Source organism: Microcebus murinus, chromosome 15, assembly GCF_040939455.1.
Source record: "Microcebus murinus isolate Inina chromosome 15, M.murinus_Inina_mat1.0, whole genome shotgun sequence".
NCBI lineage: Eukaryota > Metazoa > Chordata > Mammalia > Primates > Cheirogaleidae > Microcebus > Microcebus murinus.
In genome coordinates, this window is record NC_134118.1 from 719,827 (window position 1) to 1,008,184 (window position 288,358).

Genomic DNA, 288,358 nt, shown 5'->3' on the forward strand with positions numbered 1-288,358 from the left:
TACAAATTTCCCTTCTAAGCCCTTTGTAGCAGCATCCCTGAATTTTTGATATTTTTTATTTTACTTTTCATGTAGTTAAAATATTTTCTAATTTCTCTGGTGTTTTCCTTTTTGACTCATGAGTTACTCAGAAGTTACTACAAATATTTAGGAGTTTTCCAACTATTTTATTGTTATTGATTTCTAATTTAATTCCACTGTGGTCAGACAGCAAACTCTCTGTGATCTGAAAATTTTTTATTGTTTTTGAGATTTGTTTCAGGGCATAGCATGCTCTATCCTGGAGAATGCACCATGTAACTTAAAAGAAATGTGCATTCCTCAGTTGTTTAGTGTACTGTTTTATAAATATAAATCATTACTTGGATCTTCTATGTCTTTGCTGATTTTTTCATTTAGATGTTTTAACAATTGCTGAGAGAGGAGCTTAAAACTCTTCCAAATATGAGAATAATGGAACTATTTCCTCCTTTAATCCTGTCAATTTCTGCCTCATGTATTTTAATGTTTTGCATGCTCTGTTAGGCCAGAGACATGTATGTCTGTTATACTTTTCAGAGTGACTATTTTATAACTATGAAAAGTCCCTCTGTATCTGTTATAACATGTTTTTTCTTAAAATCTATTTTTTTCTCATGTTAAGACAGCCACACTCTAGGCTTCTTTATGCTTACTACTTGCATGGTGTACTTTTTCCTATCCAGTTACTTTCAGCCTATCAGTGCCTTAAATATAAATTTAATCTCTTGTATATAGCATATAGTTGGGTCACACTTTTTTATTTTGACAACTTCTGCCTTTTAATTGAAATGCTTGTTTTTTTTTCATTTTTTTAAATTTTAGCATATTATGGGGGTACAAGTGTTAAGGTTACATATATTGCCCTTGCCCCCCTCCCCCCTCAAGTAAGAGCTTTAAGCGTGACCATCCCCCAAACGTTGCACATCTTACTCGTTGTGGCTGTATATACCCATCCCCTCCTCCCCCCTCCCACCCGCCCGACACCCGATAAATGTTACTCCTATATGTCCACTTAGGTGTTGATCCGTTAATACCAATTGGCTGGTGAGTACATGTGGTGCTTGTTTTTCCATTCTTGAGATACTTTACTTAGTAGAATGGGTTCCACCTCTATCCAGGAATATACAAGAGGTGCTATATCACCATTGTTTCTTAAAGCTGAGTAGTACTCCATGGTACATATACCACATTTTATTAATTCACTCATGAACTGATGGGCACTTGGGTTGTTTCCACAGCTTTGCAATTGTGAATTGTGCTGCTATAAACACTCGAGTCTTTTTCATAAAGTCACTTTTGGTCTTTTGGGTAGATGCCCAGTAGTGGGATTGCTGGATCAAATGGTAGATCTACTTGTATCGCTTTTAGGTATCTCCATATTGCTTTCCACAGAGGTTGAACTAGTTTGCAGTCCCACCAGCAGTGTAGGAGTGTTCCTCTCTCTCTGCATCCACGCCAGCATTTGTTGTTTGGGGACTTTTTGATAAAGGCCAATCTCCCTGGAGTTAAGTGATATCTCATTGTGGTTTTCATTTGCATTTCCCTGATGATTAGAGATGCTGAACATTTTTTCATATGTTTGTTGGCCATTATTCTGTCTTCTTTTGAGAAGTTTCTGTTCATGTCCTTTGCCCATTTTTTGATAAGGTTGTTTGATTTTTGCTTGCTGATTTTCCTGAGTTCTAAATAGGTTCTAGTTATCAGCCCTTTATCAGATGTGTAGCTTGCAAAAATTTTCTCCCATTCTGTGGGTTGTCTGTTTGCTCTCTTGACAGTTTCTTTGGCTGTGCAGAAGCTTTTTAATTTGATCAGGTCCCATTTGTTTATATTTTATTTTATTTTATTTTTTTATTTTATTTTATTTTATTTTATTTTATTTTATTTTATATTTTATTTTATTTATTTTATTTTATTTTATTTTATTTTATTTTATTTTATTTTATTTTATTTTATTTTTATTTTTGAGACAGAGTCTCGCTTGTTGCCCAGGCTAGAGTGAGTGCCGTGGCGTCAGCCTAGCTCACAGCAACCTCAAACTCCTGGGCTCAAGCAATCCTTCTGCCTCAGCCTCCCGAGTAGCTGGGACTACAGGCACGCACCACCATGCCCGGCTAATATTTTATGTGTATATATATATATATATATATATATATATATATATATATTAGTTGGCCAATTAATTTCTTTCTATTTATAGTAGAGACGGGGTCTTGCTCTTGCTCAGGCTGGTTTCAAACTCCTGACCTCGAGCAATCCGCCCACCTCGGCCTCCCAGAGTGCTAGGATTACAGGCTTGAGCCACCGTGCCCGGCCCCATTTGTTTATTTTTGTTGCTGTTGTGATTGCCGTTGGGGTCTTCTTCATAAATTCTTTGCCTAGACCAATGTCTAGAAGAGTATTTACAACATTTTCCTCTAGTATTCTAATAGTTTCACTCCTAAGGTTCAAGTCTGTTACCCAGCGTCAGTTGATTTTTGTGAGAGGTGAAAGGTGTGGGTCTTGTTTCAGTCTTCTACATGTGGCTATCCAGTTTTCCCAGCACCATTTCCCCAGTGTATGTTTTTGTCTGCTTTGTCAAAGATTAGTTGGCTATATGAGGATGGTTTCATATCTGGGTTCTCTGTTCTGTTCCACTGGTCAATGTCCCTGTTCTTGTACCAGTCCCAAGCTGTTTTAATTAATATAGCCTTGTATTATAGTTTGAAGTCTGGTAAATTGATACCTCCTATTTTCTTTTTATTGCCTAAGATTGATTTTGCTATACAGGGTCTTCTCTGGTTCCATATGAAGTGTGAAATTATTTTTTCTATATCACTGAAAAATAATGATGGTATTTTGATAGGGATTGCGTTGACTATGTAGGTCACTTTGGGTAGTATAGACATTTTAACAATGTTGATTCTGGCAACCCATTGAGCATGGTATATTCTTCCATCTGTTTATGTCCTCTGCTATTTCCTTCTTCAGTGTTTCATAGTTCTCCCTGTAGAGGTCTTTTACCTCCTTAGTTAAATATATTCCAAGGTACTTTATTTTCTTTGTTGCTATTTTGAAGGGAATTGAGTCTTTAATTTGGTTCTCACTTTTACTGTTGTTGGGGTATATGAATGCCTCTGATTTCTGTGTATTGATTTTGTATCCTAAGACTTTACCAAATTCATTTATCAATTCAAGGAGTCTCTTGGTTGAATCAGGGGTTTTCTAGGTATAGTATCCTGTCATCAGCAAAGAGTGAGAGTTTGATCTCTTCTGCTCCCATTTGGACACCCTTAATTCTGCTCTCTTGTCTGATTGTTGTAGCAAGGACTTCCAGCACTATGTTGAACAGAAGTGGAGATAGTGGGCAACCTTGTCTCGTTCCAGTTCTAAGTGGGAATACTTTCAATTTTTCTCCACTCAGTACGATACTGGCTGTGGGTCTGCCATATATGGCTTGTATCATTGTTAGGTAAGCCCCGTCTATGCCTATTTTGTTGAGCGTTATCATAAAAGGGTGTTGAATTTTGTCAAATGCTTTTTCTGCGTCTATTGAGAGGATCATATGGTCTTTGTTTTTGCTTCTGTTTATATGGTGAATAACATTTATAGATTTGCATATGTTGAACCATCCCTGCATCCCTGGGATGAAGTCCACTTGGTTGTGATGAATTATTTTCTTGACAAGCACCTGGATTCGAATGGCTAGGATTTTGTTGAGAACTTTTGCATCTATATTCATAAGGTATATTGGTCTGTAGTTTTCTTTTTTTGTTGCATCCTTTCCTGGTTTTGGTATCAGGGTTATGTTCGCTTCATAAAATGTGTTCGGGAGCATTCCATTCTTCTCAATGTTGTGGAATAATTTCTGCAGGATAGGCTATTCATGTTTAATGAAACTATTGCTATGGTTGTGTTTAGGTATATCATTCGATATCATTTTCTATCTGTTCTTTTTGTTTCCTGTTCTTTTCATGCCTTTTAAGAATTATATAAATACTTTAAAAATTTAATTATAATTTTCCTATTGGCCTTTTAGCTACACTTCTCCACATTATTGTTTTAGTGATTGTTCTGGGGATTACAACACATATCCTTAACTTTTCACAGTGTATTAACACTTATATTACCACTTCATGTAAAATGTAGAAATCTTGTAACCATACAGGTCCATCTCTCCCTTCCTTCATGTTATATCCACATAGGCTATAAACCCACATGGCAATGCTATAATATTTACTCAGTCATATATATTACAAAAACTTTAAGAGAAAAAAGCAAAGGGAACAAATTCTGTATTTACCCAGCTATTTATAATCTCTGATGACCTTCACTGCTTTCTAAGGACCTGAGTTTCCATCAGGTATCATTTCCTTTCAATTTGAAGAACTTCCTTTAGCATTTCTCATAGTGCAGGTCTGCTGGAAACCAGTTCTCTTAAATTTTCTTTTATCTGAAAATGTCTTTATTTTGCTGGAAGAATATTTTCTCTTGATATAAAATTCTAGCTTGACAGGTTTTTTTTTTCTATCACTCTAAAGATATCTATTTTACTTTCTTTGGCTTCTCTAGTTTCTGATGTTAAGTCAGAAGTCAATTCAAATGGTGTTTCCCTGTATGTAATACGTTGTTTTTCTACCTCTGCCCACTAGATTTGTTTTTAGCTTTGAAAACTTTCAACAATGTGGCATTCTTTATACTTATCCTTTTTGCTGTTCATTAAGCATCTTGAATTTGTAGGTTTATGTCTGCCATTACATTTGGGAAACAGTCATTATTTCTTCAAATATTTTCTGCCTGATTCACTTGTTGCTCTTCTAAGACTCCAATTACACACATTAGACCATTTGATTATATCAAACAGGTCCCTATAAAAGTACAATGTTCACTTTTGCTCAAACATTTACCTGTCATTTCTCACATTGGATAATATCCACTGACTGTCTTCAAGTTCACTTACTCTTTCCTCAGTCTTATTTGTTTCTATGTCTCTACTGAGATTTCCTATTAATTTGTGGCTATTTACATTCTTTTAGATCATTGTGGATAGTTATAATAGGTGCATTCTTGTGTTCTAATTCCAACATTTGAATCATCTCAGGTTTGGTGTCAGTTGATTTTCTATTCTCTTGAAAATATGTTCCATTTTCTTTGTTCTTAATAGCCCAGGTAATTTTGGATTTTATCCTTGACATTATGAATGATGAATTATGGATAATATGGATACTATTTTCTTTTTTCTTTTGATTTAGCAGGTAATTATCTTGCTTGAACTTGAACAGCAAACTCAGTTTGTTGAGTATTTCTTGAATAGTAGCTTTCATCTCAGTTAAAAATCTTTGTCTTTAGCTGAACTATTCTAAGTCTGCTTCATGCAGATATTGTTCAGGGGTCAGCCAGTGATCTAAAGAGACCTAATTTGGAGATATCTTCTCTGGTTCTTTCTTTTCCAAAATTTTCCTATTTATCCAGTAGCTGAAATTTCTTGGATATAATTTTTGGTTCCTGAGAGCAGAGGGACAGAAGGGATTCAAAAAAATAATTCCCAGAATCTGGGAAAAAGAAAATTTCCCAGAATCTAAAGACATTTGACTCACCGCTAGGAATAAAAGAGCATCACAACCAGTACAATATTATGATCTTTCAGAGAACTAAGAGAAAGAGAAGATTCTATGGAAAGAGACGAAGGCAGGGAGACAAAGGCAGAGACAAGAGGGCAAAGTCTTCAGAATTCTGAGGAAAAATTATTTCCAACCCAGAATTCTATAGCCAACCAAGCTATCAATAAAGATTTTCTTCAGAAATTCAAAGTCTCAAGAGATTTACCTCCAATATACTCTTTTCTCGAGAAGTTACCAGAGGCTGAGTTTTACCATGTGAGAGAGTAAATCAAGAAAAAGGAAGACACAGAGTCCAGAACCGGCTGGTCTGACATAGAAGAGAGGCAAAGGGAAACTCGAGGCTGATGATCATGAAAGGAGATGCCAAGCGTGAGGCCAACCCAGCAAGTACCCCATCCAGACTGGGACGGGCTAGAAATCTGTGGGGAGGTTGTTCAAGAAGATAAATGTGATAAAATATCTATGTGTGTGAATATATTGCAAGGATATTTGCACAACTTGGATGGAAGGAGCTTTGGGATGAGTGAAAATGATACATGGATAATACAAAGAGTACAGAGGAAAAGCGCCACAGTCCACAACGAGCTTAGCACTGAATGGCACATCCGTGCCAAACGATGTGGGACTGAACAGCGCTCTAACCAAATGAACGCACTGGGAGGGGGGTTGAGCACACGGTAGAAGAGATGAAAGAGAAGAGCGATAAATCCTCACGTTCCATTGCAGGAAGACCAAAGAATCAAGTGACAACACATACCTGTTAGAGACTGCAAGGTAACTACTGTAAAAACCAGATCAGCTAGAAGATTTGAGAGTGGGTGGCTTTAAGGAGCAAGCAAAGGGGGACTTACAGAACAGGAAAAGATCATAAATCATAACTTATAGAGGGACTCTTCATTTCCACAACCAGCTCTATGGAACCATTTGACTATGTATTCAATTAAAAAAACATAAAAAGATAATCTGATACATTTGCTAACATAATTTCATCAATAGCACTCAACAGCTATTTTCTAAGGGTTATCCAGTACCCGGCACTGGCCTAGGGCCTGCGGTCCCCATGCCGATGCTGGCTGACGGCTCCCGCACAGTGTGCACAAAGGCTTGGGGGTCAGCTGAGAGCAGGGGTGGGAAACAAGCACAGCAGAAATCAACTCCAAGGCCATCTGACATCTGTACCTCCCCAGGTGAGGCTAGTCCCAGAGAAACTCAGTAAGCATTTCAAGAAAAGAAAGGGCTGGGTATAGATATTTGTAAGACGTTCCAATAAACAAAGAAGCAGGGGCAGCAGGAATTGATCACATGCCTAGGAAAGAGAATTTAAGAAGAGAAGGAAGCTCAGGAAAGATCTTTAAAGAATAATTTCACTTTTGTCTTTGAGGCCAGGATGCTCTGATCTTTAAGGAAGACATAGCTCTCTTGAGAGCCCAGGCTGTGAGTTAAAAGAACAAATCCGCAGTATGAAGTTTCTCTGGTTCCTTCCTTATTACTCTCTTCCTGCTCATTTATGATTTTCTAAATGCCAAGTTCAGCAACCATTTCTCAGTGCTCACCCTCTGACATCTGCGCCATTTGACTTTGCTGATAATCTCTTTGTTCTTATTGTAGTTCTTGCTCTTTCCTTGATTTCCATGACCCCATGACCCCACTCTTTCCTGGTTTTCCTCCTATCTCTAGGATGACTCTTTGGCAGTCAGAGTTCAGGCAGTGATCTTGCTTCTCAGGGATTTGTGCCTAGCTAGATGGTTGGCAGGCAGGTGGGACAGGAATACTAAAAGGAAAAAGTGAAGAGATAATAATGATAACAATCACGACAATTTCAACAATGACCACCACAACAAAACCAGTGGCATACCAGTCATGGTTAAAATGCTGATGGAGACACAAGATTAGCTCAGTGGTCACCTTAGAGTTTATTTGCCTAGACAGGAGGAAGACATTCTGACATTCTATTGGCTTTTATCAGCCAAACTACGAACAGGAACTGAAGACCCAGGTCCTGTTCATAGGATGTTTATTTTTACATATTTCTAAGCTGGCCAGGTTAGAAAAGGCTTTCCTGTGATACATATGATAAAACAATGGTGAACAGAAATGAGATGAGGTCAGCACAAAAAATGGGTGACAGCCCTGATACAGAACAACATACAACTGAAGTTAAACCAAGCTATTAGGTTATCAGGTATGAAACGTCTAATTTCCTTATGCACTAAGTTTGACAGTTGATATCTCTGACTCTTCTCGTTTTATTTTTATTGTGAAAGTACATCCTCATTCTTTCAAACTCATGGTTTGGCTTGTGATTATCTTTCAAAAATTTTTAGAGCAATTTTTGCGAAACCATGGATAAGTCAAAAACTCATCTTATTTTCATATGCGAGTTCCATCGTGGAACCCATGCAGCACAGACACCTTGAAATATCAACTTAGTGTTTGGGAAGGACGTGGCTAATGAACACAAAGTACATTGAAGGTTTGAAAAGTTCCCGTTCTGGTGATTTTAATCTTGACAATGAGCCATTTGGGTGACTTGAGACCCAGGTGGATGACGATGAGCTGAAAGCTATAGTGGAAGGGAATCCATCTCAACCTACACGCGAATCAGCAGCAAGGTTCGACGTTACTATTCCAACAATATTGGACCATTTGAAACAAACCAGCAAGGTAAAGAAGCTGGATAGATGAGTGCCACCTGAGTTATGCATCATAAGAGAAAACGTCTCAAAGCTTGCATTTGCTATCACGACATAAGGTGGACCTTTTCTGCACCGTATTTTTACATGTGATGAAAAATGGATTCTTTTTGATAATCACAAATGTTCAGCACAATGGTTGGATAAAGTGCTGAAACACAGTCCAAGGCCAATCCATTACAGTGGATGTCTACTGCAATCATTGGAAAAAATGATGCGGATGCTTGTGATGGAGCAGCTGAGATTCGTCAATAGAGACAGGCCAATCCTTTTGTAAGATAACTTTCAACCACATGTCGCACAAACAGTGTTGCTCACACCATAGAGCTGGACTTGGAAATTCTCTGTTATCCACTGTATTCCCCAGGCCTTGCACCAGCTGACCACCACTTCATGCAGGCTTTGGACACTTCTTGCAAGGAAAAGTACTCAATTCTCAACAAGCTGTGGAAAATGCCTTTTGTCGTTTCATCGCCACTTGCTTTCCGGGCTTCTTTGCTGCTGGCATAAACAAGCTACCATTAAGATGGCAAAACTGTGTCGAAAGTTCTGGTGCATACTTAATTGTACTGCTTCTTGTTTGAGATATAATAAACTAAATTTTTTGATTCAAATTTGAACATTTCATATTTAATGACCTAACAAAATCATTACAGCTGCTGTTCTAATTGAAGTATGTTATCAAATATTCGACGTATCTTCTAGAGTGTCAGAGCAGTTCATAGATCCACATAAAAATCTTTATAATAGTACGAGAGACAAAAGTATGCAAGTTTAGTCTATAGTTATGCATAATTATTTTGTGCATATTAAATAAAATATATTTGACTATTTTAGAAACCTAATCTTAATTTTAAAACTAGTTGAAATTTATAACTTTTCAGAAAATACATTGTAACACTCTTATGCAACTAATAGCAGAATATCCCATAGCATGTGATCAAAATAGAAACACACACTATACCACCTTGTATGAGAATAAAATCCAGAATAAAAATGTAATCTTTTCTATTTATTCCTTTTAGAAAAACCAGAAGGAAGGACGGCAAAGATAGGAGAATGAGTCAGTGAGCTGGGTCTACGGCAACGATGCTTGTTCTGCAATGCCCAAATCATTTCTAGAACATGCCACTTTCATAGTACACTGATAAAGAAAGTCTTAGTAAAACCAAATCATTTCTAATAGCTCCTTTGCATTTAAAGTGAGGCCAACTTAGCTAACTCATATGAAGCCATGCTGACCCACATAGACACGGGTGTGCTAAAACTGAAATGCTACCTGAGGGGGAAAGTGCCACAGGACCGCCTCGGTTCTATTCCTCAGCTCACTCTTTGTTAAACTTCCCCAAGTCACGCTCATCTCTCAGCTTTCTCCTCATGCATGTCATATTTATCCATCTCCTCTCAACCACTATGTCAAGCTTCTGTACCTCTAGCAGCTCTTGAAATCCCCCTTTCTTCCAAGAAGTCCTCTTGACTTGCTGGAAGAGTGAGTAGTCCTTGAGCTACCTCATTTGAGTTCGGGGTTCTATACCTCTGCCCTCCACTCTGAGCCCCAAAGTGCTTACTTGCTCCTATGGTGTTAAACTTCACTAGCCACTGGCACTGGTGAGCTTTCCTCACGCTGTGTTCCTCGCCAACGGGCGTCAGAACGCACGTCCATGGGCGGGAAGGACAGGGCAGGGTGCGGCCAAGGAGCTATGGAGCCAGAGTGTGAGCCGTGAGTGTGAGCACGGCTGCCGCTCACCAGCCTTGCAGCTTGCGGGAGTCCCCAGCTCTCTCTAAGCCCTAATTTCCTCACCTGCTAAGTCGACACAGATGTACAACCTGGCCCTCAGGTGTCATGGAAGGCACTTCAGTGCGATGCCTAGCACATGGCAAGCCCCCGACAAACTCAAGCAGAAGGATCTGATCAACAAATACAGAGTTAACCAGAATTTAAGTACTTATTTTGATTGTTAAAACTGGACATATGAAAAGTTAGTTATATAGCTAATGAAAATGTTGAAGTAAAAGCACTTAGGGAAAAAAATCTCCCCTAAATGATATGTCACATTGAGAACAGATTTCTTTATTGCTGATAGTGTTCTATTAGATATTTAAAATAATACAAACATTTGGGATTACAGTTTTATAATTTAGTTTATAGTCAAGTTAGTTACAATACTTAACACCCGTAGGAGAGACCAGATTCTGTGTATTTAATAGCTTTATCAAGCACATTTATAAAACTTTCACTTCCAGTTTCTATGATTTCTCCCTTATACACCAAATGAACAAACACAACAAAGTTTACTTATTTCAAATAGTGGATACTGTATATGGCCAATACTTTAGATATTACGCTCCAAAATTACTTGTATTAATAAGGACATTAACTTCAAAGGGATTCTATAATACCCATAGAAAAATTTCAAAACCCTGCCAAGCTGACTACCAGTAGAGAAGTGCTCAGTTTTCAGATGCAACTGGCACGGTGGAGCAAGGTAGGGAAGATGACTCTGAGAGAGGTCACCATGACCTGTCCCTACCCCGGCAAGCCAAGCCATCAGTGAGGTGGGGCAAATGGACACGGCTGATCTGCAGAGCCCACTGCCTGGTGACCAAAGGGTGTCTCAAATCTTCAGAAAACACAGACTGTGCCAGACTAGCATTCTTTCAGCCCCTGAGCAAGATAGTTCAAAGGGTAAGAAGCAGCAGAGAGAGCATCAGCGGCTGGGGGAAGGTGCAGACGGGCCGGGAGAGGCCCTCCGTTCCCGAGGGCCTGGCCTGCACGTCAGGGCCGCTGTGCTTGAGCGAGCGCAGTGCCCAGCACCCACCCAGCACGCACCCAGCACCCACGCGCCACAGCAGACACACAGGGCCTTGCGGCCACTGCACACTGCACACACATGAAGGGTGAAAACTGAGCAAGCTACACTGAGAAGGTGCTTAGTGTTTAGCACTGGGAAAAATAAAAATTAGAGAGCAAAGTGAAAAATTAATTCATGGACATCTGAACCACAAATAATCTATCCGAATTATAACATTTTAAAAAAATACAGACCACAAATTTTTCTAAAAACCTACTTGAATTAGGAGACTTAGGGCCATTTCTATGAAATGAAGTTTTTAAAGGCAGCTGTACAGTTTAGGGCAGTTAAAGCTCCAAAGATACCTAAACCTAACTTCCCAAATCTCTTCTTATCAATCTCTCCATGTGTCCTGAGAGCTTCCTACACTAACATCTAGTAGACGAGACACTGAGAAGTACTTCAGTGCACACCACACCATCTCAAAACATTCCCTGCAGAAGCAGCTCTTCCTGCAGCAGTCACCATGCAACACTTAGCTAAGATGAAAAATATTTTTTTACAAGGTATTTTAAACAGTCATACAGGATCTAATTTAATAAAAACTGTGAAACAAATATTGCTTGGGCATTTCAAATAAGGTCATTTTGGTTGAAATAAAATTTACACTAACATCTTTCTAAGCTACCAAATAAGGAAAAGGAAAAAAAGAAAAAGAAGAAGAAGAAGACACAGATACTGCAAACCCAAGGTTTTGTTAACCAATACTTTAGGACACTTAGAAAAGTGAATAGTTTATTACTTGTTATCTTTCAGGACTGCCCTTATTGGCAGGTATTTATGTTTTCATCATGGTTGAAGAAGCTGCTTGGAAGCAGGTGAGCTGCAAGTGCATGCTGCTTTTGAACTTGTTCAGAAGCTCTTCCAGTAACCTGCAGGGAGGAGACAGTATTTTACAGCCTGACAGATGGGTGGCCTGGTGGCCTAGCAACACAAGAAAACATACCCGGGAGTTAGGGGCCTGGCTCTGCCTGTGCTTGCTGTTTTTAAAAGGGAGCTGCAAAGTTTCTATCTATGGATTCTTAATAACAGAAATAAGTCAAAGAAGCTAATCAAAAGGGACATGTTGACACACATATTTATGTTTGTATATGAAAATCTCCTTCTTGTCCCCTCACCCAAATTAAATTACTACTCCCTAAACCAGACTGATATTTGAGCCTCTTCTTTTTTTAAAAAAATTCACTTTAAAAAATTTACAAACACTAAAATTCACTCTTTTTGTGATGCAGTTCTGTAAGTGCTGACGCACGCGTGAAGCAGCATGGCCATCCTGCAGTGAGGGCGCAGGGCAGCCCAGCGCCACAGACCCTCAGGCCGCCCCTCGGCAGCGCCCGCCCTCTGCCCCATCCCCCAGCAGCACTGCCGGCTTTCCGTTCCTCTAATTTCATATTTTGTCTTTAATAAATATTGGAGAGTGGTCAGTTAATCGCCGGGGCAAGCACGGTTTGTTCTAATTCTAATTCATTCTGGGCAAACCATTCTGCTGCTTGACATCTCCACTGACCACTGGTCTGATACATTCACATAGCTTTAAAGGAGGGTGGGATCTTAGCACTCGCTTGGTTCAGACAGAGCAGCAAGAATGGGCCACACAGGACTGGGGTCAGGAGACTATGCGTGGTCCAACAACGCTCATGTCAGAACACTGTCCCCTAGCAAATCTAAAACATAGTCCTGGTCCAAGACTATTTCAGGGTGTCTGTTGTTCTTGACTCCAAGAAACTTGTTCCACATATTAACAGTGGTTGTTTTAATCGTTTATCTTATTTATTTTAAAGAAATGAACAGAGTTTGGAATCAATTGAGATAGAGGGTGGAAGTCAGCGAGGGAAGAAAGCAGCAGGGAAGCGGAAGAGAGGCCTGTTCGTGTGGGCACTGTCTGTACGGCTGCCACATGCCCACGTGGGACACGCACAGGGCTGTGTGAGGACCACACCTGGGGAAGGGCTGGCCCGCTGCCCGTGCACACTGCTGCAACTGGCAGTGTCCTAGCACTGGCCAGCCCCAGTGCTCTCTGCTCTCGGGGTTTCCGAGGGGATCACCATCCCTGCCCGTCCCACAGCCCATGTGCCACGAGTGCTGGTCTGCAGCTCCACTGGCCTCATGCAGAGGGAAGTGGACTTCAGCTGGGGATGGTGGCAGAGCAGACCTCCACTGTTCCCGCCCTCACTGAGGGCAGGCTGGGCATGTATGAAATGACCTGGCCCAGATTCTCTCTCGGGTTAGTTCCCTGTCACACGGGCAGTGAAGCTTAAGCTCAGGTCGTGTGATGAAATGTATACAACTTTATTATGCTGTATGTAGAAATCTTCTCTTGCTTAATACTTTATATTTTATAAAGCACAAAATGTTCATCACTAAGCTACTCAAAGAAGAAAAAAATCCTGAGTCCTGCATTTTACTAGGCTGTCTTCTTTTTTACATGATCTTCTTAAATATATAAGCTAATATAGTTTACTGAATAAGTCTGGACCAGTCACTTAAAACAAGGAAAGAACTAATTTCTAAATTATCCTAAACCCAGAAGAAAAGTTTTACTTTATTTTATTCTATCATTTGGAAGATAAGCAAGGTACCAGAGACAGACACACCTATTTAGGGCCATTGAGTATGGCTCTTCCTTAAATCCAAATCAGTATTGTTGTTTTTAAAGGTACTTCAGGTAACAAAACCTGGTTCAGCACACCTGACTGTCTCCTGAGGGTGGCAAACGGAACTTACTTTTTATCTGCTCCACTTGAAAGCTGAGGCAGGGCTTCCAAAGCCTGTTTAAAACTAGACCTGGAACAAACAGCAGCACGTAAGCACAAACATTCATGGTTCTGAGGGGAATTACAAGGATCACTAAAATATTCTTAAGCATATCTTAACTACAAAGAAACCAATATAAGCCAGTGAAGCGAGTGGAAATACGAGAAAAAGTAAAAGTGAAAAGCAATAGAAAAAGTAAAAGTAAAAGTGAGGGCATGCTTACTGGTAGGCGGCTTTGTGGGAGTATGGCCAGAAAAACTCGACTAGGAAATGACATGCAATTGAAAAGCTAAAGGAGAAACTGACTTATCAACAACAAAAAAGGGTGCTACTCATGATAGATGAGAGCTTAAGATAGAAATATTTATTTTAAAAGTCTTCAAAACAAAACAGAACTGCAAATAAAGCAACTGGTAAGGAAGAAGAAACTGAGTGGAAACAGGGATGCCGTGTGAATGGCCACACGCACTGGGAGGCCACCGTGTCTGCACGGACAGGGCCTGGTTACAGCCACGTCTTATGATAGCTGGACAGTTTGTACAGGTTAGCTATTTAAAACCTATATGGAAATGAAGAAATGTATATATACTTTAAAAATTCAGCATTCGTTGTTTAAATGAAAAAGGTAAAAAGGAATGAATTTAAAACTTATTTGGGATGTTTAACTTTTAACAAGTAGAAAGTAACAGAATTACTAAACTAAACCAAAGGAATCACAGGGAGACTATTTGGTAACAACTTGTACTGTACCATCGCTAAGGAACAGTTACTACCTTTTGTCTCTTTCAGGAATGACTGACTAAGGTGAAGAAGTAAAGGTAACTATTCTTGACTTGAAGGCTGTCTTTCATTTTGTATTGTGAAAACATCCTCATCAATCTACCAGGAAATACATTTTTGAACACTGTTCCTCAAACTAGGGGCAGGCGTCACAACAACATGTAGAGAGACTGAGAAGTCCCAACAGTCATGGAATGGGCTTTGGGCATCTGCACTTGCTCCTGGGGGAAGAGTGGGGCCCTGGGGCAGGCTGCTCGCTGGCACACTTAGGGCCCCACACCCTGCGTGCTCTCCCTTCGCTGAGGTGGAGGGAAGCCGCCCCATCTGTTTGTTATGAGCCTCTTCCCCATAAGTGAAGGCAATGCGATGTTGCTGTCCTTTATCTTGACATCATGACAATAACGATGATAAAGATTTCACTACTTATTACTCGCAGGGCACAAACAGTTGAGAAGATGACTTGAACGTATTTTCTCACTTAATCCCCTCGAAACTTTGCCAAGAAGGTATTTTTATCTTCCTTTAATAAATGAAGAACTTAGGCTCAGAAAGTTTAAGTTATTGGGAAGAAACACACAGAAACACAAAGTGCACACACATCGGGTGTGGACTGGGTGCTTTCTGTCCTCTGCGCAGCACTTCGTGCAGGACAACGGTCGCTGGGAAAAGATGTGGTTATGCAGTGAGCACTGGAGCCACCCAGCAATGGCTCTGGCCATGATGAGCAGGACTGAGAAGCCAACTTCATTTGTTGAGAAAAAATTTAAAGTCTTTCCAGTTGCAATGAAGACAGTAAGAATGATGGTGTGAGCCATGCTATCAGATGCTGGAAATAAAACAATTAAGTATATTATACAGCATCTGTCCTTAAACATTTTATTTGCACACTTGGCTTCTCAGGCACATTAACAATATATAAACCAGTATTTCATAGGTAATATTGCCAATGCAATAAATAATTTTGCATAGGCAAATAGTAGTTCTGATTCACTTCACCTACTTTCAATGCTAGGAAATCCTGACTTTCATTCAAAACAACTAAAAATTATCATCAAATTTCCACTACAAAATTTTGCAGAGAAACCACAAGGCTTCCTCTTATACTGATATTTACAACACTGGAACTGTTCTTCAAAGTCTGCTATGAATAGATTAAGACTCAATTTTTACTCTCTCCTTTTTAAAAGAAGTATTTAATGCTTTGCTACATTATTTATAAGGCTAAGATTTATCATTAGTGAATGAAAACTAAAATATTAAACCCCTTTTCCTTTATATTGTGCTACAAAGAAGCATCCCTTGAAAGTTGCTGGTTTATTGTAGGTTTATGGTTCTTAGCTAAAATTTGAGCAAACATAAACTTTTTCCCATCACAAATTCATGAGCATTACTCTGATAAGTTATCTTTACAAAAGATATCATACACAAGTAAAACAACCTTTATTTTTAATAAAGCACTCAGAACTAAAGAACACTGTATCTTACTTGCTTTCAGGAGTCAGGTAAAGAGCCACAGTATCTCGCAAAGCACAGATTTCGAGTCTCGCCTGAAGATAAGGATAGAGTGACAACAGGAAATATATCAATTACCAAACATACACACGTACTGAGGAGAACGGTCTCCAGCCTGCTTATCACAGGACAGGGCTGGCATAATACCACCATGGTGACTATGAGTTGTAAATGGTCCAAAGAAATTGGCTATCACAAAATTTCCTTTTACTGAAAGTTGAATTGTAGGCAAGGATGACTGTGTGACTGCAGGGAGCTAGAGATCTCAACATGAAAAACGCAAACTGTGCAATGACTCTCCAGCAATCTGTGTTTATCATCTAACCAGTAGTTTTTCATTTAGTCTGGCTGTGAGAGGAATGAAACTCAGAAACACTGCCCCTGAAAGGTCCACTTCCCCAGAATTAAGGACTTGGTGTGGCTCGCTTCTTTATTCCTATGCCCTTCCAGGCACACTGCCTTAATCTCAAAAGCTAAACTACTCTCTACAAAGTCAACACAATCCCTATTAAAATCACAGCCACCTTTCCTTTAATGGAAGTTGACAAGTTGATAATTGACATATTTTCCATTCACATGGAAATGCAAGGGAAGCAGAATAGCCAAAGCAATCTTGAAAAAGAGTAACATATTCAAAGGACTCACACTTTCTGATTTTAAACTTACTATGACAAAGCTACAATAATCAAGACAGTGTGGTATTGTCATATGGACAGATATATACATTACTGGAACAGAATTGGGAGTCCAGAAATATACTCTTACATTTATAATCAACTGATTTTCAACAATGGTGCCAAGACAATTCAAATGAGGAAAGAACAGTCTCTTCAACAAATGGTGCTGGAACAACTGGATATCCACATGCAGAAGAAGGAAGTTGAATTCATTCCTTAACACAAAAATTAACTCAAAATGGATCACAGATCTAAATGTAACAGATAAAACTATATAGGATGGCTATAATCAATAAGACAGACAATAACAAGTATTGGTGAGGAGGTGGAGAAAATGGAACCCTCATAAACCGCTGGTGGGAATGTAAAATGAGGCAGTCACTTTGGAAAACAGCCTGGCAGTTCCTCAGAAGATTAAACACAGAGTAACCATATGACCTATCATTTCCACTCCTTGGTATATACCCAAGAGACATGAAAACATATGTCCACAGGAATGTTCACAAGTATTTGTATTAGCCAAAAAGTAGAAAAAACTGAAATTTCCATTAACTGATGAATGAATAAATTAAATGCGGTATTTTATACAATGGTATATTATTCATCCATAAAAAGGAATGATGTACTAGTACATGCTACAACATGGATGAATCCTGAAACATTATGCTCAGTGAAAGAAGCTGTCACAAAAGGCCATATTTGTATGATTCCATTTATATGAAATTTTCACAGTACATAATCACAGAGATAGAAAGCGGATTAGTGGCGGTCTTTAGCAGGGACAGCAGGCGTGGGGGTCAGAGAAAAATGGTCAGAGATCTCTTTTTGGGGTGGTGAAATGCTGATAACTGGATAGCTCTGTGAACATACTACAAATTGCTGAATTGTATACCATTTTTATATTATAGGCAAATTGTATGGTACATAAAATAAATCTGCATAAAATTTTTAAGAGAACAAAGCTAGCTTTCACTTTTATCAAGCTTGAAAAAGTGTGATCAGACCTACACAGCAGTGTCCCTGGAGCTCGAGCAGAGCCTTGGTGAGGATGCATCCACATACAGTGGATACTCTTTGAGGAGGTGCCCAGAGAGTGTCTAAAAGGAACTGCCCTATTCTCAAGGAGTGGACCGAATATAAAGCAATGACAAAGGACATAGCTGGTTGTTACTGCTCATTAGAAATTCTGTAAGCAATCTAGATAAAAGCTGATAAACATCAGATACAGTATAGATACTGACCATTTCTAGTTGGAAAGCAATTGTTTGGTTCCATTTTTTCACTGCTTTAAAAGGCTAAAGAATAGTTTGTAATAGAAAGTTACAAATGCTATAAAGTGTGACAATTTCTGTCCCTATTGTTTATATTCTAGGGTAGATACAAACAGACCAGCAAGGAAAACATCCGAGAGAGAAAAATAAGGCAGAACTTTTAGCTGAATATTTTAGGAGAAAAATTAGATCATTGTAAAACCAATCTTCAGGTAGAAATTTTCTTCAATCGAAGTTAGAGGGTATTTTAATTAACTTATGAATTATGCCAATTATAAAAGCTGTGGTTATTTATATAGTACACATAAAATTGTAATCCAGAAAACATCATGCTAAAAGACCAGCTAAAATCACCGAACTGTCACTCTCTTCCTCTGTAAATTGGCTCTCAGGAAGGTTCTGGGGGTTGGCATTTCACACTATTGAAGATTAACCTGCTATCCTTCTCGCTTACCTCTCTAAAGAAGGAGACTCTCACAGTCACTCTCAAATAGAGAGGGTGATGGGGGCTTAGACTCGGCTGAACTTTTGTGAAACAAATGCCTGCCTCGTCCCTTGGAGGTATCAGAATATTGGAGGTTGGGACAGTTATGAAGGCCAACAATCTCTTGGACATATGGATACTGAAAAAGCTCTCCAGCTGATTATGATATCTCTTTCCAGCCTTTCCCTGATAGCTTTGAGAGGAATTTTGCCATCAGATAAATGGGTTACAGAGGTAATTTTCAGAGAGGGCAGATTTTTGTTCTAATTCCAAGATTGCTGAGGCCCACTGTACTGTAACTTCCTTTAATTCATCTTCCATATTGCACAATTTCCACTACTGATCTCCTGTGATGGAATCATGATCTTTCAACTTAAACTATAATACCAAAGGTCCAATAAATCAAATTTTTAGAGAAAATTAGTAGCAAATGGAAATATAACAAGTTTTTGTAACAGGTTTTCCTCTAACCAAATTAACAAGTGCTCCTCCATTCCTTTTTCCCCTAATACGTATTTTATTATGAAAAATTTCAAATGTATAGAGACTTCAAAAGAATTTTACAGTGAACACCTATATACCCACCAACTCTGCCATTAACATTTATTTGCATTGCCACTTAATCCATCCATTGTATTGCTTTGATATATTTCAGCATGCATATTATTAGCTAGAGTGGACTATTTGTGTCAGTTCTTTTTTTCTTTGTCGTGAGTTAAAATTTACACACTGCCCAATGGACAAATTTCAAAGAGTACTGTCTGATGAGTTTGGCTGATGCATACACCTGAGTGATGAAGCCCTGATCGCGCTGCACCACTCTCCCTGTGAAGCTCTCTCTTGCCCTTCCTAGTTAATCCCACCCACCCAGAGGAAACCACTATTCTGAGTTTTCCTACTACTAGTAGTTTTATCTCTTCTAGAACTTACAGAAATGAATCCACATGGTCTATGTGTGTTCTGTGTAAGGCTCCTTCACTCTGGCATAATGCCCCTGAAGTTCACCGTGCTGATTCAGTACTTGGTTCTCTTTAATGCTGAAACAGTATGAATATATTATAGTTTGTTCATTCTACTGATGGACACCTGGGCTGTTTCCAGTTTTTGGCTATTATGAATAAAACCGCTATGAGCATTCTTACAAATTTTTTTTTTGTGTGTGTGAATATACATTTTCAGTTCTCTTGGTTAAATAACTAGGATTGGAACGGCTTGGTTATAGGGTATGTATGTATGTTTAGTTTTAAAAGAAACTGCAAAAGCTTTTCCCAAAGCAATTGTACTATTTTACATTCCCCAAAATGTGTGGGAGCTCCAGTTCCTCCAGCTTCTTGCCAACATTTGGTATCGTTAGTCTTTAATTTTCCTTATTCTGATAGACGTGTGCCCTACTGTAGCGTTAATTTTCATTTCACTGCTAACTAATTATGTTGACCATCCTTTCATGTGCTGACTGGCCATTCTTACCCTTTTGCAATCTAATTAACACGCATGCTAGACCTTCTGACATAGTCCCAGGAGACCTTGGAGCTCTGTTTATTTATTTTCACCAATTATTCTTCGTTCTGTTCTTCATGTTGGATAATTTCTATTGGTCTACAAGTTAACTGACTTTTCCTTTGTCTTCTCTATACTGCTATTGTTACCATTAAGTAGATTTTTAAAAATTCATATACTATATTTTCCATTCCAGAATTTCCATTTAGTTCCTTTTTCAGGGTTTCTACTAATATTCTGTGATGAGATTTTCTCCCTATCAATTCATTAGGAGCATAGTCTTTACATCATTGAACACATCTGTGTTAAAATCCTTGCCTGCTAATTCCAACAACTGCATCTTAAGGTTGGTCTCAGCTGACTGTCATTTCTATTAAGCGTGCATCACGTTTTCCTGTTTTGTTTGTGCATTTCAATTAAATTAAATTTGTAACTTGGACATTATGAATGTGATGTTGTGGAGAATCTGGACTTTGTGATATGCCTCTCAGGACTGTTGGTTTTTATTTTATTTGTCTTAGCAAGGAATGCACTTATTTCAACTCAAACTTAAAACTCCTGGCTCTTGGGCAGCAGTTCAATTCTTTCTTCAGTTCTCACAGCCATAGCTGGGCTGGCTGCAGTGCAGAGTGACCATGCATATGTTTCTAAGGAGCCAACCAGTGTACACACAGAATATGTGGCTCTTGCACTCTACTCTCTGGACGCCTCCCTCACTTTCCTGTAGTGACTGCCCCCAAACCTATTCTTCAAGCTGGCAAGAAAACAGGTTTTGTTATTAGGGTTTTTAGGGACCCCTGGGCCTACTGCAGGCTAAAACCCACAAACAGCAGGAGATTTACCCAAGTGCCATTTACTTCAGAATCTGCCCACTAATAGGTGGTGGTGTCTTCAGGGTTTTTAAAAATCAATTTAGAATATTTTATTTTTAGATATTATTCAAGTTTACAGTTATCTGTGGAAGGATAGACTTATAAGCACTTTCTCAGCCATCACTGGAAGCAGAACTGCCATGGTTTTTTAAAACACACTCACAATGCTCCCAGTGCATGGAGAGTTCACAGGTAGGAGGTCACTCTTCTACATGCCGCATGCCTTGGCACCTACCAGTTGGCTTACATGTGTGCCTATGACCAACAGGTTATAGGAGTCACACCTCTTGTAATTATGCAACTTAAACAAATGAGATAGCTATTTGTTGTTTCTATGCAAATGGCACTGAATGCTTTGGAAAGACTTACTAAAAGTAAGATGCTAAAAATTTCCTGTAGAATTGAATGTAGTGAAGATGACTGTACAATAAAAAGAAAAATCACAAAAGTTTTGAAGGAATCTGCATTCAGATAATTTCACAGGAATTTTTAAGGTCTTGCTCTACTTTAAAGAAACCAACTCTGGAACTTGTAGACAATGAGTCATGGGTATAGCTAATGCAAGAAAGAATATGTACATCTCTAATCAGTAGATCCATTTAAAAAAGACCTGTCTGTGTATCATAAGATTGATGACTAAAGTACACATATATGTTTTAAATAAAAATAAAAGTTCAACAAGAGATTGAATGATTTTGGTACCTGTAATGCTCCATTTCTGCTAAAGGTTGAAACACACTGCATCAATCGACTGAGCTCTTCAGAAACTGCTTCTACCACTTTGGATAGTACCCGAGGCACCAATTCTTTGGAAATAGTGAACACCTGATGGAAGGTTTAAAATAAGAAGAAATGGTTTAAAATAAAAAAAATGGTTTTTACTGACTTGAATTTGTGAAAAACAAAGTAACATTCAAAACAAAAAAATTCACAGGTTTTCTAAGTCATATTTTTAAAAAACAAAAGTTATGAGTGAAAGGAAAGAAGGAATTAAATACAATTTAATACAGACTTAAACTGTATTAACTATTAACAACAAAAAGTAATTCTCCTAAAAATTCAATATTGGCAAATACAATTTTGAAAGGCATTATTGATGTTAACAGAATAAAAACTTTTAAAGATTCTTCTTCTTCTTGCCCCTTTCACAAGAAAGAAATATGATTTCTAAAGAGGAATTTACAGAAATAAAAACATACTGGGTCATTATTTTACCATAACATGACAAACATTATTTCTTATGAAGTACACAATTCTGTATTGGATAACAAGCTCCCCAATTTCACTGTATGCTGTACTAGATATATATTGCATTTTTTTGACTAACAAAATTAATTTCAAACTGTAAAACCTGACACTTTCAAACTGAGATTATAGTTGGAGTTATAGTGAAACATTTTACTCTCTTGACTTATAAATTAAAGTCAATCATATTTTCTTTTTGAGCTTTGAGCTGCTAGTATTACACATATGGGTCGACACAAACATAATTGGAGTGTTTGAGAAAATTTCTGGCAATTTAACATCATGTAGCAAACTGTAAGTAGTAAACGTTATGAATGGAATTCTGCTTTCCAACATTGGGCTAAACTCACTTTTCATTTAGGGGGCTTGAAGAGCCTAATATTTACAAATAATCTCATGGTGATCGATAATGGACATTAATCAAAGCTGCCTCATTAGGAAGCAGCACCACCGTAACAATCCCACAGATCTCACGGTGCTCTGCCCACCTGCCACAGAAACGCTTCCATTGACTGAAGACTTCATTTAGGCTCTGTGTAGGGACCTAACAGAATAGCATTTTAATGTTTTTGATATAAATCACAGTTTAAAATCTTATTGATTATAAAAAGAGCTATGTGATGAACTCCTACCCAAGTTAAACCATATAAATATTTTTTTTAATACAGGAATGTATACACTTCCCTTTTATTAAGAACTGAAAACTGTAACATACTATATTTTTTTCTTTCTGCTCTAGGTGCTTCAAATTTAGAGTCAAATTCAGGAACCTGGTAGCATTATCTTTGTTTCTTTGGTCACTCTGTTGTTTTAGTCTTAATTATCCATGTTTTTTCAGTTTACCCTGATGGACCTCTGTTGGATGCACAATGCTTAAGAGGCACTCCGAGCAACAGTAGAAATTAACTAACGGTAATGCCTTGCTCTGCCCCATTTTATCTGGTCACCCATCAGTCTGTGGGCCACAGCTACTCTGAAAGCAGTGGCAAAGCAGTGAGTGATGGATTGTGAAATTACTGAATGAAAACAGGTAGTGGCCGTGGGGATTATAGTAGCAGCTCTGGACTCTTCTTCCAGTGTTCCTCAGAAGAGTCCTCTAACCAGAGTGTCAACTAATGATGTTAATATGAAGTTTAAGATGATAAACGCTTCAGGTGGGGGCAAGTTTTCACATGAACCAGAAGCAGCAACATCTGCATGAACCGAAGTAAGCCACTGACAGGAAACCCTGCATCTGCTTCCCAGCCACAGGCTGCCCTCGAGCCTCTCTTTCTAACCAGCCTGTACCTTTCTGGAATCCCAACCGCCGTGTGACACCACACTGCTACAAGAATGAGACACCAGTGCTTATGTGTACACTGGCTAAAAAGAGGTTAATGCCTTTTCCAAGGTAAGGGATTTAACACTCTTTAAAGGAAAAACATCCTTTCAATCTACTTTCTCTTTACGTCTCAAATATTAATGAATTTAGTTTTAATTATCAGAGAAACATGTACAATTTCAGAAAAAAGACTCACAGTTAAACACAAGAGAGAGGGAGGGAAAGAGAGAGAGCTAGCACGCATGTGCGTGAGAGCAAGCCAAGTTATGTTTTATTTATACCTAAGACATATTCAGAAGGGAAGAAAAGACCACCATAAAAACCATGAAATTTGTGTCTTTTTTTCCAGTTATCTATCTCAGGAACATCTAATGATAGCTTACCTCTGCATGCACGGCAATTATATTCACCAATGCTTCTTTTAAATAGTTTCTGACACCTGAAATCAAGATGGGGAAGGAAACAGGCATTTAGTGGAAACACAAGCTCCCGCCCCTGCTGGCAACGCTGTGCCGGGTGCACTGCCTGAGTTTTCTGAGGAGAAACAGAAAGTAACACCACCACTATCTACTTCCTTTTGAGAACCAAATGGTGAAAGGACTATTTCCATTCAGGTAAAAACAAATGTTGAATTAGTTATGAGTTTTCTTTCACTGCTTTTCATTTCTGTCACTGTTTATGCTGTCTATAACTGGTGGTCAGTTGGCCTCAAAATGAACATTTAAAAAATGCCTTTCAATTTCTTCATATATATACATATAAAATATACAATAATATATACCTGCTAGTTGTGACTTTTAGCAAGAAGACTGCATGCCTCCGTTTTCTCGCCTATCAATGGATACAATAACGGTACCCGTCTTGCAGGGAGAGTGAAGCTGAAAGGAGATGAAGCATGCGGTAGGCCCCGGTATTCACAAAGCTCATTAAGAGCTTTCATCATCATTATTTTGCAAGGAAAAAACCCATAAAATCAAAATGCTGCTTTATGGTAATTCCAAAGCAATTTACTTCCACTTGGAGCGGAATATTTCAGAATGCCTTCTAAAATTAACTGCACACACTTAGAATACCTTTTCTATAGAAGAGGGAAAATTCTGCATTGTAAAATCATGGATGTCAACAGTAATAATGTTAAGGATAACCGTCTCCCAGAATCGCATCTGATTATTTAGGAAAGTTAAGACAGAGACCAAGCACTATAATTAACTCTTTGAACTGGCATTTGCAGATTCTAAATATTTGACTAGTTTCTGATTCTATCACGCACTGTGGTGTATAAATAAGTATACTGTTTTTCTTTTGAGGAGCCCATTTCTTAAATACATTCATTTGGGATATGAAGGTTCAGGTGTTATTAATCCTATTTTGCTGCTGGAATAGCTGAGAAAGCTGAGTGAAGAGTAATTAAATACAATCCAGAAATGAACTGGTTCTTCCTGAGAAAGGATAACTGCAAGGTAAGAAGTCTTACATGGCAGGTAGGAGAGAAGAACAGAAGGAGCCTATTACAAGTGAAAGTGAAATGAACTAACTTGTGCTGGAGACCAGAGCAGCTCTCTTCCTGTAGGAGGAAAGCCGCACACAGAGATGCCCGACGTCTCCGCTGCAGCCAGGGCTCCTCTGCTGCGGCCCTCTGGGCTGTCCCCACAGCACACAGGCAGCAGGCGCCTGCCACCGCTGTGCTCAGGACAAGGGCCCTGGGACTGCAATCCCATGGAAGACCAGCCCATGTGGACAGACAGCTGACATAAGATATATGCTAAATACACTAAATACTAAAAACAAAAACACAATAGTAGGCCAATGATGGTCTAAGGATCTAAGAATAAAAAGATGCAGCAGCCTCTGCCTTCAGTGAGAACTGGGGTCCTGTCAATTTTACTGTGAGAACAAGTGTCAGGAGTTTGGGTTCTAACAGCGTTGTAACAGTGATGAATGGAAATGTGAGGGCAGCTTCTAACTTTTAGAATTCCTCAATGTAAAAGAGAAGAGGGAGACAAGTGCTGACTAAAAAGCAGAAAATTAAACTTAGAATGAAGCAGGGCAGTGTCACATGCTCAGTGACAGTGTGCTGCAAACTTGACTCCCACTCTGACCCTGGGAGGAAATCATTTCCTGGCAAGAGTCCCGCAGCCTAAGCATTACTAACAAAACACCTTGTAAAGGAGATTGATCTAAATCACTCAACGCGATTCTAAAGACTAAGCTGTGAGTAGTAAGAATAAAAGAACAGGCCACTTTCAACCAAAAGAACTATATTTTTGTTGATAGAAGATTTGAAAAAAGCAAGCTTCCTGTTTTAGGTGGACCACAGTTTTTGCATGGATAATATATTTTAAGGACCTAATGGGCTTAATTTTGGACAAGAAAGAAAATTTTGTATTTCTAGGAGATTTTATCTTTATGAATAGAAAAAAAGAGAAATAATTGCCTTCTTTTCCCATCAAAACAAAAAATAACTGCTTCATATCAAAAACTGTGCTAATGTTGGAAAAAGAGAAGGGAAAAAACTGTGGTGCTAGGGGTGGACAGAAATAGGGCTCTTGGTCAAACCACACATCAGGCCAGGAAGGTTCAAAGAGAGGGTCTGAAAAGGGCCTGCCAGCAGAGGTGGAGCTCCATGAAACACTATTCTAACCTCCAGAAGCAATGCACGTCCTGGAGTTATAACTTAAAAATAAAAACTTTAAAACATGAAAATAAATCATTGATTGCCTCTCCCCAAAAATCTACTCACTGAATTAAATACAGAAGCAAGGAAATGGATAAAAGTTCTCATTCATTCTTTAACGCAGGGTGTTGTGACCCTGCCACATGGCGGGCAGCAGCTAGCACGGTCAGAGGTGGTCGGTCGGGCACCAGGTCCTCCGATAACATGTGTGTACCCCGTATGGATAAGCCCCCAAAGTACTCAGTCATTAAAAGTTTGACCTGCAAATATGTGCAGGATGGCTATATAAAAGGATCACATGTTGTAAATGAAATCTTTGTACTTCAATTTAAGATAATTTGTGAAATGTTCAAGTTGCTATCTTTATTTTGTGAAATCCGTAAATGGCTGAAGAACAGCACTTGGGCAGGGCGGACAAAGTCAGGGCAAAGGGCCCACAGACTAGACGGGTGCACGCCTAAGAAACTGATGAAGTCTCTGTGGTCTTCCCAGCTCACAATTTCAATTCCTGTCTCCTCACTTGTCTGCAGGGCAGTGGAGCACACCCCCTCGCCTCCCTCCACGCGGAGACATGCCCTCAGAACACTGCACTCTGATGCACTTCTTGGTCTGAACTGCCTGCCGAGTCTTCTGTTTCAAAACGTTGCTCCAAGTCCCAAGTGTGGGAAGATGCCCGCTCTTTCAAACACCTGCTCCCAAAGCCCGCGACGGGCGGCACCGGGGACAGTCCCCAGCGAGCAGGCAGTGGCCACCACACACTGCAGCTGGCTGAGGCCGCCAGCGCTGGGAAACGCGAGTGGGTCTTGCCTGTGGCCTCACAGCCTCTTCCTTCAACAGGAGGGTTGGATGCAGAGGGCGAGACGGAGGGCGGAAGAAAGCTAGGGGAGACCAGCCGGAGGGGGAGCCTGGAGCTGTCTGGGAAGGGCGGTCTGTATGTGGGCTGCCAAGACAGCTGGGCTGCGCAGGGCAGAAAGGAAGCACAGGACGAGCTCAGCAGGACCTTGGCTGTGGCGCCTGCGGACAGGACCGGAATCCAGGTTTTTGGCTGCAGCACTATTTTCAAGTCCACGGCTGTGACAAAGGAATCACACTGCAGTCAATTTGGGTGGTATATGTTCCCTTCCCACCAAATTTTATTGTAATCTTACTATTACTAACATTGGCGGTTGATAATTCCTTTTAAGTCCATCAAGGTGGACGGTGAGGACACCTGAGATCCGAATCCTGGCTTCCCGCACACAGCCACGGTCACCTTTCAGATAACTGCCTCCTCTGCGAAATACAGAGATGACAGTATCTGTTTTGCTAACAAACTGTTATGAAAATGTCATCTGTATGCATTCCTTCATTCTCCCCACATGTGCTGTGTACCTATCATCTGCTAGGCACTGGTGGTATATGAAAGTGAGCAAAACAGATATGACCCCCATCCTGTGGAGCTCACAGTTTAGTGGGAAGGAGCACTTGATCAATTCTAAAGCAGTGCACATAATTGAGGTGTTACTTTCTTAAAGACATAATAGTTGACTAAAAGGCAAGCTAACTAGAAAAAACACATGGTACATAAGTTTGGACAATCAGTCCTGCCATGACTATCTTCTAGTTGCAGCAGGCCTTAAATGCAGGTTCAGTTTGAGTGGTACAAGGAATTGCTTAACAATTGAATTTGCATATAAGAACATGACAACAGCAAAAAACCCAGATACAACATCAAATGTGACTGCAATCCGCTATAATTGGAAAGGTTTGTCTTTGACAGCACTCCTATTTTGCTAGTTTCAAGCAAAGTTCTTGGAAGTTAGAATTCTTGTGGAACTTTTCTGTCATAACTTTGCATTGGTTTTAAAAAGAATGGCTGAATGTCACATGTCAGTGATGGTCGGGGAAGACCTTGCTCCTGTGGTGACATCTTAGCCATGTCCTGAATGGAGGACCAGGGGAGGACACAGGCAGAATTAGATGGTGACCTCAAAAACATTACTAACTAATCAGTCACCTTGGGGCAAGTTTCCAAACTGCTCTGATTGGTAGCCTTTTCCTTTATAAAACAGAGATAACATTTATTAAATGACTTATTCTTTTTAAGAGGCTAGGGATATATCTGCCAGACAGCAGGCAACCAACAAATGAGAAGTGTTAGGACTGATCCTGCCCCAGCCCCGTATTCCTAGGTGTGGCACGTGGATCACTTCTCAGATCCTTCTGGAGCGCTGTGTCCCCTGGAACAGTGCAGCAGCTTTACTATTATTTGTGTGACTACTCGATTAGCACCTGCCTCCCCTACTGGACTGTGCACTCCACCAGAGTAGGGATAAGCCGCCATTTTCTTTATCTTTGTATCCTCAGTGCCCATCACAGAGGCTTGCACATAGTTCAAAAAATATTCATGCTTAAAAATATTTATGTTCAAAATATTCAGGAATGCTCAAAAATATGTTCAGAAATATTAATGAAAAAATAAAAGGCAGCAAAGACTGTGTCTGTCTTGCTCACTACCATGTTCTTAGGACTTAACCCTCTAAATAAGTTGCTAAGTGAATGCATGCATGAATGCATAAGAGAAAAACTTAAATATATGTTGGATTCTGTAACATCTATAGTCAAAACATACTGGAGCTATTCACTACAAAGGTAAGTGCGTGCCTCAGTTTATGTGAGAAGGTATTCTGTGGTAGAGCATGCATTTCTCACTTCTCCTAGGATTTAGGAAAGCAAAGACAGTCCTTTTGAAATTAAGCATGAGGATCCATGTGAAAAATACAAGTTGAATAAAGTAAGTATAGTAGAATAGAATACTGCTTGAGACTAAATCTACTTGCTTTTCAAAAATGTTTTATTTTTGTGGTTATATACTTAAGCTAATAGCTTACTTTAAATAATAAATCATTAATTATTTGCTAAAGGCTCTATGTGCTGGATACTTAGGAATATATCCAGAGATATCAGCACATTGTGAATGCTTAATAAATGTGTTAGGAAACCTGAGTTTTAGTTTGCACTCCAACAGTAGTGAGCTATAGCATGTCAGATTTATGATATACACAATATTAGGGAAGGAAACATCAGTGTGGATGGTGTGCATAGGAAAAATAAGGCAGACTAACTTGCTTCTTGGAGCTACAGATAAATGCTACATTATTTTGATGTAGTAATAAGTATTGTTTTTAAAAAGGTTCCCCTAGATAAACCACCACAATTTTCCATGCTATTTAAGCAAGGGAATGAGAAACAGCTTCTAAGCATTTACAATATGTATCTTCTCTGCTCTCTGAATATGAAATTAGAATGTGTCATGATATTTGACAAAAAAAGTGTCCCCACCCACGCAGTATCAACCTAGACTATCACTTAGCAATTAATCTAGTAGCCCAGTGTGGAAATTCCCCATGGAGAAAACAAAGCTCATCTCTACTCTGAGCAAGGACTTGTAGGCAGCTTCTCGCATGGTGGGCTTCCTGTGAGTCAGCCGGTCAGTGGTCCAATTTCTCCAACAATGAGCATCTTGTTTCCATGCATCAAAATAGAAAAGAAGCCTTCTTTCTTGGTGTATTTGTCAGTTTCTTCTTTTAATCAAGTACAGAGGTCACCTGATTTTAAAATAGGCATACTATTAAAAATATGTGTTGAGTGCCTGTTATTATTACATGCCAGACACTATTCTACGTGCTGGGGATATATTAATATTAGTGACTAAACACACACATACAACACACACACACACATACGCAGAAAGCCCCTCCACTCAAGTGGCTTACATTCTAGTGGAGACACACCAAGATTCAATAAAAGAAATGACCATCTTGCACATGGGAAAGAGGAGACTTATATTATCTCTACACAGCATAAGAAAGCAATTGCATGAAATGAAATTGTTGAGGTAATCAATAAAACCCACATTGGCAAGGGGAAGGCTTATGTTTGATGAGAATCCTCTGCACCATTTGTGAAGAAATGGTCTCCTTCACATGTCAAAAGGATGGTAGTGCTCCTTTTGTGCTAATCACTAGGGAATAATACCTAGTAATAACCTGTAATAGACAGTGTACAGCTGAGTACTGGAACAACCTGGACTTGAATCTTAGCTAGAAAGTCACTTAATTCATTTGAGCTTCTGATTTTCTTTGGTGTATGGGAAAATGCTTTGTAACTTAAAAATGTTATATAGGCACATTTGATTATTATTAATAATTTGGACAAACTTCTATAGAGAACATGCATAGTAAAGAACAGAATACTGAACATTTTGGATTGATTAAGCCCCTTTTCTTAATTCTTTATTTAGAAAATTAAAAAATTAAATTCTCATTGAAAAGAAATAAAACAACACAGAAATAGAAATTTACATAATAATAACTAAAAGTCCTATAAACTCCTCTTTCATCCCTCTCCCTAGGAATAACTATTGATAGTCTGGTGTATATTCTTCCAGATCTTTTCCTATGAATATAAATTATTTTCCTAAAAAGAGATTACATTACACATTCTCTTCTTGAAGTTTATTTCATCCTAATGCAATCTTTTTTTTAAAACTACACTTTATTTTTTGGAGCAGTTTTAAGCTCACTATCGGTAGTGTACGTTTCTATGAATTTGGACAAATGTTTAATGACAGTTCTCCACCATTATAATATCATCATATACAGAGTATTTTCACTGTGCTAAGAATCCTCTGTGATACCTCCTTCCCCAATCCCTGACAACCACTGATGTTTTTACTGTCTCCATAGTTTTGCTTCTCCCATAATGTCATATAGTTGGAATCTTGGAATCATATACTATCTAGCCTTTTCAGATTAGCTTATTTCTCTTAATAATATGTACTTTAGATTCCTCCATGTCCTTTCATGGCTTGATAGGTCATTTCTTTTTAGGGCTCAGTAATATTCCATTTCTGGATGTGTCATAGTTTATTTATCCATTTACCTACTGAAGGACTATTTGGTTACTTTCATGTTTTCACAATTATGAATACAGCTGCTGTAAACATTATTGTGCAGGTTTTTGTGAGGACATAAGGTTTCAATTCCTTTTGGTAAATACCATGTACTGCCACTGCTAGATCATATGGTAAGAGTGTATTTAGTTTTGTAAGAGACTGCCAAACTGTCTTCCAAAGTGGCTGTACCATTTTGCATTTCTACCAACAATGAACAAGAGTTCCTATTGCCCCAAATCCTCATCAGCATTAGGTGTTTTCAGTAATCTGGATTTTAGTCATTTTAATAGGTGTGCAGTGGTATCTCACTGTTGTTCTAATTTGCAATTCCCTAATAACATAACAATGTTGAGCAGCTTTTCATGTGTTTATTTTCTACCTGCATATTTACTATGATGAGGTGGCTGTTAAGGTCTTTGGCCCATTTTTTAATTGGGTTTTGTATTCTTCCATGCATATATATCTACCTTACGACTTTCAGTGGCTGCCTAGTATTCTGCGGCATAGATGTACCATGATTTATTTACCCATTCTCCTACTGATGGATAGTTATGTTGCCTTTCAGTATTTGCTACTATAGATAATGCTGTGATGGACTTAGATTCTTGTTTTCTAATAGAATAATTTAAGTATGATATCTCTCCTAGAAGTAGAATTGCTCAGTCAAAAGGTTTTCTTTTAGTTTTCATGGATTCTGCTAAGCTGTCTCTCAAAAAAGGCCACACAAAATTGTACTCCTGTTTTTTCAGGCCTTTTTATCTTCTTAACTTGGATTCTCTCATTACTTTGACTAATAGTAGCCCTACTATATGCACCTACTCAACTATGAAAGTCCCTTTTAAAACATTCTTTAAATAGCTATTTGACAGAACTCTTCATTAAAACAATAAAGTAAATTTTAAGCCAAACACAAAGGTCAAAGGAAATTTACTAAAAATTACACAAGACTTAATCTGACTGTATAAAGAGTGTCTGAAAAAGAGAGAGGAAGAAAAGACTGTAATTACAGAAAACAACTGCTATACCATTTGAACCTATACCAAGAATGCAAACTTTTCCATGAAGCATTTCCTTTAAACACAGTCTGATTCAAGGTACTGAACCTAACGTTGTTTTGAAACATGGCACTCTTCAGACAATACTACAAGAAAGCAAACTCTGGAAACTCTGGAGATACTGCCTGCTGTACAAACCACATTTCCTGTTTTTAAGCCCTTTTGCCTTAAATCAGCTATCACTCCTAGTCTACTGATAAAAATAGCTTGAAAAATACTATAAATATCCCACAATGTACTTTTTTAAGTTGTCAAACTGAAACACTACATGAAAGAACTATGGAGTATTTTTTTCTCAAATAAATCATCCAATTATACTCTGAAGACACATTATCAAAATTACTGCCTAATTTAAAAAAAGGTAACCAGAAACTGTATCAATATTGACAAAACAGACAGAAAAGGCTAAATATTCTGCAACAAAATTAGCTTTTGTTGGGATTGAGAAAGGGTTTTATAAGTCCTAGATCTTAATATTTTAGTTGCAGTGGTCCCCAACCTTTTGGCACCAGGGACAGATTTCATGGAAGACAATTTTTCCACGAACAGGGGCAGGGTTAGATGGCAAGAGGCTGCAAATTCAGATGAAGCTTCACTCCCTGGCCTGCTGCTCACCTCCTGCTGTGTGGCCGGTTCCTAACAGGCCATGACCAGTACCAGCTGGGGTCAGGGACTGCAATTTACTGTACTCATTCCCAAATGGAAAAATGTCTTTTGCGGGAAGGATGTGCAGTGTCTGAATGAATAACTTCAGTCCCTACAGCTTTCTATCTTCCATCTCAGGATCTTTTTTTTTTTCTTTAATCAATATGATCTCCTATTGAGTAATATGATCAATCTGAATAGGAAAACTTTCCTTTTGAAAACAGAAAACATTGCCAGCAGTGAAAATAATAGTGAAATGATTTCATGGCTTTCTTTTTCCATCTGTAAGAAAGGATTTATATTCATAAGAATTTAGCATTCATAAACTTCACAAATAGCTTTAACAACAAAAATATAGGCAAGAGAAACACAATCCTCTCTCCCATTCCAAGTCAAAGTGGGCTGTGTAAAATTAATATAAAATTTTACAGAATACATGGTATGTTTGGCACAGAGTATCCGTTTCATATTGTTCATAAACTTGGTACATGGAATTTCAGAGTTAAGAGTAGAAAGTTAATTATTTGAACATAAACTGACAAATTAAACTTATTTGTTTCAAGTTAGTTTTTTGGCCAAAAAATTATTTTTTTCATTAGAAGGCAACTTCAATTAGCAAAGTGAAAGTGAGAAGAAAATAGGATCCATTTTACACATGTGTGTTATCTGTTTTATACTGTCAGGTATTACTCCTGGACATAACATTTCACAAACAGGGTTCGAGTATCTGTTCAATTTTCAAAATCCCAAAGAGTCTTTTTTTTTTTTTTTTTAAATCAGAATGATTTCAATGAAATAAAAACCAATTAATGCTTAGGAGAGAAGCAGGGTTGTGAAGTGGGTTGGGATCCTGGCTCTGCTATTTAGCTGTGTGGCCTCTGTGATTTAAATGAGTGAATGCTGGAAAATGCTTCTGCCATTGCCTGGCACTCTGCAGACGGTGCCAAAATGCCAGGTGGTGCTATTACTATTGCATCCCTGTGACTGGAATGATGACTGTGGAGCATAGGAAATAAGTAATAAGGTGTAGTCCCTATTCTCAAAATATGGTTCCATACACAATTCAAAGAATAAAATCCAATCATAAGTTTCTGCCATTAAACCTTTCAAAAAGGCATGACCTTGAAATTAAAAACAGTTTTGAGTCATAATAAAATTGAAGGCAGAGAAAAATATGAAAGCCTATTACTAATTGGGAGTTTAAAGTCTCATCTACATAGTAAGAAATGCAGGAAGGAATATGCAGCTTTTAGAAGCCTTGGGACTGATGGCACTGTCCGCCCGCCAGCCGCCTGCCTGCAGGAGTCTGCACTCTGCAGTGGCCAGGCCAGCTCTGGCCTGTGCTCCAAGACGGCCACCACCACCAGCACCGAGAGCAGGAGGAGGAGGCAGAAGCAACGCTGCTGCATTTCATCGACAGGGTTTTGTTTCTCTGACTTTTTATACAAAAATCTTAAAATATCTGAATCCCAACTTATTATATTTACTATTTCTCTTGAGAATTTTATTAGCCAGTACTCAACTGTTCTTCCATCTTTGGTATCAACATTGCTTTTAACACTCTATCAAATTTGTTGCTTAGGCCATGGTACACTTTTGTGCAGATTCTTTATCAAAATATAAATGCAACCCTTTATTCTTCCTGATGTCTTCATCGTTCATTTACAACTCTGCCACACTTGAAAGCTATCTGTCATAAGCCAGAGTCTGTCAGAAGAAAGGGCAAACTGGATATACACATGCTGTCTTTCTCCTTGGAGCTAAGCCACCACTCGTGTCAGCAGGAGCACACTGCTGCAAGACTGCGGTCCTTGAGCCCTGCTCAGGAGCACTCGATAATATCAAACAGAGTGTGTGTTGCCCAGCTGTTTGTGTTATTGCTAAGGCTTCCAGTCAACAGCAGGCTATGAGTAGTTAAGTTCTGGGAAAGTCAAAAGTTACATGGGGATTTTCAGTCGTGCATGGTGTCAGCATCCCTAACCTTAGTGCTGCTCAAGGGGCAGCTGTACTTACAAATCATTAGGGTATACAAAATTACACAATACTGTTATCCCTATGGTCTGATCCATTTTCTACACCCTATACATGTCAAATGGTAAGAATGATAAAGGTAGAATTTGGAGACAAAAGAATTGAGCCTCATTCTATTACCTCGTACAAGTCGCAGTCTATACTGATTCTTCAAATTGAAAAAATTGCCACATGGGGAAAACAGTATTTTACCCCACAGAGTTTGGTGAGGATAAAATGCAATAATGTATGTAAAAATAAGTTAAACTGTAAAATATTTTTATTTTAAAATGGACCAAATGAAATACCTTCATAAATCTATCAGGTTTTCAATATGAATCAAAGCAAAATGATGTTTGGTATTTTACTTTCAACACTACAAGCATAAAAACCACGAAAACAGGCCAACTCTACAACTCTGTTTCCAGTCAGTTATAACTTGCTTGGTCCTCTCTCACTCACAGTTCTAAAGCAGTGCACACGTGGACATTAACTAGGTCTCTACAGGCCAACTAATACCAAATGGCTTTTTTCAGGTTTACGTATCTTTAGTTACTTACCATTATGGATATATGATAGCTATACATATTTATGGGGTACATGTGATATTTTGATGTAGGCACAAACTATGTAATGATCAAATCTAGGTAACTGGAGTATCCATCACCTGAAGTATTTATCATGATACATTCCATTCCAATTCTACTCTTTTAGTTATTTTAAGGTGCACAATAATTAACTATAGTTGCTGTATTGTGCTACCAGCTACTATGTCTTATTCCTTCTATGTGACAGTACTTTTGCGCCCATTAACCATCCCTCTTACCCCTTCCTCCCCGCCACCCTTCCCAACCTCTCACCATTCCGCTGCCTATCTCCATGAGTTCTTTTTTTTTTTTTTTTTCAGCTCTCACATTGAGTGAGAATATGTGATATTTGCCTTCCTGTGCCTGGCTTATTTCACTCAACAGAATGTCCTCCAGGCTCATCCATGTTTCCACAAGTGACAGGATTTCATTCTTTTTTATCTTTCATTTTTTATCTTTTAAAATAATATTCCACAGTATAAATACACCACCTTTTCTTTATCCACTTATCCATTAGGCACTTAGGTTGAGTCTGTATCTCAGCTATCATGAATAACGCTGCAATGAACATGTGAGTGTAGATGTCTCTTTGATATACTGATTTCCTTTATGGATATATACCCAACAGTGAGACTGCTGGATCATATGTATTTCTATTTCTAAGTTTTTCATCAGGAGAAAATGTTTAGAGTGATTTTCAAACTGGGGAACTATTTACTCTTTCATTTACTTAAGCATTCCTTTGTTCAAACATATGCTGACAACCCATCATAGAAAGGGACCTCAAAGATAGTCATCACCCAGTTCCTGCCATCAAGGGGCACAGACTGGGAAAGGAGTCTTGAAACTTTTTTTTGATTGTGCAAATCATAGGTAAAAGAATTTGAGTCCTCTTGATACATGTATACTTACATATAAATATATAGAAGATAATATATGATAGAAATATATACCCTCTGATTTATAAATATATGCTTCCGCTTCCATGTACCACAATGTTAATACATTCTGTATATAATAAAAATATATATAATTTATGATATATTCATTTAAAACATCTTATAAATATAAACATATACATTATTTAGTATATATATTATAAATTAAGAAAAACAAATTAGAAAAGAGATAAAGACATAAAAATTATTTTATTAGTCCATATATAGTTTATGCTAAAGTTAAAAAAAAGCCCCAAAATATCAGCAGCTTAAAACAATAGCTGATGTGATGTCTGGTGTCGGTCATGGGGTTCTGATCACTGTGGTCACTCAGGGATCTAGGTTTACAGAGGTTTCACCTTAACATGTGCTTCTGCAATCACAGCAGAGGGAAAAGAGGAAAGGAACCAGGAGCGTGCTGGCACTCAGGCTCTGGCTGGAGGTTGTCCACGCTGCCTCCCCAGGGGCAGGTCTGACACCAGTGGGCAAGGCAGCAGAACTCTCACCCACAGAGAAAAAGAGACTTTGGCAAACATTAACACAGTCTACTACAAGTGTTTGTGGTAGAATTTTCATTTAACGGTATAAATGTGTTTTAGAATTGAAATTAACATGATCTGAAGGTCTAACTCTAAGTTCATTTTATGTTGATACTAGGCTTCAGTGGCTTTCATGACCGAGAAACTATTACATGAAGGTATGCAGATGTATTTGGAAAGGTATATAATGGGCTGTACTTACTAAATCATAATCACTCTGTTGTCAAGATTTTTAAGTTTGAAAAATCAGTTTTCCTCCCTCTTTTAAAGTTAGGCATAACTTACATATAGTGAAGTACATAAATATTCCATGTGTGTAAAAGTGCTGGATGGTTCCTTTATATTCGGATGCACACATAAGCACCACCCAGATCAGGATACAGAATGTCTATTTCTAGCACCCAGGCAGACTCTGCTGTACTTCTTCCCTATGCAAGATGCAGTCAGTACTTTTACTTTGCTTTCCTGCAAATAGAACAATGAGAGCGGAAGCAGACAGCATGCATTCTTTTGCACCTGCTTCTTCCCCTCAACACTATGTCAGTGAGAATTGTCAGGCTGTTGCACGTAGGAGAGTTTGGTCACACTCACTGCTGCACAGAATTTTGCAGTGTGATCATACCACAATTTATTCATCTGTTCTACTACAGACAGACATTTGCTTCCAATTTCTAGCTATTTCAAACAGTTGTTATGAATATAGTTGTTCATGTCTTTTGGTGAGCATAAACACTCGTTTCTCCTAGTTGATATACTGGAATGGAATCAGGTCATGAATATGCATATTTACCTTTAGTGTACACTGCCAGTGTCCCCTTGGGGGAGAAGAGTGTGACTGCACTGCCCACAGCAGCATGTCACTGTCACCGGCAGTTATGTGCAGTGCTGCAGCACATGGGCCCATAGGTCCATAAGCAGCACTAGCTCAGGCTTAAGAAAAAAGGATCTACCTGTTTCCTTAGCAGAATATAAAAAAGTAAGCCATAGCACAAACCAAAAAAGATGAAAAAAAGCACAAGAATATACACCAATTTTTCTTTTCATTAATACAATCCAACCGTGGAATACAAGAATATTAATTTCTTTCATACCCATCATATTTAAAGTCCATGGAGGTGGCTTTTGTGATTTCATAAAACCTCTTATTAACTTCCTTCAATACACAAACTTGCTAAAAGTTGTATGTGTTCTACATGTAATTCTGAAGGCCCTTGTTACTGTAATCACAGGCTGTCACACCATTTGCGACCAGAAATGACAGCACTTTCACAAAAGAAAAGTGGGGTTTCAAATATATCATATTTATGAATTTACTTTGGTTGTCACTCAAACATTATTACTATGAGATATTATCAGACAATTGAAGTAAACGGATACAAAAGAGAATCCATATCCCAAGTAAATATTCTGTATAATATATTTTATTGACATTGTCTTTAATTTACTCTGATAGACATAAACTGCTTTGTTGATGTCTCTTGCTTGAAACCCTTAAAACTCTAGCCACAAAATGAATTTTTTATTTCAACTGTACCATTTTTTGACTGTTTACACAATGTAGAGTTTAGGCACATTAATTAGCTTACTGATAAATGAAATAGTTTTGGAAAGTACTCAGGAGGCAGACAAACAAGTTCCAGTTTTGTCAATCAAACGTTCCTCTGTGGCCTTGGATAACATTGCACCTGGACCTAGTTTCCTCAGTGACAAAGGAAGGCCGTGTTAGGTCTCTCAGCTCCTTCCCAGCCTGTCAGTAACCCTTTGATTGTGGTCTCTTAGGAAATGTTCAAGATGTTGCTATTTTAAAAATACTCAAAAGTTTTCCACCTTGATGTTTAGAATAAAGAGTAATCAAAATGGCTAGCTATCAATCTGTTCTAGAAGTACTTTGGGGTTGGCATTTGCTGCGTATTAACAGAAGGCGGTTAAGAAAGTTGGACATGATTAACCCAATAAAAATTTACAAAGTGCCTTTAATCTCTGAGTTTCTATCCTGGTTTTGGGGGAGACACACAGATGGCATTTCTGATCTCAAAGTAGAAAAGATGAAACACCCAAAGAATTGCTCTGTGATTTAGCTTTCTCACCAAATCATATCAGGTGTTGACTTTCTACTAAAATAAGTGAGCACACTTGCCCTTCCCATTCCCTGCACACATGGTCCCGAGTACTTGGTATGCACCTGACCCTTCCTTGGGCGCTTCAGGAGGAGTGGCGACAAGTCCACAGCTGTTCAGCAGGCTCTAGGATGCCCAAGGGACAGAGAAGGCCGGGGAGGAGCATGCCCCTGAGAGAGAACCTCTGAGGGAGGAGCCCAAAGGACAGGGAGCCACGGAGGCACCCGGAATCAGGCCACCTGGGAGGAGGGCACTGGGAGGGGAAAGAGGAGTCCCTGAAGGGGTCTTGGATGAAGTTACAGGAGCATGACCAGATCTGTGCACACAGAAAGCTTAAAAGAGAATGATAAGCACTGATGGCTTGGCTCTAAACTTAACAGTTCTCAAAACTTTTCTCTTTGAGTTCTAGCCACAATAAAAACATTTCAATTATGTTGCTTTTGATGAAACCATAAAGGTGTTGGCTTTTATAGAATATCACGCCAGAGACAATTTATAACATTCTTATGATAGAAAGGAGAGAACACTTGAAATACACGTTTTTCAGCTCAGCTCTAAGAATCAGTTTTCCCTTGCTCGAAGTCAGCAACTAAGAACTATATAGCCTGCTTCTACCCTACCCCACCCCAGAAACACAAAGTAACTTAAAAACAAAGTCAGGGAGGCAGGTTAGGAAATGTGGGCATTGGAAGTGAAGAAAAAAATTCATTTCTTAGCATCTGTCTATCCTTTCCACACAGTCTTCTGTCCTCCCTCTCTCTCCCCGGCCTTCGTGTCATCGCTCTTACTCGCTTTGTGATCAGAGGAATGTTGCCAACTTTGGGCATATGGATTTGTATGGTATTCAAAGATAATGTTTTGTATTTCCATGATGTCTATAGTGGCCTCTCCTTTTTCATTTCTGATTGAGTTTATTAAAAGTCCTTTCCTTTCTAGTTCTTGTCAATCTAGCAAGAGGGCTGTCAATTTTGTTTATCTTTTCAAAAAACCAACTTTTGGTTTTACCGATCTTCTGTTTAGTTTTGTTCTCAGTTTCATTTAGTTCTGCTCTGATCTTAGTTTTTGTTTTCTTCTGCTAGGTTTAGAATTAATTTGCTCTTCCTTTTCTAGTTCCTTGAGATGGTTTATTAGTTTGTTGATTTGTGAGCTGTCTGTCTTTTGGATGTGAGCATTTAATGCTATCAGTTTTCCTCTCAGGAATGCTTTTGCTTTATCCCACAGATTTTGATAACTTGTGTCCCTGTTATCATTTAATTCAAAGAATATTTGATCTCCATCTGGATCTCCTCCTTGACCCAGTAGTCATTCAGCAATAGACTGTTTAATTTCCATGACTTTGTGAAGTGGTGAGTGTTTTTGTTGGAATTGATCTCTATTTTATACCACTGTGGTCTGAGAAGATACGGTACAGTTTCTATTTTTTTAAATTTGTTGAGGTCTGATTTGTGGCTTCGGATGTGATTGATTTTAGAGAAAGTTCCATGAGCCGATAAGAAGAATGTCTATTTGGCTTTTTTGGGGTAGAATGTTCTGTAGATGTCTGTTAGATCCATTTGTTCTAGAACTCTGTTTAAGTCCATTATTTATTTGCTTATTTTCTGTCTGGAGGATCTGTCCAGTTCACTTAGTGGGGTGTTGAAATCCCCAGCACTCAAATGTTTATGGCAGCACAATTCACGATTGCAAAGATCTGGAAACAACCTAAGTGCCCATCAATACATGAGTGGATTAATAAAATGTGGTATATGGATATCATGGAGTTCTACTCAGCCACAAAAAACAATGGTGATCTAGCACCTCTTGTATTATCCTGGATACAGGTTGAGCCCATCCTCCAAAGTGAGGTATCACAAGAATGGAAAACAAGCACCACACTTGCCATCGAATTGGTACTAACATAGCAACACTAAGGAGCTCACATGGAAGTAATATCCATCAGGTGTCGGTCAGGCGGGGAGGTGGTGGGGGTACACCCACAGATGACGGAAGCAGAGTGCACTGTATGAGGGAAGGACACGCTTGTTGCCCTGGCTTGGGTGAGGCAAACATATTACATGTAACCAAAATGTTACCCCATAATATCCTGAATTAAAAATAAAATAAGATACAATAAAATAAAATATTATCAACAAAACAACAACAAAAAGGAGAATGTCGCCAGCACAGCTAGAGGTAAGGTGACCTAGAGAGCTGTGCCCTGGTCCACCTCAGCATCAACAGGACTTTCAAGGCTCAAGTGCAGCTAGTGGGATGCCAGGTGTGCTGGGGGACAGGGCACAACCGCAGCCCTGGGGGAGAGGAACTACCAAGCATGACTGCAATTAAATAATGATTTCTAATAAACAAGGAGATGTGTACACACACACACACACACACACACACACACACACAGCCTTTAGCTATCTGCAGTGAGCACAAAGTGGATGTTCTGGGGTTTCTTTTGGAAAACTGGTCTATCTGTAGTTTCACCATTGTTACTTCAATCCTATAGGTTCTATTAACAAGTGACTAAACTATCAAAGCATACGGCGACTTGAAATTTGTTAGGAAATACAACAATAACATTTGGAAGTCATCTGAACCTCAGCTCTCTATTGTAATGCATGTTGTAAATAACTAGGAAAGCACAACATTTTTTTCACAGTTTTCCAGTTCAAGGTAATACTTTGGAACTGTCTATATCACTATACTAGTTCAATGTGCTCCATTCAACCAAATACTACAATAAGCCTTAAAGTGTTTCATTAGAGTGCAAAGATAGCAAAATTAATCAAACACTTCTGTTATAGCAGGCCATCTTCATTACTAATGCTAGGAGAATAAAAATTTCTAAATATAAGCCAAGGCTTTTATTTTGAGGAGGTATCTGGGTGGAGATAAGGTAACTGCTAGGCTAAACTTACATGAAAATGATGATCCAAATTTCAACATTTGCCACAGACTTTCAATGTCCCCAAACATAGAGCTCGTATAGTTCTAGCACCAGGCTCCCCCCAGCCAAACCGCACCGTGGGGCATGGCTGCCGAAGCCGAGCTCCCTCTGCTCAGCGCATGAGGGATGCCAGAGACGCCCCAGGCTTTTCAGGGCATGCCCTAAGCCAGAGGGTTCAAAACAAAGGCAGGCCCCCCCAGTGCCCTTCAAAAGTTTTCAGGCAGAGCTGTTTAAGACAAATACTTATTATATCCAGGGCTAACATTAATAATAAATGTAGTCAAAGCCATAAGGATATAATAAAATACCCAGGGTGGAGAAAAGAATGCCAAAACAGTAGAATATATACAAGTATCTATCATTTATTACCATGGTGCACACAGTTGTAAAATGTGTAAATTAGTTTTGGAAAGAGACTCTTGATCTATAATTAGACAAACAAAATCAGGTAAAATGAAGGGAAAAAAATCCCTAATGCTTTCCATAGCACTTTAGAAGCATTAAGTTCCACAGATTCAAAATACAGATATAAAATAACTGCAGAACGCACACGCACACTTTCTCCAGTGCCTTATGACTCGAAAAGAGGACTTTAGAGGGCAGGAATGTAGCCTTTCCTCACCTGTCTGGCAGGAATAGGGACACTCAGGAATAGGCTTAGCTGGTGTTCACTTCTGAACAAAAACGCCAGGTACTGTGCTAACATGGCTCATGCAACTATAGAACAGACTGCTGGGTGAGATTTAATGAGAGCGAAGGACAGACACACAGTGTGGAAAGAGTAAAAGAGAGTTAAGAGAGAAGAAGGTGCTTATATTTCATATTTTCTCATTCCCTTCCAACAGCTGCTGGGCATGGTAGCTCATGCCTGTACTCCCAGCTACTTGGGAGGCTGAGGCAAGAGGATCATTGAGCCCAGGAGCTTGAGGGTACAGTGAGCTATGGGGGCACCTGTGAACAGCCACTGCCCTCCAGCCTGGGCCACACAGTGATTCCACTGAAACAAGGAAGACATGATGACCGTGCAACACGGAGCTGTATAGGGAGGCGGCACCTTCAGGATCGGAGCCTACTTGAAGAAATTCTCCCAACTGAAGAGGGCACAATTTGATTATTAAAAAAAGAAAAACTATTATAATGAATTAAAACTCATCAAATATGTTCACGTATGACCTCATAAACACAATTAAAAAAATAAAATATATCTCACTGATTACCTTTGAAAAATGCTAAGAAAATAACTCATTCTGAAAACTGCTAAATAGTCAACTATTTTCCTGGCATTCCTGTATAAACTATACTACAGAGTAACCAAGTAGTTGATCAAAAAGCTTTAAAACTGTATTTAGTGTTCTAGCTAACAATCATTATTTTGCAATCTTTAATAAGAAATATTACTAGATCATGAAGACAATTACTAATGGTGCTAAACCAGTAGATGAAAAGTTTATGGTGAACTTGTAAAGGGTGAACCAACCTGACAACACTTGAATCCAATTTTCAATCTTAACATTATAAGAGAGACAACCAAACACATTATCTTCCTACTGGAAGGAAACAACATAAAAAAAAAAAAATCAAACCTAAAGTTGATAAAGCTTCTTTATTAATCACAAATTTATAGGAAACACCAGGGACAGAACATGTTAAATGTTAGACCCACAGGACAAAGAACCTGATTTATTCAACAAATAAACTGAACAGAGACTCTAGAGAGTCTTTTAAAAAAATTAAGAAACATATCAACCAAAAGCAACATGTAGACCCTGACTGAATCCTGATTTGAACAAACTACTCATCTGGAAAGCTTCTATGAGAATTTGAACATTGACTAGATATTTGATGAAATTAAGGAATTTATTGTTAATTTTTTCCAGATATGATATTGGTGGTATGGTTATGTTTCTTAAAAAAAAAAATCAGTCCTTATTTGTGTATGGACGAAATGATCTAATATCTGGGATTTACTTCAAAATAATAGGTCCCAGAGGTAGTGGGGAGTCCAGGGGTGCAGATCAAACATGACTGGCCATGAGCTTAGAGCTGCTGACACTGGCTGATAGGTCAATCAGGATCTGTCACGCTGTGCTATTTTGATATGTGTCTGGAAATTTCCATAACAAAAGTTTTAAAAATGACTTAGACTATTTACTTGCACAATTGCATGTTAGTTAACTCTGATGCCAAATAACATAGTTTATAGCTATCAATTTAATACATAAAATAAATATTCTAGCAGTTATAGCATGCAATGAAGAAAGTATGTAGGCCATAAGTCATCACAAGGTTAATAAATTTCACATTTGAGATGATTAGAGCCAAAATTTAGCTTTATTGAAAAGTGCTTGGCAGACAAAGAAATTATAACCAAATGTTCAAAGCATTGTACAAATTGTTTTACAGCACTGACTCTAAAATACCAAAATGCTTATAAAAAAGGAAAAAATGTCTGAAAAAATAGTGAGCTTAAGGAAACTGTGATTTAAAAAAGGTGACCAGCTAGAATTATCCTTTTTTAGAAAATGTAAAATTATGTTTTGCTTATAAAAGATCAAATATAAGACTATTAGCATCTACTTCACAAAAATTTTAAATGTAATTACGAATAGTCCCAGGAATTCATAAAGCTTTTTCTTCAGAGTTCAGCAAAGGAAAAACTTATTGACTTAGCCTTCTCTCTTTGAAGACGATGTGCACTCAGTTAGTGTCTGTTCACTCAAACAGAGCCATCAAGAGCCAAGCTGCTCCCAAGAACAAGGGACAGGAACCCTGTGAGGCTGGGTGGGGACAGGGAAACAGCAGCTTCGCTGGGCGCCGACGCACGGTCTGCACTCAGAGAGGAAAACAGACTTCGAAGACTGCCCCGGCAAACACCTCAGGAATGTGATGTTCATAATGGTGCCCTTAAAATTTCTGTAAGGCTCAGAGCCTTCACAACGACTGTGGGTAAGTAGAACTACATTTAGGAGACCTTTGGTGTTACAACTATTTTACAACATTCTAATTCTTTCTATATGGGTTGTCCATATGTTAATTTTGGTTACTGTTATCCTATGTAATCAAACAAAGTTCCCCTTTGGGACATTTATTGAATAAAAAGTAGTTTACTCATCTGACATTCTGTTGAAAGTATCTATTAATCTCAAAAACTAAATGGTAAATTGATATTTTAATTAATGTTTATTTTTCCCTATTATCTCTGGCTTGAGTAACCTTTACCAAGGTGTTTCTCATTAACTCATCAACTAATTATTGAATAACTCTGTTACCAAATACTCACTACGGGCCAGGCAGCAGGTAGTCATGGATACAGAGAGGAAAAACAGGCAGGAGAGGTCAGAACGGGGGCCAGTGAGTGGCATCGTGTAGGTGAGCACTGTGAAAAGACGCGGCCAGGCTCAGGACCCACAGGGCAGCAGTGTCTGGAGGCCTCAGCTGCACCCTCAAGGTGGCGGAGACGAAGAGAAGGGAGGAGTGTGGGTGAGGTGTCTGGGGAAGAAAAGGCCTTGAGGACCAGCTCTGGCCCAGTGTGGCCGAGTGCAGAGGGCCGGGGTCGGCGGGTGCACACTGGTGGGGTCGGAGAGCCAAGTGGGGCCCAAGGCTGACCAATACCGCAGCTATTTCCCTGAAGACTAGGGTGCACTGCAGGAGTGTGAGGACAGGAGAGAACCTGAACACAAACAAATCCTGCATTCTGTGCCAGCAGGTTCTGACGGGGGTGAGATAGGGAGGAAGAGATCAGATAGGGAAAAAAAATCTAACCTGATAGGTGATATCTGAAACTCAAAATCTGATAGGTAAGATAAAGGAATCTGAAGGGAAGGGACGACTGGAGTGGGACCACAGCTGTGGCGGTCAGGGGAAGAGCCCGCGGAGCGATGTCTGGCAAGGAACACAGCTCTCCAGACAGAAGGCGGCTGCGGGGGCCTCTGTGGGACGAGGATCCGCCATGCCGGTGAGGGCGCAGCAGGCAGCTGAGGGCCTGGAGTGAGCAAACACAAAGGGCTGTGGGTGGATGCAGGACATACTGGCACCAAGGGGGCCTGGGTAGCTTGCAGAGGGGACAGGAGAGGGGCAAGAGATGCAGAAGAACAGGTCAGCCCAGGGAGCCAGGGAGTGAGGCAGGAAGGGAGTGACCAGGGGTAGCTCTCTTAAGAAGCTTGGCTGAAGGTGAAGGGAAATCTAGACACCTAGCTGGAGGTGAGGAAGCAAGAGCTTCCCCCTACCCCAGAGACTTGAGTGATTTTCAATGCTGGTAAGAAAAAGGCTGTGAGATGTCAAAGGCTGGAGAAAGAGAAGCGGGGGTGGGGTGAGCCTCCATGGGAGCACAGAGTGGATCTGGAAGCAGGAGCAGCTTCGGGCACCTGCTCTGCCCCGACGGCAGGACAGACACACACTTTAAAGAGAGGGAGGTGGCACAGGAGGGTGTTGGCTGCTGGATTCCATCATCCAGAAGCCGGACGTGGACACAGAGAGAAAACACTGAGTCCACTTACAGTTTTACAGATCACCTTTATAGCTGATCCTTGAACTGCTGGCTGAGGTATTTGAAATAATTAATTCTAAAATAATTCTGCTTTCTGCATATAGTAATGGGACACCCATTTTTATTTGCTGAGATCAGCTCATATCTGTTGCCTATACATCTAGATCTATCTCTTGCTGCCATTAATTATATCTATATCATTAATTATAATTAATATAACACATTATACCATTAATTATAATTAATATAAACTCATAATAACATCATTTGGAAAGGAAAAGAGTAAGCAAGAAAAGTATCCTTCCACCCATCCTAGAAATGGTGTAATGATTTGAAATATGAAGGTTTTATTTACTGTTTGGTTCTTAAAGAGGGGAATGGTGTCTCCTACCCTGCCAGTTTCTGTGAGGCAGGATTTTCCCCTAACAGTCGTGGTTTCTCACCCGCTTCCCTGCTCCTCTCCCCCAGAGCAGAATTTCCCCACTGATGCACGACACCCTCAGTCCACTTTTTCACTGGGTTGAGCGAATCTAAATATTAAACTCTTGAACACAGAGGTTTGGGCTCGCCCTTCTTTCCTCTCCACCCTGGACCCACGTGAGGCAGAGACCTGGGTCAATGCTTTGCCCTGCAGCTTCAGCCTTTCTCTTTGGTGGTTTGTTCCAAGGTCTAGGCCAAAGGCTGGAGAGCCCATGTGGCTCTTGCAAACGATCTTCTCCAACACCAGCTTTATTACTGCTGGCTCTTTGGTCTTACTCTTCAGTTGGTTTGAAACTTGGGCTGAGAAGAGGGTTGTTATTCATTGGTTCCCCATCCCTAAAGATTACAACAGAGATTTTGGGTTTTTTTTTTTCCTTTTCCTTCCTTCTTTCCCTCCCCCCCCTCCTTTTTCCTCCTCTCTCTGTCTCCCTTCCTTTTTTTCTGTTTAGTATGAGATACTAATGGAGTAGTCCCTATCTTTTGGTCTTCTATAATACCAGACATCACTACTACAGTTAATCTACAAGGATGCTATGGTTTGAATGTGTCCCCTCCAAAATGTATATTGAAACTTAATCCCAATTGTGGTGGTATTAAGATGTAATTAGGCCATGAGGGCTCCACCCTCATGAATGGATTAGTGCCTTACAAAAGGCCTTGAAGTTCACCCCTTCCAGCTCTCCCAGCACGTGAGGATGTAGCACTCATCAGCTCCAGAAGACACAGCAACAGGTGCCAGCCTGCAAGCAGGGAGCAGCCCTTACCAGACACTGGCCCTGCTGGCACTTTGACCTTAGACTTCCCTGCCTCCAGACTGTGAGAAATAAATTTCTGTCCTTTATAAATTACCCGGTCTGTGGTATTGTTATAGCAGCACAAATGGACAGAGACAAAGGATAAGTCAGACAGCAACATTACTACAACCCCATGCAGCCCCTGTACGAGTCCTAAAACGCATTTTAATGAATTCCCCAAAAATTTCAGAGAAAGATTTTCCCTATGGATGGTTGAAGTTTAACAACTGATGAGATTAACGTTTAAAGGGAGGTGAAAATTTAATGACATAAATGGGCAAGTAGCCTAGCCACTACACCAAAAGTTCTGCATGCTAAGGTAAGTGTCATTAATTCATTGAAGTACAAAAATCTAGTTAAATTACAAGAGTATTAGGAGAAAAGTGTTGGAAAAACTATACCATAGCCAACCAAGATATTCTTCACATGGCAGTGGAAATATGTTTTTCTTAGATAACTGCAAAGAAATGATGAAAATTTAAAACAAAATAACAACAACCAGAAACAAAATAAACACACCAAGAATGTTGTGTTTCACATTTACTGCCCACAAAATTCACTGGATTTTAATTTGAAAGGGGCGAGGGAATACCTTAAGTACTCCAAGAAGATATGAATTAAAAAAAAAATGGATATAAAATCATTTAACTTTTTTTCCATTTAATATTTTTCACCAAAACACCTGTCTCCCATGTGCACATACACATACTTCACCAACAACCAATCAATAACAAATAAACCAACCAATAAAAAGAGAAGCACCCAGCTCAGATAAAGATACTAATAAGATGAAGAAACTTTCAGGAGCCTTCTCTACCAATGCTAGTTTTAAGGATATTCCAGAGTGTAGAGAACATTCAGGGATACAGTCTTGAGGTCACCACTTGGTTCCTACAGAGGCTGAAGGAGGATATAAATGCTTACTATTAATAACTTAAGTAAGAATCGCAATGCTTCTATTGGTGTACATACTATCAGCTTCCCTACTTACACTTTACACTTGGAAATCAGGAGCTGCTACCCTGAACAACTTGGAAAACCTATAGAGTACCTTGTATAGAATAGACGTGGTACTATTTGCTAAATTTGTGGATTAAAAGCAAATGTATTTTCTATCTGTACACGACGTGAATATTTTACAGACTTTGAGTATACAGACTAACAGACTATTTCACTTTATTCTAGCTTTGCTCTTCTAAAGATGCATATTTCCATATCTGTGAATTCAACTTAGGCTAAGTATAAACATAGTAATGAATGTACAGTTTTCTTTGGCCAGTGCGCAAAGTATAATTGGATCTTAAAAATCTTACTGGTGATATCGCTCACTTATCTGAATGAAAATGCAGCTTTCTAAATTCCTTTTAAAAATATACTATTTAGACTAGAAAACTATTTTTATTTTCCACTGAATTTATATCCTGAACAAAGTGTTATTATTTGAAGGTAATGTTTGGGGGTTGTTTGTATGTGGGGGTGCCAAACTGATCAGAACTAGGAAACTGCAGTGAAAGTTTATCCAAATGCTTTAACCAAAACTGAAAAGGAAGCTAAGGGAAGAGAACTTGAAGATTAATTAAGTTAAACAGAGAGGATAAATTTGCTCATAATTTTATTTTGTATTGACAGAAAAGCAAAAGCAATATATGCTCAGTGAAAAGAAAAATTTCTTAAAGTTCTTATTTGGTCACTCATCAGGACATTTAAGTATTGGGGAAAAACTATCAGACCCAACACTGACTGTGACTACGCAGGGCGTCACTTCACGGCCGCTGAAGCAGGCCCCGCCAGCCACTCGCAGAGCTGGGGGGGAGCACTCCACTCTACAGCGGGAGCCTGCTTCTCTGTTTCACAGCGGCAGCGTCTCTGATATACGTGACAGAGCAGTGATGCATGCTGAAAGAGTGAATTCAAAGAGTTGACGTTTTCCTTCTCATTTCTACACATATATAAGAGACTCCGTTCTTACCCTGAAAAGCAGTTTTACACGCCTAATTTTAAATTTAGCTATTTCTTCTATGTGAGAAGCAGTTAGATAGCAGTGCTGAGATGTAAGAATGCTTGGCAGTTTCTGCCGAGTAAACACATCTTGCTGTGTTTCATCACGCTAATCGTCACAAGTCCACAGTTCATCACATAGAAATCTCATGGGCTGTCTCCTCTGGCAATTGCCCACTCGCCTCACGCCGTGCCTTCCTGGATAGCCTCCTCCCTGGTCTCCCTGCTAGCAGAACGACAACCCCTCCCTCCTCCATCTCCTAAGCTACAACCAGGCCATCTTGCCATTACCACATTAATAATTTCCTTTCAAGCATCATGTCAATTATCTTATTTTTGAAACCGTCAGGAGCTTGGAATGCCCTGCCATTCTAATTTTTGGGAAGTTTCCCAAATCCTGTGTGTTCCTCAAGACATCTACCACATGATGCCAAGTTAGGTTATCCTAGAAGTGGCAGAATCTTGGGGTTTGTGAGTCTTTAGAGGCCATTCAGGTCAGGCAAGAGTCCCAACGAAAACACATCTGGCTGTAGGCTGGCCAGCCACAGAAAATATATTAACAGTTCTTATAAGGCTCACCTAGTATTGAAAATTCTAACTATGACTCCTATCGGTTTGATTGTAATTCTGCCATCTGTCACTATACAGAATGTATTATACACACATGCACATACACACACACAGATATTTAGAGATAACTATTAGATGTGTCATTAATCCTTTCTCCAGAATATAGTCTATTCTGACAACCATTTTCTCACATGGCCTGGTTTTAAGACCAGATATGATGACTCCAGAACACAGGAATTGGCACCTCCTACCTTTGGACACTGCATTTTTATAACTGCAGCTGTCATTTCACTGGCTACTTTGAAGCACCCAAGTCCCAGAGCGCTTAGGGCGGGCTTGCAAATTAGCCTAGGACCTTCAGAATTCACACATTAGCCCTTAAAGCTGTGCCGCCCTCCCACAGACAACCACCGCTGACGGCGATTGGTCAGCTTGTCCTTGAACTGCACTCAGATGGAACTCTAAGTATGTGCTCTTTTGTATTTGGCTTTTTGCACTTAAACATGATGTTTTTGAGATCCACCCACATTAGTAGGTATCAGTCACAACAACTCCACTATATGGATATTGTTCCACTGTATGAATTCCTACAATCTGATACATTCTCTTCTTGATGGACACTTAGGCTATTTCCAGTTTTTCACCATTATGGAAAAAAGGTGCCATGACCAAATTGTAAAAGTCTATTTGTGGATGTATTTTTCATTTCTCTTGGGAAAATACCTAGAAGAATTGGTGGGCCATGGGGTAGATTTATATTTAAATTTATTGGAAACTGTTTCTAAAGTGGGTGTGCCATTTTACACGTTCACCAGCAATTTATGAGTTCCAGTTACTCCACATCACTTGTCAACATGTGGTACTGCCAGCCTCTTTAATTTCAGCTCTAATAGTGGGTCTGAAGTAGTATCTTATTGTGGTTTTATCTGCATTTCCCTGATGATAGATGATACCTTTCATTTGTTGCTGTCCACTGAGTATCTTCCTTCTTTTGTGAGAATCTTGGTCATCTATCTATCTATCTGTTCCAATGCATCTGCTGAGAAGACTTTCTTTTGTCATGGACATGTCTTGGTGCCTTTGTCAAAAATTAACTGATTACATATGTGTGGATCTACTTTGTTCCATTGATCTATTTGTCTATCCTTATATTAATACACACCATATTACAATAGCTTTTAAAAGTCTTTAAATCAATTAGTATGAGTACCTCAACTTTCCTGCTCTTCTTCAAGATTGCTTGGATTATTCAAAGTCCTTCACTTTTCCAAAATGAGTTTTAGAAGCACCTTGTAATTTCTAAAAAAAAAAATCCTGTTGGGTTCTGATAGTGAATGCACTCAATCTATTAGGAGATTGATTTTTTAACAGTATTGAGAGGCACAATACAAAAAACATGGCCTATCTCCTAATTTATTTTGGATTTTCTTTAATTTCATTCAGCAGTGATTTCTAGTTTCCAGTGAAGAGGTCTTTTATTCAATTTATTCCTTATTGTTTATATGTTTTGATGCTATTGTAAATAGAATTTTTAAAGTTTATTTTCCATTTTTGGTATATATTATTGTATGTTAAATATAATTGATTTTTGTACATTGATTCTGCATCCTGAGATCTTAATAAATTAACTTATTAATTATAGCAATTTTTTATATTTCTTAGGACTTTCTATATACATCATGATATTGTCCACATGCTTATTTTTTGTGCCCCATCTTATTTCTTTTCCTTACATGATAAAAATAGTTAAAACCTCCAGTACAATATTGAAGGAGAGCAGACATGCTTGTCTACTTTGCAATCCTAGAAGCAAAGATTCTGTATTTTATCATCATATGATATTAGCATAGGATTTTAGTAGGTCCGTCCTTCTTATCCAGTTTAGAAGCTTCTATTTCTAGTTGGCTGAGAGTTGTTTTTCTTTTTTAAATCAGGAATGGATGTTGAATTTCATTAAGTGCTTTATTTGCATCTGCTGAGATGATTATGTGTTTTTCCCCCCTCAGAATACTGTCACAGTGATGAATTCTCAAATGTTGCACCTTGCATACCTGAAATAAGCCCTACTTGGTCATAATGTATTAGTACTCTATTGCATGAATAACATTGCTTTATTTGATTTGCTAAAAATAATTATTAAAATTTTTTGTTTCTATGTTCATGAGGGATGCTAGTCTGTAACTTTCTTTCCTTGTAATGCTCTTGTCAGATTTTTGGCTTAGGGTTATGCAAGTCTTCATAAAATGAGATCGATATATTTCCTCCTTTATTTTCTGATAGAGTTTGCATAAAATTGGTACTATTTCTTCCTTAAATATCTTATAGAATTTATCAGTAAAATCATTTGGACATGAAATTTTATACAAAGAAAGATTTTTGACTGTGAATTTAATTTAATAAATACAGGGATTTTTCTTATACTAATTGTCTTAAAAAATAAAAACCAAAAAAGAAAACCAGAGTTTCCTCTTTATATTTACCCAAAAACCTACCATTTCTAGTGCTTTTGATTCTTTCCTTTAGATTCAAGTTTTCCCCTAGTACTACTTTCTGTGGCTGCACTCCCAGACTGCAGTCCGTGGCTTTCTGCTGCAGTGCTGGCCACCTGGCCCAGGAGCCCTGGTGCAAGTTCCCTCCAGGCTCTGTCTGCTTGTGACGGCTCTGCAGTGCTTCTAGCCAGGCTTCCATGTTCTGTGCAGAGTTTGCACTTTTTAACTGTGGAAGAATTAATCTGGTAATAAGTTCTTCCACTATTACTGGAACAAAAATTCCAATGAAGCTTTTATTTTTGATTCTGTGGTAGTACTAATTAACTAATAAAGCATACTAAATTTTGTCATTAATTTTAAGATACTTCCATCACAGGCTTACATAAAAGCCCTGGAGAAACTTTGTGGGTATAATGTAAGCATAACATAGTGCTACATAAGCTAACTTTACTAATTTAGCTAAAGTAGTTTTTATTCACCCATTTTCAAATGTCTAATAAAATATTGAACATTGTTTAAAAAATCCTCTTGCAATGATTAGAGGCTTCCCTCTAAACCAAAACAAAGACACGCTGGCTGTAACCCAGCAACTCCAACTCCAAAAGGGTATCAGGAAAAATGTCAAACGACTTGCTGAAGCCCAGATTCACCATGTGTGTAATTCTCTATCAAGTTGTGTTTCTGTGAAGACAGCAAGTTAGTGTTACCTGTGCCTTTCTTCCTCAGTATGCAGTCTCCATGGATGACTGCACTTTTTAAATAGAGAATTTTTAAAAAATAAAAATGTATGTTCTTCCCAAATTGTTCAAAAATACAAGTTTAAAATAGAAAATTACAATTTTCTGTGATTTTACTTCCCATTCTCTTTGAAGATACATTTGTACTTAACAAACTGTACTTGTGAATTGATACATTGTCTTTTATAAGAAATATGAGAGAATAATTAATGCATGATTCTTTTTCATTGTCTTATTTATTTAATATTTTTATTTTTATTTTTTTTCATTTCGGCATATTATGGGGGTACAGATTTTAAGGTTTCAATAAATGCCCATTTCCCCCCTCCCCCCACAAGTCTGAGTCTCCAGAATGACCATCCCCCAGATGGTGCACATCTCACTCATTATGTATGTATATACCCGCCCCCCCCCACCTGCCCAATACCCCATTACTGTAGTACATATGTGACCACTTAGGTGCTTTTCAGTTAATACCAATTTGTTGGTGAGTATATGTGGTGCTTGTTTTTCCATTCTTGGGAAACTTCACTTAATAGTATGGGTTCCAGCTCTAACCAGGAAAATATAAGATGTGCTATATCACCATTGTTTCTTAGAGCTGAATAGTACTCCATGGTATACATATACCACATTTTATTAATCCATTCTTGGATTGATGGGCACTTGGGCTGTTTCCACAGCCTTGCAATTATGAATTGTGCTGCTATAAACATTCGAGTGCAGTTGTCTTTTTTGTAGAGTGTCATTGGATCATTTGGGTAGATGCCCAGCAATGGGATTGCTGGATCAAATGGTAGATTCACTTGTATCGCTTTAAGGTATCTCCATATTGCTTTCCACAGAGGTTGAACTAGTTTGCAGTCCCACCAGCAGTGTAGGAGTGTTCCTCTCTCTCCCCATCCACGCCAGCATTTATTGTTTGGAGACTTTTTGATAAAGGCCATTTTCACTGGAGTTAAGGGATATCTCATTGTGGTTTTGATTTGCATTTCCCTGATGATTAGAGATGTTGAGCATTTTTTCATATGTTTGTTGGCCATTCTTCTGTCTTTTTTAGAAAAGTTTCTGTTCAAGTCCTTTGCCCACTTTTTAATGGGGTTATTTGATTTTTTCTTCCCGATTTTTGTGAGTTCTAAGTATATTCTAGTTATCAGTCCCTTATCGGATGCATAGGATGCAAAAATGTTCTCCCATTCTGTAGGTTGTCTGTTTACTTTCATGACCCTTTCTTTGGCTGTGCAGAAGCTTTGTAGTTTGATCATGTCCCATTTATTTATTTTTGTTGCTACTGTGATTGCCTTTGGGGACTTCCTCATAAACTCTTTGCCTAGGCTGATGTCGAGGAGAGTGTTTCTAACTTTTTCCTCTAGAATTCTAATAGTTTCATACCTTAGGTTTAAGTCTGTTATCCAGCGTGAGTTGATTTTTGTGAGTGGTGAAAGGTGTGGGTCCTGCTTTAGCCTTCTACAGGTGGCTATCCAGTTTTCCCAGCAACATTTATTGAAAAGGGATTCTTTTCCCCAGCGTATGTTTTTGTCTGCTTTGTCAAAGATTAGATGGCTATATGAGGATGGTTTTATATCAGGATTCTCACATCTGTTCCACTGGTCAATATTCCTATTTTTGTGCCAATACCAGATTGATTTAATTACTACAGCTTTGAAGTATAGTTTGATATCTGGCATATTAATGCCTCCCATTTTGTTTTTGTTGCCTAGAATTGCTTTTGATATTCGGGGTCTTCTTTGGTTCCATACGAAGCGTAAAATTATTTTTTCTATATCTGTGAAGAATGCTGATGGGATTTTAATAGGTATTGCATTGAATCTGTAGATCAGTTTGGGTAGTATAGACATTTTGATGATGTTGAGTCTGCTGATCCACAAGCATGGTATGGATTTCCATCTGTTTACATCCTCTGCTATTTCCTTCCTCAGTGTTTCATAGTTCTCCTTGTAGAGGTCTTTTACCTTCTTGGTTAAGTACATTCCTAGGTATTTTAATTTCTTTGTTGCTATTGTGAAGGGAATTGAGCCTTTGATTTGGTTCTCAATTAGATTGTTCTTGTCGTATATGAATGCCTCTGATTTCTGTGTATTGATTTTGTATCCTGAGACTTTACTAAATTCATTGATCAGTTCCAAGAGTTTCTTGGATGAATCTTTGGAGTTTTCTAGATATAATATCATATCATCAGCAAACAGTGAAAGTTTGATCTCTTCTGCCCCTATTTGGATACCTTTAATTCCATTTTCCTGTCTGATTACTGTAGCCAAGACTTCCAGCACTATATTGAACAGAAGTGGAGATAGTGGGCAGCCTTGTCTGGTTCCAGTTCTAAGTGGGAATGCTTTCAATTTTTCCCCATTCAGTATGATGTTGGCTATGGGTCTGTCATATATGGCTTGTATCATTTTTAGGTATGTCTCTTCTATGCCTATTTTATTAAGTGTTCGCATCATGGAAAGGTGTTGAATTTTGTCAAAAGCTTTTTCTGCATCTATTGAAAGAATCATGTGGTCTTTGTTTTTGCTTTTGTTTATGTGGTGAATTGCATTTATAGATTTACATATGTTGAACCATCCCTGCATCCCTGGGATGAAGCCCACTTGGTCGTGATGGATTATTTTTTTGATAAGTGTCTGGATTCGGTTAGCTAAGATTTTGTTGAAAATTTTTGCATCTATATTCATTAGGGATATTGGTCTGTAATTTTCTTTTTTTGTTGCATCCTTTCCTGGTTTTGGTATCAGAGTAATATTCGCTTCATAAAAGGTGTCGGGGAGGTTTCCGTTCTTCTCGATGTTGTAGAATAGTTTCTGCAAGATAGATACTAGTTCTTCTTTGTAAGTGTGGTAAAATTCGGGTGTGAAACCATCTGGACCAGGATTTTTCTTTTTAGGGAGATTTTGAATTGCTGTTTCTATTTCAGCTCTTGAGATTGGTCTGTTCAGGAAATCTATTTCTTCCTGGTTGAGCCTAGGAAGGATGTGTGTTTCTAGAAATTTGTCCATTTCCTCCACATTTTCCAGTTTGTGTGCATAAAGATTTTTGTAGTATTCATAAGTTATATCTTTTATCTCTTTGGGATCAGTTGTGATATCTCGTTTTTTGTTCCTGATGGAGCTTATTAGAGATTTCTCTTTTCTGCTTTTCGTTAGCTTAGCCAGTGGTGTATCAATTTTGTTTTTTTCAGAGAACCAACTTTTTGTTTTATTAATCTCCTGAATAGCTTCCCTGTTTTCAATTTCCTTTAGTTCTGATTTGATCTTGTTGATTTCACTTCTTCCGCTGGGTTTGGGGCTGGTCTGTTCTTCTTTTTCCAGCTCTTTGAGTCGTTTCATTAGACTGTCTATTTATGATTTTTTGACTTTTGGTTATAGGCATTTATGGAGATAAACTTTCCTCTGAGAACTGCTTTAGCTGTGTACCAGAGGATTTGATAACTTGTCTCTCCATTGTCGTTTTCTTCATAGAATTTTTAAATTTCTATCTTGATTTTTTCATTTATGAAGTAATCATTTAGTAGGAGGTTGTTTAATTTCCACGTTTTTGTGTAGAAATGTGAGTTTCTGTTAGGGTTGATTTCTACTTTTATTCCACTGTGATCTGAGAAGGTACATGGTATGACTTCTATTTTTTTAAATGTCTTGAGATTTACTTTGTGTCCTAGGATATGGTCAATCTTAGAGAATGTCCCATGAGCTGATGAGAAGAACCTATATTCAGTGGATTTTGGGTAGAATGTCCTGTAAATGTCAGTCAGACCCAATTGTACCAGGGTTTTGTTTAAGTTCATTATTTCTTTATTAATTTTCTGTTTGGAGGATCTGTCTTTTGCCGTCAGTAGGGTGTTGAAATCTCTGGGGATTATGGAGTTGCTATTAATCCATTTGCTTAGATCCAGTAAGGTTTGCTTTATGAAACTGGGTGCACCTAAGTTGGGTGCATATATATTTAAAATTGTTACCTCTTCTTGTTGAACTGTGCCCTTCACCATTATATAATGACCCTCTTTGTCTTCACTACTTTTGTCGGTTTAAAAACTACATCGTCTGAAATTAGAACAGCCACTCCAACCTTCTTTTGGCTTCCACTTGCGTGGAATACTAATCTCCACCCTTTTACTTTTAGTCTATATGCATCCTTTCAGGTTAGATGTATTTCCTAAAGACAGCATATACTCGGCCTGTATTTTCTTATCCATTCAGCCAGCCTATGTCTCTTGAGTGGAGAGTTTAAGCCATTCACATTTATTGAGAGAACTGATAGGTAAGGTAGATTACTGTTCATTCTGTTGGGTTGGATGTTGTTGCTTTGATTTCTCTCTTGAGCCATTGTATTATCTGGCCTTTAATCTTTGGGTTTTGGTTGTTTTTATATTCGTGAGTTTTTATTATGGTGTTCCATGCATAACACTGTTTTGAGTACTTCTTGTAGGGCTGGTCTTGTCTTGGTGAATTCCCTGAGACTTTGCTCGTCTGAGAATGTCTTTATTTCTCCTTCATATATGAAGCTTAGTTTTGCAGGGGATAAGATTCTAGGCTGGGCATTGTTTTGTTTCAGAAGAGTGAGAATGGGGCCCCAGTCTCTCCTTGCTTGTAAAGTCTCAGTAGAGAAGTCTGGTGTTATTCGAATTGGCTTTCCCTTGTATGTCACTTGCTTCTTTCATCTTACAGCTCTTAGAAGGGCCTCTTTAGTTGATATTTTGGTCAGTCTGATGACTACATGTCGTGACGTCTTCCTGTTTCCATTGAATCTCCCAGGGGTCCGCTGAGCTTCTTGAACTTGTATATCGAGATTTTGAGCAAGGCCTGGGAAATTTCCCTCTATTATATCTTCAAATAGCTTGTCCAACCCTTGAGTGTTGTCTTCTTCCCTTTCTGGTAACCCTATGACCCTCACATTAGGTTTCTTCACATAATCCCACACTTCTTGTAGGCTTTGCTCTTTTCTCTTGTTTCTCTGCTCTATCTCTGTGACTGTTTTATTTAGTTCGAGGGTGTTATCTGCAATCTCTGAGATTCTTTCTTCTGTTTCATCCACCCTGTTCTTGAGACTTTCCACTGTATTTTGTAGTTCCCTGAATTGATTCTTCATTTCCAGGAGTTCGGTTAAACTTTTCTTCATTGTGTCTATTTCGTTAATGAACTTTTGTTCTAGGTCCTGGAGGCTTTTTGTGGTTTCTTTGTGTTGGTTATTGAGTTGTTGCAGGTCGGTGAGTGTTCTTATGATCCACATACGAACTTCTTCTTCTGTCATTTTGGTTACCTGATTTTGGTTGGTGTCCATTTCTAGGGGCTGGTGCTCCTCTTTGGGGGTGTGCTTTCCGTTTGGTTCTTCATATTTCCTGAGTTCGTTTGCTGATTTCTTCCCATGTCGATCAGTTGTTGTTTCTTTCCTTTAGGTTTTTGTTTGGGTATTCACACGCCTTCTTTAGTTTCTGAGCTGTTAGGTGGTGTCTGTGGGTGAGATTCAACCACTCCTTGTATAGTGAGTCAGTAGGTGCCATGAAAAGGCCGTGCAGGATGCCGTCCCTGTCAGTAGGTGGCGCTTGCTTGGAGGAACAGGCTATGCTATTGTTTTTGTGTCCTGTTATCAGCTCTTGTTCTGGGCGGAGCTGGGTTGGGTAAGCCTGCCCTCAGGCACCACCAATGCCATTAGCAGGGATCAAAGTTCTGTTCTCTGCTTCCAGGAATAGCTGTCAGGGTGGGGCTGGAATGGCCCCGCTCAGCCAGAAAGTCTGCTTGGGGGGGTGGGGCTGTCTGAGACCCACAGTCTGGAGCGGGCCTTGCTTCTTTCCACCTTTCCCAACTCCGTAGCTACTCCTGGGCCTCTGCCAGCAGGTCAGACCACACGCCACCAGGCCTCCCCGGATTGTGATGCCAGTGGGGAGGTTGCGTTCGCAGGAATGCCACCTGGGCTGGGCGTACGGCCTCCTCTTGGGAGGGTTGTCCTCTAGGACACTGATCTGCTCCTTAAGGCACACGCACCTCAGTAGGCTGTTCACATATATCCCTTCTGTGCTCCGGGCAATGCTAGACCTCGGTGCACGGGATTTGGTCTGCAGGTCCGACCTCTGGGTCTCAGAGTTCAAACTGTATCCCCACCAGGGAGAGGAGTTCTGGTCCCAATTCACCCACAGGGAGCCCAAGCTGGGTCTAGGTCTCTCAGCCTCTGAGTCTGCACCATTCTCCTGGGAACACCATGCCAGCAGCAACTGGGAGGGCTGGCGGGTAGGGAACTCACAGTCTGAGTTCCCCTTAGTCAGCTGTAGGGTCCCAAAAGGGAAGGTCCCGTTCCCTGGAGGTGCCTCCGGCTGGTGCCTGTATTGTCTCTCTGGGCAGCCGCGGGTAGGGCCGGCGTAGAGGAGAGTGAGGCAATATGGTGCCTGCCGCGTGGCTCGGGTCTGTGCACATGGAGGTGCCCGGAGGGAGTGGGGAGCCTGGTGCCGCATCCGCCACAGGCTCACTGCTAGCTGGCGGCGGCCGTCTGTGGGCTGATGTTCCCAGGTCTCTCCACCCGCTGGGGAGCCCACCAGCAGTCCCAAATGCAGGGGAGGGGAAACGGCATATTCACCTACCCTTCTCGGTGGTCTCCGGGCTGCTCTGGCGGTCTCAGCTTCCAGTTCTCCTCCGCAGCCTCCTCCCGTGGAGTCTCCCGGGGTCTCAGGTACCCCTCCTTCCGGCCCTCGTCCGCTGTATGCTCGTCTTCTTGCTGCTTTTTTCTAATTTCTGCTAGAATCTGTCTTTTCTGCAGAGACACTCTGTCTGGCGGTGTTTCTCGTCCGCCATCTTGATCCTCCCTCCAATGCATGATTTCTTAACCAACATTTTCTACCAATATATGGACATATGTCTTTCTCTGTGTATGTGTATATATATCTCCATCTCATCCATTATAAAGGATGCATAGATTTGTTTGAGTATACCATAATTTATTTCACCTATTTATTACTGATTGGCATTTAGGTTGTTTAGCATATTTTGCTTACATTAAAAAGAGTTTCAATAAATATCACTGTACATAGTTCCTTACTTGATATTTTCCTTATGAAGGATTCTTAGAATTTCTAAGATAATGAGGTATCTATACCCATCCACACATACATGTATGTGTGTGTGTGTAGCTGGACCAATTTACCCTCCTAGAAAGGTAGTAGGATTGTCTGTTTCTCTGTAGCTCTGCAAAAAACGTGTATTATCAAGGTTTTTAATATTTGCCATTCCAGAGGGTTTTTTAAAAATGATACTGCATTCTTTGAGAATTGGGGAGTTTTAGTATCTTTTCATGTTTATTGGGCATAATAGCTCTTTGTGAATTTCATAACGTGTGCCTATTCTTCTTCAGGGTATCTGTCTTTTTCTTCATAGATTTTTAATGGACACTATCAGCTCTTTCTCTGAACAGAGCATAGTGCTTGAAAGCAGGAGCTGCCAGGATTTGAACCCTGAACCCCAGTCCCACCACTTCATAGCTACATGACCTCACACAAATTGCTTACCCTCTTTGTGCTCAGTGGTTTGATTTATAAAACAAGGACAAAAATGTTGCTTACTTTTTGAGGCACTGCTTTGAAGATTAAATCAGATAGTCTATGTAAATCCCTCTGCCTAGCATGGGGTATATGTGCAATAAATGCTAACTATATTATTATGCATATATATATATGACGACATGTATGTGTACAAAGGTATATATATGTGCGTGTATAAATTCACATATATGCATAACAAAACACTTTTTATAAAAGTTTCCAAACATTTTAATAATCCATTTTCTCAGAGAGCAACATCAAGCTTAAAGGTCTGCAGTTTTCCATTTTTTTAAAACCAAATAAAAAATATAATTTTTCCTTATTTCCACTTTTCTACCATCTTTCTTATTTTCTAGGAATTCTAAATTGGTCCTGCGCTTTGAATTATTTAAGTTACAAGATGCAAGAGAAAACCTAATTGTGCAATGTCTCTTATCTGCAAGATTGATTCTAAAAGGTAGAGATCTTAAAATAAAATTGAAATTCTCTTGGGTAAAGTAAATACAGAGGTAAGAAGAGCTGCCCCTTTGCTTTTGCCTCCATAGTTAGATTTATACTTTCTCTCTTCCACTTGTTTAAATATGCTGCTTGGCATACTGCATGGACAACAGACATCTAGTGACTCTCGCTGACTGAAGGAACTGGGCACCACAGGGCCTGTGACCTGAAATGTCACCGATGTGTGGGAAACTATTCTGCTCTGAATTACATGCATCATACATATAAGCAATCAACTATGCTATTATTTTTTAGAATGGTACTAGACATATTCATGTCATGAATTATATAAGGTCTTCCCCCTACTCATTATAATTTCAATTATTACAATATATAAGCATTTGAATTAAAAATCAGTTCTGTACTTTGCCTATATGAAAATGGTTAAGTTTAAATTCACTTATTAAATGCCTTTAAAGAATGTGAATAAATTTAAATTTATATGTCTTTTGGATGGAAAAAAATAGTTAAAACCACCAATATTTAAGAGAAAATTTAAAGAAATATTTTGCCTTATTAGTATGTTTTAAAGATGTGAACTTCCATGTGTATTTGTAAATGGAGACCAAAAATATTCTTAATTTAGTTAAAATTTATAAAATTCAAGTACTCAGAACTCTTAATAATCATGGATAACCGAACAATTAAAATCTTAAGAACAGTTTTGTGACTCAGAACTAACCAGAATAATCTTTACTGACATATACATAAATAAAGAGGTAGCAATAATTTAAATATCCAACTGTCAGATTAAGAAAACATAGCTATGGCTTTAACAGATATCTTTTCTTGAATCATTAAATTAATCAACTGGATTTTTTAAATCACTATATATAAACTAAATTTATTGCTAACTACAGCAATAAGTAATCAGTCACCAATATGATTTGTAAAATTCAGTTTTTGGAGATGAAAGCTCTAAAGATAATAGTAAAGTTATTAACTGAAATTATTATATAAGATTAATAGTCAAACTACTTTGGCTGTTCACTTTCACAAGGTCTCAAGTTAAGTCAACTTTAAACAAACTAAAAATCACTGTATGACTATGAAGACTGAGGTTCAGCTAGTAATCATGAAGTCAAAACTACACAAAGAACAGAACTAAATACAGTTTATAAAAGTGAAACAAACACCAAATACTTTTAAGTGTTTTTGGAATCTGAGAAAGAGTAAATAAATTGCTGACATCATGGTGCCATGTCCCATTTATTTATGAAAGAAAGCTTATCTCAAGAAAAACTAAAAACAAAAAATTGAGTTATATAAAGGCCATATTACTTAAGGTCACATAGCCAGCAGAATCTTAATTTTGTATATAAAAATTATCCAAGGTTACAAACTATTATTAAGATCAAGCTCATGATTATTTTTAGACTCTAATCCTAATTCACTTCAGAGGCTTATGTTAGTTCAATGTCATGGCTGAAAAGGTATGAAGATAATAGAGAAAGCATCTAGGCACCTTAAATAAATATAGCTATGGAGAGTGTAGAAATTCTAAGTCATCATTCTCTAACTGGAAGCAGTGGAAACCTAAGATCCCCACTGGCCTAGCACATGGCACTGCCATTCACACAGACTTTGCCTCTTTGTTAATTCTCACTGAAGTGTTAAGAGGATCCACCATCATACAGTAACAGCCAGCAGTCACTGCATTTGAAGAACTGTGACCTACCAATGCCCTTAAGGGAGTGTAGGACTTCGGATGTCCCTTTTCCAAAGATATCCCTTAAAGAGCTAGATGGACGAGAAAGAAGCCTTGCCTTCCAACCGATGGGAATTCTTACTGCCGTTGCCAGCGTTCAGTACGCACTAGGACAGCCCTATTGCTTGCTGAGAGAAGCAGAGTCTGAGAGAAGGCTGGCAAACAAAAGAATGTCTTCCTCCACATAAGGGCCAACTAAATCTTGTTTCTCATAACACTTAGGGGTTTCAGTGAAGACGGATGTGAACTACTGTTGTGGAGACTGAAACTTGGTGCCCGATTCGAATATGTTGAAGTCATCATTAAAGTGTAGGAAACTTGCAGTGGCTGTGTCATGATTTTTCCTATTCTCACAAAAACATCATAGGCAATTTAATAACCTTGAATATATACCAAATAATGTCAGAATAATTTCAGGGCTAACAGTTAATGTACTTATATGCTAGTTGCTGAGGAAAATATAAATTTTAGCAAAATTAATTTAAATTATCCCTGAATATTAGTTTTTGCGTGGTGATGCCACATATAATTGCTGATGTGTTAGATACACTTGATAGTTGCACTTTAATTGAAATGCAATTGTTCAAATTTAGGGAGTGCACATAGCTACAATATGAGAATTCACAGAAGACAGAAAAATGAGTGCTAAAATGCTCATTTTAATTCAACTCAATTCAACCAATATTAAAAGGTGAATGAGAAGAATAATGGAAACTAGAACATTGTATGATATGCTTTCCTATCAAAAACAAATTTTGCGAAAAATCACTGCAAAACCATATAGCACGCACTTGGAAGAGAAAGAGTAATTGGGACATTTAGAAAGATGGTCTATTAATAAACTACCAATCTTCATTCACTCAGCAAATACACACAGCATCTGTGTCCCAGGACTATGCTAAAAACACCGTGAACGCAGACCATAATGACAGCCCCTGCACTGAGGCTGTCCAGCAAAAAAGCAGAAGATGACAAACGTCTCCTGAATGCAGAGTACAGCTGCAGAACAGAAAACTGCTCCAGGAGCACAATAGGTGGAGGTGTGCCCACCTGGCCTGGAGGCACACAAGAGGTGGTCAGGGAAAACTTCCAACGGTGCAGCGCCTGGGAGGGCAGTGAAGGGCAGAGAGCAGGTGGAGTCACAGGGGGTCAGTGCCCAGCCTGCCTGCTGCTGGACAAGGCAACGGGGCGAAAGAGGTACAAGCACAATGAGCGGTCGGCAACCCCCCCACCCGTGGATTCAATCAACCCAGGATGGGAAAGATTTGAGAAAAAAAATGGTTGCATCTATATTGAACATTTATTAATACAAGCTTTTTTTCCATGCTATCATCCCCTAAATGATACAGTATAACAACTATTTACATAGCATTTACATTAGGTATTATAAGTAATCTAGAGATGATTTAAAGTATACAGGAGGATGTACTTAGGGTTACATGCAAATACTACATCAGTTTATATGAAGAACTTGAGCATCAGTGGATTTTGGTGTCTGTGGGGGTGCTGGAACCAACCCACTGCCTGAGAAGTCTGGGGTTAGCCTGAGGGAGAATGAGTCACCCTGGAGAGTTTTAAGCAGGGGACTAACAGAATCCAATTTATATTTTAGAAGGATGAACTTTTCCAAAAGGCTGAGGCAGAGTTCAGCTGGAGAGAGGCTGCCAGGCAGGACGCCAGGGCAGAGGACTACACAGCACAGCTTTCCAGATTTTACTATGTGATGGGAGGACTGTGTAAGAAGATATGATAGGAACTGATTTAGACTTTAAAAAGATATACTTGGGGCATGAACTGTAATCCAGTTTGGACACAGTAAAGTATATATAGAGAAAAGTATATATATATATACATATATATATAGTATATATAGTATAAAAGTATATATATATAGAGTATACATAGTATAAAAGTATATATAGAGTATAGATATAAAAGTATATATAGAGTATATATATATGAAAGTATATATATATAAAAGTATATATAGAGATAAAAGTCTATATATATAAAGTATATATATATAAAAGTATATATAGAGAAAAGTCTAAGGGGAAAAAGATCAATTATGGCCAGCTGGAGGAATAAGAACTCACATGACTACAATGACTGTGATTTCAGAAAATTAAGTAACTGTGATTAATTTAATGATTCTGGTTTTTAGACTTTTTGCATCACTATATGTGATAACACTATACAATAAAAATCATAGATGTTTAAACAGTTAATTTTATCAACATCTAATAAAAGTACTATGTAATAAAAACAAATGGTGATTAAAGTGATTAGTTAAAAGAATGAAGATTAAGTTAAAAGATTGTTAATTTTTTAATAATAAAAGATTGTTAATCTTTTAATAATTCACTGGTATATATTGACATATATACATCCAAAAAGAATCTACGTCTAATATGAGCATGACCAGTTCTATATAATACCACTTCTATCTAAAAATGTTCACAGGTAGCTTGGTTTTATGTGTTCCACACTATTTCATACAAAGAAATAACTATTCGATCAATCAAAAATTTTATTCGATTCAGAAAGCAATAGTTACTTTAAAAATATGTATTACAAAGTGATTTAAGTAACTTTCATTTGATATCACAAAGAGAATACTAGAACTATGGCAGTCATCTTTCTATGGCTTAATTTTCTTTGCTAAATTACTATAATAATCTTACTCCTACACATTTTCCTTCTATCTTTCACCTTTTCAGCATCAATAATTAGGTCTTACATGGAAGTAACCAGATTTCTTAAATAACTTTTTTGATGATGGTCACAAGGTCATTGCATAAAACCGTCACTCAAAGTTACTCTATTACATCTATGCAAAAAAAGGATCATAGGAAGTATGCATTACTAAAATGATCAATTATTATAAGGTATAATTATTCTCTGGAATTTAAGAATAACTGTAAGCCACTGAGTATTAATAATAAAAAGTATACTAAATTCCAAACTAACCAAGAAATAGGTTTAAGCTAATCAAAAGTTAAAATCAAACTAATCTTCCACCCTCAATGGGTAAGAGAAAAATGTGAATAAAGAGAAAAGCATTTTAAGCATTTATTAATTGATAAAAACATATGCACATCTATCACTCAAGATGCATCAGATTACTTTTAGAAAAGTCCAGTAACTTTATTAACTTACCTGTTGGAGGCAGGCAGTCTTTCCAATCAAAATAGCCTGCATAAATTCCAGGTTCTAAGGAGCCAACAATGGGATCTGCTTTCAACTCAATGTAATTTTCAAAGAGCCTTTGGTCTAGTTCTTTCAATGACGCCATGCTAACCTATGAACACGTGATAAAGAGTATGAGTTGACTATTTGAGGGTGAAAAGTAAAATAATGTTAATAATGAGTACTTTAGTATATTTTAAAAGCACTTATCAATTTTCCCACAAAAGCCCCTGTTTTATCTATTTTGAGTAATAAAGACCATTCTTAGTATAGAGATTTTACAGCATAAGAAATAATCCCCATGTATGCACTAGACGTTATCTTTAAGAATACTGAATTTTCATTGCTACAAGCAGAGCAAAAGGCATTACAAATACTAAAGACAAGAGACATCCAAGAGGGAAATACTGTTATAGTAAGAATCTAGGATGACAATGAAGATATAGCATATCAAAATCTGTTGATGGAGACAAAGCAGTGGGTAGAAAGAAATTTATAGGCATAAATATTTTAAAAGAAAGGTTTGAAAGTAGAAAAGCTTAAAATTAATAATGCTCTAATGTTCTACCCCAAGTAGCTAGAAAAAAAGAAAATTAAATCCAAAGAGAATAGAAGATAAGAATAAGAACAAAAATCAATTAAATTTTTAAAAAGATGAACATTACAGAAAACCACCAATGCCAAAAGTAGGTTCTTGGAAAAGAATAATAAAAACAAGTTCCTAGGCAAGACTGATTAACAAATAAAGAGAAATAACATAAATGCCAATAACAGAAATAAAAAAGAAAACACTAAACATGTTAAAAGGATAGTAGAGGGTCATTACAGTTTTGTGCCAATAAGTTGGACAACAAAGAGGAAATTAATAATCTCCTGAAAAACACAACTTTCAAAAAATGGTACAAGTGGTCCTATATTTATTAGACTAATTGAATCCATTATTTTAAAGAGTTTACATAATGAAAACTTCAGGCCTAGATGATTTCACTGGTGAATTCTATGAAGCATTTAAGGAGAAAATTATATCACACACACTCTTTCATGGAATAGAGGCTAAGAGCATTTCCTATTTTGTTTAATGAGGCCAGTATAACCCTAATACCAAAAGCTGACAAAGATATTACAAGAAAAGAAAATTACACACAAATAAGCCTTATGAATAAAGTCATAAAAACCCTGACAAATTGGCAAATTGAACCCATAAATAAATAAAATTATGTCACACAGAAATGGCATTATTTTAATAGATGAAGAAAAAGCACCTGATAAAATTCAACATACTTTTTATGATAAAAATTCTCAGTAAACAAGGAATACAGAAACAAATCAATCTTATATAGCAGCGGTCCCCAACCTTCTTGGCTAGCACCAGGGACAAGTTTCATGGAAGACAATTTTTCTACAGAAGGTGGGGGTGGGGTGGTTTGGGGATGATTCAAGTTCATTACATTTATTGTGAACTTTATTTCTATTATTATTACATTGTAATATATAATGAAATAATCATACAACTCACCATAATGCAGAATCAGTGGGAGCCCTGAGCTTGTTTTTCTACAACTAGTCCCATCTGGGGGTGATGGGAGACACTGACTGATCCCACAAGAGGCAGAGCTTAGGGGGTGATGTGAGTGATGGGGAACAGCTGTGAATACAGACAAGCTTCCCCTGCTCACCCGCTGCTCACCTCCTGCTCTGCGGCCTGGTTCCTAACAGGCTATGGACTGGTGTCTGTGGCCCAGGGGCTGGGGACTCTAGTTATAAAGAGTATCAGTAGGGCCGGGCGCGGTGGCTCACGCCTGTAATCCTAGCTCTCTGGGAGGCTGAGGCAGGCCGGATTGCTCAAGGTCAGGAGTTCAAAACCAGCCTGAGCAAGAGCGAGACCCCGTCTCTACTATAAATAGAAAGAAATTAATTGGCCAACTGATATATATATATATATATAAAAAATTAGCCGGGCATGGTGGCGCATGCCTGTAGTCCCAGCTACTCGGGAGGCTGAGGCAGAAGGATCGCTCGAGCCCAGGAGTTTGAGGTTGCTGTAAGCTAGGCTGACGCCACGGCACTCACTCTAGCCTGGACAACAAAGCGAGACTCTGTCTCAAAAAAAAAAAAAAAAAAAAAAAGAGTATCAGTAAAAATGGTACAAATATAGAATACTATCTCCATAAGATCAAAAATAAGGCAAGGATGTCTCCTTTCACCACTTATTTTTAAGATTATATTACATGTCCTAGTCCATGGGATATGGCAAGAAAAAAATGCCAGAAAAGAAGAAGTAAAATTGTCTCTACTCACAGAAGACATGAGTATATATAGAAAATCCAAACAAGTTGAAAAGCAAATTAATGGAATGAATAAATTTATCGAGGCAGTATACAAAGTCAGTAACGAAAATCAATTGTATTTCTGTAATTTTGACATAGAAGAAATATAATAACATTCACATTAGCATAAAAATGCCTGAATGAATTTACCAAAAGATGTATAAAATCTCTACTGAAAACTAGAGAAAGAAAGATGACCTAAACAAATAAGCAGGAAGAATCAATATTGTTGATCTCCCCCAAATTAAATGGACTTCTAAAAGGCCTTTTTTGGTAAAATTTCACAGGTTAATTCTGCAATTTATATAGAAATCGAAAGGATCTAGAATACCCAAAATAATCTGAAAAGAAGAACAAAGTTGGAGGACTCACAATACATGACTTCAAGACTGACTATAAAGCTATAGTAAATAACACAATGTGATATTGGTGTAAGGATGGACAAATAAATCAATGGAAAAGAAAAAAGAGTCTGGAAACAAGCCACTTATAGATGATCTTTGATTTTTTGAAAAGGCACCAATGAAATTCGATGAAGAAAGAAAGACTTTTCAGGAAATTGTGCTGAAATGATTATTATATATGTATGGAAAAAATTTGAACACTTCACCCCTACCTCATTTAATACTGAGAAACTTAATAAAAAGTAGGTAATAGATCTAAACATAAAAGTTAATATTACAAAGCTTCTGGAAAAAATATTCAGGACATTGGAGCAGGTAAAGATTCTGAAAGGATATGAAAAGCATTAAATGTTTTCAAAAATTGTAAAATTGGATCTCATCCATGGATCTCATTAAAAATTTCCACTCAAAAAATATCATTGTAAGAACAAAACAGCAAGCCATAGACTGGGAGAAAAAAATATATATACACACAAATATGTGGCAGAGAATGTATATAAAGACTTCTAAAAATCATTAATAAAGAGATGACTGACCCAAATAAAAAAATGAGCCGAAGAGTTAAACAGGTACTTCAAAAAAGAAGCTTTCTGAAAGCAAACATCTTGAATGCATAAGAAAAGGTGCTTGATATCATTTATCAGGAAAAGCCAATTAAAGCAACAATGAGATTGGCTAAAGTGAAAAAGAATAATACTAAGTGTTGGCAAGGACATGGAGAAACTGGTATACTTACATGTTTACAAAGAACGTAAAATGAGATGCCCATTTTGGAAAACTGGTGCCATGACCAACAATTCCATTCAGCTGGTGCCATGACCAGCAATTCCATTTCAGGACATATATCCAAGGTAAGTGAGTACAAATGTCCACAAAAAGATTTTTACAAGAATGTTCACAGTAACTTTATTCATAAAAGCCTAAAACTGGATGCAATTTAGTGTCCATCACCATGAGAATGATAAAAAAAAAAAAAAAAAAAAACCTTGGTTATCCAAACTCAGCAACAAAAGAAACTGAATCACTGATAGACATATAATGTGACGAATCTTAAAAAATTGTTAAATTGGAGCAAAAGAAGCCAGATACAAAAGACTACAAACTGTATGGTTGCCTTTCACATAAAGTTCCAGAACAGGCAAAACTGCTCTCTTCTGACAGAAGTCAGAACAATGATGCAGGGGGAGCCTACTGACTGGAACAGGGAACAGGGAATGTTTTATATCTTCATCTGAGTGGTGGACGCTAGAATGTGTATATCTGTAAACAGCCACCAATCCATACACTTTAGATTTATGCATTTTACTGTATCTAAATTATATCTCATTTTTTTTAAAAGGAGAAAAAGAAGGGTTGAAAATAAACGGATGAACAAATAGATTTTAGGCAAATGCAACAAAAAGAGCATAGGGTGGCAGTACTAACGTGTGCCAAGGCAAGACTAACGTCAGAAGTACTCACCTCCTAAGTTTTGTTGTGAGAATTTAAACAGACAATTCACAAAACTTGTGTAGTATAATGAAAGTGCATTAATAAATGCTACCAGCTGTTACTATTATCCCAACTGCCCTATATCACTAATACCTTGTTCAGACTGGCTGCTGAACATACCAAATAATTCCAATCTTATACAAACTCTTTCAAGGAATAAGGGAGATACCTTTTTTTTAAATTTCAAAATATTAAGGGAGTACAAATGTTTTTGTTACAAGGATACATTGTATAATGCTGAAGTCAGGGCTTTCAGTGTTCCTGTCACCAGAATAGTTTATATTGTACCCAGTAGGTAAGTTTTTATCCCTCACCCTCCCCACTCTGGTTTCCAATGTCCTTTACATCTCTTTGTGCCCACATGTACCCATCTTTTAGCTCCCACTTATTAGTGAGAACATGTGGTGTTTGTTTTTCCATCCTGAGATACTTCACTTAAGGTAATGGTCTCCAGTTGCATCCAAGTTACTGCAAATCACATTACTTCATTCCTTTCTATGGCTGAATAGTACTCCAAGGTATATATACACACCACATTTTCTTTATTCATTCATGAATTGATGAGCACTTAGATTAATTCCATATCTTTGCAATTGTGAACTGTACTGTGATAAACATTCGAGTGCGGGTGTTTTTTTGATAAAATGATTTCTTTTCCTTTGGGTAGATACCCCGTGGTGGGATTGCTAGATTGAATGGTAGGTCTATTTTAATTTCTTCGAGGAATCTCCATACTGTTTTCCAGAAAGGTTGTACTAATTTGCAGTCCCACCAACAGTGCATAAGTGTTCTTTTTTCTCTGCATCCACACCAGCATCTATTGTTTTTTGACTTTTTAATAATGGCCATCCTGATTGGGGTAAGGTGGTATCTCATTGTGGTTTTAATTTGCATTTCCCTGATGATAGGTGATGTTGAACATTTTTTTCATAAGTTTCTTGGCCATCTGTCTATCTTCTTTTGAAAAAATTCTGTTCATGTCTCTTGCCTACTTTTTGGTTTTTTTTCTTGCTGATTTGAGTTCTTTGTGGATTCTGGATATTAGTCCTTTGTTGAATGTATAGTTTGCAAATACTTTTTCCCATTCTGTAGCTTATCTATTACTCTGTTGATTATTTCCTTTGCTGTGAAGAAGACTTTTTATATTTAGTTAAGTCCCATTTATTTATTTTTGTTGTTACTGTATTTGCCTTTGGGGTCTTAGACATAAAATCTTTGCCTAGGCCTATGTCTAGAAGAGTTTTCCTACAGTTTCTTCTACAATTTTTATGGTTTCACTCTTTAATTCATTTTACAAACTAGCATGACCTACATACAACCTCATGGGCAAATCTCAAAAATAATATGGAGTGGGAAAAGAAAACCACAGAAAAATACATACCATATAATCCTATTTACGCTCTGCAAAAGTCAAAAACAGGTAATTTTAAACAGTATATTGTTTAGAAACCACAAAATTCAGAAGTGATGCTCTACAGGGAAGAGGAGTGATGCAACCGTACAGAGGCACAAAATGGGGCATAAAGGGGGCCCGTAGATGGGCTATTTTTCAGCTTAGGGGGCATGTGTTCATTTCATTCCTCTTTTACATCTCACATTTTCATAATATCTATTCTTTATAGGCATAAAATATTTAACATAAAAATATTTGAGAAGAATTTACAATCTAGAAAAGAAGTACATCTATATTAAACAAATTCTATGCAATGTGTTAAATGCTATTCTAGTGGTATGAGAAAAACACCACAGGAAGAAGAAGGGGACATGACCCATCTTGCACTTTGGGAAAATGGATGAGGAGAGGCCATAAAAGGCTTCAAACAGGATGAGACATCTGCATCTGAAATGGACTTTGAAGGATGGTCAGATTTTGTCAAGTCAAGACTAAGAAAAAAGCATTCCAGACAGACAGTATGACATAAGATACAGGTAAATGCTCTTAAAATATAACATGATAAGCTGGTGTTAAATAAATGTTTGTTGAAATGACTGAATGGACAAATTATATGACATGTTCAAGGAATGATGAGTGGGTGCCCAGAGTAGATGATGACAGGGCTTGGGGGACAGAAGCCACGTGGAATGCTAAACAACCTTAAAAAAAGAAAGAAGGAAATTCTATCACTCTTAACAACATGGATGGACTTGGAAGACATGATGTTAAGTGAAAAAGGCCAAGCACAGAAAGACAAACACTGTATGATTTCAAGTATATGGGAATCTAAGAAAGTCCATCCCATAGAAACAGAGAGTAGAAGGGTGGTCACCAGAGAATATGGGGAAAGGGGAGATGTTGATCAAAGGGCACAAAGTCTCAGATTGGACAAATAAGTTTTAGTGATGAACTTTACAACATGATGACCACAATTAATAATAATGTATTTTCAAAATCGCTAAAAGAATAGATTTTTAACATTCTCACCACAAAAAAAATCTGTTAAGTTGGGGAGGTGATTTAGTTGGTTTATAAGAGAAGCTGGTTAGGAGGAAGGTGACTTTGGTTTGGGTGTGTTGATCTGAAATCCCAAAGAAAACTTCTAGTGAAGACATCTGGTAGGAAACATGTCTAAGGTCACAGAGTGATAAAGACATAAGATTTGGGAATGAGGGAATCGGTGAGGGGTTGTTGGGAAAATATGATTGAGGAATTAATGAGATGTGGCTCATAAGACTATTATTTTATTGTATAACCCAATATTACTATGTTAAAGACAGAAACAGGAGTTTGCAGGGTTTGCCCTGAAGGAATGCGTGGACTCAATGGTTCACTTATTAGAGGCTGCTATCATGGGAGAGCTCTCAAATCTCCAGTGGGGATGTTTTCCAGGAAGGCTTCCCCATATCTCAAAATCTGTGAGCTTCCATGTGTCTTGAAAGACAAGACAAGGCAAATATGGCCCACAGGATGGGAGCCAGAGACAATGAGTGCACTTTGCCCAGAGAAGCGCCCTGGTGGTTATAAACAACCTGTTTTATTAGAGATGGGCTTCCTGCTCTCTCCTGTCTGTCTACCTTTAAGTTCACCATAACTAATCAAAGGTATATTGAGTCACTATACCACTTTTGTTTTACCTTTGTTATTGACAACTACTTCTTAGAACTTAGAAACTAGTCCCTGAAAAACTTTGTACCTGTTTGTTCACCTAGATAGATTAGAAGCCCCTTGAGAGGACTTTTGACCCTAACCCACTACCTGTATCCCCTAGCAACTGTATTCCCTGACATGCAAATATGTTACCCTGATGACTGATAATCGATGTCTGTGATTATAAAAACCTGTACAAATCTAACCATTTGGCTGGTGGTTGTGGAGATCCGCCAGTCCCCTAGGTGCCCCCTGCTGTGTTTTATCTGATCTTTATATCTATATCTATATAACTATAAACTATACCTTAGTCTCTGTGTATTCTTTCATTTCTCTCTGTTGCCTATCAATTTCCTTATCCTCTGTGGCGACCCCTATCTTAGGTACCTGGCTCTGTGGGGAGAAGTAGCTGATCTCATGGGCCTGCCTCAACTACTCCTGCCCTGCAGTTTGGCGTAGTCAGCAGGATACCCACAAGGGTGAAACTGCAGGCAGATGGAATCACCTATAGACACCACACAAGTGGGAAGAGGAAACAAACAGACCGCATGCCAGAGAGTGGAAGTACGAAGAGGATGGTGAGAGACTATTTATGTGGAATCTTACCTGCTAAGGTTCAGGGTTTGTGATTTAAGAACGCCACACCCAACCCAATTGGAGAACGGGCTGTTTCACTCGTTTATTTCCTGCACCTCTTCAACCTTCCAAAGACAGGAACATGGAACCTTTCCTTCACGTCCCAAAGCAGCATCCAGTACCCTTTCTTACTTGCAAAGGCTTTCTGCATTACTTTCTGTACTGGGGAAGCCACGTGATACTTTATAAATTAAAAGGTCCTAGAATCCTTACTCCTGTATCTTTCTACATATGTTTCTTTTTACCTTCTGGTTTGCACAAGGAACTTGAGGCAGCTAAAAAAAAGTCCAAGGCTGGGCTGGGTGGCTCATGCCTGTAATCCTAGCACTCTGGGAGGCTGAGGTGGGAGGACTGCTTGAGATCAGGAGTTCGAGACCATTCTGAGCAAGAACGAGACCTCGTCTCTACCAAAAATAGAAAAAATTAGTCAGGCATGGTGGCGCACGCCTGTAGTCCCAGCTACTCGGGAGGCTGAGGTAGGAGGATTGCTTGAGCCCAGGAGTTTGAGGTTGCTGTGAGCTAGGCTGACACCACGGCACTCTGTAGCAGGGGCAACAGAGTGAGACTCTGTCTCAAAGAAAAAAAAAAAAAAAACAAAACAAAAAACCCAGGGTCTAAAATTAAGCTGTTTAGCAGGCAGGGACACATCTGATCAACTTATAATTTTGGTCTATTAGATCCTAAACTCCAAAATGGATTAACTTACAACTAATTTATTATTTTTTTGTCCCTGACTAATAACTAATTTATTACATAAAAATAGCTGCTAAACAAAAATTAGCTAATTTATTAACATATTTATGAAGAGATGGGAAAAATGAAACAAATATACATACAAATAATAAGGGTAAGGATACAAAGCTGTACTCACATCTATGAATTCATATGGTTTCAAACTTGAAATTTAAGAATTATATTCAATTAAATCAAAAATAAGAACTGTATTTAAGAACTGTATCCGATTAAACTAAAAATAAACAAATAGGCAAAATATGGTAGATATGGTTCAATCAACACAAAAATCTTGAAAATTGATTGTAAACTGTATGTAAGGATCACCCAAAGACATACAAGAAAAAGAAGCTGTCCTTTTCACACCCTTTATGTTGGAGTTTGTAAAGGAGAGTTCGAGGCTTAAAAGAAAACTTCTATCAAGAATTTAATGTCAAATGTGTTTAATGTCTACACTCCTAAGTCAGTTGAAAATTTGCAATTATGCAAACTCTAAATTAGATATCTGGTTTTTTTTTTTAAGACTAGGATAGGTTAAAAGAGAGCATTTTATACATATAAAAAAATTCCCTAGAATTATATCATTACAGCAGCCACAGTAAAGTTATATGTTAAGGCTTATTAACTATACAGTTCTGGTTTTCCCTTTTAAAGGGCCTCAAAAAATCTGACTGGTAGCAGATTTGGTTTGCACACCTAAATTGCAAAACTTTATTTCTTAACTAAGTGCCTTCAGAATTAGCTCTTCTAGAATATAAATAGTCAATAAACAGAAGAAAAAATGCTAACCTTCTAAATAGTGAAAGGCATGTAAATTAAAATACAATGAAAGAGTATTTTTACCTATCAAATTAGAAACTGTAAATAAAAATGAAGGCAGAAATATGATGATCTCAGCTTCCAAAAAACAATCTGGCAACATTTACCGAGAGTCTTTGGCGCTATGAGTATGCATCTAGGAGTCTATTGTGAGGAAGTAATTACACATATGATCAAATATTATTTTCATCTCTCAGTAACAAGAGCAACAAAAAATTGAAAATAACAAAGGTTCCAGGTAAGGGAGAGGTTTTAAAAAATGTTATATCCACGTTAACAAATATTATAAGGTCATTAAACTCATATTTTACAAAAAAAATTTAATAAAAATGGAAAAGTAATGAAATATTCAATAGAAAAATAATTCAATGTAAACTGAATTCAGAAAAATGTTTTGTACTTATATAACATATATTGGTATAGGCATATGGTATATTAAATATAGATTACTATAAATACAAAAATAGTGTTATCTTTGGCTGGTACATTATAGATGATTTTTATTTTTTATTAGGCTTCTCAGTATTTGTTTCTTTTTAAAAATAATGGTTGGGTCTTATTCTTATAAGAAGGAAAAATGTATCACTGGAAAAAATATTTCTAGGACTAATGTCATTGATCATTACATTTTGACTGATCATTAAATTATAATAAACTCCTTAAAAATGTAGTTATTTTGGTATATTCTTTCTATATTAAGATTAATGCAACTCTATTTTTGAAGGTGAGGAACAAGGTGAAGGGAATTAAAAACTAGTCATTTTTGCCCTTCTCCTACCAATGAAAAAGCAGGAGGAAACATACCTGGAAGAAACACTTGGCCAACCACTGCACCACACCAGGAGGAGGTCTAAGAGTGTCTGGTGTCCAGCAACACCACACAAGAAGGTCTATAACGGACCATCATCACCAAGAGCAGAAACACAGGAAGAATGGATAAGCCTTCCATTGTTACTGTGCCCTGCAATTTTTCTGGAATCTATGCCTCTAGAGTTATCTGTCATTTGAAAAGGAAACTATGAAAAATAACGGCAGTCAGTAGCCTTTTTTCTTTAATGCAAGACATATATTTTACTTGGTTGGCACCATGAAATTAATAGATTCACACAATAGATTCACAAATTAATACAATCAACACAAATGCTATAATCTAAATCTAGTTTACTGTCTATTCATTTTAAACACAACTGAATAATTTCAAAATATTCAAAAGTCAATTTTAAAAAATCCAAATTTTGAGTGAAAAAAGAGTCCATCACTTATTCTAAGTTGTAATCCCACATTCTTCATATTATCTTGGTATCAAAATAATCTAGACAAAGTCAAGGAAGAACATCAACAACCTTTTTTAATGTCAATTTGATTCTAATTCTTAATGATACAAGCTGAAGCAACAGACAGTTCCTACTTACTACTTCACAAAAACCTAGAGAAACCAAACTTATTGCTTCTCTTATATGCAATTCCTAATCATTTCACATGATAAATAAAATTTCTCCAATAAATATATTTGTGGTGCTGTATGAAAACAAAGTGCCTACTTTCTATAATACAAATAATAACTTTTTACTGCAAGATAGCATCTTGCAATTCTCAACACAAAAATTTCTGGAAATAGACTAGACATTTGCCACTAAAGCCTTAAGTCACAACATTTCTCATCAGGATGATTAATCTTTACGAAAAGGCAGGAAAACAAGACAGAGCCGCCCACTTTGACATTTTCATTCTTTGAAAAAAAAATCCCAATGTAGTTCATGAACTGGAACCACCACTGTAAAAAATATATAATCCATTAAGAGTACATGTTGATTGTAAGATTAACAAGATCATTATCTTTCTTATTCTCTGCAATGAGAAAACTGTAATGACATTAAAAAGTGGTTCTAGCATAGTTTTACTCAGAAATCTGATAAACCTTTGCCCAGGAACCAACCAACGTTTAATAACAAGGTTACTTCATTTTTCCCTTGTCTGCTTACTTGAAAAAAATATAAACAAGAAAGTATAACATTCAAAAACAACCACTCCATTAACTTCTACAGGACCCATTTCTGCCTAACTTTCTACGTGCAGTGATCGGAGAGTGGGGGAGTGTGCTCTTCCAGGTCATGTGTCAAACACCTACAGCTGTGTGGGCTGGGTGTGTGAGCGCATGCGGCACGCCCGCGGAGGTACAGCCAAGCACCTTGTGGTCACAGGGAAAGGAGGGGAGGAGGGGAGACGCGAACAAGCAGGAGGAGGTTTTTCTGCAGGCTCAGGGAGTTCCTGCTGGCTGTGTCTAAAGGCTTTAACCCAAAAGGAGTCTCATCTGAGATCATTCTTAAAGATTTGGGTTTGTTCCCTTTCTCTCATTATTTTCTTTCCTCACTTTGGAACACCCTAGGTGGGGAGTAAACCAGCTCTATCTTGAGAGAGCTTTGACCTAGAGAAAAGAAAAGAGTATGAAATGAAGGACTGAAGGTGAGTTGTGAGGAGGAGGGGAATCATTCACATGCAGTGGGCTGAGGCGGGAAGGAGCAGAGGTGGGAGGGCAAGTAAAGGAACAAGACAGGAAAGCAAAGGAAAATGGTGCTGAGAAAACAGTTTGGAAACTAAGCTGGCAAAACAACAGATTTGTCCATTTAACATTAACCTGTTTACCTGTGTTATTTTCTCTATTCCCTGGAAGTTGTGCTTCTCAAAATGTTCTGCTATGTTCAGGAAGGTGTGGCGTTCTAGATAGCAGCAGTTACTTAGGACTATCAAAATTCGCTGTTCCTAAAAAGCAAAACAAATTTTTAAAAAATTACATTTATAGTAACAAATTGAGAGTGTAACAGATAATACTGACCACTTCTTAAGTTTAATTATAATCTCTTATTCTTTAACATCAATATTCAATGCTTTGCTTCTCTTCGCTGCTTCTTTCCCAATATTATAATACGAAGAGAAACATAATACAATCCTGCAGTTCTACTATTTGCTCATTATTACATAATATACTCAAAGTCAAATAACATTTTCTCTGAAATTTAATGCCTTGTATGGGAAAATAAATTGATAAAATCCATTTAACCAGGATTGGCTGTTCTTGTGAAAGGGGTTCTACTTTATTGTTTATTCTACTAATACTCTGTGTACACCAAAGGCTACAGGAAGGGATATTTTAAATAATTATATTAAAAATGTAGAAACTATCAGAAAATAGTTTATAAATGTTTCATAACTTGGAAGAGAATTACACTACCCTACATTCTATATGATAAGCTCCTTCAAAACACTTAGGCTTTAAGAAATTTTTGTGCAGGTACGAACGAGAACACCAAGAATGGTCCCCCTCTAATGGGAGGGGTCACCAAGGCCAGGAGACTCCTCCCTAGGGGATGGTCAGTGTCAGTTAAGGAGAAGGGGGAGAACCCCACCTACTTCTGCATTCTCCAGGGCTCTGTCCACTTAAAGTAATTTCTTACAAAAATTACCAGACTCAAATGCTGATGAATACAATGTACTCTTACAGTTCAGAACTAGTTTTGTGAATAAAATTCCAGGAATGGCCCTTGCCACGGTGTTGTGGTTCACTGTGGCTCCCCGCCCTGTGCTCCCACAGGTGTGGGGCGTTGTCTCATTCTCTGGAGCAACTGTGGCTCCTCTAAGGCCCTTGACTAAAACTATGGCAAAACCACTCTCCAGGAAAGGTCCTCACCCAGACTTTGCTTACTCTTTGTGTACACAGTCAGAATAACTTAACAATAAAGGAATTTAATATAATAACTGTAGAGACAAACAGGTTCCTACTCTTTAACGTATGTGCACCAAAGATGAACAACTATAGTCTTAGAAATCAATTGCCAGTCATATATAATATCTCCCACTGATTTCACCTAGCTCAGTCAAATTTCTAAAAACTTTCTAGATTTTTTTATTTAAAATGTTCCTATCTTTATTTCTGGCAGAGCATAGCCTATTCACTGCCTTTTTTGGTTATCAACAAATGTAAGTAAAAGGCTGAGGAATTATTAAGGGACCTTCAAACAAATGAAAGGTTGTTAATAGCCCTGAATTAATTTATGGATGGGAAATGGAGAACAAAACAAGGTAAATAGGGCAGTATTATGTCTAATACTCATTTTTCACAATTTGTGAATAAAGATACTAGAAAGAAAGCAGTGAACAGCCCCGAATCTTGCATGGCAAGGCCATGTTTCAGTCCTGCCAAGTCTGGCTCCACCACTGTACACGCATTGTAAAGACATGGAATAAAGTAAACGTGACGCTACAGCTGCCACTCCAAACATGCTGCATTCCTCCAAAATATCAATTGGTTTCTCAGTTTCAGAATCAATCTTTAATTACTTTTTCCTACAAGAATCAAAACTCCAGCAGACCTAACCCTGGCACATTTTCTCTGCCTTGCGAATTAACTATCTTTGCTCAATTCTTTCCCATTGTGCTATACATGATTCTTCAAAAATAGAAAAACTATTTTAGTGGTGTAAAATCTTAGTAAGTGCATTTGCTTCTCACATCTAAATGATCAGATACAATAAGAGTGGGAAGAACAACTGAATAACACAAATTCTTAAACTTGAAGGACTAATCAAAAGCTTAATAACACCTTAGATGGTGATATATATTTGAAAATAACTACCTATCAAATGTCACACCTGTGGATGAAGGACTAAGTCTTAGATATCATTCCAGCCATTCCTGGGGCATCTGTGTGAGGCAGGCATTACCATCACAATTTATCTGGAAAACACGGCCTGGATGCCCTGAGCTTATGCAGTTAGTGAGGAGCACCCAGGAGGCCAGCCAGTGTTTTCTGTCTGGCCCCAAATCTAGATCTTTCTTTCCAAAACTGTCTCCCTTCTGGGTAATAGAAGAAGACCTAAGGAGAGCTCAGTAATCTGAGAGGAAGAGCCAAATCTATCCAAATACCTCCCAGTGGGGAAAAGCAGGAACTGAATTTGGTCACAAATGACACTGGGGCAGCCGACAGCGGTGCGACCTGAGTGTAGCAGCAGAGCCTGGCGCTGACTCCCGCGGCCGACAGAGGGCGGGGGCAGGCTGGAAGGACCACCACCACCAACAGGGCCATCGCCTCTGCCACTCAAGGGGGCACAGGTACCCTGCAGGGCAAGGCCTAAGGATTTAGGGTGTCTGCTAGGAGAGGGGAAGACTCAGTGCACACAGCCAAGGTTCCCAAACACCAGAAAGGTGTTCACATGGCAATCAGGCCCATTCTGAAAGACGGAGGAAAAAAGCGGGTTGGCCAGAGAGCTTGCCAGGCCTTTCTCCATTCTGGGGGCTCTCCTTGAGCCCTGGCACCCCCTGCCCCTTTCTCTCTCCTTTCCCAAGATGGCTGAGGCCTCGCTCCTGCTGCCAAGCCACGGGTCCTGCTGCTCACCCCCACCCAGTCTCCTCAGCCTCGCACTGCAAGCACCCCATCTGACTGCTCTTCCCATCCGTCCAGGTGCAACTCTGTCTGGGTTTCTTCCCATCACTCTGACGCGTCAAGGCTCTCTGCTTCTAGCTACCTCTTAAATACTGACACCCCAATGTTACTTGGGTATTATATATTTGGCCCTTCTCTCATCCAACCAGTACAGGGGCTCCCCGACCCCCACTTTCTTTCTATCTCCTAACTGAGCAGCATAGTGCTGTGAGCCCTCTGCTCTGGCACGCTGTTTTCCCTGGCAGGCTTGCACCCTGTCAGGGACCTTGAACAATTCCAGGCACTGGTAAAGCTCTTTGGGCTGTTGCCTGAGAACACGGAGAGAGCAACCATGCTAAACAGGTACCAACCAGCCCTGCCCTGAATTCCTTGAATCCTCATATAAACCCCATAACCTGATCCCCTTGTTGCTGACACTCCCAGGTAGAACATCTCTTCTTGCTGTCTCTTGAGAGGACGTACTGCGGCCTCTCCACATGTAAGTTCCCCTAACGCTGTGGCTGACCACCTGGCATTTAGCGGTTCTTTCTTTGGAATCCACCTGACCCATCTGTAGGGACAGCCTGGGGCAGTGCTCTACAGGATTGCCCTGCTGCTAGCTTTGGTACGACTCCAGCTGTAAGTCTGACTGGAAGAAACAACTAGTATTTTCCTTAGTATTTTCATCTACTCCCAGGCCTCATATTGTTCATGTACAGCTGATTCACAAATCTACACCTAGATTTCTCTCCTTGGATCCAGACAAGTATATCTAATCACCCATTAGCAATCTTTACCTGAATGTCATACATTCAACAAATCTGGTCCCAAACTGAATTTTTAATCTTTCTTCAGAATCTGTTTTCTTCCTGCATTCTTTGTCTCAGTAGATGCTATCACTCTCTACCTAGTCACCCAAGTAAGTAAACCTAGACTATTTTTTTAATTACTTTGAAACTATACTTTTCCTAATATACCAAACTCCTCATTTAGGAATTTGTGCTTAAAAATATAGTAACTATGGAAATTACACAGGGTAGAATTCAGGTCTTTTTGTTTCTTGAGATACCCTCGGCATGCGTTCGCACACATGCACACACAACACACACCCTTCAAGCTCATGACAAACCAGAGAGGGTTATTTTCTTTAAGACAGCTGGAGTTTGAATTTTGATAGCTGAATTTATACATGTGATAATTCATGTATGTGAATTCTCCCTAAATATGTGTATATGTTAAAAATAATATGTATAGGTATGTATATGTGTATTTACATATGCATATATGTTTCTGTATATATATATATATTTTTATTTGAAACAGTGTTCAAATAAAATGCTATTAGGGCACGTATGGAAATAAAACAGAGAAAAGCAGAACTTGTCTGGCTGAAGAGGCCAAAAGTGTGAAAGAAATGGGCACCCTTGTCCTCCTCAGCCAATTCTAACAACTCTCGTGCACCTGGGCACCACTGGGGTGCCCATTAACATTCAGGAACTGCACAGATGCAGTATATGGAACTATTTAAGTTACAATTCCAAGTAAAAAGTTTTAAGTGTGAAATTCATACATATTTATGTGAAATTCATTTATATTTAGTAAAATTATCACATACTAAGACATAGCTCCAAAGTATACAGCAATGTTCTATACCAGCGACTCCCAACCCTTTTGGCACCAGGGGCTGGTTTCATGGAAGATAATTTTTCCATGGCCTGAGGGGAGGGGCCTAGGAGCCATGGGGAGCAGCTGTAAATACAGATGAAGCTTCACTCACTTGCCCACCACTCACCTCCTGCTGTGCGGCCGGCTCCTAACAGACCTTGCATTGGTACCTCTGTGGCCTGGGGTATGGGGACGGCAGTTCTATACTATTAATACATTCCACAGCAGTGATGCAGTAACATTCAAAGCAATTTAGACTGATTATGAAATAGTTATTAAATAGTTTTAAAATGTTTTACTTTCTATTGATAATCTTACTCACAGAGGTCAAACTGAAGTCTTCATGGATACTTCCAAACAAATCAGGAGAAGACACGTCAATGGAAAGACTGAATACAGAAGTAAGTAAGCAAATAGTTACAATTAAAGCACTAAAATTTAAAAATGCAATGAACTATTCAATATATATCAATTTGAATTTTAAATGTCTTGGTTAAAAATCATATAACCTTCTACAAGTTTTTTTTATATTTAACAATTAACAGCTCAAAGAAGGCATGATGGGCTATATATTAACATGGGCCATATGATATTTGCTTTCAGGACTTCCCAAAGTCTTAAGGCTTTGATTTAATTAAACTTAAAAATAAATAACTAAGGGGAAAATGTCAAATTATTCTAATTATCCTAAGTATATACTTACATAATTAAAATGTTTCTGCCCATCAGAATATCTGGGGGGCTTTTTCAAGCTCATTTTGATAGTAAACCCCTTATAGGTGAGGTGAGGTAAGTTAGGAAATTAGTTGATAACTCACAAGTGATAAGAAATATGAAATGTGGGGGATCGTAACTCTACAGACTAATTTATAGATAGAATGGAAACATATTAAACACCTCTGCAGGACTTATGTTCTTTAAGCCTGACCACCTGATTTTAGAATTCATATGAAAGACTAAAATGATGAAAATATAAAATAATATTTCAAAATTGAGGTTAAAAAAAAATACCAAGCTGAAAAACAAAACATAAACTAGTGATAATTAAAACAGCACCAATTGATACAAAATGTGTTTGAACAAAAAGATAAAGTTTAGAAATACACTGCACTATTTATCAGAATTCAATGACAGAATGACAACAGAATTCAATGACAACAGAAATTTTAACAAAACAATAAGGAAAGACATTAATAATTAGTTATTAATTGATAATTAATAATATCAGGGATCTGAGAATACAAATTCCTGGTGAAATAGTGAGCTAAAAATATGAAATAAAAAAAATCTAGAAGAATTAAAAACTTAGTAGGTCTCTAGAGAGGTAATAGTTTCATATACTGAAAAGCAAAAACCAATACCAGTAAATAGACTAACAGGGAAAAATTCTCATATTGTGAATTAAAGATTTAAGAGGCATGTATTTCAGTATTACCTGTGTCAGCATAAATCATAGGCGCACAGATTACGAATGCCAAGTATGGTTCAGAAATACTAGATTTAAAAAAACACACACACAGCATTTTACAATGCTGTCCAATATAACATGGATGTCCACATGGATTTGTAAACATCAAGAGTTAAGATATGTCCTTGAGAACAGTGGTCCTCAACCTTTTTGGCACCAGAGACTGGTTCTATGGAAGACAATTTTCCACAGATGAGGGGCGGGGTGTGGCTTCAGGATGATTCAAGCACATCACATTTATCATGCAGTCACACCTCTCTGCTAGTAATAATCTGTATTTGCAGCCGCTCCCCAGCACTAGCATCACCACCTCAGCTCCACCTCGGATTGTCAGACATTAGATGCTCATCAGGAACACAACCTAGATCCCTCCAATGCACAGTTTATAGTAGGGTTCGAGCTCCTGTGAGAACCTAAGGCCGCTGATCTGACAGGAGGCGGAGCTCAGGCAGTGATGTAAGTGATGGGGAGCAGCTGTAAGCACAGAGGAAGTTCCCTTCGCCTTACCTCCTGCTGTGTGGCCTTCCTGGTTCCTAACAGGCCACTGATGGGTACTGGGCTATGGCCTGGGGCTTGGGGACCACAGATCTAAGAGCTCAAATAACTAAGCCTGACCCAGACTTGCTTCTACCAACATGCTTAGTCTCTAACAAGAGTACTAGTGTGCTACCCTAACGTCAGGATTGTAAACATAATCGATTAGGAGTTATATATTTAAATTTTCTACTTTATTAATTATAAAATCTGTTCTTTTCAACAATAAGCTAATCATGTGTTTAAGTTGCTTAATATGTCTTTAATAAGACTGTGTTCAGAAGATAAAGAAATTATGAAGAAATTATGGAAAGAATATAGATCAAATATATAAAACTGACTTTAATGTGAACAATCTATCTCTCTTACTGGAATTCTTGGGATATAAGACTAAATATAAAACTTGAGTCTATATTTTTAATTCTCCTAAATGTATTAATAAGATTAATTTCATTTTCACTTACTGTGCAGTATCTGTATCTGCATCAGGCTTGGTGCTCAATTGTTCCAGACAGTATATAAAAACCTAAGTAAAAAATAATAAGTTTCAGAACTCTCAGATGAATGAACTCTCAGATATTAATCTATCTGGACATAAGTTACAAAAGTAACTTTACATAAATTAAAGTAGAAGTATATATCCCACAAGTAGTGTGGTAGGGGGAGAGGTATGTATATAGAAATATATTTTATATATATCCTGTTAATGATAGAAGTATATATCCCATCAATACATATCATATAAATAATAGAAAATTAAAAGCACTGATGTTTTGATCAATTATTAAGTTCCTGAATATATTTTAGGAAAAAGACCTTTTCCCACTCACTCAAATGGCCAATTTTGTTTATGTGCTTACAGAGCACTGGTCCCACTCAAAAAACTTTACACTCTAGATATAATGTAAATGATTATCATTTAATTTACTCTGTGCTCTAATAGAAATAAAGTATAAAGAGAACACAAAAAAGGGCAGTGTAATATAAATGAAAATTTGGGTATTGCTAAAATAAGTTGGACTTAATCCTATATTAAACTTAATTTATGCCCTATTTACCCTAAACTACTATGTACACAGACAAGATGAAACCAGAATATGTATTTGATATATGTTATATACACATCATAAATAGGAAGGGGCTGGCTAGTATTACTTCTAGCTTTGGGCATCACTGCTTGCAATTATTACCTGCATAATATTGATGCTTAGTTGGCAAACCTCCTCCTGTGTTTTAGGTTGTTGAAAGACCTATGCAGAAGAATCTTCATTAAAAAGGTTGCACTTTGTTAATAAAAACAAAATTTTTTTATGAAGTTAGATATAAACAGTTAAAATATGGAAAACTGCTTTAGGTACGGGTCTCCCTACTCTGAAAGGGGTCATGAGTGAAGAGCTAGCTTAGAGGTGGTAACTGTGGTAACTCTGTTGGTAACTGTGGTGGCTCTGGCTTGAGAAGACAATGAAGTACTGGGCTGAGGGACAACAACCAGGGTCAACTGGTCATTCTGTTCACAAAGTGCTATCACTGTGATCACTCTACCACATTTTAACTTTCACTAGCTATATTGGCACAGGAATCAACATGCCTATGTAGTTAAACTAAATGAAACAAGCGAGCAATGAGGGAGAAAAGCTCTTGTGCTGCAAGGACTCAAAAACATACAGCTATTATTGCCAAGGGCTCCTTGGGAAGTTCTGAAGTAAACGTGGAACTGAGCGGAGAACTTACACTGGCCTCTCCAGGCTTGCACTCGAGAACACCCCTCAGGGACTGCAGGGAATGCACGATGCACTGTTCAAATTGACATGGCTGAAGGAAAAAAATGTGTATCTTAAAATTAAAAAACATGCACTGGTTATATTATTAAGATATATTTAACAGAAATGTATACAGCCAAAAGCTCTGAATTTTCCAGATTTGTGGAAAGGAACAGAGACATAAATATCTGAAAAGTAATCTCCCAGTCATTGAGTTTTCAGGTTTGGCATGTTTTGCACTTTAATATTTAAAAATGGGTAACTCTTGAGATTCTAAAGTACATCTAATGCAACCAGAACAGTCAGGTGTAACTAAAACTTTCTTCAAGACTCTATTCTTGTGAGAGGCAAATGACATAATAAGTAGCAGATATAATGAGTATATTTTTTAAATGCTATTTCCCAGGTATATTCAGGGATGAGCTCAAGTTCTTAGATCTTCCACATCTCTGGTACTGTTCAACAAAATTTAATGTTAATACTAACAATTGGAGGAGGTACAAGATCTTTAAATCAGATAAGTCATTACAGTCATTTCTATATACATTAAGTCAGAAAATGAAACTTGGAAATAAGTCCAACCAGTGGCATTTCAAGATAAGTGTGAATGGATCCGAACATCTTAGCTCCTAAGAGTGTTTAAGATTTTACTTTGTGCCGGGAACTACTGGGTGACAGAGACACAGGAGTGAGTAAGACAGAGTTCTCATTATAGTATATTCCAGCCAGGAGACACTACCGTTAAAGTCACTGTCAACAAAATGGTTAAAAAAAAGGTATAGAAATAAAATAACTGCATTCATAAGCTATATTAAGCACTATGAACAACACATGTAAAACTCAGAGAACAACTGTGATGGAGGAGGATCTTCTCTGAATAGGATGCTCAAAGAAGCCCCCACCCCTCCCCTGAGCCAGTGAGGACACTGAAGCTGAGGGCCAAAGCACCAGAGGGATGGGCCCCTGGAGAGGACAGTGGAGGAGAAGCAAGTCCTCATGGAAGGACAGCATACATGGCCCAGGGTGGGCAAGAAATGGCTGGGGTTGAGGGGCATGGGATGAGCAGCATGTGAAACCACTGAGCGTAAACACGGTCTCAAGAAATGGGACAAGGAGTTTGGATTTCATTCAACAGGCAGTGAGCTGTGGAAGGCTCACTGCTCAACCCACTAGATCTATGCAAAAATCTGGAGAACCTCTCCTTAATACACACATCAATTTTTAAGAGGTTTAGGAAAAACAGTGAACAGAAGAAAGAAAGGGACACTTACATAAATATTTTTAAAAAGATGGGTATTCTTTTACCTAAAGGAAGCCCGACTTAATGAAAGTTAAAATACAATTGATAAAGTGACAATAAAATTACTCAGCTTTAGTGTAATTTTATTACTGCACTTTGAAACCACCAGGGGGCACCACAAAGAATACTTAAAAGTGGAAGTACAGAAAAAATAATAAAAAGTAAGGAATGTAGGATGAAATACCAATGGCACAGAAAACATTTGTCAAAACATATGTTTGATGACCAACTTTATTCATCTGACTTATCTGCCTTGGAAAGAAAATTTAATATGTTAAATAATAATTATGATATTGAGAATTAAATGCAACATTCTTCTGTGAGCAGTTAAATATCAATGTTCATGTGTGGTTATTTATATTTCTTATATTAAAATATGAACTAGACTTTCTTATTAATTTTATTTTATATATATTAATATAAGTGGATAGAGACTACTAAAAGGCTCAATGTGTCTCAGTTATACTGGGAGTAAGTTATAGTCTAAACATTTTTAGAAAAAAGAAATAGTACTATCTCTGTGTATCATCAGTAAATCATCCAATTTAGCTAACTGTAAGAAGTAATCACACATCATTGCAATTCTTCTGAAAGAAGAAAATTCTCAGAATTATCCAAATTGAAAAAAGGCAGAAAGTATTTTCAACATGAGAAGAAAACAGGATGCTTTCAATGAGCTGTTTCAGGGCACTGAAGTGAAGTTCTAATTATAGATAATACTTCAGCTGAAGAAAACAGTCATAATGAGGCAAAGCTTACATTCATTTCTTTAATGTGATAAGTAACATTTTCCTCTCCCAGCTATAGGGAAAGAAAAAGTACTCTCATCTCAAACAAATGGGATTGGTACTGTGGAAACATCATGAAAATATAAATTAGAAATATGTGATAAGCTTTGATAAAACCTGTCATTCTTCAAAGTCTAAGAATTTTACACACATGTTAGATCAAAACACTAATATTCAAAGCTGGACTCTAGATTTGTGCTCTAAGTGTTGATTCACCTTTTCTCTTAAGAGAGATCCGCGCTGAATAACTAAAAACTTTACTCAGCGTTATCAAATCTATCATGTTAGCATATTTCTTCACTGATATTTGACTAGAAACCGTCTAGATGAGCTACTTCCTGCAGGTCATTCATTCACAAGGTGCACTGAGGGTTAGCGCTTTCATCTCTGTGCATAGTTATGTGGCTTGTCATGTGTGAGATCAAACATGAAATGAGTTAATTTTTGGTTACAATTGCACTAGTATAATTGAACTTTAAAAATAAACTACAAATAAGTTTCTAAAACCTTGTAGTTTCTAAAAATAAACTACAAACAAGTAGCCACTTCAGAGTATCTTCACAGGGGCTGATCTACAATGACCACACCACCAGCCCGAGGTAGGGCCACCCCATGGAGGCACACGTGGGCTGGCCACAAATGCAGAAGCACCAGCCTGGAGAAGGACCTACACCTATTTTATGACTCAGAGCTGAGTTACTAAACGTATGACAGTTTTGCAAAATGAAACATAGAACCTTAAAAATTATCTCAAATTGAGCATACAATGTTTTTTCCTTTGCACAAGACTAATCTGAGCAGGTGTCCTGAACCAGGCATCAAGGTGACTCAATGGTTAATCCACCTACACATATGTACCTGCGCAAGTTACTCAGCAGTCGATCATCCAATGGTCCCTTCTGGCCTGTCCTTGAGGCTTGCTGTAATGATCAGCACAGGGTTATATGACAGTGCTTTGAAAACAGTGAGGGGTAATATAAGCTTGTGGTATTATTATGATAGTGGTGCCAGTTCTATACATTATTAATCAAATAAAAATCCTTTTGTTGATTTAAAAACTAAGTTATCTGAAATCAAAACTGCCATGCCAGCCTTCTTTAGGCTTCCATTTGCTTGAAATATTGTTCTCCACCCCTTTACCTTTAGTCTAACTGCATCTTTGCAGGTTAGATGTGTTTCCTGAAGGCAGCAGATACTTGGCTTGTATTTTTTTTTATTCATTCGGCCAGCCTATGTCTCTTGAGTGAGGAGTTTAAGCCATTCACATTTATTGAGAGAAATGATAGGTGGGGCAGATTTCTGTTCATTCTGATGGGTTGACCTTCGTTGCTTTGTTTTCTCTCTAGAGCCATTGTGGTATCTGGCCTTTGATCTTAGCTTTTGAGTGGATTTACATTCGTGTTTATTATGCTGATCTGTGGGTAACACTGTTTTGAGTACTTACTGGAGGGTTGGTCTTGTCTTGGTGGTGAATTGCCTCAGTCTTTGCTTATCTGAGAACGTCATTATTTCTCCTTCCTATACAAAACTTAGTTTTGCAGGGTCCAAGATTCTAGGCTGGGCATTATTCTGTTTCAGAAGAATGAGAATAGTAACTCAGTCTCTTCTTGCTTGTAAGGCTTCAGTAGAGAAGTCTGGTGTTATTTGGATTGGCTTTTCTTTGTGTGTTACTTGCTTCTTTCCCCTTACGGCTCGTAAAAAAGCCTCTATAGTTAGGTGTGAAACTATTAGAATTCTGGAGGAAAATGTTGGAAATACTCTTCTAGACACTGGACTAGGCAAAGAATTTATGAAGAAGACCCCAAAGGCAATCACAGCAGCAACAAAAATAAATAAATGGGACCTGATCAAATTAAAAAGCTTCTGCATAGCCAAAGAAACTGTCAAGAGAGCAAACAGACAACCCACAGAATGGGAGAAAATGTCTGCAAGCTACACATCCAATAAAGGGCTGATAACTAGAATCTATTCAGAACTCAGGAAAATTAGCAAGGAAAAATCAAACAACCCTATCAAAAAATGGGCAAAGGATATGAACAGAAATTTTTCAAAAGAGAGAATAATGACCAACAAACATAAGAAAAAATGCTCAACATCTCTAATCATCAGGGAAATGCAAATCAAAACTGCAATGAGATATCATTTATCTCCAGTAAAAATGGCCTTTATCAAAAAGTCCCCAAACAATAAATGTTGGCGTGGATGCGGAGAGAGAGGAACACTCCTACACTGCTGGTGGGACTGCAAACTAGTTCAGCCTCTGTGGAAAGCAATATGGAGATACCTTAAAGAGATACAAGTAGATCTACCATTTGATCCAGCAATCCCACTATTGGGCATCTACCCAAAAGATCCAATGACACTCTACAAAAAAGACACCTGCACTCAAATGTTTATAGCAGCACAATTCACAATTGCAAAGTTGTGGAAACAACCCAAGTGCCCATGAATACATGAGTGGATTAATAAAATGTGGTATATGTATACCATGGAGTACTATTCAGCTTTAAGAAACAATGGTGATATAGCACCTTTTGTATTTTCATGAATAGAGCTAGAACCCATTCTACTAAGTCAAGTATCCCAAGAATGGAAAAACAAGCACCACATGTACTCACCAGCAAATTGGTATTAACGGATCAACACCTCAGTGGACATATAGGAATAACATCTATCGGGTGTTGGGCAGGTGGGAGGGGGGAGGAGGGGATGGGTATATACATACATAATGGGTGAGATGTGCACTGTCTGGGGGATGGACACGCTTGAAGCTCTGACTCGAGGGGGAAGTGGGGGCATGGGGAATATACTTAACATTTGTACCCCCATAATATACTCAAATAAAAAAATAAAATAAAGTATAAAAAAATCCTTTATGTTTGGCTAAAGCTTTGCGGTTTACAAAGTGCTCTAATCCACAGTATCTCATTTAATCCTAAATCACAACACTGTGAAGCATTCTCCTGCTCCTTCTATACAAATGAAGACACCAGGGTCACACAAGTTACGTGACTTCTTTAGGATTGCATGGAGGACTAAACTAGGTTTTGATTCTAAATTGAGTGCAATGCACTGTACCAGTGATATTCAACAGAAATATAATGTGAGCCACAAACACAAACCACATTTCAGATTTTCTAGTAATCACATTAAAAAAACTAAAAAGAAATAAAGCTAATTCTAATATTGTTTACTTAACGTAGCATATCCAAATATTATTATTTCAACATGTAAACAATATACAAAGTTGAGACATTGAGGTCTGTGAGTCTTGCGTGGCTTTGTGCTGGGTGGTGTAGGTCTGCCCACATCTTGCTCTAAAAACTGAGTGTGAGGGAGAGTTAGCTATAGACTAGTTTGTACTTACATATGGTGATTGTGACAGAACAAACTCAGTCAATTAAAATATTCTTACAAAAAACAAATCCTTTAAAATGGAATTATATTCACTTATTAAAATGATAAATGTCCCTAATTCATTTCAAGCATGATTTAACTTGAAAAACATTGTCAGTAAACATTGCTTTTCTAAACCACATTGCTACATAAAGTATGCTACAACTGTATATATTTATAATAACTTAAGATAGGATCTAGAAATTTGGAGGAATGAAAATGAGTCCATAAATTCCCCAACCCTCAAGGGAAGACCATTGATAAGAAGTACAGTCAGCCCTCCATACCCACAGGTCCCATGCCCATGGATTCAACCAGCTGTGGGACCAGCTGGATATGGAACCTGTAGATGCAGAGCGCCAACTTTAAGGGCCTTGAACATCTTCAGATTCTGGTACTGTGACGGGGTCCTGGAACCAACCCCCTCCTCCCCCACCATGGATACTGGGAGACAACTGCACAGAAATTCAACTCAGTATCACTGCTTCTCAACAGGCTGACTCATCACTGGTTTGTAAATTTGGGCAAGTCAAGACCATTTTATTCTACTTTCCTTATCTAAGGCAGAAACTGCTGGTTACCTCTCCAGGATTTATTTTCTCCTTATTTCTTACTAAAGACAGACAGAAATTGTTGGGAATAGCCAGGTACTCTGCTAAAAAACTCCATATTCCCGGCCTTCGTTGCTGACAGGGATGGGCATGTGAGTGAATTCTAGCCAAGCAGGTGTGAGACAGGTATTGGCTATGGCTCCTGGGGGAAGGCTGGGCTTTCTTCAGACAGCAGTGAGATCATGAGTGACCACAAGGTCCTCCCGAGTAGAAGCCACCGTGAAGGGTCACAGGGAAGGAGCCCTGGGCACTGACCACATGATTGAGCTGCCAGGTTAATATAGAAGAAACAGCAAGTCCCCGTCTTGTTTAAGCCACTGGGATGTTCCAGTAGCTTACTGGCAACACAGGATCCATGAGACAAGTGTAAAAACACGATAAATCAGGAAAACTATTTCCAACGGTATCTGAAACTAAAAGTCCCATCTGAAAAGATGATTATTCTAGAATGAACAGGTTATAGTTGCCTGCCCAACCTGTGAATGTATCTGGAGAGGTCTGTGGTTGTTGTTTTCATTTGTTTGGTTGGTTGGTTTTGGTTTAGGAGTCAGCAATAGCGTTTTTTCTGTCCTGCTTTTCCAAAAAATTCAAGTTGCTGAATAACTTGGAATTAAGCAAACTCTACTTTTTTTTAAAAAGTAACAGAAACAAAAGTAGTAAGTTATACAAGATGAAGAAAGGTCACTCCAAAAGCCCACTCTTTTCATTAATCTCTTAATATCTGTAGTTTAGTGTTAAGGAAAAATGACTCTGACAAGGAAAGTTTTAAGAAGCTTATTATTTCTATTTACAGAAACTATTCAGAGTGGCAATGTAAAGAGCTAATGCTCCTTATAAATATAATAAGCCATTTATTTTGAGTATACATTCATGACTAATAATTAAAAAGAATGTATACTCACCAGAGAAGTCAGTCCTTCATTATCAACAATCCAGTCTTCCTTTTCAGCTAATCTCTTTATCTCTATATGGAAAACAAGTACGCAAGTACTATTCATTATAATTATCTCACCAATCTTTAATAGCGATAAAAATCTACACGTTATGGTTTTTCATTGTTTTACATAGGCTTGAAAAAACTTGCTGAAAGCAGGGAAAAGAATATAATTATGATAGATTTTAAATTTGTATCGAGATTTTAAATATGTATCGTTCACTGGATTTTTCCAATAAAATATTAATGTAAATAAAATTTTCCACTGTGTAGCCTAATTTGGAGAATTCTAGGCAAGGTTTAAAGACGACTTGAGGCAATGATTTATTATATATTCAGTATTCTTGATAATACCAGACATGTACAAAATAAGCCATATACTATTTTTTTCCCTAAATTTCTGATGAATGAATTTGGATTCTTTCTGAATCCTATATATTCTTGACAATGGAGGTATGATTCTCACCTGTCTAAAGGAATGCCCCCTGCCCAAACTTTTAGCATTGGGGACTCAGGTTCCCAGAGTGAAGGAGGTGATGAATTAAGGGAGAAATGTTCAGTTTCTCACCTAGATTCTACTCCCTTTCCATTTACACAGTGTATTTGCCACCAATTCCGTAACCTTCCTACCTAAAAAGCCTGATGCAGATAGTAATGGCTTGCACCATTTATGACAATGTTTTTGGTTGTTTGGAAAATATTTAATACTCCTTCATTGCTTTTTATGATTTTATGTACAAATCCTGAAAAATTTTAAAAGTATAAGGAAAATAAGAATCACATGTCATTTTTAGAATTCAAAGGACCATTGCTAACAGTCTTTCTGCTGATAATACATTGATTTTTTTAAATTGAATCTTAAATATATACAAATATATATAAATCTTAAATATATATTTACAAATCTGGGATCTTACTTTATACAAGTTTTATATCCTATGTTTTCTAGTTAGCCATAAGTATGTTCTTATATCCTTAAACATTTTCAAGTATATCCATTCTAATTTCTGCAATGGTCTTGCTTCTCAATAAGACTGATTTGAAAAGACATCAAAAAAAGAAAAAAATTCTATTGAGCAGCTAGATATAAGATCAACTAATAATTAAAATTTCCATAAGACTAATTTTTTCCTATTTTCAAAGATTTGTAAGCTGAAAGGAGGTGGCATATTCAGATAACTGTTGTTCAGTAAATGTAATGAGCTTTTCTAAACACACCTTCTGCTGTGTGTTGCAATGTGACCATTACACAACGTACTCGAAGATCCAAAATGAGATCCTGGATCGTCTGTAACATGTCGTTGGGAATTTCAAGGGCAGTCAACGATTCATAAGTAAGCCTGCAAAACAAACACAACAGAAGTGAGCAAAGTGGGATCCCACAGCAATTTGTTCCATGGCTTTTGTAGTCCTACAATCATTCCTCATGCAGCTTATAAACTACAGCATTAGGTTGAAAACAGAGAAAGCAAGAACATGACAGGGATTGCACTGTGTCAGTAATACCAGGATAAGCAATCAAAAAGATGCACAAACGGTATGACACTCTTGTCCAACATACACTCCAGGAATATTTAAGGGCCTCCTTGTTAGACGATAAACGGAAAACCATGGAGGCAAAAAAACAGAGAGAAGGAACAGTAAAATTCCTTTTTTGTTAAATGTATCAAAAGTCATATCCCATACAAAGGATTTTTTTTCAAAAAGCAAGAAAAAAAAGTACTCCTTTTCATGAGAATGTGTCTATATTCACCTGATGGTCTGGATGGTGTGCGTGAACCACTGTCCAGAGAGCTCAGACTTCACCTCCCAGCCCCCGTACTGCAGCATCTCGCTGCTGTCCCAGATGCTGAGTGGGAGCAAGGCCCCGCGGATCAGCTTCACAAGTGAGTGCGTCACTTCCTGAATCATTTTCTAGAGAACAATGGACAAGCAAAACTGCATTGAAATGGCATTAATCTGATTAAATTAACTAAGCAATAATGAGTGTCTTGAACATAAAGTCTCCTAGTAACTTTGGATGAGAAAACCCTACCCTGTGAAAAAGTCTACATAACTTTTCCTTAACTTACCTTAAAATCATTTTGTCTTTGCCTTACGTTCTTTGATCTTTCAATCTGGCCTGACTTCTCAGCAGTCTTAAAAATTAAAAACCAAAATACAACATATTAGAAGTAATGTATAAAAATAAGTGCTTTAACATTTCTATATGAAGAGAACAAGAAATATGATTGTAACTTGATTAAAAGGAATGCTTAAGACATAATCCAAGTTTCTGATTAAAAGATGATTAACTATAAAACCTTTCTTATTCCAGTAAGAAGTTATTTATCTTTCTAAAACCTTTAGGTATAATTTCCATAAATAAACCTAAGAATTAAGTTGAAATGACTGATTTTATAGGTGAATTGCATCAACAATTTCATATGGTTAAACCATAAAGTATCATACCCATTATAACATTCTCAACATCATTTCTCATCCACTAGTACAGAAATAAAAAGAAAACTAATTTCTGAATTAATGTATAGTAATCACAGGGCTTCCATTCGCTTGGTCAATATGCATGAATTCAAGCACTATATCTATCATTTTATTTTTAAAGCATTAAAAATCATTACTCTTCCTTCAGGGATTTTATAGTATAATTTAGGAGAGAATACACTGTACCATTCTAGAATTAATTTTTTATCTATTTCCTGATATAACTCTTTTCCTATGATTATTTCTCTTTTTCCTTAAAGTAACATGTGGAAGACAACTTTATACTGATTAAAAGAGAAATCTGTTCAATTGGATTTCAGTTAACTTTTTATTAACAAATTTTCTAACAACCAAATATTATTATATACACTGTCCTAGAAGAGTAAGCTTAGGCAACTTTCCAAATAAAGATGCAATAGCAAAATTATACAATGTAAAAGAAAGGTCTGACACTTTCCTCACAGTACAAAATTTATCCTTTAAAGTTAAAACCCTCATCTCATGTATTATTGGTTAGGAACATGTCAAGAGACCGTTCAAGGTAAGAATAGTTGCATTATAAATGATTACGGTATTGACTTCAATTTTTAAATATAAGTAATGTGATATACCTGTGTGTGTGTGTGTATGTGTGTGTATATTTATATATAAGCTAGAGAAACTGCTTATAGAGTCGGTCTACATAATGAACACATTGGCATGGATAAGTAAAAGAAGATTAGGATTGTTGGGTTTTTTTCTTTTAAGACAAATGAGAAGGAATTGAAGTGTTTTAGGCAGGGGAGTGATGTGATTAGGTCTAGAGTGAGAAGAAAGGATGACAGGGTCCAGTGTAGGAGCCTGACCAGCCAGCAGGATGCTGCAGTTGTCCAGGTGAGCGTGGCCACAGCTCAGCAGCAGGTGGCAGGTGAGCCCGGGTGGTTGGCTTAGGCTGCGGAAGGCGAAGGCCCAGAGGACTCCCAGTCCCCTACAGTAACGTGTGAAAGATTATTCTACATCGATTAAAAGTCACGCCCACTCAAGCAAGTCCAGTGGCTGTGAATGTCTGCTCACCTGCTTTCTGTTTTTGTCCAGTGTGATGTTAGGAATCAAAAGAACACTGTTGGCGATACAGTGCCATGTACAGAAGAATGAATGCCCTGCTCAGAGGTGGTAAGTAGCTATTCTCTAAATGGTGTGGTCTGATAGGTCTTAGTCTTGGGCACCTTTTCCCCTTTTTTCTCTGTACTTCTCATTAATTGATTCCCACGACTTCAAATGTCATTTCTATCTAATGCCTTTCAAATGTGTATCTCCAGCCTAAATATTTCCTGAAACCCAGATTTGAATCTCAAATTGCCTGCTTGATGTCTCTTCTTGGAGAACTCAATTTAACATATTGGAATGAAGGTCTGACATGTTTCCTCCCAGAATGCTCCTCCTCAAGTGCTCCAAATTTGTGAATGGCATATCTACTCACTCAGCAGCCCATCTGGGAGCTTACCCCTGCCCTCCTTGTCCTTGTCTGATGCATCAGCATGACTGATCGACACGACCTCCAAAGTGCACATCAAGCCTAGCAATTTCTCTCCAACTCCACGGACAAAGTCTTCATCCAGAACACCAGCTTCCACTGCTTAGGAAGTCTGCACACACTGTGCCATTCTTCCCCTTCCTCAGGTACGCCAGGCTCCTATGACACACTGTGTGTGTCATTCTCACTGCCTGGAACCTGCTTCCCTGATCCTTTGCGTGGCTGTTTCCTTCCCATGTGCTGAGTGTCAGCTTAAATGTCTTCTCCACAGAGAGACGTTCCCGAACCTCCATCCAACTGACATTCTTTATCATAGGACCATATTTGTTTCTTTTATAGTTGTTACCAGAATTTAGGATATATTTTTTTTTTTTTTGAGACAGAGTCTCGCTTTGTTACCCAGGCTAGAGTGAGTGCCATGGCATCAGCCTAGCTCACAGCAACCTCAAACTCCTGGGCTCAAGCAATCCTCCTGCCTCAGCCTCCCGAGTAGCTGGGACTACAGGCATGCGCCACCATGCCCGGCTAATTTTTTCTATATATATTAGTTGGCCAATTAATTTGTTTCTATTTATAGTAGAGACGGGGTCTCACTCTTGCTGAGGGTGATTTCGAACTCCTGACCTTGAGCAATCCGCCCACCTCGGCCTCCCAGAGAGCTAGGATTACAGGCGTGAGCCACCGCGCCCGGCCTTAGGATATTTTTTAAAACAATATTTTGGTTCAGCTTTTCTAGGAAGGGAGAGGTCATGTTTATCCTGGTCACTATTTTATTTATATTGTACATATGTATTTTAAGATGTATGTGTGTATGTGTATATATTTTGAATGCACATATGTATATGCATGTGTGCACACGCTACAAGTTTACATATATAAGTTTACATGTGTACATGTACGTATGTACATCCATCTATGGTATGCACACAAACGTATGCATATGCACGAATGTATACATGCGTATTATGTGTATGCATGTGTGTATTTATGCTTATGTATATGTGTTTATCAGTATCTGGCACTTGGTAAATAAATGAGCACCTAAAGCTAATGCTCTTTAGAACCTCCTTGAATACATTTAAGAACGCATGACAGCCCTGAACACTACTGGGCTAATCTGAAGACCTTTTTTTAAAAGCCTCAAGTCCTGGGTCTCAATGTGACAGATTGACCCTTGGAGGTAGGTCTGCCAGGCATAACCCTATGATATGCTTCTGAAAAGCCCAAAAGACTCGGTTATCCTAGAGATTTAAGGTGTCAACAAAAGGATGAGCAGAGGTCTGAGAGTCCTGGGTGCAGGCTGGGGCCTGGGAGGAGACTGCAGGTGTCTCGCTCGGATGCTGCTGAGGAGACTGGCGCCTGCTAGAGCACCAGGAGGCACACACACCACTGGGTCCCACACTGCCAAATCTTTGTTAAGGGCTTTGTGATGGTTAATTTGTGCTCCAATCTGACTGGGCCACAGGATGCCCAGACATTTAGTCAAGTATTTAGTCACTACGTCTGTGAGGGTGTTTCTGGATGAGATTAACATCTAAATCAGTACCCGGAGTGAACCAGACAGCCCTCCCTGCTGTGGGTGGGCCTCACCCAATTAGTTGAGGGCCTGACTAGAACAAAAAGGCTGATCCTCCTATGAGTAAGAGGGAACTCCTCCTGTCTAATTGCCTCTAGGCTGGGATGTTGTGGAGTTTTCTTCTGCCTTCTTACTTGAACTCAAACATCTGCTCTCCTAAGGTCTCAATTTTGCTGGCATTTGAACTGGAACTGACACATTGACTATCCTGGTCTCCAGCTTGCCAAGTTACCCTACAGACTTTGGGACTTGTCAGTCCCCATCATGACATGAGCCAATTCCTTATAATAAATCTCTGTGTGTGTGTGTGTGTGTGTGTGTGGTGTCTGTTCACATATCCCACTGATTCTGTTTCTCTGGAGAACCCCAACTGATACAGACCTGGTCTAGTGCTGCAGAGGAAAGGACATGCCAGTATAAAATTGGTAAGTATGCTGATTGTCAGAGGGTGTCTTCTTTAATTGCTTTCTCCATAACACACTCAATACTGAACTTTGTACATATTGAGATTGTTCCATCATAAACTTACTTTTACTTTACTTTACTTTTACTCATTTGTTCTGTTAAATATTTTTAAATAAAAGAAAAGAGTGGAAATCTGTTGTTAAAAAGCAAGCATCAGGCCGGGCGCGGTGGCTCACGCCTGTAATCCTAGCTCTCTGGGAGGCCGAGGCGGGCGGATCCTTTGAGTTCAGGAGTTCGAAACCAACCTGAGCAAGAGTGAGACCCTGTCTCTACTATAAATAGAAAGAAATTAATTGGCCAACTAATATATATACAAAAAAATTAGCCGGGCAGGGTGGCGCATGCCTGTAGTCCCAGCTACTCGGGAGGCTGAGGCAGCAGGATCGCTTGAGCCCAGGAGTTTGAGGTTGCTGTGAGCTAGGCTGACGCCACGGCACTCACTCTAGCCTGGGCAACAAAGTGAGACTCTGTCTCAAAAAAAAAAAAGCAAGCATCATATCAGAATTAAGGCTAAATTTTGCCATAACAATTTTGCACAACAAGAAAGTGCTCATGATTACATGATGACATCTACTGGATAATTCTTTTGTAAAATTCAAGGACTTGTCTCCTAAATACTTGAGCAGTAAAGGGAAGAGGGGGATCAAGTATCAGGCAGGCCCCTTGTAATTGTTAATGAAACAACAGGTTTACTTATTGTTTTAATCTGATGAGGAGTTGAACATTTCCAACACAATGAATTATGTAAGGTTTGCCTTACTTTTAAAAGAAAATCTACTGCTGGAACACACAGCACATTTTAATTTACACACTATGAATTATGTGACTTTTAAAAATGCAGATTCCTAATATTTAACAATTCTTTGAATGCTTTAAAGATTTTCATTCACAAATACATTATACATAAAATATATCTAAAGGTGAGATCTTAACCTACTATTAATCATTTCGTTAACTAGAAACCTTAACTCTTTCCTGCATACACAGACCAAAACTACTTTGTGGTAAGCCCAACGGCTGGATTTCACTGTTTTGATTCACTTATGTTATTTCACGTTGGCCTCGCTGGCTTGAAGAAGTAACTATTTTTTAAACTGTTGGAAACTTCTTCTAAATCAGTAACAGATGAGCTCTTAATAAAATAATATAGTTCTATAACAAGAAAAATAAGAAATTTCAAGGAACTTGTGTTTAAATAGCATAAAGCTTTCTTGAATGAGACTAAAGGTGAACACACGGAGAGGGATTCCCAGCGCTGCCCGACAGCTCTGGTCTGGCTGCACGCCTGCACGCCCTTCCGCCTCCCTGCGTGTCTTTCTCACTTCTCAGCAAAGGGGAAATAGTTTAAAAACATGCCTAAATCCCCTGTACAGCAAATTATGTGTAATTAATAATTACTACTATAAGCTTTTAAGTTTATGAACATAAATAGGTAGAAAAAACCACAGGCATATCTAACTCAGTACAACTAATTAAAATCATTTGTTCATTTCCACACATTAATCTTGTTTATGAATTTATTTTTCATCTACAACCAAATATTTCATTTACATATTTACCATAACTAGGTATAACCTGTAAGAAAGTAAAATATATTCCCATTTCACTAAAATATCCCAGATCAAAACTCTTAGGAATTTTAGGACTCTAAAGCAAGGCAACTACTGTCCCCGTGTTGTGGGCCACCTGCAGGAACTAATGCAAAGGATGAGAAAGACATTTGGCTGCAAACACATAGTGTGGCTTAAAATCCATCCTGAGGCAGCAAACACATAGTGTGGCTTAAAATCCATCCTGAGGCAGCAGGATCGCTTGAGCCCAGGAGTTTGAGGTTGCTGTGAGCTAGGCTGACTAATTCTTTATATGATTTAATACATCTTGACATCTTTCAACTCTACTTTAGTAGTTCATCAGTCTAGTATTTTTAAATGTTACAAAGTTTTGTCCACTGAACACGTATTATGTGCCAGGCTAATACGATTTCAAATACTGGAATAAATTCATTCCAAATAATAAGAGCGAACTCTTATTCATCTGCCAGACACTGTTATAAGCACTTCACTTATGTTAACTCACGGAATTCTTTAACCAGCCCTGTGGAAGCAAAGAGGCACAGAGAAGAAGTACTCATCTTAGGTCACAGCTGGAAAGTGATGTACACTGGCTGTTTCCATTCTGATACTAGCGCTCTGTGAGAAAATCTATGAACACAGTCTGTCCAAAGGCACCATCAGGATCATCTAAATTTCCGTCCACGTGGTGACATGGTCCAGAGGCTGAGCAGACGTGGAGGGCGTGGCAGTGCCCAGGTGCCGCTGCCCTCCGCTGTGCAGAGGGCCAGGTGCCAAAACCAGTCCTCAGCACAACGAGCCACATGGCCCTCACCCAGTGGAGAGTCGCAGAGAAACAAACTAACGTGTGACAGCACACAAATAGGGCACTGGAAAAATTTTTTCAGGGCACCTACAAAACTGAAATTAAAGCATTCTTTTCCTGAGTCAGCAATAAGCAACTCTGCATTTGCAAAGACCAGCCAAACCGGACATCTGTTTTATGGAAGAAGGACTTCCTCTGTATAGTTAACTTTTATTGAACAGTTTTTGCACAACCAAGTGATACAAAAAGAAAATAAAATTATTTTTTGCTTTAATATTTGAATGTTTGCTTATAAAGTTCGATAATACATTGATGAAATTAAATGGAAAAAATGCACTGATAAGTCATGCTTACGAGACTGGTTTTCTGCCCTGAGGACTTTGTTTTCATGCAAAAAATAAATTTAATGAGTTAGATAACCAACCATTTACATAAACAAGGACCGAGGGATCTAGCAGGCTTAAAATAAAAGAGATAGTGGGCACACAGAATTTAAATATACACAGGGGGGAAAACCCTTCGAGAGTACGAGCCTATTTCTTTGATACAAGTGTGAATTTATGTCCATTGTCAAACCAAACTCAGTGGACCCCGGAGCACCCAGACACTAATCACTTTCCACTGAGGAGCAGAGGGCTGTCTTAAACCACAAAGGCTGTACCTCTTCGCCAAAAAACAAAAATGGTCTTAGCTTTTGTCTGTGTCTACTTTCTATATTGCCAAGTCCAAGACAAGCAGGAAATAGCTTTACCCTTAGGAAGATCTCTACCTGTCCCAGCTCCCAGGGCTGTACAGAGCTCTCCCACAGACACGGGAGACAGAGCTGTATAAGCCTTACAGGTAGAAACTCAGGGCAGAGGGCATTAGAATCCATATTCCAGGAACGGGAGGCTGTTATGGAGCACTTGAATAAAGATTATGCAGTGATGAGTCTGATATCCATGTGCTATACACAGAAGTCAGAGTTATACTTTCTATGTGACCAATTATATATTAACACATTAAATAAATGTGCAACTCATGAAAATGCAAAGGCTTATAAAAACTTCTGTAGGCTGATAATAACAGGGCTAGATTATATGATCTTTAAATTCTTCCCAACTAGGAAATTTCATAAGCATATGGATTATTTTGGACCTGTGTATAAGAGGCAAACATTTTATCCTTATTTTATCATTTGTTCATAGTCTAACTGAACATAATTTCATCCCTAATTTGGCCTGACTGCCATTATACTCAACTCTGAATTCTTGAATATATTTCAAGTTTTCTTTATTCTTTAATTGACTATCTCATTTAATCCTTACAACCACCTATTGAAATAGGTACCCTTACTATTTTCTTTCCACAGATGAGAAAACTGAGTCCCAGAACAATCAAGTAACTTATTCAAGGTCACATGGCTGCTAAGTATTAGGATTTTATAATGCTTGTAACTAATCTTAATATGTGACTATGGTTATAGAAGCTGGGCCTTTAGGGTTTGAAAATATCACTTCAAAATCTAACACTTTTAAGACTAGAAATTCACAAGGTCTTAGCTCCACCTATAGTCAAATTTGTATACATACCTCACTGAAAAGGCTTCCATTAACATATGAAATCCAGAGTTTCCAGAAGTTAGGCAGCTGACTTATGACAAGCTTGGTCAATTTTTCAACAAATGCCACCCTGTGGGGAGTTTTGTATCTCCATGCTGAGGAGGGAAAGAATAAAATACTAAGAATACACTTTTGAATCAAGAACAATCATCTATTTAAACATACTGCTGCACTGTCCACATAAAAACATACACTTACGCAGCCCACGCGTGTGTGGAGAGCCTGTGGGGCTCCCTGCCATGACAGCAGGTTCTCCCTCACGGAGCACCAGGAGGCACCTGCAGTGCAGCGGCCCCTGCTTTGCTCCGTCCTGTCTCAGAAGGGAGAGCTCCTTCTGCTTCAGAAAGGAGGATACTTTGGCTTTTCAACTTTGTCCTCAGAATTCCATGTCTCTTGAAAAAGTCATGCCTTCAAACAGCAAAGGAAGCCAAAGCCAGGCCTGCTCTGCAGCCAATAATGAAATCCAAGGCTAATACTAGTCTGCTAGAAATGCCACTGTGCACCCCAGGTGGTGGAAATTCAGTGGGCCGTCCAGAGGTCATAAAGGAATGTATTCCAATACAATCACATCATGAACAACTCCTTTTATAATACAGAAATGTAAGAAGAAATAGAAACATTGAAAGCTCTTCAGCTACTCATCATTTAAGGCAGCTATTGCAGTAACTGAGAAATAAGGACTTAGACTTCTTATGGGAAGAATAAGTTTGTGGGAATAAAAACAAATGTGGAAATTTGTGGCCCACTCGCCATTCCCAGGCTCTCCTCCCTCTTGCCTTACCTAGGGCCATGTCCCTGCCCCCGCCCCCAGGGGCGCGGCATATCACCACTGCTGTCCCCTGGCCGGGCAGGTGGGCACTGCTCTCCGCTGGCTCCAGCTCCCACCCAGCAACCCCGAAGACAGGTCGGCCTCCGACGAGGACTGTCAATAACTCCTGGCCAACTAGCTTCCTTTCAGAAGACCCCTGGGTGAGAGGTTTTGTTGTTACTGTAATTCCTGGGAGGATGGGGTAAATTTTATTTATTTGAAAATGTTTAATAATTTTCTGACGAGGTATTACATGGCTAGAAAACAGCACTTAAAAGGTACAGTGTGCAAAGTCCACCTCTAGCCCCATCTGTCTAGTCCCTAGCACAGCCACAGAACTCCTGTGAATAGCTTCTTGTGGATCTTCCTGAGATGTATTTTATGTGTGCAAGCAAATATAAATATGTATTCATTCTCCCTTCCCAAATGTTCTTTACATGTTTTTGTTTTTTACAAAAATGAACGTACACTAAACACAGTCTTTTCCATTTAGCAATGGATCCTGGAGTTCTCCCATATTCATTAAGACAGCACTTCCCCTTTTCTCCCATAGTTACACAGCAATTCGTATTTTGGATTTATCATAATTTAGTAAATTTCCTTGTAATGGACAAGACAGTTTCCAGTCTTTTGCAATTAAAATTAATGCTTCAACCAGTAACTGTATACCTGTATACAGTAAATTCCCAGAATGAGAACTGCTGGGTCAAAGAGTACATGTAGTTAATTTTGACAGATATTATTGAATTGCCCTCCAGAGGGGATATTTACGCTCCCATCAGCAACACATGAAAGTATCAGCTTCATTATAACCTCACCGATGAACAATCTAACACACAAAACCCAAAACAAAATAATAAACACTTGGAGTTTTTGGCAAAATGATTCCTCACTGAACTGTTACTTTGCCTTGTGTCATCATCACGGTGAGGGAGGCTGTGCACCTGCTCACATGCATGAGACCCACCAAGGCGTCCTCCTGTGGCCCACAGAGCCTCGTTACTTATTAGGCAGATTAGCCCTTTGTCTATGCTATGAGTCATGGGAAAATGTTTTAAATTCAGTTTTCACATATGTGAAAAGCACGGTTCTTTAAGGGCACATTGTAAATTTTATTTGTTCATTCAACTAATATTTAGTGAGTATCAACTGTGTGCTTATCATGTGGCTATACCCAAGATCTAAATGGTTTTACCACTAATGCTGAACAAGGTAGGTCTCCGCCTTCACAGAGTTTATTATCTAACAGAACAGCCAATTAAAACTTCATAATAGTAATATGAGACAAGTAGATTTCATCTGGAGACAAAGCTGGTATGGACTCTTTTTCCCAATAGTAGTTGCTAAAGACTGCTTTCTAAGAGGCAGGCAGCATGCAAGAGAGGATAGGCCATGACCAGGTGTATCCTGGGATCCAATGACAAAGTAAAAAAATAAGACAAGCAAATCTAAAAATGGAAGCATTAAAAGATCTGCCTTACATGGTAGCAAATAGACCCAAAATAATGTTTCAAAAGATCTCAGCTCCTCTGAGCAGCTATATTGAACACTATTTTGTATGCCCCAACTGTGAGAAGCTCATCTATACCCTTATCTCATAAATCATTTGCAAGGCTTGTCTGCTGGGAAATTAAAGTGAAAATAATCTAAGTGCAACTCAAGTCCCTGTTGGCATTGCACCTGGACCAGCTCTTTGCGTGATCTGGTCTGGCACACTATGTAGCCACGTACAGTCATGTATCGCTTATGGACAGGGATACATTCTGAGAAATGCCTTATTGGGCGATTTCGTTGTACGACGTCATGGAGTGTACTTAGACATACCTAGACAGTATAGCCTACTACACACCTAGGCTCTATGGTATAGCCCACTGCTCTTAGGCTACAAACCTGTGTAGCATGTTACTGTACTGAATATCACAGGCAACTTTAACACAACACTTCCATAGTGCGTTTATGTATCTAAACACAGAAGAAGTACAGCAAAAATATGGTATAAAAGATAAAAAATGAGACATCTTTATAGGGCACTTACCATGAATGGAGCTTGCAGGACTGGGAGTCACCTGGGTGAGTTGGTAAGTGAATGTGAGGGCCTAGGACATTACTGTACACTATTGAAGACTTCATATTATATGAACACCATATACTGAGGCTACATTAAATTTATAAAAAATAAAGTAAATGCACTAAGAGATTAGGACGGCCATGACATCACTGGGCATTAGGAATTTTTCAGCTCCATTATAATCTTATGGGACCACCACCACATATGCAGTCCACCATTGACGGAAATGTCATTATGCCACATACATTACTATATTTCACATGTACAAATGGTCCCCTGACTTATAATGGTTTGACTGATGATTCTGACTTCAAGATGATATGAAAGCAATATACATTCAGTAGAATATAAGCATTCTGTTTTCCACTTTCAGTACAGTATTCAATAAATATTCAACACTTTAATATAAAATAGACTTTGTGTTAGATGATTTTGCCCAAATATAGGCTCAAGTAAGTGCTTTGAGCACATTTAAGGGAGGCGATGGTGTTTGGGAGGTTAGGTGTATTACATGCAATTTCAAACTTATGATATTTTCAACTTAAGATGGATTTATTGGGACATAACCCCTTCATAAGTAGAAGACCATTATCTATCCACCCATATCTATATATGTTCTACATATGCACATCTCTTCTATAGATGGCACCACTGGGTGTCAAGGAGCACGTCATGGAGATTACTCCCCACTCCAAGAAAAAGAGACAAAACATTGCCTTTTCACTGTTTTAAAAGAAAAATTCCTTTTTAAAAGTCACAAAATAAACAGAAAATAAACTCAGTTTCTCTCTTGTTAAATGCATCAATTACTAAGTATTTTAATTGAAATGATTTTATGATAAGAAAAGTCTTTAGACAATTATAAATAAGAATATAGCAAACTAATTCCAAAAGGCTTCCAAGAAGATCCCTTTGCCTAAATCTTTTTATGGCAGATTAATCGGTAAAATTATTTCGTTTGAGTTCACCATAGTATGGTGTGTCAGGACAGCTACTATACAGTGTTGCCAGGTAACCCTACTGAGCTGGAGGTGCTGTAATTACCCCACATACTGGTGCTTAATTATCAAGGTTCTTAGAGACAGCTGGGCTCCTGTGATCTCCTGTCCAGTGACAGAGAACAATTCTTAGCATCTTAACATTCTTAGTGTTGTATTTATCTTTTTATTACTTGCAAATTTATTACTTGCAAATTTTATTACTTGCAAATTTTTCACATGTGTGTATGTATGCATATATCTATTGAGAGTTCTTTCCCCCCATTCCTTCTAAGTCTACTTTATCCAAATTTTGTTCATTATAATTAAAAAATGAGTTTTGTTTTTTCCTTACTGAATCCAACATGTCCTAAAGGCCTACATGACATATCACTGACAGAATAATCAAGAGCAATTTCCTAAGAATGATGAAAGGAACTAAAGGGATATGGAAGGAATGTCCAACTTTTTTCGACAGAAATCATAAACTATGTAGGCTCAGGAATTTTGCTTTGATCACAAAGTTGAGAATGAGCTTCCTCAACTCTATTCATACCTATGGTTTACTGTAGGCAATCCTTCATAATGTTCCAAACACAAGCCATAATTTGGGGAAAATTAAACTTGATTTATTTGACTTCCACTTCTGGCCATGCTGGAGTAACATGCCTTAGATTTAACCTCCAGCCACAAACAACTGGAAAACACTATGAAACAACTGTTTTCAGACACTGGACAGAAGGCAGCACAGGCCTGTGACCTGAGGGAGGGGACACATGTGGCAAGCTCCACAGCCACCTGGGCTTTCTGCCCTTTTCTGGACAACAGATGCAAAGTAGGACAAACCACAGCAAGGCTCGGTGGCCTTTCTGAGTTGGAAACAAGGGGACTGGAGTTCAAGGAGGCCGAAGTGATGGGAAACTGCAGGGAAGAGTTCAGGAAGGGAGGGAGCTATGTAGGAAAAAAGCTCCAGAAAGCTGCAGAGGGGTCTTCTTCAGTCTTTGCTGAAGGCTAGGCCATGTATATGTGGAGCACAACTTCACAACCCTAGACAAAGAATGGCCAAAGAACTTTAAGCTCAATAATTCCTAGAGATCATACAGGACAGTGAGGCTTTCTAGCTTCAAACAACCAGGGTAACTTGCTCTTAACAATTTCCTAGACGTAGTAGACACCCTACTAGAGACACAAAGGGTCATGCCTTGGTAGTCGGGCTGAAGTATCCCCAGAATTAAGGCTATGCTAGACCAGCTCTAGCAGAGATTAACAACAGGCCTTGAGGAGACAGGGCCTCAGTAATTCATGGAATAATCTACTGACAAAACACATGTAATCAGAGTCCTTAGGGAGGGAGCAGGCAGAAATACGCATGAGAAAATCATGGCTGAAAATTTTACAAACTCAACAAATATTTCCAAAGATTGATAATAAGATAGGTCCAAGTAGCTTGGTAAAACCCAGGCAGGATAAATTTGAATGGTTCAAGATGATGCGATTCATCGCAGTCAGCCTCAAATGTAGTTTCTAATGAATCCAAGCCTACTGCTATGAGAACTCAGGGTAGTAAATTCCGTGAGGATAGGGAAGGAGCTGGTGGAAAGTTTTTAAACCTGACATATTGCCCTACTATAATAACTAAGAGAAATCTGAAATGTTTTTAAAAACTGCAGTGGGCTGCACTCCAGAGTCAGAGACCGCATGAGCCCAGTGGGCTCCATGGTGACACTGCAGCACAGACTGTAGAAGGAAACAGTTCTGTTCTGTCACTGACTGTACTGGTGCTGGCGGGCTGGGCAGGGACAGGACAACAGGAAGGAGTACTGACAGTTACAGAAGCCCTTTATTTAGTACAAATGAATCATCTAATTTAAGGTATTATGATGGACATTCATATTTATTAATAAAACTCTAGAAAAATTCCTTACTCTAATACTTATAAGAAATATAAAGTACTTTAAAATAAACTTTAGAGATATTTGAATTTAATATAAGGTAAGGTATTTCTATTACTCTGTTTGAGTTTCTTATATTAAATATCTGTTATTGAGATTATAGTGACTCATTGCATCTAATTTGATATATGAATGCATTATAGCCAATACATTTTATGTCTCTTTATAGGTAAATATCTGCTTCAGAAAGTTAAGAAATGCAATATAGTTACAATTTTAGATGCTTTATCTTAGGAAAAACTGGTTAATGATTACTTTATGGTTAATTAACAACCAATCCTCCTTTCTAAACCACAGTTTAAATTTCCTTGAAAAAGTAATACTGACTATAGACATTACTTTGTTGCAAACTTCATCTTAAAGAAGTTCTCACAGACTTTTTTCTGTAGCATTTCTTTAAAAAAATTCAACCACAGAAAAAATAAAACTAGACTTTAACTAAATATGTTGAATAAACACTGAACATTTTGTAAAAAAATCAAATAGCATTTCTTTAAGGTAAAATGTACAATATATTTTAATTATTTAAGTTTAGTTACCAGGTAGGTACTTTAATAAGCACAAGAGATGATGGTTAGCAATATTTAGCACAAGGAACAACACATATTTGGAGATTTTCCAAGAGAAGAATGTTTGAAATTACACTAGTACAAATTTAAAACACCATGCAGAAGTGGGGGGAGATACTCACCGTCATCTCGGCCAGACTGAAAGCTGCTGCCCCTCTTCAGTGACGATGTCTGGCCAAGATGACCCAACACTGAGGGACGGACATCAGTGTCAGGATCCAGCATGGGGCTGTGCAGGCCTGGATTACCTGGAAGAGAAGAGGAGATACTTACACGTGCTCTAAGCATTCTTATCTAGTTGGTTTAACGGAAGGCTTCTCTGAGGCTTTACCTTGCTCAGTTGTTCCAATCTTAAATAAAACATTTACTAAGTAAAATAAAAAGTATTTTCTCTAAATGGATTTTAAATGTTACTCCCAGTTCAGCAAAACCTAGGGGGAGGAAAGGGTGGGTGATGCTGTGAACATAAAAATTAGGAGAAGTCACATTTGGTAAAACAACTTATTGGCACTTGGGAAAGGAAGTCATCAAGTTCAGACTCTTCTATTTCTTTTAATGGAGCTGATTTATAACAGATTTTTATAGCACAAATCTTCTCTGATGCCACACTTTACATGCACATCCCATCATTCCTTCCTTTGGAGGGTGGGATTTGAGTCCCTGTTTCTATTTCTGAGGTCAGTGACCTAGTTTGGATCCTTTTCACCTCCCACCACTAATATTCCAGAAGCCAAAACATTTTAGTATTGTCAAGAAATTATCTTTGTTGTCCTAGATTAATCGCACACTCAAATACTACTTTCTTGATGTTAGAAGTCCTCCAGAAAACCCTCAGGATAAAATCTACACCAATGTTTTCAATCCAAATTATGCTGAGAATTGGAAAACAATTTTTCTAAAATGGATCTCAAGAGCTGTTAGAAACGGAATTCTACGTTGCTAAAGGAGTAGTACCGTAAGGACATTGGCTTGAAGTGGTAACATCTGCCTTATCAGTCTATAAACATCACTCTCAGCTCTTTAGCTGAGCATCCAAAGATCTTTAAAATAAACTGAATTCCACTGAAAATTTACAGAGAATTTAAAGCACTGTGATAGGACACTTAAATATTCTCCACACAAAATTACACCTTGCATTCTCCTGCCTTATTTGCTATCCTCTCCACTGGAAAGGCCTCATTCATCTTTCCTCTTCATCCATTAAACCCTCATCCTTAAAGGTTCAACTTGAACTACAGCTACTGCACAAAGGCACCTGTCACCATTACCTATCTAAAGTGTGCTCTGTGGTTCTGCTTTCTGACAGCAGTTCGAATGTACATGGTTTAGTTAACTTCACGTTTTGTTTGACTTCTAGTGAAGTGCTATTTGTGAACAGGTACAAATTGCCTATCTCCATGACAGACTGCTACACTCTCCAGACTGAGAGCTAAATATTCTATCTCCATATTTACCACAGTCATTGAACCTTCCACAAATAACTCCCTCTATATAAATAGAAATGACTGATATTATTCACTAAGAATAATTCACTAAAAAATTATATTCCTTATTTTACAACTTAACAGAATATTAAAAGCTTACAGATTTTTTTTTTTTTTTTTTTTTGAGACAGAGTCTCGCTTTGTTGTCCAGGCTAGAGTGAGTGCCGTGGCGTCAGACTAGCTCACAGCAACCTCAAACTCCTGGGCTCGAGCGATCCTTCTGCCTCAGCCTCCCGAGTAGCTGGGACTACAGGCATGCGCCACTATGCCCGGCTAATTTTTATATATATATATATATATCAGTTGGCCAATTAATTTCTTTCTATTTATAGTAGAGACGGGGTCTCGCTCTTGCTCAGGCTGGTTTTGAACTCCTGACCTTGAGCAATCCGCCCGCCTCGGCCTCCCAAGAGCTAGGATTACAGGCGTGAGCCACCGCGCCCGGCCAAAAAAACCTTACAGATTTTTTAGGTGCTAAAAAACACATTAATATTAGGTTGATGAAAAAGTACAGTTTTAGCTTTGTTGACATTTGTCATTTGATACAGGAGTACATTCTTAAATAAATGTGGCTATGTTATACATCATTTTAATGTGCATTTCTTTATGATTTTTTGCTAATGAATTATTATTTGTTGTTTACTTTATATTTATTTGAGACTATGGAAATGATGTTAGACAAAATGCAAATTCGAGAGATTTTCTTATTCGAGTTCAAAACAGGCTGTAAAGCAGTGGAGACAACTCAGAACATTGACAACACATTTGGCCCAGGAACTGCTACATACAGTGCAGTGGTGGTTCAAGAAGTTTTGCAATGGAGATGAGAGCCTTAAAGATGAGGAGTACAGGGGCCGGCAATTGGAAGTTGACAACGACCAATAGAGAGCAGTCATTGAAGCTGATTTTACAACTACACGAGAAGGCTGCAGAACTCAATGTCAACCATTCTATGTCATTCGGTATTTGAAGCAAATTGGAAAGGTGAAAAAGCTCAGTGGGTGCCTCATGAGCTGACTGAAAATCCAAAAAAATCATCGTTTTGAAGTGTTGACTTCTCTTCTGGTATGCAACAACAATGAATCATTTCTCAATCGGATTGTGGTGTGCAACAAAAGGTGGATTTTATACAACAACCAGTGATGACCAGCTTAGTGGCTATACCGAGAAGAAGCTCCAAAGCACTTCCCAAAGCCAAACTTGCACCAAAAAAAAGGTCATGGTCACCGTTTGGTGGTCTGCAACCAGTTTGATTCACTACAGCTTTGTGAATCCCAGTGAAATCATCACATCTGAGAAGTATGCTGAGCAAATAGATGAGGTGCATGGAAAACTGCAATGCCTACAGCCAGCATTGGTCACCAGAAAGGCCCCAATTCTTCTCCACGACAACCAACACCTGACTGCACATCACACAACCAACACTTCTAAGGTTGAGCGAATTGGGCTGCGAAGTTTTGCCTCCTCTGCCACATTCACCTGACCTCTTGCCAACTGACTGCCACTTCTTCAAGCATCTCAACAATATTTTGCAGGGAAAACGCTTCCACAACCAACAGGATGTGGAAAATGCTTTCCAAGAGTTTGCTGAATCCCAAAGAATGGATTTTTATGCTACAGGAATAAACAAACTTATTTCTTATTGGCAAAAATGTGTTGACTGTAATGTTTCCTATTTTGACTAATAAAGATGTGTTTGAGCCTAGTTATAATGATTTAAAATTCACGGTATGAAACCACAATTACTTTTGCACTAACCTAATAAATTAAAGTAATAATTTTGTGTCACCGATAATGCTAGCTATTCAATAACAACTGACAAGTATTTAGTGGGCATCTCCTAAGTGGCAGGAACTATAGGCCCTGGGGAGAAGGTAGATGAGACACAGGTAAGGCCCTACTCCCAAAGTGTTGACATTCTGGTAGTTGAGGTAGAAAATAAACCAATAAATAAATAAACCATAACAATACAGTAAAAAGGGCTAAGCAGAGAATTTAAACAGTGAGTGTGTGACAAGAGAAGGTCTGGCTTCCTGGGCCCTCCCATCACGCGACACGATGTAGCACCAGCTATCTCCTCAGCTTCTCTCAAATTTTGCCTGGTAGGTTTTAAAGAAGTGGTAATCAAATCATTTGAACATATTTTTTTTGAAAGACTTATTATGTTTTGGCTACTGTGCTGAATAAATGCTGTGTATGCATTTCTACTTTGGAAAATATTATATCTAGCATAAGAAGATTTGTATAATACAATATGTTAAAAGAGAAAAAATGATATATTTGATACAGAGTAAAAAAATACAAATAGTCAAGAAACAATATTTTCTGTAATTGATTTTTTTCCTATGTTAAAGAGGAAGTTTGTGTGTCTTAATGATTTATGACATTTTTCTTTAAAGTTTACATAGTTGCCACTGCTATTAATTGTAGAATTCAGGAAGTTAATATCAAAATATGAATTTTTGACATACTTTAAAAGGAAACATAAAGAGGCCCAAACAGCATTGCATTAAAAAAATAAAAATTTATAATTTATATTAAAATGTTTATAAAAAGTACAAGAAGAGAATGCTTTCATTTAAAATGTTACATGTTACTCTTGAAGGTTTCAGGACTTAAATTTATGATTAAGGAGGAAAACACTATATACCATTTCTGCAAATGGCATATAGAATTGTCACTTAAACATATACCCAGAAAAAGTTTTCTCCCCATACGTGGTATTTTTGCAACTTTAAAAATGGTTCAATACTAATTCATTTGTATAGTTTTAGTAAATCTTGAATTTCAAAACAGATAAAAGGCTTATCTTTTCCTTTAATAACAAAAATTGTATTAAGCATATGCTTTTGTTCTATTAGAAACCACATCATCAATTTCTACGATACAAGGAAAAGAAAATTAAACATACACTAATTTATTAATTGGTAGTCTAGCATTGTCAGCAAGTATAACATAGCAGCAGGGAGGTAGAATAGCAGCCCTCAGGGCTGTTCAGCATCTGGAATACATTTGTAAGATGCATTTTGCTGAATGACCAGAAGGTGGCGCTTCACAGCTGCACACAAACGCAAAAGCCCTGCAAAAAGAGCGTGGGCACTGATCCAGAACTGTTTCTCTCCCTAACATTTTGCACCTTTTTTTCTACCAACAAAATGATCTTACAATAAATTATTTTACAGAGACTTAGAAAGAGTATGCTTTAAAGAGAAAATCATTGAAAACATTTTAAATATCAGTTGTCACAAATTATTTACTATCAAATGTAAAAAACCTTGAGGATTTTAAATTATATAACAGTATGTCTAACTCACAAAATTATTACAAATATAAAGTGGCTTTAACAGTAAGCATTACTATATAAAAGAACAAAAAAAATTCTATAAAATATAAAATCAGCAAAAGGCTTTAAATATTTCACAAGAAATCAACCTACTCCCACTTGCTTGTTTTACCTCATAATATGATAGCATTATCTTATGATGTGTCTAAGAGAAATATATACATTATATAAAGCATATGGTTATGAGAATATAGCAAAACTATTATGAAGTTTCATCATATCACTCTCTCATTGATGTGCAGATCATATGCAACTGCAAGATGTTACTTAGCATATATTCCCTGAAAACCTAAACTACTTGCCCCTTGAGATCCTGCTGGAGTCGGTGTTCAACTGTTTACACACAACTTCAGTTTTTCATTAGAATGCTAGCTTGCCAATGAACACTTTACAGGTGACAGAGAATCAAGTTTTTGTAAAATTGCACTGGACTCTGTCCTTTTCAGATGAATACTGCATTAATATGAGTTTTGAGAGGTCAACTGTTTTCTTAGCAATACATTTTCTTTAGAAATGAACTGTTTCTAGGATTTTTTCTGGATGGAAATTTTTAAAAAGCCTTTTGTCAAGTAGGAAGTTATTACTTTTAGCCTCAATAAAAAGGTTGTAATTATATGCCTTCATCTGGGCCAATACTAATGAACTGTTCCCTATATTTGCAATTGGAGTAGGGATTAATTCTATTGAAGATTCATTCTCGTGGCTATGCAACTGGTGTGGGGCTTTGCAGCTGCTCACGGAGTCATGGGCTTCTCTGTAAAACAGATCTGTAAAAAGGAGGGCTTCATAAACTATAAATGTATAACATCTTTTTTAGCTGTAAAATTCTGACTCTATGTTTCAGTTTAAATCTAAAACTTTAAATCGCCACTAAGAACAAAATAGAAAAGATTCTGCTCACTATTCCAATTTAGGACACTGATCAGTGGTGTTAATGTTTTAAATGTATAAAAAAGAGCATAGAACAAATGTGAAAATTATGCCTTAGAAAATAATATCATGAAAATACTAAAGGCAACAACAAAAAAAACTGGGAAAACTTTATCAGAACTTTATAACATTTGTTATGGACTTTACAGTTTGGCTATTTTAAAGACACTAAGCACAGTAACCAATAAATATTCTCAAAGGAGTAAGTACTTGTAATATCAAAATTATTTGGCTATAATCTGTCAAAGTTATCTGAAGAATAACTACAGGATGAAGATTACCCTGGAGTCAAATTGCAAATAGGCACACAGCCCTGCAGCACGAGATATATCACTATAGTATTTCTAGCTCTAAAATTATATGTGATACTTATAGGGAAAACACTACAACAGAATTCTATCAGTAAATATTCTTAGGGTCTAGCTATATCTTTTATCTTCTACACACTAGTGTTAGAGTTACAATTTTACCAATATATCAAAGAAAAGATATATACATTATCTACAAATGCTTGGAGGAAGCATCTTGGAAGGAAAAAATCCTTTAAACACATTAACATTAAAAAAAGAACACACAACTAAGTTTCTTAATTACTATAAGTCAAAAGTCACTATTTTGTTTTTCTAGTTAAATAAAGCTTTGTAACATATGTTAGCAACATTCTCAAAAGGAATTCTGAGTATGAAGATACATGTAACAAATTTTGAACAAACATAAAATTAGGAAAAATTACTTTTGGAAAACTACATAAACAAAGAACGGAAATTTTATTTTATTAAAACAGTTGGAAAATTTGTTTTCAGAAGTTCCAGAGTTATTTTCTTCAGAATACTAATGGAACAAACCTAGCAACTTCACTAAAAGAATAAAAACTGTAGCATAGAAATAATCAAAAGATTAAAATGTATAGCTTTTCTAAAACAAAATAAACAATGTTTCACAATTCGCTATGAACAAGTTAAAACATTTGCTATTTTTTTCCAACAACTGTGAAATTTCTACCAGATAAAGGGTTCAGCTTTACTCTAAATTATGGATCTGGAAAGATCTTTCACAAAGCTCAAATACTTAAATGTTTACATTAAAACTCTGAATCCCACAATGCTGCAAAAAACTGGTAAGGACTTTAAGACTTTATAGAAAATGCTTATTAAACCTAGAATTCTGTAAGACTTCCAGGAAACCTTATCATGTATCAGTCAAATCCTTTCAACTCAAGCTGTGCAAGTCTTTCCATTTTTAAATGCAAATAGCAGTCAATATTTTTCTAACAGACTCCATACACCATAAAGGGCAGAAGAGACCTTTCTTAAGGGAAGCCTGCAGATGTGGAGCCAGGTGAATACCTTAACTATATTTCTCATCCTTCCCGCCTCTTACCGCAAGTTTCTCACAGTCTACAATGGCATGGAGAATGCGGACCCACAGCCCCCGACTCAGAAGGGTGGCCGACTTCCTTGCCGCCTTAAACATCTTTGAACACATTTTCCTGCGCACAGCAGGCCCTTGTCCTGTGCTGTAGCCCGGCCACCCACTGTTGCTTGTTGACCTAACACGAAGGCCAGGAGCCTCCACAGACACAGGCAGGAGGCCTTTCAAGCACACCACACAGGATTCCAGTGCCAAAGCTGGAGTGGGGGTGGGTGGGCATGTCAAGGCAGAATTACAAACTCCTCACAAATTAGACCTGTGTCAACAGATAAAAATGCTCTTTCTGATCTTCTGATTTATATATATATATATATATATATATATGCATATGATATATATAACAAATATATACATATATAATATTTTTAAAGCTCTGACAGAGACATTACCTCAATTTAAAGGCTGTCATAATTAACAAACCTCTTTAACACTGCACTTAGATTGTTCTCAGCAGGTTCCAGGCAATATTTCTGATATGTATTTCAACAGCTTTCAAAACAAGAGTTAAAAGAAAAGGGAATATATATTAAAAGCAAAACTACAGGCGTGAACTTTGAAGAAGTATATATTAGCTAACATTGGCTAATTAAGCAAGAACCATATATTTGTAATAAGCAAGCAGGATAAGTGAATAACCAAAACAAAATTATTTATGTTTTTATTAAAGTCCTATACTTTTTGGCAGTTACATACAGATTTACATAGAGAAAACATGCTTTGAATATGTAAGTAAAAGAATTATTATGAAAATGACAGAATAAGGAATTAAAATACTTGTAGCAATCAATTTTTAAAGTACCAAGTAATGCTACCATCCAACATGTAGCTGACATTCATCATCAAAATTTTTTCTATTAAGGATAGGGGACAAGTCTAGACAAGAAATGGCTCCCAGCTGCCATAAGCCCTCTTCCAGATGCACAGTGAGCCAACGTGGGAGAAAAGAACCAGCTGCTACAATAATAAATTGAAAAGGTCCTTTGACGTAGCCTTTTTGGCCTGTCTGATCTAAAAAAGATAGATCACCTATTGTAAGGTGAATAGAATTATAAAATAGGAGAAACAAGAGACCTTAATCCAACTCTTTCCTATGATATTCAACAGCTGTTATTTTACTATACATGATCTTGTACAAATGAATGCTATGTTATTCCAAAAGTAAATCAACTTCTCAAGTCCTAGGTTACTGACTTTTTAAAAAACTGTTTAAATTACTAGTACTGATTATTAGTCTTAATTTTAATTTGGGAGGAAAAATTGTCTTTTCAAATCAGATTTGAAAACAAATCTATAATCATGATGTAAAAATCTGCTGACTGACATTCTGGTAATTAAAACTGTTTATTTAAACATATACTATGTACAAACAACAGTGACAATTTCTAATGGCATACAGCTCAAATCTAATTTGTGGTACATTAAATGTAACCTGGTTTGTCCTCCCTCCCTCCCTCTCTTTCTCTCTCAAAAATGGACAAAAAGGAAAGGAAAAGCAGACTTCTACTTTGATGGAGGAAAGATAATTATGACTGCAATCATAAAACTTTTCCTCTACTTTTTTCTGCTGAATCTACTTTCTCCTATATATCTAACATATATATGTGTGCTATATATTAATATATAACACACTATATATGTATGATACAGCTTCTAAATCTTAAAGCAGGTAAATAAAACCCCACTAAGCATTTCATCTTCTAAATACAATTTAAAAAGGCTTTGTTGTCACAACATGCACAAGAACAAGTAAACAGCCGAAGCCCCAGGGTCACCCCTGGCAGCTGCCCGTGGGTTCCACACCCAACACTGCAAGGAGAAGATGGAAATTAACATCTCATATCTGTGCTTGCTGCAGTTGTGCCTGTCCTTTTTCTCTTCTTAAACCAACCTCCATCATTCTGGGTTTTACTATTCATACATAAACATTCAGGAGAAAAAACGATTTTTTAAATCTCCAGAAAATAAACTCCCTAAAAGAAACTTCCTAAAGTACAACCTCATTATAATAACTTTAAAATAAAAATTATATATTAAAATTTAATATATGTATAACAACACAATTATACTGACTTTTAAACCATGGAAATATTTCATAGTTCCACAGAAAATTTAATGAGTCTGCTGAAAGTTTCCTAACGGAGTTTGCAATTTAATCTAGCATATAGGAAGTCTACCTAACCCTGCATTGTGGTAATACCAGAATTATATGTAGTGTTAACCCCATTAATTAACAACAAAAAAACCTATATAAAATATGTACATAAAGGTCATACCTGTATTTTTTAGGAAGAAAAAATGGTTTAGTTATACTGTATAAATTCACAAGATTGTGGATAAATTGTAATAACATAATTTATGAACATATTTTATAAGCTTGTGTTGAAAATATGACCTTTTTGTATTTTAAGGTTCTTGGAGTAACATAAACATTTTTATTTCTTTTAGCAAGTAATTAATAATCTACTGAATATTTGAAATGATTGAAGGGGTAGATATTCCCTATTCTTAACAGAATAGAGGCATATTCCCTATCCTTAACAGTTTTTCTTTCTATAATAGCTCCACCACTGTGATGATTCAAAATAAGCCATTCATGTATGACATATCCTCTCTAAGTTTTCAAAGGGAATCGGCACTATGTATAAATGTCTCTCCTGCTCTGTGACTATTCTTAAGGATTTATTGTTTACTTAAGCTATGGCTCCTGTTCTAACTATCCTCGATTGAGCCCTGAGTCCAGTATCTCCTTCTGAGAAGTTCTAATTAAGTATGTATCTGAAAGGGGATAATTACTCTATTAGCAGCCTGGTGCATTTTCCCTCAAGTTATCAGACACAGCCAGCATATATTTTAAGAGTTAAACTGAAACTCGCTTAAAGAACAAAGAAAAAAATATCTTTGGAGGCCACCTTTAAAAACTGTGTTTAAAACTATCAGTAGGGGGTTAACCAAAGGCAGGAAACCTGAAGACTTAGTCTAATTTTGGACCTATTTCACAGAAACTTTAAGAGACAAGTGACACTTCTTATAAGGCAGTAAAAGTTTAACATGTGCAACAATTTGGAACACAGGGCTGCTTTGAATACAGGGGAATAGAAGCAAAATGGTGAACCAGTTCAGACTGGAAAAACACAACAAACTCTTCCAACAGTATTTAAGCTTTCAAGAAGAGTTCTAAAAATGTTATCCTCAGTTTTATTCTTGTTTTTTTCCCATTTTTTTCTGCCCTTAGAAAAACCAAAAGACCACATTTGGGATAGAGCTAGGCCACAGAAGAGAGGTGCAGAATGTCTGGGGATGAATGGCCAGGTGTGTGTAAGGTGCAAGGTGATCTCCTGCTCTGTCTGCATGTCACACCCTGAAGGGCACCATCTGCTAGGGTTAGTGTATATTATTACTATGAAAACTGGAGTCCAGTGAAGGAGCTAATGCAGTGCTCACAAGAGTATCAGCCTTATGACCACCTCTGCTGCCAAATGCTTCCCCGACAAAAGAATCTTTCTTGGAAAAAGGCAGTTTTGTATGCAGGACCGCTGTCTCTGAACATCTATCACTATCTTTACTCATGAAATTTTCTCTGAAGACCACAGAACTAAATACAATTTACATTTTCCCCCCAAACCACTACACAAAGACTTAAAAAAAATTATATGTTAATTAGAGTCTTAGATTCACACATTAAAAACCAGATTTACTTAAAAAGATACCAAGAATTATTTCCCTGTTTGAAATATTTATAGTTTATCTATTTAAAATTGTACTTTATTTCACAAAACTGTCTCCGTTCTTATCCATTGTTCTGCCTGTGGGTTAACTTGAACAATTACAATCATTTCTCTTCTGCAGTGTTAATAGTCCAAGTACAGATATTATAGTAGAACTTCTTAAAACTCACTTTCTTCAGATTTGGAACACAACAAGCTTTCATTTTCAAAGTAGATTCCCAAGAATAACTGAATAAAAATAAAGTAGCTTTATAACAAAGTACCAGATGAAATGTAGGCAGTCTTTACAGGGCAAATCATTTCTAAGCAATTTTTTATGGTGAACAGTAATCGCCTTTTCAAATGTTGTAGCCTTTAGTGGACTGCTCCAAACAATTCATGGAAACCAGCAGGTGCCAAGCAAACAAGCAAGTACCCAGTCACTGAGCACAGACAGTCAGATAAAACACAGACATTCCCGAATCAAGACAAAAAGTGGCATCCGCAGAGCACTGCTGGCACTGCCTCTATTACCCTGGTACCAAAGTCCCGTCAGCTCTGGGAGACACCTGGCCTTCACAGGGACATGCTTCTGGAATCCCTTCTGTGGGCCTGGATGCCTTCTCATTCTCTCTATTTTCTTAACTTGTTCATTCTCAGAGCATTTATTTATACTGAATATATAATTTTAGAAGTTAGTAATTAGGTCTGCATAAAATTTCTTTAATAGAACTGACCTACTTACAGAAAAATAGCCACCAAGATCAGAAACAGTTTGTCTAGCTTGGCTAGTTTCAGGCCCAGCTCTACCTGAGTCCCCAGATGCCAGTGGGCCTTCCTTGGCCAGTGAAATGCTGGTCTGCTTTGACATCACATTCAGAAATCCTGTTTGATAAAATATTAGCTCCAACAATGTCACGTGGGGAGGTGCTACATACATGTTGCCTTAACGCACTGCTCTGGAGGCAGTGCAGTTTAGGGCACAGGGAGGAATCTGGACATGCACTCATTCTATCCTGCTCAGCATACAGAGGCCTTGGGTCCATCCCCTGGCTTCTCTGAGACACCCTACTCACGTGCAAAATAGAGCTAAAATCATCTACTGAACAAGACAAATTATCAGTTTTTTTCTGAATCTAAAATGCCACAATTATGAAGGAATGTCCAATGGAAATTCCAAATAATATTTAGTAGACCTTCCCCCATATTACCTTATACTTATGTTACACATAATTAGGACAATCATAAAATAACCATTGAGAGTCCATCATCGACCATTATAGGTTATGTAAAAGAAAAATTGTGGTTATTCCTAGCAAACTTAGACTTAAGGCAAATATTTTATATATATACACACATGTATACACTATATATATTAAAAATTACATTATCTGTAGATGTAAATGTAGATAAGTGTAAAGAGTTAACAGGTGTCCAATGACATATACATATCTGAATGATCACAAATGGAAAAATATCTAAGTGCAAGCTGGCCATGACAGCCCATATTTTACTAATGGCTAATTCTTCCAGTCTAGAAAACATATTCTGTCTGCATTTATGCCACATTTATCATTTATCATTATCATTATCAGTTAAAAAGAAATGGTATCAATGTACTTAGAAAGATATTAGAGATATTAAACTGCTTCTGAATTTGAAAATTAACAGAATATTTAATACTAAGAAACTACTAATATTTTGGGTAATGATAACGGTATTTTGGTTTCAGTTTTCAAAAACATCTTATCTCTAAAACTTACATACTGAGTTAATTATGGATGAAATGATGTGACATGCTTCAAAATAATCCAGGGTGAGGAAGGGGAAAGAAACAGAGGAGGGTCCTCAAACTGCGGCCCGCCAGGTGTTTTTGCTGCAGCTGTCTGTCTTGCTTAGCAGCCAACTCCTCCAGGGCCCACAGTGCGCGTGTGTGGACTGTGCGCCGCACTCTCCAACGGCCCTCCAACGGTCTGAGGGACAGTGAACTGGCCCCCTGTTTAAAAAGTTGGAGGACCCTTGTAGATGAAGTAAGAATGGGCATGAGGTGGTAACTGCTGAAGCTAGGTTGACTACATGTGATGCTGTTATGTTAGCCTTCCTGCCTTTAAATATGTGTGGGATTCTCCAAAATGAAATAAAAGCTGCTTTTGACCAAATCTCAAAAGACCACACCAATCTTCCAATGAAAAGGCTCCTATATGTTAGGATTACCTACATTTAGATAAGTAGTATTTACTAATAATGAAAAAGGAACCAGGTAGGTATATTCTGAATGACAAAGGAAACATTAAAAAATGACCCACAAATATTTGACTAATGAATTTAGGAAATTTATGTTGTATTGTCATAAAAATTATAAAGTTCAAAGAGTTGTACTATACTAAGAATTTTACTTTCTAATCAAAAGACCAATTTATGAAAGTAACTTCAGGTAAAGCTTATCACTAGTGAGTGAATGGATCCATTTCATGTACATTCTTTTAACTATTTCACAAATGATAAGAAAGTTTTGCAACAAGCTTGCTCAGAGTGAATAAATTACACATAAACTTTTTTTTCACCCAGAAATGATTTTAAAGCAGTTTTGGATGAATACATACAGCAATACAGAATATTAAGATGTTAGGGAAGGAAGAATAAGGTTATAATTCCCTTTATCTTCAAGAAAGCTTCAGACCCTTGGTGATGAAACACTGGTTATCAGATATTTCAGGTAAAGACATAACAGTAAGACATGAAATTTTCTGGAATTTTTCTGATTTCAAAAAGTCTTTATGTTATCTTCATAAATTACACACACATCCCAAAAATTCAAGTATTTTCATATCAAATTATGTATTAAAATTGTTTGTTATAAGCGCAAGAAGGAAAATCCTTTGTCAGACCATATATCTTGTTTGTGTCTGGTGAATATGGTTAGCATATTCATCATCACCTATGGTGAAGAGCAGTGACATTTACTGAGTACCTGCCAGGTGTCTAGAATCTTCTCCACACCCATCTAGAAAATGGAAAATCAACTGAATTGAATCAGGTTCAACTAAGATATCACTTCCTCTAGGGAACTTCCTTGGACTTTCCCCCAAGGTCGGGGGGACCCAGACTGGGTCCTCTTGTCATATGTTTTCATAAAATTTTATACTCCCCACTTCATGACACTTCTCACAATTATAATTCAACACATACCTGGGTGATGTGTAAACTAATACATTTCTCTCACTAGACCCACAAGCTCTAACAGGACTCCCGATACCATCGCACTTCCAGCTCCTGGCACAGCACCTAGCACGCTGATGACCAACCCTGGCCGCACCCAAATTACCTGGGAGCTTGAAAGATACTGACGCCCGGACCCCACCTCCAGAGATCCTAGCATAGCACAGAGAAGGTGGAGGCCAGGACTTCATAGTTGTTATTTAATAAATAGATCCAGCGGATTCTAATTAAGCAGTCAAGGTTGAGAGCCCTGTCAAACATAGGAGACTAAAAAATTCGTTGTTGAATCAACACAGAAATAAATATGTAAGGCACTCTAAATATTCCCAAAGACTACAAATTATGTATATCATTTGCTGTCATTTTCCCTTGCTAAAAACATAAAATAATTAATGATATTAATAGGAATTTTGACATGGCCTCAATAAAGAGATATTTGGGTTTTCTTAAATATCAAGCATAGAAAGGAACAGAATCAGAACTAGGAAGAACTCAAACCCAAGCCAATGAACTCATGACAAACTAAGCTATAAATAAATAATGGTGGCCTCTCTGTTGTTCTTCCTTCTGTGCCAGGACAGTTGTCATGTTACATCCCCTAACCCTCGTGGGGACCTGATAAGGACAACTTTTCCCTATTTATGCCATCCAGTTAGGGTTTCAAGCCACTGAAGACATTCCAGGATCGCGCCGATAGCCGTGGCGTGCACTGTGAAGGACATGTCTCTCCTATCTTCCGCTTCACTTTAGTGACCTCACTGACCACTCCCTTCTCTGGTTCGGTGATACTATGCTTCCTGTTTCCCTCCTGTCTCATGTCCACCCCTTCTTCATCTCCTCTGCAGGCTTCTCATCTTCTACCAGTCACTTAAACACTTAAACATTGCTCCTCAGGATTCTGTCCTAGGTATTCTTTGTTCACCTTCTTGGGTCAATACATGAACTCTTGGGGACTATCTGTCTATAGATGGTCTATAGACACCTAAATTTCTCACTCTTTAAATCCAGCTACCTACTGGATATCTCTACTCGCATGTTGGACAACTCCAAATCAACTTGTCCAAACAAAAGGGGGGAAGATTATTTTTCTCCCCAGTGTTCCCCAACTGGAGGACACAAACATCCTAACTAGCTGCCACAGTCAGATCTCTGGGAATCACCCTTCATCCCTTCCTCCTCCTCATTTTTCCATCACCTAGTCCCATTAGATCTTCTTTCTGAACAGCCCCAGGACCCAAGTACCTCTCTACAGCCCCACCACCTCCACACCAGGGCAGACACCTGCTCAACATGCCAGCCTCCAAGGCTCTACTGCTCCGGGCTTATTCCCTCTCGCCTATCAGCGACATGGAAGTCTTTTAGAAAAACAAGTTTACTCCGTCTTTCCCCAGCTTAGATCCTCCCATGGCTCCCCCACTGCCTTCTGGGTAAAGTCTGAACCTCTCAGAGCGGCCAACAAAGCCGGTCAGGCCCTGGTGCCTCCTAAGTCCAGCATCAACACTTACTGCTCTGGCCCCACTCCAGGTTCCAGCCACACAGGATCAGCGGCCTCCTCTTGCTGGAGATCCTGTGCACATTCTCCCTGCTCTTCCCAGAATGGTCTGTGAGCCTTTCTTCCTCTCTTTCAATCAGTCAATACCGATATCCTTCCAATCTCAAAACAGATGTCACTTCCTTCAGATCTCAGAATGTCACTTCCCTGACCTTAAAACCCTGGATCAGCTGTTGTTCCTAAGTGCCACCACAGCACTCAGAACCTCCCCCTTATCAGGAAATGGCACATTATATCCCACCAGTTACCTGTCTGCTCCACTGTTCTGTGAGCTTGTTGAGCCAGGCCCCAACTGTCTGGAGGGTAGCAGGCATTTCACACATTCAATATTCGTTTAATGATAGAATTACACAAATTAAAGTTAATAAACCTACATGCAAATACAGCTCTGACTTCTCACTTCCAGCTTACCTCAGGGCCTTTACACATGTGGTTCCGTTTCTCAGGCCAGAGTCTGCTTATCCTTCCAGTCCTTTGCTAACATGGAGCCTTCTCTGAGACACTTTTCCAACACTGCTGTATAAAGCATTCTCCTCAGTTATTTTCCTTCAGAACGCCCTGTTGTTTTTCTTTTCATCACTTGCCTCAACATTTAATTTGGTTAGTTGCATACTGATGCCTTTCCCTCCTTCTACCTCTGTGAGGCAGGAACTGCATCTGTTTCAGTCACCACCGTCCCTCTAGAACTTGGCACAGTACCTGGTACACAGCAGGGGCTCAACACACACTTGATGAAACAATGAGTGGACTGTTATTTATCAAGGACTGGTATCATTTCTACAACCTCATGCTGACTCCCATGGAATGTTAACTGCTCCCCCTCAAGCAAACCTTTGTCAACACTGCCAGCCAAGCATAAAAATAAGAGACAGTGAAAGAGTTTTCACCCATCCTTGTTCTGTTACTCACTCTTAGGTACAATGCTAGCCAGTGGCCAAAAACAGAAAACAAACAAAAAACAAGAACTGGGACTAAGAAAATTAGGTAATCATGCCCTTAATCATTAAGCATTCGCCAAGTGTATTAATGTCATCAAGGAATAGCATAATAAATGGGAAGAGAAGCCCTTGCCTTTCAGGTCTTTCACAAAGCCCTCCTTACAGGTGTGCATGAGCTGCAGGATCCATTCGTGCTGGGCTCCAATGCATTGCCAGGCAGGGTCACCCGGGGCGTGGAGGTCAGACAGATACCTGAAAAGCAAGTCCAAGGTTGATGAAGCAGGCTTCCTCTGTTACACATGAGGCCAAAGGAAAAGCTAGCACATTTTAAAATCATTACTCTTTTAAAAAAAATAAAAGCTAAAATTTTATCAATTAGTAAAACATTTTTCAATACTAGCCTTTAATATTTAGTTCTCAATGGAATATATATATATAATGATAGAACTTTTTAAAATTAGCTCTTTGGAAAAAGACAATTAAAAAGACCAAGACAACTTATAGTGATCCTATCTACCTGGAGAGCATTTTTCTTTATAATACTTAGATTTAGTTCACAGAATGTTTCTACTTATTTCAGAGTCACTGCATTAAACACAGGTGGGAGCCAGCAGCGGACAATGGGCGAGTATTAGGAAAATTTCAGCTGTTTTTTATTCCTTTCTGGTATGAAGCATGGCCAGGAGATGGCAGTGTGACACTGCTTTCTACAGTGAGCTAAGCAATGGCCACATGAACCTTCAGCTGCTTTCTCCACATGAAGTTTGGTGACGTATACACTCACCTGCAAGGTCTATACTCATTCATGACTGACTGACCCAGAAAATATTTCTCTAGAAAATGTAGTACAGATGGGTATTTTTCTTAGTTTTTAAATATTTCTTAAAATAGAGTCTTTTTTGTGCATAAAATACTCAAATCCATATACACAAGCTAAATATATATCAGTTGAAAAATCTCTATCAAATATTATTCAACATTTGGCCTTCAGTCCTCACAAAATATATAAATACAACAAGTCAAATACAATTAAATCAACTCCAAAAGCATGTCCAAATGAATTTATTGTCTTAAAATGATTCCTAAACCATAAGCTGTCCTTTGTCTTAAATTCAAAGATTTTTATTCAACAGTAAATTGTCATCAATACAAGTTGTGACCTGGAGCCAAATTTTTTTTTTTTTTTTTGAGACAGAGTCTCGCTTTGTTGCCCAGGCTAGAGTGAGTGCCATGGCATCAGCCTAGCTCATAGCAACCTCATACTCCTGGGCTCAAGCAATCCTGCCTGCCTCAGCCTCCCGAGTAGCTGGGACTACAGGCATGCGCCACCATGCCCAGATAATTTTTCTATATATATTACATGGCCAATTAATTTCTTTCTATTTATAGTAGAGACGGGGTGTCTTGCTCAGGCTGGTCTGGAGCCAAATCTTAATTACTCAGGGATATGCTTGACACTTCCCTCTCACATTTCCCTAGTAGTGCATATTTACTACTCAGACATCTAAATTAGCAGCTCATTGGAAGAGAAATAAATCCATATTGTACTAAGTTAGCAACAAATAAAATGCTGTGAAGAAATCCGACATCACACTCGGGAACTCTCTCGCTGCCCCTGGCCTTCGCCAGCCATCGGGCAGGGCTGGCTGCTGGGGGCAGGCCTTTGGCCCTCACACTGCACGGGCTGCAGGAGGTGCCCAAGAGCTACCAGCACCTCCTTGCCATGACTGTCTATTTACAGGCCGCAAATAGGCAGTGTCTCTGTGTCAAGAAAGTGACAAGTCGATTAAAACAAAGAACGTTACTTGTATTAGGGAGTCACCTAGGGCTCCTCCTCACATATGAGGAAAGTATCCTGAGAGGAAAACTACAATCGGACATTAAATTACATTGAGCTTGGCATAGGGAATTCATTTCAAAGCTTCCAAATCCAATCTATTTCTATTTCTTTTTCTCACACAAGGATTTCTCTTTTGTTATCTGAAATACAAATATAACAAATAGTACATTGTGCCTTTTCTTCCCTAAGAACATATGATTTTATTCCTCCTTGCTGGGGATGAGGTGTTTCAGCATCCTTCCCAGAGAGACTTGTTTTGCCTCCTAATACTCCACTCACTAACACTTACACTCACATAACCCTCAGGTATGGTGTCAGTGGTAAAATATAGGAATATTCTTTTAGTGAAGCTACTTCCTTTTAATTATTAAACTGCTGAATAGGAATGTAGATGATTCAGTACAGGGCTCTTTCTCCAGCAGTATAGCAAGAGAAATCAATAAGCTTGTTTGCTCAGTAGCTTTTTAAACCATCAGTCTCCGTACTGCATTCATCATGTCCTGGCAAAATGTAATAAGACCTTTTTCTACCATCTTGTTAATAGGTATTGAAATAAAAGAGTTTTTTAAAGAAAAATAAAGCTGTTCTCTTAGGAATTCTAGAGTGTTGCAGTTCAAAAGTACAACTTATGCTAGGCTCTTCCAAAAAGTTTCTTCCTTTTAGTATGCAGCTTAAAAATAAGTAGTTTTATTTCAAAGATTACTGTTTAGAATATGATACATGTTATCGCTATTTCTTTTAAATATTAAACTACTTCTAAAAAAGGATTTTAAGAGGAAAGACAAAGTAAAGAATGTTAATTATAAACATAGGCTCAATATTTTAAAATTCAAACTTTAAATTTGAATTTAAAATTCAAAATTTAAAGAAGTTTTTAGCCATATTCTGACACGATTTTTAACAATTACCAGGGACAGGCTCATGCTGACATGGAAAGGAGCATACAGAGCTTTGCTTCTTCTAAAGTTACTAATATGTTGCCTGCCAACATCAAGACAGAAAATAGCCAGGAAGAGTGAAAATAGCCAGGAAGTTTTTAATTAGAAAAAATAGTGAATAAAAGTAACATAATACAGGAATAATCTGATTGTCACTCCTATCACACATAACTCGGATTATGTAAGAAAACTAATACAGATATATTTTTGTTGATGATAAAACTCCCCACTTGGTGTTCACAGTACCTATCACCACAGATTTCAAAATCTAACAGATGTTTGACTGGTTCTGATCTTATTTTTCTATTTGCTATTGACTAAAAATTTAATTTAAAAAGGAATAGAACTGCTCAGTATCTTCTCAAAGCATCAGAAATAAAATAATCATTAAAAAACAAACTGTTGATATTCTTGCTCTTTTCCCTTTAAAAGGATGAGAAAAAAGGCAGTCAAATAGGCCCTTTAAAGCTCTTTTTTAACACTATCATCTTGTAAATGATATCTAGTAAGTTAACTAGCCATAAAAACTACACATCAGTTATCCACACAGATGGTAATTCACTACTTTAAAATTTAATATAGCAAATGTAAACAGGTAAGTTAACACATAAAGCACAAGCAGCGAAACAGCAGGGTGGAACAGAGAGAGCAAGAACCAGGACAACTGACACCAGCAGCTGCAGGTCCTAGACAAGAGGCTCGACCTCCCAGGAACTCTTTCTTTATATGCAGAAAATAAAGCATTTGGATTATTAATGTGTAGTTTAGTTTGAGCTTTAAATTTCTAGGACTCTACAAGCTAGGAAAGTCTCCCATATATATCCTTTCTTTATGCAGGCAGGTTAGACAGAAGCAAGGATAGGCTCTGGGACCAGAAAAACAGGTGTCTTCCTCCTTGCCGGTGTGCCGGGCAAGCTTTGCTGCCTTCCCTTGTAAAATGGGCACCATCCTGGTGTCCTTTCGTGCAGCTCTCAGGATTAGAGAAGACATATGTACACTGCACATGCACGACAGTAGCAGTAGGAGTTCAGCGCTCTACTCCACTGCCAGAGCCCCTGCTCAATTTCTCTTGGGCAACGCGAGTGTACTGCCAGTGACAAGGGCTCTGTTCCCACTGTGTGCCCAGTCACTAAAACACAGGTTAGGGAGTGGGCCCTCACCCCTGCCACAACTGCACACACAGCAGCTTTCAGGGCAGACCCTCCTTCCATCCTAGAGATTATTTTCAATAGTCACATGGTGACCACAGATGCATAAATATATGTATAGTCTATTATCATTTTATAACTACTCAATATTCAGTAAACTCCACTAATCAAAGAAGAGAAACCAGTAAATTTGGAAAATAACAGCTTATTCTGAGAACAAAGGCCACACTCAAAATATTCCAGCAGAAAATAAAGTTAATATTTTTTAACTGCAGATATAAAAAGCTTATAATTTATATGCTTTGTCCCAAATCCTGATATAAACTACACATATATAAAATTTGCTAACTATTCATTATGTGCCAGGTGCTGTTAATGTATTCCTCATTATCTTTGTAGCTACTTTGAGACACAGATCATGTCATCACATCCATTTCACAGATGAAGAAACTGAAAACCAGAACTCATATAAGCTGCCCAAAGTGAATAGCTAGTTCCACATGTGATAATACTGGCTCCTCCTCCTCTTCATATCCTGTGGTGTTCACCTCTTTTAATATTACTGCTATTTTTTTTAAGTATTCACACTCAGTAATATATTTCTCTTTCACTTATCACGAAAGGCTTGTAAATCAGCTAGTCAAGGCTAAAACCTTCCAGAACTTTCTCTACTGTTGAGCCATGGCACGTTCCTGTGGCAATGCAGGACTTCCCATCCGGTGCGGCATTCTGCTCTGAAGCAGGAGCCCCTACTTCATGGATGATGAGTACCACCAGGGTGCCGTGCCCACACCATCCCCTATGTTAGGTAGCCCACTGCTCAGGAGGAGGAGGGGGTGACTGAGCAATGAGGCTGCCTTTTCTTTCACCAAAACAGCAGGATTTTCTTGTCCTAAGAAAGTGAGTATTCTGTAACTACTCCCAAATTTATTTGTGTTCGAGAGAATCCTAGTGTTCTACACTAGACATCCCTAAATTTCTATTTGTCTTATCTTTTACCATTTCATCAATCTCCTAATTTCCCCAAAATTAGCTTTAAACGTTACGTGATATATCCAGTACCAAACAGATAAATATGACTCATCAAAATTCTTGCAGAATATTTACCTTATATAACGTTTTTGGTCATGCAAGGTCGAAGGTGTCTCAAGCAATTTATCCAGAAGTAATTCTCTTAAAGCTTCAATCCGTGTTTCTACTTCAGCATAATCTATTAAAAAAGAGAAGCATATACAAGGATTTGTAGAGAGGAAATTTAAAACCAATGTTCAGACAGCAGAACAGCAGTTGCTTTTGGTGGGGTGAGGGTTGACTGAGGAGGCACAAGGGACCTTTCTGGAGTGATCAAAACACTCTATCTTGGGTGTAGGTTACGTGGGTGTATGCATTTGTCAAAACTCACTGACCTGTAACATGTAAGGTCTGTGCATTTCATTGCATGTAAATTTTACCACAATAAAAAGTAAATTAAGTTTTCTGAGGCCTTATGGATTTCATTTTTGAATTTATTAAAGCCCTGTGATATTTCTCCTAGTTGATAAGGCTTTACCTATCACAGGGCATTTTAAGCTTTTCTTATTTTCTGTATCTCTGGTATTAGAAATAATTTCAAAAGCTGAGTTTGTTTTAAATGAGGTTAGTATGCTTAAATATGCTGGTCTTTCCGAAGAAGGAAGATTAAAACATAGGCTTCCATCTCTATAAATACTTGTCATTGATTCTGTCCAGTAAAAAAGATTTTTTATAGCCTTGTGGTTAACAAACGGCAAAGAATGTCCGAGACCAACCTATTACCATGCTTGCTCGTTTTCAATACATCTCAAATAAGAGAAGTCATAATGTTATTTTTGAAGTAATTGTTTTAAATTATAAAGACAGCACCTATAAACTAAAACTAAAACTCACTTAACATTCTTTGCAGAATACATTCCATAGTCTTCCTATAAAAGGAAAGTAGAAGATCTAAAATTAATAAACAAATCTTACATTTCTTGAAAACTTGCACCTCCGTTTTTCCAAAGAGTGACTTGGCCTTTTCATAATCATTAATAACCACATCATAATCACCCTTTAAAATAAAAAAATAACATTTTGGAGACACTTGGTGAATATAAAAAACATCTTAACAAATCTTTAAAATTTATGACATCTATAACCATATGTACATAAATAAACATATACTCTACCTTTTGAATATTCCTTTCAATATTTAGAGGAAGGTTGAAAAGAAACTTAAATCGCTGAAGCACATTGAGTGCATTTCTAGTGGAATCTGCCTTGTCCTTTCGACCTAATACTTCTTGAAATAACATGTCCGCAGTATTACTTGCTCCTATTTTAAAAGCAGAAAAGGAATCTTAGATGAAAGCTGATTTTAATCAGAAAATGTGGAACACGGCACTAGAAACAGAATGGTTGACCGCTATTGTAGCTTTATATTAAAACTCAATAGACTATGTTTTTAAAGTTAACTATACTGAAAATCTTTTACAGTTTGCTAAAATAAAATTTCCATTTTGCCTAAGTCTTTTCATATGTTAAGAATGCTATCCAATATAAAAACAACCGTACTTACCATACCCAAATAAATTCTCTAACATGAACCTACATTTATTTTAGTTACTCTTCTAAATTTTATAGCAATTATAGGCCCTTAGGTTATTTCATTACTTCAGACAATAGGGTAAACACATATACACATATGCATGCATGCATACATGTACATTAAATTCCATGGGTTCAATATCTACATATGGCATAATAAACAAAACAAAGAAAACTGTTTTTGGAAAAGTTGCTCAAAAGAAATATTTTAAAAGTAATTCTATTTCTTGGTGGAATTCTCTCTTTAGGTAGTAGACAGAAAATTACCCAAGCAATTTAAAATGACAAACTTGAACACAGCATCATTAATATTTCTTAAATCGCCAATTCTTATAAAATTATACATGAACTGGACAATTCATAAGGTATTTTTTTACCTAAAAGACCGCAAACTATATGAATTGGTATAATGAAAGAGATGCTTTATCTAATGCAAAATTTGCTGCGTACAAAAATAGTTTAAATTTTGTAACTTGTGAATTATTTTTAATTAGCCACAAGGAAAGGAGAGAAAAAGCATAAACTGTTTTCGGTTATCTGATCGCTACTTGTAAAAAGTCTCTACAGTATCTGGTCTAGTGACGATACTTTAAGCAAAGATGAAAAAATGACCTTGGTCTCCCTGGGTGGCTTGCATGCCACATTCTCTAGTCCACACTGTGGGTGGCCTGAGCATGTTAAAAGTCGTCTTTGTAACATGATTGTTTTGTCTAAATAATGTTTAAATTCTGTTCAAATTTTAAAGGCCTGATATAAAAACTTTTTGTCAAGATAGCTGTTTTCATTACATGTTATTTAATGTAGACTACTAAATTTCTACTATAAGATGAGAAAAAATATATTTCCTTCTTGCCACCAAACCACATAAGGGAAGCTAAATGAATATCTGAAATCTGACTAGGGTTAAAATTTTTTTTTCCTTAAAGAAAATTATTTTTAAGTATTTGCCATTTTAAAAATATAAATTTCATAAACTGAGGCTTCATAAATGAATAAATATGAACACAAATAAGGGGACTGAATCTTTCAAAAAATGGTAATCACTTAGGGTTTGCATGTTAAATCACCAGGCACTTTTCTTTTTTTGGTATAATAAAAGAATTTGGGGCAAAAAGTATAAGAGTTCAAAGTTAGATTTTTCTTATCATATTTTTAAAGTAGTAAAAAATTACCAACTAATTTTTAGCTCTTCTAAAAAATATGAAAACAAGTACAGGGAGAAAACCCACTTACAACCAAATAAAACATAAATATCTTACAGAGAAAAATTTATAGACAAATTATAAATTATAAAATTATAATTTTACTTATGGCAAAGTATATATATTTATATATGGAGAACTTTAATTTATATAAATACTGAGAAATAAATTACTAAATTATAATTTTAATATATAGACAACTTCTAACTATAAATTCTTCTTCTTCTATTAATTTACTGTATTCACAATAAAATTTCAGTTCATAACTCTGATAACTAGATGATATATCCAGTAATAAAACACAAGAGGGCTAGGAAACCAAGATTAATGCAGACAGATAAAAATCACCAGCAGCTCACAAATGCATTTCTTCTCTAGAGCTACTAATAAGAAAACAAAGCTATCACTCCACACTCGTCATGCCTGTGAAGCTGGTGCTGCAGATGAGGCCATCGGGGAGGCATCCACAAAGTCATCTGGGAGAAAATCCCCTACACGCACTAATCCACACACATTCGCTCCCCTTCTGCGCAAAAGGAACATCTGATGTGAGGTAGCTGGCAGGGATTTGGGCATCCAGTGTGCAACCATCAAACAAATCTACCTGGACTAGATGGCCATGGAAACCATGGCTTTGGCCCTACAGGCTGCAGAATAACCCTTAATCTACATTTACCAGCCCTGGGCAAGCCTAGACCTGAAACTTGGTCCCTTCTCATCTGAAGATGGTCTCAACATGTTAATTTGGACAGTGACTGTCACTGTATCAGTCACACATGAACCCCAAGAACTAACAGCAATGCTGTTATAACAAAGGGTGGCTGCCACCATTGTTAGGCCTGTGGAGCAATAAAATTTCCTGAAGTGCAAGATGGGAAGAAAAGTCACTATAGCATGGCACACTAACCAGTGGGACTCATACCTGCCCAGGGATCTTACATCCTTAGCAATAAAAAAACATGTTAAGTGTGCTAGGAACTCCTGTCAACTATAAAACCTAGTCCTGAAATTCTAATGGTGTCTTATAATTTCAAGCATGTTTATTTAAAGTAAACATTATGTTTTCTCTTATTTCAAAGTGACCTTATTGGTCCCTTCCTTGGTACCAACCCTTGAGACAATAGGTCACAGAAGTGATTTTTTAATCTGTGCCCTCTGCCTGATTGGAATTATGGGGGTCAGGGGTAGAATAGAGGAGCTCCCCACCTCCACCCACCACAACACAATTTATCCCAGGAATAGGCAAACTGAATGAGATTAGGAAATGAAACATTAGGGCATCTGGAAAATTAAGGTAACTAAAATGTATACTCAAATTTATAGCAAAACCAGGACCCCAAAGAGATCTAACAACCTGCTGTATGTGTCTCAGTTTTAATAGATTCTAGAAAATGGCTAGATAGGCTGCTATCTACACCACAATCATGTTACATGAATGGCATCATTAGCAAGATTTAACATTGTTTACAACACTGTGCCTGACACTGGAATCCTGCAGCTGTGCGTAAAGACAAAGAACCAGAATCTAGGGATGAGGAGGAAGCTGAAGGCGGCTCTCCCCACTCTCAGCAGCCAATTGCTGGCATCTCTCCTCAACTTGAAATGGACCACAGTGGGGATACTTGGATCCCGGAAATCGAGAAATACTAATATTAGAGTTTCTCTTTCTCTCTCTTCTTTCTCTATGTTTTGAATGCCAGTTGTTAAATATTTACTAGCCAACCACTGAGTAGAAGTCAGTTTCTTTTTCACATGCTTGACTCACACTAATATTCCTCAGTGTTCTAAAGCTGTGGCTTTCTTATTTCAATTTCACACACAGTACTTGACTGCATCATTCAATCCTGTTAATTCGACTACCATCTGTATGCTGGTGACTCCCAAATCTACATCACAAGATGTGTTTGTGAGCTTAAAACTAATCTTTAAAATATTTTCATTAAACATACAATAGTGACAGCTAATATATTGAGCACTTACTCTCTGCTAGGTGCTATTCTAAAAACTTTACATGTATTAGGGCATTGACACTTGCTGACAAGTGTCATTTTCCCTCCATTTGCAGAGGAGGCAACTGACATACATGGAGGCTCCTCCACGTGCCACTGTGCCAGCGAGGAAGCAGTGACAGCCAGGAAGGCGTCACTGGTTGTACCCTCAGCATCTCAAACTCAGCATCTTACAGACTAAGCTGAACGTCTTCTCTATTCTCCTCATGCCCCAAACATGCTACTTCTTCCTCATTTCAGGTCAGAAATCTGGAAGGCATCATCAATTATTCCTTTTTCTCACATCTCACATCAAACCAGTGACCAAATACTGCTGTCCTCATCTCCTTAACATTTCTCACCTGCCAGCTCTGCCTTCGCCAGCTGTTTTGGCTAAAGTCCTTACCATGTCACACTTACATTACCTCATTCCATTCCAACGGACACTGCTACTTAAACGACTTATGTTATTATTAGGCACTTCTGTCTCTCCTCTTGCCTCTTGTGTGCCTCCCTTCTCACCCACTCTCTATACAGATGGTAGTCTATTCTTCAAAAATCTCATAATACCAATCTCTTACACCACTTCAATGGTTCACCATCAGTTTTCACGCCACTCCTAGCAAGTCTGCCATACCTCACAGCCTCACCCTCACGTGTGCACATTAGGCCCACTGGATGCTGCTTGCAGGGCTGCAGCCATCTCTTCTCTGACGCTGTGCATCCCCCGCACGCTGCTGGCCCTGCCTGGACACACTGCATCCCTCCACAGCTGCCCACCACCAACCACTACTTCTCTGGCTACTTCTTGCTTCCCTCCTAAGGCTCCTGTGACCCTTCCTGATATCCTCTCCAATCCAGTGTTGGTTAGTTGCCCCTGTGCCGGCTCCAGACCCGTCCCAAGAACACCAGCAGCAGAGTGTGATCACACCACAATTCAATCACCTGCTTATGTGTCCCTATTTTCCATTAGGCTATAATTTCTTAGACGTTAAGTACAAGTTTTATCTTTATATCCCTAGGATAAAACAAATATGTACTCAAAAATGATCACAGAATAAGGACTGAAAATTGGTCTGTGAATCAATGACAATATTTATTCCACTCAGAGAGGTAGTACAGTGCAGTACAGCCAAGCCCAGCATGCATGACTGTGACAATGGCTGTATAAGCTGAGACCCAGAAAAGCCATCTCAATAATCAATGGGAAAATTACAGTCATTCTGTGACTTCTAAAAATTTTTGTTGAAATGTTAAAAACTCACTTACTGTTGGTTATATTAATAAATGAATAGGAACATTTAAAAATAGTAAAACTATTATATATTTAGTACACTATAATTTAAAACATTAGAAACATTAAAATTAGGGTGTTTTATTTCTTTGGAGAAAAACTTCTCTAGAGTATTTGCCTTCTTTTTTTTTTCATAAAATTTACAATATCTATCAAGCATCATTTCTATGCTTTGACAAATTATTGTACTCCTTTCTAAATGTGAATCCCCTTCTGATATTTTATCTTTGCACTTTCGATGTTGTAAAATATGTCTGAGGGTTCCTCTGAGCATCACTTCCTTGGGGACATCCCCATGTCGCTAAGTCCCCTTCACTGAGCTCCCAAGTCGTGAACAGCAGCAGGCTCTGCCTTCCCACCATCGGCTACTTTTTCTGTAATTCCATTTGTGCTGGATTTAAATTTCATGTACAGTGTTATCACTTTCTGGTTTTTGATGCACTTTAATCTTTATGGGCCAATCCTTTCTTTTGATTATCTATTTTTGTAAAACGTCACGTGGGTTCATCACTTGGCAATAAGGGCAGCACAGCTGCACGCTTTGCGGCCCGCATGAGAACTCGTAACAGACGCACAGTGACCAGTTCCTGGTCGACTCTGAAGGAAGGAGCGTGGCTATTCATCCTGCACGTGTGTTATTTCTGTAGTGATGTGCGGAATGAAGAGCTGGTGGGGAAGTTTGTACTTTATGCAGTTAGGCAAATAGACTGTGGTAACTAAAATCCCTGCCTATCCAAACCACACACAGCAAGGACTGCCTGTAGGTCGAAGCACAAGTTTGGAATAAAACTTCTGGACATAATGCCCAGCTCTGCCACTTACTACTTATATGACTTTATGTATGTAGCTCATTTAACCTTCTGGGTTTTATTTTTTTCATCAATAAAATGAAGAGAATAGCAAAGACCTCAAGAGGCTGTTGTGCGGACTAAATATACAGACTATGCAGAGCAACACCTGACCTTTAGGAGATACTGCACAAGTTTTAGCTATTACCGTGTTTCCCCAAAAATAAGACAGGGTCTTATATTGATTTTTCCTCAAGAAGACACCCAAGGGCTTATTTTCAGGGGATGAGTTATTTTTTTAAGTACGGTACAACAATCTACATTTATTCATATATATATATATTCAATATAGTTAAGTTGTCTTCTTCTGGAATATCATCATAACTCTCCAAACCCCAAATTCCATCCCAAATTTCTTACGACTCTATTTCCTTTAGAACCATTGGCCCCAGTCTCTCATGTTGAGCCATAGAGCTCTCATGGGGCAGATAAGAAGGGCTGCTCCTGTTCCTTACCACACCAGGACGAAATGCATGGGTTATGCAGATACGCTGTGTAGCCACGCCCATCACTAGGTCTTATTTTCAGGGTAGGGTTTACTTTGCACAAATGCTTAGAAATCCTGCTAGGGCTTATTTTATGGGTAGGTCTTATTTTCAGGGAAACTCGGTACTACCACAAATACGATGACAAATATTTACAAAGCATTGTCTATACCTGCGCTAATACAGTAGCTACTAGCCACAGAGGGCTGTTTCACTTCAAAGCTAAGTTAATTAAAATTAAATAAAAATTTAAAATTCAGTTCCTCAGCTGTACTAACCACATATGAAGTGCTCAAAAGCTACATTTTCATCACTGCAGAAGTTCTACTGGACAGCGGTGTTCTATACTCATGGAATATATGTGGAATTTGATATAAATAAACTAGTTTCTGGCTTAAAATCAAGAAAGAATCATTAAATTCAAAGGCAAACATGAGAAACGTATGTCAATGAAAATAAAACAATTTCAATAAAAGGTGTCAACATTGATAAACTCCAAATAAAAGGGGCTAATTTTCTTGCAGCCAATACCATCCTTTGGAAACTTAGCTTAAAGGAGAAAGACTGCCTACAATTTTTAAAAACTCTCATTTTAAAAACCTAAAGAAAAACCCATATGAATTAGTATACAATTATACCTACAATAAAAGTATTAGTAATAATTTAAGCAAACTAAACTACATTCATTTTCATTTATTCTTCCCTTCCTTTCCAAAAGAAAGAAACTAAATTTCCAATAGTACTGATTGAATTTTTCCTGATTTTAATTTTCTGTGTTTTTATACCAGTTCTACAGCACTGAAGTCCTGGGTAGCTGTGGAACCCTCATCTGGGCAGGAGGCACTCTTGCGGAACCAGGGCCACGTCTCTTCCAGCTCTGTATCCCAGGCTGGTTCAGCACAAGGTTTTGCACAACTAGTGACAAATGAATGTTTGTCAAGTTGACTTGAATTAGCAAGATCTTATTCTAAAATAGCAAACATCAACATCATGTGGATAAAGAACGTTTGGAAAAATGAGGGTTGTTATAAAGGAATATATTTAAGTGAAATTTTTACATCACAAAGTCCTGAAGGAAGATCTCATAAAGAACTGAACATTTATGTCAAGCCCAACTTTATCCAAAAAGAGCAAACTTAAAAAATAAGTTAGTATGGGCCAGGCGTGGTGGTTCACGCCTGTAATCCTAGCACTTTAGGAGGCCGAGGCGGGCGGATTGCTCAAGGTCAGCAGTTCGAAACCAGCCTGAGCGAGACCCTGTCTCTACCAAAAATAGAAATAAATTAATTGACCAACTAAAAATATATATACAAAAAATTAGCCGGGCATGGTGGCGCATGCCTGTAGTCCCAGCTATTCGGGAGGCTGAGGCAGTAGGATCGCTGAGCCCCGGAGATTGAGGTTGCTGTGAGCCAGGCTGACGCCACGGCACTCACTCTAGCCTGGGCAACAAAGTGAGACTGTGTCTCAAAAAAAAAATAAGTTAGTATGATACATTTCTGGAAAAACTTCATGGTTATAAAGGAATATTAAGTAAAATAATTTTTTTTACGATTTTTAATACCGTAAGTCCCAAGGGGGAGTTCCCAAACTACTCCTCAGAAGAAAAAAAAATTACATTACCATATTATACTAAGCCTAACACATGAAACAGACCTGAGTGTTTTCCAAACCTTAGCAAGTATCTCTTTTACTGGTACAATGATATATTACTATGTCCGCTGTTCGTACAAGTCACCTGTTTAAAGTTACTGAAGCAATCTTGTTTTTTTTGTATAGATATCTTGGTTTGATGACAACTTCTCTAGTGCAAATAACATCCCTGAGTAGAAAATACCATTCTAAGACATTTAAAATGTCTAATGATGCTAATATAGAAATAGCTTCAATAAATTTTAGTTGAACTCAAAATATATTCATTTTAACTATGCTTATATATCTTTAACTATGCTTATAATATCTACATTATATATGCTAATATAGAAATAGCTTCAATAAATTTTAGTTGAACTCAAAATATATTCATTTTAACAAAGTTGGTGACCTGGTTCTCAAAGATAAAAATAAGGCAAAATCTCTCTGCAGAGGACAGGTAAGGCTGAAAAAAAAGAAAAAATAATATTTTTTAAACAGCTAAATATTTTTTAAAAAATAAGGCAAAATCTCAAGGCAAGCAGTAATAACAGTAATGATAATAGAGGAAAATATTTTTAAATGCTGTTAAATTCAGAAATTTAGAATGAAATCCAAGTACTCAAATTCTTCTACCAAGGAAAGCCAACACCAAATTAAAGCTTCTTTCTAGAAAATACTTTCTTATTAAGGATTCTCCAGGTTTTTGAACAGACATTTACATAAAGACTCAAAAAGTTCTGCTCATGAAACTACATTAAGCTAGAAGTGCAAAAATAACTTCCTATCACAGTCCTGCATTCACAGAATCTTTAAAGATCTGATGTGAGTTTTCTTATTTTTTTCAGTTATTTTTAACTCTACTGCAGGATGAAATTATGTTATATTTAAAAACAAGGAGATTCCTATTGGTATTATTGCATCATATCAAACGTTAACTGTATATATGAAAGAGGATAACTTATTTTTAAGTCACTAATAGTATAATAACGATTAAGTCACCTGATGAGTTTCTTCTAAATCAGTAGGATAATTAAGCAGCTAGAATCTCAGATGTCAGAAAAAGGACATAAAGGTGGATGGATCCAAAACTTTCAATATATCAGTTTTTCCTGGGCCTATAATTTTCACAAAATTTCCCAGATTTAGACATACTCTTAAATATCCAGCTGCCTTAAATTCTTTTTGGAAAAAAGCAAGGTATAAACAAATAAATGACACCTAAGTACCTCTTATTCTAATAGCTGAGGTTATTTGCGTTAACACTGGTAGACACTTGACTATGGCTTTTCCAGGTTTTTGGTCAATGCCAATCCTGGCTACTGCCTCAGTGCTTTCCTATCTTTGATGATGCTTTTTATATACTGGTCTGTTTTATGGTAGCAAATTTTATTTCTTAAGAAGTATATTTTGTTTTCAAATTATGATTTCCAATAAATAAAATGCAAACAGAAACAGAATATACATTTCAGTGTTTCTATTCCCTTTAACATTTATTCAGCAGGGATTTAATAATCACTACTGTTTAGAAATAAATACTAAAATCCACTTACTGCTTTGTCCTGTAAAAGGAGGTCCAAGAACTATATTAAAGCTTGTTATAAAGTCCATAAATAGTTTGTGGTAGCAGGACAAAACTTACTGTTCAGAACATTCTCCAGTTTTTGTGTCATGGATCCTTCTACTTTTTCCGTTCCATCCGCTTCTAGTTTTTGATGGATGGCTAGAAAAAAATATCTGGTTAAAATGCAGGCCATTTTAATGGGTAGAGATATATTACATCAAAATGCATTTTTAAACAGCTTTAAAAAAATGGTCATATTATTTTCTCTGCTAGAAAGGAGCACAAATATGCCACACTCTGCAATGTATCCAGCAGACACTAGCCTAAGTTATTCATAGTTTAACACTATTAAAATAGTCCATAATACACATATTCTATCATCTGAACCTCAAGACTGATTGGTAAAGACAGTAGAATTAAAAAAGAAAAGCAATACTTAGGTCTTATTACTACAATACCTAGGTCTTATTACTACAGGTTGAGCATCCCCAAACCAAAAATCCAAAATATGAAATGCTCCAGGTCCCAAGCATTTCAGATAAGGGATACTAAACCTGTACTATCTTTGATATTTGGCCATAGGAAATTCACTCTTATTCTTCAGTTTCACCATTTGGAAAATAGGAATACTACTATTTGGAGTTTGCCAACCTCAAAACATTTCATTTCAGCCTTAAAATATAACACAGGAAAATATATATTATTAATGTTCTATTCATTCTATTAAAACAATATTTCTCTGGGGGTTCCCAAGAAACACCTAGCAACATCTACCAATACATTAATTGTGGATGTACAAACTGCATTGGAGTTTTTTGCTGTTACTGATTTATGTCTGTCTGATCTGATAAAGATTATGAGGAAATCATTTAGTAATTTATATCTAAAAACTGTTTTACCTACTGAAGAGAACAGAGTAAATCAGGGTTATTTAGGTGAAGAACTAAGAAAAGTTTTAAAACAAAATGATCAAATACAATTTCAAATTCAAAAGTGTAATATAAAAAATAAAAAAATAACAAGGTAAACATTAATTGAGCAATGAACACAAAAGCTAAGCTAAGTCTCTTATATAGGTATTTGTCATCTTTTAAAGAAGCCAGCGATGTAGCTAGCTTCCAACATTATTTCTAGTTTACAGATGGGAAAAACATGAAATTAAAACATGTTGTCCAAGGTCACAAAGCCAAACTCAAAATGTGCACTGGAACAGTCTGATCCCAGACCTCATCCCACACTCCCTATATAGTAAGGACAAGCAACTTCCACTGTCTAAGCTTCTGTTTTCACATCTATAAAATGAGAATAATACACTTATTATGTCAATTGGGAAATGCATTCAGTTGAAAATAAAAGGCTTCTCTTCCCCAAAATAAAAGCTGTGAAAACACCCACGATTTTTAATTTTTCATATAACTTGTTTTAGCGAAACCCAAATGCAGGATGTTTAACTCTATGGCCTTCACAACTAGTACACTGAAATGAATATCACCCTTATGTAATAGCTATTCTCTAACATTCAAATACTGAGTTAGAACAATTCCAAAAGGAACTATGAGTTCTGCTTAACCCACCAGTCACAGGTGGCAGATTTATGCCAAAACAAACAAACAAACAAAAAGACATGTATTTATTTTACTCAGAACTATGTATGTAGTTCAATGTATTTCCCTTGACTCATTGTCAGAAAACTCTGAGACAAATTCGCTGCTCAAATGTACTATGAAAACATTCTCATGCCCAATAACACCTATTTTTCTGCTCCTTTTAGTTTTTAATTCTGAGCTTGTTCTTTTTTATCCTTTATTTTGTAAAGCCACCTCAAATTTTGTTTGAAATTATAAAATAAACAGACTGCTCCTCTGTGAAGAAACACATTCATAGAAAGAAAAAGAAATATATTTGGAAAAAATCAGCCACTACATTTTTAATTGTCTTGGTTGATTCAGAGTGAAGAGAAAGTAATTTTTTTAATGTCTCAAATTTAGATTATGGGGTAACAATCACATAAAATGTCTCCACATATCAAAACTTAAACTTAAGTTCAACTTGTTAAAGTTAAATGGAAAAGAATTTCCTGCCCTCTCTTTTAAGGATAGGGGACAGACTATGCCTAAGTATTAAAAAGCTAAACTAGAAAGACTTGCCTGTTGTGTACAAGCAAATCTGCTCACAGTCTTTATTTAAATGCTGCTGTGACTTTGTGACAATCCTGGTTACAAAGGAGCACTTGGCACATGTTGCAGTTTTACTGTGAGGGCGCTATGAGTGGTTGTCCAGGCATTAGCCCCTGCAGTAGCCCTGCCTCAAATGTTACTTTCTAAGCCAAAGTCAGCGTTAAAGGAAGTCATGTAGCCATGTTTACTGATGCTGACAAAACCCATCACTGATCAGCAGGTCAAGATGAGGTGATCCTGGTCCCCGCACCCCCCCCCCCAGCTCAGTTTACAGTACTTTCTGCTGACAAGGCAACTCCTTCCCGCCCATCTCCACCACAGCAGAGCCACTGTCAAGCTGTCAGCCGAGCATGAGGACCCAGAGACACTGGGATCTGATAAAGGCAATACTATTTTCCAGGAAATTAAACCAAATAACTCAATGTCTGGTTCACTTGACCTTTTATTGTCTCTGAAAACATTTTTAAGTAGAATAACTCAATAAGCAAGTTGGTACATGATCACAGGTTTGTTATTGTTTCTAATCTATTAAAACTTAAATATGTGAAGCAGCTGAACAACATAAGTTTTTGTATGGGAAACAAAACAGTATGTATAAAAGTACTATTCAAAGAAAACTCAGAGTTATAGAAAGATTGCCTATAATTATGTGATTCTTTTATTTAACTCTCCAATAAAATGTGGAAGTCAAATTTGCAATTTCAATAAAAGAATCATAATACCTGCCCATACATTTATATAAATGCTATTATTAAGGCATTAAGAAATTATGTGTATGCACAGACAGGATCCAGGATCCACATACAAACTGATGTACATGCTCTAATGCGCTCTAATGTATGTTAATGTTGGCCTGCGTGAGATAGGAAGAATATTCAAGCCAGATCAGGGACTGGCAAACTATTTCTAGAAAGAGCCAGACAATAAATATTTCAGGTTTTGTAGCCACATACACCCTCTATCACATATTCTTCTTCTATCTTTTAAACAACCTTTGAAAAACAAACCCATGGCCTGTATAAAGATTAGCCTAATTTGGTTCCCATGCCAACTCTGAGGATTATGCTTACTAAAGTAGGAGATTAAGGCCGGGCATGGTGGCTCATGCCTGTAATCCTAGCACTCTGGGAAGCCAAAGCAGGTGGATCCCTCAAGGTCAGGAGTTTGAAACCAGCCTGAGCAAGTGCGAGACCCTGTCTCTACCAAAAAATAGAAAGAAATTAATTGGCCAACTAAAAAATATATAGAAAAAAAATTATCTGGGCATGGTGGCACATGCCTATAGTCCCAGCTACTCGGGAGGCTGAGGCAGAAGGATTGCTTGAGCTCAGGAGTTTGAGGTTGCTGTGAGCTAGGTTGACGCCACGGCACTCTAAGCCCAGGCAACAGAGTGAGACTCTGCCTCAAAAAAAAAAAAAAAAAAAAAAAAAAAAAAAACCAAGCAGGAGATTAAGAAGAGTATTATTAAGGGTAAGATGAATAAATAATTTAAATTTATAAAGAGGCTTTCAAACATTTAGTTTCTACTTATTCTATCAAACTTTTGTCAGAGTAGATAAATCACATATTTGAATTGGTTAAGTAATCTGTGATTCCTTTCTTTCTCTAGTTATAATAAAGAAAAGCAATAAATAATAAAACAATGGCAACTATTACACAGAAGACTAACAGGTAAAAACAATTCCCACTTAGATAATCATCCTAGGAAACACTATCTTCATACATCAACAGTCACTAAACCAAATGTGTCAAAACAATCAACCATGGCCCACGTGGTGCAGAATGGCAGCGATAAAAGGAATGCGGGAGGAAGCACCGACAGAGCAGTGAGCAACATGTGTGGCTTCCACTGCGGTGGCCTTTTCCTCCGGAGTGCCATAAAGAATGTGCATTTGCACAGTATGGGCCACAGCTGTTCTTGGAAGGAGCAAGTGATAATGTCCGACTTGCCACTAAAAGCAAGCGCCTATACAGGTTCCGAGCACACGAGCTCAGGGGCACTCCGGGGCTGGCGCAGGCCCGGTGGAGGGAGGGCTCAGAGGCGCCAAGGCCAGGGGAAGGCATGTCCCGCGGGAGGGACAGCGACCAGCAGGGCAGCGACCTGAGGACTCAGGCGCCCTGCCAACGAGGGGGCGGGATGACAGTGACCGCGGAGGGGCAGAGCGCGGGCTGGGGCGCTTCCACCGGTGCACCACCAGTAAGGGAAGCTGAGTCAGCACCCGGGGTGGCACCGGCCACGCCACCGCACACGCTTCTCGCTCAGTTCTGACTCAGACACTCGCGGGCGCGCACAGGCAAGGTCGAAACCGACAATGGCACCGCAACTTGAAGGAAAATAACGGCTACTCAGAGCGCACTGCCTGGATACACACTGCAAGAGAACACACACTGCGTGAGAACACACAGCAGCGCGGCCACGCCTCTGCCTCGCGCGGCCTCCCCTGCGCCGGGCGCCGCAACTCCCACGGCGCGGGCTGGACACGCCTCCGTCTCCGCGTGGCCGCTCCACCACTGCCCCTGTCCCTCACCTCCCAAGCTCCCTTCCTCGTACAGCCTCGTAGAGACCGCTCTCCCGCACCTCTCACTTCCCACAGCTGCGGGGAGACCGCTCTCCCACACCTCTCACCTCCGACAGCCGCGTGGAGACCGCTCTCCCACACCTCTCACCTCCCACAGCCGCGTGGAGACCGCTCTCCCACACCTCTCACCTCCGACAGCCGCGAGGAGACCGCTCTCCCACACCTCTCACCTCCCACAGCCGCGTGGAGACCGCTCTCCCACACCTCTCACCTCCGACAGCCGCGCGGAGACCGCTCTCCCACACCTCTCACCTCCCACAGCCGCGTGGAGACCGCTCTCCCACACCTCTCACCTCCCACAGCCGTGCGGAGACCGCTCTCCCACACCTCTCACCTCCGACAGCCGCGTGGAGACCACTCTCCCACACCTCTCACCTCCCACAGCTGCGTGGAGACCGCTCTCTCACACCTCTCACCTCCCACAGCCGCGTGGAGACCGCTCTCCCACACCTCTCACCTCCCACAGCTGCGTGGAGACCACTCTCTCACACGCAGCACGCATCGGACGGAAGGACCTGGTGGAGGGCTGGCCCCTGCTGGGTGCTGTGCAGCCTATGGAAAGCAGAAAGGGGGCCAGGACCCACAGGCTGCAGAGGGAAGGAGGGACATTTTTACACAAGACCATTCAGAGACAAGCTATAAATGACATCTGAAATAACAAGAGAGAAGTTTTAAGAACTGAAGATATAAGTCTATAGATTCCAAAGAATTCCAGTATATCCCACAAAGGTGTCTTTCCTTTTTTTTTTGTTTATTCAAGGCTAAACAAATATATCTTTTAAGCATTTGGCTACATAGAAAAACAAGTAATTTACCCACAACTAATAAAGAATTATATTGTTCAGGATTTTGTCTCTGCAACACTAAAAGTCATTGGATCAATGTCTTCATAAAATTATTCTCTTACAGCCAAGTGGCTGTTCATGTATGAAGGCAAGAGACATTTCTAGACACACAAAGGCTCAAAAGATATAGCACAAAAAATATACCAGCAAGGTTAAGAATAAAAAATTCAATGATAGGAAAAAGAAATATAAAAGGACTGGCAATAAACATTAATGCAAATTAAATGTTAAAGCAAATAATATACATATTTACCAGATAACTGTGGTAAATATTTTATAAAATTAAATGCAAAAGACAAAAATACACCTGAAAACAGAATAATGAAATGAAAAAGAGAAGGCAAAATAAACTGTGTCTATAATTTCAAATTAAATTAAGACTAAGAAAAGGGAAAAAGCATGGGAAATAAAGATGTGCTAAACTGTTATATAATATAAGTTAAAAGACAATATATAACAATTTTAAAACATTTCTCTCAAATCCGCAAACAATATGGCCTATGTAGCAAAGAGGGAAAAATGAAGAACAAAAAGTAAACAAGTGAGAAAGAAAATAGGGCAACAATTTCAATATGATAAATGTAAATAGCTTATATTCTTCTATTAAAGGGCAAAGGCATCAGAAAATAAAAATCCTGCCACACTGTGCTTATAAGGCACATGTCAAAAACAAAATTTTTAAATGTTCACAAAAATATTATGAAAAATATATTAAGCAAATGTGTGTAAAAATAAGGGTATAAAGTGTTACCATTATATTATTGTGCAATAAAGAATTTAATCTTACCCCCAAAAAGGTGTGGGCCTTTCCCCTCAGCTCCTGGGAGGTACTCTCTAAACTCTTGGAATGCTCTGCCTGATAAAAATGTTTTGTTTACCTGGGGCCTTAAGCCACACCAGACAGTCTAATAATGTCATTTGTGGTGAGGATTCTGGTTACTCACTGTCAGCCTGAACCTCAAGGGGCTGGAGTCTGCGATCAGACATGGGGCTGCTGAGCATCTCTAAGTGATAAAGCCCCAGTAACTCTGCATCTGGACACCTGGGCTTGGGTGGCTTCCTTGGATGGCAGTCTTCCATGTGTGTTGTCACAAATTGTGAACTGAAAGGTCAGTGCTATCCATAATTCCACTGAAGTGACAACAACTGGAAGTTCTATGCCTGGGATTTTCCTAGCCCCTGCTCCATGCCTCTCTTCCCCTAGCTGATTGTCATATGTGTATTCTTCCTGTAATAACCCATAACTGTGAGTACAACAGTGTTCACTGAGCTCTAGCAAATTACTAAACCTGAGGGTGATCTTGGGGACTGCCCATAACTTTATAGTTATATATTATTATATTATAATATTAACAGAATCCAAGTCATCAAAAGATACCAAGTAAACATGTTTTACATACAAAGAAAAACTAACAAAATCAAAATTAAAGACGGAATTTGTCTATAATGTTTATTATAAATAAGCTAGATTTAAATAATGTAATTAATCAGGTATTGCTAAAATATCAAACAGTGTACCCTGAAGATAATGTGCCAATCTCTTTTTTTTACATCTATAGCATATTTATAAAAAAAATTGATAAAATATTAAGAAACATATTTTCTGTTCACAATACTATAAGACTAGAGACTAATTTTAAAAACAAAAATTTACTAGAAACTACTAGGTCAAGGAGGAAAGTTAAAATTATAAATTTTAAAAACACAAAAAGAGCATCACTAAAGAATCAATGTTTTAAAAAAGGAAGTAGGGAGGGAATCAAGATGGCGGAAGAGAAACACCGCCAGACAAAGTGTCTCAGCAGAAAAGACAGATTCTAGCAGAAATTAGAAGAAAGAAGCAAGAAGACAAGCCTACATCAGATGAGGGTCGGAAGGAGAACTACCTGAGACCACAGGAGACTCCACAGGAGGAGGTCTCTCAGGAGAACTGGAAGCTGGGACTTCTGGAGCAGCACGGAGACCAGCAGGAAAGGTACATGGATAGGCCGTTTCCCCTCCCCTGCATCTGGGACTGCTGGTGGGCTCCCCAGTGGGTGGAGAGATCTGTGGACACCAGCCCAGAGATGGCCGCTGCCAGTGATCGGTAAGCCAGTAGCAGACGCGGCACCAGGCTCCCAACTCCCTCGGGGCACCTCCCTGTGCACAGCCCCAAGCCACGTGGCAGGTGCCATATTGCCTTCTTCTCCCCTCCCCCGACCCTACCCTCAGCTGCCCAGAGAGACAATACAGCCACCAGCCGGAGGCACCTACAGGGAACAGAACAGGACCTTCCCTTTAGGGGCCCTACAGCTGACTAAGGGGAACTCAGACTGTGAGCTCCCTACCCGCCAACACTCCCAGGTGCTGTTGGCACAGTGATCCCAGGAAATGGGGCAGACCCTGAGGCTGAGAGACATAGACCCAGCTTGGGCTCCCTGTGGGTGAATTAGGACCAGCACTCCTCTCCCTGGTGGGGATATACTTTGAACTCTGGGACCTAGAGGTCAGACCTGCAGACCAGATCCCGAGCACCGAGGTCTCTCATTGCCCGGGGCACAGAAGGGATATACTTGAAAAGCCTACAGAGGTGTGTGTGCCTTCAGGGGCAGATCAGCCTCCTAGAGGGCAACCCTCCTCCCAAAAGGAGGCTGTACGCCCAGCCCAGGTGGCATTCCTGCGCAGGGAACCTCCCTGCCAGCATCACAGGCAGGGGAGGCCTGGTGGTGTGTGGTCTGGCCTGCTGCCAGAGGCCTAGGAGTAGCAGCGGAGTTGGGGATGGTGAAAAGGAACGAGGCCCGCTCCAGACTGTGGGTCTCAGACAGCCCCACCCCCACAGGCAGAGTTCAACAAGAAGAGATAACAATTTTAAATATATATGCACTCAACTTAGGTGCACCCAGATTCATAATGCAAACCTTACTGGAGCTAAGCAAATGGATTAATAGCAACTCCATAATCACCAGAGATTTCAACACCCCACTGACGGCACAAGACAGATCCTCTAAACAGAAAATTAATAAAGAAATAATGGGCTTAAACAAAACTCTAGAACAATTGGGTCTAACTGACATTTACAGGACATTCTACCCCAAATCCACTGAATATACGTGCTTCTCATCAGCTCATGGGACATTCTCTAAGATTGACCATATCCTAGGACACAAAGTAAACCTCAAGAATTTTTAAAAAATAGAAATCATTCCATGTATCTTCTCAGATCACAGTGGAATAAAACTAGAAATCAACCCTAACATAAACTCACATTTCTACACAAAAATGTGGAAATTAAATAACCTCCTACTAAATGATTACTTCATAAATGAAGAAATCAAGAGGGAAATAAAAAAATTCTATGAACAAAATGACAGTGGAGAGACAAGTTATCAAATCCTCTGGGACACAGCTAAAGCAGTTCTGAGAGGAAAATTTATCTCCATAAATGCCTATAACCAAAAGTCAAAAAGATTACAAATAGACGATCTAATGAAACGACTCAAAGAGCTGGAAAAAGAACAGACCAACCCCAAACCCAGCAGAAGAAGTGAAATCAACAAGATCAAATCAGAACTAAACGAAATTGAAAACAGGGAAGCTATTCAGGAGATTAAGAAAACAAAAAGTTGGTTCTTTCAAAAAATAAACAAAATTGACACACCATTGGCTAAGCTAACGAAAAGCAGAAAAGAGAAATCTCTAATAAGCTCCATCAGGAACAAAAAATGAGATATCACAACTGATCCCAAAAAGATAAAAGATATAATATATGAATACTACAAAAATCTTTATGCACACAAACTGGAAAATGTGGAGGAAATGGACAAATTTCTAGAAACACACAGCCTCCCTAGGCTCAACAAGGAAGAAATAGATTTCCTGAACAGACCAATCTCAACAGCTGAAATAGAAACAGCAATTAAAAATCTCCCTAAAAAGAAAAGTCCTGGTCCAGATGGTTTCACACCTGAATTTTACCACACTTACAAAGAAGAACTAGTACCTATCTTGCAGAAAACTATTCCACAACATCGAGAAGAACGGAAACCTCCCTGACACCTTTTATGAAGCAAATATTACTCTGATACCAACACCAGGAAAGTATGCAACAAAAAAGAAAACTACAGACCAATATCCCTAATGAATATAGATGTAAAAATTTTCAACAAAATCTAGCTAACTGAATCTAGATGCTTATCAAAAAAATAATCCATCAAGACCAAGTGGGCTTCATCCCAGGGATGCAGGGATGGTTCAACATATGTAAATCTATACATGCAATTCACCACATAAACAGAAGCAAAAACAAAGACCACATGATTCTTTTAATAGATGCAGAAAAAGCTTCTGACAAAATTCAACACCCTTTCATGATACGAACACTTAATAAAATCGGCATAGAAGGAACATACCTAAAAATGATACAAGCCATATATTATAGACCCATAGCCAACATCATACTGAATGGGGAAGAATTGAAAGCATTCCCACTTAGAACTGGAACCAGACAAGGCTGCCCACTATCTCCACTTCTACTATTCAACATAGTGCTGGAAGTCCTGGCTACTGCAATCAGACAGGAAAGTGGAATTAAAGGTATCCAAATAGGGGCAGAAGAGATCAAACTTTCACTGTTTGCTGATGATATGATATTATATTTAGAAAACCCCAAAGATTCAACCAAGAAACTCCTGGAACTGATAAATGAATTTAGTAAAGTCTCAGGATACAAAATCAATACACAGAAATCAGAAGCATTCATATAAGCCAACAACAATCAAATTGAGAACCAAATCAAAGACTCAATTCCCTTCACAATAGCAACAAAGAAATTAAAGTACCTAGGAATATACTTAACTAAGGAGGTAAAAGACCTCTACAGGGAGAACTATGAAACACCGAGGAAGGAAATAGTAGAGGATGTAAACAGATGGAAAGCCATACCATGCTCGTGGATCAGCAGACTCAACATCATTAAAATGTCTATACTACCCAAACTGATCTACAGATTCAATGCAATACCTATTAATCCCATCAGCATTCTTCACAGATATAAAAAAAAATAATTTTACGCTTCATATGGAACCAAAGAAGACCCCGAATATCAAAAGCAATTCTAAGCAACAAAAACAAAATGGGAGGTGTTAATATGCCAGATATCAAAGTATACTACAAAGCTGTAGTAATTAAATGAATCTGGTATTGGCACAAAAATAGGAATATTGACCAGTGGAACAGATCTGAGAATCCTGATATAAAACCATCCTCATATAGCCATCTAATCTTTGACAAAGCAGACAAAAACATATGCTGGGGAAAAGAATCCCTTTTCAATAAATGGTTCTGGGAAAACTGGATAGCCACTCGTAGAAGGCTAAAGCAGGACCCACACATTTCACCTCTCACAAAAATGAACTCACGCTGGATAACAGACTTAAACCTAAGGTATGAAACTATTAGAATTCTAGAGGAAAATGTTGGAAATACTCTCCTAGACATCGGCCTAGGCAAAGAGTTTATGAAGAAGTCTCCAAAGGCAATCACATCAGCAACAAAAATAAATAAATGGGACATGATCAAACTAAAAAGCTTCTGCACAGCCAAAGAAACAGTCATGAAAGTAAACAGACAACCTACAGAATGGGAGAAAATTTTGCATCCTACGCATCCGATAAGGGGCTGATAACTAGAATATACTTAGAACTCACGAAAATCAGCAAGAAAAAAATCACATAATCCTATTAAAAAGACTTGAACAGAAACTTTTCTAAAGAAGACAGAAGAAAGGCCAACAAACATATGAAAAAATGCTCAACATCTCTAATCATCAGGGAAATGCAAATCAAAACCACAATGAGATATCACTTAACTCCAGTGAGAATCAAAAAGTCTCCAAACAATAAATGCTGGCGTGGTTGCGGAGAGAGAGGAACACTCCTACACTGCTGGTGGGACTGCAAACCAATTCAACCTCTGTGGAAAGCAATATGGAGATACCTTAAAGAGATACAAGTGAATCTACCATTTGATCCAGCAATCCCATTACTGGGCATCCCATTACTGTCAAGATCCAATGACACACTACAAAAAAGACACCTGCACTCGAATGTTTATAGCAGCACAATTCATAACTGCAAGGCTGTGGAAACAGCCCAAGTGCCCATCAATCCAAGAATGGATTAATAAAATGTGGTATATGTATACCATGGAGTACTATTTAGCTCTAAGAAACAATGGTGACATAGCACATCTTTATAATTTCCTGGTTAGAGCTGGAACCCATACTACTAAGTGAAGTTTCCCAAGAATGGAAAAATAAGCACCACATATACCCACCAGCAAACTGGTATTAACTGAGCAGCACCTAAGTGGACACATAGGTGCTACAGTAATAGGGTATTGGGCAGGGGGGAAGGGAGCGGGTATATACATACATACTGAGTGAGATGTGCACTATCTGAGAGATGGTCATGCTGGAAACTCAGACTTGTGGGGGGAGGAGGGGAAAGGGCATTTATTGAAACCTTAAAATCTGTACCCCCATAATATGCCGAAATAAAAAAAAAAGAATAAAAGAAAATAAAAAAAATTAAAAAGGAAGTAGAACACATAAATAAACAGATAATGAAAGGGCCATAACATTAATTTTAAATGATTTAAAAATTACAATGCAATGGCTAAAAAAATATGAAAATCTTGATGAAATAGAGAATTTCAAGGGAAAACTAAACCAAAATAAACAAAACACAAAAATAGAGGTGTTAAAAGTACACATACATATCAACTGCTGGTGCCCACCCCTTTAGCCACCTATACATTATGTTGTCTCTACAGGAGGGACAACCAGACACTAAATGACTCCCAGTGTGATAAAAGAGGAAGCAACACAGTTCTCCTTGTGGCCAAAAATGTTGAAACTGAATCTTATCTAAAGTGGTTTAGATGACCCCTAGCACATTGGAGAGAAAAATAAGTCAAATGACACCATGAGGAAGTAATCAGTCAAATCCAGAATGTGGGATACTTTATAGTACAAATAACCTTGTTTCTTCAACAAATCAATGGCATGAAAAAACAAAACTAGGTAGGAAAGGTGAGGGGATTTTTACAGTTTAAAAGAGGCTTAAGAGATTAAAAAATCAAATGAAATACCTGAATTTTATTTGGATCTTGATTTAGACAAATCAGCTATAAAAAAGAGAGTTTAGGGATAATTGGAGAAAACTGAATATAAACTAGGAATTAGATGATACTGAAGAATTATTGCTAATTTTGTTAGCTATGATAATGGTATTATGATTAGGTACATAAATATCTTTACTTGAGGGATTCATACTAAGGTATATAGGAGAGAAATGTCATGCTGCTTGAGATTTGCTTTAAAATATATCAGCAAAACACAAATAAATCAACTTCAAAAAATACTGATAAAACAAGTATGAAAAAATATAGTAAGTGTTAAACCTAGATGGCAGGTATATAGCAGTTGATTATATTAATACTATCATCTCTATTTTAGCATGTTTGAAAATATTCATAACCGAAAAGTAAAACAAATTAAATGAGCTATTTTATGTAACAGCTCTTTTAAAATTTAAACAGGTAATTTCTAATCTATATAGCCCATTGAGAGTACATACACAAACACATACAGATACATTCATATGATTCTGTATAACATTAACACTACAACCTGACCAGAAAAGCATTTTTAAAAACTATAGATTAATTTCATTTAAGACTATAGTTGCAAAAAGTTATAAAAACCTACCAACAAATCAAAACTAACATAATTACCCAGAACAGGTTTTCTCTAAAGAATAAAACAGGTTTCTAACATACACAACTATATACAGTATAACCTCAACTTAATAATATGTAATAATATGTACTCATAAAAGCTAAGAAAAAAATCAAAAGGAAGAAAAACATCAAAATGTCAATGTGATTATCTCTACAATGGAAGTAGTTCTTGCTAATTATTTATCGGTTTAATATTTTCTATAATATGCATTTCTTTTACATCAAAAAACAGAAAAACTAGATATATGTGCATGCGTCTAAATTTACTATCACAATCAGTTTCTATATGTCATACAGTCATTCACTTATTAGTAGTTGGTGAGCATTATCTTTGTTAAACTTTAATTTGCCAACACACCTTTAGAGCAAATGTCTAATAAATGAGACTACACAAATTTAATGTATCAAATAACATGCTTCTAGAGTGAATGTCTAATAAATAAGACTACATAAATTTAATGATTACCAAATAAAACTTCTTGAAATCTGCCAATAGTAAAGCCATTTATAGAAGCAAAAAGCATAAATACAAATATACATGCATATGTAAATGTGTTTTTTAAAAAGACTGGAGAGAAATCCATCTTTTTGCTAAGTGAAATCACTTTAATTATAAAAATTTATGAGAAGCATTTGTGTCACTATTAGGCATATGAATAAACACCTTTACTTGATTTATATACTAAACTCTGTTCACATATACTCATATTTCTCTTCCTAATATGGTTAACATTAACTATTGGTAACTTAGAACAGCAGTAAGCACAAAGAAAGAAAGGCCCACCATCAAGAACCGTTGGCACACAGCATTTACCAAAGGTGATGACCTAGTTTCTCTGTTCCCTCCTAGGCATTCACATTTTACCCCTTCAAAAACCTAACCTCTACCTGCAAGGAAAGAGCTGTATTTAAGGTGTCAGAAGTCAATTAAGCATATTTGGCACATGAGGACATGGATTTTAGAAACAATAAAAGGATTTCTGTACTTTAAGAATACAAATTAATTTTTTAAATTTGTCTTTCTGAATTGAAGAAGGTGCATCCTCTTAATATACAGACTTATAGATACCTAGCTATATAGGTACATAGTTATAATATCTTAGTTTAAAAAGAACTGGGTTAACTTTTATTAATAATGTTTTACTTTTTACTAGATAAACAATAATTAAACTTTTATTAATTAAAGGTGGTTAAAATAAAGCCTACTGACACCTTTCATTGAAATGTCTAAAGCTATGACATTTGCACTTGATACAACTTCCCTCCCATATAAACATAATGGCATTGCAGTGGGACAGCGACCTTCGTGTATGTGTGGGGCTGCTGGGGTAAGAGCCAGGAAGAATGACACCTTGTCATCAGTCCTTTCCAAATTGTACACACAATGGGTCACATTTATAGAATTAGTCACATATGTAAGATATTGATGGCTACAAAAGGATTTTAAAAATCCTAGAATTTTACCCAGTGAGATTTAATTTCTTATCAACCTTGTAGATTGTACATCACAGAAGGGTAAAGTAGTCTCCAATTTCACACATGTACGATAGGTCAACAAAAGCCTCAGAGATAAATTTTTAAAGTACCAAGCCTTCAAAGAGATGCCAGCCTAGTCTGCAACAAATATTTATGGCACATTTTAGAACTCTACTTAATAAATACAGACCGAATGTCACACCCTGTAAACACCCTGCAAGCGTGTATCCAGTTTCCATTGTGGAAGCTGCTGGGCAGATGGCTCCAAGGATCGCCTTACCTGAAAGGGCATCTTGTGCTTCAAAGAATGTACTGAGACCCCCTTTCACATAAGCCAGACTACCCTCGCTCTTCTTGTTAGCCTGTCTCTTGAGGTTGGTGACTGCCATCTTGAGCTGTTCAAAACTGAAAGGAAATAAAGAAACCAAACGTTTGAGACACCTAACATGCAAAAAAAAGAAATAATTCATTGGGTGTAAAATACCAGGAATGCTAAAACCTATGTTAAGAAGCATACAGATTAATACAATATGAAACCAGATGAAAACAAAAAGCTTTCATATTCTTATCTAGATCCAAGCCTTTTATACATTATGAACATTTAAATTACAACAGCTGCAGAAGAGTTTTGTAGCCATCAAATGGTAACTCCAGATATGTTAGACCCCTAAGAAGTAAATGCATATGTAGATATTTTTATGACCTATAATATATATGATTTTCCAGATAAAGAGTTTTAAATATCCTCTACACCTGATAAGAAGACATAGAGCATCAAGTGATGGGCAATATTTCAAAGGCAGAACTCTCTGTACACTCACTTAAGTATTTTTAAACACTGAGCATAACATCATATTCATCACATCAATACCTACTCCTCTGTCCTTAATAATAAAATTACATAAAACCTGTGGGTCAATTCACAATTTAAATAACTAAGAAGACTACAATATATTATCTCTATATCTCAAGCAGAGAAACAAACAAAAAAATAGGCCTCTGTATTTCAGAAGTTTTATTTCCATGTGAGCTAAGAAAATCTGTCTATCAAACTTTAAATATATTCTCAAGTACCCTGATATAGCCCTATACAAAAAACAGAGATCAATTCTGACTTATAAGAATAGAAAAAGCACATCTGTAATGTAAAACTGGAACCATGTTCTATAATAAAAAAATTCATTTCAGAGATTTCCTTTAAAAATTTATCAAGCCAAATTTACTCTATGTAATAATACTGAAATATCAGCTTTTCCTTATATTTTCTAATAATGGTTTTCATCCTAATGTGTGAATGAAAAATTTATATTAAGGTATATTTTAACAAGTTGATTAACAAGAATTTAAATTTAAGCAACAAACCATTGATTTATTCAAACTTTTTTTTACTGATTATAATTGTTTTAAGTCAATCTTGCAAATAGGTTACAAATCTGCTCTCATAAAGTGGGTAAAATATAATTAGTAGACAAAAAGAATGCTTTCTTTTACATATACAACCTTGTCTACTTTTTGGATAATTTTAAGCCAGATCTTTATATAATAACAAAGTCATCCTCCTTTATTCTATGGTCAGGGAAGGCAGTGTGTTCCATAGTCTACACCTGAACTGAAAACTTTTGTGCTACTTGAATAGGAGTAGATCATAGCCAAACACATCAGTTTATGTGCCCAGCTACACCTCCACAGTCTCAATGAGCTGCATGCATAATGAAACATACAGAAACATAAAATGATAATAAGAAATGAGAGACTTCTAACTGGCAATCTTATTTTATAGATAAGGAAATAGATATCCTGAGATGTTCACAGACTCACCAAAAGTAAAAGGCTCATGGGCCTAAGACTACCTTACTGTAATTCAGAGCCAGATCTAAACTCAAGTTAAGGTATAATCCTATTATCGCATGTGAGTGAAACCCTTCCTAGCTAACAATGGGCAGCCACTGACCTGGTGGTTGAGTGGTTCTCTATGAGATACCAGGCAGCTGAAAAATTCTCACTTGTGAAATCAGCACTCATTCCATGGAACAGCGTTTCTAAGTCCTTCTGGGGAAACTTGCTTCTGAGGGGAAAAAAGTTTTAAAATATACTTCAACTATTATTACTATAAAAATGTAACAGACATTACTGAGTGTCTAGAGTAATAAACATGAATACAAATCATTACAATTATACATAGTACATTATCAGGAATATGTTTATATACATGTATGAAATACATTTCCTAGACCATGGTCGATTTTTTATCATGTAAACTTTGATTTTATATATAAAAATAGCAAATTAGTTGAAATACAGAAATTATATCAGTAAAAGGACATAAGATTTGAAGAGGGTTTAAAACATCAGGCTGAGTTGAATTTTATGAAATCTATCAAAATATGAAATCACTGCCCACCCAATACATAAAAATAAAAATTTTGATACAGTAAAATTTAAAAATATTAAATCACTTTGCTATAATGATTTTTGTTAGAGACCCATATGGAAGTTGTTTTAAGACACACAATGTCTAAGAAAATCATCTATAGCACTCATATTTACATGTCCCTGTCTAGAATATATTAACCCTCTTAGTGCCTCGGGCCGAAATATCGGCTTTTGCGTCTAGGGCAAAAAGTGTGGCGGCCGATATATACTGTGGAGCTGATACATCGGCCTGTTGCACTAAGTGGTTAAGAAAAGCTTGTGATAACAACAGGCTATATGTTATCTGCAACTCCCTTATCTCACCCACATTTTTAAGATCAACTTCTGGATCAATTCTTTTATGTATCCATTCAAATATTAATGAGGTACATGTGAGAGTACAGGCCAGGCTCCACGCAGACGGCAGGCATGCCTGAGCGCAGAAGCACAGTGGCTGGCCCCGCCTGCCCGGGGCTCACAGCCTGGCAGCCCTGGCTGCTGCCCTGCCCCATCTGCGGGGTGAGCCCAGGCATCTCCTGGAGCTGAACCTACCTTTCTCTTGGGGTTCACTTCTGCTACTCTAGGCCTCAAACCCGAAGCTTCGACAACCTCAAACAGATGATACTTTCCTGCACATACCATGTTGTTTTTTTGGGTCTCCTATAAGATGTTTCCCCCATCCCGAAACCCTGATAGCTTATAAGCTATCTTATAAGCTCAACTTATAAGGTATAAACAGGACACAACATCATTTGACAGCCCAATATTTCTTCAGCATTTTTTTAATGGGGGAATTACACCTACTGCAGAAGAAAATGTGGGCAGAACCAGTGATTTTTCTATTTACTCTTATCTGGAAAGGTCTTGCTGTCCCATTAACACAAACACAGTCTCAATTCAGAAATTAGGCAGATCAACACTCAGTCCTCACCCAGAGGTAATACTTTTCCTTCCCCTCTCCCCAGTTAAGATCAATAGTTGACAGGCTGCTCATTTGGGGGGAAACGGACAGGTCTGTATCTTTCCTCTGGGGTCACTGTCTCAAGCAGCAGAGGTCAAGGGCAGGGTGGATAGAGAGGTAAGAATGGAATGTCCTTCTGGGCCTGGGCCTGGTGCTGTCACAGGCAGACTGTGCTCTCTGCCTCCCAGATATTAAAGCTGACTTGAGTCTGGTGCACATTTTCACGGAAGGCTGAAGGCTGCTCAGAGGACTCCCTAACCATGGCTCTGGAATGCATTCGCTTCCTGCTGCCGCTCCTCAGCCTAGAGGGGTCACAAATTTTACTGCAAGACCCCTGGCTGGAGCCCCTGCACCTGCAGGTGACCAGTCCTCTTAGCCACAACTTCCAGTGGCCTGGAGCCCATTCTCTCCAGCAAGGCGCTCATCTAGTCACAGGAAACAGCCCTCTCCATGAAGGAGCTCCGTGTCTCACAGCTGCAGGGAACGTTCCCACCTGGGGGCCCCGCAGAGGCCCAAGGAGAGACAGTGACACATTTTCCATCTTCCCCCTCAAGGTGCAGCCCCGCTCTCCCCAAGGAATCTCCACACTAATCCTCCTCACCTCTATGTGTACCTCTCCCTTCATGCTCATTAAAAGGACAAGGGATGCAAGTAGCAAAACCAGCTTTTAAGGATTTCCTTTGTAAGTCCTGCAGTGAGACACCGCTCTACTCAGGAATCAAGTGCTACTGCCTGAGCACCTCCGTCACGGGAGTGCGAGGGCCCCACTTGGCACTGGCTTTCTTCACTATGATGTGTTCCTTTTTTAATGGCAGGGCGGAGCCCTTGCTTAGAATTGTGACAACAGAAAAGAAGATGAGATGGAATTTTAGGAAGGTTGGTATCACCTCTGCTTAGTATCTCTGATTCAATCTTGCTTCTTTGCTAGCCACCTACATAAGTTAAAAGAGCCCCAGCCTGAACCTCCTCGGCAGGTGTGTGTGGCATTCATTATCTCGCTGGTCATTTTCACCAGCCTCTCCTTCTGAGAGGAAGGTGGAGAACGTTGCTTAAGGTTTAGAAGTTTATTTTGGTTTGGATTCTTCATGTTGGTTCTGATACTTTACTTAGCAAGAAAATCTTATCACCTTTGAAAGTTTTTCTCCTTTTATTTATTTGCATACTGTGCCCTAAGTTAGAACTTTTGGGAAATATAATGACTGAGTGGACATTTAGGCTAAGCCATGATGTGCTCAGCCCCAGCTAAGTAACCAGAAACCCTTCCTTCTGATACGCCGCGGGCTGCCTTCGGTAGTCCACTCTCACTGGTGGGCAGTGTTTTTCTGAAGCACTGGATGAGGGATCCTGTGGCTGGAAGGATCTAAACTCAGCTAGAAGGAATGACATAGCAAATCAATAAGGCCTGTCGTCGGTGTGCACAAGTACATGGCTGTAGACCATGTTTTGTCAACCCTGCTTCTAGAGCTCTGATCATGCCACTGCACTCCAAGCCTGGACAACACAGCAAGACTCTGTTCCTTAAAAAAAGAAGAAAAAGAAACAAAGAAAAATCCTCATCTAAAAAGATCAATTCCAAACTCACATATTAAGGACACAGTTTAGAAAGATGATGCACAAAGGGACTCTGAGAGGTCAGGAGTTTCCGTGTCCCTCACTCCTGCCCTGTGGAGTTTCGTTTTGATTGGGTGTTCCCTACCCATAATGGAAGCAGAGGGTGAAGAGGGGTTGCTCGCGTTAAGAATTGACAACATTAAGAAAGGATCTATGACACAATGATAGCAAGTAAAGCAAAGACGTATAAAATACAGACACAAAACTCAAAAATACAATGCCAGAGCAAAATGGTTAAGACTACACAGTCCCCACCGATCTGACAACTAAATTATGCTCAACATATTTAGCTAAAAGTTAAAAAAATAGGATGTACATGGCACATATAAAAAAGAGTTATACCCTAAACAATTAAAATGCTCAAACTGGTGGTACTGAAAGAAATAAACCTGCAGCTATCCAGAACTTTCCATTCTGTGCTCAATATTTAAAATTCACCTGATTCTTAAACTTTAGTAACATTTATGATGTACTAAATTGTTATTTTTACAAATATAGATTGATCTCAGTTATAGCAATAGACAAAGGTCTGATGTCTAGTGAGGGCTCTAGGAAAAGAATTGTTAAGGAACTGTCCTAGCCCCAGCGGGGTCCCTCCCCGTCTCCCTCATCCTCAGAGGGACAGGGATGGGCCTGGCCACACTCACCTGCAGCGCAGCACAGTCCCTGCTACAAAGAGAAGCCCAGGACATAGTGAGGCTCGCGCAAGCTCAGCACCCTACCTCTTCAATCATGGATACACCATGCCACCAGCAGGGCAAGGGTGGAAGAAAGACGGGTGGCAGATCCTGAAACTGAGCTTTGGCTTTAGAGTGAGTGGTGAGGACACCACACACCCTGCAGAGAGATCCATGCTGAGATCTGAAGCATCAGGCTACCTGCTATTATTTCATTTTCCATGAATGAAGTTCCTTCAGGCACCTAAATAAGCCAGGCAGAATTTGAAAAGTACTGTATCTCTTGGTCAAAACACCATCTCCTAGTCCCCAAACCCTCATAATCACCCTTGTGGATTTATTATTCAGTGATTTCTTACTAAAAACATTAAAACTCTGTACCAGTCTTAACTGGAAGAAAAGAATTGAGACATACACTAGGAATCAGACTTACAAGACAGATATTATTTTCAAAATGGCAAAATTTTAACATAGGGATGTCAAATAATTTTCCCCAAATCACACAATTAAGTCCAGCACCAACCCAGCACAGAAACACAGAGCCCATTTTTCGCCCACCCACCACCCTGGTCCCTCTCTGCCAGGAGAGCCCGGCACGGCCCCACTCGCCCCTTCACTTGGGGAGGGGCCCTCCCAAGCCAGCCACACCTGTCACACCGCCCTTGCTCTTGACTGGGCGGTGTGACAACTGGGGCCTTGTTGTGACTGGTGATGTCTGAGGAAATATCTTCTGGAGCACCTCTAGGAGAGGTCTCCATACTTTTAAGGAAAAAAAACCAAGAAGAGATAGCATCTTTCTGCCACTGAACACCAGGAGTTGCTAAAGCCATCTGCAATTAGGAAAGATGTCAGTTTTACGCTAAGGTCAGCAGAACAACAAACCCAGGCTCCTCACATCTTGGTAACATGACAGAGTCACTGACTCAATATCCTGAGTCAGTGACTCAATATCAATATTGCATATTGATAATATACAATATCCATCTCTGGATATTATATATTATGGGGGAAAAAGCCTTTTTTGTTTAAGCCAAATGAATTTTCATTTTCTGTTACTTGCAGCTGAAGGCATCCCCCATTGAATATTGTATCCCAAAATATATGCCTAAATATACTGATCTTTTAGTCCAAACGCCTCAAAAATGTGAAATAGATGATCTGGAAAAAACAATGCCACGTGTTGATGCAGCTCCGTGGGACACAGCGGCAAAAGCTCAGATAACTCGCCTCCAAGTTCAGCGTGGAGGCAGGAGTTAGACGGAGATGCGCAGTCTGGGTTCAATGTTGCAGTTTGCTCAGTCCATCTGCACAACGTGGGGGAAGTTATTTAACTTCTCTCAGGCCCCATTATTCATGGGGATAATGGGATCATAATATCCTCCTCTTAGGAATGTTTTGAGGATCAAAGTAGATAATGCTTGTGGAAAGCTTAGCAATCTCTGACATACAAAAAATGTTACTTGCTGTTGCTTCTTTATACTTAAATAATTCTTGATTTCTTACAGGCTATTTTCCTAAGTATCACTTTATTTGATTCTCATAACAAGTGAGTTACATATTCCCATTTTACAGGTAAAGAAGTGGTCTCAGAGAGGTTACATGTAAATACTTAGACAAGATTTGAACATGATGCATCTATTGTCAAATAAAGAACCAGAGAATCTTAAATACGAAATAAAATCACAACTACAACTCTGTAAGGACAAAAATGTAGGAGGAATTGATTTAGCACGAAGAAAATGCTAATGATCTTCACAACAGTAATAGGAAAGGAAGAAGCGCTATGTCCCCATAGCTAATGAAGCACTAATAGTTAAAACTTAAATATTAGTTCAGAGTGACTGATTTTCTAACCTTCCAAGAGAAGTGATGGCTCAAACACATCAGTAAAAGCAAGATATATATTCTAAGTAATCCAAACCAAGTCTGCACTTTAAATCTACTAGCACGGACTTAGAGAATGAAAGCGACATGTACTCCGCTGTGTAAACTCATGAATTATTGTCGTCAATGAACCAAAACACGTAATTGCAGTCACTGACAACTCCAACTACCCCTAAAAAATACACTTTCCATTAGATGGCAGTGTGAGGATGGATTTAAAACTTCTAAAAAGGGCTAGCCCCAAGCCACAAGACCCAGGCCTATAGTTTAATGGTGAGACATAAAACTAACAGGAATGGTCTTAACACCTCAGCACTTGCTTTCCAGTATGAGAACAGTTTGCAGCAATGATCCATGCAGCATGCAAATCAACAGGAATCATTCCAAGAACATTCTCACCACCGCACATACAGTGAGGCCTGGTTGCAGTTATACTATTTGCATTGAAGGAAACACATTTTCTTGATTTGGCAGATGGAAGACAGAAGGAGGAGACTAATACAGTGAAAGTGGGTGTTGGTAGTTCTTTTGAGTGTGTTTATGCTATACTCATTTCTTTTAGCTTTACATTTTTAGCAACACTGTTTACAGTATTGTATTAGATATTATAAATTTGTTTTTGGTTGTTTCTTTTTGTTCTATTTGATAGTTTCTGGACTTAGGCACTATCGCAGCCCACCTATCTACTTTTATAAAAATTCTAAAGGAGACTGAGGCTCAGTGGCTCATGTTCGTAATCCTAGTACCCTGGGAGACCAAAACAGAAGGATCACTTAAAGCCAAAAGTTCAAGACCAGCCTGGGCATCAAAGCGAGACAGCATTTCCACAAAAATTTTAAAAAACAGACAGGCATGGTGGCGTGTGCCTATAGTTCCACTTACTAGGGAGGCTGAGGCAGGAGGATAACTTGTGCCTAGGAGTTCGAGGTTGCAGTGAGCTATGATTGTGCTACTACATTCCAGACTGGATGACAGAGCCAGATGCTGTCTCTTTAATTAAAAAAAAAAAAAAAAAAAAAGCCCCTTTTCCCTTTTCTAAATGTAGTGGGAAAACCGCTACCTTTTTTGTTGGAAAGCCCCAAACTGATTAGATGAAAACTGCATTGCTCATAAAACCCATGTAGAGATAAAATAGATATTGCATCGATTGACTACCCTAGGCAGCCATTCCCAAGTAGTAATTCATCAAAAAGTTGGAGATCATATATAAAAACAGGGCAAAGTTCCATTCTTCTGCCCCTGCTCCAATATACATACTGTCTCCAAAACATTACCTATAAATAAGCAATTGAGTATTAATTTTAAGAAACAAAATCTAGTGAGACTTAGTATCAATGTTTTACCTTCTTTTTTGGTTTAAATAGTTTGTCTCCATTTTTTTTTAAGTCATGTAAAGAAAACATACATTTGTAATAATCAGCATCATGAATCAGAAATACAAATCTTTTACAAGCAAATGCTAGTCTCAATTCAAAGTGAAGTTATTTTTCTGAGCAATTATAACATTTTTACAAGTATCATAGCACCACGTGTGCAAAAACATCAGTTAAAAATTTAGGATATGAAGGATTTTAACAGTTAAAGGCAGCCAATAAATGCCAGTTGTTAAACTTATGGGCTGAAAGATGACAGTATGCAAGCTGGGTCCACCAATAAAATATTTATTAAACTCTGACTTACACCAAAGAGCAAGAAGGAAACTACATTTTGTTACTCTCACTTGCTTTTTCATATTCAGCTGAACTAGCCACAACACTACAGGCACCTCATTGTTCCAGTTTGTACACTGGACTATTAGCTGTAGAGAATTTCCATGAACATTCACACTGTAAACACCAGAAGCTGATTTACCTTCCAAATGTGGCCTCGCCACTTTAGTCTCATAATCCATTGGGACCAGAGCATTTTATGACATGCACTCATAATTCTTCAAACTTTCTTAATATCTTTCAACAAATAATATTAAAACCCAATTATTCCTTCTCTAATGACATTTGTGAAAAATAGGTCCTCTCAATAGACTTTTAATTATAAAAGAAATCCCTGAAGGACATTAATAAACAGAAATAAAAGACAGACCCCAAGGATTCTAATCTGAATACACCACCATTTTCTATGGAGACTGAATCATTTATCTAAAAAATATTACGTGAGTTAGAGAAATAAAACCCACACCAATATTTCATAATCTGTTTTTCCTTTCCCTTTTTCTTTCTCTAAAATAAGATTTCTCTGAGGTCAAAGAATTCAATAAGATAAATGCAGTTTTCATGATAGTATCTTAAAAAAAAAGAAAACAGAAACTTGGAAAGGCATTTTTCTAGCCAAAACCATTTCTCTTCTCTTGGGTTCTATACTTCTTCCTACCTTCATCATTCAATTTCTTGCTTTCTGGTGTTTCTATCTTGTCTTTCTTTTGACAGGAAAAATTGCAAAAGACTTTTAAATGGACAAGAAGATGGCTGGATGTCCTCTCTCTGTCCACAGGGCCCTCCCCGTGCTCTCAGATGCTGCAGGAGCTGTGCCTTTCTCTGTCGATGCTTCCCTTGTGTCTGTGATAGCGACACAGGAGCCAGCCTGTGGGGGACTGATGCTGCCGCCAGGGCTTGCTGTCCACAGAGAGGCACAGGAGGTGAGGATGCACCTGATACCCACGCAGAAGTGGCGGCTTTCCATCTTCCAGCACTTCTCGTTGCCTACTATGTCTCTGCCCTGGACTGTCCTTTGAACTGGTTTTAGTATCGTATTGGCTCTCCCATTATTTAATGAGTTAGCTAAAAGCTCTGACATCTATTCATTTTATATTTGTAGGAGAATCATGAATTTCCCTTTTTCAAAAATTATCCTTTAACACTTTACATTATCCCATGCATGAGCAAACATTTCTGAAACTTATGTACAGCTGGAAAGAAAAATTTAATTTTATTTCCATGTAAGTACTTCTTGAATAAATGTGTGTATTATTTTTAATTTTCAATATACTTAATTATCCTATACCCTTAAGTCATTTAAAAAAACTTTTCCTAAGTGGCAGAGCAATGAATAGCAGATATACAAAAAGAACAAAGAATCCTAGTAATAATGATGAACTTTTATTAGATATTTGCCATGTTCCAAGTGTTTACCTGTATTAACTCACTGAATCCTCACAACAACCCTAAGAAATGGGTACTCCATTTTGCACCTGAGGAAACCGAGGCCAGGAGTAGTTAAAGTAACTTACTCAAAGTTACAGAGCTAGTTAAGTGGTAGAGCCCAGCCTCAAACTGGGAGAGCATGGCTCTAGACCAAACTAAACTACCTCTCAAAGAGAAAAAAAAGAAAAATTTAAGAAAGCTGAACACATTTAGCACGATTATTCCTCGCTGCTGCTATCAACATCACCAAAGGATGATCATGAAACACACAATGCCATGAGATAGTTCAAGCCAAACCTCCTTCTGGGAGGCAGCAGCAGCAGGAACGAGGAAGACAGTCAAAGGCTGAAGGACATGAAGAGGCACAGAAAACAAATGGGGTGGGTTATTAAATGCCAGAATACAAATTAAGGAAATCAATTTTATGATAATAAACATCAGAATGAATCCTACCTTTGATCATTTTGTCTACAAAATGTCTCATAGAAAAAGAACACAATATCCCCACACTCCTTTTGCCAGTGTACAAAACTAGCTCTTGGCGGAACAGCCCGAGGCGCCCTCGTGCTCCACGCTTCTGTGGCAGCTTTGGAAAGAAGCTCAGGAGTACTGAAGCAGACTTAAAGGGTTGACTATCAACTGCAAAACCTATCCATGCTTGAACTGAGCTCTATTAAATACCTAGCTATTCTTTTCTGGACTTCCTTGGTTTTTAAATTCTTAATTTATAAGGCACCCAAATCCTTAAAACAGCTCTAGAGTGATTCATAGTGCCAAAGCGCGTCAAAGATGTCATGCAGGACAGTTTAAGCACACTAAAAGCCGCTAAGCCCCGGGACCTTTTCAACACATGATGCATTCTCAAGACAAAAGGGCTACCTCCCTCTTAGCCAGCAGTAAACTGCCTTGGCAGAAAAGAAACTCGCTAATTGAATTACTAATGATCTTCAAGTATATATAAAGATTAGTGGAAAATTTTCCCCATTCACAGAAAAGCCTAAAATAAAACTATGATTAAAATATTAGTAGAATTAATTTATCACCTTCAGTAAGTGTTTATGGAGCAGCACTCAGTATATAACTCCATAAGCAGAATAAATCCCTAAGGCCAGAAAATAAATTATAGGCATAATTAATATGTTAGATAAATAGTTTAGATATGAAGGTACTAACTGTAAAAGTTACTAAAACACTATACTAGGGATTAAAAAACCAAAACTCTAGATTTGTATATAAGAAATCATTTACCTGGCATCAATTTCAATGATCAAAGCTAAACATTTCTGGACTAAGTAAGGATTATGGGCAGGAGTTATAAACAAAATTAAAGATCAGAATGAAACTAATTATTCTAAAATATTTCTAGAAAAATCAAGTAATAGATTATAAATTCTATTTTGACTTCATGTACCACCTAAATATTAAAACTACTAACTCCATGTAACATATTAATGCTCTAATCATTAAAAGCATTAGTTATTAATATTTGAAAGACTTTTCCCCCCCACAAAATGCAGACTCAAAAAACTAAAGAGGTAAGTAGCTTTTGCCAAAAATTTTAACTGATTGCAACATTCACCTACAGCAAAGCTGACTGAACAGGCTTCATAGATAACACCCGTCTCCAAACAATTGAGGTGTCTTCAGTTGTACTTCCTGGGATGTTTCTGGATTTTGAGTCCCTTTACTGTACATACACAAAATTTTTTGGCATCTGAAAAATAAAACTGAAAGCAAGACAGTACTCACTTTTCAATCTCAATGCCAAGAGGATTAGCAGGACGCAGTGACAAGGGAGGAATTCCTTTATTCCTGTCAGTACGCATATCATAATAATTCATTTCATCTACCCACACAGCAGACTGATCCAAAATGCCTACAAAAATGAGGAGCATAGTCTCAGTAAGATGAAAATCCCCTTAGGTACCTTCTTGGTCTTCCCATTTTGCTTTGCTTCTTAAAGATCTAATACAAAATGCCTGTTAGATAAATTTGAAGAGATTTGAGGGCATAACAGCTCAGAATTTCTTTTTAATGACAAGTGGCTTAATTTTTAAAACACTTAGAATCTAGAAAAAGGCAAACATAACACCAATTGGCTTATGATCTCATTGTATGTTATTCAATAAAGAAGACAAATTAAGCCTCTGAGAAAAAGTTCTGCTAAAACAAATGTATTTTACAAATAATAAATAACAATAATTACATATACATGGGTAAATATAATTGATTAAATTGGTAAAACAAATCTAGAAAGTTGGTATATAAGATGCAATGATATGATCTATAATATCTGTTTATTTAAGAGAATATTATAAAATCATATAAACTTTTGGCTGGGAAATACCTAAGCACAAAACATTCAAGTTAAAAATTAGTTCACTAGAAGTTGTCTTGTTTATAATTACTGCTGAAAAATCATTTTGCATATATGATTTTATATTTAATAATTTGAGTTTCTTCTTCTGGGTTCCATATGCTATCTAAGATATTACAGTACAGATGAAAACCAAATATTTCTTAAATGGTTCTTGGAAATTCTTAAGAAATATCTTTCATTTTCTTTTCCTCTACAAACACTGACATATTTTCATGAATAGTTATATAAAATAACATATCCCTTGCTATTTCTTATTCTTTTTACTATTATTAATGCTAGAAATGTTCTAGATAGTAGAAATAGCAGGTTTTTACCATATTATGCTGAAGTCAATTTGGTAAGTTCAACAATTAAATCAGTCAAATACCTTTCAAGGAAAGCAAGGCCTGAATAATGGAAATGACTAGGTAATTCAGGGAAAACTGACTGAGTGTGGACCAGAAGAACAAGACAATCTCTAAAAATAGCATCTTCCTTTGTGTGACTGAGCTCTTTATCATTCAACTCAGCACAGGACTTACCAGCTACCACCTCCAGGACCCTGGCCACTACAGAACAGGGGCCAAGTGCCAGGGAGCACAGAGGAAGTGTGCCCACCTCTGTCAGGCAGCTTGGGAAAGTTTCCTGAAAGAAAGCTAACTGAATACCAGGCAACTTGCAGCTGCACAATCCTCTGTGAACCCACTAATTCTCTCAGCACCCACGGTTCTGCCAGCATGTAACAGGTGGCTTTGTCAAAAGCTATGCTCAAGTCCAGACACATTTGAATTCACTTCAATAAACTTTTACTGAGCCTACTATGTGCTAGGTCCTGGGCTGGGTGTTTTAGAATAAAATTATTATATTCACAGTAGTTTTCTTTACCTGCTGTATAAACATGTTATAAGAAGATAATAAATTTTATCAAAATGTTTAATTTCCTCCAGAAAACTGTACAACTTCCTGCTTTCATCTCATAGTTCAGTTTTTGAAGATATTAAAAAAAATGAAAATATATTTATATATGTACATATGTGAGCATATACATATACATATAAATAAATTCCACTTTGAATTTTCCCTTAAATTCCTTAAATTTGTATTTATTGAAAAAAATTCTAGGAATTTGTAGAGAATATGCTGTAGAAAGGCTCTAGGCTCTGAGATTAAAAAAAAACAATTTGCAAAATTCTTTACTTTTTTGTATCAAAAGAAGTACTGCCTGGGTTTAATTATGCCTATGATAGTCCTACCTTACATAATATTTATCAAGTACTAACCATGTGCAAGACATTACAGGACCACAAAGATGAACCTGACATTACTCTAGTAAGGGAGAAAGGCATGCACAGAAATGGCTATAGGAAAATAATGACAAATTATTAATGTACTATGTAAGGGACCATGCTAAGCACTTTATGTTCTAACTCATCCAATATTACAAAGTAAGCAATGTTGTTATTCCACTTTCATCCCCAAAGAAATGAGGCAGTAAAGCCACACAGCTAGTTGTGATGAGAGCCCAGGTTAGAATTCAGAATATGGCCCCTCAGACCAAGTTTCTAACGCTGCTGACACAAGGAAGCAAGTGGTAAGTGTACAAAACAGGAAAACATAAAGCACTGTGGGGTTCAAGGAAGACTGATTATTACTAGTGTGGAGGGCTAAAAGCAGAAGGAAGCTAGGCAACATTTCACCCGAGCCTCGAAGGATGAAGAAAAGGAAGGAAAAGGAAACATTATTTAGATAATATTATTGCTAAAATGCCAAATTAAAAGTATATTTCACCTCAAATCTTAATTGTATAACAGTTTAAAAGCAATGTCATTATAGTCTAGATCAAGGAACCAAAACTAGTATATCAAAATGTTACATGAACAGACTTTATTAAGAACTTAGAAAGACAGTCCTCTTACAATCATCAGCCTTAGGTCTTCCTGACTGTGAGCTCAACAAACTGACATTTCAACAATAATCAAGTAATAACCGATGTTCCATTCCTGTCGAAATAAACATAAACTGAATCTAAATTGAGATAAGAGAGTAGGTAAATTTCATATGAATCTAACAGTTGTACATTTTTTAAAAACCTCATTTTTACTTTTTTCTTTAGAATAAAGTCATGAAAGAATTTACCTATTTTTTCAGGTTTGAGTAGCTTGAAAGAGACCGTTGAGGTTCCTCTGCCACCTGACTTGGTTGTGACAATAATGTCTCCTTTGTCATTTTTAGCTTGACCCACTCGACACACTATTTTACTTGCGGACATCCATTCTGCTGTCAGGAGGCAATTATGTCCACAAATTGTCAAGCCTGAAAATGAAAGCATGCACATAACAAAGTTCAAAGGTAAGAACAATAATAAGACCTTAAACATGTATGTTACATTAAAAATCCAGAAATAACATTTCCTTGTTCAATAGTTGTATTTATTATTAAATATACCCAATATTATTTGTAAATATGCTATTGTCTTCATTGATTTTTTTTAATGTTTTTCTCTAATATTTAAGACTTCTTTTATACTATATTTAAGTTTAGTGAAACATCAGTGGAATAAGAAAATAACTGACCACAATAATTATGTGTAGGCATTCCAGATTACTTTGACTATGAGGATCTTAAATTGCTTTTAGAGGTATTGGAAGGGAAATGACTGCTATTATTAGAAGTCTAAGTTATTAATGTTAGAATTTTAAAGTGTATTAATAAAATTTACATGTCATTCCCTAAAAACATTCTATATTCATCCATCTTCCTGAAAATAATCTGCATGTACTTTTTCTAGTGTTCAATTATACACGGTATTACAGAATGAACTAAAGTAGACACTTTATGTATGTTAGGCATAGCCTATGGTAAATACAGTGAAATGTTCTCAGGCATTATTGGATTATCTCATTTCTTATATCTACATATGAGTTCCTAGAATAGTAGTTTCTGCTGCCTTAGTGTTTTCCTAATGAAACTGTTACCACGCTACATTCTGCTCTTACAGTAAACCCACGCTCCCAAAATGTCAACTCATGATGTCACCTTCCCCATACCATGTAAATTAAAATTTAGGCAATAACCAAACAGGGAGGCACCAAAATATTGTAGTGAGTTAGGCATGTCCCCCAGGCAGAACACCAGTATTCCACTACACTGGCCAGCTAATCTTCTAACTTATTTCCTTTGCATTTTCCATTTCTGTAAAACAAAGACCAATGTAATAAATACTTATGGAGAAAATAAACTAGAATGTATGTGGCATGGGCCCAGACACTTCATACTTTCTTTTCTCTTTATTTGACTTTGCATATTGCTCAGCAGTCAAGTTTGGCAAATGCAATGATTTTTTTCAGATACCACAAACACCTCAACTAATGCCAAATCTGATTTTTTTAAAAGGAGGGAAAGATTCAAGTCATCTTTTATTGCATCTTAAAGTACTATTTAGTAAGATTGTTATACTAGCCATAAAGGAATAAAAACAACTACATGTTTAAGATACATTTATACTGCTTGAAATAATGAATTTTAGGGGCTTTCCTAAAACATCTATTATTTATTCATGTATGCAACCTTTTTTAATAATAGCATTTAAAGGTTCCTTTGGGACTAAGTCATCCATTGGTATTTTTTAAATGTATATTTTTAGATGCATTCATAATTTAAAATTATTTTTTCAAATGGGAATATCTTTGATATCTTTTCTGAGAACCAATTTTTGTTATAAAAAATTTAAACAATTTAAGAGACTGAAAGGCTCTCCAAACCCCACCTCCCAAGAGAAATACTGCTAACACTTCAATGATCATTTGCTCAAATAATTTTATGTGTACACAGACTAGTCTATATATTTTTTAAATAAATGTTTTAATATGTAACCTGCTTAATAACAAATGGTGGATATTTTGGTATCACTCCATGTCAATATATAATTCAGTATTTTTAAATTTTTTAATATCAAAAAGATTCTTGTGATTTTAAATATAAACTCACTTCAGAAAAAAAAATAACTCAACAATTAATGTCAGGGCATAATGTAAAGATACAAGTAGTATCTTCATTAAAAAGAAAGAAGTCATTCCTAATATAAGTTTCTTACAAGAGAACTATCCTAAGATTAAAACCAAGGAGTAGGAGCAGAGTTCAAATTTATAGACATAAAGTCTTAAAAACATGTGCACATGAGCAAACATGAGTGATACCCATGAAGGTACAGTTGGCACAAACCACCCCAGAATAATTGTTCATCTGGTCAAAGCTGTTTTCAAGATTCCTCTGATCTAGTATCTTATCTGTATTTTTACTCCAAAATATAAATAATCCAAACAGATTCAAATACATCATTTTGAATGTGATGAAAATAAAATCATAACACCTATTTCTTGATTTCTGAAGCATATTTTTGCTAAGTTACTTAACACTAAGAAATATGCTTTATAAAGCATATCAGAGGTCTTCAAACTTTTTAAACAGGGGCCAGTTCACTGTCCCCCAGACCGCTGGAGAGTGTGCACTGTGGGCCCGGGATGAGTCGGCTGCTAAGCAGGACAGGCAGCGGCGGCAAAAACACCAAAAACACCCGGAGGGCAGGATAAATGTGCCAGGCGGCCCACATGTGGCCCGCAGGCCGCAGTTTGAGGACGCCTGATTATATTCATAATAATAGTACCTTTTTAAAAAAGTAACTTGTAGAATTCCAAGTAAAGTACTTTTTATAATATTTTCTTGGCTAATGTATATATCATCTGAGTTTAAAAGATTTAAATTATTTAGCAGATTAAGTTTTATTTTTTTTAAATGGTTTCCTGGACATGAGGCAGGTTGTAAGGTTAACTAGCGATGTAAAAGTAATACATATTTAGTCAAGTAGAATAGTATTGCCTGAAGCTAAAAGATGATTAAAATTTATACAGACTAGCAACTGTCATGTTCAGGAGCTCACAACGACTGCCAGTTAAAATCTGGGGCATCACCTCCACCTGTATAGTAGCTTTCCATGAATTCTGGGGAATTTTTCCACTTGGGTAAAGAAAACATCAGGAATGAGCTATGTCAAAAACCAAGACATAGGATTATATAAGACTACATTTGCAAGAATAAATTTAAACAATGTTTACTAAAGAACCAAAAAACATGGTTAGAGAAAATAATATAAAATGAGATGTACTTAAATAAAGCAAAAAGAAATATAGCAAAAAGAAATAACTGGGAAGTGCAAAACTCAGTTATCAAACATAGTTCTGAGATCCAATTCACTTTTTTTAAAGGGTTTTCTGGATAGCAAAAACCCAATCTATCAACCAGCAGCTATGATTCAGGAAAAGCAAGTTCCAACTCATAATCTCAAATTACCAATGGGTCCCTCATCAGTTCAGAAATGAGTCAAGAGAATGTCTGAGTCCAGAATAAATTTAAGTGGGAAGCCAGACTATGCATTCAGCAGCATGTCCGGTTCTTCCCTTCCCCATCTGAATGCATCTGTATACCCACAGGGGGAGTTCACAGGCATATAATCCTACTTGACCATAAAATTACATTTAAAATTTGTTCCCACCCTGGGTGTCCTTGACGCCCATTTATATTTTAGAAAACAATGTTTACGTTCCATCTTCAGAGACTAAGACTAAGCAGGCCAGAAAATTTATTTTTAAAGTTCTAGAAAGATTCAGACAAGCCAGGGCTGAAAAGCACTGACAGACATGAATGCTTCAAGAACAGGCCAGAAGCAAAGGTCCCCAAATCATGGAGCTGGGGGAAGCATGCTATGCATGCCAACATCTAAAAATATTTACACCGTGCCAACTGTGTATGTTGATAGAACTGTATTCTAACATCCATGTCCTTGAGCTTAAACTCTACTAGAAAAGATAAAAAACACAAACCGATCCTAAAAACTAACTTTGGCTTGCTTTATATGGGATGCACAGGTCACAGAGAGGATCTAAGTCTGGCAAGTGGTATGAAGGTAAGAGCCAAGTGGTGCCCACCTCACCAGGAGATGGGGTTTAGTTTCCTTTGAGAGGCAATAAGGAACAGAAGAGGCATAATTTACAGAACACTCGAGAAAGAACAGTTGTATAAGGGAAGAAAAACCAAAGAGAACAAAAATACAGAGATGGCTGTTTTGGCAATCTAAGGGATCGAAGCTGAGGAATCAGAGGTGAATCTCAGCCATGGGAAACTTTCCAAAGGACTTTCTTTAAAAGGCAATATAGGCCGGGCGCGGTGGCTCACGCCTGTAATCCCAGCACTCTGGGAGGCTGAGATGGGAGGATTGCTTGAGCTCTGGAGCTCAAGGCCAGCCTGAGCAAGAGCGAGAACCCATCTCTACTAAAAATAGAAAAATTAGCCAAGCATGGTGGCACATGCCTGTAGTCCCAGCTACTCAGGAGGCTGAGGCAGAGGGATGGCTTGAGCCCAGGAGTTTGAGGTCACAGTGTGCTATAATGATGCTACTGCACTCTAACTAGGGTGACAGAGTGAGACCTTATCTCAAAAAAGAAAAACAGCAATATGGGTAAGATTTGATAAAATAAAAATATCAGAAAACCAAATATTTTCTTCATTTTTTTTCAGACAGTTCTGTAGTGATCCAATTATGTTTTTCTAAAGGACTTAAAAGGCACTTCACTATTTCAAAGTAAGGTATCTTGTCTCACTTACCCCACATAAAAATACATTTGCCAGGGTGCATGGCAGAGTCCTTGCCCTTACCTATGAGGTCGGTGGGGCCAGTGCCCAAGTTTTCTCCTCTGATTGTGACCTTCGTCCATGGTATTCCTTCATTTGGAGAGATGCCTGTCACAAGAGGGGGTTGCCTTAATCGAGACATTGTGTTTCCTAGAACTAACTGGTAATCCAGTTATAGAAGTAACCTGCTAAAAAAGAAAGGAAAAAAAAAGATTAGTGTCAGCTGAGATAAGCATGGACTAAAAATATAAGAATGCTAGGCATTCAGTACCTAAATATAAAAAGTATGCTTAAACACAGTTCTGATTTTTTTAGCTGTCATTTAGCCAATCAGCCAACATATGCTGAACATTAAGTTACTAAGTTACTTAAGTTACTAAGTATTAAGTACTAACACTCTTGTTAGTATTGTGTTAGTATTGGGAGAAACATAAAAGAATAAAGGAAAACTAAGCCCTTGGTTCTAAAAACTTCCTGTGTTAATGGCAGATAGGACCTAATGTCACTATTTAGCTTCATGCCTACCTTTGCTGAAGCCTAAATAGATACTAGGAACTATTAATATTTTACTATTCTACTCTCAAAGTTATTTAAGGAAGACACTTTGATTAATTATATGCAGAAAAATTAAAATACATTTATAGTCCCATAGGAGTACTGAATCTCACCTTACCTTGTATTTATGTAGTATAACAACTTTGTTTTTAAATGTGCTCAAATCAGTGCAGTACACCGACATTTCTACAACACCTAAAATGTAGACACACAGGCACCAGCATGAATTTGCTCACTGTTGTGAGTATAGCAGAGTTGGTACAAGGGCAGTTTCTAAGGTAAACAGACCTGTGTTCAAGTACTGGTGCTCCAATTCACTAATTCTGTACTAAACATCTGCTTTTTTGTATGTAAAATAGTGCTAACAATAGAACTCATTTCATAAGGTTATTGTAAAGATTATATAGGATAATTCTCAGAAAGCTCTGTTCCTAGCATATAGTAGGCAACCAATAAATAATAAAACCTCACTAATAAACCCTATAGAGCCCAAGTGCTCAGGGCATGCCCCAGAAGGCAGGGATGAGGCTCAGAGCAGAACAGTGAGAACCTTAGACACCTGGGCCCCACCTCCACCTTCAACAGTCAGTCCAGTGATCAGAAGTTTAGTCCCTGGGCCCGGCACATGGCTCACACCTATAATCCTAGCACTCTGGGAGGCCGAGGCGGGAGGACCGCTCAAGCCCAGGAGTTTGAGGTTGCTGTGAGCTAGGCTGACATCATGGCACTCTAGCCCAGGTGACGGAGTGAGACTCTGTCACACACACAAAAAAGTTTAATCTCTGAAGAAACCAAATAAGAGGGCCAGGCCTCAGATAGCCTCGCACAGCAGGGGTATAGGAGGGTTGGGGGCAGGCTAAACACAGGAACTGGGGTAAACCTGAGCAGCAAGCCCCTGGGCCCCTCAGGCCTCTGCCCCCTCCTGCCCTCACAGCATTGTCTGCCTATACCACCGGTCCAGACAACTACATTGTCATCCTCCAAAGAAACTAAAGAGCCCTAGGGAAAAAAGGCCCAAAGATCCTGACATGTTAAGTGTCCCCCCAAAAAGGAAGGGCTGTTGGCCTTCATACCACCTGATAGAAAAGCTACTCAGAGGCAAACTCTGGCCAAACACAAACTAAATCATATCAGCGGTTAACAGCCCCACCCTAAACTGCAGAAGGTGTAGGGACATGTGGGAAAGCTACCCTTCTACTTTGTAAAGGCCTGCTGAAAATGAACCGAGGCAGAATAGAAAAAAGAGACATACAAATTGACTTCACATGCCTAAGCGTGGGGGAACTGCAGAAGGATGATTACCTAATAATAACCCGGTGAGGTCCAGATGCTTATATACGCTTCTTCATAGGGGAAGGGCAAATGGGGGAAAGGTGGCCATTTTGAGGGGTAGTAAATAATTCTTAAGAGGAAAAAATATTGCACAGATAATAGTAAGTAATCCTCTTTGGAAACTGAATGGGATCTGAAAATAGACAACTATTTGGACAAAATATGGGCTCCAGCCGTGAAGCTTGATTTTCAGTCTCTTTCTTTGTGATATGAGTTTTAATCTTCTCTGGTTAAGGAAATTTCAGGGAGGAGATCAAAGGCAATAGTGTTCCTCTTTGATAGGTCCAGTTTCAAGGTAGGTAAGGAGACTTCAGAGAGCAGCCTCATCCTGTGCCTTGGGAAAGACTGGGGGCAAGAGGGGGTGTCAGAGAGACCTTGGGGCTGCTTCTTTAGTTTACCATGTTAAAAACTATATTAGAGTATCATTTTCTGAGCCCCAACATTGGACAGCCAATAAGAGTGAAAAAAAAAATGTGTAAGACAGAAATGGAAGACAAACAAGAAAAAAAATCCAGAATAAACAGATATTGCAGGTATTAAATGGGTTGAACTATGCCCTGCCCCTCTCTAGCTGCCAAATTTTGTATGTTGAAGTCCTCAGCCTCAGGACCTCAGAATGTGACTCTATTTGGAGATAGGGCTTTAAAGAGGTAATAAAGGTAAAATGAGATCATATGGGTGGGCCCAAATCTGACTGGTGTCCTTATTAGGAGAGGTATTTGGACACAAATATCCCTACAGGGAAGGCCACATGAAGACACAGGGAGAAGACGGCCACCTACAAGCCAGAGATAAGGCCTGGAACAGATCCTTCTCTCATGACCCTCAAAAGATACCAGCCTGCTGACACCTTGATGTCACACTTCCAGCCTCTAGAATCATGAGAAATAAGTTTCTGTGGTTTAAGCCACAAAGTCTGGGGTACTCTGGCATGGAAGCCCTAGGAAATACTGCAAGTAACAGAAAAAAAACAGTCTTCCAAACTTTGATTCCAAATTAATATGTGCAGAGAGAGAAATTTTTTACACTTAAAAGAACTGGATGCCAGAATAAAAGCTCTTGAAACTTTCAAAAAGTCAAAAGAAACAAGATTTATACAGTCCTTATAAAGAAAGAACTGACCACTGGTTGAACCAAAGATGTAATAAGGCCATGAAAGGCGGATATGTGTTTGGGAAGCAGAGGAGGGGGATGAAAAGGGGAATGATCACCTTTTATAGCCCATAATGGGAGATTGATAGCTAATGTCTAAAACCGACTATCAGGAAATGTTAGATGAGATGAAGAATCTGGAAACATGGAGGTAGATGGCAGGAGAGAACTAAATGAGTCTGGAGTGTATCGTATAATTAAGTATCAGATTGGCCCTGGTTTCTAGGACAAAGACTCTTAAATCCTTGGAAATTCCTCAATAACAGGAGTGTCCTTGTTATTCATGAGCCTCCAGATCATATCTGAGGTTAGGCCAACAGGATGACCCAGTATCAGGTCTGGCCATGCCAGAAAGACCAAATGATTAGAGGGCCGGGGCTTGAGCAAAGCTCTATCAAACCAACCTCCTCGGGAGAGGGGCTGGAGATGGAATTCAATCACCTGGGCATTATTTAATTCATCATCCCTACATCATTATTTAATACAAATAAAATGGCAAAACAAAAGGTCCAGAAAGACATTATCACCCATCCAATAAATCCAGTGAGACAACTCAAAAGTTATCCTGAGTTTCCTCTTCTTCCCTGCAGCAGCCCTGAATCACACAATCAGAATCTTTCTGTCAGAATCAGAAGTCAACAATTCCTCTCAATTCTGCTGTTGCTCTTCCAGTTAAGACCTTCATCTTCTCCCCCTGGACACTGCAACAGACTTCTACCTGGTTACGCCACTCTATTATCTCCCCCTGCAATCCACCCCTAGCAAACACTGGAGTTAGTCCTCCAAAATATAGATCTAATGAATATCATCCCTGCTTTTTTAAAAAAAAGTTTTATGACATCCACTGCTCTATGCTCTCCAGTGCTCACAAACTCCTTAGCATCATGCTCAAAATCTGCCAAAACTAGACTCTTCCACATTTTCTAATTCATCTCTGCCATTCCACTCACTCATCTGACAGTCACCTCACAAGCCCATTTACCTCTTATGAATCTGCCAAGTACTTTTAATAATGATATCATTTGGTAAATGATATTTTTTTTATTATTTTTTATTTTTTTTTTATTCTTTTCTCTTTATAAGGATATTGAAGTCTTATTTTTATTATTTTTTTTAAGGACAACTTTTTATTGCTACCAGAGGGTTTCATCATCAGTACATGGTGTGACTGCAATACCTTTTCCAGACTGTAAAAGGAGCTCAGGATCCGGAGGTCATTAAGAGAAATACAGGGGGGCTGAGAAGGCAAGGGGAATAACTTTTATCAAGGAAATCCTAACAGTTTAACATAAAACTAGGGTACTGAATACAGTTATTACATGTTATAGACTCAAATCATAGAGCTGCTCCAACACTTAGACAGTCTCTCCTACGATTACTGAGTGAAAACTGAGCAGTTACAAAAACCTTAATTTTAGTTATTACATACATGTTTCCTTGGTGAGCACCTAGATATATTAACTTTATCACAAATTCTTTTATGCAAATTCAAAGATGCTTTCAACAAATCTAAGAGTATCCTAATTACATGCCACTTTTAAATTTCACTTTAAGATAAACAAAAATGTAAACGGTAATTATTTTTAAACTGTAGAAATTGAAATGAGACAAACATAAAATCAATGTGATAATATTTTCTATTGTCTATATTCTTTTTCTATTACCACCTCTGATTCATATTGGACAGCTCCCTCCAAAGTACCCTTTTCAGATTAACTGGAATTTCAATCATGGATTAAACATGGCTGTCACACTGAAATAATCTGTTCATTAAATTGCTAAAAAATAATTTTGGGGGTTTCCTATTCAGCAGAAGTCAGCATAGGTAAACATGCATAAAATTCATTAAGTACTCAATGGAGAAGCAAGCAAAAGGAAAAATAAATCAGGACACTGGGGACAGTTTTGCTAGCTATGAATTTTGGAACTTTTTAAAAAAACATTAAATATGAATTTTTTACACGGGGCAAGCTATATTACATTCCAGCAGAAAAAGAGTACAACTGACATACTAAAAAGAAATTTGCTTATTAAAAAATTTTGCATCTTTTGGATTTTTTATATCATTTTTTTTTTTTTTTTTTTGGTCTTTAAGTGCTTAAATAACGTTGAATTAGCTGGACAAGTAAATGAGGGTTTTTTTTTTCTGGCTCACTTCAAATCAGCCCGATAAGGCATATATCCTTCTATAGCCTTTCCTGGTCTTGCCTGTTCTCATCCCCAGAGTAGTCTACCTTAGTTTGCACTTGAAGGTAACACTTATTGAATCTACATGACAGAAACAGGCTGCAAAGGTGGACAAGGGGAAACATGTCCCTCTTGTCTTGACAAATCAGTGCCACACACAGAACCCACATTTTCTGAAGCATTATCTTCATTATAGAGCCGCAAAATGCAAAGTCTTTCCAAGTTTGTTAAATCTTTGCCAATATTTCAAATCAAGCTTAAGTGTTACCTTTCCTAGTAAATTTCCCTGATCCCTCCTTCTATTAAGTTTCCACTACATAATTTTAATATTCTCTGTGTTAAATTTCTGATATTATGTTTGTGTTTCCTCTTCGCAAACAGTTGTTTAATCAATTCTATATTCCCAGCACCTGTTGTACAGTATGTGACACAAAATAAGCACACCAAGTGACTGCTAAGAGAAGTCAGATGCTTTCCGAATGTTTCATGGCGTCAAAGGAACACTGGAATTAAAATAAGATAAAGAGCACAGGTGACAGTACAGGTGTAATGGAATGGATGGGGAGGGGGATGGGAAAAGGACTGGGATCAGGATAGACATGCAAAAAAAAAGTCATAAATAAAAGGCAAGTGAATACTATAGTATCAAAACAAATAAAATACTTTAAGATTAAAGTTCACGAAAGAAGTGCAAAACTTGTACTTTGAAAACTACAAAACATTGTTCAAAGAAATTACAGAGGACCCAATCAATGAATAGACATGGATAGGAAGACTTAAATATTGCTAAGATGGCTATACTCCCATGTTGATTTACAAATTCAATGCAATCCCTATCAAATTTCCAGCTGGCTTTTAGAGAAATTGACAAGCTATTCCTAAAATGCTATGGAACTGAGAAGGATTCAGAATAGCGAGAATAGTCTTGAGAACGAGAAACAAAGTTGGAGGATTCACCCTTCCCAATTTCAAAATTTACTATTAAGCTACATAATCAAGAAAGCATGGTGCTGGCATAAGGACAGACATATAGATCAATGGCATAGAACTGAGAAATAAACCCATGTATTTTTATGACCCACAAAGTCAATAGATTTTTGAACAATAGAAAAAAATAACTTTTCCACAAATGGTGCCAGGACAACTCAATATTCACATGCAAAAGATTGGTGCTGGATCTCCTCCTTAAACCACTCACAAAAATTAATCTAAGCATGGAAGTTAAAACTATAAAACCTTCGAAGACATAGGAGTAAATCTCTATAATCTTGGTTAGGTAAACCCTTCTTAAATACACCACCAAAAGCACAGTAACAAAAGAAAAAACATAATTGCACTTGATCAAAATTTAAAACTTTTGTGCTTCAAAGGCTACCACTTAGAAAGTAAAAAGATAACCACAGAATAAGAGAAAATATTTGTGAATCATATATGAGACACCTGAATTCAGAATATATAATCAACTTTTATAACTCAATAGTAAAAACAAATAATCCAATGTAAAAATGGGCAAAGGATTTGCATAGATATTTCTCCAAAGAAGATACAGAAATGGACAAAAGGTACATGAAAAGATGCCAAATATTATTGATCATCAAGGACATGCAAATCAAAACCACAATGAGATACCATTTCATACCCACTAGGCTGGCTGTAATCAAAAAGGCAAACAGTAATGTGTTGGCAAGGATATGGAAAAATTGTAACCTTATACATTGCTGGTGGGAATGTAAAAGGTGCAACTACTTTGAGAAACAGTTTGGCAGTTCCTTAAAAGGTTACACATACAGTTACTATATGATCTATCAATTTCACGCCTAGGCATACACTCAAGAGAAATGAAAATATATGCCCACATAAAACTCGTCCATGAATGTTCATAGCAGTATTAGTAATAACCGAAAAGTGGAACCAAGAGTCCATCAACTGATGAATGATAAAATGTTACATATCCATAAAATGGAAAATTATTTGTCATTAAAAAGGGATGGAGTACTGAACTAACTGACACATGCTACACAACGGATGAAACTTGAAAACATCATGCTAAATGAAAGAAGCCAGTCAGAAAGAACCATATACTGTATAATTCCATTTACATATAAATGTCTCGAATAGGCATATCTACAAACAGAAAGAAGATTAGTGGTTGCCAAGGGCTGAAGCAAGTGGAGTGGAGGTTGGGAGGAAATGGAGAATGACTGGTAATGAGCACAGGATCCTTTTGTCATGAGGAAAGCTCTAAAACTGTGGTGATGGTTGTGAATATACTGAAAAACTTGAATTGTATGCTTTAAATGAGTGAATTGTACGGTATGTGAATAAAGCTGTTTTAAAAAAAATTGAAAAAAATCCTTCAAATAATAAGTTTAGAGAGGAATGTAAAAGTTACGATACTTTAAAACTCTGTTTTAGAAAACTTCAAAGTCACTCACTCAGCAGTGAACACTCGGTTTCACCCGAGAGAACACCCCAGGCCACCGGCACAGAGTAGCTACACAGTCAGAAAACCACGTCTTATGGCCTGAGGAGACAGAGGACGGAGCCTGGGGCCAACACAGAGGCTAGAGAGAGAGAAACAAAATCCTGGAGAGGAGGAAGCCACAAAGGCAGAAAGGGTATCACTGAAATCCTTGGCTGACCTGACTTCAGCTGATTCTAGGGTTGAGGCAGGGCAAAGACAAGATAAGCTGAAACATTCTGTCGCCCCAGCAAGCAAGCACTCAAAGAAGGGTGGGTGCACGCCAAAGGGCACAAAGGGCCAGGCTGGAGGGGCCTCCACTGTCCACATCTGAGACAATCTGAACACCAAAAAATTAATGATAGGAATAGATTGTAATACATTTATTTTTAAAAAAGAAGTCTATCCTAACAAGTCAATGAACAAATATATAAGGGAGAAAAAGCTCTCCCTTAGTATAAAATGTCAACTAACATATACAGAAATAATTATATCAGTAGAAATTATCAATGGGTGCTAAAACTAGTGAGTATGTGATTTAAAAAAAAAACAAAAACAATATTAATATAGTCTCAGAGTATCTCCCTGTAGGTAATTAACTACAAAGGGGAAAAGAGTAATTTTATGAAGGAAATACCTGAAAGAAATCACCTTAACCACATGAACAAAACTAAAGTCACCAATGTTAAAACAAATACATAAGTGTTTCTTGACATGATACACTGAGAAGGATCTAACAACACGTCTGTGAAGTCCCTGTCAAAAATACATAAATCAGTAAGAATCATCAGACAAAACTAAAATAGACATTCTATAAAATAATTAGCCTGTACTCTTTGAAAATATCAAGATCAAGGAAAATTTTTAAGAAACCACAATGGCTCAAGAGAGAAAACAAAGCAACAAAGTTCAACCCAACATAATGAACAGAAATCTGCCCCACCTATCAGTAATCTCAATAAATGTGAATGGCTTAAACTCCCCACTCAAGAGACATAGGCTGGCCCAATGGATAAAAAAACACAAGCCAAGTATCTGCTGCCTTCAGGAAACACATCTAACCTGCAAGGATGCAGTTAGACTAAAGGTAAAGGAGTGGAGAACAATATTTCAAGCAAACAATATTTCAGCCAAAAGAAAGCTGGCGTGGTGGTGCTGATTACAGATAACTTAGTGTTTAAATCAACAAAACTAATAGACAAAGAAGACAAAGAAGGTCACTATATAATGCTGAAGGGTACAGTTCAACAAGAAGACATAACAATTCTAAATATATATGCACCCAACCTAGGTGCACCCAGATTCATAAAGCAAACTCTACTTGATCTAAACAACACATAAACAACAACACCATAACAGTCAGAGACTTTAACACCCCACTGACAGGACAGGTCAGATCCTCCAAACAGAAAATCAACAAAGAAATAATGGACTTAAACAGAACTCTAGAACAAATGGGCCTGACTGACATTTACAGGACATTCTACCCCAAAACCACTGAATATATATTCTTCTCATCAGCTCATGAGTCATGCTCTAAGATTCACCATATCCTAGGACACAAAGAATGTCTCAAATAATTTTAAAAAATAGAAATCATACCATGTATCTTTTCAGATCACAATGGAATCAAAGTAGAAATCAGCCCTAATAGGAACGCTCATTTCTACACAAAGTTATGGAAACTAAACAACCTTCTGCTGAATTATCACTTCATAAATGAGGAAATGAAGATGGAAATCAAAAGATTCTTTGAACTCAATGACAAAGGAGACACAAAGTTACCAAAACCTGTGGGACACAGCTAAAGCAGTACTCAGAGGAAAGTTCATTTCCATAAATGCCTATATCCAAAAGTTGAAAAGATCACAAATAGACAACCTAATGAATCATCTCAATGAGCTGGAAAAAGAAGAACAGACCAACCCCAAACCCAGCAGAAGAAATGAAATCATTAAGATCAAATCAGAATTAAATGAAACTGACAACAGGGAAACCATACAGAAGATTAACAAAACAAAAAGTTGCTTCTTTGAAAAAATAAATGAAATTGACACACCTTTGGCTAGACTAATGAAAAGCAGAAAAGAAAAATCTCTAATAGGCTCCATCAGGAACAATAAAGGAGAAATTACAATGGATGCCATGGAGATACAAGATATAATTTATGAATACTACAAAAACTGCTATGCACACAAACTGGTAAATGTGGAGGAAATGAACAATTTCTTAGAAACACACAGCCGCCCTAGGCTCAACCAGGAAGAAATAGTATTCCTGAACAGACCAATATCAAGTACTGACATTGAAACAGCAATTAAAAAAACCTTCCTAAAAAGAAAAGTCCTGGACCATATGGTTTCAACACCTGAATTTTACCACACCTACAAAGAACTGGTGCCTAGCCTGCAGAAATTATTCTACAACATCCAAAAGGATGGAATCCTCCCTCCAACACATTTTATGAAGTGAACATAACCCTGATACCAAAATCAGGAAAAAATGCAACAAAAACAGAAAACTACACACACCAATATCCCTTATGAATACAGACGCAAAATTTTCAACAAAATCCTAGCCAAGCGAATCCAGGTGCTTGTCAAGAAAATAATTCATCACAACCAAGTGGGCTTCATCCCAGGGATGCAGGGATGGTTCAACATACGCATATCTATAAATGTAATTTATCATATAAACAGAAGCAAAAACAAACACCGTATGCTCCTCTCAATAGATGCAGAAAAAGCATTTGACAAAATTCAACACCCTTTTATGATAAGAACACTCAACAAATTGGTATAGACGGGGCTTACCTAAAAATGATACAAGCCATATATGACAAACCCACAGCCAATATCATACTGAATGAGGAAAAATTGAAAGCATTCCCACTTAGAACTGGAACAAGAAAAGGTTGCCCACTATCTCCACTTATATTCAACATAGTGCTGGAAATCCTTGCTACAGCAATCAGACAAGAGACTGGAATTAAGGGCATCCAAATGGGAGGAGAAGAGATCAAACTCTCACTCTTTGCTGATGACATGATATTATACCTAGAAAACCCCAAAGATTCAATCAAGAGACTCTTGAATTAATAAATGAATTAGGTAAAGTCTCAGGATACAAAATCAATACACAGATATCAGAGGCATTCATATACGCCAACAACAGTCAAAGTGAGACTTTGACTCAAAGACTCAATTCCTTCAAAAAGGCAACAAAGAAAATTAAGTACCTAGGAATATATTAACTAAGGAGGCAAAAGACCTCTATAGGAAGAACTATGAAGCACTGAAGAAGGAAATAGCAGAGGATGTAAACAAGTAGAAGAATATACCATGCTCATGGGTCGGCAGAATCAACATTGTTAAAATGTCTACACTACCCAAAGTGACCTACAGAGTCAATGTGATCCCTATCAAAATGCCACCATCATTTTTCACAGATATAGAAAAACTAATTTTACGCTTCATATGGAACCAGAGAAGACCCCGTATAGCAAAATCAATCCTAGGCAATAAAAACAAAATAGGAGGTATCAATTTATCAGATTTCAAACTATACTACAAGGCTATATTAATTAAAACAGCTAGAGACAGGCACAAGAACAGGGACATTGACCAGTGGAACAAAACAGAGAACCCAGATATAAAACCATCCTCATACATCCAACTAATCTTCGACAAAGCAGAAAAAAAACATACACTGGGGAAAAGAATCCTTATTCAATAAATGGTTCTGGGAAAACTGGATAGCCACATGTAGAATACTGAAACAAGACCCACACCTTTCACCTCTCACAAAAATCAACTCACACTGGGTAAAAGACTTGAATCTTAGGTGTGAAACTATCAGAATTCTAGAGGAAAATGTTGGAAATACTCTTCTAGACATTGGCCGAGACAAAGAATTTATGAAGAAGACCCCAAAGGCAATCACAGCAGCAACAAAAATAAGTAAATGGGACCTGATCAAATTAAAAAGCTTCTGCATAGCCAAAGAAACTGTCAAGAGAGCAGACAGACAACCCAGAGAATGGGAGAAAATTTTCACAAGCTACACATCCAATAAAGGGCTGATAACTAGAATCTATTTAGAACTCAGGAAAATCAGCAAGAAAAAATCAAACAACCCTATCAAAAAATGGGCAAAGAACATGAACAGAAACTTCTCAAAAGAAGACAGAATAATGGCCAACAAACATATGAGAAAATGCTCAACATCTCTAATCATCGGGGAAATGCAAATTAAAACCACAATGAGATATCACTTAACTCCAGGGAGAATGGTCTTTATCAAAAAGTCCTCAAACAATAAATGTTGGCATGGATGCAGAGAGAGAGGAACACTCCTACACTGCTGGTGGGACTGCAAACTAGTTCAGCCTCTGTGGAAAGCAATATGGAGATAGATACCTTAAAGCGATACAAGTAGATCTACCATTTGATCCAGCAATTCCACTACTGGGCATCTACCCAAAAGATCAAAGTCACTTTATGAAAAAGACACCTGCACTCGAATGTTTATAGCAGCACGATTCACAAATGCAAAGTTGTGGAAACAACCCAAGTGCCCATGAGTGTATTAATAAAATGTGGTATATGTATACCATGGAGTACTACTCAGCTTTAAGAAACAACGGTGATATAGCACCTCTTGTATTTTCCTGGATAGAGCTGGAACCCATTCTACTAAGTGAAATATCTCAAGAATGGAGTAACAAGCACCACATGTACTCACAGCAAATTGGTATTAACAGATCAACACCTCAGTGGACATATAGGAATAACATTTAACGGGTGTTGGGCAGGTTGGAGGGGAAGGAGGGGATGGGTATATACAAACACAATGAGTGAGATGTGCAATGTTTGGGGGACGGTCACGCTTGAGGCTCTGACTCGAGGGGGGAGGGGGGCATGGGCAATATACATAACCTTAACACTTGTACCCCCATAATATGCTAAATTAAAAAATAAGAAAAAATTTTAAAAGGCCTTAGAACTATTCTATATTAAAGGACACTTAAACTAAATGTAATATATGATACTGGATGGATTCTAGAACAAAAAAAAATGTTTCTAGAATGTACATACTTGAAAAAATTGTCACCATCTGTATTTGAACTTTGGATTAGACAGCATGGTATTAATGTTAAATCTTCTAGCTTTGATAACTGTACTGTGGTAACTCAAGAGAATGCCCTTCTTCTGCATAACTACACAATGCATTATTTAGGAGTAAAGGAATGATGTTGCGCCTTATTTTCAAAGGGTTCAAAAAATACACAAACAGGTGGACAGAATGATAAAGCAAACAGGGCAAAAAGTAAACAACTGGTGGATCTGGCTGAAGGGTTTACAGGATTTGTTACTAACCAAAATGAAAACACAAGAGGTTTACAGGAGTTACTTTTACTATTCTTGAAAGTTTTCTGTAAGTTTGAAGTTATATCAAAATAAAAAGTCAAATATAATGCTCTGATAATACTCTGATATAAAGCACAAATATCATACGAACATTCTCCTGCTTATCAATAGATAAGGCCCACTGTTAGTCAAAATCAAAAGATAAATATTTTCACATATGACATTTGCAAAAGGTACAAATTAGCAATAAACTTTTTAAATAGATACCCTAAGTGATAAAATAGTTAAATTTACATAAAATTATATGGAACAGACCACTGTTAGTTCTTTAGACATGCTTCTACATGCAGATAAGAGCAGAAAGCTTATTTTGAGAATGTGCATGAAAGCTTTTATAAATTGACAACATAAAATTTAGTACGGTAATACATATTAATAAAAATTTATGGGGAAGCAAAGACATAGTTCAACACAAAGTTCCCAAAACTGCTTTAATAAACAGACACCATATTGGCCCAAAGATACCATAGCACTGCAGAGAAAACAATACTAAGAAAAATTTGGATAATTAACCTGTCTCATTAACTTGTTGCCTTGATTTTTTTAATGTAAGACTTGGTTTTCAAAAAATTATCATTTTGTTAGAAATAAATAAATTCCTTTCTACCTGTAAGAACAAAAAACATCTTCATACAAGGACAATATGACAATGCCCTTCAACAAGGTTTTAGATATTTTTTAATTTAAATGTTACCTTTTTAAGTAATACATTCATATGGTATTCTAGATTTATTTTAATGAACAAAAGTATATCCAAGCTATTAGTTTCTGAATTAGGCCTTGACAGAATAAGCTCAAAAACTTAACATTTATGAATAGTTTGGAACCTGAGATCTAAATTTGGTCTGGCATTGACAAATAAAAAGTCTTGTTTACTTAGATCCTCCCTGAAACTGTTTTCTCATCTATAAACAAGGAGGTTGGATGAAATCATCTCTCAGGCACTTTTTAGTTCTCATTTCTAGGAGAGTCCAATAGAATAAAGTTTTTAAATTCAGTAACTATTGTTGTAACTATAGAAAGTGGCATGCCCTAGCTTTTCACAACTAAAAACTATAATAAAAGCATGTTATTCATTGTAAAATTTCTATATTTATTATAGAATGTTTCTACTCTATCATTAGAAGATTCTCAATTAAGACATCTGCATAGCCTGATTTTTCTTTACTATCATAAGCAATATTATCTACAGATTAGTGAATAATCTAACTAGAGGAATAAATTATCCTTCTCATTTTCAAAAGTTTACTACAAAAATTAAGCTATAAAACTTCTGACAGATAATCTTTGTTAATGAATTACTAAAAGTAAACCATAGTAATAATTCACAAAGATGAAACTGCACAATTATTTATGTTCCAAAACAAACCATACGATTTTTCATTTCCCCTCATTTTATAATAAATAAAAAGGAAGAAACAAAACTAGAGACAGATGACTAGGAGAAAGAGGACGAGGAGAAAGGATACAACAGGTAAAAATTCTTGTCCTATAGCTTGAAATTTTTCATTTAAAAACAAAAACAAAAAATTTGGAAGAGAGGCTTAAAACAAACATGATAAGGCATTTTGTGTTATATTACAAAAACAAAACCTACAGATCTGATAATTTCCTCAGTGTGATAAGGCATGCATTTTCCATATTTATCTTGCATTTAAAGTCTTTAAAGTCTTTGAGAGCAAAAGATTTATAAAATGAATCACAAAATATCTTTTTAAAAATCTTTGCAAAACACTTTGAAAATATTCACCAAACAAAATATGCATACATTTTTATATGTAACTCACAAGTTAGTAAATAGGTCCACAAAGCTTAAACAGTAGCTCCAAAGTGGTTATTCATTAATAATTTTAAAAGGCTACGTTTAAAATACTTTTGAAAACAACTGTTTAATCTTGCCATATTATAATTTTAATAGTATTAAGTCAGAATCTATTCAAACTGAAAGATCTTAACAAGCCAGAGAGTTCAAGTGACTTGTGTAGGAGGTCCAATGTTCGTGTGTTCTTTCCATAACACCACAGATGGAATTTAAAAGTCAGCAAAACAAAATAAATTAACAAGTTTAAGTGTTTTATCACCAAATCTAGTAGGAAATTATTCATTACTGATAAAAAAGTAGTTATGAGAATTTACTGGGAATGTAAATATAAAGGTTTTCAAGTTAATGGCTTATCTTACTGCACACGCCATTAAAAAATTAAACCAAAAATTTGATATAAAAGAAAACGAACTACTTTTCTTCCTGAGATTGTTCATCACTGTACCATCCTTTGGTACATCTACACATCCTTTTTCTCAAAATAATGAGATTAAGATTTATTTTCTAAGTGGAGGAATGGAATACTGGGGGGAGGGGGAATGGAAACCTAGATTATCCAAAAAGTACCCATTAAGTAACATTTTTATCAACCTAAATTTAGCTATATAATATCTCCTTTTATTGCCCTTTGTTTTATTGCACTTCACAGATATTACAGTTTTTACAAACTGAAGGTTTTTGGCAACCCTGCGTCCAACAAGTCTATTGACATCATTTTTCCAACAGCATGTGCTCACTTCACATCCTTGTGTCACATTTTGGCAATTCTTGCATTGTCTCAAATTTTTTCATTATTATTGTATCTGTTATAGTGACCTGTGATCAGGTATCTTTGATGTCACTATTGTAATTGTGTTGGGCACCACAAACCACACCCATATAAGACAGCTATAAGACAGTGAACTTGGTCAGTAATGGGTGCTGACTGCTTCACCCACCTGCCATTCCCATCTCTCACCTGCTCCTCGGACCTCCCTATTCCCTGAGACACAGCAAACAATATTAAAATTAGGCCAATTAATAATCCTAAGGAAGAGTCACACATCTTTCAATCAAAAGCTAGAAATAACTAAGCTCAGTGAGAAAGGCATGTCAAATGTCCAGATAGGCCTCTTGTACCAAACAGTTAGCCAAACTGTAAATGCAAAGGAAAAGCTCCTGAAAACATTAAAAGTGCTACTCGAGAAAGTTTGAGTGATCTGGATGGACAATCAAACCAACCACAACATTCCCTTAAGCCAGCGCCTAATCCAGAACAAGGCTCTAACTCTTCAATTCTGTGAAGGCTAAGAGAGGTGAGGAAGCTGCAGAAGAAAAGGTCAAAGTTAGCAGAGGATGATCCACAAAGTTTATGGAAAGAAGCTGTTTCTATAACATAAAAGTGCAAGATGAAACAGCAAGTGCTGATGTAGAAGCTGTAACAAATCATCCAAAGGATGGAAAATCATTAGTGAAGGTGGTGACACTACACAAAAGATTTTCAGTGTAGACAAAACAGGCCTCTATTGGAAGAAGATGCTAATTAGAACTTTCACAGCTAGAGAAAAAGGCAATGCCTGGCTTCAAAGCTTCAAATGACAGGCTGACTCTCTTATTAGAGGTTAATACAGCTGGTAACATTAAGGTGAAGCCAATGTTGATTTGCCTTTCTGAAAATCCTAGGGCCCTTAAGAATTATGCTAAATCTCTTTCTGTGCTCTAGAAATGGAAAAAAAAAAAAAGAAAAAAAAAAAAAAAAAAGCCTGGAGGACAGCGCATCTGTTTACAACATGTTTACTGAATATTTTACACCCACTATTGAAACCTACTGCTCAGAAAAAAGATTTCTTTCAAAATATTACTGTTCATTAACAACGCACCTGGTTATCCAAGAACTCAGAGATACACAATGAAATAATGTTGTTTTGATGCCTGCTAACACAACATCTATTCTGCAGCCCATGGATCAAGGAGTAATTCAGGCTTTCAAATCTTATTACTTCAGAAATACATTTCATATGGGTATATCTTCCATAGTGATTCCTCTGATATGGGGAAAGGATTTGATATTCTAGATACCATCAATAACGTTTGCGATTCATGGGAAGTCAAAATATCAACATTAACAGGGTTTTGGAAGTTGATTTTCAACTCTCACGGATGACGCTGAGGGGTTCAAGCTTTCAGTGGAGGAAGTAACTGCAGAAGTGGTAGAAATAGCAAGAGAAGTAGAATTAGAAGTAGAGCATGAAGATGTCACTGAATTGCTACAATCTCATGATCAAATTTGAACAGATGATGAGTTGCTTCTTAGGGTTGAGCAAAGAGTGGTTTCTTGAGATGGAATCTACTCTTGGTGAAGATGCTATGAACACCGGTGAAGTAACAACAAAGAATTTAGAACATTATATAAATTGGGTTGACAAAGCAGAGTTTGAGAGGATTGACTCCATTTCAAAATAAGTTCTTCTGTGAGTAAAATACCCACAACATCCCATGCTACAGAGCAATCTTTCAGAAAGGAAGAGTCAACTGAGCAGCAACTGAGTGGCTGTCTTATTTTAAGAGCTGCCACAGCCACCCTGATCAGTCAGCATTCACCAAAGTGAGGCATGACCCCTCCACCAACACTCACTGAGGGCTCCAATGATCATTAGCATTTTTTGGCAGTATTTTTTAATGAGAATGTATACATTTTTGTTAACCATAATGCTATTCCGCACTTGACAGACTATAGTATAGTGCAAACATAACTTTTATATGTACTGGGAAACCAAAATATGTGTGACTAGCTTTATAGAAATATTTGCTTTACTGCAGTGGTCTGGAACTGAACCCACAGTATCTCCAAGGTGTGCCTGTATTTCCTTGACTCCTTATGTGAATATGATACATGTGAAAATGAACCTAATAAATAACCAGTTCAAACCTTGTAGATGGTAAGTCTAAAACTATGTACTCTTATATATTCCTTATTATGTCCTTTGAGGAAACACACACAGCTTAACAAAGAATGTGCAATGTATAGAAATGCTAAATAAATACTTTACATCTTTCAGATATACTAAGCTCTCTAAATTAAGAAAAGGCCTATCAGAAAATGTTTTTATCTATTTTAAAAGGAGAAATTTCCCACTTTACATAGTAGCATTTTATAACAAAATACAAATGCAATTGTTTCAGTATTTGATGATATTTTTTAGTTATAATTCTTTTTCCCAAAAAAGGAGTTGAAAATAATCTTGTTAAAATCTTAAGCAGCATGAAAAAAAATTAATAAAGCCTATAAACAAAAAGATGAACTATCCAACTACTTTACCAATGATGTTTTAATATAATTTTTACAAAGGAATAAAGGCTCAACAAAATACACGCCCTGCATAAGTTAGCAAGGGTACAAACTTTCAACCCAATTAACTCACGGTCTTTTTCAGTTTTGAAAAGATCATAAGCTAACAAAAAAATCCATGTTGGCTGAATTTTTATGAAGCAGGAATGAAATACTGAAGAGAGAGAGCTTCATGAACCAAAACAAGATGAAGAAGAGTTTTGCTGAAAATATTACATAAGGCCGTTGTAGGGTTTATTTGCTGTCCCTGGAAAAACTGCAGAAGCTTCCTATTATCTACCCACACTTGCACCATGTTCTCCCAGTTTTGGTTTTGAGGCATACCTAGAGCAGACTTTGGAGGATTTCCAAGATTTTTAAAATAACTTTTAATACGCACAACATCAGCTTCTAAACTAAAGTTCATTTGGCCACTTAGATTTGTTTCCACCAGCACGTGATCACCCAGGTTTGCCGTCCTTTCCACAATGCTCTTCAGGGTCTTCAAAGCTGGCAGATAAACACTCACATCAGAGGCTCGGACACTGGGCTCCGGGCAGTCTTGCCACAGTCTTTTGGGAAGCACCCCCCCAGACAGGTCGTGCACTGCCACGAGTGTGACCAGCGAGATGCCAGCACAGGGTGGCCAACCCCTGAAGTTGGAGCTCCAGGGGGGCGCATCCCCGTGCTCCCAAGTCGGCTTCAGGCAAATCTCACTGAGCTCTTTCGAAAGACCTTCCACAGGAAACTGGCAGAAGGCTCCCTGCCTCGCCTGGCCCCCAGAACCCGTGGCGCCAAGCACAGCTGCCTGCACAGCAGAGCGCGCACAGCGGGGCGCACAAACCTCCGCCAGCCTTGCTGGTGTGGATGAAGAGCTGCAGGAAGCCCTTGCTGGTGATCTTGGCATGCGACAATGGCAGCTCCGGCGCCATCCCAGGGAAGAAAACGCAAGACACACACTCTTCCAGTTCAGGCGATGCTGCCCTCTCCACCCTCTCTCTGGCCCCAGCAGAACTGGCTTCCAGGGCCTTCAGGCCCGCCTCTGCCTGGGGCCAAGAAAGACTGCCTACACCCCTATTCTCACCTTCCCTCCACCTCTCTCTTAAAAAGGTTTCACTGTTTCCACTCTGGTTATAAAAAGGATAGGCATTAAACCATTGCAGAAACTTATGAATATTCTAAACAGTATGAAGACAAAATCATCACTCGTAACTAACCACTTACAGTCTCTTTGGTATATACACTGATAATGTCTTCTTTAATCAGGAACATACATGCAGATATAGTGGCATGTGTTTTATAAAATTGTAGCATACTAGGCATACGTTTTACAACCTGATTTTTACACATATATTATGCAGGGTATCCCAAAAGTCTTCATACAAAGGAAAAATTTTGTAATGAATATTTAGTAAATAAAGCTACAATTTCCCATTTTCCCTATGTATGGCAACTTTTGGACACCCTGTATAATGGACATCTTTCATGTTGGTAAATACAAACAAATCTACATCATTTTCATGGCTGCTTGGTTTTCCACTGTATGAATGTATAATTATTTAATAATGACACAATTGACATTTAGATGACTTCTAAGTTTTTGCTATTTTGAACATAACTACGAACACTTTTATACACCATACTTTTGCCCATTGACCCAACTATTTCCTTGCATTGAATTCAAAGAAGTGGTGGTCAAAGAATGCACATTTAAAATCCTTGTACGTATCACCAAACTGGCCTGCGGAAAGCTGCATCAACATTCCCAGCCACCAGCAACACTGGGTATTAGTAATCTTTATTTGTAGCAATCCGATAGGCAAAATAAAATAAATGGTTTCAATCTGCATTATGTGTAAATTCCATTTTCATGGTCTTTGCATCTTTTTATTGGGTTTATTTTTCTTGATTTTAACATCTCTAGCAAGAACATTTAACGCTTTGTCCATTACATATACTGTTAAATATCTTCCCAGTTTATCATTTGACTTTTCACATTGTTTATGGTGCTCTTTGCTCTTAGGAAATACTGAATCTTTTAATGTCAAAACTATTGACCTTTTATTGGTACTTCAAGGGTCATGTTTCAAAGTCATGTTTCTTGTACGTTAATGTTATGTTTGTATTAATGTAATTATTTGACTCATGGAATCCATTTTGGAGTACTGAATAACTAGTTGACACACACTACCATTTCACTCAACAGTCCACTTTTCTCCACTGATCTGAACTGTCACTTTTATCTTCAACAATATTTCCCATTTTTGCCTGAGTCTGTTTCTGGAAACCCTGTAGTTTGTCCCACTGCCCTATCTTGCACCTGTAACAGTGATTTAATTTCTGTATTATATTTAAATACCTGATAGGACAATCATTCACAAGTTCTCTTAGTCATTCTCTCACAGGTAGTGTTCCAGATGAACTTTAAAATATTTTGTCAGATTCTAAAAATAATGCCCCTGGAAATCTATGGAAATTATTACCACTACCTTGACATACCATACTTAGACTTGGTTGTTTATTGTCTGTCTCTAGCCACCAGAATGTAACTGTCAGGAGAGAAGGTGTTTCTATCTGTTCCATACACTCCTGTACACCCAGCATTTAGAAATGTATCTGGCATATAACTGATGCTCAACACACATTTGTTAAATCAATTTATGAATTGTATGAAATGTCTAAATTGCTATGAAATGCTAAATTGTATGAAATGTCTAAATTGCTAGATAATTTCTGGATATTTTTACATTGGCTCTTCCCACTTAAATCATTTTTTATGACTGTCAGTAAATTGTTCAGCACTGTTGACAAGGGAAGTTCATGTAACACATTATCTTGAAATCAGTCCATTCAATAAGCTTTTCTCACTTGAAATCATTTTTCAATTGATCTTTTATAGTTTTTACATAGAAAATCTTACTACCTTCATATACTACAATTTTGGCTCTTACTCTTTAATGTTTATGTATCATTTATTTTAACTGCTTTACTGCATTTGCTGTAACTTCCAAAACACCTTTGAATAATAATAGTATTTAGCAAGCATCTTTGTCTTGTTACTAATGGGAAATCCTGTAGAGCAATGTTTCCCAAACTGTTTGTCATTAGTGGCCCCTGAAAAGTCTTCTCAGGTTTTTATTTTCCTAATCACCACCCATGAAATTTTAATACCATAAATACATTGTATAACTTTATTATGTACTATATGCATATCTTTATACATTAAGATTTTTGACCCCTGAAGAACTAATTTTCAATTATTCTCCTGGTTGAGAATATATGCCTTAACATTAAGTTGGTACTTTATGATGACACAAAATATTTCTCTTTGTTTATCGGGATTATATTTTTAAAATTAGGAATGGATATCAAATTTTATACAATTGGTTTTTGGCATCTTTCAAGATGATGCTTTTTTCATCTATTAACATAGCAAAGTGACGTAATGTCCAATTATTGAATTAGTCTATATTACAGAAATAAGCATTACTTGGTTCCATTTTCTAGTTCCTTAAACATTTCTAGATTTGATTTGCTAACATTTTATTTAGGAATTCTACATCTTTAATTCTATTTACAATTGGTATAGAATTATATTCTTTGCTTCTGGTATCTACAAGCATTCAGCAGTTCACAAATATTACTGAGCACTTCCTATATCTACAGCAGTATGCTCACCTTAAAAAAAGACTGAAGTTTCTATACTTGTCACCTTACAGTAGTAGCAGAAAAAGAAAAAGTACACCAATCCCTGATAGGTGATGGCAGGTCAACCTCTCTCCCGACACCATTCTCACATGACACATTTTCAGGAGGGAACGTCGTAACCACTGGTGAGCATACATAAAGGCATCTGCATCCTCGAAGTCGTATGAATGCAAAACTAAGTGATGCAAATGTTACTTTCGCTTTCAATGGAAATTTCAAAAACTGTTTCGGCATCCCTTTCAGAAAATTAAGGTGTATTAAATCATATTATTGTATAGAATTAAGAAATTTGGTGCTCTGCTGTTTTGTTTTGGCACTTTACACATTTTTTCCCCTTTTTTTCTTCTTTGAGTTTTATTAGGTTTACAGAAAAAAATGAGTCAGAAGTAGAGAGAGTTCTCATATGCCCCTTCACCACTAGCCTTCCCCCAAGTTTCCTCTGTTATTAGTACCTTGCATCAGTGCAGTACATTGTTTACAACTGAAGAGGCAATATAGGTACATTACTAATTTCCCATAATTTTCGATTTACATCAGGGCTCTTTGTATTATATACTCTAAGTTTTGGCAAATGTATAACTCATACTTACATGTATCTGCCATCACAGCATCACACAAAATACTTTCACTGCCTTAAAAATCCCATTTTCCTCCTCTCTTAGCATATCAACTATGCGTTTTTTTCCCAACTTTCTTCCAGTGGTTATCCTAGAGTTTGCAATATACACTTATAACTAAACCAAGTTCACTTTCAAACAACACTATCCCACTTCATGGGTAGTGGAAGAACCTTATAACAGTATTCCCACTTTCTCCTCCCCATCATTATACTACTACTGTCATTCATCTTACTTATCAATCAGCTATAATCACCTAATACTTTTTGCTGTTATTATTTTGAACAGACTATTTTGTCAGATCAATTAATTAAAAAAACTAAGAATTGTATTTTACCTTCATTTATTATTCTACAACGATCTTCTTTTCTTTATGCAGATCTGAGTTTCTGACCTAAATCATTATAACTTGTTCTATTGCTGTTTTTGAAGAATTTCTTTTAGTGTTTCCTGCATAGATGGTTTACAGGTGACAAATTCCCTCAATTTTTGTTTGTCTGAGAAAGTATTTCTCTTTCCCTTTTGAAGGATAATTGGTATACAAAATTTGATGGTGATGGGTACAATGGTTAATTTCAGGTGTGTCAACTTGACTGGAATAAGAGATATCCAGATAACTGGTAAAAGCTTTTTTTTTTTATGGAAACAAGGTCTCACTTTGTCACCCTGGCTAGAGTGTAGTGATGTCATCATAGCTCACTGCAAACTCAAACTCCTGGACTCAAGTGATCCTCCTGCCTCAGTCTCCCAAGTCACTGGGACTACAGGCATGCACCATCATGCCCCACTAATTTTTCTATTTCTTATTGAGACAAGGTCTCGCTCTTGCTCATACTGGTCTTGAACTCCTGGCCTCAAGCAATCCACCCACCTTGGCCTCCCAGAGTGCTGATTAGAGGTGTGAGCCACTGTGCCCAGTCTAGCATTATTTCTGAGTGTGTCTGTGAAGGTGTTTTGGGAAGAGACTGGCATTTGAATCAGTAGATTGAATAAGTAAGGGCAATCTGCCCTTACCTGTTGCAAGAAGGTACCATCCAATTGGTTGAGGGCCCCAATAGAAGAAAATGACAGAGAAAATGTGAGTTCTCTCTCTTCTAGAGCAGGAACACCCACCTTCTCCTGCCCTGGGATATCAGAACTCCCAGTCTTCTCTGGCATTGGACTCCAAGACTCTGCATCAGCAGCCCCCCAGGTTCTGAGGCTTTCAGACTTAGACCCAGCATGCTACTGGCTTCTAAGGTTCTCCAGCATGCAGATAGCACTGGGACTCCTCAGCTTCCACAATCACCTAAGCCAACTCCCCTAATAAATCCTCTCCCATCTATCTATCTTTCTATATTCTACTGGTTCTGTTTCTCTAGAGAACCTTAACTTACACAATTTAAATATTTCACTCTACTCTATCCTTTCATGTATGGTTCCTGAAGAAAAATCTCATGTAATTCTCATCCTTGCTCCCCTAGTTTTTTCCTCAGGCTTCTTTCAAGAGTTTCTCTTTGTTTCTCATTTCTTGCAGTTTGAATATGATACATCTGAGGGTAGATTTTTTTGCTCTTGATCATGCTCCATGTTCTTCTCATTCACAGGACAGGGGAGACTTACCCACACCACACCTCCGTCATGTCTCCTGCAGCCCCCACGCTGTCCCCCTCACTGTCCCTGTTGTAAGCCAGTCAACTGGACAACTTATTTCACCCTCTATTTTTGCATTTCCCCATCATTAATGCATCTTCAGGGAGTTTCAGACCTGCTAGAACAGCCAAGGAGCATCCAGGTCACATTGAGTACTAATATAGCATTTTCCAAGGTTTTCTTTCAGCACCGGTTTCTACAAATGATCAGATGAAAAGCTGCCCCGATGTTCTGGAAAATTGTATTTTCTCCTTTTTAATACTCACAATGGACATCTGTATTTTCCAAACCAATCTGACCTTGGGACCTACTTATCAAAGGCATTTATTAATATCCCAGGCAGCTTGTATCCTACAGAACATCTTCTGAACAGTGTTGATTTTGTGTATCTGAGATCTTTTTGATTAGGGTGTATGCTCCAGGCAACCGAGTACAGTAGGTAAAGCATGATTTCTGCCTCAGGCCTCCAGCTTCAGGAACTTAATTATTCTGCCCTATCTTTCCACCAGGTGGAAAGGACTGCTCTTTTCACCACCCACACAGCCCTGTGCTCACTGTTGAAATGTGCACTCTGCTGTCATCCTCAGTGCCAGGTCTCTGAAGGCCTGTCCCAAGCTCTTCCTTAGCCAGCTAACTTGCACCAACCACCCACTCAGTTGTCACTTTCTGTAGGAAGCCTCACCTTCCCTCACCTCACTTTCTCCCAGGCGAGATTAATTGCCCCTCTGTACTTATCTACACCATTCAACAAGTAAAGGTAAAGACAATCAGTGGTCTCTTAGTATCTGTGAGGAACTGGTTCCAGGACATCCCAATGATACCAAAATCTGCAATGCTCAAGTTCCTTACATAAAAGGGCATAATATTTGCATATAACCCATCCACATCCTCTGCATACTTTAAATCACCTCTAGTTTACTTATAGCACCTAATACAATCTAAATTCTATGTCTATGTAAATAGTTGTTATACTGTATTGGTTTTCTAGTTGTACTATTTTTTATTGTTGCACTGTTTGATTTTTTCAAATATTTTCTATCCATGGTTGGTTGGATCTGTGGATGTGGAACCCATGGATTCGGACAGCAGACTTCTTTATTATCTGCTTGGTGCTAGGCACATAAAAGTGCCAAAAAAATACTTACAAATGAATCTCCAAGCAGTATGAATGTTTGTTCCTCAAGGGTAAGTATATTTTACTCAATCTTTCTAGCTCTAGCACCATGCAAGCACATAATACCTGCCCAATAGACACATTTGTTTGACAAATACTTCTTATACATTATGTACAAACCCAGCTCCTAACATCTCCTCTGGGGTTGAAATATCAACTACTTGGATGAATTAACTTATACATTAATAGAAATGGATTGGGAGAGGGAAAGGGACTCTTCCAGTTTAATAAGTAAATTTTAAATATGCAAGAGATGTTTGTCCCGAAGCATCACTCCACATAAGATTTTGACATGAGGCAGGGGAGCACAGAGAGGCCACTCTGCCAGGCCCCACCCTCTGGGTTAACTCCAGGTTAGCTCCTCCTAGAGCTGCAACATCATGGGGTCAACTTGTGCACTCAAAGAAAGGGCCTGCAAGGCTCCATCCTGCCAACTAAATATGGTTCCATACACTCTCAATGTTCCCAGCACTCTGGAACCTTCATTTTCCTTTCACAGTCCCCAGGCAGCCTTTGTACTTCAGGACTGTGAACTGCTCATGGAGAGAAGGAATTAGGAGACTGCAAACAAATTACTTCATAAGGAGCCCTAAAAAGTGACATACAAACCGTTCACTGTCTCATCCCTCGTATGACTCTGAATTATCCATTTAAGAGACATAATATAACCAACTCCGAAAGGATGCCAACAGCAGGGCTCTAGAGGCCCAGAGGCCTGCACTAAGGGAGGCTGGGGTGGGATCACACGCTCACAGATGAGCTCTGCACTCAGAAGCTCTGGGACTCTCAACAGACCACTCACCCTCCTCCAGTGCCATTTCTCAATCTGTTAAATGGGCATGTGTGTTTAAAATGAACTGGAATGGTATAGAAATTCTCTGACCAACAGTAAATGCTATTGTCATTGTCAGTGTTAACATCATTGTTATCAAGCCAACAAGGGAAGTGACATCCCTGTGTTCTCTGAGACAAACATAAAGGAGAACCACTCAAATCAGTAGTCACCTCCCAAAGTCTCCCCTCTCCACAAACACAGAAGACAGGAGAGCAGGGGAGGGAGAAGTGCCCCAGAAAAAATAGCCTGGTATCTGAAGTTTCACCTGGGTCAGGGCACAGGGACTGGCCTACAGCTAGGACCTGCCACCTTCCCTCTTAGCCCCCAGGAGACTCCTGGCAGTGCTTTAAACTTAAGCCCAGCAACTCTTTTGTCCATGATGGGTTTGAATGCCATGAGGTGCTGGGCAGCCTCTTAATTTGAACCCATGGAGAGAACAAGGCAGTCTGCAACCTCTCTCCTCCCCCGCACAAAGTCCTCTGGGCTGAGTGTGCTGTGCACAGAAAGCAGCAGCCTGTGCCTGTGTCACTGCTCTCATCCTCAGCTATTTGCGTCCTACATCTGGCTGACTTCCTACACCAAGTGCTTGGGCTCCATGAGCTCAGATCTTCCTGCTCCATGTGAAGTGCAAGGAGTATGGCTTGAAGACCCACATTCCAGCTACATGCCAGATCTTTCCAGCTGACCTGAAACACAATATAAGGAACCTCCCAGAGGCCTCCTGATGGCCCTGACTTTTGCTAGAGGAAGAGGCTGGGGTCAAACCTTCCAGCAAATTCTGCTGGTCTCAACCAAAGCTGTCTAGTGTGGAGGGAGTTTCCTTTGGAGAATACACCTTGGGGGCAGCTGGTTCTGTCTGGGACTCCACCACCGCTACTAGAGCTATGGGGTGAAGGGGAGGCCCCAGGGCCACACCAGGAGCTGTGCTGAGGATTGGGGGAGATGATGGTGGTCTTCATCTCCAGGCCAATGAGGTACTGGCAGGCAGTTCTATTGTTCTGCTAGCCTTCTGGCCTGACTCCTTGCCTCCTCAAGCTGTTGAATTTCTGTGTTAAAGAACAAAATAAGGGTGGAAATGGCAGGCTTGCTGCTTTGGGCTAAGAGAGTCCCTAGGCTTTGCCTGGGAAGATGGAGGAAGACTGCAGCAGTTAGGGGGATAGCTAAGGCAGAGGCTTCCCAGTGATGCTACGGTCCTCCAGCTGAAGTGTCTAGCAGCCCATTAATGAGTCCAACATTCCTTCCATGCACAGCCCATGGACAGCATCAAGTCACCGTGCCAGGGGTCCTTGTAGTCAGGAATGGCTATCTGATGTAAAGTTTCAGTTACTCCTCATGGCCCACATTTATCCATGGGTCGCTAAAGATTTCCTCTCAAGTGCCTCTCTCTCTCTGGGGTTGAGGATCAAGAATTTCTTGAGGTTTCCATACTCCACAGACATGTAAAAGAGAATGTGCTGTATTTCTCTCAACACCTGCTTTGGCAGCTCTGCAAAAATTGTGTCTGTTAAAAGGCAGGGACCCAGTGCCTCCCAAGCTCCACGCATGCACTGTGAGGCCATGGTATTTTTGGCCTTGGAGAGTTCCAGGGCAGCATACGGGGACTGCAACAGAAAGTGTCTAGCTTGTTTCCAAAGGCAAACTCATCGCTGATGCCAAAGTCTGCAACCTTGATGTTCCAGTCCAAATCCAAAGCAAGTTCTCTGGCTTTAGGTCTGGCTTTTTTGTGTGTTTTAGTTTCCTGTGGACAATACCCTTCTGGTGGCAGTGGTATCTGCTGGAATTTACCAAAGGCCAAAAGCTTGGCCCAGCCAGGGACTTAAATAGGTGCTTGGAATTCTCTAACGCTGGCTCCTTCTGTCATAGCAAGAAATGGACTGATTATAGCTGAGGAAAATCCAGAGTGGTTTTTCATTTGTGGACTCAAGAACTCTTTACTCTTTCAGTAATAAAAAAAAAAAAAAAAGTGGAGAGGGACATAAACATTTTTTGTTTATATGGGTTATAGTGATCAATATCTACCAAGAAAGTAAAAAACAAAAAAAAAAAAACCACAGGATATTTCAGTGGCCCCTTCATTTCCAGTTTGTCAATCTGCAAAAATTTTTGACATTTAAAGAGCTCATAATGTTTTTACACTTAAAATATTCAGTTCTTTTCTCTTTGATCTCTGAATGACAGGTCTCAAAATTACGCTCAATCTCGATAGGCATCGCAATACCGTAAGAAAATGTTCTGTTGCATAAGACACAATAAGGCAATTTTTAACATCTTTAGAGTTTAGAGGGAGACACCTTTCATCATATTTTCATTTTTATTTACAGTTTTGCCCAGTCCATGGAGTAGATTCCTCCCTTCCATGAGCTTCTGCGCCAATAAGTTGGAATGCTCTATATGTGCTTGCTTGTCTCTCCAATTTGAGGGACAGCAGTCTGCTCTGTGACCTCGATTCTCTAATGAATATAAGAAGAGATATTAATTTTCAGTTTGTTCAGCTTTTTTCTTATTGTGAGGATAGGTGTGATGACCTCCAAGTTCCTTATATGTTAGACCAGAAACCCTAAGAGATCTGTGTTTTAATATTTATATTACTAAAATATTGTATTATTATAAAATTAAATAAGTAATATTTTTATTTTTTGGAGACAAAGTCTTGCTCTGTCACCCTGGCTAAAGTGCAGTGGCATCACTGGAGCTCACTGCAACTTCCATTTCCGGCCCTTAAGCAATCTTCTTGCCTTAGCCTCCCGAGTAGCTAGGACTACAGGGGTGCGCCACCATGCCCAGCTAATTTTTTCTATTTTTTATTTTTTTTTTAATTTTTTAGTACAGATGAGATCTCACTCTTGCTCAGGCTAGTCTCAAACTCCTGAGCTCAAGGGATCCTCCCACCTTAGCTTTCCAGAGTGCTAGAATTACAGGTGTGAGCCACTGCACCTGGCCCAAAATTAAAGAAGTAACAATTTACTCAGAGTTTTGGTACATAAAGACTGATCTAAAAATTATGTTATGGCAAAATTCAGAAGTTTATAGACTCTTTGTTTTAAAATTCACATTTATCTAAGAAAAATTAAAAGATAACTATCTTTTATTTGTATTGGTTAGTTTTTCAATAAATCAGTACACTTAAGCCTCAACAATGCAAAGCTTTAGCCAACAAGAGTTAATCTATGAAACTGCAGAGGTGTATTGTCATACATTTATTCAGAAGTGTAAAATGTGATTTTTAACTAGTTAGAAACAGAAAAGATTTATATTTCTTGGATTCATAGAACCCTTGGGGTGAGGAGGAGCTGAAACTTTTCTAATGGTGTACAGATTTTGAAAGCTGTGTTTTCTTTTTCTTTCTTTCTTTTCATTTTAGAGATGGGGTCTTGCTCTGTCACCCAGGCTGGATAGCAGTGGCATGATCATAGCTTACTGCAGCCCCCAACTCCTGCCTCAGTCACCCAAGTAGCTGGGACTATAGGCGCACACCACCACTTCCAGCTAATTTTTTAATTATTTGTAGAGATGAGGGTCTTGCTATGTTGCCCAGGCTGGTCTCAAACTCCTGGGCTCAAGTGATCCTCTCACCTCAGCCCCCCAAAGCGCTGGGATCATAGGTGTGGGCCACTGTGCCCAACCGAGAACTATGTTTTCAAAAGTACACCATAAGGTAGCAAGGCCCCATTTACTAGATGTCATTAGTAATGACGTGCTCTGCCTAAAGGAAGTTTCCAAATAAGGTAGGATTATACTTAAAAATTTTTAAAAATATGTAACTTTTTACTATTTTGGCAGGGATATTTCTAATCTTTACTTGCCTTCCCAATAGTATAGAGAACATAATTTAGCTTAAAAAATGTAAGAAAAAACTTAAAATATTGTGACAATTGCCAAACTGTGACACAGAGATATGAAGTGGGCACGTACTATTGGAAAATGGTGTCAACAGAAACCTCCCATTTGTAAAAAAAACACAGTATCTGCAAGTCACAATAATGCAAAGTGCAATAAAACAAGGTTTGCCCATACGTTCCATAATCCAAAAACAGAAAACTGGAGTCACCATTATCACTTTTAATCAAATTTTATATTGCTATGCTGGGTTTAGAGCGGGAGTCCTCAAACTTTTTAAACAGGGGGCCAGTTCCCTGTCCCTCAGACCGTTGAAGGGTCAGACCACAGTTTAAAAAAAACTATGAACACTGCACATATCTTATTTTGAAGCAAAAAAACAAATGGGCAAAATCACCCGCCGGCCGTAGTTTGAGGACGCCTGGTTTAGAATAACAGAGCTAACAAAGCCTGACTTAGAAATTAAGCAAAAATACTAAATTGATCATAATTCACATGTAATTGGCCACATTTGAATTATTAGACCCAAACAAGTAACTCTAAGGTCAAAATGAGTTTTTCATTGCCATAATTACAGAACAAGCGGTTCCAAATGAATGATAAAGGTTACTCACATGATTACTTCCTTTCTCTCAATAATTCAGTAAAACAATAAAGACAGAATTTATTTACCCTTGGAAGTGACTTATTTATTTATTCTTTTAGCTAGCTAGCATTTGAGTCATGTTTCCTCAGAAGATTTCACATACCCTGTAAAAAACAATTACCTCGTACAAAATGTGAACTGTGAATACTTCTCAAAGCCTAACAGTGAAAACAAGGCTGGCCCATGCCATGGAGGAAAGAAAGAAAATCTGTAAAATACAAGGATAACTGCAAAAATAGTTGGAGAAACAAGTTAGCTATTGTGAAGGCTTTCGCTCACATTATTTTCTAGGTCAAATTTATGCCTCTTCTCAGCAGCAGTAAGAATCACTGCTCTTCTCACCTTTTCTCCACTCTGCTACCAAATCCTGAAGCTGCAGTACAAAGTCCTAGTCCTGGTACTAACTGTGGCTTATTTTCAGTACTTTATGATGTTTTGACCCCTAAGCTTTGGGTCTTGTGGACCACAGAAGGGACTTGCCCCCCTAAGAGTTAGCTAATTCCAAGAGATCTCAGACTTCTTGTCTGGGAGCACACCTCCAATATACAAACCAGCTCACTGGGCATCCATATGTACCCATCTTCAATCAGGCTCCTACAGTGAGGACACTTGTCTCTCTGCCCTACACACCTTAGGTGCCAGACAACCAGAGACCAATCCTATAGCCCAGAGCACTCCAAAATTATTCAAACTATCCAGTCCTAAACTTGTTCAGCTTGCCTACTCTGCCCAGCCCATTCCTTCCCATGAAAACCACAATAGAGGCTCTGGCCCATGTTTTCCCCTCATTCCTTCTGCCCCCTGACCTACCCCAGTGCTCAGAGTGTCTCCGCATGGCCTGGCATGCCCCTCCAAGGGACTGTCTCAGTTGGCCTTACCATACCTGGATAATAATAAAAAATCTACATTTTAGGCCGGGCGCTGTGGCTCACGCCTGTAATCCTAGCTCTTGGGAGGCCGAGGCGGGCGGATTGCTCAAGGTCAGGAGTTCAAAACCAGCCTGAGCAAGAGCGAGACCCCGTCTCTACTATAAATAGAAAGAAATTAATTGGCCAATTGATATATATATAAAAAATTAGCTGGGCATGGTGGCGCATGCCTGTAGTCCCAGCTACTCGGGAGGCTGAGGCAGAAGGATCGCTCGAGCCCAGGAGTTTGAGGTTGCTGTGAGCTAGGTTGACGCCATGGCACTCACTCTAGCCTGAACAACAAAGGGAGACTCTGTCTCAAAAAAAAAAAAAAAAAAAAAATCTACATTTTAAAACAGTCTTCCCCTTTCAACCTTTTCTGAGCCACTGCAAGTTGATGCTAGTCCTTCCTATTCACCACGGAAAGAGGTTCTAAGGCTTGGGGAGGAGGAAAGAAAGCAAAGAATATTTAGAAATCCTTAACTCTGTTAAGTGCTTTACAGGGATCTGGCCACAGTAGTAACATTGTTTGAGGGTTTTTGTGGGTTGTTTGCTTCTTTTGGCCATTTATCCAAAACAAAATACAGGACAGACGGGAGGATTCCCAGCATGGACAGCACACCCAACCCCTGAGTGTTCTGGAGTGCATGAGAAGGTGCAATCTTCATTCCAAGAGAAATGGGTGTCACATCACCCATTGCTTCAAGCCTCTTGAACTCCATGGAAAAGACAGGATCCCCTCGTGACTTTGCGCTTTCTCATGCTACATATTATAGGGCTCTTGACTTCTTACTCAGTAGGTTGAAGTTTTCATGTGTAGTGCAGAGTTAGCATTTGAGGCATGTATTTAGGAATAAACATGGCTTTTGCCTTTATTTAAGATATTTTTAACATAAAATAAGAAATAATACAAGTAACAATAGAAAAAGATGAAACTAGCTATTAAGCAACAGATAATGTATCTTAGAAATTAAGCAAACATCAATTAATAGTAACAGGAGTCACATTTATTGAGTGCTTATTATGTCCAGGCACTTTTCTATGTTTTCCCCATGTAATAACTTTTAATTCTCACAACTCTCCTAAGAGAGTGGCCCATTAATATTTTGTCCAATAACCCACAAGAAATACTTATCAGAGCAGGAATCACACCTGGGCAGTTTGGCTCTGGTGGCTTGTAATCTCACATCTCACATACACACAAACACACATACACACAAACACTTCATTCTGTCCTTTATACACGAAGAGAGCCCCCCAAAAGAACTGTTTTCCGAGAAGTGCTTACCCTCCTGACCCACTCTTCAGTGTGACCAAGAGCATGCAAGGAGAGATGCTGACTAGTATTAAGGATACCCCCAACAGTTTTTAATGAGTACAAACTGAATTGACTTCTATGGGGTAAAGAACACTGGTATCATTAACACCACACTTTCACCAGACAAACCAAATGTTCAGTTATGGTGAGGTACAAAAGTGATAGAAAACACAATTAGGAGTCAGAAGACATAAATTCAAATGCTAACTATATGATTTATTCAAGTCCCTTTAATCTTCAAATAGGAATAATTACTAATGTCACAAGTATACTGAGAGCATTAAATGTAATCATGTATACAAGATCTCTGCAAAATTTAAAGCTCAATGTAAAACTATTGCTACACGCATGTGTCAAAGGCCAACAGAAAAGATGGGTCATTAAGTGTGACCCATCATGGTGAGGACTGGGTGAGCAACCTTACAGTAGAACGGCCTTAACCTGTTTTAAGACAAAATATTTCATTAAGAGAGAACAGAGGCCAGGTGTGGTTGCTCATGCCTGTAATCCTAGCATTTTGGCAGGCCAAAGCAGGAGGATGCTTGAGGCCAGGAGTACAAGACCCTCATCTCTAGAAAAAAATAGAAAAATTAGCCAGGTATGGTTGCACACACCTGTAGTCCCAGCTACTCAGAAGGCTGAGGCAGGAGGATTGCTTGAGCTCAGAAGTCTGAGGTTGAGGTTGCTGTGAGCTATGATGACACCACTACACTCTAGCCTGGGGACAGAGCAAGACTGTGTCTCAAAAGAAAAGACCCAGAATATGGAAAACATTATGGGATTCGTGCTGTATAACTTAAGCAAGGCAGAGAGGGTTAGATGCCACACAGCAACTATATGCAACTATGATTATCTCCCAGGAACTACAGTGCATGGACTACACAGTAAATGGGGAAACTACTTCTTTAAAGCCACCGTATTGCACTTTATAATATTAATATGATGGGAAAATTCTGAATACTGACTATGAGACATGGTCACGATAGGCAAAGATTAAGCCTGATTTCATTCTAAATAAATAACTGCTTTATTTTATTGCCTCTTGATTTTTAGCATATTAACTCCAATCCCAAAAATGTTTCAGTTACAGTCCAAAGCATAATGTTCCTGCTTACATTACTTCAAAAATCTACAGACTTAAACAATTCTTGGTTATTTAAAAAGACAAATATAAATATAATTTTTATTAAACCAAAAAAACCTAGAGGAACATAAAGTAAATGTACAATACAGCTGTTGGGGTGGGAGGACTACATTTGGATTTTTTTTTTTTTTTGAGACATAGTCTCGCTTTGTTGCCTAGGCTAGAGTGAGTGCCGTGGCGTCAGCCTAGCTCACAGCAACCTCAAACTCCTGGGCTCAAGCAATCCTTCTGCCTCAGCCTCCCAAGTAGCTGGGACTACAGGCATGCGCCACCATGCCCGGCTAATTTTTTCTATATATATTAGTTGGCCAATTAGTTTCTTTCTATTTTTATAGTAGAGACGGGGTCTCACTCTTGCTCAGGCTGGTTTCGAACTCCTGACCTTGAGCAATCCGCCCGCCTCGGCCTCCCAGAGAGCTAGGATTACAGGCGTGAGCCACCGCGCCCGGCCTTACATTTGGATTTGATGGAAGAATCACAACAATGAATACACTAATTTCTCAGCCATACAGAAAAGTACTTCTTCTATAGATTAATAAAAAAAATGTTTAAAAAGACAACCAAATTCAAAAGCCAAACAATAAAGCCAAATAAGAAGTCTGAGAAACTATTCAAAATGACAAAATGTTAATAGCTTTATTATATAAACAGCTCACAAAGATCACAAAGAGCCGACAGAAAAGGACATAAGAAGACAATTCATGACAGAGGAGATGCAATCAAAAAATAAACAAGTGGAAAAAATTTAGCTCAGAGAAACACAAAGTAAAACAGAGATTCCACTGTTGGCCTATTAACACAAGATATTTAAGACAATGCTGAAGGCCATGATTGTGCACTCAATCTGTGTAGTACTCCAAAGCATTGCTGGCAGTAGTCCAAACATTCCAGCACTCTGAAAATTAATTTGGCAAAATGTGTCAAAGCTTTAGCTACACTTCTATACTTTGACTCAGAACATATTCTTGAAAGGTGAATAATGACAAAAATATAAAGCATAGGGATTGATATTAGGCATGAAGATTCCTATAACTTCAAAATTTTACTATATCAACAGGGGGAAAAGAGAAACATCCCAAACAACTGAGAAAATGACTTCAGCAAAATGTTATGGTCCACTGAATACTATACAGCAAGTGAAACATTACAAAAATTATGCAAGATTAAACAAATACTTATAATGAATTAGTAAAAAAGACATGAATTTATATAGATAGACACACATAGATAGATAGATAGATAGATAGATGGATGGATGGATGGATGGATGGATGGATGGATGGATGGATGGATGGATGGATAGATGTATAGAAAAAGTTCTTGGAAAGAAGTATTATAAAATGCCAAGTGGCTTTATCAGCAGGGATAGGATTATCAGAGATTAAACAGTTCATCCAAAGTCACAGCTTCTACATGGCAGAGTTGGGATTCCAAACCAGACCCTAGCTCTATGCTATTCTGATTCTTTCGATGACACTGTTTTTTTACTTTTTATTTATGGAAATCTTAAACATACAAAACAGAGAGACTAGCATAACGAAGCTCCATGTTCCTATGACCCAGCTTCAACATTTTCTCTCTCGATCCAACTAACTCTCCTCCTCAACATATTTTGATGATGTTTTGAGGGAGTACTTTAAAAATGCGGTCCCTAACTCCCAGGTGGCCTACCAGTACAGGTCTGCAGCCAGTTGGGTCACATGGCAGGAGGTGAGCAGGTGAGGGAGAGAAGCTACATCTGTATTTGCAGCCACTCCCCATTGCTGGCATCAGTGCCTGAGCTCCGCCTCCTGTCAGATCAGTGGCGGCATTAGATTCTGCATTATGGTGAGTTGTATAATTACTTAATTATATATTACAATGTAATAGAAATAAAGTACATAATAAATGTAATATGCTTGAATCATCCCAAAACCAACCCCCACCCCCACCATCTGTGGAAAAATTGTCTTCCATCAAACTGGTCCCTTGTGCCAAAAAGGCTGGAGACCTGCTGCTTTAAAGCAAACCCCAGACATTGGATCATTTCGTCGATAAATAATCCAGTTTGTATCTTTATAAAGAACTTTATACCGAGCCCAAGTTCAATATTTCCATATTGACAAAAATTATTCTACATTTGATGTGTTAAAATCAATGTCCTATTTAAAAAATACTCTAATCAATGCTCCTATTTAAAAAAAGAAGAACAGAACAAAAGCTACCTGTGTGCAAGTGTACAAACCTGCATGAATGTAGAGAAAGGGTGGGAAAGAGGCACACTGGGGTGGACATTATGGGGAGAATGAGACTGGGAAGGGTGGAGGGGTCAGGAAATCATGATTTTTTTTTAATTTCAGCATATTATGGGGATACAGATTTTAAGGTTTCAATAAATGCCCTTCTCCCTCCTCCCCCCCCAAAGTCTGAGTTTCCAGCGTGACCATCCCCCAGATGGTACACATCTCACTCATTACGTCTGTATATACCCACCCTCTCCCCCCTCCCACATGCCCAATACGCTATTAGTGTAGTACCTATGTGTCCACTTAGGTGCTGCTCAGTTAATACCAGTTTCCTGGTGAATATATGTGGTGTTTATTTTTCCATTCTTGGGATACTTCACTTAGTACTATGGGTTCCAGCTCTAACCAGGAAAATATAAGATGTGCTATATCACCGTTGTTTCTTAGAGCTGAATAGTATTCCATGGTATATATATACCACATTTATTAATCCATTCTTAGATTGATGGGCACTTGGGCTGTTTCCACAGCCTTGCAATTATGAATTGTGCTGCTATAAACATTCGAGTGCAGGTGTTTTTGTACAGTGTCATTGGATCTTTTGGGTAGATCCCCAGTAATGGGATTGCTGGATCAAATGGTAGATTCACTTGTATCACTTTAAGGTATCTCCATATTGCTTTCCACAGAGGTTGAACTAATTTGCAGTCCCACCAGCAGTGTAGGAGTGTTCCTCTCTCTCCGCATCCATGCCAGCATTTATTGTTTGGATACTTTTTTAAAAAGGAAACTCTCACTGGAGTTTACTTTTAAAAGGCCACTCTCACTGGAGTTAACTGATATCTCATTGTGGTTTTGATCTGCATTAACCTGATGATTAGACATGTTGAACATTTTTTCATTTATTTGTTGGACATTCTCCTGTCTTCTTTAGAAAAGTTTCAGCTAAAGTACTTTGCCCACTTTTTAATAGGGTTATTTGATTTTTTCTTGCTGATTTTCCTGAGTTCTAAGTATATTCTAGTTATCAGCCCTTTATCAGATGCGTAGGATGCAAAACTTTTCTCCCATTCTGTAGGTTGTCTGTTTACTTTCATGACTGGTTCTTTGGCTGTGCAGAAGCTTTTTAGTTTGATCATATCCCATTTATTTCTTTTTGTTGCTGCTGTGATTACTTTTGGGGACTTCTTCATAAACTCTTTGCCTAGGCCGATGTCTAGGAGATTGTTTCCAACATTTTCCTCTAGAATTCTAATAGTTTCATACCTTAGGTTTAAGTCTGTTATCCAGCGTGAGTTCATTTTTGTGAGAGGTGAAAGGTGTGGGTCCTGCTTTAGCCTTCTACAAGTGGCTATCCAGTTTTCCCAGCACCATTTATTGAAAAGGGATTCTTTTCCCCAGCGTATGTTTTTGTCTCCTTTGTCAAAGATTAGATGGCTATATGAGGATGGTTTTATATCAGGATTCTCACATCTGTTCCACTGGTCAATATTCCTATTTTTGTGCCAATACCAGATTCATTTAATTACTACAGCTTTGTAGTATACTTTGATATCTGGCATATCAACACCTCCCATTTTGTTTTTGTTGCCTAGAATTGCTTTTGATATTCGGGGTCTTCTTTGGTTCCATATGAAGCGTAAAATTATTTTTTTTATATCTGTGAAGAATGCTGATGAGATTAATAGGTATTGCATTGATTCTGCAGATCAGTTTGGGTAGTATAGACATTTTAATGATGTTGAGTCTGCCAACCCACGAGCATGGTATGGATTTCCATCTGTTTACATCCTCTGCTATTTCCTTCCTCAGTGATTCATAGTTCTCCCTGTACAGGTCTTTTACCTCCTTGGTTAAGTATACTCCTAGCTACTTTAATTTCTTTGTCGCTACTGTGAAGGGAACTGAGTCTTTGATTTGGTTCTCAATTTGATTGTTGTTGGCGTATATGAATGCCTCTGATTTCTGTGTATTGATTTTGTATCCTGAGACTTTACTAAATTCATTTATCAGTTCCAGGAGTTTCTTGGTTGAATCTTTGGGGTTTTCTAAATATAATATCATATCATCAGCAAACAGTGAAAGTTTGATCTCTTCTGCCCCTATTTGGATACCTTTAATTCCACTTTCCTGTCTGATTGCAGTAGCCAGGACTTCCAGCACTATGTTGAATAGTAGAAGTGGAGATAGTGGGCAGCCTTGTCTGGTTCCAGTTCTAAGTGGGAATGCTTTCAATTCTTCCCCATTCAGTATGATGTTGGCTATGGGTCTGTCATATATGGCTTGTATCATTTTTAGGTATGTTCCTTCTATGCCGATTTCATTAAGTGTTCGTATCATGAAAGGGTGTTGCATTTTGTCAGAAGCTTTTTCTGTATCCATTGAAAGAATCATGTGGTCTTTGTTTTTGCTTCTGTTTATGTGGTGAATTGCATGTATAGATTTACATATGTTGAACCATCCCTGCATCCCTGGGATGAAGCCCACTTGGTCTTGATGGATTATTTTTTTGATAAGCGTCTGGATTCCCTTAGCTAAGATTCTGTTGAAAATTTTTATATCTATATTCATTAGGGATATTGGTCTGTAGTTTTTCTTTTTTTGTTGCATCCTTTCCTGGTTTTGGTATCAGAGTTATATTCACTTCATAAAAGGTGTCCGGGAAGTTTCCGTTCTTCTCGATGTTGTGGAATAGTTTCTGCAAGATAGGTACTAGTTCTTCTTTGTAAGTGTGGTAAAATTTGGGTGTGAAACCATCTGGACCGGGACTTTTCTTTTTAGGGAGATTTTTAATTGCTGTTTCTATTTCAGCTGTTGAGATTGGTCTGTTCAGGAAATCTATTTCTTCCTTGTTGAGCCTAGGGAGGCTGTGTGTTTCTAGAAATTTGTCCATTTCCTCCTCATTTTCCAGTTTGTGTGCATAAAGATTTTTGTAGTATTCATATATTATATCTTTTATCTTTTTGGGATCAGTTGTGATATCTCATTTTTTGTTCCTGATGGAGCTTATTAGAGATTTCTCTTTTCTGCTTTTCGTTAGCTTAGCCAATGGTGTGTCAATTTTGTTTATTTTTTGAAAGAACCAACTTTTTGTTTTCTTAATCTCCTGAATAGCTTCCCTGTTTTCAATTTCGTTTAGTTCTGATTTGATCTTGTTGATTTCACTTCTTCTGCTGGGTTTGGGGTTGGTCTGTTCTTTTTCCAGCTCTTTGAGTCGTTTCATTAGATCGTCTATTTGTAATCTTTTTGACTTTTGGTTATAGGCATTTATGGAGATAAACTTTCCTCTCAGAACTGCTTTAGCTGTGTCCCAGAGGATTTGATAACTTGTCTCTCCACTGTCATTTTGTTCATAGAATTTTTTTATTTCCCTCTTGATTTCTTCATTTATGAAGTAATCATTTAGTAGGAGGTTATTTAATTTCCACATTTTTGTGTAGAAATGTGAGTTTATGTTAGGGTTGATTTCTAGTTTTATTCCACTGTGATCTGAGAAGATACATGGAATGATTTCTATTTTTTAAAAATTCTTGAGGTTTACTTTGTGTCCTAGGATATGGTCAATCTTAGAGAATGTCCCATGAGCTGATGAGAAGCACGTATATTCAGTAGATTTGGGGTAGAATGTCCTGTAAATGTCAGTTAGACCCAATTGTTCTAGAGTTTTGTTTAAGCCCATTATTTCTTTATTAATTTTCTGTTTAGAGGATCTGTCTTGTGCCGTCAGTGGGGTGTTGAAATCTCTGGTGATTATGGAGTTGCTATTAATCCATTTGCTTAGCTCCAGTAAGGTTTGCATTATGAATCTGGGTGCACCTAAGTTGAGTGCATATATATTTAAAATTGTTATCTCTTCTTGTTGAACTGTGCCCTTCACCATTATATACTGACCCTCTTTGTCTTTCACTACTTTTGTTGGTTTAAAAACTAAATTGTCTGACATTAGAACTGCCACACCAGCCTTCTTTTGGCTTCCACTTGCGTGGAATACTGATCTCCACTCTTTTACTTTTAGTCTATATGCATCCTTGCATGTTAGATGTATTTCCTAAAGACAGCATATACTTGGCCTGTATTTTCTTATCCATTAAGCCAGCCTATGTCTCTTGAGTGGAGAGTTTAAGCCATTCACATTTGAGAGAACTGATAGGTAAGGTAGATTATTGTTCATTCTGTTGGGCTGGATGTTGTTGCTTTGATTTCTCTCTTGAGCCATTGTAATATCTGGCCTTTAATCTTTGGGTTTTGGTTGTTTTTAAATTCGTGAGTTTTTATTATGGAGTTCCGCGCATAACACTGTTTTGAGTACTTCTTGTAGGGCTCGTCTTGTCTTGGTGAATTCTCTGAGACTTTGCTTATCTCAGAATGTCTTTATTTTTCCTTCATATACGAAGCTTAGTTTTTCAGGGAATAAGATTCGAGGCCGGGCATTGTTTTGTTTCAGTAGAGTGAGTATGGTGCCCCAGTCTCTCCTTGCTTGTAAAGTCTCAGTAGAGAAGTCTGGTGTTATTCGAATTGGCTTTCCCTTGTATGTTACTTGCTTCTTTCGTCTTACAGCTCTTAGAAGGGCCTCTTTAGTTGATATTTTGGTCAGTCTGATGACTGCATGTCGTGACGTCTTCCTGTTTCCATTGAATCTCCCAGGGGTCCTCTGAGCTTCTTGAACTTGTATATCGAGATTTTGAGCAAGGCCTGGGAAATTTCCCTCTATTATATCTTCAAATAGCTTGTCCAACCCTTGAGTGTTGTCTTCTTCCCCTTCTGGTAACCCTATGACCCTCACCTTAGGTTCCTTCACATAATCCCACATCTCTTGTAGGCTTTGCTCTTTTCTCTTGTTTCTCTGCTCTATCTCTGTGACTGTTTTATTTAGTTGGAGGGTGTTATCTTCAATCTCTGAGATTCTTTCTTCTCTTTGATCTACCCTGTTCTTGAGACTTTCCACTGTATTTTGTAATTCCCTGAATTGATTCTTCATTTCCAGGAGTTCGGTTAAACTTTTCTTCATTGTGCCTATTTCTTTAGTGACCTTTTATTCTAGGTCCTGGAGGCTTTTTGTGGTTTCTTTGTGTTGGTTATTGAGTTGTTCTTGCAGGTCAGTGAGTTTTCTTATGATCCACATACAAAATTCCTCTTTTGTCATTTTGGTTGCCTGATTTTGGTTGGTGTCCGTTTCTAGGGGGCTGGTGCTCTTCTTTGAGGGTGTGTTTTCCGTTTGGTTCTTCATATTTCCTGAGTTCCTTCGCTGATTTTTTCCCATGTCGATCAGTTGTTGTTTCTTTTCTTTAGGTTTTTGTTTGAGTATACACACACCTTTTTTAGTTTCTGAGCTAGTAGGTGGTGTCTGTTGGTGAGATTTGACCACTCCCTGTATGATAAGTCAGTAGGTGCCGTAAGAAGGGTGTGCAGGATGCCGTCCCTGTCAGTAGGTTGTGCTTGCGTGCAGGAACAGGCTATGCTGTTGTTTTTGTGTCCTCTTATCAGCTCTTGTTCTTATAGAGAGGCACTCTAGTGCCTCAGGTGGTTGGTGGGGCCCTGGACTTCCAGGTGTATCCTTTTCTCCCCCTCAGTGAGGGCTGTTCTAGGACAGAGTCTGGGCGGAGCTGGGTTGGGTAAGCCTGCCCTCAGGCACCACCAATGCTGTTAGCAGGGGTCAAAGTTCTGTTCTCTGCTTCCAGGAAAATATGCCAGGGAGGGGCCGGAATGGCCCTGCTCAGTCAGAAAGTCTGCCTGTGGGGTGGGGCTGTCTGAGACCCACAGTCTGGGGCAGGCCTCACTTCTTTCCACCCTCCTCAACTCCGCAGCTACTCCTGGGCCTCTGGCAGCAGGCCAGACCACACACCACCAGGCCTCCCCAGATTGTGATGCCAGCAGGGAGGTTCCCTACGCAGGAACGCCACCTGGGCTGGGCACATGGCCTCCCTTTGGGAGGAGGGTTGCCCTCTAGGAGGCTGATCTGCCCCTGAAGGCACACACACCTCAGTAGGCTGTTCACGTATATCCCTTCTGTGCCCCGGGCAATGAGAGACCTCGGCGCATGGCATCTGGTCTGCAGATCTGACCTCTAGGTCCCAGAGTTCAAACTATATCCCCACCAGGGAGAGGAGTGCCGGTCCCAAGTCACCCACAGGGAGCCCAAGCTGGGTCTATGTCTCTCAGCCTCAGGGTCTGTCCCGTTCTCCTAGGATCACTGTGCCAGCAGCACCTGGGAGTGCTGGCGGGTAGGGAGCTCACAGTCTGAGTTCCCCTTAGTCAGCTGTAGGGCCCCAAAAGGGAAGGTCCCGTTCCCTGGAGGTGGGAAATTATGATTTTTAAATACATTTTCATAATGCCTTCCCTGTGGCAAGAAGCATGTATATAATTTTTTTAGAAATATAGTTAGGCCTTAGAACACACAGAAAAGTCCAATTCCAGACCACTGCAGGACAGTCCCCTGGAAGGGACCCGAGACAGCAGATTATCTCCTTGGAAACAGTGACTACATGAGGTTTCCTCTCTGCAGCTCTGCCTCATAAGTTCTTTTCAATCTTTGGACCTATTCATTTCTCCTACAAATCAACTATCTTAAGAAAGTGATTATAACAAATATTAATAATAATATCCTCTCCATTAAAGAAAAAGGGAGAAAAAAAGAATTATTGTACCAGGATCCACAATAAAGAGTCATCCTCAACAAGCTTGGCTAGGACTGTCGTCACGTCATTCTTTCTTGCACTCCCAGAGCCAGGCCAGTGCCAGACACTCAGTAAAATGGTGGCTGGGCCAAACAAATCTGGGGACACATGGGCTCCCCGGAGTCGCTCTTGTTTCAGCTGTCAAATGACAGCAGCAGAGACCTCAAAGCCATGTGAAACTCCAGCTATGAGAAACCCTGAGATGAGACCTTCCAAGAGGGTGGCAGTAAGATTTGTTCTACAACATGACAGATGCCACTCCGATTCTGTACTGTGTTCCATGTGCTGTTTCCTTAGCCAATAAATCTCTGCAGCAAATCACCAAAAACTACAAAGGAAACTGAGTATCTCCTAATTACATCCTCAAAGGTTTCTCGATCAACCCCTGACAGCTCCTCTTGATCTGCAGTACATAGTCAGATGAATACAAATTAGCTACAGAGATCTGGTCTGTGGGTCACTCTGGGTAACAACAGGTCCACTTCAAACCTGACCTTCAACTGTAAGGGCTAAGAAGTGAAAAGTTTGACATTCTTTTACCACTTTCATGCAAAATTACCTGAAAACCAGAAATTCTAATTTGTAGGTTCAGATCTTTGATGCTATGTCCCCTTTTTCCTCCCCTAAAACATTTTAAATGTTTAAACCAAAATGAATTTTACTCCTTATAAAACTTTATATTAGAAAAACGTATTTTTCAACCATCCTTTATTCCTATAAAAACTAGGCCAAAACTAATTTAAGTTTGATTTTTCAATTTTAAAAATTCACCCATAAAAGAGTATGAGACAGTACTGAAAATATATAAAAGGATTCCAACTTTTCAGTTCTAAATAACAAAAAGTCCAAATAAAGGTGGTAATTTTTTTTCTTTGATTTAAAGATGAATATGTCTTAAACAGGAATGTACTTGGAAATGTTATTTTTTAAAATGTGCCAAGGTACTATGGTTCTACAGACACTTTGTTGCTCTGTCCTTGCAAGAGAATCAACTGCTCTTCAGGACAATTCCCACTTTAATTACAACAGAGTAAAACCCTGGTCCTTTTCTTGCTCACTGTTCATTCCCAGAACATTGAGCCTAGTACAAGTCTTATTCCTAAGACAGGAATAGAGGGATTCAGTTCAATCAGGATTTAAGCATTTAGAGTTCTATACCAAATTTTGAACAAGTGATTAGCACTGACATTGGTGAAACTCAAGAACGGTTTTTAATAGATACCTGGGGGGGTCAACTGCTGTAGTAAAGTGCGAAGTGACTAACTGGCAATCACACATACGGCATTTTTGTCAAATACAAGCCTAGAGCATTTCACAGTTCTTGTTAAATATTTCTGAGTTTCCAAAATATAAGTTCATTTCCATTATGATAACTATAACCATTATCTATCAATATTTCTTCTCTGTATATGTACATATATAGAATTTTCACTTCCTAGTAAAAGTCATAGTGTAATGACTAATACCAGGCATATATTTTGCCATAATTGACACAAAAACTATATATTGTATGATTTCACCTATATAAATTTCAGAATAGGTAAATCCATAGACACAGAAAATAGATTAGTGGTGGATGGAGGGAAGGGTATGGGAAAGGATTGATAATGGATTTGGGGTTTTCTTCTGGGGTGAGGAAAACGTTCTGGACTTAGGGGTGACAGTTATAAAACTTTGCGAATATACTGTGCTTCAGAATGCCTATGAGCAACACAGACACAGCATTCCAAAAAAATGAACACAAAAGGAAATGCAAGATGATACCATTTTTTAAAAAAGTACCCAACATTTCCAAATTCCTTATGTCTTTCGAACCATGGCCAGGACTGAAGAGGGATGGGAGAAGGCTTTACCCTCCCGATGCTGGAAACTGATTTCACGTTTTGAAACCCAGGGTTAAAGAGTAGCACAAAAGCAGCAGAACTACAAGCCCCATAAATCAACCTCTCTGGAAAATGTCAGGGACCTTCTAGTCTTCGACAAATATCAACAACACCTACTCCATTCCAGCGAGATTGCTGGGAGTATGGGAATGAAAAGCTAAACAATGCAAAATCCCAAGTGATATCAAGAGTCTATATATGTTTATTCAAATAACAAAGTACTTGACCATCTCAATGAGAATGTTGAGGAATGAGACAGGAACAAAATCAAGAAAATATTACTAAGCTATTTATAATGAAAGAATTAGATAAAAAGACACTGTCCTAAATTTATACTATTATATAAAAACAAACTTTCATCTGTCTCAACTTGTTACATTGTTAGGATGAAATGAGCCAACATCTCTGCCGACAAACATAGTAACCGCAGTAAACAGGCAGGCCAAATAATGTAGATTTTCAGAAAAGGTCAAGGAATCAACTGTCAGCTTAAACTGCTTAATTTCATTAAAACTGTTAAATATGACAGGATGTCACTAACTCCCAGGTTCCTTTACATGAGCAAAGTTGGATTAATTTGATCCAAATTTTGTATAATAGCTTTGTGATTTCTAAAAAGACATCAACTATGTCACTTAGAATTTCTGCTTTACTTCTCTAGCTCTATCTCAAACTTTTTGAAGGCCATAAATCTTGACATAGTGAAAGCAAAATAATCACAGCACTCAACAGTGCCTTGAACATTTCTGAGCTACGAGGGATTAAACAGGCAGATGCTATGGAAATTGCCTGTTGGGAGAGGACAGCGCAGAGTTCAGACTGCACACAGCTGGCAGGGATTGAAGCTGCTAGCTATGGAATCAAGCTTAGGAGAAACTCTGGGCACAATTCCAACATCCGAAATAAATTAAAGTAAACAGTATTGCTCTCCCTCATCCACCCAGTTAGCAGCCGCTGGGCTGAGCTAGAGACCACACACTCAGACCACACAGAGCCAGCTGAAGGCTCGCACGCAACATCTATAAACTGTCACTCCCCAGCAGCAGAGAGGGAGGAAGAGGGGATGGGGGCAGGCAAAAGGGAGGCAAGGGGGGATGGGAGCAGAAGGGTCTTCTCTGTACAGCTGGAAATGCTGTGTGGTTTGCAGAAGAGGGAGGGATAGAACCCACAAACCTCTCTGAGAAAACAAGCTGGTCATGGCCTTGTGCAGTCCCGACCTATACTCCCCCACACCAATTTAGGAGCTGATGAAGGATTAACAAAGCATCCATTTAACACCTATTAACTTCCTATCCATCACAGGTCAAAGGAGAAAATTACTATTACAAAATCATTTCATTTCTTTATAGATGTGCTATATTAGTTTTAACTCATCTGCCTCTTTTCCTTTAATGAAGCACATGGGGATAAATTTCAAGTGTTTTTGCAACAGGGATCAGAAAATTTTAATTTTATAATTTACTCACAATCTTAATTTTCCAAAATATTTACTAGAACAAAAGACAGTAAATTGTAATTTTTTACAGAACTTCAGACTAAAAATACACAGAAAATAGCAATAATACAAAGAAAAATTCAGAATATAAAACCACAACCAAGGAGTTTTAAAATTATAAAAGCAATTATTTCTTACTATTTAGTAAAGAATAGTTTTGCTGATTTCAACAGCACACAAAAAAATCTGAACAAAATAAGTGATCCCAGGCCTCACCCTGTCACATCCCCAGACACTAGGTTCAGCTAAAGGGAAAACATCAGGAAATGGAAATTATAAGTTCCCACTCACTGAAGGCTTGAATCTTTACTACACAGCCCAAGGATAGCCCCAAGATGGTAAAGCACTATTTTCTCAATAGATCAGGCCATAGAAAAAAGTGTTTTCCCCAAAAACACCAAAAAAAAAAAAATCTCCCAGATGTCCATCCTTCACATACAACTCTAGCTAGCAGCCTCAGCATCACCTCAGAGAACTCAGAAAAGCAAATTCTCAGACCCCAGCTCAACCCTACTAAATAAGAAGGTGCACTGTAGCGATCAGTGTACACACTGACATCTTGAGAAGCACTGGGTAGCCTAACCCAGTCCAGAACCATCTTAGATCTAAAGGACCCCCCAAGAATCTGGTTTCAGATCTGCCTAATGAGTATTAACAGTAAAATTATACTTGGCCAGACTCTCAGGCCATACTGCAACAGAACCAAAGTGTAGAATTCACCACACCTTTCTTGAGTTGTGTCCAATCTACTCTAGGACAGACTGGTCCCCACTAGGCTGGCTGGGCTAGACTCAAAGGGATCTCCCAGAGATATTGGGGAAAGGGTTTGTGAGAAGGGTAATTTTCTTCCTCAGTTCTCTGTAAACTCACACTCCACTCTTTCTGAGTAAAGGTCAAGGTAGATCAGCATGGCTGTAAGTTTTACCACCTAACAGCAAAGAGTGGGACAAGTCTGAAACGGGTCATGAACTCTGCGGTCCAGTTTTCTTAATCATCTTTCTCCTGCTGCTCCCCCTCAAAATCATGGTTAACAAGAATATAACCATACACAAATCTGAAAGAACCCATGGGGTCCAAATTGTATAGGTTTAGCGCCTGATAAGAAACCCTAACTAAGAAGACTCATTGGGTCTCAGAGGGACATTTGCAGAAAGGAAGGGCAGACTTGATAAGAGCTGACACATCCCTGTTTTCCTAGCCTTTTTATATTTCTTTTCCTTCTTTACCTCTCCAAACAAAAAATAATTGACCTATACTATCTATGGTTTTAAGTGAAAGCATAGATGCTTGTATTTTAATGCTTTGGGGAAAGAATCCAATAATTTAAACAATACAATGATAAATGGAACTTAATTTTTATTTATTCATTCATTCATTTATTTGGGGTATGGGAACAAAGACTTTCCATCCTGCTACAATGTTTGGAGGTAAGGTCTTAAGGTAAAGAGAAAGTGCATGAGGTGACCAAGAATCAGCACTGGAAGCAAGATGAGATAAAAGGAAAGCCTGACAACTCGGCTCTCAGAGCCCCCACATAACAGATCTGCTACATAAATACTGGATTACTCAGCTATTCTTGTAAAACGAGCACTGGGTTCTATCTCAACTTGAAGAGATACTTAGAAGACTCCTTTATTCCCCACGAACTACAAAGCCCTCTGCCTCAGAACACTAAATCTCCTCCTAGAGGACAATGACCTTCACTACATTGCACAGCAAAAAGCTACAGGTCAACAGGTGGCCAGTCCTCTAACTGATGCCACTGGACATTGAAGACATGCCAAAAATGGAGTAGGCCAGTGCAAATCCATCCCCATCCACCTACCCACCCCCAACAAACAAAAACAAAAGCCTCAAAGAAGATACACTATTAATAGAAGGTAGTTTCGTGTAAAGAGCATAGCATTATTCATTCATGAACCAATTGCCAGTTGTACCCAGTGTCCCTAGTACTCCCCCTTTATTAGATCCACACAGCTAGACAAGACATTAGTTTTCGGTATTTCAAGAAATGTAATTTTTCAGAAAAAAAAAGTCTAGGTGTTTCTTTTTTCCCCCCAGAAGATTGAATAAGTTATGATCAAATAAAGTTCCTATCTGCTCAGTCCATCAAGAAGATTTAGGGTATATACAGAGAATAGTCACCAAAACCTCAAAAGATGACAATGGTGGACTCCTATATCTCAGAAAAATAGAGATACAGACAAACTAGGATTGTGAAAAGGAAATACTCTCAGAGTTGTTCAGTCAAAATAAATATTTCTTAAGCACTTGCTATGTTCCAGGCACTACACTGAGGAAACGACAGGAATAAGACTTCGTAACAAGGTCATGGATGACCCTGGTCTTGAGGAGACTGATGGGTGCTGAAACCAGAGAGCAGAGGGATAGATGACCAGAAGTTGACTACAAACAACTATTTCAAGAATTTTGGCTGGGAAGGGAAAAAGCAGGGAATGTGAAATAGAGGAGGATTCTACTCTTTTCATTGTTGTGGTTTCTCTGTTTCACTTTCTTGTCTGCATCTAAGCATATGTAAAGGCCAGCAGCAAGGAGCCTTCAGCAAGACATGAAAACTGAGTGAAGTCCTCACAAAGGCAGGGGTGGGTGGGTAGGATCCAGAGCACAGCTACAGGGATTAGTCTCAGTGTAAACATAATCTCTTCCACTGAGCTGAGGAAGGAGGAAACATTTTTTGGCAGAAAAGACCATGGGATTCTCCTCAGACAGCTCTATAATTTATGAAATAGGTGGCAAGATCATGTGCTAAGACTGTAGGTGATGTGAAAGGATGAGGTGTTTGACAAATGTGAAAAAAATGCTAAAAACAGATTCCGCAGAGATGAGAAGTAGGTGCTAATGAGGAAAACTCCAGAAGATTCCCTGATGGCCCAATGAGGCCCAATGATGAACACAGACACACAGGGGCACAAATCTGGATACTGCGGTTTCCCCAGCTGGTCCCAGCAATCCAGGTCAAGCATTACAGAAGGTAAAGCATTGAGATCATCCAGGGCTGAGACTTGCCAGCCAAATACTACAGAAGGACAATGATACAACCAGCCTCACCAGCATGAGAGTGATGATCATGAAATCTCCTGATGAGGTAAAAGAGCAGGTGTAGTGGAGGTGAGTGAGGGTGGGAGAGAGGAGAGACTATAGCACACAGTGGGTGGCCTGAGCTTTGGATTTCAGAAGTGGACCAATGCCAAGGTTGGGCATTTCAACGCTGCTCCCCCACCGCCAGCACCACTTCTCTGGCATAGCTGCACCCTCCTCCACAGCTCAGCTCCCAGTGGGGCTCTTTTTTCTCCTTTTGTCCCTTCCAGTTGTTGCTAGCCTATCTTTGTGCCTCATCACCCCTTGTCTATTCCCTAACCCTGCCCACACCTCTGTGAATAATCCCTTTATTAAAGTCTCTTCATCTGAACCATCTGGCATGACTTCTGACTCCTGCTGAGACCCTGACTTACACAGACATACATCATGTCACTCACATAGGGCTTACATTAAACTAAAACCAAATATTCCTGGCTTTTTGTTTTGTTTGTTTTCCTTTGTCTTTGAGTAAAATTATAATACAATGAAGGTTAAGTCATATACTCTCCAAACTCACAGAACTTTAAAACTGAAAAAGGCCTTTAAAAATTCATCCAAGCTTAGAGATGAACCTAAGAGCCAGCCTAGCAAGTAGCAAAGGGAGAGACTTCACCACTAAGGAAATGCGCTCACTTCCTGGCCTCTGGGCCTGGTGTGCAGCCCAGGTGTTCACAAGCCTTCCCTCATCACGCTCTCACCTCCTTGAAGCTTCCCAATCACTATAACACCAGCAGATCCTTCCCTCCTCTGAACTCCTGCTGTACTTCCATTCAATACTACAGAGTTTAGTTCTTAGCTATTCTTTACGTGACAGGACAAAAATGCCCCTTCTGAATCCAGGCTAATATTATTTCATTTTTAATGTATGTGTCAGGCACATGCTAAGACTGGGAGATACAAACATAATTAAAACTAATCCCTATCCAGCCTGAGCTTAGTCTTTTGACTAGTATGTAAATACCAATAATAGTTATAGCCCAATACAGGGGATAAGACAAGTGCTAACGGGTTATAGGATCCAGTAAGTTGGAAAACTTCGAAGCAGGAAGAATTTTTAGAAATAATCTAGTTTCATGTACTCTCAGAATACACAAAAAAGGAAACAGTCCAAAGCAGCTAATTTAGAGGATAACTCTGCAACTAGCATTTCCTATATGGCCCAATCTTACTGCTTCCTAACACTAGAAATTGTTCAAAGTCCTTTACTACAAGACTGCCTTTGCAAAAACTTTTAGAGTACCAATTTCACTTCCCATAAGATTCATATATAATGAGCTCTCAAATATTTGCAGAATGAAAACTTAGGAGGTTATGAAAACTAGCAGCGTAATAACAATCTTTTAGAAAGATAATAACACAGTTGACCCTTGAGCAACATGGGTTTGAACTGTGCCGGTTCACTCATACACGGAATTTTTTCAATAAAAGTTACACTGAACATGCCTGCCTCCCCTTCCCCTTCTTCTGCCACTCCTGAGACAGAAAGACCAGCCCCTCTTCTTCCTCCTCCTCCTCAGCCTGCTCAACATGAAGACAGGAAGGATGAAGACTTTCATGACGATCCACTTCTACTTAATGAACAGTAAATATATTTTCTCTTCCTTACAATTTTCTTAATATGAACATTTTTTTCTCTAGCTTTATTGTAAGAATACAGTATGTAATACATGTAACATACAAAATACACGTTAATTGACTGTTGATGTTTTCTGTAAGGCTTCCAGTCAACAGCAGGCTATTTTGGGGAAGTCAAAAGCTATATGCAAATTTCTGATTTTACCTGAGGTCAGCACCCCTAACCCTGGTGTTGTTCAAGAGTCAACTGTAGTTCAAAATAGTATCAGTACAGGAAATTAAATGCTTGATAAGAAAAAGAAATAATCTTCTAAAACTTCCCAGAGTTGCCCCCAGGTTACTCTGGAGGATTCTCTGCTTCTCTGATTAAATTTACTAAGTTTCTATTTAATCAAACAGAAGAGAACATTTAACTACTAGGCACACATTCTCTATTGCCACTATGTGAATCACCAACTTGTAACACACAGATCATCCTTGGGAGGCTTTGGGTTTCAGTTCTTCATTAAAGGAGTCAGTTACACAAAGCCTGGGCCAGCATATACTAACATTTGTAAACAAAATAGTGTCACGCTTTAGGAGATGGATCCACATGATCTCACTTAGAACTAACCTTTCAATACTGCATAGTGCACCCAAATAATTTAAAGTGTGGCTGACTTAAAATATATTTTTTAAAGTTTTCCTTGTAAGTCTACTCACAGATTCATAAAGATTTCGAACTTAAATGTTCCCAAACTCATTAATACATTGACCTTTAGCAGATTAAAAATTGCTTGTTTCCATTTAAAGACGAGTTCTTTCAAGAAGTGTTCACCGGAACTAAGAAAGTGTCTCTTTACAAAATCGTGGGGTGCAAGGTCACGCAAAGCCAGGCTTGGAGGCGGCCGGGTGTGCAGGCCTGGGGCCGTCCGCACGGCCCGCGCCTCGCTTAAGCCCCTAACCCGGCCCCGTCCGTAACACGGGCTACCGCGGCAGCAGCCGGCAGCACCCGGCCGGGCGCCGGGAACCCGCGACGGGCGCCGCGGAGGATGCACGCCCAGGCATGCAGGCAACGACGCCTCGCGTGCGCTCTTCACGAGCAAGTTCCCAAAGTGACAGGGCGACAACTCCGTGGGGCGCAGGGCGCCAGGGCCCAGCCGCAACCCAGGCGGCGGGCCTCGCCCCACAGGTGCCCGCGGCCGGGCTGGGACGGCGCGGCTCCGGCCCTTGCGGCCCAGGCCTGGGGACGTGCGTGCCCGTTCGCCCTCGGCTGGGACCCCCAGGCTCCCGCACTCACCTCCAGCCTGCCTGCCGCCGCCCGCCGCCTGCTCAGACGGGGTCCGGGAGGCTCGCGGAAAACCCGGGCCGCGGACGCCCAGCTGCCGGCGCCCCACTTCCGCTCGCCACGAGCGCCGAGCGCGTCGATCCGCCAGGGAGTCGAGCGCCGAGCGCGTCGATCCGCCAGGGAGTCGAGCGCCGAGCCCTGGATGGACGCGTCTGTCCGGGAGGGCGGAAGGCGGGCGGAAGGCGCAGTCCTGGCGCGGTGTGCGCCGGTCGGCCTCTGGTTGGCAGCGCCCGTCTGTGCGCGCCAACGCGAGTAAACGCATTTAGCTAGCGGGGCTTCGCGGGGGTGGAGGGAGGTGAGGCGGAGAAAGACACAACCTCCGGGGCTGCGCGTGTGCACTGTCCACCCCAGTGCCCCTTGGGTCGTCTCAAAGAGGCCGCAGGGTCACAGTGCGTTTGTGAGGCCACAATTCACAACTGCTCCGGGTCGGGGCCGCACTGGGTCAGGACGATGAACTGAGTTAGTTAGGGAGATGCATTGAGGTCAGGAGAATGTACCTGGTCAGGCGGCCGCACTGGGTCAGGGGGATGCACCAAGTCAGGGGAGGGTGCACCAGGCCAGGGCACTGTGGCTCCTTCTCCTTCGGAGGCCCTGGGAGGTTAGGTGACACACAAAGACCACAGGCCCGTGGAACTTGCAGAGGTGACTAGCATCTCCCGCCTGGAACCCTGAGTGTTGGTGGCTCTTGAGTGAACACTTCCATGAACTGGGTGCTGTGCAGGCTCTGAGGATAACAAGGTGACTCAAGAGCAGTCACCCTCAGCTTGCTGGCCTGGAACAGCCACAGCCACAGTGGAAACCTGAGCAGCACTGGGGAGTGACTGCAGCAGTCTGGCCAGGAAAGAATAGGGACAATCAGAAGGGGAGTTGGTGACAGCGGCCAAACTGAGGGTACAGGTTGACAGTTGAATTGGCAGGACTTGCCACAGCTGTGAGAGAAAAATGACTTAAGTTAGTGATCTAAGTACTAGGGGAGTGGTGCTTCTACTAACTAAAATAGAAAAGACTGAGGGAGGAGGGCTAGCAGTTCTCTTTTAAAATGTAAAGTGCAGTTAGCACTCCAATGGAGCTGTTGTGTAGGCCCTTGGGAATATGGGCCCATAGCTCTGGGGAGAGGTCTGCACTGGACATATACCTTTGGAAGTTGGAAGTTGGTGGCTGGTATTTATGCTGTGAGTTATGTGAGATCTGGGGAGTGGATAGAGAGAAGAAAGAAGAAGTCTGGGACTGAGAACTGGGATGTCAGAGACTTCAGGAAGAGGAAGGAACCAAGTCAGAAAGGCCAGTGAGGAAGGACAACCAGGAAAGTGGGCATGGATGAGGGCCAAAGGGGGAGTTTCAGAAAGGAGGAACTGATTGACCAAGCCAAAAAGAACTGTGAGGCCAAGACTCCCAAGACAGCTGAGTTTGGCACCCAGCCATCATTGACACCCTTGGCAAGAGCAGTTTTGGAGGAAAGTGGAATGCCAAAGTCTCACCGGAGTGGACACAGAAGAAAAAATCAAGTGAAGTGGAAGAATATAAGTTTAGACAACTTAGGTTGGGAGATTTTGCAAATAATTTTTAGTGTAAGTATGTCCCAAATATTGCATGGGTCATACTGATAATAATATTTATGGTTTATCTAAATTCAAATTTAAGTGAATGTTCTGTATTTTTATCTGGAAATTTTGACAACCACTTTGAGGAATTTTTCAATAAAGGGAGCAGAGGTGGGGGCGTTGCTGTTGGAATATGGTATCACTGGAAAAATTTGTTTTAAGATGGGAGCTATTATTTGGTAAAGAGGAAGCTGCTTACGCAGGAGAGACAGGGGCAGGAGAGATGGGGGCACGTTCAGAACAAAGTCCCTGTTGCACAAGGGGAGGGGTTATCCCCTTGCAGGAGGAAGAGATATGAGGCTGCCATGCTGGTTTGGTAGACATGGTGAGGAGAAAATACTCTTCTGGTTGATTCTGTTTTATTAGCAAAAGAACTAGCAAGATCATCCATGATGGGGCAAGGGAGGGTTGAGTAGAGGGGTGAGATTGCTATCTTGGATATTGTGAGATGAATTTGCTAAGGAAATGTAATAAGATTGCCAGGCAGGTGGAAAGCCCATGTGGGATGTGTGGCTCTAGAACCAGTCAGCCTGCTTGTGTGTGTTTTGGCTGCTCTGGGGTAGTAGGGAGTTAGTAGAAATTAGTTGTGGCTGAGGTTGGAGTTTGATGCAGCAGAAGGAGGAGGGAGCAGGATAGTTGAGAATCTGTGCAAAGAAATAACATTAGATAAGACCATGGAGCAAGTTTAAGCTAGTATGACAGGGCACTTAGATAGATTTTTTTCTGGTTGTCCTGAAATTGGCCACCTGGAGGAAGAAAGAGGGCTGCTAACTATGTGGTCATATGTCCCACTTGACCTGGGATAACTCTGGTTTGTGTCTGTTATCCTGGCTTAGTGATTAACAGTGTCCCCATTCACTGCCAAAAGTGGTCCTTTTAGGTAATATATAGTCACTGTAGAGTCTCCCTACTTATAAAGAAAGCCCCCAGACAGTGAGGTGAGACACCTCTTGAGACCCATAGGGGATTCATGCTACTGGCTCTAATCCGGGTTAGTAGTTGCTGACCTGAAGATTCTGTGGGCCTGTGCTTGGTGCTGTCAGGGCAGAGCTAAGCATGGGGTGGAGTGGGCAGAGCTGGGCTGCCCTCAGAACTGTACATGACCAAGAGTATGTAGAAATTCCTAAAGGTAGGAGACATGCTGGAGTAACTTGAAACCACAGCTGGAGAGGAGGGTGGCCAGGCTGTGGACTTTGCAGCCTCTCACTCAGATATGCCCCTCACACAAACTCAGTCTGTGGCCCATCCGTGTGCTCCATGTGAACACCCACCAGAGAGCGTCCACAGTGCTGAGCACTTGGGCTGATCTGACCAGCGCAGGCCAGATAGCTCTGCACAATGGCCTGTGAACAGGCTGGGCATGGGAGGAGGGATGCAGGCTGCAGGGACCCTTGACAAGGCAGCTGCAGAGGCCCATGCACAGCCTGGGGTGTGGTGCCTTCCCTCGAGGAAGCCAGGCATACAGGTGGTGCTGAGTTGATCTCCACAGGCCCAGATGCATACCCTAGGCTTGGGTTTGCCTTCCCTGGCTGCAAGGCCCTAGCAGACATGACTACCCAGTTGCTTACAGAGTGTCATGCTTCATCATCATGGGATTTCCCTTAATACCACCTGGGACCAGGGACCCTTCTAAGAGTGAAAGAGGTAGGCAAAGGGGCCATGACCGCTAGATCCACAGGATCCACTATAGATCACACACCCAGAACTGCCACCCTGTCAGGATGTCGGCATGCCCTCAAAAGCCACAGCAAAGGCTCTGGTTGGAGCCTTATAATAATATGAGGCACAATGCTGACATTGTGCAGGATTGGAACGCTGTGCTGTGGAATGCAGTATATACTTGGAACCTAATGCTAGTGTATGGTGCTGTGTCCCCAGTGTCTACAGTCCTGGCTTCTGGGTCAAGCAGAAGGTGCTCCCCCAGGAGACTCAAGGTTCCACTAAATCTAAAGGTCCTCATTTGGGCTCCTTATATAGGCAACAAAATTTGACCCTGGTTATCAGGAGGAAGTAAGGCAGGAAGGATTATTTCTGGAATGCAGGGGACTCTGGGCATTGTTTCCTTGCCTGGTGATACTGGTAAATGGGCAGTGCAGCAGCACTAGCCTGACAAGGACATGGCCACCAGAGTCTCAGGCCCCACGGGGAAAAAAGGTCTGGGTCACATGATGGAGCAAGCTGGTGGGCCATGGAAGTGCTAGTTGCAAGTGAGAAGAATCAAAAAAGACAATGGTGAGAATTGCTATGGCCTCAGGATCAACTGCAGCAGTGGACACCACAGCCCCACCTACCAGCACTCCTGGTGGGTCTCCCCCCACACACACACACCAGCAAACATGATTGGACATCACCAGAAGGAATCAGAGAAGGGACTGGTACCAGTGAGTCTGAGCCAAGCAGGGAAGGGACAGCAGCAGAGGCTGCCAGTGCCCCACCCAGATCCCTCCCCTAGAGGCTGCTTTCAGGGAACACCTGCACCTGTCTTTGAACCTAAGGGTCCTCTTTCTGGAGCAGGACTAGCTGGAAGCACTAGAGAGTTAATTCTCCCAGAAGCAGGCCTCAACCCACAGCAGACAAGGAGGTGGTGTGTAAATACCCCAGCGTGGTGGCTCCTGGGTGGGATGGCTAGAGGCATGTAGCCCATGGCAGCACAGAGTCCCCAGGAAGCTGTGTTCCCTCTTCCTCAGTGGTCATGACACGCCTTTGCTGGCCTCCCCACTCCTCTCCTGCTGTTCCCTACTGTCACCTCCCATGTAAAATGCTAGCCCTGGAAACCTTATCTCAGGGTTGGCTTTTGGGGGAATCCAGCCAAGATTGTCATTATCATAGACCAAAACAGCCTATACTTATGGTTCAAATATCTTTATGTGCTGAATCACACAATTCTTAGGGGAATGCATCCTGGGGGTGGGTGGTGATTTTTGTGTGGACACTTTGAGTCATGGGACTTAGCACAACTTCATTTTTCTCTCTTTTTCGTCAGAGGATGTACCAGAGTGCTGCTCTAGTTATGCACTAACACGATGCACTCCCTCAGCATTATCGATTTTAAAGAGTGAGGGGAAAGCTGGGAAGTGTGAATCAGAGATTGGCAGCAGCGGTCAAAAGAAAAGAAAGAGAAATCCCTGGAAGCAGTACCCTCCATCACAGTGAAACTGAACCTTGTGGGTCTCTGTGTCGAGCTGTTTCCCAGGTTAGGCGATCCTGCCATGAAGCCAGGATATGTGGGTCTTGAGTACTCACAGACTTTTCCTGGACCAAAAAATAACAACACTGTATTCCTGAAACAAAAATACTCAAAAGAGGAAAGAGACTTTTTTGTTAATATAAAGAATACTGGTGTTGTTTTCTTTCTTTTTTTTCTTAAATTTCTGGTCCTAATTCTGAGGCCAGCTAGCGTACATTAGTGCAGTATAATCAGAAGCTGGCAGCAAATAAAATCATTAAACCTAAAATTACAGTAGTAGCCACCAGGGCAATGAAATATTGTTGTATAACTGTATGTTTTCAATTCTGCTTCAGATTTCATTTGACCTGGAGAGAAAGAATAACTAACTTTGAAGCATGAAATCTTTTTGGAAACAGTCATAGGAAGCAGTGGGAGAGACATATTCCCTGTTCTTTAGATACTTTTTTACATGAAGTGAATACTTCATGCTGCACAGCACATCAGTTTGTAAGGAACTAGAATTAGTGTAGGACCTAACTCTAAAACAACTGCAATTTGCCAGGCCTTGCTGATCCTTTTTACCAAAGACTGAGAATCATTTGGTTGTCTGTTAATTCACAAACTCTTAGCCCCTTCCTGGTAGTTCCTTCTTTACTCACTGATGTAGATATCACAGTTACGTGGTACACCAGGCTGACTGTCCAAGAATAGCACAAACCACAACCTGTAAATAGGTTGTTATTATCTATTTGTTTACTTTTTTGGTTGTCTCTTTCCACAAGAACATCAACTTGAGGGTAGGGACATTGTATTGTTCACCCAAACCTCACATATAATAGATGCTCAATAAATATATATGTAATAAAATAAAAAACAAAAATAAAATAAGAATACAGGACATTATGATAGTAGCAGAGTTGGGACAGATGTCTGCTTCCAATTGTCTATTTCAAAATATGCTGAATGGCCACTTAAAGGCACAAAAAGATCAGCCAAATTTGATAGGTACATCTTGACAATAGGTAATTGAGATATTTCCCTAAATACCATTGAGCGTTGTCATCCTTTCCTGGAGTCTTATGTGTGTCGAGATCGCAGGACAATTCGAAACCCCTCAAGGCTGCAACAGTTTTCAACTCTGTTTTAGCAATTTCTGGATTGGATCCCCTTGCATCATTTTGTTTTTAGCTTTATCACATTATTGTGTGCTCCTAGCAAATGCCTCTGTGTGGACTTACTCTCTGTGTTTCTTGTCAGTTTCGGAGCTCTTCATATGAAAAGTCCTCAAAATAGTCAAATGCCCCGAATCAATTTTACAGCAAAACAGAGCTCTATGGCTTTCTATTTCCTTGCTATTTGCATATTTTAATAAGAAAATTGTAAATGAAGCTGGTTCCATAGCAGGGCTATGACGTTACAACAGTGTTTCTCCAACCACACGGCTCCCGCCGCCACAATGCACAGCGATGCAGATGTGCCGCACCTGTGTTTATGTCTGAGCGTCTCTGGCAGTAAGTTGTGTCTGTAGGTGGTCTAGAAGGGAAAGGAGAAATTGAGGAAAGGCTCTCACTGCCAGAGAGAGATGACAGCACATCACCTGGAGACAGGGAAGCACCAGGTCAGAGCGGGAAGACAGCCCCCTTAGCCACCCACAAGGGGTCTCTCCTGCCCACGCTCGCCCCGCCATGAGGGTGGGATAACCTGATTCTGTGATTTTTCTGTGAAGAAGAATTTAGACCACTGTATGTTCTAAATGAAGGATTTATAACAGAACACAAGATAGCATTTTAATTTATTTTAAATTGCTAGCTAGGAGTGGGTGGGTGGTTTGTTGTTTGTTTTCTTGCTTTGTCTTTTAAAATTCTCCACTTAAAGGTCCTCTATATTCAGTGAGGACAAGGCTAACTTACACAAAATGTCATCACAAAATGTCTGTGATGTCAGCAGTAATAGAAAAACCATAGAAAACAGCACATATTCCCAGTTTATTCCACAGATGTGATGGTGCCCAGTATAGACCAACACTTAGGGCAGCCGTCTGCTGGGTTGTCACTCTGTACCGCTATTGTCAAGGAATGTCCCCTCATTGGGAGCAAGTACCAGCAACAGCTTCACGCAGGCAGGATACATGGGGCTGCCCTCGTGTCCTGCATGCAGGACTAGGCGTCTTACCAACACGCCTTGATGAAGCCTCCCGCCTCTCAGAAGTTTAGGATTGCCTTGCATATGATTTGCCAGCCTGTCTTCATATCTCATTTCTTTTTATTCTGACATGACACAAATTTTACCTAGGTTATTTTCATTGTTCCTTGGTTTTGCACACACCCTAAATATTTTAAACTCCTTAATAAAGGCAGGTTTCTTGCCCTCTGTGTTTGGTGGCTTTCCCCAAAGTTGTTAACTCAGATGTGCTCCCCTCTAAGAGTGTGGACCGCAGTTTCCACAGGTAAATACAAGCATCAGTGTGCAGGGCCTGGTGCTACGTGCCCAGCATAGGTGTGACCTGGCTGCTGAGGAGGTGTGTGTCCTCAGGCACTTGACCTGCTGCCTTCAGGTAGCTGCCTCCTGTAAGTTCATCTTTATATTTTTTCATGGCACTAAGGGATAAGCAGTACATGCAAAATTAAAAACCAAAGATAATTTCCAGGCCACACTTTAGCTAACAGTCTGAGCCTTTGTTTTTCCTAACCGAACCCTTGGAACAAGACAAGAACGTAGACCATTGCTAGTTGATTTGAATCATTCTTTTTTTACCTGTCATGAAAGGATAAAAGTTTTTTTGTAGTGAAATACTAAAAATAAAAAAAACAAAAATATCCACAGCCCCTGAAAACTCAAGAGTTGACTATAGTACTGTTGGTTAAAAAAGAATAACATTGAAAATCCAAAAACCCACATTCTAGATCCTGCAGGATATTGACCCTGATTGTTTGACCATTTGACAGTTCCAGTTATCTCATTTTTAAAATAAGATGGTTGGCTAGGAGAGAGCCTAAAGTCCCTGTAAGCTCTAAAATCCCATGACTGCACTTTTCAATAAACAATTCTTCTGCAGTGAGTTTCGGCTGAGCTGCAGGGCCTTCGCTTCTGTGACTTTATCTGGCCGTCTGCATAGAATCGGATATACGGGTTAGTTAGTGGAGTTTTCGCAAATACCTCTATATGACAGGATAGTGGATTACACTAATTGTTCTGCTATTCAATTAAAGGAATTTTTCCCCCAGAGACTTCATTCTTTGAATTTGTTACCTATAAGACAATCCATTTTAAAATGAGAATTTGGTTACTTTCTCTGACTTTGAAGCAGATTATTGGTCCATTTCTGTTTCTGTAACTTTTTGCTCCTCTGTTCTGAATCACGTTCACAGGTCCCAATAGCTCCCTTGCCCTGTGAACTAATTACTTACGTTTTTGTCCCTAACTAGAGTACTGCCATAGAAAGCCAAGCCATTGTAGTTTAAATGTGAAGTGATAAAGAGAAAAACAATATGATGTTAAATACGTGGGTTGCATTTTCAATTTTGCATTTTTATTGAATTCCTACTTTTCCATCAAGTAATTCTTCCTAAGTTTGGCCACATTTTTTCCAATCCTGGATGTCTGTGCTGGTATGCAATATTATTGTGTTTCACATATATGTAACATGATGCATAGTCATTCCACTAATGTAGATTAGAACCCAAATGAATTCACAGACACAGAGGATAGATTTAAGCACGTGTATGCTTTTTTCTGATAAATAATAGCTTTTCAGGATTCTGTAGACTTGTGAGGATTCATAACAAAGTTTTATTTGAGAACAAATGGAGATTCTCTCTCCGATTATGTAATTAGAACTAAACCATAGAAAGTTATGAAATCTTTTTGCAGATTTTGCTTTGTGAAAGCAGTTGGTGACTGCCGTTTGTTCCTTCATGTTGTTTTGTGTTTGGATGTGTTTAAATATAATTGTTACTGCTGTGAAGTGGCCTCCTGTTTGCAAGCATGACTTTGTGAAAACGCATTTAGAAGGAAGTTTTCATTCTTTAGGGAAATCAGTTTTGAATTAGAACTTATAGACTGCATTTTCCTCGGTTATAACTCTGTCTTGCTTCAAATTGCCAACCCTCTTCCGCTACCGAATGGGAAGATGACTAGCCACAGTGTGACAGGCACTGTGCTGATTAATATTCAGGAAAAATATTAAGCACCATCGAGCTTTCTAAACTCTTGCTTTACATAAATATGCTAGTAACTACTGACTCTATAAATTTGGCAGCAATTTTTCTAGTAAATATAATTTCAGGCTAGAAACTCTATAATGTAAAGCAGGATATCACCCACAGGAAAAGGGAATGAAATGCATGGCTGTATCAACCCTTGCCCCCCAGATGGGTTTTGGCATGCTTTCAGAGAAATAAAATATAAATTAATCCTCAAAGAATTTAGAATGTTCTTCCAGAAAGAGACGAGCCAGCTTCCCACATCAAAAGGAGAGGAGAGTCTTTTGCATATTTAGTCGATCTTCTATATTTGTAGAATTTTCACATTGCTTTCCTTTCTTGGTTTACAACAATTCAATAATTCTTTCCTTTTAAAGATGTCTAAGAAATCTGTGTTTAGTTGATCCTAGAGGCAGTACAATCCTAAAAAGCACTTACAAAAAAGGTTTATTTTATGCACAAACTAGCCACTAATGCAGTGATCTGTACATGTACATTGCAGTAATTCAAGCTCAACTTTTTCAAATCAACAAATATTGACATAATGCCTCTTATACTCAAGGCATTGTTCTTTTTTCTACATGTTCTCTCTTGCTTTCTATAAATTTAAGCTAATCTGCCTTTAAGGCAAAGACATCATAATGATTATTATTGCAATATTAATTTTCCAAAAGCAACATAAGAAAAACATACATGGGATGGTGAGAGGTGAGAAGAATAAATGGAAAATCCAGGTTTGTCATCTTTTTATTTTTTGTTCCCAGGTCTCGTTTGCTCGTTTACGATTAGAGCCGATGCAAATCAGTTGCATAAGAAAAACTGTTGGAGAAAATAGCCGCTAAAATTCTGAAGAATCTGTCTTTCCTGCTTATTTTTCAAGCATACTCTAACATATTTAAATCAGCAAATTTCAAGTGGAACCAAATAAAGGACTGTTCTATTGGTCAGGCTTATGTGTAAACACAGTTACATAAGCAACATTCTAAGGGCAGAAATGATCCCAGTACACAGGCTGTTGTCACAGCTAAACTTTTTACAATGTAAGGATGAATAAACTCGCTACTTTAAAATGTTAAGTGCCCCATATATTATCAATATTCCCATTTTGAATGTGAACTTATTCATAGTGGAAAATATATATTATAATTTACATTATATGTGTACATTCACATATACATCATTGAGACCTTTATTGGAAATATAGAAATACTATATAGGCATTTGTAAGCCTCAAATGATAAGTATACAATTAAATACACATTGGAATGACTATTTTTGAAAAATGACAATAACAAATTGATTCAAACTTGTTTTAAAACTAGATGCATATTCTGATTAGGAATCCAATAACCCCATATTAAACAGTTTCAAATGATTAGAAATGTTATATATTTCACAACATTTAATGAGCATAAATAATTTAGAATACTGACCTTCCTGATAAAATAAAATTATAGAATGCAGATAGTTTTTTCATGGAATCAAGGCTTTCTACTTTATCCAGTGAGATTTCATATTTTCTTAGCATATAAAGTAATAGCAAGATCAAATTAACTTTTTAGACCTAAGAGCTCTTACATTTTTAATAGGAAATTAGAACATTTCCCATTATAAAAGCATTTTGTGACATAAAAACAGCATTTAATGAAGTACTTCCGCAAAGTCTTAGCCATCAGCTTATTTAAATATTTAATAACTAAATAAAAAAATTAGCAATTCTGATCAATGAATTTATGCTGACTTATCCATTCTATACATCTATAATATGATTAATATTGATAATAATATTTATAATTAATAATAGTCTTCAATTGCTGAGAAACAGAGATAAAAGCTTTCTTTAGTGTATAAAATTTATGGGAGTCCCAGGTGCTAAAATCCTCCTCTTGTTTTGATTACAGGCACACCCCAAGTTCTCCTCAGGCTGTGGTAAGGGAAATGCACAGAGATCCTCACGGCCTGCCCGGGGCCCTGCGCCTCTGGAGTGATCAGTAGATGCTGGTGGCTGGAACATTCTGCAAAGCTGACCCAAGCGCTGCAGTCTGGAGATGAAGGTAGTGACAGATGTCGACTCAGAAACTGACTTTAATTAAACAATTAAACAATCCTTTTGCATGAAACATTCAGCTTCAATTCACAGAAATTGACTATTACTCCTGTACCCTTCTATTTCCTGGAAGTCACACTTCAGTATGAAGGGGAAAAAGTCACCAGACCAGAAACGGCTAGCAGCAAGAAAATGAGAACTGTTAACTGATTCAAAAAAACAAAACAAAACAGTGGAAGTAGACAGAGAAGAAAGGTGTCTATAAACAGATTACAAATTACTCCCTCCTCTTTTCTTTCCATCCCTCCTTCCTTCCATTTTTTTTTTTGTTGTTGTTGTTGTTGTTGTTTTTCAACAGGAGAAATTTTCCTAAGACATTAGAAGTTCTTTCTTCTCAAACAAGTAACTCCTATGACTTTGTCATGTTAGCTTTCACTCTTGGTGAAGCTAAAGGCAGTGGCAGATTAAGGCAAGCCTCTTGCAATGACAAGTAACTGTCTTCTGCTGAAGGGGCCTCCCACCTTGTCTATGGGCAAGCCTGGCCTGGTAGGTAGACCAAAGGATGGCTGTGGTCAGGCCAGCAGAAGTCACTGCAGGTCGCCACACACATGCCCATGCACAGATCCAAGCACACATGTATAAATGCACACCCTACACCCCCATACATACACACCCATACTCCCATGTACACACACACAGAAGCACACATGCATACCCACCCACATACACACACACATGCATACATCCACATACCTATATACACATGCACATGCATGGGCACGCACAGGCACACCCCCCACACCCCTATGCTCACACACACATGTGCACAGATGCACACCCATCCAGATGCACACATGTATACACATACCCACATATGCACACATGTATATACATATGCACACACCAGACCCACAGACACTGTTAAGAAAAGATTGAAAAACAAAAGCAAATTTGGAGCCAGTAAGTACTGATAAGCGTGGCAGTGGGGTTCATAGGGACAGGCCCTGCTGGAAGTGACAACACAGGTGTCAGGAACCTGGGAAAAGTGGCTGTGTGGGCTCCAGGCCTTGGGATATTTAGATTCCATTGTGCCTCAGCCTTGCTTTAACCCACCTGGAATCGTCCTGTCTCATCAATCATAGTGTAAATATTTATTTTCCCCACATCTCTTTGATCTTTTCTATAAATTGAGGTCTTCAACAGAATTCAACGCAAAAAAAATGCTGACATTGGCATTCTAATTTTTAAAAAATTCTCTCATTAGCACATTTCTCCTTTGTGGCCAAACCACTCACCCTAGGAAGGTTGTTAATTAGTCCTTTGCTTTCAGCAGCTCCTCAGGCCATCCGTGGAGTGTGTGCCTGAGAGCTGTGTCTGGGAGGCCTGGGCTTTCTGGCCACAAGGAGTCTTCTCTCCCACCTTGAAGTGAGTCATGGCACCTCTTTTTATGTCTAATACAAGAAAGTGTTCAGAACAGCCAACTTATTTCCTCAAGAAAAAGAAATTAAGAGCCTGGTGTATTTTGCCGTATGCTTGGATACACTAATCCAAATCAGGTGAGCCGCCGGTTGTTTACAGTTGAATGTCAGATGCAGAAAGCTGATACATAGATCCAATAATTATATTATCCGGCATTGTACATATACTCCAGTTTTCTGTCTCAGTCATTAAGTTTCAAGAGCAAGCAAAGATGAGAAGATCGCTCCCCTGTTTTGTTTTGTTTCTTGCAGACCACTTAGCAACTTGTCCCTCCTCTGTCTGCTCTGCAGTTGCTGGGCCTATCCTCTGCCACAGAAACCCTCCAGCCCAGACTTTGTATTTTTATTAGGAATAGTTTTGAAATTTTAGGAATTAATTGCTTTGGGGCAATGCCTAAATTCACCTGGGAATTGTGTCTGTGCACAAACTGTAAAATATACTCTGGAGCCATTCATCTCTAGTTAAAAGGAAATGGCATGGCAGCTCTTTGCAATACCTAGGAAAGGGTAAGTCACAAGAAGTGATTTTTGTTCCTGTTTATTCTATGATGTACATTTCTTTGAAAAACATTTTAGTTTTGCTGTTTGACACCCCGGTAGGGGAACATCGGCCATGCTAAAATTTATTGTTAATCCTAGCAAAGTGGAAATGGTGACGGGAAATATTAAAGATGTATAATTTTTGTATTTTGAGACTTCATACCAATAGTAAAACATGCCTTTCCCAGTATCTGTTCAGGCTTATCTACAAAAGCACAAGAATCTGAATGGACTGTAACCCAGGCATCATTTATTTTCTTAAGATATAATTTAACATAATGAGGCTGACATAGTAAGAGGCCCCCTACTAGGAAAAAAATTGATACAAACACCAATAGTGTCATTTGCCTTTAACTTTTTATTTTAAAAAAGCCAAATGAAAAGAGACACTGCTAAATAAAATATATTTTAATTTGCCAAGTTAATGAATGTTTTTTAGTTTTTTTTTCTAACCGTCTCAAAAGAGTGAAAGAACAGTAATAATCCTGTTTTATACCGGATTAAATATTCAGCATGGCCATCCAAGTTTAAGTATCTTCTTTACTTAAACTGAAATATGTTTTCTAATTGTCATACTTGGTTCTATTACTATGTGTATATTTTTAATAAATGTGGACTTAGTTTCCTTACATTTTTTATTGAGTTAATATACTTGTTAAACTGAACTTCAGAGAATTATTATGAATTTCAACTATATATGTTGAAAAATACTTTCATAGTCTATGAAGAGCTATATAAATGTCAAGTGTTACCGTTACGTGCATAGCATTTCTTATAATTGAGTTTTAAATATATAATCAGTATCATGTGAAAAACTATAATTATGTTATTTAGCTCACATATGTATATTCAAAATAAGTACTTTAGTTGGCAATGTTTGTATAGTCTAAGCAGATTTTTTCCCTCTTTTAGATCTTTAATTTTAAGACAAAATATATATGGAAAAGAAATTATATTTATGAACTATAGCAAGGCATTCATAAGTTTTTCTCACCTAAGAAGTCAGATACCTTTATATGCTTATTTTTTATGTAAAGATAGGATTTGATTTTCTGACAATTTAGTGTTATCTCAATATATAAAAAGTAACTCAGAACAGTGATTGCATACTATTAATTTTTTATTAAAATGTACACATGAACTGTTTTTTTAAATTTTTCAAATCATCTGTCCAGGCTAAAATAGATCCAATGTTTTTTAAAAATTTTACTTCCAGCTCATAAATACAGCCACTCTTAGCTCTACAGAAAGGAATTGTCATTTTCCATTTTGAGGTAAATCAATGTACAATTAGCTTGCGCATCAATTACACCAATGGCAGAAATGCACATAAACCAAGGGAAGGTAGCTCTCAAGATTAAGAAAATAGACCTAGACCCAGTCTCATTTTAAAGAAAGAAAGATGGAAATGTATTCACCTCTCAATGAACACTCTTTCAGGGAGTTGAATTCAAGTTATAATATTCGATAACTAAATTAAACATGTACATATTTTCAGCCATTCTCAATCTTTAATATATTTCATGCAAAATATATCAGATGTTAAAAATCCACTCATGATACATTCTCTTTGTTTACAAATTAAAGATGCACACATTCAGGATGAAATCAAAAGTCAGTTTTAAGGTGTAAATTCTCTAAGCCATGTATATAAATTTAATTTTTGCCAAAATTACATTTTTACACAAATCCATTGAAATAGTTCTCTTTGAATGTTAGGCAATAAATTTGCAGCAGTGGTAGATTATTAAAACAACATGGTATAGCCTCTTGACAGAATAAAATATTCACAGTCCATCTTCATACTCCTGAAGCAAAATGCTTGTGAAACATGTGCATTCCATAGTTTGTATGAAACCACAGCGCAACAGCTTCGTGAAGCAAGCTCTTTTTTTGTAGATTTCTTTTTTTAATATTATTCTGACAGAAAATTAGAGCTAGTCTATTTTATGATGATTTAGACACAAGGCAGTCAATTACTGAATTGTAGCAGATCATTTTTAATGGTACCTCCTACTTATCTTTTGCTTTTCACAGGCACTGAACACATCCCTGTGTATTCTCCTTTTCAACAAAGAAATAAACTTGTCTTTATAGTTTCATGAAAGAAGCAGGCGTCCCTGATGGCTTATATTTAGTTACAATTTATACAGGCAGGGCTGTGAGTCACACCCGGATGGCCTTCTTGTGTTGTGCGTTTGCGTCCTGATGGGGACTGGCTTTTCGTCGTTGTAGTTTGAAGTTGAAATGCTGCACTGCTGAGAAAATGCCACAAAAATATAACCCACTGCATTCCAGGAAAATAAATAAGCAAGGCCACCCAAATTTTCAATTAGTGCTCCTGCAGAATGCAGGAAATGGCAAGAGATCCGTCCAAGGCACCCTAGGCCGGGTCGTGGGTAGGAAGCAGGGACAGAGGCTGGGAGGGGGACGAGACACAGCGTGAAGATGGCCCATCTCCAAGGAAAACTGCCTGCTAACAGGCTAGTGGGGGCTTCCTGGAGCAGACCAGCCGGCTGCACGTTCTGATCCAGGGTACTGCTGCGCCTCAAGACTGGATGCTTTGTGGTGAAGTAACATTTGAAAGTTCTAGTGACACTTCCCATTCCATCTTACAAGCTTGATAAACATTTCCAGTGCCCCCAAATGCGGAACATAAGCCACCTGAAACAGCAACATGCTGGCTGGGGGTGAAAAGTGTAAAATGCTTTTGATATAAAAGTGTCACAGCTAAGAACTGATTGTTTCCTGCTTAGTGGCTACTGCTTATTAGCAATATGCTAATGCTGTAGCCAACCAGGGAAGCCACTTTTCACGTGGCAAAGAGACTCAGGAGGTGTCCTCTGTCGCCAGAGTGAATGCCAGTCCTGTCCTGGGTCAGCCAGAGAGGGAAGCAGCTAGGTTACCCAGGGAGCTGAAAGGAGCACGGAGGTCCCTTTCTTTGACCGTTTCTCTGAAATGTTCAAATCACTAGTTTGAAGGAAGCACTGGAGAGTCAACAAGGAAAGATGAAAACAATGGATTCTTCAGGGGTCCACGTACCAGACTGTGGCTTTCCCATTCTTTTACGTGCTTTCTTTTTCACTTCTCAGATGGTCACTACAGTGTTTGAAATTTTATAACTCATCATGTTGAAGTAAGTTAAAAGAGGAAGGGTGGCAGAAGGATTGGTGCTGCGTCAGCTTTCAAAACAGACTGCAACGCCTGTAATCCTAGCTCTTGGGAGGCCGAGGCGGGCGGATTGCTCAAGGTCAGGAGTTCAAAACCAGCCTGAGCAAGAGCGAGACCCCGTCTCTACTATAAATAGAAAGAAATTAATTGGCCAACTGATATATATATAAAAAATTAGCCGGGCATGGTGGCGCATGCCTGTAGTCCCAGCTACCTGGAAGGCTGAGGCAGAAGGATCACTCGAGCCCAGGAGTTTGAGGTTGCTGTGAGCTAGGACGCCACGGCACTCACTCTAGCCTGGGCAACAAAGCGAGACTCTGTCTCAAAAAAAAAAAAAAAAAAACAGACTGCAACTGTTATTTTGGGTGAGTTTTATCTGCTGTGGGTCTAATTATTAATTTCTAAAACTAGGCTAATTTTTTATCCTCCTCACACTGCATAGATAAAAAAAATGAATATTTATTTTCACAATCAAGATGTGGAATAATTGACTAGGTAATGGACCACAGTTGTTAAAGAAGAAAACTCACAAGTGATCTTTCTAAGCTACAATCATGTGGGCAGGGAAAATGGTCTGGGCAAGTAGAAGGTAAATATCCATCTGTCCCATTGAAGATTAAATATGAAATCTAAATTGTGCATTGTAATTATTTAAATAACGATGTGGTGTATTTGTGGTAATCACAGGGGAGTTTTCCCTAAAGGCTCATTACCTCACCAAGAGAGAATAAATGGGAACGAATGCTATGACCGTGTATTTCTCCTTAGCTGGTTTCTTCCAGCTGACAACATTTTCTTGGCAAATCAACTATTTTGTTAGGTTTAAAAGGCTGTCATTTCCTTTTCACAATGAAATCAGGAATTTCATTTTTGTACACTACAGCAGCATTTCCTGTAATTGAATTCTATTGGTCTGGGAGTGTGTTCCTTCCCTACTTTTTCTATACAAAATAAGGAATAGGAAAAAAAAAGTATCTCTTTCCATTTGCAATAGTTTCAAAATATACATGCCTCTGGTTTTAGTAAGTTAAGCAATTTTCAGCTGCAGGGACATCAAGAACTATATCCTGCTGTAATATCAGCCCAGAGCCGGCCCCAGGTGGAGTCCCGGGAGGGGACTGCCTAGCCGCAGCTTCCTGGCTGTCCTCCTCTGGCCGCTGGGGTGTTGCTCTGCTTCTCTCTGCCACTTTACCTCCACCCTCGTGGCTCTCAACACCTGCCAGCAAATTCCATCCACTGAACCTACTTCCAGAAATTACCTAATGAATTCCCATCAAAGTGTAAGCTATTCATAAAGTTTAACTTACTTATTCAACAAGTATGTCCAAGTACCATATTTGGTGAGGTCTCAGGGAAATATAGAAACAATGCTGGCACTTGCCTTTGGACAAGACACTGAAATAAATCTCCATCCTGCAAGGCTTTGGGCTCAATGCCAGAGCTGGAAGGGACCTTGCCAGCCTGCAGACCAATCCTCCGATTTCATAGACGAGAAGTTAAGGCCTAGAACCAGCCAACAGACACGGTCATATTTCCACTAAATAGAAATCTGCTGGTCCATCTAGTGCTCTTTCTGTGTTCCCTCAATATCCAGATCTTCCTTACATGTTGTGGTAGGTAAAATGGCCCTTACAATATCCGCTGCCATTTCTACAGGCTTCTTCCACTGCCACTAGCCTTGGCCACGGCTTGTTTTGACAATGAAGTAGGAGCAGAAGTAGCCTGTGCCCCACCTCACTGCAAAGGCCATCCACCTTCCTTTCCCCTCTTCTGGGCATTCACGTCATTCTGGACAAAAGCCACTTCTTCAGCTGACACCCTGGGATAGAGAATACACATGGCAAGGCCATAGCCACGATGGAAGTGACAGGAGTGAGAGAGCTAACTCTGCCGTAGTAAGCCCCTGAGATTTGAGAGTTGTTATCGCAGCATAACACAGCCTCAGCGGACTGATGCATTGTGATGTCACAGAACAGCTACTCATTCCATTCTGCACAGTTTATCCTTCATCAGGGTAGCTTCTGTGCATCGCAGACCTAATTTTTTATGCTAAGATCAAAAAGTGTATTCATGGTGGCAACACATCTACTTCCTCTGCTCCAGGGCCCCGTGGGACACTGGGTCTCTTCAGAGGTTGGGCCTGGGTGGAGAAGGACATGCCCCGAAGGCCATGGGCTCTGCTGTCCAGTGGTAGCCAGGTCCACACCCACCTGGCGGTGCTTTCATTCAACTGAATTTTAGCAGCTCCAGGTTAGCTGCCCATGATGGGGAGAGTCCCCAGAACAGGAGGAGGGAGATGTGCTTTCTTTCTGGTAACTTCAGATGGCCTCAACCTGAGCCTCATCTTCTTAAAGGAAAAAAAAAAAATCAGAAAAAATAACCATGACATGGGCTAGAAAGGAATATATTTATAAGAAAGCAATAAAGTAGGCCCAGAGCATATTGAGCTTAGGAGATCCAGAAAGTCTTCTTGGAGATGGCTTTTCTATTGGACTTTGAAGAATGAATAGGAATTTGCCATTCAGAAACAGCAGGAAATGGCCATTTGCGGTAAAGTTCATTGCGATCAGAGACATTACAACAGAAAGACCTAGAATGTTTCAGAAAGTTTGTAGTTCAGTTTTTATTACTTCTTCCAGAAACGTGTTCCTTTTAACAGACAAACACAACCTTAACCCAAAGGATTTAACTGTTAACTATATACAATTATATTGACCAGATTAGGTCAAATATTTTGGTTTTGGTTTTGGTTTTGGTTTTTAACGGAAGAGGAGGTTGCTCTGATCACCACACCCATGCCTACTTATTCTCTAATGTCTTATAGCACTTTGCTGGTACTTTGGCACTAATCATGTACTAGGATAATTTGCTTATTTCTGTGCTCCCTGCCCGGAGCCCTGCACTGCTCCTGGTAAGGGCAGCGTCGTGCTGAGCTGTTGTCCTGAGACCAGCACAGCTCCTGACACAAATAAACATGCAACAAACACTTGTTGAAGAACAAATAAATAAATATTGTCAGCCTTCCCCAGTCTTCATATGTAGAAAGTACGCCCACTTTCTGAAGTGAAGAAATTATGTGCCTGTCTTTAACATGTAAAAAGTCAGAATCATCGTCCAGATTTTCCCAACACATGTGATGACCTTTCTAGAGCAGCAAGTCAGAGTCTCCCTTTGGATGATGTTCATAGCTGTGCTGTGATCTTCCTGTTTCATTTATGACCGTGTGCCTTTATAAATCCATCTGTGACTGAAACTTTTTAAAAGTTAGGAAAAGCAATGTGTAATTGTCCTTGAAACTGATTTACAAATCATTGTGTATTTCAGCTCATTGTTTTCAAATGATATTTACAATGATGTGAATTTCTCTTCCTACCCCACCTCATGCTAGGGTCTATATGTATTTCTGAATTATAGAGCTGTGATCCTTAGAAGCCAGGGGCAGCTGTCCCTTGGAAGGACATGCTCTTCTGAAAGAACATGTCCACTGGGTGACATGGAGCTGGTGGGATTTACCAGGATTGGTAACATGGAACAAACCCTGCTCCAGTTGGATGCTATGACTGTCTAGTCTAATATAGTGTCTGTTAAATGATAACTAATTAATTAGCATAAAAATGGCCAGGATGGTTTATATAAACAAAATAAACAGATGCTGTGTATAAATGAGTTCTGCTATTGTTGATCTCATCATTGGAGCCAGTGTAGACATGCATACACAGATGGAAAATGGGCTTTGGAATCCAAGAGGCTGATGCTTACATACTGCTCTGACCTGTGTCACCTTGGGCAAACGAACTCCTCTAAACTTCAGTTTTTAATATGTCTAAAGGAGATAATGTTTTCTACTTCTCTGCATTGCAGTGCCTGGCACAGCAGATGCTCCTTCAGCATTTGCTTCCTTCTCTTTTTTGATCATAAATAAGTATTTATCATGTGCTGTAATATGATAAATTATCACTGCTTTTGATTATTACTGCATTGGGTAAATGGGAAATATATATCTTTCCTTCCCTAAGCAAGGCAGTTGGCTCAGGGCTAACCACACACCAGCACATCTAGGGCCTTCCTTTTTCTTTCCCAGCCCTCAAACCCTCTACTCCCCCACCCTGATGTTGAAATGCACACCGAAAACGCAGCCTACTTAGAGGCTGTGGCACATGGCCATCTTCAATATAGCAGTCCACTCTGCATTTAAATTTGTCACCATTTTCCTTAGAGGGAATGAGAGGGAAAATGAATTTAATTTAGTATAAAAAAATAAACATTTCTGGGCGCTGGAAACATCTGTGGTGTTTTAAGAGCTGTTATCATTAATCAGTCAAGCATGTTTACCCAGACTCGGGATTGCTTATGAAACTGGACCGCATGCCCCAAGCCCTTCAGTGAGAGATGGCCACCAAAATCTGAGGCACTGGGTACATGTTCACAATAATCATTATATGCCTTGACTGGCTCCAGAATGTGGCGTCTTTCAGAGTATGGTTTTCACGGCTAAAAGGAAGTGACATGAAGCAGTAGTCAGGAGTATTGTAAAGCACCGCTTGTACTGTTGTTACCTTGAGGCTCTCTGGTTTTGGGAAAATATTTTTTTGTGGTTGTGCTTTTTAATACTCTGTCTTATTATAATTTTAAATCTTCTGCATGAATTCTTTTAATCCTACTTGTACAAGTCATGATGATTATTATCATTAGCTAATCCTCACTACACAAAAGAGAGCACAGACAGCATCTGCCTGGGAGGAGAAGGTCATTTAGGAGTCACTGCAGCCAGGAGGCAGATGTGCAGCATCCACAGTCTCACCTGGAGTGGTTGGGAGTCCGGGATCCGAGAGCTAGTGACCATGCGGCTCGAATATATGCTTCCAGCATGCACAAGAAACTCTCCTAAGAAACTAAGGCGAAAAGGAAGCCCAACATAGAAACTGTGAAACTGTAGAAACAGGTAGTTCCCCTGAGTCCTAATACCACATTCATTCATCCAGTAAGTGTTTACTGAGTGCTAACTATGGGCTTGACGCAGTTCTGGGCTCTGGTGATGAGCAACAATCTAGGCAACCCCCCGCTCCGGCCAATGCAGACGTTCTAAAGGGAGACAGCAATAGCTAACAAGCACATATCGAACATACTGGCAAATGGTGACACAAACTACCATTTCCAGGAAAATGGAAAACAAGAGAAGAAGATAAAAATTGACAGATGGGGATGGGGCTTTTGCATAGAGTGATCAGGGGAACCTCTCAAGGAGATGGCATCTGAGAAGAGACCAAATCAAGTGAGGGAATCAACCAAGAGAATTTCAGGGGCAGAGGGAAGCATTCTAAGCAGATAGGAGCAGCAAGTGCAAAGGCCCTGAGGCATAAATGAGCATGGTGGAGGAAGCGCAAAGTGGTCCTGGTGGCAGTCACCAAATGAGAGCCATCAAGAGTGCTAGGGCCAAGGTTACTGAGGTGTGCAGGAGGCAGGTCCTGCTGGGCCTTGTGGGCTGTGCGGAGAGGAGTTTGGATGCACGTTGAGGATGACAGGGAGCCACAGAAGATGCCGGGCAGGGGAGTGGCATCATGTGATTTATGTTTATACAGAGTTGATTATAGGGTTGCCAGGGTCCAATACAAGGAGAATAACTCAGAGGCTTCTGCGATGCCCTCAGCACGTGATGGCAGTGGCTTGGAAAGGGAGGCAGAGTGGCCAGGAGAAGTGGGTGGCCTAAGTCCCACTTTGCAGGTCAGACTGAAGGCCTTGCTGATGGAGTGAATGTGGGGAAGGTGAGAAAAAAGATAAATTATTATGGGGTAGTGCTTAACAGCAGAGACTCTAAAGCCAATCTATAGTCATTTAAAGCCCGTCTTTGCTCCTTACTAGCTGTGTGACCTTGGGCAATTATCTAACCTGTCTGCACTCATTTGTAAAATGAAGATAATAATAGTATCTCCTTCAACTGGGGTATTGTGAGGGTTAGATGGGAAATACACACACACAATGTGCTTGGAACAGAATTTGGCCTCCAGTGAGCTGAATGTATTAATTATTATTATTAGTGAATTAAGCAACTAGACGAACTCAGTGCCATTTACTGAGATGGGGAAGACTGGAGAAAGAGTAAGTTTTAGGGAAAATAAAGGAATTCTACTTTGGAAGTGTTAAGTTTAAGATGTTTCTTAGACTTGTAAGCAGAGGTATGGAGCTGGACATAGGAATCTGGAGGTCCAGGGAAAAGTCAGAGTTAGAGATAAGATCGGGCCTTCACAGCAAGGGCAGGAAGAGATCACAGGCACCTAGAGGTTGGGCAAAGGGGCAAGAGTCAGCAAAGGGAGTTACAGAGGAGCCACCTGCACTGGAGGGAAATAAGAGTCCATTTTCTAAGGGTTTCGAGAAAGAGCCACGGCCAACTGTGTTTGATCCTGCCGAGAAGTCAAGGCAAGTGGGTTGGAGGTCGCTGGCAGCTTGGACAAGAGGGCTTCGTGTTGAGGTGAGGTCAGAACCTACATGGCTTGAGCCGTGGAGGGTAGGGAGGTGAGGAAGTGCAACAGCCCCTGAGAAAAGGAGCTGCCAGCCCCCTTGTCCATCTGCCTGGGTGCACACAAGTTGAGCTTTTCAAACAATTTTCGTGTTGGCTTTGCCATAAGGCCTGTGGGGTTCTTAGTTCCCTCCCAGTCCTTTCCAGAAGGCCTTGGAATCAGCATGACGGTCCTGCTGCTTGCGACTGGCAATGCTGACTGACCCTCTCACCTGAATGTGCGCAAACTGGCGCAAAGGAACGTATGAGTGTAAGTTGGAAGATGAGAGATTCTGTGTCCTAAAACCAATGTATAGATTATGGTCTTCAGGTAATAGAAAGCTTTTCTGCCCAGTAAAATGATTATAAAGAGCTTAATATGAATATGCAAAATAAACAAGACATCTGTAGTGGAACAACTAGACAAATTGTGCAATTTTGGAAGTCATCGTTGATGCTTCTAGACCTGTCTCCTTCCTGCTATGGACTGAATTGTGTCCCCGCGTCTCACGCTGAAGCCCTAGCCCCGGTGTGAGTGTGTGTGGGGACGGAGCCTATAAGGAGGTGGTTAAGGTTAAGTGAGGTCAGGGGGTGTGGATCCATGAGGACTGGTGTCCTGACAAGAAGAGAGGCAGGAGGCATGTGCACGCGCAGAGGAAAGGCAGCGGAGGACACAGCCAGAGGCCCCGCCGAGGAGAGACCAACCTGCTGACACCTTGATCTCTGACGTCCAGCCTCCAGGGTTGTGAGAAAGAAAATTATGTGTCATTTAAGCGGCCTGGCCTGTGGGACTCTGCTACGGCAGCTCGTGCTGACTGGTATCTTTCCCATCCTCACATACCTGATCAATCGATGCCAATGCTATGAAGCCTCTCGACTCTTCCCTCTCCAGCCCACTGCTCGTTTCCTAGGGCAATTAGAAAGCCTCCGCGTTGGTCTTGTTCTTGTCCTCCTCAGCCCATCCTCTGCACCCTGTCCAATTCATCTGCCTCAGGCCCGGAGCCAGGAATAGAATTAGAGTCAGAGCTTCCCTCCCAGGCATCTCACCGGCAGGACCCTGGAGAAAACCTGAAGAGGGCGCTGGCCAGGGTGCAGGCTCTGAAGCCACAAGAGGCCCGCCAGGCAGAAACAAGCCGCGGGCGCAGATGCCCTGGGGGGAGCGCCCACAGCAGCCAGGCGGTGAGCTGCACTCGCGTCGCAGCTCGCCAAGTCACTCATTCATTATCTGCTCGGTAAACGGGCGACGTGGTGAGCACCTGGCGCCCAGCATTTAATGGGGAATAAGCAGAAGATCCCTGACGGTGGCGAGCTTACGTCCTGGTGGGTGGGCACGCACACCGCGCACGAGAACCGGCGGGATGGCCTCAGAGAGGGAGAGGTGTGTGACGAGCTGCAGGCGGCGGGCAGGGAAGGGCACTTTCAGTGGAAGGGTCAGAGAAGAGGACAGAGCGGGCAGCAGCACCCCTGGAATATGAAAGGTGAGAGGCGCTGGCGACGCAAGGCACGGAAAGGAAACGGCTCCTGCAAAAGTAGCTAATGACGCCCGAGGACTGAGCGGAGGGCAGTTAGGGGTCGTGGTCTGGCACGCCAGATGCTGTGGTGCCTTGTTGTCCATTCAGGGTGGTGTTTGGACTGGCAGCCTCTGGAGGGTGGTGAAAGGGGAGCTGATGAGATTCTGCCTCTATTTTAAACGGTGTGGAGGTGGCCTGCACGAGGCAGGCCAGGCGCGCAGGACGAATTGGCGCGGTTCCAGAGTGCTCGGCAGGGCCGCGCGGTGGCAGGGCCGAGGCGGCGGCAGGGCCGAGGCGGCGGCAGGGCCGCGCGGTGGCAGGGCCGAGGCGGCGGCAGGGCCGAGGCGGTGGCAGGGCCGAGGCGGTGGCAGGGCCGCGCGGCGGCAGGGCCGAGGCGGCGGCAGGGCCGCGCGGCGGCAGGGCCGAGGCGGCGGCAGGGCCGAGGCGGCGGCAGGGCCGAGGCGGCGGCAGGGCCGAGGCGGCGGCAGGGCCGAGGCGGCGGCAGGGCCGAGGCGGTGGCAGGGCCGAGGGGGCCGAGGCGGTGGCAGGGCCGCGCGGGCGGCAGGGCCGAGGCGGTGGCAGGGCCGCGCGGGCGGCAGGGCCGAGGCGGTGGCAGGGCCGCGCGGGCGGCAGGGCCGAGGCGGCGGCAGGGCCGAGGCGGTGGCAGGGCCGAGGCGGTGGCAGGGCCGCGCGGGCGGCAGGGCCGAGGCGGCGGCAGGGCCGAGGCGGCGGCAGGGCCGAGGCGGCGGCAGGGCCGCGCGGGCGCCAGGGCCAAGGCAGCGAGTGCACGTTCCCCGGGGGGACAGCACTGCCTGAGGGTGGCCTGCGCCCCAGGAGGGACGAAGAGCCGCTATAACCATGCTGACAACGCCCCAGCTGGAGGATTAGGGTTTCCTCCTCATTGTATCAGAAGTTTTTTTCCTAATGATATTAGGAGGAAATTTTCTCCTATTATTAAAAATTCTCTTGCAAAGTACATGTCTGTTTAAAATGTTGGCTGTTTTAACCTTTTCCAAAAATGTATTGTGGGGGCGCCTCGATGGCGCAACAAGAAAGGAGTTTTTCCTCCCCTTTGTGTGAAGTAGGGCGAGGCAATTAGCGAACAGCACACTTCTGCTTACACTTCTGCCTCTGGTTATCGCTTGGGTTGTGAAGAGTGGCGGAAGGGGAGTGGGATGCGCAGGGGTCGCACAAGATACTGAGGAAATTAATCATTTCAAAGGTCAGCTCATGACCAGCGCGCGATTTGTGCGTTGCTAGTGCCCTTTGGGGATAAAAGGCACGCCGCAAGTCAGGTGGGGGTCCTTGCCTAAAGAGAGCGACCACTGCGTTGGAGCTCGAGGGCTCGGACCCTGGCTAGCCGGACAATAAAACTCCTCTTGTGATTTCACATCCTCAGTGTCTCTTTCCTTCTGTTCCGCGGGGTTGAGTAAGGCCCGTCCCTAACAGTATATGTTTCTAAGTCTGTGGATAGTCTTCTAATTTTGGTAGACTGAATAATTCATAGTAAAATAATTAGCTTTTATATTTTATGCTGTAAATCTGAATATTAAACACTGTCTTTGGTATTGACATAAAAATGACATGTACTGTAAGTATTAGCATTATAATTTTAAAGAATAATTTAATGACAATTCAAATATTACACTAGAAATTTACCACAAAGTAGCACCCCTTTGCTATATATCTATATCAGATTAAGAAAAATGTCCTTTTGGGGGGAAATTAGCAATAGACCAATTTTTGGATTTGAGCAGCAGCATTAAATTCTCTTGTACAGACTTTGGAAATGACCTCTTGCTGTCGAGCTCCAAGGAACCACCACTAGAGGGAGTGTGCAGAGGCCGTGACAGGAATGGCAAAGGAAACTTCCCCCTCTGCAGGGAAACGTTAACCGAAATTTAAACAAATTTTGCTTCATAACAATTATTGTTTACTTGTTACTACTAATCTCCTAGGCAGTGGATTTATTTAAAAGTAGTGATGAAAAAGCTAGAGTTGGAGAATGTAATTTTTCTCCTTATTTGAATATTTCTCTTCTAAAAGCATGTCTGTTAAAAAAGAAAAATTTGACTATTTTAAAACTTTTGCAGAGACATATAAGTTCCTGAAGTCTGTAGCAATTAAAAAATGAAATCAAAATACAAAATGGAATAATTACATATTCTGAAATAAAACCCCCTGCTGTATTCTGTAGTAACCAGCCTTAATGGGAAATGAATATATAGTCTAGCTGCCGTTTCTTTGTGGAAATGAAGCCAAGGACATCTCCTCCCTTTCTTATGACTCTGTTCCCTGATTTCAAACATTCAGTAAGTTCCCAGCCAAGGAATACATTTTTCTTCCTTTTGATGCTTTTCTGTGGTTCCTTGTGGTCATTTGCAGCATACATTGTGGTTCTGTTTGCCACTGTCTGTAGCTTCCAGACCTTCATGGCTTCCTCTGCAGCTGTGGGTGCTTCTCACACGAAACCACAGGTCCGCTCAGGGCCACAGAGCTGATCCTGACAATTAGAATTTCAGCCATTGTCTTGTGGGATTTTCAGAGCCAGAATAGACTCCGTACTTTAAATCCAGATCTTTAAATTGCTACCATCTGATATCTGAAATGTTCACAGTTTCTCCGAGGGTCCTAGTCAGTCTTCTCCAGGTTTTCTGGTTGGTGGTGTGTGCCCATCTCACAAATGTCCTCACAAAGACCGGAGGTCATGAGGTTGAGGGTCTGGCCATCTCACAAATGTCCTCACAAAGACCGGAGGTCATGAGGTTGAGGGTCTGGCCTTTCCGTGTGTTCCTGTCCTGCCCCACTGTACAGTTCCTTGCCTTTGTGCCGAGTCTGAACCCCTCCTCAGGGCCTCGTTCAGAGCAGCGGGTCTCACGCTTCACGATGCAGCAGAATCTGCCAGATGGCTCCATGAGATAGAGATCTTTAGGCCCCAGCCCGGAGCTTCTGATTCAGTAAGTCTGGGGAATGGGGCAGAATTTGTATTTCTAACAAGTTTCCAGGTGATGCTGACGTTCTTGGTCTGGGAACCAAGCTTTGAGACCACCAGGGTTCAGAACATCCAGCGCTGCATCAGAAAGGAGAAAACAGCGTGCCTGCCGTTGCAGAGCTCCGTCCAGACTGGAGGAGCCGCCATGGCTGTGTCATCTTTCCGCGTCTGCTTAGGGAAAGCGGAAAGAGAGTCCTTGCCAGGGGCATTAGGTCGCTTTGAGCCAAGGAAAACAGGTAACACCTGTCAGTTGAACAGGCCCCATGGGCGTGGAGAGGGGATGGTGTGGGGACAGCCCAGTCATTTGTTTGGAACTGAGTATAGCATCACTTCTCACTGATCCCCTGTGCTGTTAATACTACAACAGTGTTTGAAGTGTGAATTATCAACTACTTGTGCTATTTAACAAAGAAAGTGTTTGCCTCACTGACATCTACAATGGAAGTGTTCATTTCTCTAATTTTGGAGGTGTGGGTGTGGTCCTGGCTTTGAAATACCAAGCATGGACCATTAGGAAAGTACACTGGCAGTCCCTGTGTTCACGTGCCCATCTCCTGGTGGCAACCTGGGCTCGCCACCTGCGAGTGGAGCCTACCTGGCCTCATCCTCACTCAGCCTGTGCTCTTGGGAGCTGAGCCTGGACTGAATCAGCTTCCACAGAAGGTCTGGACTTGTCCCCCCTGTTTGAGTGGTTCTAAATTTATGCTTCTCAAGCAGGTCTGTGTGTGTTCCCTGCTGTGTGCTAGGAGATAGCATAGAATCAGCATGGCACTTCCTGGAGCAGTGGGTCCAGGATTACCAAAGTTGGAGGTTTTGGTGGAGCCAGTATGCTGTCTGTGCACTGCACCATGCCGCCTCTGTAGCATCATGGTGGACAGTCTCCATGCATGCCTCTCCCCGGGGGCTCCAGGCATCTCTTGGTACCTCTGCCACGGGGCTTTCTCCAAAGCAGTCGTTCCTTCTCAGCCAGCAGTCAGCCACCATGCTATTAATGCCCGTGGAAGCAACTCCTGGTCGGTGCACACAAGTTCCCCACCTGCCAGTCCTCCCAAGGGACAATCCTCTGAAGTGCATTCTGCTTGGTTCTCCTGGTGAGACCCAGCTCCAGTCACTCACAGTGGTAGCCTGCTCAACTAGACCCTCCTAATGGCTTTCCTTCCTTCTCTGTTCTTTCTGCCAGCTCCCCCTCTCTCAAATAAACTGCCTGCACCCAAGTCTTTTCTTAGGCTCTGCAATATTGGGGAAAATTCAAGGTTAGGACACAGAACATTCAGTATCACACAACTGTAAAATAAGTAGAATGCAAAGTCCACACAAAATTTCAAGATGCACACTAGTGTTTAAAGTATGGGGCAGGGTTGTAATGGTATATGAAGCATTCACTTTTCCTTCCATGAAAATAATTGAAAAACAATTGCTCTAAGTTCTAAAGAAGATTCTCTATTTGCTGTCTCTTTACTTATGGAATGTTCATACCTCAAATCTGCCTGATTTGCCTTCAGACCCCACTACTCCACTGAAACCCCTGATTGGTCACTTCTGAATGGCCAAACCCAGTGGACGTTTTGAGTTTTATTTACTAGATGTCTGTCCTGCATTTGATGAGAATGCCCATGTCTCCCTCAAACTTGCTTCTCTCTGGATTCTGATTGATCCTACATACATGTGGTCTCTCTTTTACCTCTTGAACCATTCTTCCTTTTCTTGCTTAAATCCCCTAAATTGTGACCTTTGTTTTCACTTCCTCTTTTAAATGCTTCTTTTTCATGTTCCACCTATTTGGGCTATTTATCTTCTGTTGCCTTATTTTAGAATAAAAATCAAAAGGCAAACCATTTAAAAATAAATGTTCTTAATTCATATTGTTTCCACTTGTATCAGAATGCAAATAAGATCTGGAACACCTATAAAATTCATCCTTGACCCTAGACATGCTATAGCACTTCTTGCAATACCCTAATTGCAGAGTAAGTGACTAATGTGTCAAACTAATATGACTTATCATTTTTAAACCACGTATAAACAGTCACCTGTGTGACTTCTAGTGAATTACACAGGATGATTGGATGGTGAAATCATGTGTAAGAAATTATAATAAAGTGTATTTAATCATGGGAATAATACTGGAAAGATTATTCGACATCCCAGACTTAGAGGACTTCTGAAAATGATATGATTTTTCTGAAATTTATCTGATATGAGTGTATGCATCTTCAACAATGTTATTTCTATATGAGGAGATTAAAAAATATATTTTAACATCGTACTTCCAAGCAGGCTGTCATTTTGGGGCCACAGAAAGTATAGAGGGAGAGGCTATTACTTTACTGGAATACTTATTTCATTCTAAGTTATCTATTTTAATAATCATTGAACATTTTTGTTCTAAAGTAACCAGAATTATCTCCATCTTTGCTGTCTATAACTTGTCTGTCGTAGGGGGACATTTTTCAGGAGCAGGTCACGAGTTCATTATTCATTAGCTCATTGTTTGTCTTCCCCTGTTATCCAGTGGCTCCCTGTCCTCTCTCATGTCTTGCTCGTTCCTTCTCCACCCCCTCTGCTCTTCTCCTTTCTTGGTCTCTCCTTGGGACTCTGAATGCTCAAATATTTGTATCAGTTAACTATTTGGACTCTTCTCTCTTATAAACATCATGCTTTTCTCTTTAGCTCATGACCGTGTTCCTTGGCAAAGTGCTTTATGGAAGTGTAGGGAATACATATGTCACATAAAAACGGAATGAGTTGTGAAAACAGGCAGTTCCCATCTCTCCCAAGATAGGAAGATCTTTTAATGACCTCCTTGGAAGGAGGGAGCCTAGGGCATATTCAAATGTTATAGCACCATGGTTCAGGATATTGAATGAATACAGTTATTTCATGATTGAAAATGAAATGCACTTCATAAAATCTTTAAATGTCCACTGCACAAAGATGAATTTTACTATATTCATGACTATTCATTTTAACATATCTCTTTCCAGTTATTCACCCTGGGTCTTATGTTATACATGTGGCAGCCTGAAATGAAGTGCCAGTTCTGCTTTCAAAACAGTTCCATTAATACATTCAAAACTATTGTCTTTTTCCTCCTCAAGGATGGCATTGTTGGAATGAGCATATAAACTCTCTTCCCTGCTGAGTAGACCACGTGGAAAAATGCTTATTTTATTTTTGTTTATAAGAATAAAATTGCAATCTTTCAACAGAACATGTTGATTATGCCATCTGGCACATAATTTCTATGCTTAAATTAAGCTGAGAAATCAATTCAGTGTTGAAAGATATTATCCGTTTAACATTTTTTTTTACCTCCAAGCAATTCGAGAAAGGGGAAAAAAATAAGTTGTTTTCATTTCTAAGTATGTGAATTATATAGGTCTTGAATATTTTCTTCTACATAGGGGAAATTATAATTTATAAGTAGATAGCTGTGATCTACTGGGATTTCTTGTCCTGAAGTTATGCCAAACTATATTACCAGAACCTTATTCTGGAAGACCAGGTGATTGATTGTCAGTTGAAGATTAGCATCAGTTAATGAATAGTGTGATAAAATGCACATAAAGACCTGTCCTAAAATGCTGTTTACATTTTCCTCAGATTTTGTTAAGCAGTTTGTGAGTTCAAGTTGTTGCCACCAGTGAAGGTACAAATACATAAATCAGGTTGCACCTAGAGCTGTCTAGTAAAGTTTAGTAACTAACGGGCGGTGAGATCTCAGAAGAGTAGAGTGGACTACTTTTTAACTGGAGAAAGGAGGACTGATTAAACGGGATGCCTTTGTCAATTTCTTCTGTCCTTTCCAATCCTATGCCTGTGAAGATGTAAACCAACCTTCCAGTCACCTGAAAACTTCCAGGTGAATAGCTTAAGCCAGGAGTAATATTTGACCAGCCCATGGCTGCTAAGACAGAGTGGAGTTGATCAATGAGGGGTGGTATCAGGAAGCTCAAACATATGCAACAAATTGTCAGAAAAAAGAGTTTTGAATCGGAAGTCCATTTGGTAGAAAAATGAAGAAAAGGTAAAACTTAGTTAGAATTTCTGCCTTCAATTCTTAGAGTTATTTTTAAAAGTGATCTTTAAAATAATGGTTGAACATAAAGTTTTGTTATTTGAATTGTGATTTTTTTTAAATTAAGAAAGAATGAGAGTTCGTATTTATGGGGAAGGGTTTCATACAGGAATCCACCATCTGGAGTCTCACAAAAACACGTCTATCCAGAGTCTTTGTTGCCCACCTGTCTGTTGACGTCATGACACACCTGCTGACTGCCTGGGGCGCTCCAGAGAAAAGAAACTTAAGTGCTTTCATACCCAATGAAGTTTATGATGTAAATGGAAAGCATCACAAAAGGAATTTTAAGAAAGTCTATATTGTCTAGATCCTAACTCTAGCTTAGCAACAGATTCACAATATTTTTTGAAAAAAGAAACTGTAAATTTTTCTACAGGGACTTTGTACAATAATAATAACAATAATACTTTTCATTGTATTTAGCTTTCAAAACACATTCATGTGAATTATGTGCTATGCTTCTCCTTAACCTGCTACAAACTGATACAGTAGGGAGACACAGAATATAACAGTAGATGCTCAATTGGAGTGAGAGCCAGTTTGGAGCTGAGGAAGTTGAAGTCCTATGTCCACTTATAAAAAATGGCATAACATGCTTGGCACATATGCTGAGGGAATGCCCTCTCACCATGGCACCAATTTAAATCATGGTTAATTGCTTGCATTTATAAAAATGAGGACAGTGTGTCCTGGAGTCTGGCAGTGACAGTTTTCTCTTGGGCTGCCCCTGTATCACAGAGTCTGAGACACAGGACTAGGCAGCAGGTGAAGGAGCTGCTCTCCGGATGCATGGAGGGTCCCCACCAATCCCAGCTCAAGGCCCCTGCTCTGCTTGGCTAGCTTTTTGTAACACTCCTGAAATGCCTCTGCATTTTGTGGGAATCTGATTCTGTGCTCTTGCATATCAACAGAGAGAGAGAGAGATCAGGAAAGAAAGTAGAAAATATCAAAGGCACTTTGGCAAGAATGATACTAAGTATGACCTATCACTCTTGCTGCAAAACACGTTTCTGAAACATTTCAGAGGGATTTAAATGTACGTGTGCCTGGGAAAGAACTTCTCTGATTGGCACCTCAGCTTTTAGATCCTTTTAGCAGTCCCGTCTATGGAAGAAGAAAGCTGCTATAATGAGTAATCAAAGCACGATCCCAGAAGAGCCCACCTCGTTACTTTAGAGAAGTGAAGCCAGGCCCCTTCCCTGACCTTGCCCTGCCCTCTCTCTCAAGGGTTCAGAACCAGTGTAGGCACCAGAGCCTGCTCCGATTTTTCCATTTGTTCAACAGAAACATATGGAGAATGTTTAAGGGCAAGAAATTAATTTTTAAAAACTGAATTAGAAGACTATTAAGCCCAAATTCAATCTGTTCCATCTCCTTGCCATGGTTTACAGTCCTGGCATGGCCTCTGGGCTCTCCTGACCACCTTTGTTGGTTTTGCCAAATGCTACAGGATACAAAAAAAGATAGAAAATGGATTGCCCACATTTTCAAGGCTCGGGAAAGGTATGAACTGAAAAACTTCTAATAAAATTCTGACTCTCACACAATTTGAACTTCCTACCTTTGCAATATGAAATGTACATTTTATATGCAATTTCCATGGCAATTTACAGGTGTTAAATTAGGAACAGAAGTAGACTACAGACAAGGGGGATAATCCAATATAACAACTACAGAGTTCAAACAAAGTTTGTTTCCTTTTTAATATTATCATCTGGGTATCTGCAAAATTTCATGCAAATCAATCTTAATTTACTGTGTTCTGGCTCTTGCATAAAATAGACCATGCTATTTCTACATCTAGCTGTAAAGTTCTCCATAAATAAGGCACTTATTACATTTTCTAAATATGTGGAATGATTCAGTTAGTAGTCAAGAAGAGAAAATACTCCAGTTAGAGAAATCTAGCTTTTTACCGATACCCAGAAGCATGCCTGTCCTGTTTGGAAGGCTGTGGGACACACTGTCCTTAAGGTGTCTCCAGCACTTTTACTCTCTGTGTGAGCACTATCAGGCCGATTTTGGCCCATCTCTGCAGAGCTGCACATTGCCAACCTCAGTGAGCACTTTGCAAGAACTCTCGGGTAGATTTGCGCTGCAATGCATGACTTTGTCAGTCACTGTGGCTACTCAATCAGCAGGAAATTTGGTCCTCAGCATTCACATTGGAGCGTCTGTGGGCAGAGGCCACCCCAGCTTCAAGGTTGGAAGAAAATGGAATCTTAGGCTGGGGAGGCTGTTCTCAGCTGGGGGTTGATTAGGCCAGCCAAGTAAGTCTCCAGGCAGGGAAGCACAGGGAAGCCCCAAACTTGGTATTTCTGTGTGCAGGTTTGGAGAAATCGGTTGGAGGACTCTCGAACTGTGGTCGGAGGAACTGGGACCGGCAGCACGGAGAGTCCTTGGAAGGCGTCCTGCAAGAAGTTGTTATGAGGTGTGTGCTCGCTGGGTTTCACAGGAGGGCCGCATCCTCCAGGCTGCCCGTCCCTCTCACGCAGGCACAGCAGTCACCCCGCTTGTCCCCTGGGGGAATATGACATTATTGGGGCTTTTGCTATCATATTGACTTGAGGCAAAGAGACATCGGGGTTGGCTTATTTGGATTTAGTATGCTCAAAATCATTTCTTCTCCACATTCCAAGAGAATTTCTTCCCCGGAAAAAAAGGGGTGGATAGGAAAGCAAGTTCCAATATTTTTATTCAAACATAATCCCTAATATCCTCTCTGGGCACCCCCAAAAGGACAGTTGTTTTTAAAAGGAAAATATCAGTTAAGACATACCATGTCACTAAAGGGACCCTTTAAAAAGTCATTTGGTCTCCCAGCAGGACCACACTCAGAGCAGAGATCACAATCTATCCCTTTCTTTAAAATCTCCAAAGTGTTTTTGAAATGGTTAATGATAATAAACGAGATAAGGGAATCCAGGTGGCACCAGCAGCCCTCCTCTGTGGTAGGTGTCGGCTGATTTGCAGAACAAAGCTGACCAGGTTTTGTAAGTGGTATTCTGAGAAGCAAAGTGCTATGGGCCTTTTAGAACATGTGCTTCTATTTGTGCTTTGTCAGCAAGTTGGGGCACCTGTGTTAGGCTTATGCCACTGCATGTAGACTCTTTGATGAGTAGAATTCTGGTAAGTTCCAGCTGTTATTTCACCTGTAGATGCACAAGGAAAAAAAACTTCCTGGAACTTTCAATCTGACAGACTAAAACTATTTGGAAAATACAACTGCCATCACCAATTAGTTGGAAAACAATACATAGATATTGATTGCAATATATTAATTCTGTTTATTAAATGCCCAAGAAAAAAAAGAAAAACATTGATTTTTCTTAAGGATAATAACAGTAGTACCTAAAAATGAGTAGACATATTTATAAGGTTGTGGTTACTGAAAAGACAAAATAAGAACTGGATGTCTCCATTAACTGTATTGATTATAGATATATGATTATTCATTATTATTCAATAGATACTATGCTAAGTACTACACATGCATTATCCTACTGAATACTTATAATAGTTCTATGAGACAGCTATCAGCATTCTCCTTGTCTAGACAAAGACTGAGAAATGTTGGAAGGTGAAATAACTTGCAAAAGTTCTGCCAGGCTACTGCCTGGGTTTGTGTCAGACTCAAACCAAAGCGTCCGCCTGAATTCAAACCATTGAACTAGCATCTCACTGAACTAGCATCAACAACAGAGCCCAGAATATGTATGTGCGATGCTTTCAGATAGAACATGGAAGAACTCTGAGATGTTTTAATAGTTGGTATTTATTTTGATGTGTATTAGAAAACAGAAAACCAGCCAGTCCATCTACTTCTTTCAACTCCACTGCCGCCAACGCCTGCCTGGCCCTCTAAGTGGCTTCCAAACCGCTAGTCTAAGGCCAGCGCTTCACATGGAGGCCTGAGTGAGGAAGGCAGCTGGAAAACACTCCACAGCCCGTCTGGCTGGCCACTGCCCACGGCTTCTCAGCACACTCAGAAGGAAATCCAAGCTCCTTCCCAGGACTACCTCATCTGGTCCCCGCCTGGCTCCAAAGCTTTGTCTCCAGCCCTTTCTGTCCCCTGGCCCAGCCACAACAGGGGCCCATGGACGCCTACTGCAATTCCCTGGGCACAGGGACTCATTCCCCCGTGGAGGCGCCGCCCCTCCCAGCCTCCCAGCTGAGGCCTGCTGGCCGCACCCCCGTCTCTGCTCCAGTCACGCCTTCAGAGGCCACTCAGCAATGGCATTTTCTTTTTCCTCTTCACCTCCCTCTCTTTTTTTTTCTTTTCTTTATAGCACTTAGCTGACATCGTATTTGTAGGAATGCCATATATTTATTAATATTTGTTTACTGACTTTTTTTTCCTTTAAAGTGAAACTTTTCTGAGACAAGGTCTTTGTCTCATTCACAGCTGTATCCAGCTCCCAAAAATATGTGTCGCGAGTACATGATCAAATAAATACTTGTTAAATGAATTAATGACTCAAATTGATAATTTTATTTCTTACAATAAAAATAAAAGAGGTTTACAAAGGAAAATATTGAAGGAATTTAAAGAACACTATTGAGAAATAAAAATACGTATGATATAATGGAAATGACAAAAATAGGGAAAGGGGAATGAGAATGCCTCGAATTTGAACAGGTATGGGGTGGCATTCACACACAGTGGAACGAAAACAAGATGGTGTTTCTAACCAACCACTGCTCAGTTTCCAAATTGGACAGAAACAGCAAGAAGAGCTTTCCTGCTGTCTGCAAATCAGTATGGGATGGTTAATGTCATCTGTCCTGGGAAATCCAGAAAAGAAGAGGAGAACTTTTTTCAGTTTATTTAATAATGCTAGTTACTAAAACTCTGGATGCAAAACTAACCTCTGACAGAAATTTCCTGGATCTGCACAAACAGGTCCATATACTATCAACATGCATAAATTCAGTAAAGTGTGTGGGATTGATAGCTGGGTGGAATACCGCCAAGAGACCACTGTGTTAAAAGAGGAAACATTGGTGGTTGTATTTATATTAATTTTGCTGTCCAGCCAGCCATGAAAACTGAGTTGTGGATGGATGTTGGAGCACAAGAAAATAATTTTCAGTCTGCAAAATTCCACTGAACTTTATTTCTTCAAAAGTTGCACATAGAGGAGGAAAAACCACAACAATTTACTTGTCAATGCCGAGTATTGGCACTAGGATTTTGTCACTGAGCATGTCAGGAAGGGTAGCACTGAACAGTGAGTCATCTGGCTCTCGGGGTGGCAGCTTGGGGCTGGGGTCCCCTCAGCCGGGCCACCCTCATCGTTCCTGCGGAGAACGCCAGTGATTCATCTCGTCAGAGCAGAGCGAGGCAGACGGGGCGGAGGCGCGGGCGCGGGCGCGGGCTGGGCGGGGACTGCGGCGGCGCGGTCTCGCCTGGCTCGGCGCAGACGGGGCGGAGGCGCGGGCGCGGGCGCGGGCGCGGGCGGGGACTGCGGCGGCGCGGTCTCGCCTGGCTCGGCGCAGATGGGGCGGAGGCGCGGGCGCGGGCGCGGGCGCGGGCGCGGGCGCGGGCGCGGGCGCGGGCGCGGGCGCGGGCGCGGGCGGGGACTGCGGCGGCGCGGTCTCGCCTGGCTCGGCGCCGCGGGCAGTGGCGCAGGCGGCCTCCCGGGCCTGGGCGGCGCCAGCGACAGGACGCACCGCAGCGCGTCCTGCTGCGGAATGCCGAGGCGCTCCCGTGTCAAATGGAAGTGTAGAGATGGCCCAGCGAGAAGACGTGCAGGGCTGAGTGGAGGAGCCCTGCGGGCGCCGGGTGGAAGGGCACTTCAGGCGCAGACAGTCGGTGCAGAGATCCTGGGGCAGGATGTGGGGAGTGTGGCGAGGCAAAGCAGCCGGCAATGTGGCTGCGCTGGAGGTCTTCCTTTCCCAATCCATCTGGCGGGTAGTGATGTTGACTTTTAGCTCCGGATCAATTGTGCCCTGCGGATGTTAGGCCTATATAAGGCTACAGATTGTATTTTAAATGAATCTAATTAAAATTACAAATTGCAACATCTATTTTGATTTCTCCAAATACTCAAACTAGCAAGTATTAACTTCAATATTTCAATAGCAGGTATTTTCTGTAGTTTGTGGATTGTAAAACACGATTTTTCATTAAGAAAGCATCATTTGAGTATAATATAAATTGAAACTGATTTTTAAAAAAAACATACCACAAAGTTTTTGATGTTCAAATGAATGTTGGCCCCTTCAGGGTCCTCATTTGGGAAGCTGAACATGTATTCTGGTAAAAGGTCATTGCTCAAAATATTTTGCATTTTCTATTTCAGAATTGTTTCCATAGATTGAAAAATTAAAACTTTTTGCTCATTCTTTGCTTTGGGTGTATGAATTTGATTTTCGAAAGCTCACAAGTTAGTCCCAGCTTGTCCTGATGACTACAGAAGGTCATCTGTTGGAAACTGACAGGACAATGAAGTGTGTGGTGGCAGAGTTGAGCTTTAGCTAATTGAACAAGCCATGGTCCAATATTTACTCTGATTTTTTTTAAGTGATGGTGAGGCACAGGGCGGGGGGAGGGGTAATTATGAAAATGACATTAGGGCATGTCCCCTGCAATGACATTAGACATAAAGACATTTTAACACATTAGCTGTGCTTTTTATGGGCAACCGTTTTTGGGTGTTTTTGTTTTCACAGAGATGGAGTCTTGCTCTGTCACCCAGGCTGGAGTGCAGTGGTACGTACGATCACAGCTCACTGCAGCCTCGAGCTCCTGGGCTCAAGCTATTTTCCACCCTCAGCCTCCCAAGTAGCTGGGACTACAGGCTTTTGCCTGGCTCAAAGATTGTCTTCTAAATGAAATTATCCCTGCTATTTAGACGTGGGTTTCACTTCAGCAAAGTTATTTCATGTTAAACTAAGGTTTCAGTTTTGTTTCTTTTCTTCCAGTGGGTGGTCCCCTCAGTCCAGGATCCAGGCCACCAGGGTTGGACACAGATCGAGGACACCCCGGCTCTAGCTTGCTTCTGGGGATGAGAACACTCTTGTTCTGGCTTCTCAGGAATTCCCATACTGTCTGCCGGTTCCATCGTGCATTTTACCAGATTTCCCCCTTCTTCATTTTTATTTGTGATGTACCAGGAGTGGCTTCTGTGAACACCTAGTTCACCATATCTTATCCTAGATTTTCAAGTCACCAGCTTAATAACTAGTCCTAAAAGAAAAATCTTGTAAACACTTGAACTTCTTCTTACCCAGTGCACACTTTTTTAGATTACATGACTCCAATAATTTCATGACAAAGGGGAATAAAAACAAGCTTCAGGGCATCAAAATCAAAGGAACATTCATGTTCAATAACAAGGAAAAACAAGAGATCTTTTAAAAATGTGAGAATGTTGCAAAGGGAATGAAAGCAAGGAGAGTGTAAATGCCAAGACCAGATAATTATAAAAGTAATATTTATTTTTCTCTAGTGAACAAGTTAATGACAGCAGCAAAGAAAGATACTTAAGATATAACCAATTAGAAAGAGTCTAGGAAGTTTCTGGTGGGAATAAAAATTCTATATTTATCAGTCAATTTTCACCTCATATTAAAACTCTAATACCTTTGTAGTTTTGAAATATTTCTCTGGCTTATGAAACTTAGCTGCTGAAGAACATTCTTTTTACGTTTGAAAAGACTTAACCCCAGAACACTGAGACTAATCACACAAGCCTGTCACAGTGTGTGAAGTTCTGGTGGAAGAAGAATAATTGGTGCATTCTGTTAGAGTTCATTGGAGAAGCTGTAGGACAGTCAAGCTAAGTTATTAATGATTTAAAATTGCAAGTAGCAAAGAAATGATCTAATAAAGTATTTTCCTCCTTATTAGCATATAGAAACAAGGTTAAAGAGATGAGCATATTAATTATGATTATATGGAAGCAGGGGAAATGCATCATTTCTTTAGCAAATATAATTTGGGTTTTTGCTTTGTTAACTCCATATCTAAATAGAAGTTGGACTACCATTGTGAATTTCTTGTTTAATTTTGAGTGAACTCCCCTATATTCTGAACATTTTGTTTCCTAACCATTTTTCATACTTTTTCTTTACCTGAACTGAAGTCTGGTTTTCCCTGGGAGAAAGCTGGCAATTCCAAGACAATTCCAGAGACATTCCTCTATTCCCTGTTATGTTGGGGAATGTGTTGCTCTTCCCTGGTAAAACCAGAGCCAGAGATCAAGTTCTACTTGATACAGATAGTAGTCTCTTACTAGGGGTTCCACCAATAAGACTGGTTCATTCATTCTTTAATTTTTTAAATCATAATTTATTATAATATTTGATGCAGAAGAATATATGTAACATACATGGAAACTGTGAAGCATAATGGTAGAATCTAAACTCACACTGAAACCAATGCAATTCCTAACTAGTACTTCCCCACATGGACCTCTTAAGTGCCAGAAGTGAGCACTTTCATAATTTTTTATTTTATCGTATTTTTACCTCAAAAATAATATTCTCTTATTAGTCTACATTTCTAAGCAATATATTGTTTAACTTTTTTGAGCTTGAAAATTATATCTTATAATTTAAGTGGTCTGGGACTTCCTGTTTACACTCAACATTATATTTCTATGAGTCTTCCATGCTGTGTAGAAATCATTCATTTTTAACTGTTGTACAGTAGTTCATTGTGTAAAAGAAAAGTCAATTTGTACATTTTCTTATAAACCAATTCCTGTAAAATTGGAGATTTGGGCTGGTTCTATATTTTTGCTCATATGAACATTGCTGCTATAAACATTTTGTACATGTCTCATGGTACATGAGCACAGGTTTATCTAGGGTATAAGGCTGTGAGAAATCATGGGGCAAATGCTAAATTTTATAAGATGATGCCAAACTGTTTTGCAAGGTGACTGTGTCGTTTTTCACTTCCATTGGCTGTTTGTAAGAATCCCAATTGGTCTACTTCTCTTTCACATTTTATATTGTCAAATTTCTTAATTCTTGCCAATTTTTGCATCTTATTGTGGTCTCAGTTTACACTTCCATGATGATCGAGGCTGAGAGTATTGGTGTGTGTATTTCCTCTTCTGTGAAACACCTGTTTTAATTTTTTACCCATATTTCTATTGGGTTGTTTTTGTTTATCTTGTTTGATATTTAGAATTTCTCCATGTATTTTGGATTTGAACCATTGGTCAGTTGGTTATACAGGCATACCTTGGAAACATTGCTGGTTGATCAATACAATAAAACAAACATGGCAATAAAGAGAGTCACACAACTTTTTTGGTTTCCCAGTGCATATAAAAGTTATGTTTAAGGCCAGGTGTGGTGAGTCACACCTGTAATCCTAGCACTCTGGGAGCCCGATTGTTTGAGCTCAGGAGTTCGAGACCAGCCTGAGCAAGAGCAAGACCCCATCTCTATTAAATATAGAAAGAAAATAGCCAGAAGACTAAAAATATATAGAAAAAAATTAGCCAAGCATGGTGACACATGCCTGTAGTCCCATCTGCTCAGGAGGCTGAGGCAGGAGGATCACTTGAGCCCAGGAGTTTGAGGTTGCTGTGAGCTAGGCTGATGCCATGGCACTCTAGCCTGGGCAACAGAGCGAGACTCTGTCTCAACAACAACAAAAAAATTCAAAATAAAATTCAAAAGTTATGTTTACACTATACTGTAGTCTGTTGAGTGTACATAGCATTATGTCTAAAAAGATGTACATACCTTAATTAAAAATGATTTTTTTTGCTTAAAAACGCTAATAATCATGTGAGCCTTCAACAAGTGGTAATCTTTTTACTGGCAGAGAGTTTGGCATCAATATTGATGACTGTTGACTGATCAGGGTGGTGGTTGCTGAAGGCTGGGGTGGCTGTGGCAATTTCTTAAAGTAAGACAACAGTGAAGTTTCCCACATCAATTGACTCCCTTCATGAAAGACTTCTCTGTAGCATGTGATACTGTTTGATAGCTTTCAAAATGGAGTCAATCTTCTCAAACCCTGCCACTGTTTTATCAACCACATTTATGCAATATTCTGCATCCTTTGTTGTCTTTTCAGTAGTGTTCACAGCGTCCTCACCAGGAGTACATTCCATCTCAAGAAACCACTTTCTTTGCTTATTCGTAAGAAGCAACTCCTCATCCATTCAAAGTTTATCATGAGATTGCAGTAATCCAATCACATCTTCAGCTCCACTTCTAATTCTATTTCTCTTACTATTTCCTCCATATTTGCAGTTACTTCCTTCACTGAAGTCTTGAACCCTCAAAGTCTTCCACGAGGTTTGGAATCAACTTTTTCCAAACTCCTGTTAATGTTAATATTTTAATGTCCTCCCATGAATCACAAATATCCTTAATGGCATCTAGAATGGTGAATCTTTTCCAGGAAGTTTTCAATTTACTTTGCTCAGATCCATCAGAGAAATCACTATCTATGGTAGTTATAGACTTATGAAATGTCTTCCTTAAATAATAAGATTTGAAAGTTGAAATTACTCCTTGATTAATGGACTGCAGAAAGCATGTTGTGTTAACTGGCATGAAAACAACATTCATCTCCTTGTATATTTCCACTGAGGCTCCTGGATGACTTAAGTGTGTTATCAATGAGCATTAATATTCTGAAAGGAATCTTTTTTGTTTTTTAGCATTAGGTTTCAATTATGGGCTTAAAATATTCATTAAATTATGCTGTAAACAGCTCACTGCAATCCAGGCTTTGTTATTGCATTTATAGTGCACAGGCAAAGTAGATTTAGCATAATTCTTAAGGGTCTAGGATTTTCAGACCCTTAACCAGTAAGTAAGGGTCATTCACCAGCAAGTGAATGCTGGTTTTAACTTAAAGTCACCAGCTGCATTTAGCCCCTAACAAGAGAGTTAGCCTGTCCTTTAAAGCTTTGAAGCCAGGCATTTGACTTCTCTCTAGCTTTGAAAGTCCTAGATGACATCTTCTTCCAATAGAAGGCTGTTTCATCTACACTGACAATCTGTTGTTTAGTGTAGCCACCATCACCAATGATCTTAGCTAGATCATCTGGATAACTTTCTGTAGCATCTACATCAGCACTTGCTGCTTCATCTTGTACTTTTTTTTTTTTTTTTTTTTTGAGACAGAATCTTGCTCTGTGGTCCCAGGTAGAGTGCCGTGGCATCAGCCTAGCTCACAGCAACCTCAAACTCCTGAGCTCAAGAGATCCTCCTGCCTCAGCCTCCCTGGTAGCTGGGACTACAGGCCACAACTCCCAGCTAATTTTTTTATTTTTGGTAAAGACGGGGTCTCGCTCTTGCTCAGGCTGGTCTTGAACTCCTGACCTCAAACTATCCGCCCTCCTTGGCCTCCCAGAGTGCTGGGATTGCAGGCATGAGCCACCGCAGCCAGCCCCATCTTGCACTTTTATATTATGGAGACAGCTTTTTTCATTAAACCTTATGAGCTAACCTCTGCCAGCTTCAGCCTTTTCTTCTGCATCTTCCTCACCTCTCTCAGCCTTCATAGAATTGAAAAGACTTAGGACCTTTCTTTGGATTAGATTTTGGCTTAAGGGAATGTTGTGACTGGTTTGATCTATCCAGACAACTCAAACTTTCTCCATATCAACAATAAGGCTTCTTTGGTTTCTTATTCATTTATTCGCTGGAATAACACTTTTAATTTCCTTCAAGAACTTTGCCTTTGTACCCACAGCTTAGCTAACTGTTCCACCCGAGAGACCCAGCTTTCAGGCTGTCGAGGCTTTTGACATGCTGTCCTCACGAAGCTCAATCATGTCTGGCTTTTGATTCAAAGTGACTGATATCTGTCTTGTTTTTTCACTTGAACACTTACAGGCCATCGTAGGGTTATTAACTGACCTAATTTCAATATTGTTGTGTGAAAGGTAATAAGGAAGCCTGAGGAGAGGGAAAGAGAGGGGGAGCCATTGTTGGAGCAGTCAGAACACACACAACATTTATCAGTTAAGTTCACTGTCTTATGCAGGTGTAGTTCATGGTGCCCCAAAGCAATTATGATAGTAACATCAATGGTCACTTGTAGGGGACTGACATTATATTTTCCTAGTTTAAGAATTAAATTTAGTGAGTAATGTACATGTTCTGCCCAGAGCATTTGAAAGTAATGTGTTCCAGACAGGCTCTCTGTGATAAACAAGGCTGTTGCCTAGAAGCATAACAAAGGACCTGAGCTGCAAAGTAAGCAAGAGCTGCCCAGCCCCACAGCAGTGGGGGTCTGGAGGCCACATGATAAACACATTGTTTCTGTGATTGCTGCGTACACCCCATAAGATGGCTGGTTAGTCAATGACGGGTAAGACCCCTCAAGGGAGGGGCGACCTAAGCCAGGCACAGCTGCCAGGAATCAGCCTAAGAGAAGGTGGGGATGAGAAATGCCCCCTGTGGCTGCCTTGCCAATCCTTGCTAATCCATGATCTATGCCTGGTGCCTAGAGCAACCACCTGGACATTTTGAGTCAGGACATCTGTGTCCCTAAGGCTATGTGTTCCGGAATTTATGGCCATTGCTGAAATGCATGGGTGGTTACATACAAGGAACTAACTTTAATTTTTTAGAGTATAAAAATAAAACTGACCAATGTATTAACACTCGAGTCAACTGTCTTTGTATGTGTCTGCGTTTTTGTTTTGTGTTCTGTGTTCATCCCCTGTCCTGTAAAAGGGCCAAGACAGTCACTGATCGCAGATCACCTTAACAGGTATAGTAATAATTAAAATGTTTGAAATATTGTGAGAATTACCAAAAATATGACACGGAGATACAAAGTGAGCACATGCTGTTGAAAAAAAGTGCCAATAGACTTGTATGATGATGGGTTGCCACAAACCTTAAATTTATGAAGAACACAATATCTCTAAAGTGCAATAAAGTGAGGCACAATAAAACGAAGTGCGCCTGTATGTATTACAAATAATTTCTCCTAGTTTATGGACATAATTTCCCTTTTAAAGAGTGCCTTTTGATTAACAGAATTATTTAGTTTTAGCATGTATTATGTTTTATGGTTATTATTCTACATTTTTTAGATAATTGTTTTATACATTTATGTCTTTGGATTCACCTAGAATTGATTTAATGATTTTATGTATGGTGTGAGGTAGGAATCCAATTTTATCTTTTCTCTATATGACAACTAATTGCCCCAGAACCATTTATTGATTAGCTCCCAATTTTCACACTGACTGATACGCAACGCCACCTCCAATAATTATTGCGCATCTATAAATGCATAAATCTCTTTCAGGTTCTCTTTGCTGTTATTTTTGTCAATTTCTGTTTTTCTGTATCAATAGTAAGTACATTTTCTTAGTTTCAATAGATATTATATATTTTTTTGATGTCTAGTGTGTCATATTCTTCTACTTTCTTCTTTTCCTTCTTCAGCAATATCTTATTTATTCTGGTCCTTTGTTATTTTATTTAAATTTAAGAATTAACTTATCAAATTTCACAGAAGCCCTCTTGGGATTTTGATTGGACTGTCTTAAAATGTATATATCAAATGAGGATGATATTCAATTGTCTCTTTAATTTTTCATTTTTAAAAATGTAATAAACATTTATTGAGCCATTAAGATATTATAGGTATTGGAAATAAGAAAGTGAGGGAACATGATCTTGGAACTCAGCAAACTAGCAGTGCAGTAGGAGTTGAGCATCTAGACATAACTATAATATAACAATATTAGCAAACCTTTTATGGAATTTATCATGTATTGGACACATTTTCAAGCAATTTACATATATTGACCTATTAAATCCATAAAAAGCAAGAAGTAGATATTATTATATTCTATAGAGGAGGAAATTGAAACCCAAAAGTAGAAACCACCCAAATATACATTGACAGGGAAATGGATGAATGGGCTTTAAAAAGTTATTAACACAATGAAAGATACAACAGTTGAAAATGAATGAAGTATGAACAATAGCATAAAATACGCATAATAGTGGATTTGTGTAGTCAACAAATGAGAAGAAGGAACAGATTATTGTGAAATAGTTAACGAGGGTTAGATGTTGAAGGAAGTGAGTTGGAGGAGTTTTAGCTGCCTTAACTAGCAGGGGTAGGCACACCCTAACACTTGGCACAAATCTGGTCTGCTACCTATTTTTGTGAATAAAGTTTTATTGGAACACAGCCATGGCCATTCATTTATGTATTGTCTATGGCTGCTTTTGCACTACAAACAAGCAGAGTTGAGTAATTGTGACAGAGACCATTGGTCTGTACAGCCTAAAATGTTTACTAGATGACTCTTTATAGAAAAAGTTTGCCAAGCCCTGAATCTGGTTTCGGTAACTGGGTAAATGAAATCCACTGAGTTTGGAAATCCACAAGATAAGTAATTTACCCTGGGACACATTGAATTGAAAGTACTGATGCAAATCTAGAAAAATATTTGACTCTTGATTCTTGAGTAAGTGTGTAAACTCCTGTACCTTAGGTGTTTATCAAATTATGATACTTGGGTGGATCATTTGATATTAACTCCAATATTTACCCTGACTTTAATTCCCTTTTTGATTTAGGGCACCAGAGATTTTTTTCTTTTCTTACTTTTGAGATTGGCTATGTGTTTAAAATTTCAAAATAACTAGAAGAGAAAATGTGAAATGTTCCCAACACAAAGAAATGACAAATGTTTGAAGTTATGGATATCCTAAATACCTTGATTTTATCATTACATATTACATGTATGTATCAAAATATAATATGTACCCCATAAATATGCATAGTTATTATTTATCAATAAAATTAAAAAACATTTTTAAATGATCAAATCCAAAATGTCTTTTGTTTTTAGTAAGTTGGAGGATCCTTCATCTGTCTGTCATATTGATTAGAAGTTTTAAAACTTCTATGTCTGTTTCTTATACAGTTTCTTGATAAAATTCAATGAGACATTTCCTTGGGATATCTAAAATAGTGTAGTAAAGGCAAGTAGTTCTGGTGCTCTAGCTTGAATCAAAGTCTGAGCTTAATGACTTAGTGGATGAGAAGTTAGCATGATTCTCCTATTATTCCAATATAATATGAATTGAGTCCAGAGTAGTATTGAAAGAAATAATGTATAAGTCAAAATTAAATTTTCTGCTGCTGGAAGTATAAATTTGTACAACCACTTTAGAAAATTGTTTTACAGTATATCCTAAAGCTAAACATACATATACCCAGTCTAGGTAATATCCAAGAGAAGTGAGTACTTATGTCCACCAAAAGAAATGTACCAGAATGTTTATGCCAGCTTTATTCGTAAGAACCCAACCTGGAATCAGCCTAAGTGTTCATCATAGGAAAATGAATAAACAAAGTGTAGTACACAGTGGAATGTTGTACAGCAATAAAAAAGGACAAACTACCAACACATGTTATAACATGGATGAATCTAAAAAATGATATGTTGAACAGAAGAAGCCACATGCAAAAGATACCACATGATTCCATTTATATTTCAAAACAGGCAAAGTTAATCTTTGACAACAGAGGTCAGAACAGTGTTTATCTGCGTGGTTCAGGGCACCAGTCACTGGGTAAATATGTGAGGGAACATTTTTGGGTGTTGACCTTGGTGGTGTGTGTATACATATAAGATTTCACGCAGCAGTGCACATCTAGATGTGTGCACGTTATGTAAGATACTTCCTTAAGAAAAGAAAAGATCAAGCCGTTTTAGTAAGTGCCTGGAGTGCATATATTCTACACAGGTGAGAGAGGGGAGTTGCCATACACATTAGGTACTGATACAGGAATCTGATGTTTAAAGCTGGCAATCTTTTATGAGAACGGCAGGTTCTGACTTTTATTATTGCCCCAAGGGGGTCCCATTCTACCTCCCATGGAAGTCAGCTACAGAGATGACTAAAGGCAGAATCAACTTTTTTTCTCAAAGAAAGTTTTTGATTTGCTTATGTGTTTGAGCAAGTGTTATTTGAGATCATAGAATTACATACCTAGAAAATAGGAAATTGTAAGTGCAAGTATTTATATTAGTTGCCTTAACTGTAGATGAACCTGAAGCTTTGTTTCTTGTGGAGCCTGATTTTGTGACACACCGTTGTCTAACAGGCCTGCCAAGATGAGACAGCTGCAAAGATATTTCCACAAAGTTGAATAGTCAACCTGGTTAATATGTTACTTATTATCCCCCATTTGAATGTAATATAAATTTTTGACATAGTTAATATTGAGCTATTCTTTCTTGTGGTAATTCAGCTTTTTAAGGTCACTTTTAGTTTATGACAGTCAAACTATGTCATACATACAGTTTAGTTCTACTTTTAAATGCATTTTATTATATACTAACTCTTTGAAAATTTATACTCCACATATGAGCTAGAGGGAAATTATTATTCAGGACATTTAACTACTGAGTCTATATATCCAGCCCAGCTGCATATCAATTTTATAAAATGAACATGTGTTACTTTTTAATCAAAAAATAATTTTAATATATATATGTTTACTCTAATTATTCTTTCTGAATTTCATGCCCACATATCTATAAGGGATTTTGCTATAATGTTTCATAAGCAACTCTGGTTTATCATATCTCAAACTAAATTCTTTATCTTCTTCCCCCAATTTAAGACCAGGACCTCATGGAGACAGTGACTCAAACCACAAAGGTGATCTCCATCACCTTCCACATTCTCCCTAATAAGGAGGCCTGTGTGTACTGCCTTTTTATTTTTTTATTTTTTTATTTTTTTTTTTTTGAACCCTAACATGCATCCGTAAGTACTGCCTTTTTAGAGTTTCTCTTATCCATTTCATCTCTTCATCCTTGCATTATCATCCCTCCAACCCATCCTTCCAAAATCATTGTGGTGGTCTTTCTAAGACACAAAGTTGTTCATATTACACCCTTATCAAAAATGCCATTGCCTGTTGGATTAAATCCAAACTCTCATCCTGCTGGGGACTTGATTACCTGACTCCTGCCTACCTAGTTGCTTTTCTGGTGGTTAAATTTCTCCCCATCCAGGATTTGTGCCCCAGCTATGCCAAGCTTCTTGCAATAGTTTTCACTCACCAGGCCAATGTAAGCTATTGTACATGTTGCTCTTTTGAATATTATTTGTTCTACTATCCACCTACGTAACTGTGAAACAGAACATAACCTCCTGCTCTGACTTACTTAACCCACTCAATTTTCAACACCCTATGGTTTCAATGCCTACACCTGTGTTCAAGAATGTGTCTTCAACTTGAATATCTTGATCAATTCTCTTCACCTTTCCAGGCCTATCACAGTCAAGGCTGTTTTAATAAATGGTAGAGACAGTTTAGATTGAGTGTCTGTTCTGAGCCTATAGAGGTTGGATTTTCCGGCTTACCTACGGCCATCCTAGCACCCTGGAAAACCTGCCATGCGGATGAACAGACGAACAGGAATAAGACTTCTAGCCATGTCTTGTCATGCCATGGCTGGGATGGGAATAAGTTTTTAAGTAACTAAAGCAAAGAGGAAGCTGAGAAGTTGGCCAACTGAGGACATTCTTGATAACCATTCTGTTTGCTTAAGATGAATGAAAGCCTCCAGACCTGGGCTTGGATTGGAGGAACTGGCTTGACAACTCTTGCTTTGCTGGGTAGTTATAGCTGGTATTAGACACTTGCATTTGATTATATTTGACTTATTCTGATGTCTAAATCTTTTTTTTTTTTTGAGAGGGAAACCTAAAGAACAAAAAATCTGCCTTGAAGATTCCTTGTGGAATCTCAGGGCTACATGTGACTTCTTTTTTCCGTATGAATCAAAATCTTGCCTTTAAATTAATAAAGAGTTATCTGGGTGCAGGAGAGCCAAGTCTCTGTCATCCTCCATTATGTGGTGGAAAACAGGAAGGAGAAGGAAGAAATGCACGGGGGCATGGTGACCACCACACCGCAGACTCTCTTCCTGCGACCTCGTCACAGCCACTCTGGGAAAGCTCAACTGCACGATCGACAGAATTTAGAGATTCCTAAAACAGAGACATTCTGTGTAGAAAAAACCCACAGCTGTCTGAAAATACCATCTAGAAATTAATATCTTTGTCTATTTGTGGTATCTTGGCATCCCCATAAACTTACACAAAATTTTAAGCTTCTGGTAATGTTATAACAAATGGCCATTGTAATACATCTATTTTAAAGATCACTTTTTCCTTTTTGCTATCACAATAATTTGAAGTGAACCAAGCAGCTGGCTCGTCGTTTGAGAAACAGTTGTTTCATGGCTAAATTAATCCCATCTTTAGCAGCCACCAGCTTACTGAAGATTTACTTTGAACATTTCTATGTTAAGTGACAAAGTCCTCATGGTTAAGTATATTTTGATGTGAGTCACATCCAGAGAATTTGGGAAAGAGACAAAGAAAAAAAGAACAACCTGAGCAAGATTTTTATTTGTTTGTTTCAATGTTACACATAAGGTTACTGCCAGATGTTCATATTTTATCTTGCCTAAATAAAATCTTTCCTATTCAAGAATGTCAATATCATTTAACAGTAAAACCAGTATAATTACACTACTCAATAAACATTTAACAAGACACAGACATTTTCAGCTAAAAGAGGACTTACCACAGTGTACCTTTTAGCAATTTAATAGTTAAATTAGTAAAAAAAAAATTAGTAACAACATCTGGAGAATAGTCTCTAATTTCTAAAGTTTTGGAATCAAAAGCCACTGCGCACATTCATGGCTATGAACTATTTGCTAGTTGTTTACCTTAATGCCAATCTTATTCCCCACCAGACAAATATATTTCAAATGTGTTTTCTGTATTTATAAAAAACCTAGCAAATTCAACTCTCTGGACATGAAGTTAATGCCATTCAGTTCATCCACTGTCATCTGTGCTTTAAGATGTCACCGTTCTCTTGGCACAGCAGAATCAGTCATGTCGTAAATCACAATGAATTAGTGGCTCCAGCTTCACTTTAATTTGCTGCATATCCAAAGAGACTTTGGGAGAAGGGAGAGCAGGAGACAGGACTGGACTATCTGCTTGACTTCAGCTGTAGTTTCAATTTCCCTTTTTCTTTGAACTGGAGCTGTTTGAGAGAAATTAATATGAACGATCTTATGAATAGGTTTTACAAAAACCTATCAACCCATAGCAAAGTTGCCAGTCCTTCCCTGGCTTGTCCACATCATAATAGTGATGTACAGGATGGCGGTGAGTAGCACCAACAGCCTGAAACACTTATGTTCTTCTGTATTTTAATTTACTTGCCAAAGCCCCCTCTTTTAATTTTTTTTGAAGGTTTTATGGCTGAGTTAATTTACATGCCTGGTTTACCAGGACAATATCAGGCTACATTTTGCTTTGAAATGTGTGACATCAGTCACTGACATATATCAGAGGTCAAAACTTGGATCCTTGTTGAAGCAACACCTTGTATTAATTAGATATATTTCTAAGAAACACAAAATGCACACACATTCAAAGTATGCATCCTTGTAGAAACCACTTGAATTTTCAAGGATAATGTGCAGCCTCGGTTTATGGATGAGAATCTAAAGGTTAAGGACATATACAAGCAGAAAAGTTGGTCTTTACCAGGAGGCAGAGCTCTTCAGTGGGAAGAAATTTGGGCTATAAATCAAAGGACTAGATTACAGGCTAAATTTTGCCATTACCTATGAGATATTGGACAATTCCTCTATTCCTTCCGTGTTCTTGTTTCTCTTTTTTAAGGAGAGGTAAAGGTGAATGCATGTTAATATCTTCAGAACTGTAGATGCATAGTCACAATGAGTATTTAAGCATATGATTTCTATAAAAGCCTTTTGAAATAAGTACAATCGTATAGGCACCAAATGGGAAGCAGTCTTCTTAGAACCAGAACTGGAGGTGCTACTTGTCCTGGGAGATGAGATCCCCTAGGAAATGGCTTGAGAAAAAATAGATTGTTACTGTAAGGCTCCTGGAGGGCTTTTTCCTGCTGAGTGGGTTTATGCAAAATGAGTGTTAAGATTTGATCAAAGGAATTTTTACAGCTCTTATCAGGGAAAAGAGAAGAGTTGAGGTAGTTGTCAGGGAAAGAACAAAGAGGTAGTTGTCAGGGAAAGAACAAAGCTTAATGGGGATTTTGATTAAATTACTTTTAGGAAGTGCAATTTAGTCTTTTATGCACAAGTCCTAAGTGAACAATAGGTTCTAATCCATGCATTGTCTAGTGGGACTATTTTGAAGATAGGGAGAAGTGCTAAGTGTGCTTTTAAGGTGACAGACAATTTTGGCTAAGGCTGTCCCATTGGGTGCTTGCTACATACAGGTTACAATTAAGTCACTGGGAGGAAATATCTTATCAGGCAACCTAAGGATAAAATTACATGAACTACAAGGATAGTATTTTATTGCTGTGGTGGAGTGAAAGATGATTTTATAATTCAAGTTTCATGTCACTGGGAGAAGACAAAATAGACACCTTTCCATTCAGATGTATCTTCCTCCTATGTGCGGACAAATGCAACAACTTTAATTTTGTCTCCCAAAGTAAACATAGCTGAGTGAGTGAGTGGACTTCGTCTTCTTAATAGGAAAGAGAAAATAACCGTACTTGAAGAGGCTAAGAATGTAGATCTGCATGAGGAAGCTGAGGTTTCGTTACAGCTTTGATTCCATGGGAAGCACTGCACAAGTGTTAGCTATTGTAATTATAGTTATCATCATTCATGCCACCAAAGGCAGGCTTGCCAACAGTATGAAATAGGAGAAATACATCTTTTACTTATAGAGAATTACTCTCTTAAGTAAACTAAACTCAAAATCCTCCAAGGATTCTGAGTTCATTGGCTGGACATTTTTAGAGCTCCCAGGAAATCTGAGGTGCAGTTGAGCACAAAAACCACATCCTTCAAAAGATCCACAACTGGATTTTGTATTAAGAAGAGAGAGAAGGAGAAAGAACATATATAAGAAATTGATAACAGTTCTATTTGTGAATGTTTTTATTATGATGGTGATGGTTGAGGAATGGGGCTTTTACTATATTTAGTAGGAAATGTAAAAGTAAAATTGGCTCTGGATGTGTATTCCCGCTGGTTAGCACCCAGGCAGATCTTTTGCTCATTGCTTTCCCCTTTTCTCACTAGCAGTCTGATTGGTTTGTCTTTCAGTTTAGATCATATTGTTTCTATAGGCAGAAGATTCACTCCCCCTGGTTGTCTGGAAAAATCATGCTTTTTTGAAACATCTTAAAGTCCACATCCAGTTTCATTCTACAAGTAAATTACTCAAATCCCTGTGCTACTATTCTAATTTTGTTAATGCTATTAGGTGTGTAGTAGGGTATTGCACTGTCATATTAATTTGCAATTCCCTAATGACATCTTATGTGGAGCCACTTTTCGTGTGCTTATTTGCCATCTCTATATCTTCTTGGGTGAGGCATTTGTTCCCACTTCGCAATTGGGATGCTTGTTTTCTTATTACTGAGTTATAAGAGAATCTTGTATATTTTGTGTAACAGTCCTTTATCAGATAAGTGCTTTGCAAATATTTCCTCCCAGTTTGTGGCTTGTCTTTCCATTCTCTCAAGGGTGTCTTTTTTTCAGAGCATACAGTTTAAATTTCAATGATGTTCTGCTTAACTTTTTCTTTTATGATCCCACTTTTGGTGATGTATCTAAAATCATCACCAAAGCCAGAGTCACCTGGATTTCCTCCTTTCTTACCCTCTAGGAATTTTAGATTTGGATTTTACATTTAGGTCTATGATCCCTTTTGAATTAAGTTTTGTGAAAGTTATAAGGTCTGTGTTCAGATTCATTTTTTGCAGGTAGATGTCCAGTTTTTCCAGCACCAGTTGTTGAGATTATTCTTTCTCCATTGACTGGTGTCTGATCCTTTGTCAAAGGGTAGTTGACCGTTTTTGTTTGGGTCTATTGCTAGCTGCATTTCCATTGATCTGTTCATCGCTTCTCCCACTAATACCACATTGTCTTGATTACCATAGCTTTCAAGTAAGTCTTCAAGTTAGGAAGTGCTAGTCCTCCAATTTTGTTCTCTGTCTCACTAAATACTTTTGTCCTGAAATCAATGAAATAATATTCAATGAACAACCTCTTCTTTTTGTTTGCATTTGCCTAATATCCTTTTACTGATTATTTTATTTTTAACAGTTAGATTATATACAGCATGTCCCAACCCACGGGACCTTCTGTTACTCGTGGGGGTCAAGGGGGACCGTGCCTGAAAGAGATGGGCGAGAGAAAGGAACGAGACCAAGCAAATGGTTGTCAAGGTCTACTTTACTTAGATTCTTTGTTGGTTTTATAAGCATACAGAAACAAGGAAGTAGGGAGGGGCAGCGGGGGGGTTAGGGTTGATCAGTCACAAACAGCCTCAGGCAGCAAGCCTGAAATATCTTGCAGTTTTTCCCGGAACGGTTGTTAAGCACTTTCTGGTAACTCAGGGTATTTTCTGCTCAGGGTATTTCCGGGTTAAGAACCTCAAAGGCCTCGGTTCCCAACATCTCCCCCTCTCTTTATTAATATGAGGGAGATCTATACAGGTTGGTGGAGAGCCTGTCTTAGGCTACGCGATGGGCTTCCGCGACCAGCACCCCAAATATAAGATCGGGCGATCAATGTGAAGGTGAGGCCTCTGTCTTAGGCTATGTAGGTGGCATCCAGCTCCGGCACTTCCGATTATGAAGTGTGCCCCCAGGCATGGACCTACAATATTCCCGTCATGGAGTTACCTCACCGTCGGCGGGGTGCGCATCTGGTACGCGGCATGGCGATAATCCTGTCATGGGCGTCTCCACAGCCTTTGGAACCAACTGCGTTCCATGTCTGAGGCAAGGTTTGAGAAATTTAGACCTTCAGTGGGTGTATTGGGAGACTCTTCATGGAGGTCTTCTCTGGAGCCTCTTTGTTCTAGCCGTTGGTAAAACACAGAGACCGATTTTTGTGTGGCTGCGTCTACCTGTGACTTGACAAAATCAGTTAGTTTCTTGAATGCCCAAGGCCCAAAGGTGAGGAGCAACAGAAAACCTACAAGCGGCCCTAAGACACTGGGAAGCAATGTGGATAGCCAAGGGGATGTGGAAAACCAATTTTGATACCATACTTCACTCTGTTCTGTCTGTTTTTTTCTATCTTCTAGGCTTTGTCTAACTCTTTCAATGCTATCTTCTACCAGGCCTGTTTTATCTGCGTAGAAGCAACATTCTTCTTTAAGTGCTGCGCACAAACCTCCCTCTTGGAGGAACACTAAGTCTAGGCCTCTTCTATTTTGTAACACTACCTCAGAGAGTAAAGCGAGGGATTCTTTGAGATATTTTAGGCCCTGCTGTAGCTCTTAGAGGTCATTATCGATGGCAGCTGAGAGCTGCAGGTACTGCTGGTTGGAGGTGACCAGAGAGGCTATGTCTGTTCCAACCCCTGTGGCACCAAGGCCTAGAACAACTGCGAGTGTTATGGCCGTGATGGGCTCTCTCTAAAATACCTTGGCCTTGAGGGTTGTATGGAATGCCTGTAACATGCTTAATGCCTAGCTGAGCGCAAAAACTTTTGAAATTGGAGCTGACATATCCCGGGCCATTGTCAGTCTTAATAACTTTAGGCTGAGGGAGGGAGGGAGGTGAAACAGGCTATAACATGACTAATAACGTGGCGGGTGGCCTTGCCTGTTTGTAGGGAAGCAAAGATAAATCCACTGCAAGTGTCTACAGAGACATGTACATATTTAAGCTTTCCAAAAGGGGGGTAATGAGTGACATCCATTTGCCAGAGCTCCCCAGGGATCAGGCCGCGGGGGTTGACCCCTAGGTGTGGTTCAGGGAGAAGGGTAAAACAGGCCCTGCATTGGCAGACAATCTCTCTGGCTTGTTCCCTAGTAATGGAGAATTTAAGTCTGAGGGTATGGGCATTGAGATGGTGTAAATTATGAGCTTGGTGTGCAGCGCCAACAGGATCAACAGTAATAGTGTGGACTGCGCCTGCAATGCGGGTTGCCTGATCAACAAGATTATTTCCAGCGACTAGAGGCCCAGGAAGGCCAGTGTGGGCGCGAATATGGCCTATGAAAAAGGGCGTAGAGCGAGAGTGAATGAGTCTTTGTAGTTGTTGAAACATTTGAGTGGTATTGTTGGAGGGCCGAATATGAGGCACAGTTTCTAAGGTGGCGACAGCATGAGCAACATAGGAACTATCGGAATACAAGTTAAAGGGTGACTGATTTATGTGTTTGAAGACTGCGACTAAGGCTGCTAACTCAACGAGTTGAGCAGAGGAGAATCCGGTGGGAAAACTGCGGACATGGCCATTAATGCTATAGGCCACAGTGCCTGAGGAGGATCTGTCGGTAAAGACTAAGACGGCTCCTGGAATGGGAGAGACTCTTGTTTTTTTGGGAAATATTACAGGTGTCCGATAGAGGAACTGAACTAGTTTATCAGGGGGGTAATGATTATCTAGTTTGCCCTGGAAAGACGTACAGTTAACCGCCCAGTCATTATCATTTTGTATTAGCCACCGAATTTGAGAAGCATTGTAAGGGAGTATTATGATATCCGGATTCTTTCCAAAAAGCTTAAGGGAGTTTTCTCGCCCCAAGCAAATAATTTTAGCTACTAAGTAAGGGTAGGTGGGAAGGACTTTGTGGGGGGAAGCTGATAGGTGAATCCAAAAAAGGGGCTTGCCCTGCCAGAAGAGTCCCGTGGGTGAAAAGGGGGTAGGGAAGACAATGAAGTACAAGGGGGTGTCGGGGGAGAAGTAGCCAATGGCCTGGGCATTTATGGCCTGCTCGACCAAATTAAGCGCTTGCTGCCCTTCTTTAGTTAGGGAGCATGGAGAGGTTGGATCGGCATCTCCCTGCAGGATGTCAAATAGGGGTTTTAACTGTCCTGTGGTGAGTCTCAAATATGGGCGAAGCCAATTAATGTTGCCTGGAAGGCACTGAAAATCATTAAGGCATTGAAGAGAGTCTTGCCTTATTTGTACCTTTTGGGAGAGGACCTCATTGGGGAACAAATCTGGGGCGCATAAGGAGGAGGGACCGTGGCACAGGGAGACTGCTTTAAGTGCAGTCAACCAGGGCACTTTGCGAGGCAGTGCCCCTTAGCCGCCTCCTCTGCTGCCCCTAACCTCAGTGAACCACCAGGCAGGCCAGCCCAGCCCTCCTCCCTCTGTCCTTGCTGTAGGAGGGGAAAGCATTGGGCCAATCAATGCCGCTCCAAGACCGACTCCCTTGGAAACCCCTTGCCCCCCCTTTCGGGAAACGGCCTGAGGGGCCAGCCCCGGGCCCCCCGTCCTATTCAATTTCAGTCGGTCTCGGGGAACAGCCGACAAGAGAGCCCCCAGACTTTAGACTCCTCCAAGCAACCACAGGGAGCGCAGGAGTGGACTTGTGTGCCTCCTCCGACACAATATTAAGACCTGAGGATGGTGTTCAGATTTTGCCCACTGGCTCCTTTGCCTTCCCCCCCCTCCCCCCGGCTAATATGTTCTTTTTTATTCTAGGCCGAGCCTCCTCCACTCTTGCGGGGCTCATAGTCCACCCTCCATAGTAGATAGTGACTTTACTGGGGAAATTAACATCTTAGCCAGCGTGCTTACCGGCCCTGTGCATGTCTCTAAGGGACAGCGCTTAGCTCAGGCATTACCCTTGGCCCTTAATACATCCTTCCCAGCCATCGCCTCCAACCGAGGTGCTTCTTGCCCTGGCTCTTCTGATCTCTATTGGGTCCAAGCTATCACCAAGGAACGGCCCACCCTGTGGCTAAAATTAGATGGTAAACTTTTTGAAGGCCTTCTTGATTCAGGCGCCGATTCCAGGTTATTGCCCAAGACGCCTGGCCCGATTCATGGCCACTGCAGCCCTCCCTTACGTACTTACAAGGTATAGGACAGTCTAAAGATACTCTCCAGAGCTCAAAAATTTTGACATGGGAAGACCCTGAGGGAAATAGAGGTACTACTCAACCCTTTGTAGTCCCGAGCCTGCCTGTTAACTTATGGGGGCGTGATATCCTTGCACAAATGAATGTCATTATGTGCAGCCCCAATGAAGTTGTAACCAGCCAAATGCTTAAACAGGAATTCCTCCCAGGACAGGGTTTAGGCAAGAAGGGTCAGGGACTAAGAGCGCCCTTAATCACACTCCCTAAGTCAGACAGATCAGGACTGGGGTTCGAAGACCATTTTTCGTAAGGGCCATTGATCCCCTTGCACTTCAGGCAGATAAAATCACTTAGAAAAGTGACTCCCCTGTCTGGATCGATCAGTGGCCCCTCCCGTCTAACAAACTAGCCGTAGCTACAGCGTTAGTGCAGGAACAATTAGCTGCAGGATACATAGAGCCCTCTACTTCACCATGGAATACCCCCATTTTCGTCATTCAAAAAAAGTGAGGGGGGCATATTAATACAAACTGAGGGGCAAGGGGAAGGGCATGTTGGTCCCTCAGGATCATTAGGGGAAGCTGACCCTTCGGCCGCCTCTAAAGACGTTCTCGAAGTGGACCGCGACACAGGTTGGAGGCAGAATTCTGCTACCGAGAGCAGCTGCTTTTTATTGGGGTCTGAATCTGCCCCCTCAACAATATCTCTGATTAGTTCCCAGTACGAGAAGATGGATACAGGGATGGCATCTGGGCCCTGATTCAGGAGTAAATTGTTTAAATCTCTGCCTACCTTTTGCTACTTGCGTGGGTGAATTTCAGGTCCACCAACAATAAACCAGGGACAAGCTCGGTCAATGAACACAAAAAACTTTACTAGGTCTTTTTTCTTAACTCTAATTCCTCTCTCTCTGAGTGAGGCCTTGAGATCCTTGATAAAAACGGCCTCTTTAGACAAAGAATGGCCATCTCGATGGGATGACAATGTAAAAAATCTACTCACCAGACCGTTGATTCTGTGAGCGGCAGAAGGGAGGTCTCTTCAGGAATTCTCCGGAGAACTGCAGACCAGGTGCATCCAACAAAAGTCCATACCTCGAGCCCCACGTTGGGCGCCACTTGTCCCAACCCGCGGGACCTTCTGTTACTCGTGGGGGTCAAGGGGGACCGTGCCTGAAAGAGATGGGCGAGAGAAAGGAACGAGACCAAGCAAATGGTTGTCAAGGTCTGCTTTACTTAGATTCTTTGTTGGTTTTATAAGCATACAGAAACAAGGAAGTAGGGAGGGGCAGCGGGGGGTTAGGGTTGATCAGTCACAAACAGCCTCAGGCAGCAAGCCTGGAATATCTTGCAGTTTTTCCCCGGAAAGGTCGTTAAGCACTTTCTGGTAACTCAGGGTATTTTCTGCTCAGGGTATTTCCGGGTTAAGAACCTCAAAGGCCTCGGTTCCCAACATCCAGCATAATGTTGGGTGTTACTTTGTGGTACAATTTGTAAGCTTTTTTCTGTTACTAAGAATGTTTTGCCCATTTACATTTGTAGACATGACCCTTATGCCATGTGTGTGTTTCACTATATTTAATAGAACTTTTATTTTTATTTTTTCTTATTTATGTATTTATTTTTATGATTATTATTATTTTTAGGTTATACACATCTTCATTTTTTTTTCTTTGACACAAGATTCTGCTTTGTTGCCCAGGCTGGATGCACTGGTGTCATCATATAGCTCCCTGCAGCCTTGGACTCCTGGGCTCCAGCGATCCTCCCGCCTCAGTGGCCTGAGTGGCTGGGACTGTAGGCACACGCCACCATGCCCGGCTAATGTTTTTCAGTTTTTGTAGAGAGATGGTCCCACTCTGTTGCCCAGGCCAGTCTTTAACTCCTGGCCTCAAGCCATCC

At 39.1% G+C, this 288,358-nt stretch overlaps 2 protein-coding genes across 8 annotated transcripts; both read right to left on the reverse strand.

Annotated features, from left to right (window-relative positions):
- Nucleotides 1-2,287: 2,287 nt before the first annotated feature.
- Nucleotides 2,288-229,404, reverse strand: EXOC2 (exocyst complex component 2). Of its 7 annotated transcripts, XM_076010422.1 has the most exons (29): nt 229,273-229,404; nt 177,003-177,166; nt 172,431-172,607; nt 169,685-169,811; nt 159,205-159,318; nt 157,534-157,658; nt 142,476-142,556; nt 132,967-133,112; nt 132,767-132,848; nt 131,888-131,990; nt 126,988-127,106; nt 110,376-110,501; nt 103,850-103,974; nt 95,937-96,002; nt 95,618-95,778; nt 95,083-95,204; nt 93,833-93,894; nt 86,807-86,887; nt 86,266-86,325; nt 85,540-85,601; nt 83,396-83,462; nt 78,636-78,752; nt 66,469-66,610; nt 23,960-24,015; nt 21,713-21,835; nt 16,183-16,244; nt 13,888-13,947; nt 11,906-12,035; nt 2,288-8,809 (listed from the first exon to the last, which is right to left on the reverse strand). In XM_076010422.1, the coding sequence occupies exons 2-28, from the start codon at nt 177,118-177,120 to the stop codon at nt 11,942-11,944; spliced, it is 2,778 nt and encodes a 925-aa protein (XP_075866537.1). In that variant the 5' UTR covers nt 177,121-177,166; nt 229,273-229,404; the 3' UTR covers nt 2,288-8,809; nt 11,906-11,941. The 7 variants fall into 7 exon arrangements, 5 of the variants coding, with proteins under 5 accessions (XP_075866537.1, XP_012623943.1, XP_012623944.1 ...); XM_012768489.2 differs by lacking the exon at nt 2,288-8,809 and having other exon boundaries at nt 11,856-12,035; XM_012768490.2 differs by lacking the exon at nt 2,288-8,809 and having other exon boundaries at nt 11,856-12,035; nt 177,003-177,163; nt 229,273-229,385.
- HUS1B (HUS1 checkpoint clamp component B) lies at nt 195,210-211,237 on the reverse strand. The gene is given in 2 exon segments (XM_076010425.1): nt 195,210-196,083; nt 196,085-211,237. Coding segments are annotated over 2 exon segments (777 nt in total). The 5' UTR covers nt 196,156-211,237; the 3' UTR covers nt 195,210-195,377.
- Nucleotides 229,405-288,358: the final 58,954 nt, after the last annotated feature.

Bases quoted from the DNA above. Each gene is read 5' to 3' on its own strand.
- EXOC2 (XM_076010422.1), bottom strand. From the start codon at position 177,120: ATGTCTCGATTAAGGCAACCCCCTCTTGTGACAGGCATCTCTCCAAAT. The intron at 95,205-95,617 runs GTGAATATAGAC...TTTGTTTTGCAG, and splicing joins CACACCATCCAGACCATCAG to GCTTACTTATGAATCGTTGA. The intron at 86,326-86,806 runs GTAAGTTCTCCG...TCTTCTGCATAG, and splicing joins GCAAGCCTGGAGAGGCCAGT to GTCTTTCAACAACCTAAAAC.